This window comes from Acinonyx jubatus, chromosome B2 (assembly GCF_027475565.1).
Source record: "Acinonyx jubatus isolate Ajub_Pintada_27869175 chromosome B2, VMU_Ajub_asm_v1.0, whole genome shotgun sequence".
NCBI classification, from domain to species: domain Eukaryota; kingdom Metazoa; phylum Chordata; class Mammalia; order Carnivora; family Felidae; genus Acinonyx; species Acinonyx jubatus.
Window position 1 is genome coordinate 67,191,779 of NC_069385.1, and position 288,358 is coordinate 67,480,136.

At 35.4% G+C, this 288,358-nt stretch overlaps 1 protein-coding gene and 1 long non-coding RNA gene across 7 annotated transcripts; both read left to right on the forward strand.

Moving 5' to 3' along the window:
* The first annotated feature begins 25,526 nt into the window (after nt 1-25,526).
* Nucleotides 25,527-193,715, forward strand: EPHA7 (EPH receptor A7). Of its 6 annotated transcripts, none has more exons than XM_053222461.1 (17): nt 25,527-25,877; nt 30,411-30,475; nt 34,105-34,774; nt 86,183-86,338; nt 87,412-87,747; nt 164,413-164,537; nt 167,199-167,367; nt 172,772-172,880; nt 173,522-173,577; nt 177,519-177,632; nt 178,726-178,911; nt 179,495-179,556; nt 180,985-181,194; nt 181,913-182,062; nt 189,292-189,485; nt 190,746-190,901; nt 192,875-193,715. In XM_053222461.1, the coding sequence occupies exons 1-17, from the start codon at nt 25,781-25,783 to the stop codon at nt 192,987-192,989; spliced, it is 2,970 nt and encodes a 989-aa protein (XP_053078436.1). In that variant the 5' UTR covers nt 25,527-25,780; the 3' UTR covers nt 192,990-193,715. The 6 variants fall into 6 exon arrangements, with proteins under 6 accessions (XP_053078436.1, XP_014923030.1, XP_014923031.1 ...); XM_015067544.3 differs by having other exon boundaries at nt 25,528-25,877; nt 167,199-167,382; nt 177,507-177,632; XM_015067545.3 differs by having other exon boundaries at nt 25,528-25,877; nt 167,199-167,382.
* Nucleotides 193,716-253,152: 59,437 nt separating this feature from the next.
* On the forward strand, nt 253,153-269,487 carry LOC106970861 (uncharacterized). The gene is made up of 3 exons (XR_001429571.3): nt 253,153-253,369; nt 267,718-267,833; nt 269,036-269,487. It is a non-coding gene; the product is annotated as an uncharacterized LOC106970861 (long non-coding RNA).
* The last annotated feature ends 18,871 nt before the right edge of the window (nt 269,488-288,358 follow it).

A 288,358-nucleotide genomic window follows, 5' to 3' on the forward strand; every position in this document is an offset into this window, starting at 1 on the left:
TCCTCTTGCTGCCCTCTGCTCACTAAGGCTAGTCTCTGGAGCTAACACCATTGAATGAGATGCATCCTCCCAAGATTCTAAATTTGGAGGAAGTGAAAAATATTACCTAAGGAATTAGGATTTATCCCAGGCAGCGGAAGCTCTGCTCATTTCCTTAGTAGCACCAGTAGCAGCCTAGCCAGGTCATTCCTCCTGAAAACATTTGTAATACCTTCTGTACTTTTACTACTGGGAAGCACTTAGTTCAATCCATTCCACTACCCAAGCCTCCCATCTTCTCTGCAATTATATCATCTCCAAAAATTTTCCCAATAAATGCTCTTGTCGGCTTCTGTTATGAGTACTCAAGAGCATCTTAACATGTATGATTCCCATTTGCGGGGTTGAATTAATCGCCCGTTGGATTGACACCAGGTTTCCCCATGGGAATGAGTCTTTCCTTTGCATCTGTAACCTGGACCTATCCTTATTTGTCCTGTCCTCCTCCAGCCACTCAGTCCTCTTCTTAGTGTCTTACCTAGTCCTCTCTCTTCGTGCTGACTCTGTCCTCATCTGGGGGCTTTCTCTTCCATTCTTTACCCATCTTTTTAAATTTGCCCTATTTTTAATCTCAATATAATCTTTGGGCATGTTGTAAGCCCAATATTTGAATACACTTAGGTGTGTATAACTGACAGAAGTTTGATAAGATAAACAACATATTTTCAGATGTGAGAGGCCAGCTGTTAGTTGGGATATTTGGAAAACAGGAGGATCATCCTGGGAGTATCAAAAAATGTCGGCAGTTAGAATGTGATTATTCTGCTTAAGAATACACTGGATGCAAGGAAAAGAGGGAAAATAACATTTTGTACCTGTCTCTTGTAAGTCAACCCCACTGTACTATTTAAAAATATTACCTTCTTTCATTCTTACCATAAGAAAGGTAATTTCCCAAGTCACTGCTATTTAGTGGCACACCTAGGCTTGGGACCTGTGACTCCCACCCTCAGCTCTGGTTCCCATACTAGTGCCCTGCCTAAAGATGGCAGTTTCCTCTTTCAAGATCCTGACACTGAAATATGAGTGTGAGAAAATCAGTGGCAGCAGTCAGTTTAGTGACACAGGTACAAGAAACTCTATAGCATCTCAAATTTTGAGATGAAATTTTGACAGCACAAGAGGCATTTCATTAAAAAGTCATGAATTTGATTGGGTTATTCTTAAAACATCGACTAGAAAACCATTTCTTAAATTGCCATTTTATTTTCCAGGGTATTGACAGAAAGGAGATTATATAATTTGCTCATGTGTCAGAGATAGTCTGCTTGTTTACTGTTAATGATAATCAAAATATCTGATATGTGATAATGTTCTGGTAACACTTAAATCAACCTGATTATCCTGTTAACCTAATAAACAGTAACTACAGAGGGCTTTAATATGCTTCTGGCTGTTGAAGTACTGCCAATCTGTAAAATATTTGATTTCCAAACTGCAAATGGATGTGTATTAGATAGCATAATCAAAATAGAGGAAGTAAAAGCACGGTTTTGATTGACTAGCCTTTTAACGTTAAATTAAAAAAATCGAAAATCATAAAAAACGGACTTCAATTTTGAATGTTAATTTTAGGAAATTAATATTATTTTGTGGCCAAGATGAATTCCTCAGTGTGATTGAATTCTCTTTGGTAATCAGGTTTCAAAGGTGTGACCGGAAGCAGCTGCAAGAGCAAATCAAGTTGGCTCAGAAAGAATATTAATGGCACTCTGAAATTCTCTATTCCCAAGAGGAGAGTAAAACTTTAAGCTAAATACTTGAAAGAATACACATTTTACATGTTTCTTTTATTGGTGATGAGAGTTGCTTATTAATCAATGTTTAACAATGTAATTACAGCTGTTTTAGTCTCACCAGATAACACAGATTAATAAATGACCTGCAACTAGTGAAGTGTGCAGAAAGGGTAATGAATTCCTTCCATCAGCACACTAATTTATTAGTAATAAACAAAGACCATGATGAATTAGGAGAATTGTAGAGTTTCTGAATATTGAAATCAAATTTCCAGATGAAAGCATTTAATCATTCAGTTTTCCTTCATTTATTTCTCTTCATGTCTGATAATGGTTTGGGATTTGCCTTTCTGGACTGCATTAAATAGTTCATCTAAAGCTCATCTCTTATACTGTTTGCAAGTTTACATTGACTTGACTCTTATTATATGTTAGTTTTACCTAACTCCAAAAGTAGTATAACTTTGATTTCAACTAATTGGATTATTATGTTTAGAGGAGCAACCTGTTCCAGCTCAACAAAGCACAATTGGATTAGCCCTCCTTTTCCAAAACCAGCTTTCACTATGTAGAATTCTATCTGAAACTTTCAGGTAACTCAAAGGAGAAAGCTACAAACGCACGTACATTATGATAAATATCACCAAAACCTGACAGTGAAGGAAAGATCGGTCACAAGCACACACAAAAGTAACACTGAACAATGTTTAACTCAGACTCATTTTATAAATATTTTTTGTTTTAACTCCAGCCTTCTTTGGAACTTCCGTGGCATATACAGTTTTTCAAATACGAACTTTACCTAGTGGCACATGTTATATAGTAAGTGCTCCTTCAATTACCACCGATGGGGAGAGAGTGGGGGGAGGGCAGTCTAAATATGCATTAGAAATGCAATGCTGCTCTCAAGAAAAAGGATAAGAAGAATGAGATGTTTAACATTTCCTTAAATTATATGAGAAAATTAAGAAATTATTGTGCTTAAAATCTCTATATATTCTCAGATGGTAGCTACACTTGTCGTGAGCATAGCATAGCATACAGACTTGTCAGATCACTATGTTGTTCACCTGAAACTAATGTAACATTGTGTGTTAACTATATCTCAATTTAAAACTATACACACACACACACACACACACACATATATATATATTCTGTTGAACTGTTTTTTAAGATGTGAATTCTGCAAGATATAAATCCCTTTAAGAAATAGGATGAAAGTGAGCTAGAAGTGGGAAGAGTCAAAGAACAAGGATTTGAAGCAAAATAAATTTTTGCAGTAACTTCTTGACCAGAATGAAAATAAGTCTAGCAAGAAAATTACTCTTCTGATGAGAAAGGGTAAATCTTAGAATTTTTCAAAGGCCCTGAGGGGTGGCATTGCCTTCTGTCTGTATCCACATATGGATGGAGGTATCCTCTCTTCTTCTAGTCAAGTCTAGCCTAGTGGAGGAGAAAGCTTTTCCCTTCAGGTGAAAGAGGCAAGTAAGCAGAGGGAGAATTACACATGCAGAAGTGGGAGGTAACTTAGTGCTTTTTCTCCATGTTAATTTATAAGGAGGGTGTTAAAACCTTCAACTTTAAGATTAAGAGAGTGTAGCTTAGAATGTCTGGAGCAACTGGAACCATCATACATCGTTAGTGGGAATGTAAAATGGTTCAGTTGCTATGGAAAACAGTTTAATAATTCCTCAAAAAATTAAATATATTTCTATGGCTTCTACCATAGAAGCCAGCAAATTCACTCAGTATACACCCAAAAGAAATGAAAGCAGGTACTCAAAGGAATCCATATTTACACATGTTTATAGCAACACAGTTCACAATTGCTAAAAGGTGAGAACAGCCCATTCAAGGATGAACTCATAGACAGATTGTGGTATGCAATGGGATATTACTTAGCTGTAAAAGGAATGAAGTGTTGATATATGCTACAACTTGGATGAACCTTGAAAACATCATGCTAAGTGAAAGAAGGCAGCCAAGAACACCACATATTATATGGTTCCATTTAACTGAAGCATACAGAATAAGTGACATCCATACAGACAGAGATCAGCTTGGTGGTTGTCAGGTTATGGCAGGAGGAGAGAATGACAGCGGGAAGTACCTGTGTGATGGGGTGGTTTCCTTTTGGGTGATAAGAATGTTTTAGAACTAAATACAGATGATAGTTGCACAATATTGTAAAAGTATGAAATCCCACTGAAGTGACTTTAAAATGGTCAATTTTGCATAATATGAATTTTACTTCCATAAAATTAAAAACAAAGAAACGGAAAAAAACATAAGTGACGGCTGAATGGGGTTCATTCAAGAAAGAATGATCAAATCAGAATATCTATGTAAGTAGAAAATTCATAGGATTACATAAAGCCCAATAAAGTTTCACAGCCAATACTAATTGAAACTCTAAACATAACAGAAACAGAAGGAAACAATTTAACTTTGACAAACATCAGTAACAGATGTTTACCAAAAACTGATCATTATACTGAATGCTGAAATGTTTTAATCATAACACAAAAGTCAAGAACAAGACAAGAATGTTTGTGCCAACTACTGTGATTGAAAATTATTTTGGAGGTTTAGTTAATGCAGTTGGAACTAACAGTAGAAAACAATTTTAAATATTGGAGGAATAAAAACATATCTATTCACATAATATATGATATATAGCTGGAAATATCCAAGAAATTCTAAACACTAGAATTAAAAATAGAATTTAGTAAGTTGTATGCATACCTGAAAAATACACAAAATTCCATAGATAATTTCCAATGATAAGTTCAAAAAAAGACTAAAAAATAGATGTCCCAGCAACCAAAAAAATTACAAAATACGAGTAAATTATTTTTAAAAAGTATTAAAGAAACAAGGCAAGACCTGAACAATTGCAGAAATAGATTCTTTCTTTGGATAAGAATGCCTTATATTATTTTTATTAATTTAGTGCAAACCCAATCAGAATTCCAACAGTTTTAGTGTGACAAACTTTTAACACTCACATGAGATAATACATAGCCAAGGAAGACACAACAAAATTAAGAAAAAGAATAATGAGTATTAAACTAATTATTTTAAAACACTAGCTTTTCCCAAATACCAAAAATGCTTGCTATAAAACATTTGTCATAAAAATGAGATTTTGGTATAGGAAGAAAAAAATAAATCAGTGAACGGACAAAAATTTAAAACTACATCAAGTATAAATGATGACTCACAACACTAGGGGGTTCTTTAGGCAGTTAGACACTCAAGAAAAATAAAGATGGAGCCCAATGTCTCATCATATGTCAACTTGATTTTGAAATGGGTTTAGTGTTTAAATGGAAAAATAAAATATTATAGGAGATTTTTAGAAGAGTAATTCTTATGTACGGAAATGAAGAGATTCCCTTAATGTATTAAGCGCAAAAAACAAGTTGAAGATTCAGATGTTATGATTTTTGTTAAAACAACTTTGTAAACCTCAGGAAAGGTGACCATATGATGGTAAAAGGATGGATGAAGCCACGTTGAATACACACCAAAATATTAACATGTTTATATGGGATCACTTTGGAGGGCCAGATACAATGGAGAGAGGGTAGTGGGAGATGATCGACTTTTTAAAATAGATCCTGACATTATTTAACTGGCTGTAAGGAGCTCATGTCTTTTTTATCATATTTAGAAAGACATTTACAATAAAATAATACAAGGCAAAACGTTCTGAAATAGAAGGTGGCTTAAGAAGTAGGACAGTAGAAGATGGAGACTGAAGCAAAGTCACTAGAAATGTGTACTGGCAAGAAGGAGGGAAGCACTCTTTAAGCCCAGGCCAGGAGGTGGAATGCAAAATATGTTTACCACTCTGGGCACTAACAACATTTACATAACTTTGTAGTACCAGGTTGCCAGGAATTTGGGACAGAGTGGCACAGATCAACACAGTGTCAATTCTGAAGAAGAATTCAGGGATTGGGCCTCCTCAAACCTACCCCAGATACATGAGGGCCTCAGCATGGCAGAGGTCTATAACTTGTCCCAAGTAAGAGACAGAGAAGACTGGAGAGGATAAAACACTCAGTAGGAATGTTGGGATGGAGTCAGAAACTGGGCAAAGGAACCAGGGACCATTTGGCAAATATTCTCCATTATCAATCAGGCTGCTAAGTAGTCCACAATAAGTGATATACATATAATGTTTCAAAAACTAATGACTTAGTCTTTTTGCTAAAAGAGAACTTTTGTAAAATTTGACTGCATAGTCCTGTGTTAAGTCAGTTATATTCATAAGTTTGAGTTGTTACAATTACTCTGGGAGATATATATTTTCATCTCTATTAGACAGATGAGAAAACTGATACTCAACAGCTAGAGACACTTGCCCTAAATCACAAAGAAAATAAGAATAGGGACTGGAATTTGACCCTAGATGTGCATGTGTGTATCATTATGTATCATTTAACAATGTACCCCAGAGTAAGACTGTAATAACCTTTTTGATAGTGCTCCCTGAATAGTATTTATTTCCAAGATATATGTCTGGAACTAAGAGCTGGACTTATTACAAAAATCACATTCAATTAGTGAATAGGCACCATCAATTCTTTTCCTTTCATACAATTTTTCTAACAGTGCGGTCTTAGAACTTAGTCAGGTCTGAGTTATTGAAGCTATAGTTACTGAAAACCTTTGAGAAAAATGGATGAAAGCAAATGGTGAGATGGAATAGAGAATTCATTATCAACTTTTGTATGATGGAAACACAGGGAATAGAGCAGGAGCTCAGAAAATGTAATGAGCAGTATCCGAGCTTATGTGATGCTAGAACTTCTACCTGAAGAAGAGACAAAAAGAGAGCTGTTATATGGAAACCTTCCTTGAATTGAGAAAACCATCACATATTGTACCACGAACTTTATGCTGACAACATACTTGTTTCCCCAGTCGGTCCATACATAGCACACATGGTAGATCATGAGTTGCTTTAACAATTTGTTTTCTCTCAAGTATTTTGTCTTTGAAAGACAATGATATATGGATAGCATTTTGCAACTATATTCACTTGCCCTACTGAGTTCAGACAAGGTTATTATAAATGACTCAAAAATGATGGGATCTGCAACATGTAGAGAGAATTTGTTTATGGATAGCCCTCTGGGTATAAAGAACAAGTTAACCTGTTACAGCCATGTGGAATGTGTTTCTCTGTCCAATGCAGATATACATACATACATACATAATTGTATACATACATACATATATATGACTTCTGTCAAGGCGTAAGTCTCTGTAGTAAGCTAAAAGGATCTTACTCCATCAAGCTCTGACAGAGAAGTCTGTTGGGAACCTCAGCTTCATATTCTTCCTTTTAAGATGTTTTCCTTACGAGGAGCTTCCTCCTTGTCACAGCAGTTGCAAAGGGAGTGTGTCAGTGGCATTTGATCATTTTACATCTCAAGAAGGGCTTAATTAGGACCTAGAAGTTGGGCTTAAGGCAAGTTAAAGCAAAAATATGTTTTCCCTTTTTAATCTACTTTTCTTTTAGTGGGTTATTTTTTGGCCTCTTTTGTTTTTTAATTTGTTCTACTACTATATGGAAAATAGTGATCAAGTACATGCCATACACAATACAGTCTATTATGAGGAATAGTTTGAGCATTAAAGAGTAAAGATAGATTTATATAACAAAGATACGCACTTTCTTTAAACAGGTCCCAGATTACGGCCTTGAATATGTTCCCGTGATTGCTTTATATTAGAAAAAATCATTGCCCAGTCCTTTTCAGAGGTTCAGGAACCTACAAGAACAACACTACACTACTACTAGCTTTTCAGAAACACTGTATTTCAATTAAAATAAAACACCCCAAAATGAAAATCCTATTATAAGGCATTCATTTGTGTGTGCATGTATATATACACACATGTGCATGCACACACACATGCATATATATACACATACATACACATACATATTAATATGTTGCACTTAATATGTGAAAACACATATAAACATTTTTAGGTACATGACAAAGATATAGTCAACTCCTCAACAGACTTTTCCCTAGATGGAAGGGGGAAACAGTTGAAAATATGTGTTTGTTGAATTAAGTGCAACTCACATGACCCTGGTTATTGTCCTCATCTACTCCTACAGAGCCCTTGCCTCCCTACAAGGTCTTCTCCCTACCTATGTTCTAGACCCTCCAGAGAATGTACCACTCTCAGAAACAAGTTCAACTAACAAAGCCAGTGTGGAGGCAGGGTTGGAATTAAAGACATAAGCAGAAAGAGAGCCTGGGAAATTATTGATTCCCTCGCTTCGGTTAGTCCTAGAAGCAGTCCGAACTCTTCAACTCCTTATATGAGTCAATAAGTTTTCAGCTAGTTTAAGTAATTTTACTATCACTTTTCAATCCTGTATGTGTCACAATATGGCAAAACTTATCATGAATTCAACTTCTCAAATTTTGCTTCTCTCATTCCTTCAGCCTATACAACCAGAGAAACAAAATTCTACCATCATATTTCCATCATCATAAAGGGCATGTGCATAAAGTCCATGACTGCTTCTCTATCTTACTCAAATCCTCATTATGCTTGACCTCTTGTCAGCATTTGGCAGAGCTGACCACTCTTTGGAAGACATTTCCATGTTGTATTCTAGGTTACACACTTTCCTTTACCTTCCCTGAGGAGGGATAGAAACAGAAAAAAGTCCATCTTTAGCTCAGAAGGCTGACCTACAGTCTGCATAGTTTCAATAAGGATCAAACAAATGCTGGTTGCTACGTTCTTAAAGGGTCTCAGGACTGCCTGTAAATGTCACCAATTGTTAACATCGAACTGAATGATAAGCACCAGAGAAATCTTGTGAAAGCAGTTTTACGAGTACAAATTGGAAGAAAACATTTATGATCTAATACTCCCTGCATGTCTCCTCCCCCTTGAGCACTAACCACATAGCTACCAGCTTCATACAGCAAAAACACAGGTCTTTCTGCCCATGGGTCCTGCCCCCGTGCTACTTAAATAAACCTACTAAGTTGCATGGTAAAACATCTCAAGGGGGCCCCTGGGTGGTTCAGTCAATTAAGCATCCTACTCTTGGTTTTGGCATAGGTCATGATCTCACAGTTTGTGTTTGAACCCCGTTTTGGGCTCTGTGCTAACAGCGTAGAGCCTGCTTGCAATTCTCTCTCTCCTTCTCTATCTGCCCCTCCTCTGCTTGCTCTCTCTTTCTCAAAATAAATAAACATTAAAAAAAGAAAGGAATTCTTTCTTGACCATCGTGCTCAACAATCCCTTAACATTCCTCACTTTCTCTTCTACTCCTTGACAACTTCTTCATGTTGGGATGCTTGTATGTCCTCTTCTCTATCTACATTCTCATTCTATGTGATTTCATCAAGATCTGAGGCTTTAATTACCATATGACAAATGTGTGTGTTTGTATCTGACCTGTCACTTGATCTCCAGATTCTAATCTCCATTTGACTACCTAACATCTCAACTTGGATATACTGCAAGCATCTCAAAGTTAACCAAGTACGAAACAGACACTGGATACTTAACACCTCCCAAATTGATTTTCCCCTAGTTTTACCCATCTCAGTAAATTATAACATTATTCATAAAATGTCTCACATCACTGTATTTATCTTTGATTCTTCCCTTATGCTTACGCCATATATCTACTACATGTACAAATCCTGTTGGCCCGAGAGTCCTCTAACTAGTTGACCTGTTGTTTTTGTTTTGTTTTTTTCCCCCACATATGACTTTGGCCACATATTAGTCAAATGACCACTTTAAAATGTGGATCACATTATCCCCCTGTTTAGAACCTACCAACATTGCCCCATAGAATGACAGTAAAATAAAAACTTCTCACCTGAGTCTATAAGAATGCATATAATCTGGCCTCTACCAAAACAGAATCAAACTATCCTCTCCAGCTTGAGCCACAGTGACCTTCTGTGTCTTCTTCAAAAAGGACTGATCTCAGTGACAATTTAAAGCCTTTGTTCCAGCAATTCCTTCAACATGAAACACCTTTCCCCCAGATTTTAGTCCACCTGTATCCTTCCATCTCATTAATTCAGGATTCAGCTTAAATATCACTTCCCGAAAAAAGATTTTGCTTATATCTTTATCGACAGTAGCCTTTTCTTCTAATAAACTTCATTATATCACTAATATTTGCTAGTCTCTAAACATTTACTACTCTCTGAAATGGTATTACATTTAGTGGTTCACATTATGTCTCCCTCATGCGGAGTATAAGTTCCACGAAAACAAGTATGAGTTTTTCATTGCTACATCCCCAGAACCTGCAACCTAATCTTGCTCTGAGAATGAGCATGAAGAGGAGACATGGAAGGGGAGTAAGAGGAAGGTGAGGAGGAAGAGAAGAATATAAGAGGGAAGGAAGGGAGGTGGAGAAGAAAGTGAAGAAATGTATTTATAAATCTGAACCTCAACTTAGCATACTTGAATTAGCCAAACTCCAGATGTATTAGTAAGTTTGGAATCCAAGGCACTTGAAACATACTTCTAAATAACTTCTAGAATGTACCAAAAGGGTGGGTAAATACAAGGGTATTAATCTGCCAGTTTGCAATGGTTTTCAAACTTTGCTGGGGAAATGTTCTCAACTATTGGCACTGGAACAATGAGAGCATAGGCCCCCCAAATGAAGCTTTGCCTAAATCTTATACCTTAGAATCAAGTTGAAAGAATCACAGTTTAAAATGTAATATGTAAAACTATCAAACTTATAGTAAAAAACACATAGGAGAAAGTCTTAAGTCACTAGAGCAAGAAAAGACATTTGTAGACTTGGCAACAAATACACAATTCGTAAATGAAAAAAATAGATAAATTGTACCTCACCAAAATTAAAGTATTTTTCCCTCTTAAAGGGGATAAAAATCAAGCTACAGACAGAGAGGTAGTATTTATAAACAACTCCATAAAAGGTCCTGCATCTAGAATATAAAAGAAAAAAAAAACTCTCAAAATCTCAATAGTTCAAAAACAAACAACAACAAAAACAATATAATTGTAAAACAGGCGAAAGATATAAAGATTCATTTCACCAAAGAGGATAAAAGAGGATATACAGATGGCAAAAAAGCACATGGGAAAATGTTCAGTGCCATTAGCCATTAGTGAAATGTAAATTAAACCTTAATGAGCTATCACTACATATCTGAGTAAGTGACTAATTTTTTTTTTCAAAAAGTAATAACACCAAATGCTGGCAATGATGCAGAAAAAGTGATCTCTTGTACATGCTGATTGGAATGTAAAATGAGACAGCTACTCTGAAAAAGATTATAGCAGTTTCAGTTTCTTACGAAAACTTACTTACTTGTGCTTACCATATGGACATTTATTTAGAGAAATGGAAACTTATGATCTCATACAAAAACCTATACATGAACATTCATAGCCTGAATGAATACATTAATGATGCCTGAATACGTTCCATGTATTGTACCGGTGTCAACTTCACGGTTTTAATATTGTACAATAGTTGTACAAGACGTTAGTATTAAAGGAAACTGGGTGGATGGTATATAGGCCCGCTCTGGGTCCTTTTTGTAGTATCTGCGAAGCTATAGTTCTTTAAAAATGAAAAGTTTAAAAAAAATCACCTGAGAATCTTTTTAAAACCCAAGCCCAGACCTCATCTCAGATTAATTAGGTCAGAATCGCTAAGTGTGGAATCTAGGTAGTAGTATGATAAAAAACTTCCTAAGGGATTCCAATAAACAGCCAACATTAAAAACCAGTGGCTTTCATGGTGTGATCCCAAAATCAGAAGCAAAGTATCACTTGAAAACAAAATTCTCAGATTCCAGGCTACACCTACTGGTTCAGAAACCCTGATCAAGCTATTTTAATAAAACTTCTAGCTCATTCTGAGTTATACTATATCCAATAGGATAGTCACTAGCCACATGTAGCTATTAAGCACTTGAAATGTGGCTAGTGACACATGTTGAAATGATAATATTTTTGATATATTAAATAAAATGTATTAGTAAAATGAATTTTACCACTTATTTAAAAATTTTTTTCAGATATATTGAGATATACCTGACATATAACATTGTGTAAGTTTAAAATGTACAGTATGATAAGATACACACAAGTATTTATTATAAAATGATTATCATAATATGTTTAATTAACATACCCATCACTTCACAAAATTACAATTCTTTCATTTTGTATTGAGATCACTTAAGGTCTACTCTCTTGATAACTTCCAAGTGCACAATACAGTATTCTTAACATTAGATCCACAGAACATCCTCATCTTATAAATGGAAATTTGTTACCCTTTGGATAACATCTTCCCTGACCTATTTCTTTTTAATATTTTTAATGTGGCTACTACAAAATTTTAAATTACATATTCTATTCAACAGTGCTGCTCTAGAACAGTTACTTCAGCTCTGAGTATACAATAGAACCACCAATCCAAGCAGCTTTAAAAACAAACAAACAAAAAACAAAACAAAAAAATAAAAATTAGTGCCTATACCTTATGCCAGATTAAATCAAATTGCTTATAATGGCCCTGGTGTTGATAATTTTAATAAATCTTCCCGGATGATTTTAATGTGTTGCCAGGTGTGAAAATCACTGATCTAAAGGTGGCTTCAGATTTTTTTCAGCTTGGATTCCTCCAACAATTAGATCTGAGAAACTATCTCTGCCCCTCCCTGACCCAAGAAAATGCACATTCACACATGATTTGCTTCCATTTCCAAGGTATTTCTAATCATTATATAAAGAACTCCTGCTCTTTGGTTTTTATATATTTACTTTTAAGAAATTTGTGTTTTAGAGAATAATACTTCTTCATGTCCTTTTTTATCACATTTCATTTCTAAGTAGGTAAACTGGAGTTAGGGTGAGCTCTCTGTCTAGATCTTTCTGAACTATCAGAGGTGATTTTTTTATATACTGGCCATGTATAAAGAGAACTTATCTTGCTTAATTCTGCATTATTTCCCTAATAATTATTTGCTATTTTTAAATTTTTATTTTAGAGGGAGAGAGAGAGAGTGCGTGCACGAGTGGGGGAGAGGGGTAGAGGGAAAGAGAGAACCTCAAGCAGGCTCCAAGCTCAGCATGGAGCCAGACATGGGGCTTCATCCCATGACCCTGGGATCATGACCTGAGCTGAAATCAAGGGTCAGACGCTTAACTAACTGAGCCACCCAGATGCTCCTATATGCTATATTTTAATAGTTACAGCTTTCTTTAAAAATACATATATAATCCCTGGTATGTTGCTCCCTCTCTTGAATTTATTTATTTGCACTCTAATTTTCTTCAAATATTTGAATTGTTATTACTAATGGCATTGCCAAAAATCTTGCCTCCAAAAATCTTGACTAAACTGCAAGAAATGTCTTCATAAAACATTGCTTTAGAAATAGATTTATAAAACTAACTATAAAACTCATGGTCAAACTAATTGAAAATCATTCATTTATTTAGCAATTAAGTATCTAGTACATGTGTGTGGGCCTTGTTCTAGGCATCAGGGAAAGAGAATTTAAAAATTCCTTGTCCTCATGAGTTCTACATTCTAGTTTGGAGAGAAGAGCAAGGTACAAGGTATGTAGAGATATGATATAGTGTGACGTGATAAAAGCTGTGGAAAAAAACAGAGAGGATAGAGAAGCCCAAGGGAAACTTTTATGAGAAGAAACAATTGAGTAAAACTGTAGGAGGTGAAGGAATGATTTATGTAAATGTCTAGAGGAATCATATTCCAGGCAGAGGACAGAGGGAATTTTTAAAAAAAATTTTTAATGTATATTCATTTTCGAGAGACAGAGTGTAAGCAGGGGAGGGGCAGAGAGAGAGGGGGACACAGAATCTGAAGCAGGCTCCAGGCTCTGAGCTGTCAGCACAGAGCCTGATGTGGGGCTCAAACTCATGAACCGTGAGATCATGACTTGAGCTGAAGTCAGACACTTAACAACTGAGCCACCCAGGGACCCCTTGGACACAGGGAATTTGAATGCCCAGATGTTGAAGCTTGCCTGGACTATTAGAAAAGCAAGAAGTCAGTGTGATGGGAAAAGTGAGAAGTGGGGAAAGGGACAAGAGAGGGGGTCGCATAGGTCACAGTTTGGTGGAATTGTTTAGACGATTAATGAGCTTGACTTTCACCACTAAGTGAGATGAGAGCCAGTGGCGAGTTTCCAGTGGAGGACTGGTGTGTTCTAATAAGTGTTCTTAAAAGGATCGCACAAACAGTTTGGGGACAGTGGATGGATTACTTACCCACCAGAAACAGCCCTGGTCCCACCTCCTTGAGTTTTTCTTGACCTCTCTCTGCCCTCCTAGAATCTGCCTGAAAGGGTGAAATCCCAAGGAGAGTGGCAGGGTTTGGGGGACTGTGCTAGCTCTACCTGTCCCCCAAATATAAACAGGAGCCTTTCATTCATATCATAAAAGAGATGTGACCCTGAATGAATGAATGAATACATACATACATACATACATACATAGGATCCCTCTGGCAGGCGGTCCTTCAGTGAATGGACTGAGGGTATGAACAATGCCAGAAGCACAGAGCCCAGTTAACAGAATAATGCAAAATTATAGGAGACAGGTCATGTATTTTAAACTTAAATTCTATATTTTATACCTAAATTTCAGAGTTGCTTTAATCACTTCAATTATAATCACCTTCAGCCTGTGCTGTGTTCCAGGTTGGATAAAGCAGGAAGGGGAAGAAGAGGAAGCAGCAGGAATGCATGGCTTCTGGATCCTTTTCTCTTTCTTTTGGAGAGAGTTGAGGGACATGCCTTTAAAAGCCTTTCTATCCTTGCCATGATTCATGATATCATTCATGGCAGTGCTTGCTACTTCCTATCCAGTGAAACAGAAAGAAGAGTTTGGGCAGATGAAACACTTGTGGGCGTGTCTAAAGTAAGCAGTATATTTTCCAAGGATCAGGGTAAAAAAATGGATAATGACTAGACATTGTCTCAAAACACAGAGTAAGATTTTCAAAGCCTTATTAACAAAATTGGGATCTTTGTAAAGCTATGTGATGGCATAGGATTTTAAATAGCACTTTCCCATGTTATATCAAAGCAGATAAATATGCCAGATTTCTAATTAGCATGGTTTCTTTGACAATAGAATTCCCTTAAAAACTTAGTAGGATCTTCTAAACTTACAGTCACCCACTGGATTTATGACCAAGGATCTATTGCAATGCAGTGCAGAAAAGTGGGTCTTTCCCAAAACAATGCTGGGTTCAGTGGATACTCTATGGTGAAAAATGCATCTTGACCCCTACCTTCTCCCATAAACAAAATCAATTCCAGATGGATTGAAGATCCAAATATAAAAGGTAAAACAATACTTATTTTAAAGGAAAACATAAAAAAATAGCTTTGTGGCCTTGGATTAGGTAAAGATTTCTTGAACAGAATGCTAAAATTACCAATCATAGTAGAAAATAATGATTAACTGGACCATATTAAAATGAAGAACTTTTGGGGTACCTGGCTGGCTCAGTCAGTAGAGTATGTGACTCTTGTTTTGGGGTCATGAGTTCAAGCCTGCTGTTGGGTATAAAGTTAACATAAAATAAAGTAAAGTAAAATAAAATAAAATAAAATAAAATAAAATAAAATAAAATAAAATAAAATAAAATAAAATAAAATAAAATAAAATAAAAACAACTTTTTATCAAAAGATGTCATGAACAGTTTGGAAGGCAAACCACAAAATATGGCAAGACATATATATCTGACAAAAGATGGATATCTATATATATTAAAAACTCCTAAAATCTCTAACAAAAAGACAACTCAGAATAAAAGGACAATTTTAACAGACCCTTCACAAATGATGATATTCTGATGTCCAGTAAACACATAAATGTATATTCAACCTCACTTGTCATTAGATACATGAATATTAAAACCACAGTACGATACCACCACATAGAGTGGCTAAAATAAAAATATGGGAAATATTAAATGTTGGCTAGTATAAGGAGCAACTGAACCCTCATACCTAGGTGATCTGATAAATGCACTGAAGAAAGAGAAACTACCCCAGGCATTTTAAGTTGAAGAGATTTAATTTGGCAATTAGATGCCCACAACAACTGGTGAAAGTTTTTATGTTAGTTTTATATAATTGCATGCCAAATTAACCCAAAATTCATCTTCTTAACAAAACCAGGATTTATTATTCCAGTTCCTGTGGGTCAGGAGTCCAGTGTCATTTATTTGGGTCCTCTGGCTCAGGGCCTCCCACGGGCCGCAGTCAAGGTTTCAGTTGGGACTATGGTCATTCAAGGCTCAACTCAGAGAGAATATGCTTCCTAACTCACACATAAGACTGTTTTTAAGCCTCATAAGTCTACTTTCAAGATCATTTAAATTTCTTCAGCTTGAAATGTCTAGGGTAGTTTCTGTTTCCTCAGTAAACTGTAACTTATACACTCCCTGGTCTTCACATATTATCTCTTCTGTGTGAAATTTCCTTTCCCCTTTCACCTTTGTTTATATGCCCAGGTCTTCTGTGCAACCCTCAAGTCAATCTAAATTGCCAACCCTTCTAGAATGCTCTCCCCAGTCTGATTTACTGCTCTGAATATATCTAACAGAGCACTTCTGTCATTTAAAAGGCATTGTGTGTTAATTGTGTATATTTCTGTCATATACCATGAGGAAGACCATTATTTATTTTTGCATACCAGTACCTAGCCTAAGGCTAAATGATAGAATGTGCTTTGTAAAGTGTGATGAATGAAGAGAAGGAAGAAATGAAAGAGGGAGTAAAGGAAGGAGTAAAAAACAACGACAAAAGGAAGAGGTAACTCTAAAACCAGGTCTTACTCTACTAAGTATAGTGATTACAACATGGGGTTTTATAATCTGAGGGATAGCACATTCTATGGTATCTCCTGGTGTGGCAAAGACATTGCAGGCTAAACATAGAAGAAAAAAATAGTAGAAGGGGTCAGGGCTGGAATAAAGGTTTGCTAAGGTTTGCTAAGGGAAATACCTAGATCCACAGGGGATGAAGGGGTCTAAGAAGGCAGGTGGTATTTATTGGACAATCAATAAATATTTGATAGGAAAAATGGTACTACATATAAATACTTGGGATCAGACAGATTCAGAAAAGTGTAGTAGGTGACAGGCAAAAAACGGCACTCCAGTGCAGTCAGTAGAGAGGCAGATGGCAGGCAATCCACATCAAGACGCTGTATCAGTAAGTTGAAAAGCCTAAGAGGTTAAGGCAAAGGGCTAGGCTCTAAGACAGGAATCCCATTAAAGGGATGAGGTAGTGGGAAGTTTACTTAAGGGACTCATACTTATGGGCCAAGATAGGGATTTGAATACCAGATTTAGCAAACCAGATATAGACCGTGACTCAAGAATGAAACACTGGTTCTCTGAGTATGTAACTCATTCTCCTTGAATTCTGCCTTCCTACCGTTAGTCTTAGTTTGGATAGAGACTAAGGTAAAAGCCAACTTGTTTTTACTGGGTGAAGAGAAATATACAAAGTCTCTGAGTCAAGTAGATCTTAGAAATGATACATTATATGTGGGTCTGAATAGGTGAATATTTCTGGATCTGTGTTTACTATTCCAATCAGATATCTTTAAATAAATAAACGTGGCAAGTAAATGTGACATTTACTTTTAACATTGGGATATATGCCTTACAGTAAGAGGCTTTGAAAACATTTTAATTTTGAATAACATATTGCTGGAGAATATATTTCGTGCTAAACTATAAAATATGAGAAAATCAATTATTTTTCACAGTTGTACAAAAATATACACTACCATATTCAAATTTCATATATAACTTTAAAGATCTTTATACACATATCTCTAACACTAAAATTTATATGAATTTGGGGCTCCTGGGAGGCTCAGTTGGTTAAGTGTCAGACTCTTGGTCAGAGTTGAAACTCTGGTCATGATCTAATGGTTCTTGAGTTTGAGCCCTGCATTGGGCTCTGTGCTGCCAGTGGGGTGCCTGCTTGAGAGTCTCTCTCTCTCCCACTGTCTCTCTCCTTCCCGCTCACAAACTCTCTCTCTCTCAAAAAATAAAAAGAAAATAAACTTTAAAATTTATATAAAATTTATACTTTTATTAATGAGTCAAAAATGGATCTTTGTTTTTTAGCCTTAAACTTTATAAAAGACATTTAAATGGGTGAATACAGAGTATATTTTTAAAAATATTCATTATATTTTGAGATATTGGAATACACAGAACTCTAACATCAATCCTAAGCTTGTAACTGCATTTTTTTTTCTTTTTCATTCAGTATCTTTACCATCATGTTGTATAGCCTTGGGAACAAGTACAACCAGTTGAGTCACAGCTGTTATTCTGTAAAATGGATACAATTACTTTTTATTCGAAACGTGATGGGGCACCTGGGTGGCTCAGTCACTTAAGAGGCTTAAGCATCTGACTCATTTTATTTATTTATTTATTTATGTATTTATTTATTTATTTTCTTATTTACTTATTAATTTACTTAGAGAATGCAGGTGAGCAGGGAAGGGGAAGAGAGAGAGAGTGAGAGAATATCTCAAGCAGGCTCTACACTGAGTTAGTGCGATCCCTGATGCAGGGCTCAAACCCACAAACTGTGAGATCATAACTTAAGCTGAAATCAAGAGTTGGAATTTCAACTAACTGAGCTACCCAGGCATCACAAGCATCTGGCTCTTGATCTCGGGTCAGGTCATGATTGCAGGGTTCATGAGATCAAGCCCTGCGTGGGGCTCTGCACTGACAGTGAGGAGCCTGCTCGGGATATTCTCTTTCCCTCTCTTTCTGCCCCTTCCCCACCCATGCTAGCTCTCTCTCTCTCTGTCCCTCTCTCTCAAAATAAATAAATAAAATTAAAAAAAAATTGATAGTCTACTGGGCAGTTTCCCAAAAGTACCTGAGGACATGCCCATTACTATAGTGTCTTTATTCAAATGTAGAAAGTAATTGTTTCCTCAAAAGTTTAGCTCAAAGGTATATGTAGACATAAATTGCTAAAATGAATACAGAGACGTGATAGTATAGAAATACTAGATCCAAGCTGAGATCTCACAAAGGGCACTGTCCTTCTTTACTGGAATGCAGGATACTTTATTCAGTCCCTGTGCTTGTGAGGTAGATAAAGTAGGTCTTTTATGGTTATCATCTATCCTTAAATGAGTCAACCTTCTGCCATGTTTTTTACATATTTAGTTTTACAGACTTTGCTACCAGAGCTTGCTTGTTAAAAGACTCGCAAGAGAGTGACTATCAGATATTAAAATACTTAATTAAACTGAGATTGACCTCAGTCATTCCATCAATCTAAAATCAACTAAAGAGTGTGTCAGGTGAACGCTACAGCTTTAGCTAAAGCAATGCATCTATAAAACCAAACAATGATAATAATAGTCCCATAGAATCTGATATGGAGTATAAATTGTCATGAAAACTTTCTATCTGATCTAAGTGCAGAGGGGGGAAAATGAAACAACTTCGGATACGTTAGATGTTAAAATCATCACTCACACTGAATCATCTTGCAGTGTATGGTCAATAGTGTGATTATGAAGACGTCATCACTGTTGACATGGTTGAAATCAACACTGAGAATGACTAGCTAGTTACCTATATCTCTAAACATATGATCTCCTTATGTGTAAAAGGAAACTTGAGTCATAAAGGAATCCTGTTGATGATATTAGGTCTCTTGAGTATTGGGTTATGTTTTATTCACCTGTATATGCCCTCCCTGTGCATTTCTAAATATTTAATATATACATGAAAATCCTGTTTTTTAAAGTAAGCTGTAGGCCCAATGTGGGGTTAAACTCATAACCCCAAGATCAAGAGTCGCATGCTCTACCGAAGGAGCCAACCAGGCACCCTGAATGTCCTATTTTTTAATTGAGGTATCTGTCAGCATTCCCTCTCTGAAATATTATGCTATTTAGATTAACAATCTGTAATCAATTCAATCCACATAATTAAGGAGTAATATACTCACTTATCTCTTTTAAGTTGGCTTTTCCAACTTGAAAGGAAATCTAGCATCTCCTTCTTGAGGCTTTCTCTTCTCCATAAATAAGAACTCCTAGAAATTCAGTCCAAAGGGATGAGATTTTTTCCAAATGGGTAGTATGTTCAGTCTAATTTATTTTCATTACTGCTATACTATATAACTTTTAAAATCTGGCTTTACAGAGAATAGGTAATGATGCCTTACTTTACAGAACCTTCTCAGTTATGTTATTCCACATTTGAGTTACAATGGTACGATCTTTTTGTCCATACTTACATAATTAGTACAAACACCACATCTGGGATGCTGGGTTCAGAGGGCTTTTGAGAGTCAGGCATGTGTCTTCACCTAGCATATATGAAGACTAGAATTTTCTTTTCCTCACAATGAGCACTTCTTTGGGGTACTCCAGATCATTTCCCCCTTAGTTAGAACCATCCTAACATTTCAGAGCTTCTAATTTTGTTGAAACTCAAATGGGATTGGATTGGAGACTTATGATATCTCTCCTCTCAGGAGGATAGTTGTTTCATACAAATTTGCCCTCTTTCTACACAGAGAACAACACTGCACATCAAGGGGTTAGTATAAGGTGCCCTCTTCATCAGCATACACAATTTCACCCTTAGTCAGTGCAGAGAATACCCACAGTTTTATAATTTTATAGGTTGGGGATACTGTTCATGTATTTTTTTTCTCTCTCAACATAGAAACTCTATTTCTAAATTACTTCGATACATAGAAACTCCTACTGTTCAGACCTTTTCTTAGACCTCCTTGAGAGTAGCCAGGCAAATTTTGAGGGAATTTCATTTGTAGTATCAACCATGGCAGAAGGCTAGGGTGAGAAATGGTCTCTAAAATGCTCCTCGAACTAAAGAGTTCTAAGAACTTCACGGGACCCTTAAAACTCAGACTATCAAGTCTAAGAAAACACTCAATCCCAGTCTGGCCCTATTTCCCAAGAAAAAGACTTTTTGGGAGCTAAGTGGGTGGAGAATAAGAAAGAGAATAGTGGAGGTCTATCTGGAGACTCAGAGCTCCTCAGATGTTAAGTTTTAAAAAACTGGAGTTAGATTTTGTGCAATACAATTCACCTTCTATGGTACTTTTGGAGCCCCTTCCGTTAACTTGGTCTCTATAGACTGAAAGAGGTCACAGAACATCTCACAAATTTTTATGAAGGCTTTCAGTCTGCTGGCATAGGTACAAACAGAATAAGAAACTCAAAAATGCCAGTGGGGCAAATATATATTAATTTTATCTATATAAAACTATATAAATATAAATACATATAATTATATATTTAATTTCATAATTACCTTGTCCTTATTCAGTGTGGACTTGATTGGCCAGAACACCCAGAGATCCTGGTGCCCCCTGGTGGTCACTGAATTGTCACAGATTTCCTTGACACCTAAAATACAAGGGTTTTGAAGAGCTAATAAATTGCAAGATGAGAAACTACGAAAGCATGTAGAAGTAATTTGCATAATTTACGCTAGTTCTATCTATCAGTGCATTTGACTTATGGCAAAATAAAATATAACTAAAAGAAAGGAAGAACCTCTTCAGGCAAAATCAAATTAAAAAAAATAAATTCATCTGAAGAGTAATGGACATGTGTTAAGTGATTGTGAGTATAATGTGACACATTCCTCTGATATATTCACAAGTTCCTTTAATATTGGTCAAATAATAGAAGTTATTTGATTCAACACTTTGAATATTATAAATGGTTAGGAAATTTCCGAGTGACACCTTAGCAGTATTCAACCGGACTCTTATAATTTTGATATAATTTTTTTAATTTGTTAATCTGTCTTAAATTAACTCAGTCATCGCAGTCAAAGAATTATATTTGTTGTTTTCCATGACAGTATCAATGTATCTGACCTTGCAAAAATGAATGAACTTTTTATAAAGGCTCAAAATGTAGACTTGACTTGTAATTTGATTCCTGACCTCTGACTTCCTATACTGTTGGCTAAATCTGAGGCTTACAAGAATAGGTGAAACTATGAGTATGTGTTTTATGAGCCTGGTTTATGTACATTTTTTACATTGGACTGCAAGTAAATATTTTATATTCACTACATAAATCATGCTAATGTAAATATGTAAATGATTTTCCTGCACAGTGGAAAGATTGTTTACATTTTGACTGAAATCACAAATAGAGAACCCAATTTTCTGTAATATCTATTAACTGAGACATAATGTTTCTTTTCTGTTTATAATCAGTTTCTTCTGCACAGTACCTTTTCTAATTCAGTTTAAATTACCCCTTTTTCTGTGATGAACTTGCATTTTCACATTTACCAGCTGTGAATGCATTTAGACAGTAAGTGCAAAAGTAGTAGGTTCAGAAACAGCCCTTTGATTTCATTGTTGTTGTTAACTATTTAGTTTGGCAGCCTTGGATTTGTAACATACCGAAGTCTCAGATTATACTTTATCCTCTAAAGGCGTGTTTACCATACGCATGTGAGCATGTGCACGTACACACGAACAAAACGGCTTTTTATTTGAAAATTCATGGAACTTATTCCCTGAAGTCATTATAATCTACTCTTAAGTTACTATTTCTCTCTTAACATCATAGCATACCTCCCAGAGATAAAAAGTGACATGAATATTAGTATTGAAGCATGTTAAAAAAGAGATAAGAGCTGTACCCTCATTTGGAATGTGTATCTTGAATTTGTACATTTATTTTAATACATGTACATTTATGTGTGATTATTAGTAGTTGGATAAAAATATGGTGCATAAAAATTGGGTATATCTTCTTTGCATCTGAAAAGAGGTATTTTTCACCTTTCTACTATACATTTATAATAGCTGTTTCAAAAGAGGAGATATAAATGGAAATTATTTCCTTTTTTCCCCTTTTATTTCAAATTAGCTAAATATATGTAGGCTACTCTATCAACTACATTACACAACGAATACATAAAAATAAAAAAAATAGTTTTCAGAATTTCTGCTTTGGCTCACATGTATTGATTGCATACATCATTTGGTATTGCCCAGAAAAATGATTTGTTTTCTAATTCATTTTACATACACACATCCATATACTTTCCTAAAAAATGCTGTAGAAATAATATGAAAAATCACAGATATGAAGCTAAAATAAACCATTTTTAAAGTGATAGAACGAAATTCACTATTTAGTGTTATTTTAAAATAGGAAAGTTTTGCGAAGTGATTATTTTTTATTTCAATGGTTTCATGTACAAATAGGTTTATGTGCTTTGCTGTTAGCCAAATAGAGTCTATTAACAACTTAAATACTAAAATAAATGCTGTATAATACTGCATAATGAACATCCTTTTGTTGACTAAGTTATTTACTTTTATTTAAATGTTATGACTTCTTTACCAATATACCTAACTACAAAAGAAAGAAGGCTGGTAAACCTAAAAATGAGTATCACTGTGCAATTCTGCAGGAAAAACTGTCAGCAGCCTGGCACATGTGCATTTAATGTGAAGCCTCTTGTCTCTAAAAATAAAAGCAAGGCTGCACATACCCCTATGTCTGACAGACAGAAGGGACACAACAAGGGGACTCCCTATACCACCTACACTCATCAGAGCGAAGAATGTTACTTCTTTAGTTTCCTGGTTTAACGGAAAGTTATTTGTATTCACATCACTGAGTATTAGTCATTCAATAGATGAAAGGAATATTTTAAACTTTAAAGGCTACCTTGGTGTCACTGTAAGAAGTGGGGATGAGACCCTGGAGAAAGTGCTGAGATCTTGTAAAATTATTTTAATTATTAGAAGTGGATTAATATTTGTGGCTTTGTGGTTCTGAGATTAATAGTTTTATAGTGTATGTGTACAGATTTATGTTTTTAATTGTTTTACCTTACAATTTTTACTCTAAAGCATATGTTTGTGTAAATACCATTTGATCTTCTCTGTAACAAGTGCACTCTACATTTTTTTTTTTATTTTGGTCTCTTTTCAAGGTTAATATATTAAGCAGTTTACATTTTCTATGCATCCTTTAAAGGGCACTTAAGATGCTTTTAGATATGATTTCTAAAATATGTAATAGGCATAATGGCTAGGAACAAGTAACATTTAAGAAATAAACTACAGAAACAAAGAGAAGTTAGAGAAGGAAATTTCATTTCTTTCTTCTTTGTAATTGCATTAGGCAAGTTAAAACTACAGGAGACAATTTACCAAAAAATAAAACTTAAAAATCTGGGGATGTGTCATCTCTGAGAAGTCTTTGCTGTAATACCAGAAACAACTCACTTTACTTTATATTTCTGTATAGAAAGAATAGGAAAAGTTTGGAGTCTTAGGCGAGATCAAACTTTGTGCCTATCATAAATAAAGGCAAATCATGAATGACAGATTTTTGAAAAAGGATTAAAAGGACAAGAAGAACACTGAACTCATCTTAAACATGTTATCAGGTTACTCTGTCGTGACATTTGAAATTGATGATTTGGCAGTTAAGTTTTTAAAGTTCTTCCCCTTATATCACCCACCCCTTGAATTGCAAAGTGTCTGAGAAACTGCCTAACGGTGAACGGATTTCTCTACGATGTCGTCCTTGCTATTTTAGTTGGATGAATTCAACTGGGGATGTTGGTTGTACTTTTTATTCTCACTTTCCCTTGAAAGCAGTTTCCCTTGAAAGATTGAATAATAATAACAACCATAAAATTGAATAATTATTGGAAAGTACCAATTTGCGAAAGAGGTCTTGCTTTATTAATTTAATACGTGGCAACATTCTTCAAATTTAAGTGTAATTTATGCAGCGAAATGGGAAACGATCAAAATGGGGCAATCCAAATAAAACCTTAGAAAATGATAAAACATATAAGAAAAGTGATACGGAACCTTCCAAAGGTTCTTAGTGTCCTACTTCACCAAACAAACTATTGTGAGATGAATGGGCGGGGGTGAGGAGGGCACCTAAAACAAAAGACTTCCTTTCTCCACTCCCTTTTCCTCTGTTTCTTTTGCCAGAGCTTGTTGCAAACTCTTGGAAACATTGTTTGAACATAATACATTTGGATACTTTTATTCTTCCAGGGACTGTGCCGGGTGGTGCCTAGAGCTGACTGCTGTTGAGTAACAGAAAAAGAGACGTATAAACCCTTCAAGAAATGAAAAGAACAAAGTTACCCGACCCGAGGAGGTTTTGAGTAACAAAAAAGTAAAAGGCACTTTACTTAAAGGCACAGCTTATTTCACTTTCCTGGCTCCGTGCTTGGTAGCTGAGAGATGGCTTGCATTGCCTCCGGTTTCTAAAAGACCACAAGGAGTACCGCTATACGTTACAGGGCTCTAAGTTGGGAGCGTTATTCTCGGATCGATTCTGCTCCACGAAAGCAGTGATTGCTAAAAGCCGAGTGCCCACAGCAGCACGCACCTCGGCTGCCTTTCGCGTCCTCCCTTTCAGAGCATCCAGAGAAAGCTGGGAGCTCAGAACCTGGAGGGAATCCTGGACCGGCAACCTGACTCCGCTCGCTGCCGATTGGCCCGCGCCCCGAAGCCCGCCCCCGCGGCCGGGGCGGCCTTTGCACCAGGACCCGCCCCTCGGCCCTGGGAATCGCCTCCTGGCAGGCCGGCTGTGCCTGCCAGTCAGCCCGAGTGGCGGAGGCTCTCTGCTCGGAGCTCCGCCCCCTTCCCCCTAATTGATATTATTGGAGTGTGGAGCAAGCGGCCGGTCTGCAGTCGGAGACTTGCAGGCAGCAAACACGGTGCGAACGAACAGGAGGGGGAAAAAATAAAAAAAAGCTAAACGTGGAGCAGCCGGCCGGAGGTCGAGCAGGAGAATCGATGCGAAAAGCGCAATAAAAAAGAACCCACTTCGGAGCAAACAGCATTTAAAAAGCTACGACTCAACTGAAACCTAAAATAAAACCTGCTCATGCACCATGGTTTTTCAAACTCGGCACCCTTCATGGATTATTTTATGCTATATCTGGCTGCTCCGCTTTGCACACACCGGGGAAGCGCAGGCTGCAAAGGAAGGTAAGGTGATGGGAAAGCAAAGTTTGTTCTGACTTATTTATTTAGCTGTCTACCTGCATGAGCCGGCTCGTCCGCGGGGCTGCCGGCCGCGCCTCCGGCGCGGGGCGACCCTCCCCCGCCAGCTCCCCGCCCCCTCACCGCTCCGGCTGCTCCCGGCCGGCGAGCGGCAAGCGGGGCCACTCCGAACCGCCTTCAGACCCTCGCCCGGGGCCGTCCGCCCGACGGGAGTGGGATTTCTGGCGCAGGCAGTCCGGAGGGCGTGAGCAGCAACGCAGAGCGGCGGGGTGGAGTGGGGTGGTGGGGGGGATGACCAGCGAGCTCATCCTCTAGGATCCCAGGAGGGTCAGATCTCTTCCTCTAGAGCTCTGCTCTTCCTCGTCTCGGTGCTCGCCTCCGGTGGGGTAAGCTGCGGCCGGAGTTAGTCGGGGACTGGGGAGTGCAGCTTCTAGCGTCCTGGACAGCCCGGCGGCGAGCGGCTGGTGTCCCGAGCCTTCCCAGAGGGGCCATGACTTGTGTGTGCTCCGAACGCTCGGGTTACTAACGAAGTGCTCACTGCGTCGGAGGAGGAGGCGCGGGCCTGCGGTTGGCGCTCGGCCGCCGGCGCGGAACAATAACGCCGCGGAGGTGAAGCGAGAGAGCGGTGCGCGCCCCGCGGCGGGGACGTCTCCATTCAGCGCGCGCGGCGCGCGGATCCTGGCGGCCGCGCGGACAGCCGGAGCCCATCTGGCTCGGCCGGGCCGGGGAGGCAGGGGACGGGCTGGGGCTGTGCAACTAACAAGATGCCGCCTGGGCGACTAGAAGTCCCCAGCATCTGCCCGGCAGTTGAGTCGGAGCGGTCAGACCTTGCGAAGGACCTGGACCCTGAAGGCTAGTTCTGGATGAAGAGAGCAGGTTTCATTTGGGCGGCCAGATACGCCTGTATATGGTTATTTATTTATTTATTTATTTATTTATTTATTTATTTTTCTTCTCCTTTGAACCACTGACAAGGTAAAATACCTTTCGGTGCCTGTAGTTGGAGCTGGGGAAAAATAAATCCTCTCAATGGAAATGTCTTGCTTCTTGAGCAATGTCACAATCTCCCTCCCACCCCCCCCCTTCCCTGGGCTTCCAGACTGTAAATCTAAGGTTGATTTCCCGATATTTAAAAGCAGAATACTAATAATTACTTGTCCCCGAAGTATGGAGAATGGAGGAATCCGTTATCAGATTTAGGTCATCGTGGCGATGCTGGGGGGGGGGGGAGGGGTTTGTGTTAGATACTGGTTCTTGCTTCTTCTATCCCTGAAAACTTAGTGATTTAGTGCTGCCTTTTTTTTTTCATTCTTTTCGCTCACCCCTCTTCTTTCACTTAAACCACACCCCCCACCCCAACGCCTTGTCCTACTTCTTGAGACAGCCTGACCTTCTGACCCCAGTTTCCACATCTGCAACCAGTGTTGACGCTGAACCCATTCACAGAAATTTTCAGAAAAAAACCATGACTCTGGCTGTCCGGTTACGCGTTAGCCTAGGAAGCGACGTCGGCCAGAAACACCCACTCATACACACACCAAAACGCACGTTTCTATTTGCACGACATTAGCGATTAGGAACATTCAGTCCTGGAACCTTGTACTGATTGCTCCGGAATAGCGGGACCTGAGGAAAAGTTTGCACCGCCGCGGCGAAGCCGGGCGCGCAAGCTCACGCAGACCCGGCAGGAGTTTGAGCTATAAATAACTGCATCACTAGGGGGAGAGGTTCCTGCAGCCAGAATGTCTCGCTCGCTTGCTTTTCTCTTCTGGGTGCAAGATACGTGAAGAGGATTCTGATTCTAGGAGGCTGAATTCTTTAAATGCAGAAGCGAGAGGTTTAAAAGGTGGGCGGGAGGGCGAGTGCGCCCCGCTCCTCAGTGGTGACGCTCCCAGCACGCAGCGGCGATCGACAGCTGCGGTTGTGGGAGCGAGCAAGCCCCGAGGGGCGCCGCGGCACCCAGGGGCGAGCGCTAGGAGCGCGTCGCGCAGGTGCCAGGCCTCCCCAGGGGTGCCTGAGGGTGGCTGGAGGAAGATGAGGGACCTCCTTCCTCCACTTTCCTCAAACATACTCTCTGGGGAGGTCAGTTCCCGCTACTGGGAGCGCATGTATAAGTCAGAGTCTGACGCTTGGAGGCGAAGTGCAGCTGCTGTTTTTCCTCTTCGTAAATGCCGCCGCCGCCGTCTCTCTCTCCGAGGAGACGCTTCCCGAAAGCCTCTCTCCTCCTCCCGGCTCCTTTTCTGGAGCTAGGGCGCCACCGGCTCCCTAGAGTGTCCAAGTCTGGCGGAGGCGTAATGGATGCTCGGCGCGGCGGGCGCGCCGGTCTGGCAGCCCCTGCCCCGCCCCACCCCGCCGGGGGCCCCGCCCCGGCCGCCGCCGCCGCCGCCGCCGCTGCCCGCGCGGCCGGTGGCTGGCTCGGCCCGGGCGCGCCCTGCGTCTTGCCCCTTGCTTTTTACCCCCGCGCGGCAGGGCGCGGAGTCCCCGAGCCTGGGCCTGGGCGCCCCACGTCCGGGTCAGCAGCCCGGCGACGCCTCCGTGGGCGTGAGGGGAGGATGGCTCTCTGTGCTCCGAGCTGGAAGGCAAAAGCGCGCACTTGCGAGTTTGTCCAGAGAGCGGACGACGCCGAGACACTGATCACTTTAGAGCTGCTTCTGATTAAGCGCTCAGGGGCTGGATTCGGTTTTGTTTTTATTTGTTAGTTTGTTTCCCTCTTAACTTGTTTGCGGCCACCACGCCTCCGTGGTCCCCGGTCCCCACCGCACGCTGTGCTGAGGGGTAACAGAACCGCAGTAAACAATCATCACATTGCTTGTTTCACTCTCCAGAATGACTCTCGAAGGTCACCTGGGTTTAAAATCCACTTGTCTCTTGTCAGTGCAGAAGACAAAAATAATAGTGATAATAAATCATCTCAAAAGGAACCCGGAGCCCATGTTTGGTTGTGCTTCGTCCCTGTTGCTGAGGATAAAAACAAAATAAACTTTAAACATTACTTTATATAAATTTACTAGTCCAACGGTTTATTGATGTTCCAAGTGCGAAATACAACTGGGTGTTTTGAAAGTGTGTTTTTCCCCCCTTATCTGAAAGAGAGTCAAGTGTTTGTGACCGACGTTTGTGCTTTCATGGTCTTCCCAAGAGTCTTAAGTGTAAAACATTTTTGCAAAAAAGTATCTCTGTATCTTTCGGTTTTCAGTTGCAGAGAATAACCTTGACTAGAGTGAAGGAGTTGAGCACATAGTCAATGTGTTCCTTTGTTTTCTTAGCGTAGCAAATTTCCATTACCTTTGAAATATACTTTTTTCCCCCTCTAGTGATTATTTAAAAGTTCATATAAGCATGTATTTTATTTAATTCTAAGTTTTAACATTTTGCTGAGGTTGATGTTAAGCCCATTTACAAACCTGGAAATATATTCAGTATTATTTCTGAACAAATTGATACATTTGTTAAAATGCTGTAGTCAGGAATATCTTTAAAGAGTAAAAACTCATAACTCTGAATCAGTTTGAGCAAAGAGTGAATGCGTTAGGAGGGTAATTGTCTTAAAAAGCAATAAACCATATTGAATTGGAAGTATGATATATATTAATATATAACATTTTAATACATTACTTTATGTTGATACTACCAGGAGCATTTGTTTCACATATATAAATTTAAATGAATTGTTTATGCTTTTTGATGATACGAAAGTGGAATACAACTGTTTTTAAAAGTCAAGTCAGGAATAAAGTCAAGTCAGAGTTTAAATATACCATTTTGAGAATTAGCTAATGCTTTGAAATATTTGTAAATTAAAAAAAAATAGAAATATTGAAAACAGATGTTTGACTAACCCAGAAATATATCTTGTGAATAATGGGTGATTTATTTTCCTCATGATGACATTGCTTGATACAGTTTCCTGTTATATTAATTTTGGCTTAAGAGAAGACACTGTGTGTGGAAAAGTTTTTGAAAAATAAACTCCAATTCTCCAAGGCACGAGGAAAAACTTTGGGCAAATATCACAAATTAGTGACTGACTGAGGGCTAATAAGGAATTACATTTTATTATGTCCATGTCAATATACTTGACAAAATATGGAGTGCTCAATGGTTTATAAAATTCTTTATAATATGTAATTACTATGAAATCAATATACCTCATATCATTTTTTTATCCTTACTTTCATGCTCCTTTTCAGTTTTTAGATTTGTTTTAATTGAAACAAATTGAATTTGTTTTAATTGAAAAACCCCAAACGTAAAATGGTGTTGTAACATCTTTTCTCCCTAAGAAAGGGGGATATACTGGTATCAGGTGGGTATTCAGGTCATCATTCATTCACATAGATAACATTATAAATAATGTTATTTAGATAACATTATAGATAACATTATAAAGAGATAGATAACATTATAAATCTTAGATCATAAGTGATAATTATATAAAAATTAGATTCACTTTAATAACTTTTACAAATTTGTTTAAATTTTTCATGTAACATTTGGAAATAAAACTTTCTTTTTCAGTACTACTGCTGGATTCTAAAGCACAACAAACAGAGTTGGAATGGATTTCTTCTCCACCCAATGGGGTAAGTGCATCTCCTCACAGAATACATATCACCATTTATTTTAGCAAGAAACACAACCTTCCCCTTCTCCCCCTGAATGGAATTATTCATGTTCTTCATATTTACACTGTTTTAATTCCAAGTATCTTGTTCAAAATTTTGTGGTATTACAATGAGACATTGAGTTCTTTCAGTAGGGAAGGTCTACTTAGTACTTGGGGAAATGGCTTAAAAAAAAATCTTATACCCATAATCTTTGGAGTTCTTATTGTGAGAGGAATTATATCTCAGTTTCCATGCTATAAATGCTAACTAATTACAGGGAACGTTTCTTTCACAAACTCACTTAAATCTCTTTAGTTGCTTTATACTTCTTAGTATAATCACTAGGTAGGTTGCATGTAGTTCTTTAAAACAGTATGTGATCTGTTTCTTCTTTTAAAAAGTTTTAGCATCATTCAAAATATACCTTAAAAGATAACTAAAACTGTTATGTGCTCAATATTTTATGTTGGAATTTGGTGTAAAAATCCAAATTTTTATCATGTGCTCTCTGCTGTTATTAATCTGAAGTGATGGCAGAGCGTGTACATATTGTAGTAAAAATCTGCTATAACAAATATGAGGAAAAGGTGTACAATAAAAATCTATGAAATTATAAGTAACCCTAAAAATATTCTGACCGTTGCATTTCACATATCTGGAAAGGTATATTACTTAAATTTAGCTCAACGCCTTTGTCTTTAGGTCTTATTTTAATTGTGAGAGAGAACACATACTTCATCCCTTATTGAAGGAAGAGGCTCTGAGAAATGAGAGTATGTAGCTCATTGTTACTTTAAGTTGGTCTTTGGTACAGTAAGAAATCTGGAGTCAAAGAGCATGAAGTATAAGTGAGGATATAAAAAGTGTAACAGATTTTGCAAAGAGAAGAATGAAAGTCTAAAAGGGATTTTTGAGTATAAGAAGAACATAAAATCAACATGTCATGAACTGGAAGTCAGTTTAAGAATGCAAAATGTGAACACTGCCATTCTTAAAATATTCAGATTTTTCAGCAATTAATATTTGAGAGATTGTTTAAGATCATATTGCAGTTATCTGTATTGGTCAGATTAAAGTATGAAAAGTGACACATTTTACAGATTAAATATAAAAAGTGCACTGACTTTAAGGTAGGAATGTCATACTTTTCTTGTAACTGGAATAGTTTCCATGAGTAAAATAATACACATTATAGGAAGGCATTCACAATAAAAAAGAAACACCTTTCTTACCAATGACAGATGTAGCACATTTTCTACCATCCATCAATTAAAACAAATAGAGATAGAAGATGGTTTTTATCTCTAAGGAGAAGTAAACTGATGTAGGATTGTAGTGATTATAGTATTTCATCAATGTAATATACAAAATGAAAAATTATGACTGTCTGTGTTCTCTTTGACTCAAATGGGCATTTTATCAGTCCAAAGTATCTTAACAGTTAACCCTACATATCTGTAGGAATCAATAGATAATATTAGGGAATGATGATTGACGATGTGTTTTATATGTGAAATGGATTGGCTTGCATGTGATTAAATATCTAACAGGAAATAGTGTTATTAAAGTATGTTTCTAGAAAATACTTTCATGAGTATACCATAAAATCACAGTATCTGAACTAAGACTTCTTTCCCAGTGGTGTCATTTGTAGAAATGATTGTAGTCTCTTAGAAAAGAGAAAGAATAAAACAGAAGTTGTGTTAAATGCATTTGTGTAGTCTCACTATTTGCTATATATACAATAGTTGTCCTGAAATTTTTCCCTCTGGAATACATTTTTAAATAAAAATTAAAATTAACTTGGTTTCATAGGTCGTGAAATTGATTTTTCGTACATACAACAAAGTAATATGATTGTTCTTGAAGTTAGAAACAAGAAACGTTGAGACATATATACTTTTATAATAATTAGCCTTGGTTTCTTCAAGCCGGGGAATTGTTAAAAAGAGCACATTTATCTTTGGAGCTTTTGATTTCTTGGTAGGTATCACTATTAGCGTGACTTCTTTTAATAATTTCGATCTAACTAAGAGACTAAAATCTACCCATCCAAATGGATGAATTTAGGTATATTTGGCTAAGTGCCATTTAGACAGATTATAAGCAGCTAACTGAAACAAAGGGAAACATGCAATCATTAATAGTCAGAAACTCAAGTTGTGTTGAGTAAAACCTGCACGTGATAGTGGGTTCTTTGCTGCATTTGAGGAGCTTTGATACGTATAATAAGAATGTAGCAAATATATAATGTCATATAAGAAATTTCTGAATTACAGTATTTTGTTGTCAGTCATAGTTTTCTGAAAAACAGTTTTAACAGTAGATATTAATATTTTAGAGTATTTTAATAAATTGATTCTCTGATCAAGTTTTACAAATAAAATTCATTGCCGCATGCTTATTAGTTTGTTTTCCTATCTGCTTTACTTGAAACGATGGGTTAAAAAGTGTATTGCTGTGTGACTTTGGATTTGAATACTAACATATTTTCATATTTAGCATTGTATAGTGGGGAAATGATAACAGGTACATGATTATTTCACTATTATGGTAGCCTAAATATAAAGTGGTAAGTTTTGTAATAATGGTAAGAAAGGACATAATAAAACAGTCATTTTAGACTATTAAGACTGTTTTAAGTGCAAGGAATTTATTTGCTAACGGGCAAATAGATAGTATCATACATGGCTTACTAATCTTTAAATTGTTGCAAACTCTTCTAAACTCATTATTTTCCCTTTTCATGAAAATATATATTTTCTGTAGTATATATTACATCAGCAGATGAATGGACATTTTTAAATGTGCTATTTTTCCTGTCATAAAGCCTATTACTGAAGTATGATCCAGCATGCTCATTTGCCATGTACATTTGATTGTCTATTGAAAGCAATTTATTTATAAAGATGAATCATGCTTTTTTAACTAGTTATTTATAGTTGGGTGGCATATGTACAATATTATATATAACGCTGCAATAAATAAATAGCTATGTAAATGTTACTGCCTTATATCTCATTTTGAAAAGATTGTAGAATATTTCACATTATGAATATCAACATGTTGTGGAATGCTTTTACATTTCAGAGCACTCTTGGCATTTACTTCCCTGTGTTTTTAGGTACTCTAAGTTTAACATCAACACTTAAAATGTCAACTGAGTTCTCAAAAATTCTGCCATGTATCCATATGCATATGCATTAAATGGTAATTTAAGTAATTGTGTTGTGCGCTTAGTCTATAAAAATTATAATCTCAATGGAGACTATAGACATAAGCAAACACGTGAAAAAGAAACACTAATGCACCAGCAGGCAGATATTAAACAAAATGAAATATTTATTGTATGTGCAAACAACGCAAGCACCTTGAACGATGTTCAGCCACTGGATGAAGCTGAGTGGAGAGTCCTGTATTCTCAGGTTACAGTGTTTGCCAGGGCAAGAATCTACCGAACTCTTTCAAAGACCACCATTTGTGCTGTGCTAAAGGTTCCTGGTTTACTGTCAAAATAAACATGCTATTATTATTATTATTATTATTATTATTATTATTATTATTATTTGCTGAATGACTGATAACCTTTTAAATGCATTTTACAGTGGGAGGAAATCAGCGGTTTGGACGAGAACTATACCCCGATCCGAACGTACCAGGTGTGCCAGGTCATGGAGCCCAACCAAAACAACTGGCTGCGGACTAACTGGATTTCGAAAGGCAATGCACAAAGGATTTTTGTAGAATTGAAATTTACCCTGAGGGATTGTAACAGTCTTCCTGGAGTACTGGGAACTTGCAAGGAAACCTTTAATTTGTACTATTATGAAACAGACTACGACACTGGCAGGAATATAAGAGAAAACCTCTATGTAAAAATAGACACCATTGCTGCAGATGAAAGTTTTACCCAGGGTGACCTTGGTGAAAGAAAGATGAAGCTTAACACTGAGGTGAGAGAGATTGGACCTTTGTCCAAAAAGGGATTCTATCTTGCCTTTCAGGATGTAGGGGCTTGCATAGCTTTGGTTTCTGTCAAAGTATACTACAAGAAGTGCTGGTCCATTATTGAGAATTTAGCTATCTTTCCAGATACAGTGACTGGTTCAGAATTTTCCTCTTTAGTCGAGGTTCGAGGGACATGTGTCAGCAGTGCAGAGGAAGAGGCGGAAAACTCCCCCAGGATGCACTGCAGTGCAGAAGGAGAATGGTTAGTGCCCATTGGAAAGTGTATCTGCAAAGCAGGCTACCAGCAGAAAGGGGACACTTGTGAACGTAAGTAATATGTGTTATTAAAATTCCACTTTGCCTTTTGTTCTATTTCAATATCAGAGCTTGTGAGTGATAATAGTTATTTAAACAAGTGCGTTTGTGCCACACTAGCCTTCCGATTCAGCAGATCTTAAACAAAGTCACTACTGAACTATCAGTGATTCCCCACAGTGATAGTTGCACTAATGGTATGCAATAAATATTGGTAATAATAGCATTTGTTGCTAAGATTTAGTTTGCCCTATGCTTGACCTAGAAGTCAACAGTTGCACGTTGGTCTATGAGATTTAAGAGAGGAGACTGAGCAGAATGAGGTGTGATATTAATCAGGATTCAGTGATAGGGTATTGCTCCTATTTTGAAATCTGTATTGTCCGAACTTGTGAGTAGCAGAAGAAAGGACGTTAAGGGGGCTGCTAACAAGACCTCTACTGGCAGGGCACCTACAAATACATTTCTAAACTTTCAGAATATTTTTTTTATAAATACTAAAATTTTGATACAAAAATCATCAAATTTCACTTGATAAATCTCCGAGGTTACTTCTGCCAAAGCCGTGTTTCTTTTTTGGACTAAATAATAAAGCGAGTACTTTCCTGATAAGTCATGTTATAGTGGACCACATTTTTGTGGAAGTGGGCCAAAGTAAAGCTGTAGTTATTGTAATACCTCAGTTGGACGTTTTCTATGTTTTGAAACAATAACAGCATACAAATTAGTGAACCTTTTCCTTTGTTTTGTAAAACTGGATTTTCTCTTCTTTAGTATTTTGTAGTCATCATAATTGGTCAGTATTTTTCTACTTAAAACTATGTCACATGGACCTTCAAAATTGACAGATACTTTTCCGTTTGTGGATATCCTAAATATATTCTATAGTAATGTTATATTATTTATGTATCTTTTAATTTATAAATTAGAAAACATAGTGCATACCCAGAAATAACTTTCTATATATTCTTTGTACTACAAAGCCAACAACATAATTTTAATAATTGAAAATCCTAGTTAATTTAGAGGGGACTGGATCTAACAGTAGTAACTTGCTATGTGCAGGCACTCTTCCATGTGCTTTGTATACACTAGTTCATTTAATGAGGTAGATTTCATTATCATGTCTGTTTTACAGAAAAACAAAATGGCACTATCAAGGGTAAATTGCTTGTTTGTTAGATACTTTAGGAGGTAGTATCTGTCTTAGCTTAGAATCAAATTCAAGGCATTCTGATTCCAGAGCCTAAGCTTTTAGCAACAATATTGACCTGGCTTCTAACACAAACCAAGGAGAATCCTCGCAAATATTCTGTTTCATTGCTGAACTCAGATGTCTTGCTCTTAATAATTTGGTATATAAATTATATTATTTCCCCATAAAATTCTCATGCTAATAGAATAATTAAAGAAATATAGTTTAAAAAAATATTTAGATCTGTGTTGTCCAGTACAGCCACACATGACTTTCAGGGTCTAAAAAATGGCTATTCTAAATTGAAATGTGCTATAAGTATAAAGTGCACCCTGGCTTTCACAGGCTTAGTATAAAAAAATAAAAAGAATGTAACATATCATTAGTAATTTTTTATGTTGCTTACATATTGAAAGAATCATACTTTAGATATACTGGGTTAAATAAAGTGCAATATTAAAATTAATTTTAATTGTTTCTTTTTTACTTTTTTTAATGTGACTACTAGAAATTAAAAAAATTCCTACGTAGTTCGCATTATATTTCCTTTGGACACAATATTTAGATGAAGTAACTGAGCAAATATATTTTTCTATCCTGATTGAAGAGTTAAATATTTAATCGCTAGCATGTAAAACACCAAGGTCCCCAGCACTCAATTATCATCCATGATTTAGCTGATATTGTGAGGTGAACTCAAGGCAAAACAAACAGATGCTATAGGTTCAGGTCCTGTAGACCAGTTTAGCAACTTCCTTTGATACCCTCCTGAAGGAGTCAAAAGTGTCTTATGATCTGTCCTCTTTCCCTATCCCTTACACTGGTAGAATTTCTTATTGAGGAGATCATTCTACAGGTTCCATACATGTGGAAATCAAAAACTGATGAGGATTCGTCAGTACTAGTAGGTGGAATGCTAACCACTGGGAAATTATAGAAATATTCCTAGTAAACTAATCAATTCAGTGAAAGGCAGTGTTCTTATTGACTGGAAGTTAACAACAATTACTTAAAAATAACTTTAATAAGAAAATTTAAGATTATTGTAGTTTAGCTGTAAAAGCAGCCACTTTGAGTAGTTATACAGATTATGATGGATGTGAAAGTGGAATATAAACTTTTGTGCAATTAAAAATGGGAAACATAATAGAACAGGAATATATGTATAAATGCCCAATTAAATTTGTCTAGGAAAAATCTAGGAAACAACATTATAGTTCTGCTCTTTTAAGGCTTAAAGATTTTTAGAGAAAATTATTGTATTTTTTGAATCATTTTGTGTAATTTAACTCAAATGATTTCTGCATGCATTTATTTGTGAAAAACAAACAGGAACTGTTTGATTTCTATACTTAAGAATATAGGATTTAGTAAGAAAAGGAGTCTTTAACTCCAATAAAGACATTTACCATGACGAAAACACTTCCAATTTCTTCCAAATCGGCAAAATAATATCATTAAATGTGGTACTATTAAAATTATTCATATATATTTATTTTGGTTTCAAGAATTGGAGCCACATTTGAGTACCAAAATCATTGTCACCTGCAAACCACACTAAGGTAATTGAAATAAAGTAAAATTATTTCACTGTCATCTACATTAATCGTGCATTGGAATAGGTGGAATTAGTTATTAAAATGAAGAGTTCATTAAAAAAAATGTGATTAGTTAAGATGCCTCCTTATGGTTCAGTTGAAAGTGTATGTGCGCACCGTTGTGAGTCAAGTAAATTGTTTATCACATAGCTTTCTTAATTTTTAACCTTGGTGATGTTGACAAAGGAATTAAAGACCTTATACTTAACTATGCCACTATGTTCATTTGCAAAAACACTTCCCTTCTTGGCATAATTCCAGTGCATTGCTGTGAGAGTACTTGCCGCTGGACTCAATCCAGGCCTGCCTTTATAGTATTTCTCCTGTTTCCTTTCAGTGATCCTGTTAAGAGTTTGGAAACAAATTCCAGTTCCATATTGAGAAAAACTGAAGTGTTTGGGAGAGGATGCTAGTGGGTCCCTAGCCAAATGAGGGTAGTTAGCCACTTAAAGGCAAGTTTATCAAGGCACTTGGTAGAGTGGAAGTCCATGGTGATATTTGTTAGAGTATAATTTGCAGTACGAACAACTGCGAAAACTGATCACAGTTTGGATCTGTTGATGTAGAGCTTTTTTTTCTTCTTCATGATTTTGAAAAAAAGAACTCTATTTTGGGAACCACTTGTTTCTCAATCATACTAATATATGGAAAACTTCTAATTCTTCGTGATAATGTTATTATGAAGACATCTCTTCAGTTGGTCAGCAAGCTTTTATTGTCAAAAAATCATTTAAAAGAAATTTACCATGACTTGTCACAACCTCTATGCAAACTAGAAGATTATATTATATTTTACATATATAAATATATTCAGAAGACTAATAAATTATATTCTGAAACATATTTTGAAATTTTTGGAACTTTTGTATAATTTGATTTAATTTAAAAAGTAGAACAGTATTTGTCAAAGTGTGGAGTGTAGTATTATAACTTGGATTTGTATGGGCGATGGGCAGTTTACAATGAACAATCATGTTCATTTTACTGTTTAGCTCTTATCACATTACTGAGTGGTGGAAAGTATTATTTTTTCTCTCTTTTAACATATGAAGGAACTGAAATTCAGGGATATTACTATGTGAGAAAATTGGGTAACAATCCAGTATCCTGTTTATCAGTTCAAGGCTTTTTTTTTCCGCTATACCGTGCTGCATACTAAAAATTTGTCCTGGGATTCAGCCAGTGGATTTTAGTTACTAAAGAAATGGTAGAACTATTCTAAGTAAGGTGACCATATGTCTGGTTTGCCCGGGATGATTGTTGTATTAACACTGCTTCTCTTTTGCTTTCAAAAGTGTGATGAAATGATAAACTATGATAAACTACATGGTCACCCTAATTGTAAAAAATCAATGGATGTAATGCAGTTTACAGGCACCTATATCAGATCATAGAGATGTAATCTACTTGCATTATTTTTATATTGCTTAATTTTGATTTTCTAAATTAACCCCAAAATTTAAGCACGGCCTTTAATGATTCTAATGGAAAGGGGAATTCAAATAATTGTAGATTTCTAATTTTTATTATAGGGAATTTCCCTCATAGTTACTTCTTGGTATTTTATATTAATACGTTGACAGGTGTGTCATTATTTTATGAATGTATAATTTATGGGCATATAACATATATCATTGAATAAATTAAAACATTTATTCAATTTGAAAGCATTGGTAATATTAAAATCTGTGTGTGTTGATTATATTTTTGAAATCCATGTGTTTTTTCCACAGAAAAGTAGCATGTAATTTGTGCCATCCCTTTTCATGATAACAAATGAGGCTTTGTAATATATCGTGTTTATCATCAAATATATACAGAAAAGTGAGATACACTACAGGGTTAATAGCTCAGATGTAGAGTCACAGAGTTTTCAAATTCTGGCTCTACAACATACCAGGTGTGTAAACTAGGACAACCTCTGTAAGCCTTAATTTCCTTAAGTATAAAATGGGGCTAATAAAAATAGTTCCTCCTGCATAGAGTTCTTGTTAGAATTGAATGAAATAATGCACGTAAAAACCCTAAGAATAGTATCTGGGACACAGCAAATAATCAATGAATGCTTGCTATTATCTTGTTATTAATAATGCAGCAAGGTGTTTGCTAAGTAAAGAAATCTCATGGCAATGAGTGAATGAGAATAGATCTCACAGGCCACAAGTAGTTAAATATCCTTTAAGCCAGTAATCTCATGCCTGGTAATTTACTGAAGGAGATATTTCAGTGAAAGAAAAGAATCTTTTACATAACCTCTTCTTCCTCCAGCCATGTATATGATTTGAAATTAGAAATAACCTAAATGTCCAAAGTTAAGTGCATCACCTTGATTGAACTTAGTTCTTAAAATATCAGCAATGTGATGTAGGAATTTTAAATTACTCTCTATTAATAATTTTGAATGAAAAATAAAGAGTAAAATTTTGTAGACACTGACATTTAGAATATGCAAGATATGCATAGGGTAAAAAATAGATACAAGCATAAATAGCATAATCAATGTGTCAGATTGGTGGGCTCCTGGGTGATCTTTTGTTTTCTGCGTTTTTAAATTATTTGGCACATTAACTTTTTTTTTTAACAGTTTTAAGTTATGTGTAACCTGGTATTTCATACAACAATACTTTGAATTGTGTCTTGAATATATGGGTTTTTTTTTTTTAAACGTTTATTTATTTTTGAGACAGAGAGAGACAGAGCATGAACGGGGGAGGGACAGAGAGAGAGGGAGACACAGAATCGGAAGCAGGCTCCAGGCTCTGAGCCATCAGCCCAGAGCCCGACGCGGGGCTCGAACTCACGGACCGTGAGATTGTGACCTGAGCTGAAGTCAGACGCTTAACCGACTGAGCCACCCAGGCGCCCCGAATATATGGGTTTTTAAATTAAACTAGCATCTGTGTAAAATACAGGGCTCAGGTGATAGAGCAGTAGTAAATAGAAGACATAGTTTAAATAATTTAAAGGGTATATTCAAGGCATTCAACAAAAACAGGTAATAGATTTTGTTTGCTTTCTAGTTAATAGATGGCAAGAGCTTGTTTCAAGTGTTTCACATGTATTAATCCATTTAGTTTCAGAGAAAGATTTACTAACTTATTTAATCCAGTAGGTAGGCACTGTTATCACCCTGTTTAAAGGACAAAAAATACTCCTACTGAAGTATTACATTATATACCTACGCTAAATTATATATATAAGATGCATATATATACAAGATACATATATGTACGGTTACATATACATATGATATATACATGCAAACACACACACACACACACACACTTTTATGTAAGGAAACCAAAGCACAGGGAGAAGTGGTTTAAGTATCCATAACCTCAGAGTTGTAGCCTGCTGTTGACCAAGGTGGTCTGGTTCTGGAATCCTTGCCCCTCACCAATATAGTCCCTACCTCTTTACAGATGGGCAGTTAATCTATCACAAAGTCTTTTTATAAAAATAAACATTCTTCCACGATATTGAAAGGTGCTACAAATCTGAACATTTTCTTTTGTTTATAATTTCAAAATATTTAATATCTCTGTCTTTCCCAGTACACTAAATATATCATCTGCTTTGCCAATATCTTTTGTATCCGGTTCTTTTTTTTTTTTTTTTTTTTTTATGTGGCAGACAGGATGCACGTTTGTCAAGCACAACATAGATAGTATTAATTTATTAATCAGAAAATTTCAGGCTTCTTATTACCAATAAAAAATTCCCTGTTTCCTATCCTGGCATTTAAGTCCTCCAACTTGACCCTAATCTTCTTTTTTAACATTTGCTCTCATATTTATTGTACTTAAAGCCCCTGTTCCCCTGCCTGGAACTGGTCTGTCATTCTACAGATATTTTTATGATGCCCTATTATTTTAACATTTGGCCCCAAATAAACAGGAAAAAAAGTAAACTATCATGGTCTCTCACAATTACCTATTGTATCTCAATCCTGCACATTCCCGACTTCTTCAATGACCTCTGTCTCCCAAATTCTGATAGAGTTACTGGTAGTGACACTCTCCTGGGACTTACCTTGACTTCCTTCTTCTACCTGCAGTGCCACCTTCCTGTCTCAGCTCCTTGAAATTTTGCCTTTCCTTACAATTGCAAAAATGACTTATTCCCTGTTTGATCATCTCTTCTTGTGGATACTTATAAGTACTTTGCCCTTTCCCTATGGGAATCATCATACGCAATCTGATTTTAATCCTTATTTGAAATTCCTTTTACAGCTTCTGAGCTTCTTAACAACCAAAACTTACTTAGCATTTTCTACTACTGACCATAGTACCCAACTAGCTCAGTTCTTGTATCACCTTAGTCTTCCAATAAATGTCTGTCACCTTTCTTAAAGACTTAATCATACACTGCCCACTGCCAAGGCATATAGTTGTTGTTGTTATTTATTTCATATTCATGTCACTATTTAATTTCTTGTTGTATATGGCTAGCCCCTATGATTAGCCTTAAATCATATGAGTATGGAGGACTCTTTGTTATATTTTGTTCTCATAGCATATAGCAAGATGATATGCTAATAATTAGAAAACCTGAACAGAAGTCTGCTCCAGATATGGAATTTATTTCTCTGAAAATAACATATAACTATTTACATTTATTCATTGTCCTATTCCCATTCTCTCTTTGTCACTTTGTGTGTCTTTCAGTTTCTCTGTTTCCCTCCTCTAATGAAATGAAAGCCATTTCACCCTTGTTACTAATATCTATGTCTTGAGAAAGAGAGAATTCTATGAGCCTGGTAACATTTTCTAAAGTAAGAAGGTCTTGGGGTGCCTGGCTGGCTCAGTGGAAGAGTGTGCAACTCATGATCTTGGAGTTGTGATTTCAAGCCCCACATTTGCTGTAGAGATTACTAAAAAAAAAATAGTCTTTAAAAAAATAAAATAAGGTCTTTTTTTTTTTAAACGTTTTTACTTATTTTTGAAGGAGAGAGAGACAGAGTATGAGTGGGGGAGGGGCAGAGGGAGAGGGAGACACAGAATGGGAAGCAGGCTCCGGGCTCTGAGCTGTCAGCACAGAGCCGGACGCGGGGCTCGAACCCATGAACTGTGAGATCATGACCTGAGCCGAAGTCGGATGCTCAACTGACTGAGCCACCCAGGTGCCCCTAAAATAAGAAGGTCTTGCAGTATATTTATGTTTATCTTATATGGGAAAGTGACTTTTGTTATAAGATTATTTTTCTTCCAAATTATATATTTAAATATTATCTTACATTACAAAACCAAACCAAATAATAGAAACCTGAGACATCCATCCTTAAGCTAGTATTATACTGTATTCTATAAATCAGAAATTACATAAATTCAGTGTCATATCCAAATATATTTCTATTTGAGTTATAACTACATTACAATTTTTTTATACTTTTCAATTATTCACTGTCAGAAGCTTGTACTGCTTGTTTAAGGCATTTTTTGAATAGGTTAGCGTGCATAGATCTGGAATGAATGCCATCTCTTTGCTCCTCTCCCACAGGGCCTTTTTATAGAGTAGCTACTGTTACTAGTTTCTTCCGTCCTTTACAGAGATATTTGCTCATAATTCTTTAAAGATATGGAAAAATATCATTATCATAGTTAAATTAGAGTCATATTGCAATTTCTTACTAGGACTTTGTAGACTTCACTTAAAATTATACCGCTTTTTACTCGTCTTCAGTCATCTTTGTATGTGCCCACTGTGCATTGAACATGGTAAATATTCAATAAACAAAGGACAGGCAGAAGGAAGATGTGAAGTGAGGAAAAAATAAGGAAGGAAGGAAATCTGAAATTAATGTACAGGATTTATCTTGTTGTGATTGATATGACTTCAGAACATTTCTAATTGTCCTAATTTTGGCAAGTATATGGTTAATCTTTTATATTTCCAGTGGAAGCTTAAATAATTGGCATTAATTTCTGGCAGGCAGTATCATAACACAAATCAATGATACCTGAAAATTTTGAATTTGATTTTATTTATGTATCCAATTTCTAGCCATTTCCTCTAAGATTATTGTCACTATAATTATAATCTACAAACTGTCTTATTTATGATGATATTGTGCATATTCACAATATTATTTTGTGCAACTAACAATATTATTTTCATGGGAGAAATTTGACCTAGCTGTATATTTGATGTTTTCCTCTATGTGTATAAAAATCTGATGCATGGATCAGAGAGGAAAATCTTAGAAAGCCTCCTTATTATAATTTTCCTCATATTGAAGAGAATTTAAGCTATCCCATCCTCTGCAAAACATGCTACAAATTTAGTTTATGGAAGCATGTCTTTATTAGGGTATTCATGCAATGTTATGTGAAAATAGAAGGTTACATGCATATATAATTTGAGGTTTTAAAAAATTTGGTAGCAAAAGCAAAGCTTTTAGTTTAGGTCAAGTTAATTAATTATGCACATTACTTTTTGCTTTCTATCTGTGGTGTCAACTTTGTTAAAAGCTATAGAATCTGTGCTATAGAATATATACGTCATGGTATTTTTTCCATATAACAGCATTTCATGAGAACACAGAATAATGCATACCTCAGTTGAAATAAATGTGTATTATTTCTCTCAAATTCTGTGGTCTTACAGAAGGTTTATTATTTAGTTTACTTTGTTTAGTCTGGGGTCAATGAATAACATAGAAAATCAGAGAAAATGCATTCTGGAATATAGGAGGTTAGAATTTTTTTTCATGGTTACATTTTTTTTTTTGTGCTGTGGATTTTGAGCATTTACATTTCAAATGAAAAAATTACTTTTGATGATGATATTATCTCCTGCTTCTAATAGAAAATCAGGAGGCTTTGAAAGGACACATACTGTGTTTTATATTTTGTTTCATGTTTTACCCAACTAATACCTAGTTTAGCTTCTCACCTGTGGTGATATTAGCCTCTGACCTTCACTGAGGCCATTAACACTAAATTACAGCCTTTTATAGAAAACCGAGATTTGGAGAAGGGAGCTCCATGATACTTTTATTAATAAAATAGAAAATCAATCAGATATAATAATTACCTACATATCTTGCATTTATCATTTATCAAAATTGTTTAACAATCTGTTGTTAGTGTTACTTACTCTACTTTTTAAGAATATTCTTTCTGCAAAAGAGGGATTAAGGGTGGGGATGGCTTAGGTGTGGAGGGGTAGGATATATCTAAATCACCAGATATAATAAAAGTTTATTCTGAGAAAAATAAACTGAATATTAGTGACTTTACTATACTACTCTGTATTTTCCAGTGGATTTATATGTTCTATGTTTATTTAGTAGTTTGTTTTTATTAGCTAAACTAGTTCCCATGTAGACAATGACATCTAATGGCATTAACTTACCTAATGACATTAATTAATGACATTAATTTAAACGAGTGGATGGCTTAAATAAATAAACTTGATTGATTTTAAAAGAATTTATTCATATCTACAACTTTTAACAGACAAAATAGCTTATACTACGTAGTGTTTCTATTTCAGTTGACCTTTTCCTGTGAAGTAGTTTTATACTTGAAAAGAGGTGTGAGATAGGACAGGTACCTTACTGAGTCAAATATATACATTTCTTATAACACAATTGTTCTATCGACATTCTTAAACTCCTTGAGGGTATAATCCCTTCCAAGACAATTAGAATCATAAATTCTTGGAGTTTGAGTGTACTTTAAAGATTATAAAAAATAAATGAGAGGTTTTCTTTTTTTTTTTTTTTTGGCTTGCTCTCTTTTTTTTAAAAAAATGGGACAAGTAAAGACCCAATTTATAGTTGTAACAGTTCATTCATGACATATCCCAAAGTTAAATCAGAACTTACTCTTTCCATTTTTTTTTCCATTTTGACATTACACACACACAATACATACATACGCACATGTGTCTATACATATATATCCACATGCATATATATGCATGCATGCATGCACAATTACCTGACCCTCATACATACATTCACTGCCCACTCCTATCTGCCCCAGGGGTAAAAAAACATAGTCAACATAATGGAACAAAAAATTAAGTTTATTTTTTCCTTGACCCATTTTTAGATTTCTAAATTGCTCTGCACTAATATTTTAATTTGTAAGTGCTGAATAATTAAGATTTCTCTGTGGAAATCTCAATTGACTTTTACAAGGAGGTGGAAAACTCTTACAGGATATTCTTGGATGATTGCATATTTAAAAAGGAAAAAAAAAACAAATAAAGCTACCTTAGTAATGTCATTAAATTTTCCTTCACAAAGAAAAACATTATAAACTAACTTTTACTCCTTTATTTTCAAGTAGATTGTTTAGTTTTCCTATGCCATACGACAAAGTCAAAATATTTTTTCTTTTTTTAAGTAGAATTTCAATTCTTGTAGTATTTTAGCAGATCGTAGGATGGTGAATTTTAGCAATTGCATGTTATGAGTATTGTTGACAATTGTATGTAAATGTGCTTTAAAATGAGAATAGTGAACACCTCCTACGTTATCTGAAATCTAGAATTTGGGAGAGGGCAGAAACTCTGACATATAACCTTGTGGTTTCTAACTGGATCTCCTCTGAGAAACCTTCAGACCTTAGCCCCTCGGTCCTTGCAAGGGCAGAGGGACAGTCAGGCTTCTGCAAAGTCTATTTCTCAGACTGACCTTTAAACACATGCTAAGCTTAGACATTCGGGTTGTGAGCTGGAGCTGGGAAAACATGTGGTTCCAAGTTTAATATGTTGAGACAGTATTTTAGTTTGCAAAGGAAACCTGATAGGAACTTTTAAAAGTTTGCTATTTCAGCCATGCTTCTTGCTGTTTCTGATGTTTATTCTGCACAAACATGATGTACGAGAGTACTGTTTTTCAAAGTTGAACCTAATGGTTTGATCATTTTACCACTTTTTAACTTTTTCCAATATAACAACATTGCTACTCACTTCAAATTTCAAATGGCTCTCTCGCTGATTTTCAGGATTATTTTCCAGCCCATCACTCTATGTGTAATCACCCTTCTTTCTAACATCCTTTATCCTTCAATGTGGGAAAGTGGATGTTCTTTCCATCCCTGCTCCCTCTGATTTCTCCTTTATCCTCCTGCATCTTTTTCTATAGTGTTATAGACTTTGGCAATAGGTTTTCATTTGCTTTTCACAAAATTTCATCCTATTCCCTGGCTTGAAACTTATCAGAACATACCTTCCCATCTACTAACTGGATTCAAATATTGAAAGTACATCTTCCTTACCCACTCTGGGTTTTTATGTATTGAAATCTAGGCAGATAGTTGGCAACATTTTGTCTTTCGCCTTCCTTACCTGACAGTAATTTTATGTATTATAATTCAGTGCTGTGCATATCAATTAAAAAAGATTAAACCTTATTAATAGCTATTGCTCATTATTATTGCAAAATTTTGATCTAATGATGGCGTATCTTTCTGTTTTGAACTACTCTCCATCCTTAGCAGAAGTTTTAATTAGGTATAACAACAAAACAATTTTTACCTCTTTAGATCGTTGATCATGTTCATTACTTACAAACATTTATAAAACTAAACTTTTAATATTAAATTTAGAAGAAAGTTTCATAATGGGAAGGTAAATTTATAAATAAAAACCACAACTCATAATATGTAGCAAGACTTTCATAATTTGAATTCTAACTTGTTTTTATTGAGCTAAGAAAACAAGCCATACTTGGATCCATGCTGACAGTTACAGTTCCAATTGTAATGTCTGGACTGTGACTATACAATTCTGGAATTACCACTGTCAGTCAGTATCATAAAGGAACTTAGTCAAGATGCCTATATGAATACCTAATTAGTTAAAGTTCTTAATGCTTGTTTTTTGAAAAAGCTGTAACAGTTTTGTTTGGTATGTTTAAATCTGAGAAAGAGAGATGGGACTTAACAACACAGGGGAGTATGGTAATAATTTAAATAGGTTTGGGTCTTTTTTTTTCCACCAGGAAGGAAGACTTAGGGAAAATACAAAAAGGAACAAGGTTAGGAAACTGCCACAACTTCTTCTGATCTTTAGTTTTTTAAGGATTTTCTGTCATTATGTACTCTATTGAGGAGACAACAAACTACGTGTTAGGTCTGTAAAAGACAGCATAAATATTCAGGGGCCTGTGAATACAGCTCATTTAAGCTTATATGATACAAGCTGAGACAAGGTTGACTTGTTGAAAAGCAGAACACTAATGTGTACCAGAGTTTGCATTAAGCACATCTTTCATTGCAGCCACTTGGTTTTGTTTTTGCTTTTGTAGTTTTTTTTAACCATTTCCTAATGTATGAGATGAAAAACAAACAAAACCTCCCTGAAACAAATCTGCTTTTGCATATAGGCTAATCTATACTGACAATAATATACGTTGTAGTATTATAAACCTAAAGGGCATGCTTATTTATTATTCATTAATGTCAATGGATAACTGACTGTCACTTGCAGTCAGAGTGGAATCTGACAGAATGCTGACATTGATTGACGGACATGCTCCTGAGAATCTGCATATGCGGACTGCTTAGGTCAGTTGAACACATAAAACCATCCCAGACCCAGATTGCGCATGAGGAATCTTATTGGTATTTTTATTTAAAAAAAAAATTGCATAGACGTAAGAACTCATTTAATCTTAAGATTAATTTTAGATCTTTAGTGCCATAATTATTAAATAAAAGTAGTAACTGACTTGATTTAAAACAAAAAATTAGGTTCCTGATGTTTCTGGCTCACTTCCTAGAGACAATTTTGATTTTGTTCACTCTGTCTTCTAGAAAGAGAAATAAATAAAAAAGTAAAGGTTGAGAGTTGCTTTGTATACACATACCTGAAATTATTGGCATTGTATTGAAGGAAATACTATTTAATTTAGAGCCTAAAAGTTAAAGGCATTGATATACAGTCTATATGATATTAAAAGAAAAGTGAACTTGTTCTTGAATTTTTTCCTTGAATTGTCTCACTGTATTTTTAAATGGATTCCTTAACCCTAATAATTGTACATATTTTAATGAGAGTTGTTACTACTGTATCTAGAACAAAATGTTTGGCTACAGAGATTTTAATTAATAGTTATTTTCAACTATAATTTGCTAGTTTTCTCAACATGGATGAAAACATTAACACTAAAAAGTAATATACAGAATTTCAGAACCTTTTAATAGAGGCTTAATGGTTTTATTTCAGAGTACAGGAAAATTATCACATTATATTTTGTCTGCAATTTAACAAAAGGGTTAACTTGAGTTAGAAATGGCATATCCTTGTATCTTCAGTTTTATGAAATTTATTTTTATTTTTAGTTCTTTTAGTGCTGAGATAACTATATTTTACATACATATATATTTATTAGCTAACTCTGCCATTCCAGATATGCCAGTATGTTAAATTATATTTTGCATGGAATAATGTTGACAGTTACATATTACAATATTTTAGAGCTTCTGAGTTAGAATCCATACATACTCAAAATAGTAATTTTTCGTAAAATGTGTTACATGTAAATCTGTAAGAACTTTTCATCATTTTAGTGTATGCGTTTTTGAACATTTGAATTTGAGGTTAGGTAATTTCTTTCGGATTTTTCAAATATCAATAACAAATCTCCAACATATTAAAATAGCTCGCAGCCAGGATCGTAAAGCAACATGTAATTTATTACATTGTTACAGCATCTTTGTTATTATTAAATATTTTTATGTGTGTTTTTTTTTTTACATAGAAAGCACCATATTTCAGTGCCAGCCACTAGTAGAAAGCAAAATGGAGTTCTGAAAATTATATAGAATATTTTCATGTACATTTGTTTTAAAACATGATTATTGGTAACTGCTTATATAAAATGACTGAGAAGTTCTTTCTTCTGCATGACATATTTTACGTATGTTAGCCATCAAATAGATAGGAGGTTTTGATTTTCCATTTAGAAGAATACTTTGAGATTATCTAAGGGTTAATTTTTACAGACAAATGACATATCACTTTCAATGAAATGACATTGGGAAACTGAGATAAATAGTTCAACATTTTCTGTACTCATATGATGTTTGCCTGTCTGACTGCATCCTTTCCAATAGACAGCAGAGATGCAATTACAAAAAAAGACATCTGTGCCAAGGTTTAGCTAGCCAAAAAGGGCAAGCTCTTGTGTTTAAAAGGTAGAGAATCCAATCGATGAAAATGTCTGGACCTGTTAGCACCAATAAAGCTGAAGGCCACTGGGAGGCTCAGAGAGGGTCTTTTGTTGTGGAGATAGAAAGAGACCCAAACTATGACACTTTAGGGGAGCAGGGTCAGCAAAGAAGATCATCTGTCTTCTTCAGTGGCAGCTTTCTGTCAGATTCTAACCCTGCTCAGTCGAGGAACTAAGCCTCTACTGTTGACACCAACTGATTCTCAGCCAAGTGTAAATGAAGCTAATATTCACTGACCTTATGCATAGCAAATGAAGCCCTGTGTGTCATTTGAGAAATAATGTTTTCTGACACTTCAAAAAGTGAATGATGGACAGAATGTGTGTGTGAGTGTGTGTGTGTGTGTGTGTGTGTGTGTGTGTGTGTGTGTGAAGTAAGCAAATATACATCCTTTAGCCACTCCATATTTTTGGTTGATTTTCACAATAGCCACGGACCTACCATTTAGACACCAATTTAACTTCATATTATTTTCATTTACATGGCATGGCATTTTACATGCAGAGCCTGACTGCGCTGTAAAACAAGCTCTTATTTGGCTTCTGTTAATCTTTATAACAGTGCCTCGTCACAGGAAGGGGAGATTAAATTTTCACTAATAAAAGATGTAAATTTCAAGAAAATTCTGAGTTACTAGTTTACATTCAAAACATAATGAAACAATATATTTCTTTATGATTATAAAAAGTGGAATGGTCTCATTAAACACAAAGTTAGAAAGGCTACATTTTACTTATCATTTTTACAGCATTGCCTAAAAAGCACCTTTTCTTTCCAGTTAGTAATGTATGTTACAACTTGATAATCTTTCCTCATCTGTAAATCAAGATTTTCATATATTTTGCTTACTGAGGATTACATTTTAAATTGTATTGCAGTGTGCATTTTTCACTCTAAAGGATTTTTCATACTACTTAAAATTCTCGCAAAACTGAGGGTTAACATGTACATGTGATCGTAAATGGCCATGACATCAACAATATTAAGTAGCCTCTGTACTGTGTAATGTGTAAGTAAAACATTACCACTGGCAAAAAATTGGAAAAGCAGCTTGCTAAAAATACAAAACAATAATTTTAAAGAATGTGTGGAATTTAAAGATTTAGGGAAAAGATAAGTTAAAGCACAGCACTGAATTTTCAAAGAGTTCCATTGAAGGTGATTGTCTGACATGGTGGGTTCATGAGAATCACCAGGACAGATCTGCATCTAATTGACATCAATCATGTTTGAACTGAAAATAAACAGTTGTAAAATTTTTGGAATCTGTGTATTGATTTTTGTTCACCTCATCAGTCTTGTTTATTTGTACTTATTAAAGGAATGAGCATGTTTTTTGTTCCACCAAACTTAGAAAGACAGCGTCTGATGAGTAAGATATTTTCTTCTTCTTCTTTTTTTTTTTTTTTTTTTTTGACAAGAAACTAAGATCAGATGAGATCATACACAAAGTTTTCTCCTGGCAGTGTTCCTGAACCTAATCATACAAAGACACTAAACATGTGTTTTGTCAATTCTTATTTGGCCTCACATTTGTCTGAAGCTAAGCACCCTTCTAAGTAAAGTGAAGCTCAAAGACCAAAGAGAAGTTATTGTGTTGATAGTGTCTTCACTGAGTTCTGACAGCTCTTTCTCTTTAGTTATCTTTTGCAAGATGTAATAATGAACTACATATAAAATGCAAGCATTAAGTTTGTAGCTTTGTTTATGAATTATATGCTATATCTGCACACATAGATGTTAAATTCAGTGACCCAATTATTTCCCAAGCAGTACTTTGACAAAGAGTAACTTCCTAAGTTATGTAATTGTGGTTGTTGTTGGTGGTGAGGGTGGTGGGCTAAACTGAGCTGATTTTCACATATTTTGAATTACATGAGTTTGTATGAATGGTCTTTGAGATAAACCCAGTGACACAAGTACGTACAAATACACTCCAGAAATGACAGGAGCCTCTTATTCTGGATATAAGTTTGTTCCTAATGACCTATGCAATCTGTTCTCAACTCTTCCATAAAAATTTGTGAAAGGCTGTCTGAAGTACCGATATAATTGTGATTAATTTTTTATGTTTGTTGTATATTTTCTTGATTTCTTCAGATATGTCATTCAATGAGTTTCCAAAATAGACACAAATAAGGAAGAACTGGTAAAAAGGCAGTAGATTTTGCTTCATGGAATCCCTGCCTAATGGATTTAGCCAGGTGTTTGAATCTAAATTGAAAAGGCCAATTGTACTTTATGATCTGCAGAAGTCAGTTTAGATTAGTAACACTGAAGTTTGGAAACCAGTGTCATTTTGTGCTGCTGTTAAGTATCAGCCCCTTTGCCCTGAGAGCTTACAGAGTGCAGCCCGGTTCAGGTCTGCTAGCTCAGCAGAGAGTGTTTTATATGCGAATCTGTGTATTAGGATGTCATAAAGGTTTCTGGTAACTTCCCAAAATCATTCCTTTTTAAATGATTTGAACCAGGGGTGTCATGTCACAGGACTTCTTGGCTTTTTCTTAGAGGCATTGTTTGGATTAGAAATTTTGAGACTAGGAAGGTACTGAACATTTTTCATGGATTAATTTAACAATCACTCATTAAGCTACTACCTCACTCAACATTTTACCAGATACTATATTCACATACAAGATTGATTTATGTTTCAGATTTTTAGGTGCCAAACAATGCCCGAAATAATTGGGGTTCCTAGATTTTGGTCAGAAAGACATAATAGCTGAGGGCTATGGTTTGAGAAAAGATACCAGTAGATGGCTATTAGCGATGCCTAAACAAATCGTGGCACTTCCGAATGAGTTGCGATTTGCTATAACAGGTCATAAAGTGAGTTTCTGAGATGTTTACATTCAATCAGTCTGTAGGATCAAAGCATCCTTTTTCAGAGTTTATTGTAATTATTGCTATATATTATTATTAAATGAAGTGAGATGTTTTGTCCTAACTAGTGATATTCTCTAAAGAAATTGCTACAATTTATTTAATAAGTTCACATAAATGTTAAACACTTATTCCCAACAAAAATTTGTTTCTATTTATTTAAAACAATCAAAACATTTCAAGTAAAATTCTTTCTTTTTTTAATGTTTATTTATTTTTGAGAGAGAGAGAGCGTGTGCATGAGAGCAGGGGAAGGGCAGAGAGAGAGGGGGACATAGGATCCGAAGCAGGCTCTGCACTGACAGCAGCGATCCCAAAGTGGGGCTGGAACCCACGAACAGAACCCCGAGATCATGACTTGAGCCGAAGTTGAACACTCAACCAACTGAGCCACCCAGATGCCCCTGAAGTCAAATTCCTAATTTTGTATTTTGTGCTTCATTTTTAAGATCTTGCCTGGGAAATAAATGATATCGAAATAAGCATTATGCTTATTGCTTTTAAGATAATAAATGGTATTTTATTGTGTATAGGATAGGTTCACATGCATATATATATATATATGTGTATATATATATATATTATTTTAAAGCTTATTTATTTTGAGAGAGACAGTACGAGCGGGAGAGGGGTAGAGAAAAAGGGAGAATCCTAAGCAGGCTCCGCACTGACAGTGGGACTTGAACTCACAAAACTGTGGGATCATGACCTGAGTCGAAATCAATAGCCGAACACTTGGAGCCACCCATGTGCCCCTTGTGCTTACATTTTTAAATATGAAGGAAATTATTATGCATCTACGCCCCTCCCTTAAAAGTCAGCCTTTTCCTTGGTAGTAACTTTACATACTGAGTTAAAATACACTAAATGTTACTTTTATATCTTCAAGGAGCAATTTATGGAAGAATCAGGTAAATGGAGAATCTTATTTAGTTTTAAATGCTCTTTTTTTTGCTTTTCCTGTTTGAAAGTGTAAAGAAAAAAAACAGGACAGGTTATTTGCAATCTAATCAGTGGAGGAGAATCATCAGGTGAATAGTGACATCTCTGAGAGCCATGAAAGTTGTTTATTCCTCTGTGTCAGTCTGGAAGGAAAAATAAACTGGCCGTTCCAATACCTGGTCTGACATTTGCCATCTTTTCCTATTGAGGCAGCCAGGCAAAGGTACACACCGCCGCTGAAAAGGTAACCATCCCTCTGAGGGCATGGTGGATTTCACTTCTGATTCTTACTGTGCTATAGGGGTCAAGGATTTCTAGAGAAACATGACCTATGTTTGCTGTCAGGAAAAGTGGGTGATTTTCACTTTCTACACCTGCAGGTCTCTGAAGTTATGTGCAGATTGGAGTTTACTCCACATTGCTTTGTCAGCATAGCTGTGGCTTTTTTTTTTTTTTTTTGACAGTTGTAAAAGAATTTGAAGATGGAAGGAATCGAAGATAAAAAATACTTTCTTCTGTAAAGCAGGAGACTACTATATATATAAGTTTTCAAATTTTAGATTTTACCATATATTTTTTAAATTGTTGGTTGTGCCATTTCATATTTAAGGAAATCATGCCTAGTGCTGACTGATAGACTACTCCAAAGGATACACATTATGAGATGACATCCAACTATAATTCAGGTATTAAGTTTTCAGTTTTAGATTTTCTTTCTCCTACACAGTGAAAACGTTAGCTTTTATTCTAATTTTAAATAGCTAGAAGTTAAATGAAGAAGTAATAGGTTAGAAAGTGAATTATTTTGTTCTGTTCCCTTTATCTGTTAGCTAGTTAACTGAATAGCCAGTATCCCCTTCTTCCATTTCTGCCTCCCATCCATCCTCCTTTCCTTCTGTTATTATTTATATTCATAAATATAATATAGATAGTTCAGAACAATATATAGATAGAAAACTTATAAGTTTTCTGAGGTCTACAGGCTTTTGCAGCAATATCCTTTCTTGTCTGCATCTTTTCCTTTGTGATGAGGAAATCGTTCCTTGAGTTTTGCCCTATTCATGTAACTTCCCTTAGGCCCTTCTGTGTCCTGTTTCACCAGGGCATACACATCGACCTTAGGAGGTCAAGACACTCTATTTTGTTCTTGGTAAAACCATATAATTATGCTTCATCATTTGGACACTATGAAGTGTTTTCTAGTTTTCTTTTCCTCTATTGTCAGTTGTCTGTTTTTGTTTCTCTTGAATAGTGGTATCAGTAGTTTTACCAGTGAACGTGACACTAAAGTTTCCGTTTACACTTTTAGACTGGTAATGACCTTTTTTGCCCTCAAGGCAGAGATGTGTGTTTTGGAATCTGTATGAACCTCTGGAGGGTTCGTATCTGGTATAAAATTCTGGAGGGATTTCTCTCATTAGAGTATACTTATAGCAAGGCTACACATTAAGCTAGATTTAAATATTTGTTGACAATTTTAATTATTGCCAAAATTTAATGCATTTTACTGAGAGAAAATTATGAAACTGACAGGAATATAATATACAGGGGGATTAAGGATTCTTCAGTGCTGCGTGGAGAGCAAAAGATCAAACAAGACAAAAATATTGGAGTTAACAAGAATTCAGTACTAAAAAGACTTACGGAAAAAGATGTTTGGGATATAAAACCAATTTAGTTCAACAAACATTTCTTGAGTGCTTTTTGTTTATAGATAACTATGATAAATTTGTCAGGGAGAGATAAAATTATATGAGTTTGTAGATTGCCAAAAACACTTAAATTGATAACGTTAACAATCCAATCCAGTGATGAGTTTTTAAATCCATTTGAGAAATTTTTACCTAGTATTTTTTTTCCTTTTAAAATGTTTAACCAACAGAAAAGTACAAAAAAAATAGCACAATAAACACCCTAGTGGTCTTCAGACTCTCTGATTTTTAAATATTGCCACATTTGTGTTTGTTTACCTGTCCCCACCCTTTTACCTTTGTGTGTGTGTGTCTGTGTGTGTGTTTGTATAATTTTTTTTTTTCCTGGCTGAGCCATTTGGAAATAAATTGCTGACATCATTATATTTAACTCCTACTAAATTACTCTAGAATATTTCCCCCAAACAAAGACATTTTGCTACATGCACATAATACCCAAGAAATTTAATGTTCATTAATAAGCTTATCTAAAAAGTAATACATATGTCAATTTTTCAGTTGCCTCTAACTGTTCTTTATGGTTGATATTTTTTAAACATTTTTTAATGTTAATTTATTTTTAAGACAGAGAGAGACAGAGCATGAATGGGGGAGGGTCAGAGCGAAAGGGAGACACAGAATCCGAAACAGGCTCCAGGCTCTGAGCTGTCAGCACGGAGCCCGACGCGGGACTCGAACTCACAAACCGCGAGATCATGACCTGAGCCAAAGTCAGATGCTTAACCGACTGATCCATCCAGGCTCCCTTATCCTTGATATTTTTAAATTCATGATCCAATTAGGATCATATATTTGTTTGGTTGTCATATTTCTTCTTTTTTAATCTAGAACTTCCTTTTAACTATTAGTTTTGTTTTACTGATTTTTTTTTTTAAGGAATCTAGACCAGACCTCTTAGAATAATGCCACATTTTGTATTTGCCTGGCTATTTCCTTATTATTGGATTCAAGTTAAATTTTTGGCAGTGATACAACATAGTTAATGTGATTTACTTTCTATTGCATCCTATCATGTCACTTTGTCCCCTTATTTGTGATGCCAGGTTTGATGACTTGGTTAAGGTTACGTATACCAGATTCTTCAATTGTAAATTTACAATATTGTAAATCTTAGTAATTAATTAGTATATTTGTCATGATACTTGGAGACACTGTAATTTTCCAATTCCCTGACAGTCTTTCCCCAGTGTTTTATCATCCATTGATGATGTCAAGTGGAATCATTTATCACCTTTGGTAGTTGCAAAGTGTTGATTTTTAAATTTCTTAGTCCTACATTTATTAGTTTTATTCTGTAAGAAAGAGTTTTCTTTCACTAGTCCCAAGTTTTTTGAGTAGTGCTATAAGCTAAGATTCTAATAAAACAGTATTAAAAAAAAAAAACAAAACAAAACCTCATATCTATTGAGTTTTTACTTAAAGAGTAATTTCAGCTTAAAAGAGAATGAAATTGAATATTAATTATATTTACTTTGATGTCAGGTTATAATTTTTAGGAATGAGATTCTAGCCCACATCTTCTAGCCTTTGTTTTACTATTTTTGGCTTTTTTAAAAATCTGTGAAGAGAAGTTTAATACGTCTTAGTTGTTATGTATCCTTTGTAATGAGTGAATAAGTATTTTATTTTCAGGAGACTTTTTGAGACGTATTTCAGATCGGAAGCATCACCATGTTAAAGCAATTAAATAATGATTAAAAATATCTCTTCTGACGAGATATACATACCATCAATTAGCTGTGTGCACAGACAAGCTACTTAATCTTTCTAGGCCGTGGTCTCTTACATTCAAAGTGGGAGATATTAACAGTATCTAATTCCAGAGGTTGTGTATGGACCAAATGATCTAATATACAGAAAGCACTTGCACATGGAGTGGATAATATGCATAAAAATGAGATGGTGCTTGTAAAACATTTAGCATATCGTCTAACACATGGTAAGTAATCAATAAATGTTAGCTACAATTGTTATTCTAAGAATTGCTCTCTGTGTTTCTATTTTGGTAAATGTGGCTGGAAAAGATCCAAAAATCTTATTGATTGTACTTCCATCAAATCTCTCCAACATATCTGATTCATTTTCCCCATTCTATTGACGCTATCTTGGTTTAAGTCGTTGTCCTATCTGTCTTAGAGAACATCAGCAGCCTTCCAATTTATTTTTTATTTTATTTTTGTTTTTTAGGGGTGAGGTGGCAGAGGGAGAGAGAATCTTAAGCAAGCTCCATGCTCAGCGCAGAGCCCAACATGGGGCTCGATCCCACAATTGTGAGATCATGACCTGAGCTGAAACCAAGAGTTGGCTGCTCAACAGACAGACCTCTCAATTTTTTTCTCATTTGGTATTATTCCCTTTCAGTATTTTTTTCTATCACCCTCTAGAGTCATTTTTTAAAATGTAAATTTGGTTATGCTATGACTTCCTTTAAAATATATAATTTCTTGGGGCATCTGGGTGGCTCAGTCGGTTGAGCGTCAGACTTCGTCTCAGGTCATGATCTCGTGGTCTGTGAGTTCGAGCCCCGTGTCGGGCTCTGTGCTGACGGCTCAGAGCCTGGAGCCTGCTTCGGATTCTGTGTCTCCCTCTCTCTCTGACCTTCCCCCGCTCATGCTCTGTCTCTCTCTCTCTGTCAAAAATAAATAAAACATTAAAATATATATATATATCATTTCTTCACCTAGCTTCCAAGGTATTTTTTAACATCTTATTTAAAATCCTTTCTAACTTGCCTCTCCTTATCTTTTGCCCATTACTCAACCATACTGAATAATTTGAAGTATCCTCACCGCTTAATTTCCCCCTATGATTTTCGTATATTATAATTTTCTGTCTAAATTTCCATCTCTTTTTGGAAGACTTTTCTAATCTCATCATTCTCCCCTCCCATGCCCTGCCTGCCCCTTTTCCCACAAGGCCACAGCCATGCTGGTCAGGCAGATTTCCAATGTGCATCAGCTTTATTATAATAAGCTCCATTAGATTATAGGTTACTACAGAGTAATGGCATTTCTTTATATCCTTCTCAACTAGCACCCTACATACCTTACCCTCCCTACTCAATAAACAGAAGAAGAATGATTAATCATGTAGATGAAATTATTTTGTTAACTCCTATAAAGCAGGACACAAAGATTATAAATTGCCAATGTTCAGTTAAGTGCCAACAAATCATTCTGATGGTGATAATTATGATGATAATTGGGATTCTCTTCTAGAGCAAGCAAAAGACGTTTGACTCTTGAAAGGGAGGTAGCACCCTCGATGTCCAAGAAAAGGAGATTAAGACTATTGTGAATATCCATGAGATGTCATATAGACTTTTAAATCATGCCATTAAATTATATATGTTTACATGGAAAAATGTTCACAATATTAGGCCAAATGAGAAAGCAGTTCACAAAGTAGTGTCATATAATTTTTAGAAGAGTGGAAAAACATATGAAACTGTTGTTGTGTGTCATCTGTGGTCAGTGGCATACAGATTTATATTTAGTTTTCTTTGAGTTATTCCCGAATCTTTGTGTTTTCTGCATTGATCATGTATTACTCTATGTGTGTATATGCATTCATACACACACACACACACACACACATCTATCATCTATCTATCTATCTATCTATCTATCTATCTATCTATCTATCTCATCTATCCCTAATTTTATGGAGAAAAAAAGGAACATAGAAATAGAACATGACAATATTAACCCACCCTTGCCTTGTTTTTCATTTTCATTAACATGCGGGGTGCAAGTACTTTTTTGGTTATTTAAAAATATTGGCTACCATTCTAGTTAACTGATAAACTTATTTTCAGGAATATTTTATCATTAATTTAAAATACAATCTCGACCAATTTAATGACTGCATCGTTATAAACATGGCAGGAAAACACAGACTTTGTAGAGTTTAAAAAGTTATGAAGTGTTTTGATTTTTATGATTCCTTTCTGATTGCTGGATGACACAGACAAGATTACTTAAACACATTGTAATATATAAAATATATCAAAATGTCTCTCTCATGACGTGTACATACACACATACTTTAAAACTCTTATAGATTGCTAGTCCTCAAGCTCTTGTTCTTACTAATAAGCCATTATACATTTGCAGTCAATAGCATTGTTTTGTGGCAATGAATATCACTTATAGAATAAGCTGCAAATGGGTAGTGTAAGTTCTAATGGCTTTTATATATTAATTCCCCAAAGGTAAATGTGTCTTTTTTGTAGGGAAGAAATTGGTATATAATTGCATATTAACTCTAAAAATGAAACCAAATTAATACAAACTACTAAAAGGAAGTGAATTGGGGCGCCTGGGTGGCGCAGTCGGTTAAGCGTCCGACTTCAGCCAGGTCACGATCTCGCGGTCCGTGAGTTCGAGCCCCGCGTCAGGCTCTGGGCTGATGGCTCAGAGCCTGGAGCCTGTTTCCGATTCTGTGTCTCCCTCTCTCTCTGCCCCTCCCCCATTCATGCTCTGTCTCTCCCTGTCCCAAAAATAAATAAACGTTGAAAAAAAAAAAAAAAGGAAGTGAATGTATTGTAACAATTTTCTTTGACACATATTGAGTCTTGCTATATTCTATATGTTGCATATACATTTGTATTTTTAGCACAAGTAATTTTTTTTTGTCTGATATAGCATATCCAAATTTGGGCTTCTTGGTTCTATCAAAAATACAGTTTTTAACTTTCATGCCATTCAGTAGGTTTCTTTTAAAGAATTAACACCCACTTTCATATTAGACTACAGAAAATATTTTAGGGAGCTACATTATCTGTGAATCATGTGATAGAGTATACATTAATAAGATTTTAAAAAAGATATATAGACTTATGGCCTCTAGCCCTGCTTCGTCTTACATAATTTTTGGTAGATCAGCTTTCTCTACTCAGATGTTCAGAAGATAGATATCAATTTAGTATCTCAATCACAGAAGTTTCTTCATCACCAGGGAACTTGTGATTAGTAAAGTGGATGGAAAGGCTGCCCACGTTCATGTTTTCCCTGTGCAACAGCTGTTGCCCAGTTTAAGATGAGCATCAGGAAAACTTTTGGTCCTGCTGCTACTTTCTTCCAGAGTTTATCTTCCCATCCATTAGTTGAAAAACAAACTAGAAGAATGAAACACAACTGTATTGTGCATCTATTCTGTGTACCTTAAGTAGACTTTGTATTTTCATCAAAGAGTAAATGTTTAAATAACTAGTTACAACATAAGCCAGACAATGGTAAATTGCATATGAGTTCTGATTAAGTGAGGAAATAAATTTCAACTGCAGAGAAATAAAGGCTTGCAGGAGATGGCACACACATTGAGTTTTAATAGACAGATGGGAGATCATACAAAGGTACTTCTGGGCCCAGTGAATATTATGAGAAAAGATGAGGGATGTATGAAATTGTGGGTCACATTTGGTGATCAGATAGCTGGGGTTCATGTGAAGAGGATTATAGTGGTAAAGCTAGAAAAATAGAAGATAAATTGGATTTCATCCTGGGGGTAGGTGGCTGTCTATGTTGTATTATGGAATTTGTAGTACCTTTTGTAGTTATGAGGAAATCATCAAGAACTGTTAAGAAGGGCATATGATCAAAGTTGTGCTGTGGGGATAACTGAAAAGGAAGTTGGAGACTGGATTAGAGGTGGGAGAAGCTAAAAGCAGCAACTCCTTTTGAAGGGACTCTAGGCAAAGACCATGAACTAAGACCCTATTATGGAGAATGGGAAGGGAGGGATGTGTTAAGCACACATTATGAAGGTAGAACTAATGCTTAGCAAAACAAGATATAAAGGGTGACACGTGACATGAGAATTTTGAGCTTCTCTTTTACTACTGTCCTTTTTCAGCCTATTTCACTTCAGTCAGACTAATTTGGTTTGCCAGTATTTCGAAATGTAGCCCTAACTTTTTGGTTTGAGTATTTTCTATTGTGCTTGTTTCACTTTCCTGACATGGCTTGTCTTCCATATTCTCATGAAATATTTGTATATTGTGTGTTCTTCAAAAGCTCCCTCTGATAAGGTCAAAATTGATCTTTCTTGTAGAAGTCCCAGAATATTGGATTTGTATATTTCTTATGAAAAGTAAGTTATTTCCTAAGATACTACATTTTCATTGTGAAGAACAATAACTTTGGAGTCAAATTTGTATTCTGTTTACTGTGACCTTAGGCAAATTACCTAATCTAATATAATCTCAGATTCTGCATTTTAAACTGAGTATCATATAGAATCTATGTAGTGATATCTGATACTATTATTAACATTAAATTATATAATGCGTATGTATTACTAAGTGACATCCCAAGAACAAGATAAGTGCTTGATAAATATTAGTTTAACTCTTTATGTAGTGTGTGAGAGAATGTATGTTACCTAGAAGATTTAAGGCAATGCGGAATGAGACCCTCCTATCAAATGATGATGGGTCAGTCAAACTGAACTCTTAATGCCCGACTCTTAAAATACAATAAAGACTTTGATTAGGTACATTGGACCAAGAAGGGAAGAGTACTTTCAAATACCCGCATTTGTTAGTCTCACCTTCCGTTGGAAAACCCGACAGGGTTAGCTTCTCCCTTTAAAACCAGTGTGGTGTGGGGTGCCTGGGTAGCTCAGTGGGATAAGCCTCTGACTTCTGTGTAGGTCATGATTTTGCCATTTCTGATTTCGAGCCCTGCATTGGGCTCTGTGCTGACAGCTCAGAGCCTGGAGCCTGTTTCAGATTCTGTGTCTCCCTCTCTCACTCCACCCTCCCCTACTTGTGCCCTGTCTCTCTCAAAAACAAACATTTAAAAAATTAAAAATGAATGTGGCTGTAGACGGTGGTTATGTATAGATGGTGGCTTGTCAGAGATACCTGTGAAAATAGTAGTAGTAAAAATACGAGGGAAAGCTGGGAAGACAAGTTAGATTAAATCTTGGTGGGAGAGTTTTTCAGGGAGAACTATATGGGCTTAAGTAGGGTCTTATTCCATCAAGTAGACAGTGGTGAGGGCAGAAACCAAATTCACCTGAACCAAGAGTGAATAGTAAAGTTAGAAAATGGCTGGGATGAAAATAAATAGTTGTTATGAAGAAAGGAGGGCAATAGCAGTAAACTTGTTAGAGCGGTTAAGAGCTTCATTCTTTGAATGGTCCACATACAATGTGATCTGTTCCCTTTGGGAGAGTTCATAATATGAGAAGAAAGCATTGAAAGACTGTATTAAAGACTTTTTCTGTCCAGAGTTTGCTGAACTTATTTGAGTGATAGAATGTGCATAGTCGACTTTAAGATAAATCCTTTTTATGTAATTCTTAGTAATATTTGGATCAGTGTTTGCGAACATAATTGGTCTAGGGTCCTTGAAGGAGAAGGACAGAGAAAGGATTACAGTGGAAAAGGAACAAGATTCAAGAATGAGATCAAAGTGAGGAATTTCAGTCTGGGACTGGAAAATGAAAAAAAAAATTCTGATTGATGATGATGGCTTAAGTATGGCTGGGCTTGTTGACAGATGGAGATGCTATCAATTTATCTCTGCAAAAGATGAAGCTAAAGAATTGGGATGAGAGGATCACAGGGTATAAGAAAAAGGGGGATGGGGGAAGAGAGGACTTTCCTAGAATTCCAGACTATAATGATCTTTTCTCCTAACTTATTAGCTCATTGGTTCCAACAACCTTTGATACAGCTTTTAAGCTTTTCAATTTGTGAAATAATTTGTGATTAATTTAACTTAATTTGTGATTAATTTGCTAATGTTTATTAATTATCCAGTTGTTAGAATTGCTAACTACATGTGTTAATAATCACAGTATCAAAAGAAGCAGCTTCTTTGCCCTACAGAATAAATCAGACAGAAAGCTTCTGTTTTTTAAGGACATGTTTTGAAATAAAAAGGATTTCTGTGTTAAATAGAAATCTTTACTTTGTTTCAGGGAAGGTAGTAAAACACAGTATGATCTTTTAAAGGCATATCACATTAGACCTTAACTTGTGTTCCCCACCATTTCTCTTCAGTTCTCAATTTATGAAAATGAGATATGTATCACTTACCTAGCCAATAACTTAAAATAATGACTTGCTTTTATTGCTTATTTTCCTTTTAACTTAAAATTTATCACCTTAGGATTTTCTCTGTTTGTAATTGTGTTTTCAAGGACATATGTGCAGGGAGCACTGAAAGTAGATGAGTTTGTAAATAGCAAATGCGATCCTTTGAAATGAACATCCCGGATTCTAGAACAGTAAAAATTTTCAGAAGAGTCTGCTCTGTATTTTTTTCTAAAGACTTCATTATTTTTAAAGAAGATGCTCTTTGAAAATGTGCAGGAGGCACTTTTTTTAATGGTTAAGTGAAGCAAATGAAAAGCGAATGGAAACAAGGCAGTCACCTTCTACAGAGCTTTTAATAGTTACAGTGAAAAATTAAGGACCACCTGCCATGTTGAGTTTTATAAGTATGAATGATGTAGAGGTACTTGCCAATACATTCATGAATATGTGAAAAAGAGGGGTTTTATATAGTAACACAAACCTTCAAATGGAGTTAATAAAAGACAAGGCTTTTCTTTACTGGGTGGAAAGTTATCTGCTATATAGAAAGGCCTACTGAATGAAACATTTGTCCTCAAATTCCTTTTAATCTGCTGTGAGGTTCTGCCTGTTACCTCACTTGGAATAATGTGCCAATTTTGTAAGGATAAAGAGAATTTTATCCTTTTTTCATTCCTTTTGCTACTTGATGCAGCATTTCCTTGAATTTCACAGTACCTGCCTGTTTTTAGCAGCTCTCATTTCAGACTATTACTTTCTCGGAGTCACGTGTAAAAACTGATATTCTCATCTCCTTGATGGAGAATATTCAAGAAATGCAATCCCAGTGAGAACGCCACTTACTAATGGATGTTTCTTTCTCCAGGCATCTTAAAATTTCCGTTTCTGTTTCAACTCTTCAGTTCCTCCTATTCTTACATTACAAAAATGGATTAAAATGTCTGGGCTCTGTGGACGAATGCTTTCTGTGGCAGCATATTGCTTTCGTGTTACATATTGTCAGTGGTTACTGTCATAGCTCACACTGTAATAGTTTTGAGTTAAAAGTATTTTTCCTGGCCCCTTAGAAAAATATTGACTTTGTCCTGTGACAGTTTAGAACTGATATGCAAGAATTATGAGAGCAATAATAGGATTTGATTTGTTTGGTGTTTATGCTTTACTTTTCAAAGATAATTGGATATTGTTCTTATAGATCTAATAGAGTTACATGGAAATAATTACAGAATTTTAAAATGCTATTGGAGGTTGACATTTGGTTTGTAACTGCGGCAAGGAATGCAGGTTCTAGGACTAAACAGTGTACTTTAGTGTCGAGGAAGGTTAAAAGCAAACAACAAAAGCGTCCCACAGTGTTAAACTCAGTTTTAATCTAGCTGTTATTGTGAAGTGTATTGATTTTAACTTACTTCTAAAAACATTGGTAGAGGAGCTGGCAGGCAAAATTTCCAAAATCTTCAAATTTCAGAATTTTTGTATATATGTCCAGGTTATTTCGTTATTTAAGTTGTGTACCAAAGTGAATTTTATTTAGGGGGCTCATCATCGGCATTTCAGGAGCTCTTAGAAAAAGCCATTTCCCTTTGTTGTGATCTCGTTCTAGTGATTAAGGTGACACTCATTCTGTTGTTATTAATGGCCCTCCTCTCACTCTTGAAAGGGTCCAGCCTGGGATGATGAATTATATAGTTACCTTCCATGTAAAGCATTTGGTCTCCTCTTACCACACATTTTATACATTTCCAAAGTAATCAGTTTTTAAATTGTACTCTAGTGTGTTTTAGCTTTTTTAAATATAAAGTTGTTAGCATTATCCAAAATAAAATTTATGTACGTGTAACTGGTAGTTGTATATACTAACAAAAGTAATTATTATACCCTAAAGTTAAGTTATTAAACTGTGACTCAGCTATTCATATTTCATGATGGCAAACTAATTATAGGGTTTTTTTTTTTTGGAGTCAAATTTAGAGCTGAAAGGTAAAGCACCTTATAGGATTATGTGTCAAATGAAATTAGATGGAAAGAAAAATTATGTTTTGGAAGAAGCGGCAATTCAACGTTTTTGCTTCTCTGGAACTAATGTGCATTTAGAGTGAACTTGCATGAAGGCAAATTTGATTTTCATAATTCATTAAATATTTATATTCTGATCATATTGCCAACTAATCCGTGTGAAAAAGAATTTTAGCCTGGACAATGCTAATAGATCTTTTCTTCCTGTATTACTTACATTAATATAAATGTCTATTTAGGATTTTATTCATTCAGTTATATTCAGTATAATCAGAGTTTATGTTTTTTTTTCCATTTCTTTGTGGAATGGTTACTGAATGTATATATGCATTCATGAAATGATTAGAAAATTATACATCACAGTATTCAGGTACAAGAGTATATAGTATACACCAAACGGCACAGGACGTGGCAGAGGTCTGGATCCAGAAGAAACACACCACTGGAAACTGAACTGGAGTCAGAAACTGATGGCTGGGTTCTAAGCCCATTTTCACTACCCTGTAACATTAACATTATAAATTAGTGTCACTAATGTCTCTGAGCCTCCACTCTGATTATCTGTTGAATGAGGGGTATTTGCTTGCTTGCCTAACTCATATGCTGCTGAGAGGACACTCTTAAAAATCAGCCTGCATTTTAATTTTTAATACTTTAAAACCAAAACTTCTGGCACGATCTGGATAATTGGGAAATGTAAGAGTAGAGTCTAGGAAATATCTAACGATGACAAAAATCTCTTAACTCTACCCCCCAGAGATGTCCTGAATGTCCAGTTCCCTACAAACAACCACGTGTGTCCTGTTCCAGTCCACCATCATCTTCCACCTGTATCACTGCCCCACTTTTTCTCTGTTTTCCTTTTCTGCCTTGTGCTTATCCAATGCATCTACAGTGATTTTTTTTTTAAGTTTACTTATTTATTTTTGAGAGAGAGAGAGTGAGCAGGGGAGGGACAGAGAGAGAGACAGAGATAGAGAGAGACAATTCCAGGCAGGCTCTGGACTGTTGGCATAGAGGCATAGAGCCCAACATGGGGCTCGATCTCACAAACACTGAGATCATGACCTAAGCCAAAATCAAGTGGCGGATGCTCAACCAACTGAGCCACAGCAGCGTCCCTACAGTGATGCTTCTAAATGTGACTCATATCTTACCATTGTCTTCTAAAAATCCTTCACTGGCTTACTATTCCTCTTAGAAGGAAATAAAAACTTAACTCTCGCCTCTGCCTTGTTCTAGAGTCATCACTTGCTCCTCTGTCATTTGTATCCTACATTCCATCACAGTAACATCCTGCATTGCCTCAAATTGCCATGATCTTTTTCCTCTCTCCTCTTTCTTTGTCTGTGAATAATCTTCTTTCCACTCTCTTTTGAGTACTTCTTAGTTACTCTGCAGGTTTCACGTATACCAGAAGAGATGCCACTGAATCCGTGTTCCTGCACTGATTCCCATTCATGACATATCATGCTTTTTAGAATTGCTTGTTTAATTATTGGCCTTCTACTAGACAGAGCTCTGTGAGGACAAGGACTGTGTCTGTCTTTCTTCCCACAACGTCTATAGGTCTTTGCATAGTGAGTACATAAGAAGCATTCATAATATTTGTTGGATGATAAGTAAGTGAATAACTGTACAGGAAGACCGCACAGTACATAAGATGAGCTGTGATAAACATTTGTCAGAAGGTTACTATATTGTGAGTGTCCAAAGAATAATGGACAAGAATTAACTTGATATGAGAGGTAGAGGGAAGTAGAAATTTCAAGTTTCCTACTAGTGAAGGAATAACAACTTTAGTTTTTGTTTTTTGTTATTTAATTCTAGGTTAAGACTTATCTTATAAGTGGAGACATACCTTTTATGTAGATAGAAGTTTGAAATAGTGACTCTGATCTGAGAGAAGAGAGGGTGGTAATAAGAACAGTCCTATCAACTTCAACGTATATAGCACTTTTTCCATTTTTCAAACCTTTTTTTTAACAAAAATTTCAAGTGAGGTTAATTTCTTCTTTCAATGTTTATTTATTTATTTTGAGGAAGATATGAAGTGAGTAGGGGAAAGTGCAGAGAGAGAGAGAGAGAGAGAGAGAGAGAGAATCCCAAGTGGGCTTTCCACTGTCAGCACAGAGCCCAACACAGGGCTCAATCCCACAAACCTGTGAGATCATGACCCGATCTGAAATCCAGAGTGGAGTCGAATGCTTAACCCACTGAGCCACTTAGGCACCCCAAAGAGGTTAATTTCTAAGCAAACATCTAGAACTTTAGCTGGAGAAACTTGAAGAAAAAGTAAGTTTATGGAAGCTAAAACTAAACTTGGTAACAAAGTTATGTTCTATTTTGTATGACTATGAAAAAAAATCTAGCTGTAATCTTTTTTTTTTTCCCCTGCTAGTTAGGACAGGGCTTCATTAAAGGAGATACCTAGGACTCAGGAGTAAAATTGACAGCCTGTTTGTAGTATAGCAGGGTTTCTCAACACTAGCCCTACTGACATTCATGCCACGTAATTTCTGTTGTGGTGAGTCCTGTAGGTTGTGTAGCAGCATCTCTGATGTTCACCTACCAGATGCCAGTAACAACACCCCAGTTCAAATAACCAAAAATGTCTGCAGGTATGGTAAGATGTTCCCTGCAGGCAAAATCGCCCCCACTTGAGAAATATTGCACTGGAAAATTAAAAGTTATATCCTCATGCTGTATGGATAGGAAAACTTTATAATATTTTGGAACCTTTGTAATTCCCATGTAAATTGTTTCTAGCCCTGTATTTGGTGATTATTAGCAAAATGTGACCAGTTTCAGATTTTGTGTGGAATGTAAAAGTGGTGAGGACTCTGGACTACTTGTCTCAGAAAACAAAGACATCAAAGGAATAGAATGGGTGGTAGAAATGTAAGATAAGAAAGGAGAGTTAATTTGTGTCTTGAGGATCTGCCTCAAAGGTGTGAAGAGAGAATACATGAGTCTGCCTGAATCTTTGACTTGCTTGGGACCCAGGGTTGAAGAATTGAAGAAGCCTTACATTTCCCCCAAAGATGGGCTTCAGTTATGGGGTATGCACTTCTGTATATAGTCTTTATTTTTGTTCAAATGCACTTGAATGGAAGACAGTGAGTGTTTCTTATAACGGGTGGCTACAATTTTCCAGAAAATGAGTTGCGTATACTCCTGTAGGTAGGAGACATGTCTTTGGCCTTCTGTTCTCATACGTTATGGTCAGCTGTTATCATGTCAGTTGTTTGGCTGTGGACTACCAGTGTTGTATTAGTAGGTGAAAATGAAACCACAGTTTGTCACTTGGTCACTGCTGGTGACAGTATGGCATACTTTCTGGAGTGTGATCCCTCTCCTTCTTGTTTATGATCCTCAGTTATTAATTATGAGAAGGCCCCACCTTCTTCTGCCTAACTTCTCCCATATCTATAGACCATAAATCTCTTATAATGGAGGTTTTGTGGGCATACTTGCTAAGAGAAATAATGACAGAAGTCCTAAAATACTGTGATTTTTTCTTCTTTAGTTGTCATGAAGAAAGAGAATGGTAGCGTTCACTTTTCTTAGTTGTCTTTAAAAAAAAATGTCATACTTTGCAGATATGGATAGAAAGCAGATTGATATCAAATTGTGTATGGATGCTTACATCACTGTTAAGGGCAGCAAAGGAAAAGCATGAACTGACTTGAAAATAAGTTGTATTATTGTAGAATTCTGTTCTTTTTTCATTACTTTTCCTTTTTTCACTCTTTCTCGCTCTCCCTCTTTTCAGTGAACGTTTTATCTGTAATAGCTGCCTGCAGTGTACTGGAGCTTTTCTTGACCCTTTCAAATCCTTGAGTTTTTATCAGTCTGTCTTATGTTGTTTTATTTTGGTGTCACATGGCAAGTTACACAGTTTGAAATGTGTGTTTGGCATATTTTCTTTCATTGGAGATTATAGGGCAAAGTTGTACCTTTATCTACATAACCTACTAAACAAAGTAAATTTGTAACAAACCAAAGCAACAAAAGGAAAACTAGGTTAAATTTCAAATGGATTTTTAAATGACGTTATTTTAAAGAATCCTTTATACATGATTTCTTCAGCTGTCGAAACTATTAAATGAATTCCTAAATTGAAACTTATAGACATTTAGCTACATAATTTATATAATTATGCAGTTAAAAAGACTGCTTACAAAAATGTTGGAGAACATTCCAGAAGCTGTTTTTACATTTTGGTGAAGCAAAATTTTCTTAATTAAAAAAACAAAAAACAAAAAACAAAAACAAACCTGTTCTTTACAGTATAACATAATAAAGAATTATAATATTAATTGACATGTATAAAGTACTTAGTATGTGCTAGGGATTGTTATAAGTTATTTTGTCCACATAACAGTCCTATTAAGAAAAAAAAAATTACTTTTCCTAGGCCGTTTCCTATCCAGTGGTCTAGTAGTAGGTCAAGCATTTAAACCTAGGGTTTGAACTCAAAGTGTTTGGCTCTGTAGCTTGCATTCTTACAGACTGTCCTCTACTGATCTATAAACTTTTTCTTACCCATCAATATGTATCCAATATGCAAGTTTCTTCTATTTTGACAAATAGAATTTCAGTCTGTGTAACTATATATAAAACACTAACATCTTGGGCAGTATTAAAGACTTGATTAGTGAGGCATTAACAATAGAGTGAAGACTTCAAAGGACCAAACTCTTGTGAAATATAAAGGAAATATGACTAACATCTTTACATTTAATTGGAGGAATATGAGAACTGTCTTGCAAGACTGTAGTGAGAGTATAATGACCCTGCATAAGATGATAGATAGATAGATAGATAGATAGATAGATAGATAGATAGATAGATGATAGATAGGTGATAGATAGCTGGAGATAGAAATGTAAATCTGAGCTAAAGTGATTAATTTTAGGAACGGGAAGAGAGAGGAGGGACTCAGTTGCTTACACCAGAGGTCAGATATGGCTTTACAAGGAGATGCGATTTAGAATTGTAGCAAATGCATTTTTAATGAATCTTCTTCCAAAAGTTTAGTGCCACATAGTTAACTTCTTGATATAAATAGCTCTAAATTCGAACCTGACTCTAAAAAAAAAAGAAAATGCTCTGGTTATATACCTTTTGTGAGACTCTATGTCATTTTAGTGCTTTCTGTTGGTTGGAAAGTCAATATTCTACTACCTACTTATTATTTCTTCCAACATTTGATAAAATCTTTATCTATTGTTATGCCGTTTCTCTCTGAAAGTTAATAATAGGAATATTTATGAAACACTGAGGTGTAGTATAAAAGGATTTATTCTTTCATATGTTAATCAAATATGTAAAATGGGATTTGGAGTACATTTTTTTTTTGTTTTGCAAGAAAGCATGCAATATATTTATCCATTAGTAAATGGCATGCTCATGTTATGCTCGTGATTATTCAGAAGGAATTGCATTCAAGGAAATGTAGAGTAACAAATATAGCATAAACCTTTGCCATTCTAGAGATATAACTGTGGAGATGTTGATGAATCCTGAATGTGAAAAATACCTCTAATTTTGATACTATCCTCAAACTCACTAATTAAATTATCTGCATAACACTGTTGACAATCCTATGTGGTAAGCAGCTGGCAAGTCAGTGATGTATCAAATTCCAGAGAATCAAGAATATATACTGATAGCAAGATTGAAAAACTGTTCCATAGTATTTCCAGAAATCATGGTGAACAAAGGAAATATGATTCTAAAGTACTTTTCTGGGTTTCCTGCACAAAGTATTGGTTGAAAAAATTTAACTATAGCATTTTCTATTTCTAAAAAGTCAGGGCTTATGCTTTATACTTGATACAAATCTGTTTTTCACTTGACCAAATTCTTTTTTTAATGTTTATTTGTTTTTGAGAGTGGAGGTGGAGAGGCAGAGGGAGAGGGAGACACAGAATTGGAAACAGGCTCCAGGTTCTGAGTTGTCAGCATAGAGCCTGACGCTGGGCTTGAACTCATGAACCATGAGATCATTACCTGAGCCGAAGTCAGATGCTTAACTGACTGAGCTACCCAGGTGCCCCTCAATTGACCAAATTCTTTAATAACTAGTTATATGGTACATCTGGATTTTAAGAAAAGATGAGAATTTTTGCTCGTATGGTTTTCTGTTAATTTTATTTTTGACTTTGATGTTAAAACAACAAAGTAGAATTTTAGGGTATGTTGATAAAATTTAATGTAATATAAACTGCAGAGAAAATGTGGTATCTATTGGTTCATTCCAAATATAAATTATTGTAAGCTTTGATTAGGTCAAAATACACAGATATCTTTATTGTATTATTATGTATCACAAATATTTGAATAGAAAAATATATAAACTCTTAGCCATTGTGACAATTCTTTTAAGAAATATACACTCTAAATCATAAGTCTGTATATAAAAACTTGGCAGAGAGTAGTTTATTTTGAGAATTCTCTATTCCCTTGCAATGTAACCTTTTTTAAAGAGTAATAGAAGAATTAATTTAATAAAAAAATAATGAATTTGTGAAATAGACATTAAGGCAATAACAATATATAAACCTACTCAACTATCATATTTTCCATGTGAAAAGTAGAATGTTTAACTAACCATATTAAATGGCACTTAGGTTGTTAGAGCTACACACATTGCACTTTGCAATGAGGTATTCAAACATTTCATGAGCAGAAAATTAACTATTTAAAGGTTTGAACAAACTGCATACCATTTGGTGATGCAACATAGATGGAAAATATAATAAAGCAAAGTTATAATGAGGATAACAGGTAAAGAGCAGTGCACCTTATCTTGATAAAAGATGGTTTCCTCCAAATTCTAATTTTGCAAAATATTTTATAGCATTCAACGTTTGTCTATTTGTATGATAAAAGAAGGATTTCATTTTGGGAAAATCTAAGAACTGCAAAATCTTTACTGACACTGACTAGTCATACTCTTTTAACATCTGTAGCTTGCAAAGATTCACCTTTTAGCCTTTACTGATTATTTATTTATTTATGTATTTATTTTTAATTTTTTAAATGTTTATTTTTGAGAGACAAGAGTGTGAGCGGGGGAGGGGCAGAGAGAGAGTGAGGACAGAATTCGAAGCAGGCTGCAGGCTCCGAGCTGTTCCAAGCTGTCAGCACAGAGCCCACTGTGGGGCCTGAACTCACGAACTGAGAGATCATGACCTGAGCCCAAGTCATATGCTTAACCAACTGAGCCACCCAGGCACCCCAAGGACTGCTGATTTAAACTGAAAAATAATGTTACTGAAAAATGGCAGATGGAAAGGAATGGCAAAAGTCATATTCTTGCAAGGTTGGGACTCTTTCCTCTTATCATTGTTGACATTTGGCAAGGTTCACCATTGGTCTTGTCATGCCTTAGGTACAGTTTACAGTTTCATTATGATGAAATAAAATAAAAGCATTTGAAAAATTTCAAGCATCAGATGCAGATGCCTCAGTTTTTCATTGGTATATATCCAGTCACAAAGGTGTTACACAAATTCTTATACAATGCTTGATTATTCCTTGATTGATCACACCTTGGCTTTTAGACATTATGTTTATTTAGGCATATAGACAGCTAGTATTCTTATCTGTCTTTTGTTGAACACTTACAAAAAAGTAATTCAACTTAAATGTTGAAAATAATTACTCTAAAAGTATTGTCTGACCCATTCCACCTGGTTTCCATCTGTGACAATATGTCTTCACAATCTGTCCTCTGCTTTTCTTCTGTATGTTCTTTACCATTAGTTTTGGGTGCAATCTTTGAACTGCTTTTTTCCTTCTTTATTATCTGTATTCTGGTTAGTATAAATTAAAATTTCCAAACCTTTATGTAGGCTTTGAGACGACTTGATTCTAATTAACTAGGAATATTTAATTCCCTATCAGCTCTCTGTACATAATACCGTACTGTATGGCACCATTAGTGTAGAAATAGAATGGATCATTATATTCTAGTTTAGCCTTTTCTTTGTAAGAAATTTCAACACATTTTTCATTTGGAAATGTACACATTTACATTATTATCCTTTACCATAAGAAAACAGTATTTCACTTGTACAGTTTTCATTTATTTCAGATTTAAATATACTTTGTAGTACTTACATTACTTTTTCTGAGCTAATTCTTTATGATAAAGTACTTTATGTTCTTATCCAGTTTTCCTGTCTTAAGGTTTCAGTTTTAACTTGAAAAAAGTAAAATATTACATGTACATATAAATAGGCTGTAACCCTTGGTTTTGTCATGCCCCTGCATAGGCCATATGCAAAATGAATTAATTTATTTTAGAGACATATGAAATTGAATGCAAAACACAAAGGTACAGAAGGGTGTGTGGATATATATGTGTTTATCCTTATAATAAGAGAAAAGATGTAATGGCCCATTGTATTTAAATTACTTTTTTTGTTTACAATAATTGTTTTTAAAATTTAAAAGAGAGCCAGTAAGAAATAAATTGAAATCATTTTTCATAATGTAAGGCATCAGTGATATTTCTGTGTTTTCCAATAGAAATGTTAATTACAAGAATTTATTTTAATAGTGGCCTGTCTAGTTCCAAATTACTAACAGAAATGAAAGTATATGTGTACTTTCTAGAATATGGCAATTCTGGATTATCTACAACTAGAATATTCTTGTTTTTGAGTTTGGATAACTCATATATTTAAAGAAGAATGGTCTGTTTTAAGAATGAGGGACTATCACTCTTTATCTTTTTTGTCTTAGAAAAGAGCCCTACACTGACAGTTTTATTATGATTTATAATTCACAACTGGTAGTTTCCCTCTCTTGGAACTTTTCTTTCCCTTGTTCAAAGAAAAATGCTCTAATTATATGGTTATAAAATATTTCACATCTCATTCATATACTTATTCATATTACTGTGTTAAAGATGCTCATAGAATTGTGTTGCAAATTATCTAAAGCACTAATCTAAACATGGCTATGCAGTTTTCTCCCTGGACAGCATAAAGGGAACTCCTTAAGAGTGAGAGCCCATGAAGTGTCTTTCCTTAACGGATATAGTCAGGACTCTACTGCATTCTACTTAGGTATATGCTATACTCTTCCCGTTGATCTGATTACAATAAAAAGTTTACTTAGTTGTGTTGGTGAATTAGTCTTTGGTAAGTGGGATAGTTACTGCCTGGTGCTTAATATTGCAGGATGAATTCAATAAATGCATTCAGTAAATGCGGGTTAACTTCCTGCTATATGCTAGGCATTGTGCTAGGCTCTGGAATTTACAGATACATAATTTCTGCCCTTGAGGGTCTCACAGTGAGCTAGAAGAGACACACCTGGGGAAATAATTACGACAGTGTTAATGCTATAATTGTGGTATGTCATACAGATCAGTTTGGATTGTCTTCAGTAGCTTTAGGAGAAGGGAAATTTTTAACTGATTCATGAAGGATGAATTAGTTATTCCTTAAAAGCAGGAGCTAAACTAGATTTTTTTTTAAATATCGAACATAGCTACCCTTTTTAAAAACAGTTTTTATTAAAAAATATTAAACAATATTCTAGTAGTACCTACAGTATCTTTCTGCAAAATGCTGTGAATGCAAAGTGAATAGGATACTGATAGAGTTCTGTTGGATTATTTACTTGGTGTGGAGATAAAAATTAAAAATTAACTTGTTTTCTATTTTTAAGGAGTAGAAAGTATGGGGATGCAGTTACAAAATCTTACTGTTTAATTTCTAGAAATTCAGTTTGTCTTACCACTATATATACACGTATGTGTATATGTATGTATAAATGTGTGTGTGTGTGTGTGTGGTGAGCTCCCTTTTTTGAAAAAAAGAATGAGCTCAACAATATCATTTGCTGCAAGGATTTATTCTGCCTGTTACTTTCTTTTATTTCTAAGAATTAAGGATTGAGTGAATATCCTCATTGTCCTGATGCATCTTTTTAAAATGTCATGCTTTAGGGCAAACTGATTTCTTTATGATCTTCAAAAAATTTTCCACTGACATAACAGAAATGATTATTTATCTTCCCACATGTTCAAACTGCCTTAAACTGCTCTAGGGTTATTTGTTTCACAAGACTTAGTATTGATCCACATTTTATAACTGACTAAATAAGGAAAAAAGTAGTCTTCACAAAATAGCTAGAAAGATTGTTTTAACTGATGATTGTGTTTTAATCATTTTTGAAAGTTTTGCTGAAAACATGGTGAAAAGCCCACACTTCAGACTGCTTGAAATGGAAGGACTGCCCTTTGCTTTAAGAAATTAAGATGGAATTATTTCTTTTCATTATGGTTATGGATCTCGCAAACTTTTTCTACAGATAGGTAGATTTAAGTGTTTTGTAGGAGAAAAAACAAATATTGATGAATCACTCATAACATACTTTAATTGTAATTCTTTGAATTGTGCTAAAATGTTCACTTTATTAAATATGATTACATTTCAAATATGTGTATTGATATACATATTTCTTGCCCCACTAAAGTTTTTTGAACTTGAAGTAACCTGATTTTATGAACCATTTTGATGTTGCCAGATCCACACTATTAGCATCGCTGAAAGACGAACCAATAACTGCCACAAATAACTCTCCAGTTTAAATATAATTGGTCAATAATAAGTCTCTACCCACATTTCCTGCATGTCTACCTGCGCTGAGTAGTTTTCTCTCTTCACGTTGATGAAGTGCTACAGCTCTGGCAGGAAAGGTGACTTTAGAGTCTGTATTCACCACTGAAATAGGAGATAATTAAGCACATTGTAAAAGATACAGATTAAGGCACAATATTTATAGCTTATAGAACACTTTATTATGAAATATCAGAATTTTAATTGGCTTAAGCACATAAGCAACTGATTATTCACACCAGGACAAATGTAGTATGTATTTGATACCAGGACAAAAGTAGTATGTATTTAGAGATCATCATATTTGTTTTTTTAGTGGACAGAACTTTGGTCCATTGCCTAGCATAATGCAAAGAGTAGACAAACAATAATTATGTAGTCGGGGAAAGAATGAGTAATTTGACTGTATTTGCCTAATAATTAATTTGTTTTTCTTGTTTGTTTACACATCTGATAATGCAGAAGTGGCTCATTGTTTATTAGAGGTAGAAACTAGAGTGAAATAAAAACTCAGCATGGAAACTGACATCGTGAAATAATCATATAGTTATTTATTGAGTGCTTATTCTCCACCAGGCACTGTGCTAGACTTTTCACAGGAATTATACACTTTAATTCACAATAGTCTGATGATACAGTCTTATTATTAGGCCTCACTGTTTTAGATATGGACAAACTGGGCTCAGAGAACTTAAGCAGATTTGCAAAGGTTACACAGTTAGTACATGCTAGAGGGGAAGCCAGTGTCATCATTTATATAAAGGCCAAGTTGTATTGCTTTTACAGGCTTGTTGAAGTGAGACTTTCTGTGGTGAAATTAACAATGTCATTCGGAACATGAATTTCGTCTTTTAAGAAGTGTTGTCTTAAAAATGATTATGTTAAAGCTAGAGTTTTGGTCGTTCAAAAGAGGAACCATCATTCGTATATTTTACTTTTTTTGTGTGTAAAACCTACATTGTCTAAGTTTTCTTGGTATGTTTTCAAAGCTATGAGGAATGGTTTAGTATAATGAGAATGAATAATAACATTGAAATTATAAAACCTATGGTATTATAATAAATATAAGAGAAATATTAAAAAATAGACTTGACATACAAGAATTTAAATAAAAACTTGAAATTAAAAAATAAAAGAAAAAAAGAACTTGACAGTGGCCTAGATGCTATGGTAAATTGTGTCCCTGCCTGAAATCTTTCTAACACCAATCGCTATTTAAGAGCTCTCCCCATTACAGCCTCTTGTTGATAATGACAATGCCCTCAAGGAGATCTATTAGTAAAATAAAATAATACTGTATCATAAGCAAGGCACTTTTTAAAGTCACTACAGGTAAGTAATGTTTGAGTTTGGTTAGCTAGCTTCCCCTAGCAGAAGTGTTTTTAGACCATGGGAACCCAATAATTATACCATTTTGCTATAGGCTTGTATTAGGGTTAAAATTATTCTGTGTTAGTGCTTTTCCCGTGGGGTTATTGCTAGAACATAGGTAACATACTGGAACATACTGAATTGCATAAGTAATTCAGTTTTTTTATCTGTAGGTTGATCCCTCAGAATGGACCTATGAGGACAATCTTGAGTGAGATCCAGAAGGGTCTGATTTCATTTTTCATCCTTTCTTTTATGACAGTTGATGTTTAAGTTATTTACCTAATTTAAAAATTCCACTGCTGGATTCTTATCTGCATGAACCAAAATGAATGTGCCCATCTCTGGCAACACAGATAGGGTTTGACAACAATGGCACAGTGAGAGCTAGAGGTGAACTGTTAGGCAGATGCATCACTGACACTGTGCCCGCCACTGCCTATCAAGGATGGTGTGCAGAGGCAGGACAGTCCTTTAGAGCTGGTCTTTCACACTCTCGCTGAGGCACCACTGACAGACTAAGTGGGTGTGAGTTTGTATGTGGGGTTTTGGAGGTATGGTGATGGTGGTTGACATACACATTTTTTTAAAGGTAGCATTTCGATGAAAACAATTGTATGGGAGTTTAACAGTTAGAGAAATGATTAACTGATTACTGTATTATTGTTAAGACAAGTTTTTGTAAATGGAAATATACACACGCACGCACACACACACACACACAAACATGCATATGTCTATAGCACTTAATAATTGATAACAAGGAAAACAAAGACATTGAAGCCCAGGAATGTGAAGTGGCTTTGTCCAAATTACATGCCAGTAAATCATGGAGTAGATTTGAACAGATTTTTTTAGTTAAAATCCAGTTCTTGTTTGCCGTATCACATTACTTCTTTAGCATAGCCTAATTTTTATAAAGTAGAATAAGAAGACAAAAAAGATATGAATGTTCTAACTTGACATTTTTCCTCTTTTCTTTTTTTTTTTTTTTACCATTTTGGTAATGACATCAGAATTACAGTGATATTTTGGTAAAATGAAGAGTACCTTAATGCCAGACCCCAGAAAAATTCCTGGCATATTCCAAACCTATAATTTAATAAAGGACAAAAAAACTGTGTTTATATAATGCTTTGTTTTCTTTTACAGTCTTTTAAAAAGTTTTAAAATAAAACTTTAAAAAGGTTCTCATTTTACATGTTTGTTTTCCACTATATGGTATTAGTAAACATTAAGTACTCAATTAAATAACAAAACTAAATAATATATATACTTATAATGCCCTGAAATTAATTTTTCTTTTTTCTCTTTAAAAATCCCCAAATACTTTCAGCACGTGATACCTGTTATCACATGCTTTATATTCTGAACCATTTATTTTCTAAACTCTTACAAGTTAGTTCTAGGGTGATGTGTATGGTGCCTCACAAACTATAAGATGCTCGTTACATCATGTTGTTTTTATCCTCTCTGCCCGCTGTTCATTCTCAATGTGAAAAATCATAGCATATCAGTGACAGGAGGTCTGGCGTTCAGGTGGACTTTTGTAATTATTCCCACTGAGGTACTGTCAATAGGATTAAAAAACAGATTCTGGATCGTCCACCCCAGATGAGGTCAGCACTTTGAGCAGTGGGAGTACTATTTCTACAAGCTGTGCTTTCCCCTTTGCATTGTAGAGCATAGACATTAATATGACACAAATATTTGAGAGCTCCTATGGAAACGGACTGGCTTTGCTCTGAATTAGGCTCTGAATTAAGCAAAATGTCCATCTGCAATAAATAAAATAACATTCATTAGGATCCCTAACTATGTATTTATGTAGATTCTACAATAATATTAAAGCCCAGAAAGTTTCAATTACAGAACAATCCACTTATAGTTCATAATTAATAAACTCTTTGCAGGTGCATAACTGTGGCCGGAAACATCTGCAAAACCTCATATTTTACACACAGACACATACACATAATTCCTTCAGAAAAAGTTCAATTGTGCTTAAAATCACAGGTCTGGAAACAGAGTAAGACCTGAGGAAGCTGAATCTAGCTGTATTCAGTTAGCTTATGGTAGGAGAAGGAGGGGACCTGGGGCTTCCCTTGTTTGGCAAAGAGATATGGGTAAAATAAAATAATGTTTAAGGTCTATTCAGGTATTCACCCAAAACTAACTTTGTATCATTAAAAACCTCCCCTGACTATAAGCTGGTTTTGATAAGAATCTATTTCTTTTGTTATAAAATTATTCATATAAAATTGCTACTCCTGAGATTAAAGATAAATTATTATTTATGAAACTCTAAAATTAACAAATGGGTAAAAGGAATATATTGATGATAGGTTATAATCTAGATCATAGATTTAAAAATTTCCAATTCTTTAAATAATTCATAGCTAATTTTTATACCTAAATACAGCTTTATAACAATAGATGAATATAGAGTATATGTATTAGAAAGGCAAACTAATATATTATTGAAAGCTTAATTTGACATTTTTCTTAATATTTGCTTACTTCTATGTTCAATTTGAAGTTGTATTATTAATGGGTTTCATTATATATACCAGCTTTACTGAAATATAATTCACATACCATACAATTCACCCATTAAAGTGAACAATTCAATGGTTTTTCAGTATAGTCATACGAGTTGTACAACAACCATCACTATAAATCAAATTTAGAACAGTTTAATCACCCCAAAAAGAAACCCTGCACCCAATAATAGTCACTCACCATTTCTTCTCCCTGCTCCAGCCCTTAGCAACCAGTAATTTATTTTTGTGTCTAATGGTGTGAGTATTCTGGACATTTCGCATAATGGAAATATATTTTTGTGACTGGATCTTTTCATATAGCCTGATATTTTCAGAGTTCATCCATATTTGATTGCTGAATAATATTCCTTTGTGTTTATTTGTTTGCTAGTTGATGGACATTTGGGTTTTCTCTACCTTTATGGCTATTATGAATAATTTAGTTGTGAACATTTATGTGCAAGTTTTGTATCAATATACATTTTTATTTCTCTTGGGTATACACCTAGGAGTGGAGTTGTGAGGTGTTATGAGGTAACTATGTTTAACTTTTTGAGAAATTGCTAGTCTTTTTTTTCAAAGTGGCTACACCATTTTACATTCCTAACACAACAAGGCATGAGACTTCTAATTTCACCATATTCTTACCAACACTTGTTTTATCTGTCTTTTTTTCTTATACCTATCCTACTGGGGATAAGTAGTATCTCATTGTGGTTTTGATGTGCACTTCTCTGATGGCTAATGGTGTTGATCATTTTTATATGTGTTCATTGGCCGTTTGTGTGTCCTCCATATAGAAATATCTGTTCAGATTCTCTGCCTATTTTTGATTAGCTTATTAGTGAATTTTCATTTTTTCATTTTCATTAGTTTTAAGAACTAATCTTTCATTTCCATTTTTCATTTCATTAGTTTTAAGAAAACTAAAAGTTTTCTTAAATTTCTAATTTATTAGATTTCTTAATAATATCTCATTTTACCGCCTTCATTGATTTTATGGTGGATATATCTTGTGATGCATTCTTCAGAAACTTTGATAGTCTGAGACAAGACCCAGAACCTGCAGGATGATGGTTCTAAACAACTGGAAAACCTTTAGAATATAGAAATGTCCAGACCGTAATGATGATTCAGTGATTTTGATAAGGTCAAGTCATTAGTGTTTTTTCAAAGTGTCCCTAATGTGCAGTCATAGTGGACAGCTAAGATATAAATTATCAGTGCTTTAAGGTCCAGGGTCATGTCAAGTGTGTCTGATATTAAAAGTGGAGCTTAAGATTTCCAAAAAATGAGTCCAAGAAGGACCAGGAAATCTTTCCCATCTGTAGAAGAACTCTAGAAGTATGTGGGTTTTCTGGGATAACCAGTTTGTGGGAAAGGGTCAGTCGAAATATAGTCAGATAGGATATCCCCCAAGCTTACCCTTATAGGTCATAAACCTAAAGAACCAGAGCAAATCTGAGTATCTGCATCCTCATTCAGAAGGAAGAGATATTCCATTTCAACTAATTTTTCAGGCTACACAGAAATTTGTCTGTGGCTTTTAGGATGACGTTTAAGATTGTTTACTATTGGGACACCTGGGTGGCTCAGTCGGTTAAGCGTCCGACTTGGCTCAGGTCATGATCTCATGGTCCATGATTTAGAGCCCCGTGTTGGGCTCTGTGCTGACAGCTCGGAGCTCGGAGCCTGCTTCAGATTCTGTCTGCCATCCCCCCGCCCCTCCCCCACTCACTGTCTGTCTTGCTATGTCTCTCAAAAAAAAATAAATAAATAAATATGAAAAAAAAAATTAAGATTGTTCACTGAGAACACGGATTTGTTATACCAGTACCCTGATTGTTCCATAAACTGCATCACACGAATAGATATTCAAAGTCCCGGCACCCTGTCGACATCCATTGAAGACAACTATGGAATCTGATTGTTAGAGTTTAACTTGGAAATCAGAATACAAGGCTTTAGTATCCATTCTCATATATTTAAATATCTTCGTGTTCAGGATTTGTTGCAGTATTAGTACTTTTAAGTAAGTCATTTATAAATAGGAAACCCTATTGCCTTTTTTGTTCTTTTTTAAAAGAATTAAAATCTCAAATATTATTTAAGCCACTTTAGTTTCATAGGGACACTATTCTTATTTAAAGATAGTTGAAGTTAAACATAACAAATTTCATTTATTTCATCACAGTAGATATTATAACAGATCTTGTAATATACTATATTGTATCATGGTTTAGTGGATGTATTATAGTATATTGTTACTGCCTGGGAAACAGAAGTTTCATGTGCTTCCTAGATTCTGTTTTTCTTTGACGGTTTTTCATTGAAGAACGGACTAAGTGAAAACTTGCTTGGTGTATGAAATCTGACAAGATTATGGTTCTTGGCGCTAGGATAATGAACTTATGTTATTTTATTCATTAGGGCCCCAAAGGACTTGATAAAACAGTCGAAAGAATCAATCCCAGGCCTTTGTGATAACACTGAAAAAATAAACTATTACTAAAATAATAGGATAGATTATTTTTACAAAATCAATTAAATATTGAAAACAAATTTTGTACATATTCCCAATCTTCATCAATATAGTGAATATTACCTTCAAATAATGTTCAATTAAAAAAGCAAAAACATCAAAAGGTAGGAAATTAAAATTGTATGTTTCTTTTTGTAACTAACTTTACCATAGTGCATGTACTATATTTTTTAAAAAATATTTTTAATGTTAATTTTGAGAGAGAGGGAGAGAGAGAGAGAGAGCGTGAAGGGGTGAGGGGCAGAGAGAGAGGGAAACACAGAATCCGAAGCAAGCTCCAGACTCTGAGCCGTCAGCACAGAGCCCGACACGGGGCTCGAACTCGTGAACTTTGAGATCATGACCTGAGCCGAAGTCAGACACTTAACCACCTGAGCCACCCAGGCACCCTACACATACTATATTAATTAACGTTTGCTTTGAGTTCAAATACTATTTAGCAAATTGAGAACTAAAGCAAAGAAAGAAAAGTTTTAAAGCTGCGTTTGCACAATTCCTAGAAAGTTATTCCTAGATACTTTACAGTTACGTATAAAGGGAATTTATCTTTGAGGTTTCAGAAGGCATTTACCTCTAAAAACTTTCTTACTGGTACCTTTTAGAAAACCAGTTGCATTCCTGTAGGGAAGAAATGGCCTTGTTTCCAGATAGCCTTTTGGGGGGCAATTGGAGAGCTCATGTAGATCTTATGTGGCTCTCAGATATGCTACTTCGCCCAGTTTCTTTCCCTGAGTATTTTACTCAGGTTATTTCTTATAGATATCTCATCTAAATTTTTAATTTTACGAGCATCTGCTACTTCCTACCCAAACTTTTTACCACCCAGTTGCTCACTATTATCCTGAGAGATACAGCTTATGTCTCTGCATGTTCTTGGCTTTACTCTTAACACCATAGCTCCAAAGATTTTGTACTTATTTTTAATAACTCTAAATTAATAGTCTTCCTAGAGATTAAGTGAAAACTGTCTTGTTACCACTTATTATTTTCAATATTAACTGAACTGAAACAGAATATTACTTCAAAGAAAAAATGTTAAGACTTTGATGACCACATTTTTCCGGCATTGCCTCTATCATTATCTATTTAATGATAGCCATACATGTACTGCTCAATTTTGCTGGCATCTTTGGTGCCAAAATTCACAGTGAAATTGAGAATACCTATTTAGTATCTCTTCTGGAAGGTGTGCTAGGCTATTATTTCATAGTTTTCTGAATTAAAATAATAGCTTTAAATTAGTGAAAAGATATCTCAAAAGACAACAGGGACCCAGAGAAAATTAATTTTTAGGGTTGCTTTAGCAACCCTAAAATTAGCCCTGGGGACCCATTGAATGAGTGCCAGACTTTGGCTCATTGAGCAGTCAAGGCTGGTGGAATAGCATATGGTTGAGTATCAGTAGTCCTGTGTTCTAAATCCAGTTTTAACCTAGACAAACAGAATTATTTGAAGAACTCAGGTTACTTTTGCTTCAAATCTGCTTTCCCATCTGTTAAAGTGGTAACAGAATTTAATGTAATTTGAAAGTTGAGTGATAAGGGTTTTGCATTTCTCTACATTAGGTACCATATATATTCTAGAAACTATGCGAGTTGAGCAAGAAATGTCCCTCCTTATTCGTAAGAAAAATAGGAATAAGCCTTTATTACAAGCTTTTATTTGCAATGGGAGCATGGGGATTCTCCTGGACTCCACCAGGCAGTGTGCTGCCTTCTAATTCTGGAAGCCTTTCCTAATGGATGGTAAATTATGTTGCCATTGTGTTGTCCATCTCCGGGTTCCCTAACCTCTCCTCCTTGTAATAACTAATACACACATGTCCTTAAAGACTGTCAGCACATACCTCTTCTTTCTCCTTATTTTTCTGTTTTTAATTCTCTGGACCTTGATGTTATCAAGCTGCAGGTTGTAAATAAAGCATTGTCTTCTCTATTTTATGGATGTCATATGTGATCACCGAATTATAGATGGAACATAAAGCAAGATAGGGTGAATACTTAAAGAGAGGAATTTCTATCTTGAGAAACGCAGGCCAAATCCTTCATCCTACCAGTTAACCATTTTTTATGTGGCAGGATCATGTTTTCAGAAACATTTCAAGGTGTTATGTTTTAGTTGTATTGTTTTATAGTCAATCTCATTGCTCTCTCTGTGCCTTAGACTTGTATAATTGCTACTGAGAACATGTGAAGAAGTGTCTTTGCCTAAGATGTTTGTGAATGCTTTCCTTTTGTATGAATTAAGGAAGCCAACCAAAAGCAGATTGGCTTCTGAGGGCAGTAGTGCATCATCTATTTGTAAGGAGATGCTTGTAGTTCTGTGTATACATCTATCACTTATCGATTGCAATATAACACATATTTAAATTAAGTTTCTAAGTTATCTGGAATACCTATCTTGCTTGTGTAATATAGCCTTATTTTCTTGAAGCTCAAAAGATGATTTTGAGCTCTCCATTGTTTCAGAATTATGCATTAAGTATTGAGCATGTGAGCAAAAATAGAGAATGACTCAGTATACCATCTTGATAAGATAGGATTGTTTAACTTACCTAAGAGTGAAAATGTAGATTATGTTCCTGAGGGATGCTCAAGTTGAGGACATTAAATAAATGTGAATATAATAAGTTAAAAGCTATACTTGAATTTATGTTAAATATTCACTAATCTTTCTTTATAGATATGATTAATTTTTATTCAATTTTAAGGTCACTAAAACTTAAACATATATTCATTTGATAAATATGAAGGGTAAATTGAACTTAATATAGTCAATGTATCATGCCATTAATTAATAAAAAAATTTGAAATAATGTAAATTTAATTTGCTAAATTTTAAAGACAAATACATAAAATAATCAGTGATAGAAAACGGTTCAAGGTTTCCTGACTTAATAGCAAATAGGGTCTAAGTGAGTAAGAGCAACTTTACTGAGAGGTGCTAGGGACCTTCTTTGTACTTGTCTATTCATTGCTGAGAGCAATTGCTGTGTTAGTGTGACGGTATTATTAACTTCTCTCAGGAGAGGATAACCAGTCATCATCTGTTTACAGTTGAAGGCTTTCTCCTTATTTGTGGTGGAATAGGTTTCTCCTATTTATAGGCTTTTGTTATTTTTAGTAACAAGAAAGTTCACTTAGTGCAAGGTACCCTGCCTTATAACTTAAATTGGTTGAAATTGTATATTGAAGTTTTCTGAAAACTTGAGGGAATACATTTCTATCATTTTCAGATGAAAATTTTTATATCATTATTCTTCCTCATCAGGTGATTAAAATTATTTTAGTATTTTTCAGTATCAACCAAATTAACACATAAAAAGTTTATTTACAGCTATTTCATATTAAGAAAACATAGCTTTGAAGTATTTTCGTATGTTTCAACAAGTAAGTTAATTATATTGTAAGTGAAGTTACCCTGAATTAAATATCCTAAGATTTTGTCATATTAAATTATGCTTTTGTTCAGTTTTGGGCTCTAGGTTTCAGACCAATGCCACCTATTGGCGCAAGTTTACTGTATTATTTGGTTTTTATTGTTTTACTTTAAAATGTAGTATTCTACATTCTACATTCTCAAATGGATTTACACTGAATACACTTTATTTTATCATAAAGAGCTTGTTTTTCACAAATTAAATTTCATATTTTATTCTTTGCTATTACTATAATTAAAAAAAAATCTATCTGCTCTCACGTTTCTATTTTCACTTTCTTTTGCATCCCCAGCCTGTGGCCGTGGGTTCTACAAATCTTCCTCTCAAGATCTCCAGTGCTCTCGTTGTCCCACTCACAGTTTTTCTGATAAAGAAGGCTCCTCCAGATGTGAATGTGAGGACGGGTATTACAGGGCTCCATCTGATCCACCGTATGTGGCCTGCACAAGTAAGTTCAGAATCGTAACGTAGGAAAGGACTTTCAGATTCCTTACACTGGTTGTACTATTGTGACATCATTGAGATGGGCTTTGGATTTGTGAATGAATTCTAATTGTTATTAAATATTGAATTTTTTTTCATGAACTGATAAGGCCATTTTTCTTTCTTTTTTTTTAAAATTTTACTGTTTATTTATTTTTGAAAGAGAGAGAGACAGAGACAGAGAGAAAGAGAGAGACAGAGTGTGAATGTGAATGGGGCAGAGGGGGAGGGAGACACAGAATCCGAAGCAGGCTCCAGGCTCTGAACTGTCGGCACAGAGCCCGACACGGGGCTCGGGCTCATATGCCGTGAGATCACGACCTGAGCGGAATTTGGACGCTTAACCATCTGAGCCACCCAGACGCCCCAATTTTTCATGAACTGATAAGATGCATTTTAAGAATATTTTTCTCATGTATCTAATAAAAATCATAAATAAAATGCAAAAGTTATTTGAGTCTTACGTGGTTATGAAATGTGATTAAAGAGTAATGGTTTCTGACTTCAAATTCCATCACTAAATAGAGCAAATCTCACATCTTGGTGCTTCAATTAATGAATGTTCGAGAGACCCAAATCCAAAGCCAATCCCAGACTTACTGTAAATCATTCTTGAGCACATTAGGAATGAATAGATGTATTCTCTGTTATATGGTTAAAAGGAAAACTATTTTTAAACAACTGCACAACTGTTTTTTTTAGGTGCATTAACTGTTCTTTGTAATTGCTTAGAAGAAAAATAGCTAAAGACTGTGGCAAAAGCACAAAGACAGTTGTTATCCTGTTTTCATTTTGACATATTAAATGGAAAATAAATAGAGCCTCTTGCCAAGTGAATTCAAGGAGGCTTTTATACAGCTTCTTTAGGAAAGGTAATGAAATGTTTATGTAAAAGAAAGCATTTCAACTAGTTTTCTGTATGGTAATTGAGCCACTAGCTTAGTGGCCCACACAGATCCTTTCCTTCATTTTTTGTTTTTTTGGGGTTGTTTTTTTTCTTTTTTTGTTTATTTGTTTATTTATTTTTGGTTTCCAAAGGGCCTCCATCTGCACCACAGAACCTCATTTTCAACATCAACCAAACCACAGTAAGTTTGGAATGGAGTCCTCCAGCTGACAATGGGGGAAGAAATGATGTGACCTACAGAGTATTGTGTAAGCGGTGCAGTTGGGAGCAGGGCGAGTGCGTTCCCTGTGGGAGTAACATTGGCTACATGCCCCAGCAGACCGGATTAGAGGATAACTATGTCACTGTCATGGACCTGCTAGCCCACGCTAATTATACTTTTGAAGTTGAAGCTGTAAATGGAGTTTCTGACTTAAGCAGATCCCAGAGGCTCTTTGCGGCTGTCAGTATCACCACTGGTCAAGCAGGTATGTTTTTCTGTTTGTCTTCACTGAGTGAATAATGCGACTACATAAGGGAGGTGTCTCTCTCGCGTGAATATTTAGTTAACTTGGCTACACAGAACTAGATTATTCCAGCTCGTTGATGATTCACACCTCTAACTTTTCTTTGTTATTCCTCCTGTTGACTATTAACCATTGCTAGACTCATTAGCATCTCCTCCAGAGATTCTGGCAGGAGAACTAAAAAGGGATAAATTGTCAACCAGTTAAGACTGTTCTAAGACAAGAAGCTCCACTGAAAGATCTAGAAGAGAGTGAAAACATTGGACAAAATGAGATGGTGGCTACTTCTTGCAGTTGTACTCTTTTGTGTGGTATATGCTCATGATCAAAGTCTGCATGATAATCAGGGTGATGAAAGACTGGATTGCACTGTCTCACAAAGTGTTAGCCAGTGTTTTACCACATACGATGTGACATTTGTCATATATGGCAAGTCTGCGTTAAAATGGGCATGAGGGAATTTTAAGTTCATCAGTTGGTTTGTGATCATATTACCGTTTGTCATATTAAAGCAAGTACTTGGGAGATCTCGTGAGAATTTCAAAAGAAGTGAATTAGGAAGTAATGACCATGAAGACCGTGAACTTGTAGCTTAGCCTAGGAGCAATTTTCACTTTTCTTCATGGCATTTGAGGTGCCCTACTCAGTCATGCTTTGTTGTGGTATGTTTTGGAAAATATAAGTTGGAGAGGAAGTTTCAGAAATTGGAGACTTTCTAAACCTTCAGGAAAGTCTTATTACTGAAAGAAGTTTCAGAAATTGAGGGCTTTCTCAACCTTTTAAAAATTCTTGCTGGTGAAAGAAGATCCTGTGTGGTAGATGTAGCCAAGTACTATGTCATTGTTATTAATAAAATGGGACCTGCACTGGAGTACTGAGTTGTGAGAGCATCATAATAAGCTTATAACGGAGTCTTTCTGATCTTTGGCTGGCTGTCAAAACCAGTATTATCCCAAATTCCTGGACATAGATTAATCTATTCTTCACTTCTATGCCAATTTTAACAAAATGTTACCTATTTAAATTATATCTGCAGAATGAAAACTAGGCATCTGGTTTTATGCTTACCATTTTGAACAGATTAATGAGTTCTTATTCTAAAAGTTTCATTTTGATGTTTATTTAAAAGGCTATTGCAAATCTGATCTCCTGTGTAAAAGCAGCAATCTGGAGGAAAAACGACCTAGAAAATTTGAAATTTCCAAAAACTAGACAAAAGAAATAACTAATTTAACTGATTTTGTTTGATTCATTTTTATTTACCCTGACTCTATTTGCTATTCTTTCAAAATCCTTTTGTCAGATATTTTTGCTTGTGTTGCTTTGTACTGAAATCTGTCATCATAGCTTTACAGTGAGTGGGTTTGAAACATTTTAGGTTCATGATTGTGACACTAGAGCTATCTTTGGAACCACTAAGAGCAACTCTTAGGCCTGCTGAACTAGAATAGTTCTTTTATTCCTGCTGATATCAAGTATAGAAGGGACATTTTTATTTATTTTTGAATATTACCCAAAGTTGTCGAGCTTATCCCACAAATAGAGTTCGCCAAATAGTCTGCTTCTGGGGTCTGTATTTTTGCTCTTTAAATACCTACTGTTTAATTTTTCAGGTTAATACTGCATGGGCTAAATCGGTCATAGATTTTCCCATAAATTCTTGAATCAAATATCTCACAGTTGTTAGGTAAAATGGCTTTGGGTGTTGATTCTCTTCTGGCTAAGGGCAAACTAGGTTTGTTTGTTTGTTTGATGGGGGAAGGTAATTTAGATTAGATTAGATTGCAAAATTTAGATGGTGATGATTGCAGAGCTCTGTACAAATGCTAAAAAAATACTGAATTGTACACTTAAAATGAGTAAACCTTCTGGTACGTAAATTATATCTCAATAAAGCTATTCAATTTTTTTTAAAGAAATAAATATAAAAAGTTAAAAAGCAAACTATGGTAATACTTTTATATTAACATATTCATTCATAATTGCCTAGTCTCTCCTACATCTGAAATGCTAAAACCTCATGAATTTAAAGTTAGCTTTTTTTTTAAAAAGCTATTCTTTTTCAAAAAGAAATGCATCTAAACAAGACAATCTGTGGTAATTGTAGAAGGTTTCCTGTATTTTTTAACAGAGGAAATTTAGAATATATTAGTGACTGTTGCTCTACTGAATTTGCACACCCACTTCCCGCTGTTCCCCATCACTAATATTTTTGTTCTTTCTAAGGGGAGAATGATTTGAAATTTTTCCCCTGTTCATTACTACACATGGAAACCTGCAGTGATCCTTGAAATTCTCATTCTCTATTAACTAAACAGCACCACCTCCCACCTAGTTTATGCTGCAGTCATTTCAATAATGAATTTAAATCTAGATCTCTGGTCAGTCATCCCCCTCATCAGCAACCCACTGCTACCAAGTATAAAAAGATGTAGTAGGAGAATCTGCTTGTGTCTGGGCAAGAATAGAGTGAAAATGGGAAATTATTAGCCAGTGTGTGAAAGGTAGTGTGTATACTTTGTAGTTTCTTTTCTGTTAAGTTTGGAGTCTGGAGCATAAGTTTCCCCCACACCCCCTATCAGTGTTTGTGGAAATGAGAGTACATTGAAGTCCCCTTATGCTTTGTTCAGGGTAGGAGTCGGAGGTTTGGTGTTAAAAGATCTGTGCTCCAGTCCCTCCCCTGCCACTTAGGAGTTACATGCTCTTGGGTAGATCACTAAAGTTCCACATGACTGAAATGGGGATAAAAGAATACCTACCCCCCTGTCTTATCCTGTTAGATAATATTAGAGAAAACTTAAAAACTCTTCAGTGTCATAAAAATATTACTTTAGCGCATTGTAGTAGGGTTTTTTTTTGTAGTACTTTTTATTGTAGCATAGTGTATTGTAGCAAAATGGATGCTGAATTAACCCTCTTTTTATACAACTCTTTGTGAACCTGTCAAGGCAAAGCACAGTAAACTCTGTATCTATTGCAGTATGGGGGGAATTATTGGAGGCTCAGAATTGGCATTTATGTTTTATAACATTGGAGGAGGAAGAGATTAATTTTGTTTTGTCTGTGTAAAATGTGACTATTATCTAGTCATAAGTTATCTTAAGACTGAGATTCTACTTTAAACCGATAATTAGCTTTAAGATGAGAAATGCATAGAGAATAATATATGATATTTATATAGAGATAATTTTTGTATTTATCAGGAACATATGACCTCCAGAAACTGGCTGATATATATATTTTTCTTTTTTTGTTTTACATTTATTTTAAGAGAGAAAGAGGGAGAGAATGAGAGAGAGAGAGAGAGAGAGAGAGAGCAAGATCATGGGTGAGCAGGGGAGGAGCAGAGACAGAGGGAGAGAGAGAATCCCAAGCAAGCTCTGTGCTGTCAGTCTGGAGCCCAATGGCAGGATCCAACTCATGAATCTTGAGATGATGACCTGAGCCAAAATCAAGAATAGGACACTTAACCAATTGAGCCACCCTCCAGGAGCCTTTCATTGTTGTTTTATTTTGTTAGGAATGGTATTACTTATTAAGGGTGAAGTCTCACATGTCAGGCTTATGTATGTCAGAGATATGTTAAAAATCTCTAAGTGAGGGGGAAAGCACATGCATTTCATCTATGGTCTTATGATCCTTATTCTTCCTTACATTGGAAGGTTCTCTTAAACAAAAATGGTCTTAATAATTACATCAGTGTTCTTAAGAGCTGACTATTTAAATGCTACTTTTTAAATATTAACTCAGCCAACTCTACTAAGTAGTGTGTATCAAACAGTGTAGGTAAAGATTGGTCCTGTCCTTATGAGGAGCCCATATTGTAGCGGATATATTTAGTTACATATCTAATATGACAGAACACTTGAATATAATGTGATGCCTGCTGTAGAATATTAGGAACAAAACACTGAAACCTCAAAGAAGGAATGATCCATTCTATCTGCAGAGAGGGGGAGTCCTCACAGAAAATAAGTTAGTCAGTCTAGAACTTTGGGGCGGATATGATTTTACCAGGAGGACAAGTGAATCATTTTCTAAGCCCTCAAGAGGACCTCCCCGATTAAAACATAATCAGTGCCACTACATTTCTTCTACAGACCAAGTACATTAATACAAAAATGGTCTGCAAAAGTATGAAAGTTCATAAAAATAGGTCACCCTAAAATTATTTTCTCTTTTTATAATACCTCAGTTCACTGTGGGAGCACTTAAACAATTAGACCATTTTCAAAGCAACACAAAATTATAATATATGTGATCTTACCCCCCAAAGAGATTTAAAGAACTCTGCAATTATTCTTCAAGCAAGTGATTATGCTGTGTTCATCTGTACCTTTACCATGTAACACAATTCTTTCTGTATGCCAGCTGTACAACGGATGTTGTGCACTTAATTCTGACGAGGAAACCAGTCGTACATAAGAAAAGTTAAATGATTTTTCAAGAATGAAAGCATCAAGACATGAATGGAAAAGGAATAGGATTTGATATTCAATGACATAATTACTGAATTTTAGATGAGTTATTTCAGCTCTTTGAAATTGAATTTTCTCCTGAACCAGTATCATGCTATTTGACTCCTGTGATAAAAATTGAGCCTTTAGCTTACTATTAGTTATATTTTTAAAATAAAAACGCGTGTTATGGTACTATAACGATTATAATCATAGAACTAATATTAAGAGTGACTCATTACTGAACACTTATTATGTTATGGCACTTTTCACATATAAAATGCACATGAAAAGAGTGTTAAAACTGAATCACTTCTTTGAACTCATGGAATTGTACTAAATAAAGAGAGGTTTGGGACATAAGGCCTCTAACAGCCCATCTTATGCCCATCACTAAATGGACTGTCTAAATTCAATACATACTATACATTGTGCAGTACGTTGTTGATTGAAATTATGGAGTAATTCATAGCTGAGTATTACGTATACAGGTACTGTAATTTTAATGGGATTGATAATTGTTAGAATGCTGTCGAAAACACTGGGTAGGAATTAAAGATGCAAACTGTCACCTCTTGAAAGAAGATATAATTTCCCATGTTGGGCTCACCAGGAAGCAGACACTCAGACAGGGACTACTGTGCAGGAATTGTATGTATGAGGGCATACAATTGGGATCACTGCCTTAGGAAGAGACAGGAAGGGAGCAAGACTGGAGCAGAGGGGAAGCTGAGCTTTGATACAGTCTCAGTGGAACTCCTCAGCCAACTCCATGGGGAGCTCTCCACCCATAAGGGACCTTTATATTGTCCGGAGCTGAAGAAAGAGTGGCAGGCCTTTATACCTCGTTGTCGTCCAAACATGACTATGGGAAGGAGCCTACAAAGGAGCAAGGTGTCATTTTTCAGACAAGACAATTGTAAAGTAGAGCAGGGAACTGAGATCTGCTTTTTAGCAGCCATCTCAGCATCTGAGCAAATAAATTCTTCAGTCCTTCACTGAGGAGAATGTAGGCAGCCCATCAGAGCATCCCAGATTTTTGCAGTCAAATACGCTGCTTACCGAGAATTATTAAGTGTTATGTAATCTTATCATGGACTACTACAATCCTTTACATGGGAATTTGCAAATTATTTTAATGGTGTGGTGATAAATTACTCTTCAATGAAAAAGGAACCTACTAAGAAGTGTTATTTCCTGAGGATATTATTAACAAATATAGTCTCTTAGTAACAAATACAACATTGGTTACTGTAACATTTGCCTTCTGGCTATGATTTTATTTCTCTTCTTTAAGAAACTTAAAAAATATCCCTGCATATCTTAATGTGACTAATTTCTCTTATGTTTTCAAATGCCCAGATCTTTCATCTCTGTCAAAATTAACATTGGCTTTGGTATGCTCTTTATTTAGATTTGTAATGTTTATATAATGTCCAAAATGAAATATAACCATAGAGTTATATGATATAACATTATAATAAGCAAAATTATACAAAAAAGAGACAGTATCAAAAGTCATTTCCTGTATTTGTCAGAAATATCTTCACTTACATTTATTAATGTGACTCAACTATGACTATTTTCCTCATAAATTAACTCAGATCATCTATTCTCAATGATTTAAAATGGTAAGCCATCAAGTTATGTGTCCTTTAAGTAAAATAAATTACTCCTATTAAGTTTATACACTCTGATATTTCTTTGGAATTCATAAGCTAAGTTTGTATTTTAAGGGAAAAAGATGTTAAGAGAATATATTTCCTTGTTTGAGAGAATATACTGATTATAATATTGAGTAATATGAAATGCAGCAGTCTCCATCCAGTGAGATGAGATAAAACACAGACAAAAAAACACTGCCACTACCCACAAAACATTTTGTAGAAATAGTGTTAATTTTGTTAAAACATACATATACATGCTTATGTACACTGTAGGAGAAAAATCAACTGAATAAGATTTAATAGTAAATCACTCAAAATACACATTTCTATAATGTTTCCAGTTATTTAAAAAAATTTTTTTTAAGTTTTTTTTATTTATTTCTGAGAGAGAGAGAGAGAGAGAGAGAGAGAGAGAGAGAGAGTGAGTTGGGGAGGGGCAGAGACAGAGGGACACAGAATCAGAAGCAAACTCTGAGCAGTCAGCACAGAGATCAATATGGGTCTTGAACTCACCAACCATGAGATCATGACCTGAGCCAAACTGAGCCACCCAGGGATCCTTGACTTAATCAAGTGAGCCACCCAGGGACCCTTGCTTCTAGTTATTTTATAAACTTGATGTGTCCAAAAACCAGAAAACAATTCAGTCATGCTAATTCATGCCTTAGGCCATGATATTTTAGAATCATGCAGGTAGGAATCTTAGACTATATTGAAATTTAATTCTTTAAAGTTTAAATATTTTTGACACCATTAACTTAAAAATATACATGTAGATACATTTACAGTCTTTCTTAGTGGCTATCAATAATTAAAACATATAAATAAAGAAAGATTTTTTTGGATACTATTTTAATAAAATTGGCAACCATATTGGCATTGATACTGAACTAGGACTTCTTGAGTACTTAGTATGTGGTGACCACTTTACATGTAAAGACTCATATGCGTACACAGGATCTTCACATCCCAAACTTACAATGAAAATTTAGGTGAGAATTACATCTTTCTGTGATATGGTCTCACAGTGACTATTTCATGCATTTTTTTCATCACATTTTTCACATATTATCCACGAAATGTTTATCTTTCCCATTAGACTTCACAGTGTAAGAAAATAGTAACATCTGTGGTCTTATTCTCTAGCTCCTGAACCAGTTGGGCCCAGGATACATGCTTAGTGAATATATTGAATTAAATACTTAAATTCTTTGCATATCATAATGTGAAAAGATACTTTCTAAGATTATCAAGATTAATATCTAAAGAGTTAATTAAATTGAAATTCAATGTAATTTTATTTAAATTATCCACTGAATGTATAAGGTCATGATTTCAAATACAAAATTTTTGTGATTTGGTCTTAAAAATCTAGATTTATTTAAAATCTTAAAATAAGGGTGGCTTAGCTGGTTAAACGTCTGACTTCAGCTTGGGTCATGATCTTGCAGTTCATGGGTTCAAGCCCTGAGTCAGGCTCTGTGCTGACAGCTCAGAGCCTGGAGACTGCTTCAGATTCTATGTCTCCCTCTCTCTCTGCCCCTTTCCCGCTCTCACTCCATCTTTGTCTCTCTCAAAAATAAGTAAACATTGGGGCGCCTAGGTGGCTCAGTCAGTTAAGCGTCCGAGTTAAGCTCAGGTCATGATATCACAGTCCATGAGTTCGAGCCCCACATCAGGCTCTGTGCTGACAGCCTAGAGCCTGAAGCCTGCTTCAGATTCTGTGTCTCCCTCTCTCTCTGACCCTCCCCCGCTCATGCTCTGTCTTATTCTGTCTCAAAAATAAATAGACATTAAAAAAATTTTTTTAAATAAACATTAAGCATTTTTTAAAATAAAATAAAATATTAAAGTGACTTCACAGCCACAAACTTGATATTTAAGTAGAGATTTAGAACAAAAGCTTAAAGTAGTCTTATTTTAAAATATTAAGCTATAATTAACCTTTATATTTGAAAACTTTGGTAATTCTTCATGTTTAGAAAATCTCCTGAAAATATAATTATTTTTTTTTCTTTCAACATAACCTTGAAGCACAGGCAGAGACCAAGATTTGAGATCTTTTTTGTTAGTGCTTAGGACTTCTTAGTATACAACACAAGCTTTTCAGAACTTATTTTAATATCTTCTCCTTTTTGTAGTTTTGTGACATTTTGAGACTATGTGACATAGCTATTCTATGAATTTTCTCAGTTAAAATATATGTAAGGAAATGTCCCTAAACAACCTGTGTTCTCAATCCCACATCTTCACCTTCTCACCACCTCCATGCTTTCTGTCCCCGTGTCTGTAGGAGTTATCAAATCCACCCTTTTCTGATTTTATAAATATTTGTAATGAACTATTTTGCTTACATTGATGTTAGGTTGAGGTTAACAAGTTTGATCTGCAGGCTCTTGAATGGAAGGATTCTTTGTAAACATATGAAAGAAACCTAATACAAAGTTTAAGTAGCCTTTCATATTTTCAATTTAATATAGCTTAATCGTTTCTTAAATTCTTTGATCTCAGTTTTGCTGTTGTGGATAATGATATTTAAGCATCTGAGAAGAACGAGTTAATTTGTGTGATAACTCGGTTATAACACTGTTATGGATTGAATTGTGTCCACCTCTAAATGCATGTGTGGAAGCTCTGACCCCTAGTATAACTGTATTTGAAGACAGGGACTATAGGGAGTTAATTAAGGGTACATGAAGTCCTATGGTTGGGGCCCTGATCCTGATAGGGTTAGTGTCCTTCTAAGAAAAGACACCAGTGAGCTTTCTCTCTCCCCATTGACATTCACTGAGGAAAGACCACGTGAGGACCTAGTGAGAAGGTGGCCATCTGCAAGTGAGGAGGAGAGGTCTCATCAGAATCTGAATCTTGCTGGACTTTGATCTGGGGCTCCCCAACTCCAGAATTATGAGATAATAAATTTATTTTTGTTTTGTTTTATAAATTTCTGTTTTTGTTTTGTTTTGTTTTGCTTTAAGACACCCAGTCTTTGGTGTTACAGCAGTCTGAACAGGCTAACACAAATATCCATCCCTGACATAATTTAGTTCTATCCTATTATGTTGAAGGAAAGTATTTATTTTCCATGTGCATGAGGACGGGCATGCATACTTTTGTGGTTGGGGCAAGGAATGGGAGTTGTAGGAATTTTATTCATTTCTGTGATTCCCTGTCCCCCTCAAATAGGCACTAAAACTTATTTAGTGCAGTGCATTGGTAAGTGCCAGAAAGACCAATAGTAATATTTTGCTCCTGATATCTTGGACAGTTTTTTTTTTTTTAAACAGAGCCAATTCATTATCTTATAAATTATAGAAGGTGCTACTTTCATGGTAGCAGAACATTCTATATAAAGTAAGTCATGTGGTTTGTCCCTGGATTTTCAAGCTTGAACAAGTTTGCCAAATTGTTGGCAATTTTAAACTAGCAATTTCTACATGATTAAGAAGTGAGTGCTGTTTCAAGATTTTCTAGTGAAAAGGTTTTTATCACCATATTTTGGAGATTAAAATTTGTAACTTGTTAAATTTAAGCTTCTCTAAATAGACTCGTCAACAAAATATATGACTGCCCATTAGGATCATTGTCCTGGAATAGTAGATAATGATGGAATTATGTAAAGTAATTCTTATTATATGTCTTGCCCTTAAAAGGAGATCCTTTATTTTGCTACTGTTAGTTTATTGAGTGGAGATTGTAGTGAATTGAAAATGCATTCACTAGACTATATTTATAGAGAAATAGTACTTTACTTTTAAAGTCAAGAAGTTTGTTCAAGTGAGATATAGAAAATCTGTTTTGACTGAAATGTGACTAACCGGACCACCTACTCTTTAATTTTAGCAGGAAAAAAAATACAAAAAACAAGTTAACACAAGAGACTGAAGTAAAACTTGCAAATTTTTTTACAAAGTACAACCCCAGGTCAACATATATTGAATTCGATCTCTTTTTCTGGAGGTATTATACAATTATAAATAATAAAACAGCAAAATATATGTATATAGGAGGATTACTATGCTAAGAACACAAATCAACACATTTGTAAAGGATTTTTTACATGTATTGAATCAGGAAGTGATTTTTAATTAATTCTCAGAACTGGTTACCTTATTTACCTGGTATTGTTCCACCGTACAAAAAGGTTTTGATCTGCGAGTTGTTTGCTTAGTTCTTATGGAGCATACTCAGTCATTTCCCCGAAGTGTTATTAAAGGAATAGCACTGTGAAGACAGTTTCAAAAAAAAAAAAAATATATATATATATATATGAGCAAGAAATCAATAAGCTGCATTTCAGAGAATGAAAAGCCAGTGGCTGGTAATTTTATACATTATTCCTATATAGGTGAATACACATAATGTGCATTGGTGATGATGAGGAAGAGGATTATGATGATGATGATAAAAATTTGGTGATCAAACTAATATAATGTTGTATGTCAATTGGCCTCAATTAAAAAAATAAACCTGGGCTCATTAATTTGAAGTACAGGCTTTGGTTCCCTGCACTTCCATTTCCTACACTCTGCCACCCCCAACCATATATACCATTTTATGCCCTGGATAAGCTAAGGGACATAGCTTTGTAAAAGGTAAGAGATAGTCTTTAAATTGACAAGCGTTTAGTTGTTCTATTTTTGGTACCAGTGTTAAGAGAAAGTAAATGTTGATTATTTTATTCCTTGCTTCATTGGTGATGAATTGAAGCAAATTTGATTCAGACAAGCAATCTGGTGGAATGATGCAGAGCCATCCACAAAAACATCTGTACTAATCATCCGATGCAGTAAATTAGAGCTACAAGCAAAAGACATTGATCCAAGAGGATCATTAACAGTTTTAACCAAGTGATCTAAGTAATAGGGTAAAAGAAAGAACACCACCAAGGTCTTGTTTTCAGATGTGTTGATTACCACTGCAGAAGCCCATTTGGTACTTGTTTTCGTTCCAACTGCTTTATGACTTCAGTTCCCTTTATACATTGTAAGCAAGAAACAAGGATCAATCAAGGGGTAAAAACCAGGAAAAAATTATCCAAATTTCTTACATTTCATTTACAAAGAGTTCTGTCACACAGGAGAGATAATTGCCACAACTCCACAAAATTAATCAGGGAGAAGGCAGAGTAGATGATGTCTGTCCTATGACAAAGTACGGGCAGGAGATGTACTTGCATTCCTGTAGCTGCTTGGCTTGTTTAAAACACGGGGGCTAGAAAAGAGCTGTGAAAAACAATTATCATAGCTTAAATGCACACAGTTCTTAATTATCCATAGCATGTTGACATCAGATAATTAGTGTACCAATTTTAAATAATATTTGGTCATTAACTTCAGCATATAGAAAGATGTGGAACATTGTCTGAGCATAGCATTCATAATGGCAATCATATATAGTAATAAAATTCAGAGATACTGGTTAAACCATATCACTAATGACAAGTTTATTCAAATGTTACTAATACACTTAAACCTAACACCTTTAGCTCCTGTTACATCAAGCTGTATCACGTAATGTGACGTATTTATGGGTATAGACATGTATATAGACGGTTTTAACTGTATGTACTTTTTAACTTTGTATATTTTATGAACACATATATATTCCTAAGAGTGTTGAAATGGTAGGGGAGCCTAAATGTTACAGATTTGGCAATCATAAACCTATAGAGGGCAAGTTAATGAATGGCCTATTTCAGGGCAGAGGAGGTAGAGCTATAATATAAACAGTTTGAGAGAGAAGTTTTGAGAATATCAACAGGAGCTGGCAGAATATCAGAACAATGGGATGAAAACCAAAAACCTTTTTACCCAGGCCAGTTGGATAGGAGGGCTGTCACAGTAACCAAAGGAAGGGATATTTTCCAAGTCAGTTAATCATAGAATCAAATGTCACAGGAGGTCAATACAATGAAGACAGAAGAAAGTCCATTGGATTTGACAATTTTGAGCCATGAGAAACAATTTTGATAGACAACTTGGAGTAGAAAATGTCATAATCATATTTGTCATGGTTGAAAACAAAGCGTAACACTATGGCATATGTGCTGTAAGTGCTCAATGTTGGCTGAATTGAATTGTAATAGATACTTTTTATGCTGATTTCATACAACATTTATCAGACTGGTAAAGAGTCTAAGATGGATTATGAGTCTGGATTTTGTTTGGAAAAAAAATTACTGCCTTTGTTCTGTTCTAATACATTATCATAACCTTGTTTTCTCCTTGTTCTGACATCTCATCCTATTTTCGCACATCTCTGACATCACTAAGAACCCAAATTTAGCCTCACATAAATGTCATTGTTGAGAACCTGATAATCTCAGTAGAGGTCATAAAAGGAAAGATGTTAATTCTGTAAACTATGCGTTTATAACACTGCCTCTTGTAATATCTGTATTGTCATTCTTAATATGAAATATTGTTATAAAGTCAAATGACTACACACATCTCATAAAGACTGTGTTGCTTACTGTGTATATGTTGTATGTATATAGTATATGTAGTTTTATATATGTGTATATATATGTATATATATATAGTTATATTTATGTATATATAGTATATATATAGTATATATATAGTTATATATATAGTTATATATATATAGTATATATATATAGTATATATACTATATATATATAGTTATATTTTATGTTATGCTTTTGTTTTCACATTTCTTTCTCTTCCTAGTTTCCTCCTCCCAGACATTTTAAATTATGCCCCCTATCATGAAGTCAGCTATAGAAAAGTAGAAGATCCACCTAAAAGTTTGGAAACATTATTCTTGCTATCTTCAGTATATTAATACTAAGACTTTACCTTTTATTTTTAATCATATATCCTTTATATTTAAGAATGACGTAAACAAAGAACAGGAAGCCATAATGCTATTTCAGCCAACCTTGGATATTATTATGATTTGCAAGTTACTTCTAGCGCACCTGGTGCATTAAATCCTGGTGCTATGTTTGAAAAGATACTAACTGACCTTCTTTAGATTGCTGTCTGATGACTTTGATGTTTTGTTATTTTCTTCAATTCCAGGATGAAATGGATGAATGGATCTTAATTATAGTGTCCTGGTGACTCTTTTTTCAGGCTATTTTTCTGGACAAGCATCAGATAATCTGACAAATCATGAACAGTTTACTTTATAGTTGGGTTGGGATTAAGTTACTGGCATCTGCAGGGAACGTAAAAAGCAGTGTCTTCTGATAAAATGTTTGGGTATTTGCCATGCCTATTTTCAATTTTAATCAGTAACCTTTAGGAATGGAGGACTATAAACAGATAATTCTTTGACAGATGTATTTTTTTTATACATTAATCTATGGCACTTCAAACACAAGCAGGTCCTGTGTATCAAATTTACATACCTAAAATTTTATTGTGTGTTTGCCCATGAATTTTCTTACTTCTGAGTTTTCACCATGTGGAGAGACCTGCTATATAAAATTTATTTTTATTGAAAACAAGTTTAGAAATAACTACTTTATTATAATTAGGTTAGAGTATTTGTGATGAGCCTCTTAATTGCCTATAGGTAATAGTGCACAATAGTTTTTCATTATTTTTGGTTGTCTTTTAATTTGAAGGATATTTATGTGCTATTGAGATGGATAGATTATTGAGGGGAATTTCAACTCAAATTTTGTCTTTTTGCAAGTTAAAAAAACATATAAAGTGGGAATTTTTGGAAAAGTTACATAGTTATTTGAAGGTGTGTAGTAATAGATCAATGTCTACATTATTATTAAAGATTTCCATAGGCAAAGGTTGTTCAAGTTTTTTGATGTTATTTTTTTTCTGACATTGATTGTCTTTTTTTTGTGAATTTCGTAAGCCATCTACTAGATGACATAGTATTCCTGTTCAGCATTAAGTTTATTCTTGCATACAAGAACACTTTTGCGCATTTTCTTTAAACAGGTCAATAAAAGCAAGGCATGTTCATTAGTTTCAGCAAGCAAATGAGTAACATATAAAGCCATATTTTCCAATAACTAACATTTAATTGGACATTTTGTTTCACCTATCTTCTCTTAGGTGTATAATAAACACATCTAAAAGAACTCAACAGAGAAATTAGATTTAGTATCCCTCTGGGTAACTGAAATTACCCTGCCGTTGTTATAAAACACTGTTTTTTATTGTTCTTAGACTGTAAATAAATGTATTGACAGTAAAGAATTAACAACACATCCAGGAAGACTTTATTTAATAATGATGATGTAAAATACTTCTTATACCATTCGATTTATCTAATTTATAGCTCTGTTTGATTACCCCAGCATGCCTTTCATCTGTAAGAATTGCGCCCTGGGGACTAGTCAACTTATTAATTCATCACTTGTTCTTTTATGGTTGCAATCCCCATTATAGTATGAACATAGAGTGATACTCTCTTCTGAAATCTGCCAGCCAACTGGTTCCAGTCTAGCTGACCTTTTGTTTGTAACTGCGATCCTAATGGTTTTTCTATTGGCTTCTGTTTCTAATAGGTTGCATTACAATCTGCTTTTTTGTCTTACGGTATCATGGTGAGGATAAGACAGCAAGAGTGAATTCCACACCTGCAATTGCAGAGTTTCATAAAGAGGAAAGACCTGCTTCAAGTTAACCTGTAGTCTTTTTTAAAATGCCTTTTGATTTATCTGTCACCTGATCCATCAGCAATGAATAATTTTCATGGAAGGTGCACTTTAATTACATTCCCATTTGACTTGCATTATCAAGCCCTATCTAGGTAATTAATCTCACCAAGTATCCAATTTCGGCCTTTATTGCTGGCAGGCAGGCCTCCTGAATTATGTGTGCTTGAATGGGTCTTGGGTCTTTTTAACCAGGCAGACCCTGAAAAAGGTCTGGGGCCTTCCAAATCCTAGAATCGTGTCTCAGAAGCTTTTTTCTTAGATACTGTGATTAAATTATATTTGGCATCACAAGTACACTTCCATAGTCATTGAAGCCTATAGATTATTGTAATCATGAAAGCCTTCCCTTCGAGGTATAGCCAATCTGCCTGTCATTTTGTTTGTGGGATGTATGTATTAAATTGTTAACTGTAGCTAACATCTGTATCAATCTGCTAATATAAATTTGCCACAGTTATCACCTAAACTTAAGCAAAAAATAAATAAATAAATAAATAAATAAATAAATAAATAAAAATAAATAAAAAATAAAGGATTTGAAGGATTTGTATCAATTTAGGTGAATATTTGGGTTAAAAGATGGTTACAAAATTAGAATCAAAATTATTCTGCTTTATATTCAATCATATACTCTATTTTCTACAATTTTATTTATTCTGAGTTAATAGCTTGCCTTTTGTGTTTTACCTGTGTTTTGATTTTGATGATTCTCATTCCTTCATTATACCGATTAATGCCAAAGTTCAGTGATCTTACCAACTTAGTTTATACACATACACATCCAATTATTCTGAAATACATAATTTGTCCTTTTGTTACAGTCTTGTTTAATAATCTAGTGCAAAAACACATTGTTTTATGATTTTCTAATTTGGAAAATATGTTAATTATATATACTATACATACAATTAACTATATATAATTATAGCTATATATTTATAATGTATTATAATATAACTATATATTTATAACTAATTATAAAACTACTACTATATATGTATGTATATGTAGTTTTATTTCTCTACTCTGAAGGCATTTTAAAAAACTCTGGCAGCTCCTTGAAAATCAAGTTGAAATACAGTGTAAATCGATTAGCTGTCTGTTTGAAAGTGATCTAAATATCTGACAATATTTTAAACCAGAGATTGCCTGAGTAACAGAAGAGAAGGTGTCCAATCTTTAGTAGTCTGAATAGGTGAAAACATTTACAAGGTAAGATATTTTGGAAAATTTGGACTGATGATACTGAGGATACTTCTCCAGCTTCTGCTATCACCTCTATACAGTTAACTCCATAAGTCTCTGCTGGCCCTGACCTCACTCCCAAATTCCTGCCTTGTATTTTTACAAGATTATAGGCTATGATTGATTTTATAAGTATTTCATTATCAACTAAACTCTACCCAAATAAAATCTAGCTTTACTTTAACAAAATTTCTCAACATGTAACTTTAATTTGACTCTTTGTTTTAAGGCAAATAATTGAACACATATTAATGTAATATGTATGAAAAATGGATTCCTAATACGTTTGACATCACTTGGTAAAAATTGCCTTGTATTTCTTTATCTGAGTATTGGTTTCTCTTTTCATATTTTTTTTCCCACAGTAGTTTAATTGCAAGATATACAGAAATGTTTTACCATCCAGGGATGTTTGGGTGGCTCAATCAGTTAAGGGTCTGAATCTTCATCTCAGCTCAGGTCTTGATCTCAGGGTCATGAGTTCAAGCCTCAGAATGGGCTCCACACTGGGATGAAGCCTACTTAAAAAATAATTTACCATCCATAATATTTCTCAAATGAAGATGCAATAATTTAATCTAATACTTTTTGATTAAATATGTTCATAATAATTGCTCATAAGCTATCATATAGCTTCACTCAGAATTTAAATTGGCCAGAAATATTCATTACTAAATGGTTTACTGTTGTGAATTCCTCAGTAAATTGTGTGTGCTAACACGTATGTATGGGTGCATGCACACCCAGATATGTATATATTATGTTGTATGAATAAATTCAAATCAGACATTTTTAAAGGAGTTATTTGATTTGTGACTATATTATTAACATATACTGTCTGTAATAATTAGGTATATTTATTTCTTATATAGATATATTTCCTCTTAAATATTAATAGCCAAACAGTTTATGGCTTTTTAATATCTGTTTCTACATTTAGTTTCTTTTTGGCATTTCTGAATCATGAGAGTTTATATTTTTCAGTAATTGTTATTGTTTCCTGTAACATCATTTTGAATTATGAGTGTAAGAAATATAATTAATTTAATGTTTACAGATCAAGAAATTGAAACTTAAACAAAAGAGACTATTTGTTTAGCATCATGTAGTGAACCAATAGGGGCAACTGGTTTGCTAACCAGAAACATTCCATTTGAGTTATTTTGCTTTTCTCTGATATATTCTTAGATGTAGATTTTATTCAGTGTATTGACTTGCCAAAAATATGTATTGCTTGAGCTCTTTGCATAATCAATAAACATACTGAGCTGAGCAGATTATTTACCTATATCAAAATGAAATCAGTGTCTATATAATAATGCATGTGTAGAAAGATAGACTTAAATATATCAGACAAGTTGGACCTAGAACACTGGATTTATAATAAGAATGTTTGAGTCCAAGTTGAAACAACTTGCTTTTTGACCTTGGGCAATTAATACAGTCTTTATATCTTACTAGTTAATCTTAGTATCACATGAGGCAATACACAAAAAAGGGTTTTATAAAATAAAAACACTTTGTGGTTGACTGTTGGTGGTGTTGATATACTAGAATGCAATTTTGAGCAGCTGTGCTATAAATTTAGCTGTGGCAAAGCACAGTCTTGGCAAAATTAACAAAATCCGGCTGATGATAATACAAATTAATGTTGACTTCATTCTCACAATATGTAGCCCTCTCAATAGACAAGACTACAAAAGTGAAGACATTTCTAAAAACATTTCTGGGAAAAATCATCATAATTCAGAGAATTCCAGGAAGTCATAAGAGGTGTATTAGGTATAATCAATTTTTTAAAATGAACCTTGAATTCTTAAGAAAGTCACACGAAATTTAGAAACTATTTCTATTGCCAGTTTTCATATTGTTATATTTTTAGAAAATGATGCTAAGTATTAATGTTATATTTTATCCCTATTTTTTAAATCTAGTGTTGTCAGATATTTGGCACCTTGTGGTACTATGTGTGTAAGTATATGTATTATATAAAGATTAATATTTACTTAATTTTAATTTAACATAAATTCTCTAGGCATATAGATAGATCTCATAACTATATATATTTTTCTTTACTGATCTATCAGAATACAGAACCTCTTCTATTGGACTTGATTTATATTGTATTTTGAAGGGTAAATTAGAATAAAGTTGGAAGAAAATGATTTTATAGCAACAAACTGAAAAAATTCTGAAGATGAATAATTTTCAGTTAAATTTTTAAAAGATAATTTGCTATCTGTCTCTCTTACCTCATAAGAAAAACTTTTAAATGACTTTCTTTTGATTATTATTTAATATTCAGATGTATAACTTTGATGAAATCTTAAATGTTTGGGAACATCTATATTTGAAACATAAGCCTACTTTTGGCAAACTGAGAGCAGGAGAAATGTGATTTATTGAAATACCAATGGAGAGAGAAAGTTGAGTTTTTATGTTTCAGATGTGGTATAGGGTCACTCTTTTGTAGCTCTGTAAGGGCTTACTGATACCTGACAAGTGTTCTCTCGTTTAATATGTTTGATTGCTTTCTACTTTTCCGTTGGTTCTTTCTCTGTTGGCTAGAAAATGAGCCCTTGAATACACATTCTTGCACACATATCCCATATAGATTACTTCAAACTGTTGGTGGGGCAGGGAGGAGGGGGGCGCCCAAGAATTAAGAAGCCAAAAGATGTGAAGGAGACCTTAAAAATAAGAGCAAGAGGGGAGAATGTGATTTTGCACTTTCATTCTAATTTTGGATGGAATAATATTGGCAACAGTTCCATACCGACCTTTACCTCAGAGAGTTGTTTTCTTCGCCTTTACATTTCTATCCCCAGGGACTGTCGATGGGCATTTTTGGAAACATGACAATATTGGATTTCCTTTTCTAGACCTTTATACTGTTTGTCATCTCTAGCTCTTTCTTTTTCTCTTTCTTCTTTCTTTCTTCTTCCCCCCAGTCCTGCTCCTTTCCTTCTTTCCTTCTCCTTTCCTTCCTTCCTTCCTTCCATTTTTTTCTTTTTTTTTTTTTTAGATTTATTCCCTGCTCCCTCACTCCTTCATCTCTGTTTTTCTCTTCTTCCTGCCTTACTTTCTCTCCTATTTGTTTTGGTGGTGAGCACCTAGGTATAGGAAAAAGCATGCAAAGATATGAAACCACTGTTCCAATGTCACAAGTCATATAAGTGGCGAACAAAGAACAAGTTGTTCCCTAAGAATTTATTTCTTTGCTGCCAGGATGCTGCTGCTTTTTACATCCTGTGATATTTACTTCTCTTTCTGAGGTACGTTGAACTTGAGAGCTGCAGGTTTGAGATCAGTAGTGAGAGTAACAACAGACTTGTCTGTGATATTGTACTGTTTGATATGGAAAAATATTGGAATATTTTCTTTTTCTGCTAGCTTTCTATGAGATAAATCTCTCAATTTCTACTAAATACATTTATACAAATCGGAATGAGTTTTTTTTTTAAAGTAGTTGTTTGAGGCCCTTTGAGACAGATTTTCTTTCCCTCAGATACTTAAAAACTCAACTAAATAAAAAGCAGCATTATGACCAAACTGATTTTATATTTGTAAGAGTAGCTTTTTCTAAAGGGTAGAATTTGTCAAAGAACTTCCCACAGAAAAGTAGGTCTCACTTCTAATCTGTATTCCAAAGAATAAAAATGGAGTTTTTTGTTACAGTCTTACTCGACCAGTGTGTAAATACATTCACTTACTACAAGATGTTGTGATTCTGACCTTTTGGAAGTGTTGTGCGGTCACTGGAACCTTGCTTTTGATCACTGGTAATCTTTGACATTATTGAGCAACCTTATCCATAAGGATCTCTCTCTAGTGTTCTGGGTCAGTCTCCCATGGGAGAAAAGTGAGCTTTTGAATTGTGGATATGAAAACAAAGCAGCAATACACTCTTCTGTTGTTTAACGTACTTTCTGTAAAGATTCTCACTGTAGTGAATGTGCCTTTGCCAAATACCCTAAAACACCATCAATCACTTTTAATTACCTGTTTATACTTCACTTTGCCTTTTTTTCCTAACGACTCCCAACCCCCATCCCTATAGATGCCAAACAAAGGAACAAGCTGGCCGCTATAAGCCTCTTTGTGTTTTCTTTCTCTCTCTTCTATAGTGCTTTATGAAGGGTATCCAATTTATATCACTCCAAACATTCTTCCAATGTATGGCATAATTGTTAAATTGGAAGGAAGATGCCACTGGAAGCAAAGAGGTTACTCTTGGCTGCTTGAGTCCTAGCTGCGATTGGAGTTGGTGTTGGGGAAGAACTGTTTCTGTTCTTGAAAGTTGTATAAAAGGCTATGTACAGTGGCATGTGTGACTGCCCACTATCCTTTCAAAGTGATGGGCACACTGTATCAAAGTAGTCTGTAACATATCACAACATATGAATAGAATCTGAAATTCACTTTCATGTATGCCATGCATTTGCATGGTTTTATGATGGTAAACTCATTTAAGAGAGTGCAAAGATATCCCTCTGGGTAATCGTAAAAATCAACAGCAATGTTATAGATAAAGTTATGCAATGCTTGTATATTATTTTTCTCTTTTGTATCAAAAAGCCATAGTAGTTGAAAGGCTTGAAAGTCTTTAGTACTCAATATACTACATGAACTATTTAACTTTTTCCCTTTTATGATACCACTTTACATGCGCTTTTTAAAATTTATAAATTATAGTTAAACATTATCCAATTTGTATTGGGTAACAAGGATAATAATATCTGTGCCTCTTTTCTAGGTTATAGAGAGAAAGTTGCATTATCCATCTCTCATATCCTGGATAGGTCTTCAGATCTCTATCCCACTGTTTCTGTTGAGTATCAGGAGAAGAGTTTCCCCATGAGTGATTTGAATCTTGTTTTTAAATGTTTATTTATTTATTTTGGGAGAGAGAGAGAGAGGGAGAGGGAGAATATGAGTGGGGGAGGGGTGGGGCAGACAGAGAGGGAGAGACAAAATCCCAAGCAGGCTCCACACTGCCAGTGCGGAGTCCAACATGGGGCTCGATTTCATGAACCATGAGATTATGACCCGAGCTGAAATCCAGAGTTCGCCAACTGAGCCACCCAGGCGCACCATGATTTGAATCTTAATAATCCTTTTTTCATTATTATATTGCTAAATTGTTCCTATCTCTCTGTTTAAATTTTTACCAAATGCAAAGGAAAATGATGCAATTTACAGTTATTCATAGGCTAGTAAGAAATTATTGTCAAGAGAATTCAGAAACTATACCTAGATTCCAGGTCTCCATTTTAATTGGTATAGATAGAATGGGATTTATAAACTAAAAACAAAACTATAGATTATTATTGCAGTGTTACCAAATTACAGGTTAACTTAGGGTTTGATTGGTTTTTCCCTCTTGTCTCTTTCGTTTTTTTTTTTACACTCTACATCTTTTTTGGTGGTCTTACTCACAAAATGCAGGTGCTTTTTTAAAATATAATTATTTCACTGCTTTTTTTTTTAAAGTAATTCCTTATGTCTGTAATGACACCCAGAACTTTAACTAATCCTTTGGAATTATAATGTAAATACCAATGAAGTTGTAAAATTTTAAATAGAATTCATGTCCCAGGCTTCATCAGGGCAAAAAGCTTATATTACAACCCTAGACAGATAATATAACACATATGTAGATGATTATGCCTTACATTGGATGAAAAGTCTCATTTCATTCTAATACTAAAAACAGAAGTCTGGAGAATTTTCATAATATTTCTTGAGCTTCCCCCCTCCCCCGCCATACTATTTGGAAGCAGAAAAAGTAAGACTGAAGTTACATAAAAGATATTTAGGGATTCAGTCCTGTCTGTTAACAATTTATTGCCTCCCTAGGTATCAAATTCTCAACCATTTTATGAAGAATGTGTTATTATTCAGAATGCAGGAAGAAGTTCACAAATTGCCCAAGGTGATAAGGCTGTAAAGTGGTTGAGTGAAATGACCAGTGACGTCAGACAGGCCCTGTGGCCAATGGTCTTATTCCCTAGGTTATATTATCTCTTTCTGCTCTTGAGTTTTTAGTTGTGTTGTCCTATTTCTGGAGAAAATGTCAATTCTAATAAACATGTGATGCATACTCATACTCATACTGGAAAATTTCTAAGTACAGTTTACACATCACAACCTATACTACTTTTGGATTAAGTGTAAAAGGGAATTATGCAAATATATTCACAGTTATCAGGGAATTAAATGGACTTGCATCACACATTTAACCTTGATATTTGTGGATTTGATTCAGAATACATCCTGGTTATAAATGCATGGAAAAACCCATAAGGACATAGATTTCCAGAGTAGCAGCCATGGTAACATCTAACATGCTTCTTTGGACATTTTTTTTAACATTATAGGTTAAATTTTCTCTCTAGTAATTGGAAAGTATTTCAAATTGCAGGCATTGTATATGCAGGGTAAAAAGCTATCTCTAGAAATATAAAATTAGTTTCTATTATTTTGATGATTTTGAACCAGGATTTTTCACATTTAAATTAACACTTTGCACAGTTTAATTGCTTTAAATCTTGCCAGATCACATTGTTGATCATATTAGTTTATTTGAAAATTTTAAATTCAAAAATATTCTAAATATTTTTTGCTTAATTTTGTAGAAAATTTAAGGTATTTTTCTAACACATCTCTTGCTTTTGCCTTCAGAATTTAAGGTGTACTAATAAGCTGTGCCCAAAATCAATATTAATGTTCATACAAACTTACTTTTGCCATGGACAAATATATTACAGTGTAGCACAAAAATTAAACTTTATTAAATTATGATTGAGTTCCTATGTAGCAACTGCACGTAAAAATATTATAAGTCACTTAGCAGAGAGAAATGGAATTTGTAATTTTTATAAAAGTTTGCATCAGATCAAAGATGCCAAATACACAAAGCCCACATTCTGTAAGTAACTATTTGTTGTTTATAGTGTATTCTCTTTAGAGTCATAGATAGCAGAAGTGTAACTTGCCAAAATGAGGGTAAGAGGAGTTATAATTTCCGTTCATGTATTGATTTTATTTTATTAATATTATTATTCATTTATTAATTTTCCAAGAAGACTATTTATTTATTTTATTTTTTTGCTTGATTCAGTCCCACTTCTCAACTCCCACTAGGTTTGTTGAGCTCTACTGTAAACATACTTTGAATCCAGTTCTCTGAGAATATTCTTAAATAAGTGCTTTTATTAAACAGGTTTTCTAAAGCAAAACACCTAAAAATGTCAGGTACATAGCAGGTGCATAATACATATTTTTGAGAAAATACGTTAATACATTATTTCCACTGAAATGAATATGTGATTAAATGTGACTTATATATATATATATATATATATATATATATATATATATATATATATATATAGTCTGTGTTCCCCTTAGGGCAGAGTTGATACAATGAAAGCCTATGCATTAAAAATTGACTTGTGGATACTATAGAACCAGATAAAATGACATAATGATTTACACTAGCAGCTGAAAAGTGAAAAATACATACCTTTAAAGAAATCATTGCTAAATCAAACAACATATAATGTAGTTGTTGCTGTTTGCCATACACACAGATTGCACTGGAGACTCATTGGGTGAGAAAGCATCATTATGTCAATTGCTTGCGTATTTCAAGTGAAAAAAATTTTTGTCCTCAGTTATGCAGATTATTTCTTCAACTCTCCACGATAATGTCTTTGAAAAATGTTATGTGTTTTCACAAATAAATCTAGTATACATCCTAGAAGGGATCTCTTTTTCTGGGTTGTAAAAGAAAAAAAAATAACTATGTCTATGTTTGATTTGAGGGAGCTCCAGAACATGCTTTTTATATTTGTTTTCTGCTAAAGATGTAATCTGCATATTTCAGGAAGGCATGCATGTATTAAAAAATTAGAGGTTTGGAAAGGGGTTATGGGTGAAGAAAATAAGAGAATACATTTGGAATTAGCTAGAAGAATATCAATGGAGACTTTGGAAAATGGTTTAATTATAGTAATGTGGCCATATTATGTGCAATATAATAAAACTAGAGAAAAACTAGTAGCCATATCTTCTTTACTCGTTTTCCTAAAGTACAATGATACACCTTATTTGTAGTATTCTGACATATATTCTTTGCCAAAAGTTATACCTAAACTCATAATTTTACTGCATTTCTGTGTTGCTAATTTATATTCCAACATTTGCAATACCTTTCCTTCAAGTAGCCATTGCTTTATTAAAATGTTTGATCTATATGCCCACTCTCAAATGTGAACTTGATCAGCAGATCTTCTGATGTAAAGCCACTTAAGAAATGTTAAGATTCAAGATTGTTGTTAACCATGTGTGTTCTTTAGGAAACAAAGTCCTAAGCTCAGTTCCAGAGTAAGAATTCAGACAAATGCTTAGCACTTTTTGAGATGTCTTCTTGGCTGGCAATGAAGAGAGAGAACAATGCATTTTTTGTTCTCAGAGAAAATGCTGTCGATTTCTTCAGAGTCATCTTCAGCCTATGGCTACCACTTTATGCAATGTTTGAAAAAGAATTTAGTTACTATGTTTAACATTGTATAATAAGGATTATTCCAATTTCCTGTAGCCATGTTCTCCCCTCACCCCACCGACTATGATTGTTTTCTTCATTCCCCCAAAAATGTAGTTTATCTTAACCAGCGTAAAAATAATAGATCTGGTTATACTTTAGGTGAGAGTTTACATTGCTAAGAATTTCATTGTCAATATCCTTGTTCAGTATCTTCCGTTCAAGCCTGGGTCTGTCTTTGTTTCTGGTTTCACTTTAACTGTTTAGTATAGTGGAAAGACGATGGGCCCTTGAGCAAGAAAGATGTGGTTTTACTTCCTACTTCTGCTGCATTATTATTGTTTGAAGTAGACTATGCATAGAAAAACATCATTTTGTACATAACATTATCAAAAATATTCTGGAATATGGAAAGAATATTTGAGAAGATTCAGGATGTTTTAAATTTATTGATCTCAACCATACTTTCTAATGGATGTCCCCTTATTTTCAAAAGTATACAAAGAACAGCTGAGTTGGAAACGTACTTAAAAAATCAAATATATCAGGATTAATAGTTCATGGTAATGCACTTACATTTTTTATTAATGTGGGACAAAATCCTTAGAAGAGCTCTTGGACCACATACTGTTGCTATGTTGTATGTCTAAAATTTACAATTTTATTTCCATATTTGTATTAATATTGCTTAGATATTGGTCTGGCTTAGATATTAATTGACCAAAGCTTTCAAACTTTTATGTTTACCATAAGAACTGCAGATGATTAGCAATTAAAATTTTAGTTATTTCTGCTTAAAAGATAGATGAATGTTTGGTGGCCAGTATCTCATTCAGAGCTTGAGGGCCATGCTCTGAAGTCATTTATGTTAGGCGTATTTACTTATATCATTACAATACAGATCTGAAGAAAAAAGATTCACTCAGTCTAACTGATGCTAAAATATAAAATTTCTAAAGGAGACAATAGTTAAAAGTTAATGGTAATAAAAAAAAACTGCATTACTTCATTAATGGCAGTTCCACGAGGAGTTAGTTAATTGTGTGTGTTAAAATGATGAGACTTTCACAATTATAGTGTCATCATCGCAAGTTGGTTTTGATCATGAAAGACGGCCATGGATTTTTATAATACAGTTTTGGTTAATTTATTCTACAAATTGTGCCCTTTCTTTTCTTTCTTTCTTAAGTTTGTTACCTTGAAATTAGGAACTTAGTACTTTGCCTATTTTGTTTATTTTATTCTTCGGTCAAAGTATTATTTTGACCATGGTTGTATGGAGTTTGCTTAAGGAGACTGTGCCATTCTTCCCCTATGTTTTCCCCATTAAATCTTTCTCCTATTATTTAAGTTGTGTTCTTTGAAGGGTCATGTTGATTATGTAGAGCTTCCATGGGAATTCTTTAATGAGAATGTATAATTTCCCAGTGTGAATAGTAATCATATTATTCTTCAAAATTGCTGTAATCAGGAACCAATGTCCTAAGAGAAACCTTGGTATCCAAGGATAATAAAGTGGTATAAGACCAGCTTACCTCTATTTTGAGTGGGAAAGAAAATTCAATAGTGTGACATATGGTGCACTTCCTGGTTCCATCACACCAAAACCCTTCCTAGCAGGCTGATACTTGAAAATTCATTAGTGAAATGTTTTTCCTTGAAACTACCGTTCATTCTTTTATCATTCAAAAATCTTTATTCAGCGTATGGTAACTTTCACACATTGTTCTAGATACTGGGAAAAAACAGTAGACACCCACAAACAAATCTACCCTTAAGAACCTGCTAGTAGGAGTGAGGTGTGGGGTGCAACAGACGAAAGCATATTAAATGTGGGAGATATTTAAACATTAGATGATGTCCATGTAAATAGAATAGAAAGGCATGAACAGAGTTGCAGAAGGGTTGGGGATTTTAAAAGGCTGTCAGGAAAGACTTCATAGAGAAGAGGACATTTGAATAAGAGCCTGAGTAAGGTAGGAAAGCAAAACCAAAAGAAAGAAAAATGTTCCAGTCCGAGAGAACAGTCTGTGCACAGTCCTGAGCAAAAGCATGCTTGGCATGTTCAACATGGATTTGGGTGTAGCTGGTGTGGAAAGATAGAGGAGAGCAGGAGTGAATGTCAGAACATTAATGGGGTTGGAGGATATTGTGTTGGTCCTTGCAGGTCATAAACAGTTCCCCCACGCCCCTTATCCATGGTTTCAGTTCAGCTGTGGTCTGAAAGTAGGTGATTTTCCTTTGACATATCACCAGAAGGTCAATAGTAGCCTAATGCTCCATCACAGTGCCTATGTCATTCACCTCACATCCTCTCATCACACAGGCATTGTATCATCTCATATCATCATAAGAAGAATGGGTGAATACAGTACATCAAGATATTTTGAGAGAGAGATCACATTCATGTAACTCTTATTATAGTATATTTTTCTATTTTATTATTATTCTTGTTAACCTCTTACTATATTTAATTTATAAATTAACCTTTATTACAGATATGAATATAAAAAAATACAGTATATATATAGAGTTTGGTACTGTTTGAAGTTTCAGACATCCACTGGGAGTCTTACAGTGTTACCCCCACAGATAAGACGGACTGCTGTGTAACCACTGGCTTTAGATGGAAATAGAAAACCATTGAGGGGTTTGAACAGAAGAGAGACATCAACTTACGTCCATCTTAACAATTTTATTTGGCTGCTCTGTTAAAAATAGACAAGAGGGGCTCAAGGGTAAAAGCAGGAGATTAGTTTGGGAGGCTGTTGCAATAATCTAGAAGAAAAATGAAGTTGGCTTGGCCTAGACATTTAGCAATGGAATGGTAAAAAGTGGTAGTCAGTCTGGATACATTTTGAACATAGAGTCAACAAGATTAACTGGCCATTAGAATGTGGGGTATGAGAGAGTGAAAGAGAACAAGGGTGACTGCATATTTTAGAGTAACTGAATAGATGATGCTGCTAGTATCTCAGATGCAGGAGATTATGAAAGGGACAGCTTTGAAGTTTTGGACATGCCAAATTTAAGATACCTATAGTTGACTTCTAGTTGGATATACAAATCTGGAGTTTATGTATGGGGTTTTGGTGTGTGATATAAATCTGGAGTTAATCAGCATAGATACGGAATTTAAAGTAATGAAACTAAACATGATAATCTAGACAGTGCATATCAATAACATTTTAAAAAAGCTCAGATCTGCATGCCAGGGCAGTGGATGATGAAGAACAACTAGAAAAAAGTGACAGAGAATGAATGGCCCGTGAGATAGGAGGTAAATGCAGCGTTGAATGCCCTGAAGTGCAAAGAACGTATTTCAAGGAGGAGGCAGTGATCTGTGTCAAATGTTAATAGCCCTGCAAAGTAAGGAGTAAAAAGTGAACTTTGGATGAAACAACTCCGTATGAGTCTAATGGCCATCAGAACATCTTACATGTCTTAGATTGCACTAATCTGCAGACCAAGGGTGGCTGACGTTCCGCTCTCCTGTACACTTGTCACCTCCAACTGGGAGTATTGTGTCCAATTATGAAGTGACTCACAATCATGTAATATAAGTCCCAGTTGAAAGAATGGTTTTGGCTAACTTGGGGAAAACTGGGGAAGATATGACAGTAATCTTCAAAAAACTATGAAGCTTTATGTCTTAGAAAGTTCTTTGTTACCTTTATTTACGATTTGTCTAAGTTGTTTCTGCCCATTCACTCATTTATTCAATAAATATTAAGTGCCTAGGATTTGTCAAACACTCTGCTAGCCACTGGAGATCAAGTAGTATGCAAGGAAGACAAGATTTCTGTTTATGGAGTACATTGTCTGAAGAATTTTAGTCCAAAACCGTGATATGCCATGATGAGATCCCAGGTATCTGGATATTCCCACATTAGCAGGAAACTCACTCACTATAAGTGATGAAGAGGAAAGCAGGAGTATAATTTTACCTTAAAAATTCGAGGGACAAATAATTTCTGTTTTAAAAATTGCTTTCTATGCTTGTTTCTGCTTCTAATTTTCAGTGAATTATTGGAAATCATCACATAGAAAGGATTTTAAATTATAGGCGTGCCAGCCTTTCTTCTAAGTAAGTTCTAGTTATACTATTCAGTAGATATTTAACACTCATAATTTTGCTGAGGGCTGAGGGGTTCAGTGGTGAAATGGTCATAGTGCCTCATGGAACCTAGATTATTGGGGAACATCGTGTCAATCTCTTTTCTTTTTGCTTCCACTATCACTATGGTCTTAATTCTTGAGCATTCTTATGAGATTTTCATGAAAGAGCATTAGCCTATGGATGACATCATCTGTTATATGGCTAATGTTTGTTGAAGACATCAGACAGTGTATAAATATGTAATTATTGTTCTTGAATCTTTGATGGATCTCATTGATGGCAAAGACAGGATGTTATGTCATTTTTTTTATCAGTAAGCATAGGCATCAGCACTACATCTATCTTGAGCCAGAAAAGAAAACAGATAATTATTTAATCTCGTGTTTGATGATAACCATTTTTTCTTGGCAAATGCTTGAATTAAGCAAGTTTTCTTCATTGATATTTCTATGATTCAAAGTCCTTTTTTTTCAGCCAATTAAATATATTCAGTTTCTGCATAGCATGTCTGAGTAAATATAAAATATTAAGCATACCACTGTGTTCAGAACAATTTTTTTTACTGCAATCACTGTTGGTTAAGTGTACACCTGTTTTCAATATTAAGAAAAGTGGTAGTTGATTTTGTTGGAATAGTTTTTAAATCCTCTTTCTTATTTTATCTCTTATTTTTTACCTAGGTGCCCGAGGTAGATATATTTTGGCAAGATCAGGAGTAGGTGTGGAGGGTGGGAAGCAGTATAGTATAGTAAGATGTTATATCCTAACTTTTACCATTTTAAACAAAGCCTGCAATTATGGGAAATTTTAGACAATTGATCCTAGCAGACGTTTGTTTTGAGTCAGTTACCCATCTCTGTTTTGACCTGTGTTCTGATGCAGCTAAAAAGGCCTGACATTTGTTTTGATAAAGGGCCATTTATCTTTTTCAGAAGGGTAAGGTGAAAAGTGTTTTTCAAGAGTTTTGATTATTAAAAGAATATAGAAGTGAGGTAATGTTGAGATTTCCATGAAATGAAAACCGTTTAGAACTAAATCTAAATTCCATTGGTCTCTTGCTTTGAATTTAGCACTAGAATTGAGCTATATTTTTGCAAGTATTTCTCTATGTACATATGTTATTATTGGCATTTATAATTTTTTCTGCTGGTAGACTCTTAAAAGAAATTTTGGTCTCCACCATAGGTGTTTTTGTGCATTGTGATTTGGATCTTTTCTTTGTCTCCCTAGGGTAAGTACAGAATTGGAGGCTAAAAGTTTTTTTTCTTGTAAGATACTTACGTGAACAAAACCTCTCTCTACATGTATTCGCTTTCTCTCAAACCACTCTTCTCCCATCCACACCCATTTTTATCCTATATAACCTTCATCCTGGAAAAGGTATTTTTACCTGAAATAATGCTTTTTTTCTGGATTGTTATTAAAAAGTAGAGAATAGGGGTGCCTGGATGGCTCAGTTGGTTAAGCGTCCAACTTCAGCTTGGATCATTGATCTTGTGGTTCGTGAGGTTGACCCCACATCTGTCTCTGTGCTGACAACTCAGGGCCTGGAGTCTGCTTGGGATTCTGTCTCTCCTTCTCTTTCTTTGATCCTCCCCCACTTGTGCTCTATGTCTCTTCCAAAAATAAATAAATAGACTTTTAAAAAAAGTAGAGAATAGTATAGTGAATGGAAAACCTGTGGATAAGGGACCCTTTCTCCCTCTGAGAGCTTGCACACACTCCTTCTCCCTCTTAGAAAATGAACCTTTCCTTCTTCTGCTCTTGCTATGAACACACAAACATTTTCCTCTGCTTCCTGGACAAGGACTTGATTTGTAATAAATTGCAAAGTTCCGAATGCTTCATGTTTCTTTGCCAAGGTGCTAAGAAATGCAGATTTGTGTTTCTCTATGTAAATCTTGAAATCATCATTAATACTTTGTTTTCTTGACTATGTTCTTTTAATCTGAAACAATGGACTTCTCTTAGTTGTCCCAACATACTTGCACACTATTTTTTAAAGCATGACCATCATTATCTAAAGACAATATACACAGTTCTGAGAGTATATAGTTTCCTGTTTCCAAACTTTTCCTATTATTCAGTAATATGTTGTATGAGTTCTGTGATCCCATTTTTGCCTCAATGTCAATATTGCTGTATTTTTGTACTTCATGCTTTTCATCTGCTCTTGGGGTTCCTGAAATCTAATAATGCTTTATAGATGATTCCTCCCCAACCTAGAAAATCGAATTGCTACTGGGATTTATGGAGTATTGTTTAGAACCATCTTGATCTAGTTTGGTGATTTTCAGGTAGAAACTTTTAAAAATTACCTGAGATTTTATTGGCCACTGGGTATAATTAAAAAGACACTGAGAACCATTATAAGGAATTAATTATAAACATATTTATTGGTAACAAATTCATATGTAGGCCAAGAAAGTTATCTTAAGGCAAACTTAATGCATGTATCTATGAAATCATCCTGTTCATTGACATTAATTTAGCAGGTTTTTTTTTTCTAAGCAAACACATCAAAAGATGCTAGCAAATACTTTTTGAAAAAAATCTCAAAAAAATTTCATTTGCTCAAAAAAAGTCTGTCTGCCCCCTCGTGGATAGGTTAAGACAACTTTTGACAACAGAGAGCAAGCACACCACTGATAATACTTGAAAGTAGTTTGTATTCGTGCTTAAATGCATGTGAAATATGTAAGTGGAAGGACTCCTGGAGTTAAGATTTTAATATTTCAGTTGTAGATAACTGTCTTTGAAAACATAGCTTTTTATACAGATTTGGTGTGAAAATGTTTAGTTGAGCAGATGGAGATCCAGCTGGTAGAGTGTATGTTTGTCAGGGTATCTGGCATTTAGCTACATCCAAAAATGATATCAAGCTGAAAGACGTTAAGGAGCAGCACTGTGTGAAAGCCAGTAGGATCAGTTAGGGGTAGCGTTCTTGCATTTCTGATTTTCTAACCTTGTAGGAATATATTTTAATCCAGACGGAATTTTCAATTTCAAAAATAAAATCTTAGAAAATGTAAATAAAATTGTCAAACAGCTGCCTTTCCAAAATCTTGATTACAGTAGACCAGGAAACAACTGCTACTTTGTGTATTGAATCTAGTACCTGATGAATAGTATATATCTCTAAGGCCACAAAATCATGCACATTTCCCAGAACTTTATACTCTGTATACTTTAAATCATTAGTTTGGTTTCATGAGCTGAAGCGTAAGAAATGGCAGGGGATAATGAGTGGAATTGTGAGAGAAAGGAGTGCTTTTTGGGGAAGAATGACAGGAGTCCCAAATATATGTGAAGACATTTTAGCTTATTGGATGCTAGTATTTAAAGCCCACACCGTGGTGGGTAAAAGGCCCACTTAGGAAGAAAGAATAATATGTTTAGCTCCACGTTTTAAAGTACATAAATTTGACTGATTAATATAGTCTGCTCACTCACTCATTTCTTTACTAAAGAGATGGATATTCAGAAATAAACTGTTAAAATACTAAATACATATATTCAAAAAGTTCTGTATTACACATTTATTTGAATTGTTTGGATTGACAGCAATGAGCAAAAGCTATGATTGCAGTTCATAAAATTTTTCACATTATATTTTTTTGTTTGGCTTCCCCTTTAGATACTGTGTTCGTAAAGCCTGAATTCAAACTTATAAATTAATTTCACTGAAGATAACCAATTTTACCGATGTTTTATATGAACCCCAAAGAGAATTAATTGATATATTTATTCATGTAGCTGTTAAAACGCTCCCCCCTCACTCTCCCTCTCTCTCTCTCTCTCTCTCTCTCTCTCTCTCCACACACACACACACACACACACACACACACACACACACAGAGTGGAGGATGGAATATTCTCCAAGTATTTGCAATTGTTTATTATAGTGAGTAAAAGTATCTTTAGGTGACTTTAGGAAGACTTGTCTTAGAGATTTATGTGAATCACTGAAACCAAAGATAATTTTTTTATTCTGATTTGAGCCAATGACCTCATGAATTTGGGACCTAACGTTTACAGGTATAAAGTTAGGATAAGATAGTCACTAATATGCCTCCCTGATTTAGCCATTGATATAATCAGAACTAACTGCACTGATTTATCCCTTTACCAAAAATTTTGGGCTGGAAAAAGCATGTTTCTTAGTGAGCATGAACTAGTGAGTTCAAATTTAGAAACTGTGTAAGGAAGAGGGTCTATCTACAAAACTCCATTTATCGGAAAAGCATACCTCTATGAAATAAAAATCATTTTCCTTCTCCATAGAGCTTCATGTTTTATAAAACAATGCAAAAAATAATTGTTAGGAAAAGACTATAAATAATACTTGCTTTTGGTATCCATGTAATTTTTTATTAAAATGTTTTTCCTCAATTTTAAAAACAATGCTAATAAATATTTTCTTTCTTCAAATATCCATCTAAATTTACTTATTTCACCTCCCTATAGTATAAAATTATATCCAGTGTATCATAGATATATAAATTACATGATGTGTAAATTATATACATATATGTGTGTATGTATGTCATATATATATATAAATGTGTGAGTATATTCATCTGTGTGGTGTGAAAAACTGCTTAATTTACTTTATACTGAGTTCTGTATCAGGTTCTTTGCATTCATTATTTTAGTGAATCCTCACAATACTCTCTAATGTAAGTGATGTTAATTTCCCCATTTTACAGATGAAATAATGGTGTAGAGAGTTTGAGTAACCCAAGGCTGTTCAGAGGCAGAAATCAAACCCAAAATCATGCTCTTAATCACTATGCCTAATGACTTTTCCTAATTCTCTAGTGCTTTTAAAAGCTAAGCTTAAGTCTTAAAGGGTGCAGTTTAGATATGTACCTGAGTAACTGACCAATTCATTTAAATAAATTCCTAAGCAGTTGACCTATTGATGTTGGAGTCAAGGTGGCGTTGTGTGGACTAAGGGGACATGGAGTGTGAATGACTCTTCCCAAGGGAACAGTGGCCTAGTTTTTGCTGAGGATGCATGCATGCATATACAGTGGGGCCAGACATGTCAGTTCCAGAAGGCAAGCCAGAAATCTAGATTTTTCAGTCAAATCTTCAGATTGTCCAATTTTTGTCTAATAATTCAATTTTAAAGCAAACAATACCCTCATTGTGTCAAACAAAACAGATATATAGAAAGGAACTAGAAGAGCCTTAATTTGTAAGCTCAGCTATAACCAGACTGTGTGTTGAATTCCAAGGTTAAACGGACCCTGGGACAGATGTATACAGGAAGTTTATGAGGGACTGCTCACAGGTGCAAAAGGAGCAGGATTGAGCAGAGGAAATCATGGAGCTAAGATGCATCCACAACAATGGCCTGAGTCAATCCCATCGAGTGCTTTGGAGCTGGAAGGGCACTCTACAGTTGTCCTGATTGGGGTAAGGAGCCAGGACTTTATGCCATCCCAACTTCTGCCATTAAGTAGTCCTTGGCTGTGCCACTACCTGAGGATGTGAACTTGGGCCAGGTTGTTCTTATCAGCCTAGAACAGTTGTCAAAGGAATATTCAGTCATAAGCTGTCAACCTCCAAAAAACTTAATACCAAAGAGGTGCTAGGAGATTTGGGTGGTACAGTGGCCTGCTATCCACACTTTAGCCCAAATCACTTTTACCACCTAAGTCATACTACCTACTAACTGTTTTCTAAAACTTCTTTAATAATCCAGTCCCCTCATCAGAAACGCCTTCTTCCTACCTCTGTGCATTCAAATTCTGTCCATCCTTAAATATCTGCTTCGGTATCCCTTTTTCTACTGATCCTTATATACTGTACTCTTAGCCACTGTGATTGATATATACGCCACCAATTAATAATGTATTACTGTTGCCTATTCTTTGATTCTCAAAATTTTATGTCCCCAGAATACATGTTAGATGCATGTTACCAATGAAGATACAAATGCAGGACCCACATTCAGGAAGTCCTGAGTCTGTATGTAACTGAGGTGGAGTCTAGTCCTGTGCATTGCTTATATATATGCAGGTGATTCTTATGATTTTAAAATTCCAGGTGTTTATGGATCAGTTTGAAATATACCGTTTTAAAAGAGATACATAAAAATACAATTTCGTATCTTCTTCAGCTTATGGATTGTGTATTGCAGAGTTTTTTTTTAAGCCTTCCTCATAGTACTTATAATAAGTAAAACCCACTGCTATTTTTTTTTAGTTGTTGTATATGAGAACAAAATATATAAAAGTACACAAAATCTTGAGTAAACCATGGGACATCTTATATAAGTGAAATTATATTTTAACTAATCAAAATGATTATAGAAAACTTCTGACTTGAGAAGCTCCTACAATCTCATATTTCAGCATTTTAATGCTGCCTCAGGATTTGGCTAATTGTGTTGGGCCATCTTGTCTCTAAAGCATTAAATACTTGTAAAGCTGTGTAAGCTTTAAATATAATTTTCCAAATTATATTTTCTGACTAATGAGTATGAAATTTCATATATTGTCAAAACCCCAGTACATTTCTCTATTATAAACTATATCTATTTTCCTCAGTTTTAATTGTACATCTGACCTGTGTCTAATGGCATCTTTTTAAAATGGAAGAGAGATGTAAGCATTCTACTTCTACAGAACCTGTTTTTTCTAGCTACATTCTTTTTCTTGTTTTTAGAGTTACATTCTTAAATATATTTACTAAATATGAAAGGGAATTGTTTTCCTCTCAAGTGAAGTAAAATTGCACTGCAAATCATTTTGTGCTAATGATTGTATTCTTTTAAAATAGCCAAGCATATTCAGTGTCTAATCACTCTGCCTATCACTGGAATATAATGTTAATTTTAAAGAATTCTCTTTTGGCATGAAAGAACTAATATACTGAATCTTTATTTGAATTTTACTTATATATCAAAATGCTTTGCTAAGCTTTTGTTAAACCTGCAGAATATTCCAACATGCTGAATCTTCTTAGTATTAAAATACGGCATTTATTAAAGCACTTCTGAGTAAAATAAAACCAGGCATGAAAATATAATATTGGGTAAAATGTCTACAGTTTCAGTAGGAGGTTAATTAATCAATGAAATGGATCAGTGATTTCTTTCCTTAAAGGAGTAACCCATTAATACTAGTACACAATAATTGCTACACATTTTGCCACTGAGTCACAGCCTTCATTATCTACCATACTTTCTTATAGCAACATTTTACCCAACTTAATATACAGCCTATATATCTAGTAAATATATCCTAGTAAGTAAGAGGGATCTTCAGCATAGAAAATTTATTTTACAGCTTTCCACAGAAATGAAAAAAAATCACTTATAAAATTAACTTTGTCATTGATTTACAGATATTATTTTCCATGTGAGTTTATAATTATCAGTTGTTGGTTACTAAATAAAGATTACTATAATACTTGATTGTTAATATACGCAGTCTCTCAGGAAATTCCGTTGACTCCACCTTCAACATATTTATATATTTATAAAATACATATGGAGAGAATCTGACTCCACTTCCATGGCTGTCTGACTGTTCCAGGCTACCAGCATTTTTTTACCTGGAAGACTGTGAAACTTTTGTGTAGGTCTCTGTTGTCCTACACTTGGGCCGTTACAGTCTGTTCTCATCACAGCAATTAGATCCTTTTTAAAGTATAGACCATTTTATTCCTTTACTCAGAAAGCTGCAATGGCTCCCCCTTGTCATTCAGAGCAGAGGAAAAGTCCACTAGGCCTTAAGTGCTCTGTTTCTTGCCTCACCTTCTTAACCCCTCTGGCCTCCTCTCCTGCCATTGCCCCCTGCACTCATTTATTCTAACCACATCAGTCTCTTCCCTGGTCCTGAAACACACTGGAAGTGTGCTTATCTTTGGGCTTTTGCTCTGGCTAATGTTGCTACCTTAGAATTGTCTTCATCTAGATATCTCTTTGGCTAACTCGTCTCCTTCAAATCATCATTCAGAACCACTGTTCTCAATTAGGTCTCTTCCTGACAGCCTACTTAATATGGCAGCTTGTAACTTCTCAACATTTTGACACCCTGACCCTGCTCTACTGTTTCTTTTTTTCCAGAGCACTTTTTACTTTTCGTACCTACAGTTTTCTTAGTTGTTAGGTTTATTGTCTATCTTCCTTCCAGAGAATGTAAGCTTCATTAGAATGGAGATCTTTCTATTCCTTGATTTTATTCTAGCACTTTGCAAGAGAAATGTGAACATAATAAACCCTTAAGAAATACTTGTAAAATTGAGTTGAATGGTGACATTAGGAAAATGAATTATTATATACATACTATGTATAATTAAGAATTTAAATTAAATTTAAATAACAACAAAGATTGGAAAGTTGAAACACCTGGAAAATTGGTTATATTTATCAGAAAAGACCACCATTTATTTCCACAGCAATAGTTTTCTGGTTCTAGAATATTAGGCAATTTTAAATTAAAATTCAAAAAAAGAAAGAAAGCCTAAAAAATGAGGAAAACTACATGAAGTTTTAACAACTAATCCCATTATGATATCCCCAAAAGGGTATTAATGTTGCCAGCAAAGCAAAAAATCAAAAATACCCCAAAATTATGGCAAACTTTTATCTCCACTGTTTCATAAGAGCAATTGTTTGAAACCTGAATGAGCAGAAAATAAAATTGCATGATTAAGGATATCTACCAAATTAAATACATTTTCTTTTATTAAATATGCACTAATTTATAGCATTATCTTTTTCTCTTCTCTAGTGAAAACTGCAGTAAGGAATCGCACCAATCCACAAACCTGAACTTAGATACCATGAATTAGTGAACTCATTGGCTTCAAAATGCCGGATTCCAAGTAGTTTCTTTCCATGCATTTCTTTTACTTTCTCACCAAGCAGATGGCAACATCGTGGCAAGCTATGGAGGCATGCAGGCCAATTTATTCTGCCATGCACTGAAAACTGTGCTAGAATTTGTAGGCAAAATAAAAGCAAGAGAAAGAAACTCACACTTTTGAGAGCCATATTATATACCAAGCACTGTGTTAGTGTTTTTGTATATATTATTTCATTTAAGAAACCCATGAATTAGCAAGAGAGAGATGTTAACACATAGGAATACAGTATGTCTCGTAAGTACAACATTTTTCTTCTGAGGATAATGCCATAGTTGGATTAGCTCTTCAAGCTTCATGCACTGTAGTGTTTTGATCACAAAGAAATGATAGAGCCTTCCAGATACAGAAAATGATTATGAGGAAGGTATGGAGGTGGGAATGAATGCTCTGATTATTGGATGGCTGACTTGAAGAGAGCTGAAGAGTTCCAACTCCTATTGTAACCTCATTAGAGAAGCTATTTCACCTCTCTCTGTAGCTAATGACTCTCCAAGGGATTCTTAAGCCAGCTGTGATGGCAGCAGGAACCAGTTTCACATATTGTAGGTGCTAGACGAGGTCAAGGATTTCTGCTTTTATGACAGCTGATGGGATTGGGGATGGGTAGGATTTATGTGGGGGGAGTACACAACTGAGCTAGGTTTTTATTCTGGTAAAATTGGTTCTGCCCAAGCAGTTAATATTTAAACTTGTCATTATGTATAACTCTGGGGTCAAGTATAAATGCTGCTTAAGACTAAATCTTCATTTGGCAAGGCTTTATTAAAAGAAAGTTCATAGTTGGATAAATTACTTTGCTAGTATTAAAATGGAATACCCTGAAAAATGTCTGAGAATCAATCATGGCCCATAATTCACATATAAAGGATCAAAAGCAGCACAAAACTGGGTCTTCTATAAATGTGTCTCCCAAATTAGTACCTTTCCTTTCTGAACTTTGTTTCCAGCCCTAGCTTCTATTGTGGTTCATACTGTGCATTCCTAGGACACAACTCCACCTATCATGCAGGAACATGTGAATTAATTTTCACATTAGTTTATTTGAAACATAATTAAAATAGTAAATCTTTAAAATTCCTCTGATAAATTCTAAAGCCGGAAGGTTACAGGGTTTTCTGCAACACTGTTTTATATCTACCCAGGCAAACATACAACACGCACAGAGTAAAGCCCTCAAGAGCATCTGCCCTTAAGCTTGCTTTCATCCTAGCGGAGAGGAGGGAGGAAATCCAAAGTGTCCAGTGTGTTATTATTTGTCTGGCAAAGAGCAGCTGGGGAGGAATGACCCTGGTAAACACAGCAGGTAGCTTTACTAAATGTGCAATGTGAAATTACTACATTCCATCTTCAGGCTTTGGTTCAGTTTTCTCTTGTCAAGGCTAATTGTTATTTTCCATCCAACTTCTAAGTGTTTTTAATATTTGTTTTTATAGCTCCATCACTTATACATTTAGGAGCCATACATATGGGAAATACATCCAGAGAATCTTGAAATGGACACCATTAATTTATGTAATATAGTAACTCAATAATCAACAGGAACTTCTTGAAAGTATATCATTCTTCTCTAATCTAATCAGATATAATAAAAATGTATGCGATAGGTTTACTTAGTCGTTTTTACCAACTGGTATAGAAAGTAAATACTTTATTCCATTGATATTTATGTGTAAATGATTAATTGCATATCAAATAAGCAACGTGATACCTGGTAGGTAGTAATTTAAAAGGACAGAAATTGCTTAAAAACTGTGTGTAGATGTTTTCAATGAAGTTGTATTGTACACAACCTAGAAATTTTGTAAGTGTGGTATGTAATCAAATACGAACTATATCCAAACAATAGCTTTCAAGGTCTCAAAACATATCTGTAGCTCTAGAGGAAGAAACCTTAAGTATTTTCAGGTTGATTCTGTAAGATTAAATCTTAATGTTATAGGCTGCTTGATATGTTCAGTTTGGCAAATGAAACACTTTTTAAGGATTTAGTTTTCAAACATTCAATTATTTAGAAGGTGGAAAGGGAATGTTATGCTCTCATTCTTAAACACAAATAATCTGCTACCTATTCATTGTTAAATAGAACACAATTTTAGAAATCAATTCCTGCCTGCCTTACCAGTTGTGGTTTGAGAGAGCAAGTAGACCCATCTAATTATCTGTTGGCTTTACTCTAGTATTACCATAACTATGGCAGTGCAGAACCTTCCTATGAGAGCATAAATAAACCACATGCTTCCTTTTAACTCTTGTGCTCTCATTGTGCCCTCTAACCATTTTCAAAGAAGATAGGAACTTGGTTTAGCCATTTCTTCTTCGACTCTGACAAACTTTAAGTTCTACCACAGCACCGAGGAAATCGACTTTTTCATAAACCACTAAAGATACATTTTAGGGTACCCATTGCAGGAGGCCTAGTCCTGCGGTAGGTTTCTTATAAAACATAAACTGTTTCTCTAAGGAGAGGATCAAAAACTGAGATTGGATTATTAGCACTGGAATCATAAGTAAACGAACAAATTGTGAAAAGATTAAACAGCTTCACAGGCCATGAAATTGGTAAGGCAAAAGCATGGTACACCATAAGTAAGAACCTACACGAGAAAAGGTCAACAGATAGCAGAGGTGTTTATGTTAGAGTTCGAAGATTGGCATGTGTGTTCTTCAGAACAGTGCCCATTAACACGGTTTTCAGGCTGTGTCTCTGATGGTTGTCATGGTTTGGGGTCACGTACATAAGGCATAAGGTGGACTTGCTACTCTGTTGGTGGAACTAAGGTCTCTGCCAATGCTCAGTAGATGAATATTCTGATTAATGGTGGTGAGGCAGGTTAGGAGATATGTGGGGACTTGAGCAAGTCTGAGAATATCCTTCTGCTACATTGTTAAATGCTTATCCAAGTCTAAAATTCTTTATCTCCGAAGTTGGAATCACAATAATAGTTATTAGGATGATTACTGTGCCAAGTTAAATAGGTAATTAATATTAGAAAATGTGAGAGGTGGTAATGGGTATATTACATAGGGTTTGTTGTTTGTTTTTTTCTTTTCTTTTCATGTAACACTTCTTTTAAAAAGAGCAATTTAGCCAAAATGAAACTGCTCAGAATTTATTTTCTGATGTAATTTATTTTGACATATTGTATTTTATAAAACAAATTACTTTAGATATTTTCCTGAATGAAAAGAAATATTTCCTATGGAATTTGCTTGTTTAGCCACAAGGGGAAAAATGTGAACACAATATGATTGTTTCAATATGACTATTTTTCAAAACATTCTAAATAGCTGGTACCATTCATGCTGAGACCACCATTGCTAAATGGAACTAGCATCTTATAGAAACCAGACAGTGGAATAAGTGGATAAATAGAGGGATAAGGCAGTTGAAGCAATAGAAAAATAATAGGGAACAAAGTATAAACCATAAGACAGAAGCAGAAGAATTGAAAAGAGACAAAAGAGATGATGGGAGTGAGAACATGAAATAAGAATATTTTACTGCGTGAGGGCCTTTTACAACATTTATTGTTTTTAGCTATAAAATAAATAACATGTTAGAGAAAATAGGAAATGCAGATATGCACAATGTACAGAATAAGGAAGAAGATAGTCAGCTGTTAAAATCTTCCCAAATTTTTATTAATAACATATATTTGATTCTACCTTTTCCTCAATATCATGTAGTATCATTTTCTTATGAGTGATGTATTTCTTGAGAATGTTACTGACATCACTTTCAGTGGTTTTATGTATTTAGATTGTTTTCAACTCTCTACCATTATTGCTAATCCCTTCCTATTCCTCTAATGATACATCTTGTTGAATCTATTTGGGATACATTTACAGAAATAGAATTACCCAGAGACTTGGTGCTTATCGTTAAATTGCTTTACAAAGGGGTTATTTCAGTGTATGCTGTATCTAACACTTTAGGAGAAAACTTGCTGTGAGTTTTGTTGTGTTTTGAACTTTTAGAATACTATAAAGTGAAATACTGAAAAAAATTGATGTCATCTATTTAGGGTATTTTCCGTTGCTGATTTTCATTCAGTGTTCAATGTCTCCCCATGATGAAACTGAAAAATTACGTGGGGGTTGAGGGTTACAACTTTCTCCACTGAGGCTGTAGCCAAAATTTATATGAACTTGACTCATGTTATAGGCCAAGTAATCTATTCCAAAACTCAGCACCATGAAAATGTAAATGAATTATAATTCATCTTTATTGAAACTTACCCCCTTTTAGTCTTTTTAAATATACTTGTTAGATGCCTGATACAGCAATAAAGCTGTCAAGGAATTCAGGACTGTGAGCCAAACAGAAAGTGACTGAAGTGGTTATAGTCTACCTCTTAAAGATTTGTTCTCCACACCCCTGATCTCACTTTTCTGGTTTGCCTTTTAAAAAGTAAAAACAGAGAAGTGTTATTTTCTTACATAAGTTAACAGAGCATTTATCTACATTGTTCATTTAATCGGGCAAGTACTCACATCCACTAATATGAGAAGCTATGTTAATTGCTTGTCTCCACATGAACATTTATTTTGTTCATTACTTACATTGGACTGAAGAATAAAGTGTCTTATGATAAAATATTTTAGTAATTTTATAGTATTTGTGTAGGTATGTATTTATTTTTCATATACTTATGTTAAATTATATAAATTATATGAGATTAGGATTTATGAAATTTATGAAAATTATTAGAAATCTATGAAATTTATGAAATTTGAAAAATAGATTTCATTTTGATATCTTTGATTAGCTATATTGGGCACCAAGGATTTTTTGCATTGTTTCAATACAGGTGATAACTTCTTTATAAGCCATTGAGATCAAGATTGGTTTTTCAATTGAAGTATTATTGTGAGAGATGCTGAAAATGTTGGAAAAAAGTTGTGACTTGAAAAAAAATGTAGAACTTTGGTAACTATAATGATTTTTTACTATCAGCATTTTATGTGGCGAAGTATTTAATACAGAACATTTTTAAAATAGCTATCATATCATGAAGAATTTCAAAAAAAAAAGGTTATTTTGTATATACCCTTTCAAGGGGAAAAGATCTCTGCAATTTATTTATTGAAAGGTATTTGAATTACTTATAAAAAATTGTCATACTAAATCTACGTACAAATATTCAACCATAAAATTCAGAATTCATAGTGCATTGATTCTACTAATTATAACAGGTACAATAATAGAATATTCTTTCCTTTTGTGTAGTAATCTGTTGCATGGCAGCCAGAGCAGGTGTTGAAGGGCCTGTGTGCTCAGCTCAGTGAGCCACGGAGAAAAGGTTCTAGTATCCCGAGCAAGGAGGAAAGGAGATGGTTACAGCCTGAGATAGAGTTTGAGTTATCATATAGCATATCACTCAATAGTGATTAAACCTCGAAAGATTAAAAACAGCCAGCATTTAATGAGATAACAAAGAATATGCTTTCTGTTTGGATAGTGTCAGATTTCTGTGACTCTGATACTGTTAGTCTGCTACTGCTGACTTCGTCTGCTCACCCACATCTCTCCCACGCTGCACCTTTCACCAGGAATGCTGCAAACAGAAGTCAGGATAACGTTCTTCCTTTATGCTGACAGTGGTGACATCTGAACAAAAATGCCTACATTCATATTCATTGTAAAGTATTGATAGATGAGAACTAAGTAAAGACTGTTTACTACTAACACTAGTTTCAGGTAACCATACAAGGTACTTTTGTTATTAGTAAATCTTCCTGGTTTCATCCAGGTTCAAAGCATGGATGAGTGCATTCCCCAGAATAAAAAGGACAGGATATGATCACACAGTTGTCAGGGGATAAAGAACACAGTCATGACAATTGATCTATATTACTATATATCATAAATGTGTACATATTTTAACAGAATTGTTGTTATTTATCCGCTGTCTGCTAATGGCTTCATCTGAATGCCATGAAATTCAGACTAAGGGGAATATAAACTTGCCTTGAAAATTGTATACTCTATAGTATAAAATTTAAAATACGATAAAAATGTATTTTATTGAATAGATACTGAATTGAATGTATAGCTTTAATGAAATACATTCAGCTCTCTGGAAGTTTTCTGTTAGGAGGAAAAAAGGGGTGAAGTTAGTCTTCTTTCCATGATACCTATTGCTGAGGTATTGTGGGGGTAATTTAATCTAGAGAAATCTGAATATTATAGCAAAAAAAGTCATTCAAATTGTGTTATCAGAGTCAAAACAACTGAGTTCATGGGCTGAAAAAATTTAAAGGTTTGCTATCTTTGATTTATTTCTGCTATATGGTATATATAATATCTTCACAATTAGAATTTTATGCTTGTCATCATAGTGAAATTATTTGTGCCACATACTGTCACACAGGTTTTCTGTCTTTTCTGTGACAGGAAACCAACCAAACATTGATACAATATTGATACAGTGATGACAACATTAAACATTTCCTTTGTAAACAGATGCAATTTAGATAAGCTTGATAATTTACAGTCTGATTTCATTTTATTTGCAGTGATGTCTTCAAATAGAATATTCATAATCATACTTCTTTTATACAATAGTATTCTATTAAGATTAAATCAAGATATGAATAATTCTAAGTGTGTCTAGCCCTATGATATTTTCTGTTAAAATAAATAATTTCCACAAACAACTATGTTACTTGGTTTATCTTCATAGAGAGATTTCTCTCTTTCAAGAAGTAGTTGATTTCTCTCACCTGATAAACCAAAAGCTAGTGTTTCCACCATGGGTTACAGGATTCAGTTCAAATTGTAGCCTAGTTGGAAATAAACTGAGGACTGGTGGTGTCGTGCCTTAGAAAATTGAGATGGGTTATCTGTTAAGGGTCTATATTATTTACATATTTTATAAATACATAAATTAATTTGTGTTGCATATGGAATTTAGCTTCGAGGTTAGGGAAAGAAAAAACAACCTATTAACATGAGTTTTGTTCAACATGGGAACTCATTTCACATTTCTAAAAAAGCCTGTATTTAGTTCAGTGTAACAGGCCACGTGAAATACTATCTGGCTTTCGGTCTTTACTTTCCCTTAATTCTTCAGATTTTAGATTTTTTTTTTAATTTTAATGTTTATTTATTTTTGAGAGAGAGAGAGTGTGAACAGGTGAGGAGCAGAGAGAGAGGGAGACACAGAATCCGAAGCAGGCTAGAGGCTCTGAGCTGTCAGCACAGAGCCCGATGCTGGGCTCGAACCTGCGAACCACAAGATCATGACCTGAGCCGAAGTTGGATGCTTAACTGACTGAGCCACCCAGGAGCCCCCAAATTTTAGAATGTTCAAGTCCATAGTACTGTGTCATGGGTGCATTTAGGGGGTTGGTTATATCAGTAGAAATTACTATTTAATCAAACCCATTTGAGTAGTTGAGAAATAAATTCCTAAAACTTTTTGGTACTTTGTAGGAACCCGGTACTTGGCAAACTCCCTGAGGGTGTTCTTTATATTTTCATTCCCACAGAAGCTAACATTATGGTTCTCTTATCCCATTAAATGAGATAAAGTGGAAAGTTCTCAATATAATCTCTGGCACATCAGCCAAATAAAGAGTCAATCAACTGGGATTCCTGGGAAGCTTTATGAGAGAAGTCAGAAGAAATTGTAGGCTGCTTCCCCAATTCTCCAGTCAAATCATATTTTTTAAATAGTTCTTTTAAAGTTAGAGACATGGTTGGACTTATTTATTTCAAGTAAGTATGATTCTAGCATAAATAGTGACTTTCACACTAGTTTTTCTTTAATGTAAAAGTATTAGCAAGTACTTCCACTTCTTAGACTAAAATAGAGTTTATTCTGATATTTTATTGTGGCGCTCATTATGCAGATTGATTTGTTTCAAAGAAAAAAGGTCTGGGTAGTAACTGAATATCTGTAAATAAGTACTGATGACTGTATTAAATACCATTATATCTGTGTGAGCATTCGGAGTATATTGGAACAAATTTTTTTTTAAATCTTTCTACAAGTTTGCAAATGTGGCACTAAGGGAGGATTGACAGCAGAGAAACAGTCCCTCGTGTCTGTTTCCATAGGTTATTGAATACATTAATGACTGTGATTTTCATGCGCTTGACAGTATACAGCCTACATTATTTTTCACAGTAACCTAAATATGTCTAACAAGTATAAATTAGCATTAATATGTATAAAGAATTAGCAGGACAGCCACTTCTAGAATCACTATTTATTGGTCACTGAATTGTTTAATTATATGTATTGTGGTTTTTTTGTTACCAGAGCAGTATTTCTCTCTTACGTGGTCATTTTAGGTTGGAATTGCCCATGTGCCTTTTAAAGGTTATAATGAAAATGTAGGAGAAAAGATTCCTTAAAAAAACTGAATTTGTCAACAGCATAGGGCATCTAGGGATTATTTGGAAATTTTAATCCACTGCATTCTGTATAGCAGAACTGCTTCAGCCTTTCATATGATTCTGCAAGCTTTTATTTGCCTAATTGCTTTTCACTATCATCACCTTGTACTTTGCCTTTTCCCTGTTTAACCAAAATTTCCCCCCTTATTTCAGGTTCAACTCATGTTTTTCTTCTGTGAACTCGCTGAGTTGTTCATTGATTCTATATACATGTATTTTGTACCAGGAGGTAATAGAGAAGCCATCAAAAGTTTTGTGAGGAAACACACACACACACACACACACACACACACACACACACATCAAAAAATGCAACCTTATTAGAGATGCAACTTATTCTTTTAAATAAATTTTAGGGGCGCCTGGGTGGCTCAGTCAGTTAAGCATCTGACTTCAGCTCAGGTCATGATCTCACAGTTTGTCAGTTCGAGCCCTGCGTCAGGCTCTGTGCTGACAGCTCAGAGGCCAGAGCCTGCTTTGGATTCTGTGTCTCCCTCTCTCTGTCCCTCTACTGCTCATGGTCTGTCTCTCTCTGTCTCTCAAAAATGAATAAACGTTAAAAAAATAAACAAATAAATAAATTTTAAAATAAATTTTAAAATGAAATTTTAGGGTTTATTTTTAAAATAAACTTTAGAGAGATAAAGGAGATAAGCAACAAGATAAATTAATAAACTATGGGTTATTTTAGAAGGCAATAAACAGAAATTGGTAGTAGTAATGGAGTAGCAAGGTAGGGACTGATTGGCAATTTTAAATAACAGTAAAAGGGTGACATTAGTATCATGAAGAGAGTAACCATGTGCATGTCTAAGGGAAGAATGTTCCAGACAGATGAAATACTGTATGTGAAGCCATTAGGCTGGACTGCCTGGTGAATTGTGGTAATAAGGCAAGACTTTCACTAAAATGAAGTAAGGTAGTCACCCTGAGGGCTTGGGCTTTTTAACTGAGGTACTTGGGAAGGCAGTAGAGAATTTCAGCAGAAGAGCAACATAATCTGACTCAGGGTTTTAAAGACTCCTCCTGTAAATCGAAATCCACAGCATTCTTTAAAGCATATGTCTTATTTTCTGCACTTGGATCTTACTTTCTTAACCTGATTACATCCTCCTTTAAGTCAAGGACATAAGGTATAATCAATCATTTTATATTCCCTGGAGCATCGAAAATAAAGTAGGTGGTGTAGTGGCATTCAGTAAATAATCATTGATTTGGTTTGGGAGGCTGGAGCTGAACAGATAAAGTAAGCATTGCTACCAGCATTAGCAATCCCAGAAATCTTTTCTACACAGATTCATTAGTTTACCTTGTAAATACAAGCAGGCCAATGGAAACTGCTTTTCTGTTTTCAATCTAGAACCAAGAATAAATCACAAACCCTCAGGATGCCTTTTTATTGCCTTTCAAAACATGTAGTTTAAGCAAGTATCCAAACTTTAGAACTTAAACATTAAAGTTCCCTGTGTCCTAGAATGCCTAGGTCCTTTATACTTTAACCAGGAAATTTTCCAATGTTCTCTCCGTTAGAGTGCAGTGACGGCTGTCTTTAACAGATGTAAAATCATCTTTCTCCTATTCATTTCTCAGACATTTATGTCTTGCAGCATGTGAGAAGCATATTAAGAGGCAGTTAGGTAATAGTAGAAAGGTTTCCACAGATAATGCTCGACAATTCAATCAAAGAAAATCAGGAGGAACACTTCATGGAAAACGGGGACTGAGAGAAGAGAGGTGAAGTTCCTGTGGACATTTAGAATACAAAGAGTGGTCCTTTACCTTGCTTTTTCATACTTCAGAAACACAACTGCACCTCCATTTTTACAGAATTGTAAATCACCTGTCTACTGATGAAATTACAAAATTAAAAATCTCCTGTAAAAGCCTATTTAATTTAATTTAAAAATGCAGAGTAGCTACTATGCTGATCATGTGCATTGCTTTTGTCTCCATTTATTTCCATTTTATGTCTCAGAAAGGAATATATGGTAATGTTGTACTACTGAAAGTAATCTGTGCGGTCGATCTAAAATTGCAGCCATCAACAATATTTCCCATCTCTCTCTTCTGCCGTTTTTCCTCGTTAGTGCTTCTCACTGTTAGCATAGTATATATTCTACTTATTCATGTTACTTCCTAGGTATCTCTTTCCTACCCCTATTTAGATGAAGGTTTCTAAGAATCAGATGTATATTTTTAAATCTATTTTATGCATTATTCAGTACTCAGAACTTAAAATAATGATATGTTAGGCCCTAAATAAATATTTGTTAATCAAATAAATGAAACAAACATGATATATTTCAGATATATATATATATATATATATATATATATATATATATATACACACAGATGTTTCTAGTTTGTTGTGTTTTAATTGTATATATGCTACCCCATGACCCAGAGAACTTTAAATTTTTTGCCTATCATTTGCTTAATGGTTTATGAGAATAGTATCATGATTTGAAAAAAACGTTATCCATAACAAAGTTATAAAAATACCTATTCATATGTTCTTCTATTAAATGGCTTAGATCTTATGTTAAATTTTTGAATTATCAGGAATATATTTCATATACAGTGTGAAGGTGTTTCTGCCTTTCACTAATCTTTTCAGTTGCTTTGGTATTACTTACTGTAAAGCTATCCTTCTCACACTATTTTAAAATGCTTAAATTGTCTACCAAGGCCATATAGAGACTGAAGCCTGTTTCTGAACTTTCTAATCTTAATTATTCATTCTTTATTTTTTGCCTAATATGATATGTTTAACTTATTATAGGTTTATATTTTATATTTTATAATTTGCACCACTTAATTGTAATTATTCTTAATTTTATTAATTCTTCTATTTACTTCTCCAGCTAAATTATAGTATCTTTTTGATTAAAAAAAAGTCTCTTGAAGTTCTCATTGAATTGTAATATTTTTTAATTTATATAATATTTGAATATAGTAGTTATCTGTCCAGCATTGAGTCTTCCTATCTCAGAAAACATTCTATACCCTTTTTAAATACATATGTCTCTCTGTAGCTGAATAAAATTATTATTTTCTTTATAGAAGTCCTGTTGATTTCTTAGGTTTATTCCTAGGTGATCATTCTTAAAGAGTTTTTACATCTAAGGAAAATAAAATAGCTGTTGACTTGCAGAGCTGTAAGTCTATATAGTAAGAAAACCTTTTCAATTCATAAAATTTACAAATATGTGCTATATTTTAAAGGCCATAAAATAGTACACTATAAATAATTGATCATGTACTCCTTCTCAGCCAATTTACTCAACTGAGAATTTCTTGAAAGTGCTTCACACCATGCTCAGTGGTCCAACCTTTTAAACTCTGTAACAAAAAGACATTTATAAATGGAAATGTTTTTTGTTTCTGGTCTTTGTACTTCTACTGTATGGATCAGAAAAGTATTGCCATGTAGCTGTCCAGTTAGGGGCAATTTGAAATACCAGAAAACCCACTAACCATAAAACAAGTAAAACTGAATTCTAATCCAATCTCCTACTAAGTAAACATTTACCTCACTTCACTTTTTGGAGTCTTAGTGTCCTAGCTCTAAAATTCAAGATACTGAATTGGAAAGATATTTTAGTTTATTCACTGTGTTCTCCTCCGTTCCTAATATATGGCAGTGAATAAGGCAAAGTCCCTGTCGTCATGGGAATCAGATTCCAGTGCACCAAGAACTATTCTGGTTCTAACATTCTCTGTGTCTATTGCAAATTGTGATGAAGTGTGGGGGAGAACTAAACCTTAAGTTATAATCAAGAAAATTATTAAAGTCACTGGAATCCAAACACAGTAAATTGGTGACTATGACCAAAATCAAAAGCTCAGATTAAAGTATCATGTAGTATTCAGTTCGGCCAGTGTCTGCATGTCTGTGGACATGCTTCTTTCCCTTTCCCTTTCTGAACTTCAAAATGCTCATGTGTACAAAGACTATAATAATATAATCTCTTAAAAAAGACTGTGCTCAATAAATGTTAATTTTATCCCTGTTCAACATCCCCTGTGATATATTCCTAAAATTGGAACTTTTCTTCACTCATAAATTACATTAGGCTGAGGTCAACCTAAAGATCACAACAGGTCAAAAATAAAGGAGGGATAAGAAGGAGCTTCTCTGTTGAACAGGATCTACCAAACACCTCCTGGAAAGGTAATCTCTGAAATGTCATGTATTTAAGGTAGACCTTGTTTAGTTGAAGGCTAATTTTGTTCCCATCCAAACTAAGGATAATTCCAACTCTAATCAATGGAGAATTACATATGAAATATCATAATGGAAATAGTGGTGACCTGGGTATTTTGGGCAGAGACATATGCTGAAATAGAAACTTCAATGGCTTAAAATGCATTTAGCTCAAGCCTTTGTAGTATGTTTTGGTGCAAGCTTGCAGATACAGTACATAGGAACCTCAATTACCAAGTTCCTGTTTTGAGTAAATAGCTGCCCTGTAGGTCACTAAGTGCTATTGCTGACAAGGTTGTATATGAGAAAGCTTTTATTTTAATAACTAGTGGCAACTTGCACTTATAAAGAACCTTGCATTTCTCAAAATCCTTCTTTAGTTCAGAATGGCTACACAGAATTGCAGCCACCCCTGGAATAGTCATCCTAAACCAGTTATTAACACAGGACTAAATGGAAGACAAAGAAAAGGAGACTTTTTGAGTAGAGACAGCACCAAAATTTATTCTTACGAAATGTGGTCTGGGGCCTTTATGGACACATTGAACAAAGAGAACTTTGGTAAAAAAAAAAAAAAAAAAAAAACAAAACAAAACACGTTTTTCTTAAGATTCATATGCAATAACCTGCAAATAATTAAGCTTATTTTCCTCAAAAGTAAACTGGGCCTACTACAGAATCTACCTCGTGGTTGTCACCACTTGGTGCTATAGGTTTAGTGACCTTGGGAAAATTATAGTTCTTGTAATCTGTTTCCTGTCAGTAAAATTATGAAAATGTCTCCTCCAAAGACTGTTTTGATGATTAAGTTAGGTGCTTATATAGGGCATCTTCCACAGTGTTGCAAAATGAATGGCGTCCATAGAGAAGAGATAATTTTTTTAAATGCAATTGACAATTGTAAAAAGTAAACAGACAAAAGTCTATAAGGGGCAATGTTATACACATGGTTTTATATAGAAAACTACAAACATTCTCAGATGACATAAAGAAGACCTCAAAATATAGAAAGCTCGACAATATTTATTGCTTGGAAATCTTCATACCCTAAATATATCAAATTTTTTCAAATGGGTTTGTATATTCAATGTGATTAAAATCAGATTTCTAATACAGTGTTTGCATATGTGTAAAACTTCATTCCTAAATTGACTGAAAAGGGGAAATGGCTAGGAATGGCTACAACAATTTTGAAGAAAAAGGCAGGAAGATGTAGTATAAAGCTATGTAATTAAGAATATGATAATAGCAAAAGACAGTAAGTATCCTAATGCAAAAAGACAAATATCTCAATCATATTTGGAAATAGGATCTATGATGGAAGTGGCATAATTAAATAAATAGCAATACAATACTATTTACTGTACTGCACATAATAAATCACTACCCATAGAATGAGACATTGTGAAGAGAGAAACATAACTTCAACAATTTTAAAGAAAATATAGAAGGCTTTCTTTTTGGCATTTTATAAGAGAAGAAATTTCCTGGAAACACAGTCTGTAAAGAAAAGATTGATAAAATTGACGCAGAAGTGAAAATATAAGCTACACGATGAGCAGGAGATGTTTGTTATATGTTATATATATATATATATATATATATATATATATATATATATATATAATGTTAATCTGCATGTATAATATGCATATATTACATATGAGTATAACATATGTAATATATACATATTATGTTATATAGATGAGAAATGAATAGAATCCAGTATTTATACTAAAAAAATACAAAATACTAAGAAAAAGAAAACTTGATATATGAAACTAAAGAAACAGGAATGAATGGGTAATAAATCAATAAACAGGGAAATTCAAAAATGAACAGCAATGAAAAACCACTTAATATATGAAAGTAAAATGTTAATTAAAAATATAACAATATCAAGTGTTGTCTAGAATGCATAAAAATGGAAAACTTCATAAATTTCTAATCAACTAAGAATTTATAAAACTGCTTAGAGTAATGTAGCAATATCTATTAAACTGAAAAGAATATTACTAATGAAATCATAGTAGACACACAGTCACAGTGGTTCACTGTATTTTCTGTAATCACTTAATTACAAATAAAAATAGACATTAACTTAAATGTCTATTAAGACAATGCTGGATAACAATTATCTTTCTATTTATATAATATGTAGGATTTAAAAAAAATTCTTCACCTAATTTTGTCCAAAGTTCCCTCCGTAGCCTCCCTTCTCCTTTTTCTCTTCTTCTCTCGCTCTCCCTGTCTTTCGATTTCAAAAAGTAATCACTTTGGAGGATTTGGAAGATCTTTTAAGAAAAAAATTAATTCAAAACTGTTACATATGAAGCTTTGAGAAGATGACTACCAAACAAGTCAATCTATTTCAAAATAGAAATGTCACACGTTTCAGGTGAACTCAGTAAAATGTGTGTAAACAAAACAAAATTATTAATTCTACTTTCTGTAGACTTCCAAGACTATGACTTATTGTCACTGCCCTATGTGAATCCTTACCTATTAACAGATGCATTGAAAAAGTTGGATTTAAATTAATCATGAAAAAATAGTAAGAGAGGTATAGAAGTTTTTGAGAGCTGGTAAACTGCAATTAATGTAACTATAGTTTCCTATGATGATATATATTATATTTATATGTTCTTTGATACAAAACAACACTTGACAAATGTTTTTTTAACACACGTTAAAACAATGCTTAATGAATTTGTAACACTGTAATCTTATTTTTGTGTATATTGGGGAATATTCACATTAACAAGGGTCAAACTCGTCACCCATCAAAAAATGTGCATTTGTCCAACACATATTCTTCCATTTTAGTATGTTAGTAGTTACATATAAATTAACTTTTGATACATCAGAATGGAGTTTATGTTCTTAACCATGTTTGCCATTGACTTTGTTTAAAGTTAGACTACCTTGACACATTGTCCCCAATGCACTGCTTGTTTAAAGGGTAAGGAAAATCCTTATTATTACAGGGGAAAAAAGTGCTTTGGTATATTCTATTCAGTGTCCAGGGTTAGACTATGGCTATGTTGTCATCTCCACATTCAAAATCATAGTGTATTAAGACTTTTTCCACAGCTAACATCCTTGAGGTTGACATCTTCTTGTGACTGAGTAGATAGCAGCAAGAAATTCAATTACAGCAAGCCGGCTCTGTCATTGCACCTGTCTGCTTGCGGAGGAAATGATTTGTAAATTGGGCTTTATCTTTCCCATCCCATAAATCTCCTGTCCATAATTGACACTTGTCACCATAGATGAATAGGGGGAGAAAGAAAACAGAAAGTAAATGAGCAGCCCACCTGGGAAAATGATGTCTTGTTGCCTTTGGGAGTCATTTACAAACAGCAGTACCTACGGGCCAGAGTTTTTATCCACAAGCAGGTGGCAAACATTTTGCTATTGAAAAATACATTGCCTGAGTTGAATCACAACAAACACCAGACAATCTAGTGATAATTAATGTATAATATTTTCTGGAGAATATAAACATGTCTTCCAAAGAAATAGAAGCTTTCCTTTGCTATTTTTGAAGCTTTCTTATTGCTGCTGCACATTTGTAAGTATCAGGTTGGTGTCTGACCTGTCAAATGCATTCATGAAGCAAGCATTTTGGCTGTCTTGGGAGTTGATATTGTCACTTGTTACACAACTCAACATCAGTTCAAAGTTGTTTAATACCAGTGTCGACAGATTGGTTTTAAAAAGACATAAGAATGACGATGTTTTCTTTCAAATGTCAAAGAAAGGAACAAGGGATTTCATAAAGATGATCTTGGGAGCAAGCACTAACCATAAACACATGACAGATAAACCTTCATATCTAATTTCCCTAAATGACTCATTTAATTTTATATTTCTTTCTGAAGCTTATCTCACATTGTGAGACATGCGTACTTTAAAACAAGAAAAATGTTTCAGAATTTAATAATCTCTCGATACTGAAATGCCTGAGAATTCTAAAAAAAAAATCATTCTTAAAATATCTCCAAAATTTTCATTGTTTTAAATACAAAATATAACCATATGTGCAAATAAATAAATTCAAATGACAGAACAAATTCTTTACAAGCTAAATTATGAATAACAAAAATCATTGTGTATGCATCATGTATGGCTTTGAATAGTGTTTTCTTCATATTACTTGTTTTTTCGATAATTTAATTCTCAAGTGCATATCTTTTATCAATATTTTAATCATCTTCGACCTATTAGGAAATAAGAACTTAGCATTCCTTTTCAATTTTGCAAGATCGAGAATTATTTCTTTCATCCATATGACTTACAAATAGTTCTAACCAATAGGGTAACATCTTCAACACTCTCTTTGCTCCCACAGATGAGCAAATTATAAAGAGTTTATATTTTTCCTAGAATGGGAGCAGACTATTAGAAATGCTTTGGCAAGAGTGTAGATTTAACTTAAATACCTCTATATGCCTGTCACCTGGGATTCCACGGGTTGTTTGCCTACCTACATTTACAGAAGTTGTAAGCATTCTGTTATTTTTATTTATTTATTTATTTATTTATTTATTTTCAACGTTTATTTATTTTTGGGACAGAGAGAGACAGAGCATGAACGGGGGAGGGGCAGAGAGAGAGGGAGACACAGAATCGGAAACAGGCTCCAGGCTCTGAGCCATCAGCTCAGAGCCTGACGCGGGGCTCGAACTCACGGACCGCGAGATCGTGACCCGGCTGAAGTCGGACGCTTAACCGACTGCGCCACCCAGGCGCCCCCGTTATTTTTATGCTACAAAATGAAAGTTTGTGCAAGGAAGTTAACTTGCTCCTCTGTAGGTTATTGTTAGTGTAAAACAAATGATTTATTTATACCCACTTTAGTATGCTGGGCTTGTAAACACAGCAGGGAATTTCTTGGATATTGATCTAAAGCAATAGGCATTTATAGCATAATATGGTGGTATTCCATAACCCTTTATCAAGGTCAGCTTTGTCATCTGGCAACTTAACTGAAGAACAAAGAAAAATCTTTCAATACAAGTAAGAGTGTTACATTTTTACCTGCTTTTGCTTAAATCAGCAGTTTTTAATAACAAATATATCAGCTCTTGTTATCTAAGGAGTATCATCAGTCTGGACACATATATTTAAAATACTCAGGTGATATGAGCAATATCAGCCAGCATTGAAAGTAGACATGTGAACATTGTATTCACATGACAAATTGTTTTAAAGCTTCTGTAAGCAGATGCATTATTTGTCCAAATGTCAAAAAACCTTTCAGTTTGTCCCACAACCATGTATGGAGTGCTCCCTTTGTGTCTGGTACGGTACAGTATCTGGATATAACCATGAGGAAATATATAGTCCTTACCCCAGTGGAGCTCATCATATTCTGTTAGGGAGGAACTCTGCCTGAAGTATACACCAAGTAAGGACAAGCTGAGCTTTTGGTTGTCTTGAAGTTATGAGCAGGTTGCCAGCAGGCTGGGGTATAAGGATTTCCAAATAGAGGAAATCGAGCAGCCATAACCATGGAGTAATGAAATAGCATGAACTGTTCAAAAAAAGAGAGATTTTCCTATTAAAGAATCTTGACGGCATTTTGCAACCCTGACATAAAGATATGAGAAGGAAATGATGGGTAATTGGTACTGGAGGAGTAAACAGAGGCCAGTCACAACAGACCTTGTAAGCTGTGCTAATTTCATGACACTTCCTCTCCATTCTGTACTTAGTATGCTAAGAACTTCCTGTCTTTTCTCATTTTATACTTTCAACAGCTCAGTATTATCTTAAAACTCGATATTATCTTCATTTGAGAGGTGAGAAAACTGAGGCAGAATGAAAGGAAGTGTGTCCGCAGTAACACCTCTTAAGGTACCCAACACTCTGACTCTTAATTTGGGATTTATTAAAAACACTTTGAAGTATCAGAATAACATGATTAAAATGTGTTTTGAAAGGTTATAATAACATTGTTGGGGTGCCTGGGTAGCTCAGTTGGATAAGTGTCAGACTTTGGCTCAGGTCATGATCTCATGGTTCATGAGTTTGAGCATTGGATCAGGCTCACTGTTATCGGCACAGAGCCTACTTTGGATCCTCTGTCCCCCCCCCCCCCCCCGCCCCATCTCTCTCTTTCCCTTACCTGCTTGCACACACACACTCTCTCTCTCAAAAATAGATTTAAAAAAGGATTAAAAAATAATAATAGTAAGTAAATAAAATTTACAATAGCATTATAAAGAAGTGTTAAGGTCATAAATCAATTAAGTTAACAAACCAACATATTGGCAAAGAAAATTCCCTATAATCAGAAAATATTACAGTTTATAATTAATATCGGGAGGTTTAACATATAATGCTTTATATAGTAAATGTCATCCTTACATTAGAATTTGTATGGATGATTTCAAATTTTGTAGAGCATTTACCAAGTAATGTTCAAAATAAAAATAAATTATGTAGGACACAATAATTGAATAAGACAGTTCCTCTCTGCACCTCAGCAAGTGCCTAAGTATAGGATATCCCCATGGACTCCAAATATATCGTATTTAAAATATTTGTTAAATTTTAAAATGCCAGTTTACATTAAAAAATGCAAATAAATGTAAATGAACTGAATAGAAATATTTCTTGATGTATTGCTTTGTAAAGTCGTTTGGCACGTTTACTTCTTTAATTCCTTTCTTAATAATGCTAACATGTATTGAAAGATTGCTAATTGCTAAGTATTGTGCTAAGTGATTTACATTCATTGTCTTTCTAAATTCTTGCAACACTCCTTTTATTCCCATTTTATTCCCATTTTATTCTCATTTTATTCCCATTTTGCAGATGACTCAGAGCAGTTTAGCAACTTGAGCAAGATGACAAAACTAATCAGTGGCAGAGCTGGGATGGAAGCTTTTCTGTGACTTCAAAGCTTGTGAAGTTGGGGGTGGCGTCGTTGGCAATGCACTGTCTTTCTGTTTACTATAATTACCCATATATGCATATAAAACGATAACCAATCATATGTTGTGGTGGTGGTAGTTAATTTCAAGCATTTAACCTAGAATTGTAAGTAGTTTTTCTTCTAACTCTGGGCCATAATGGAGTTACAGTTTTTGCATGCATGGGCACGTGTGTGTGTGTGTGTGTGTGTGTGTGTGTTCTCACACCAAGTGTCTCACAGTCAAATGACCTTTTGCACCTTATCGAAGGAATAATGTACAGTTTTCCAAATGGATAGAGGGCAGCCGCTAACTAACGGTTCTTGTTTCTTGAACATGTAATCCCGGTAATCTGCTACCAGAAAATTATCCCTTGTCTGTTATTTAATGATAGAATATTAATCTATTTTGCAACCTTTATCAAATATTTTATTTGGTTTGTATGGCTAGATGCTTAATGATAATTCTTTCTTTTGTATTTGACTAAAAAATCTCAAAACCATAAAAACACTGGACTTCTGTTAAATTCACAAATTCTTATTTTATTTTTATTTTTTTTAAGTTTTACTTAAAATCCAATTAGTCAGTATACAGTGTAATGTTAGTTTCACATTTACAATATAGTGTTTCAACACTTCATACAACACCAGTGATCATCACAGCAGTGTCTCTCCCATTCCTCCACCCACCTCTCCTCTGGTAACCATCAGTTTGTTCTTAGGAGTCTGTTTCTTAAAGAGAGAGTCAACCAAAAGTTCTTATTTTAAAATACTTTGGAAGAAAACTTCTATTCAAAGTAAATTCTTCGTAAGTACAAACCATGTAGAATATGCCTTCCACTTTTCATTGATATGTAGCACAAAATATGTTACACAATCGTTTCTGTTTACTATCCCAAGCAATTTAGAACAAAAATAAGTAATGTGTCTAGAAATATGATGGAGTTTTCCAGAGAAGCTCTTCTTTCCAGAAGAACTTCCAGAGAAGTTTTCCAGAGAAGTATTCCAGAGAAATATTAAGTGAACATCAGCAGGGTACTGTTTGCAACATAGACAATTGGGATATATTTCATTGTTGTGTTGGTTACCTGCAGTTGCATATTTTGTTTTGTTTTGTTTTATGGTGATGATGAATGATATTTGTATTAACCAGGAAGTAGAATTGCCTTTAATGAATCATTCGTGTGACTTTCTGCCAGGACTCTAATCTTAAAATTCCTGGACAGTGGGGATCCTGAGGAGCCTGGGGATCACTGAGCTAAAATTGTTATATAATGGAAGGTGCGCATAACCCCTCATCTCTTCACTTCTCAAGAAACAAAAGTTGCTGAGTCTTGGTAGTAGTTTGTGGAGAGTTTGCTGATTTAAGGTGAAAGACCTCTACACTGAATAAGTAATGTAAAACTAAAAAAAAAAAAAAAAAACAAAAAAAAAAACTAAGGAGAGAGAGAGAGAAGGAGAAGAAGGAGAAGGAGAAGACGAAGAAGAGGAGGAGGGGGAAAGAAATCCTTTCTATTCCAGAGGAAAAATTTCAATCAGAATTTTGTAACAAAAACGAACTATAGTGACAATAGTCCCTTAAAATTAAACCTGGCAAGTTGACCCACAGAGTTGAGCAAACATCTAATGCTATTTCTCATGTATGGATTATTGTTTGAACAGGGTGTTGAAGTGTTATCAATGTCATACCTTTATTAAATACTGAATTTATTTTTAGAAGATATCAGCCAATAAAATTTCTGAGACTGCCTTCCACAAATGAGAAATATCTTTGAGAATATATAAATATTTTATTTCACAATACCTTTCTGTAGTTACCACATGAGGGAAATTCCTAGCCATAGAATTAGCAAAATATGTTGATCATAAATTGCTAGCTACAAATATGAAGATGTTTTTATATAAATATCATATGTGTATGTATATATATGTGTGTACATAGTCTTATATATGACATGTTTAAAAGTCATTTTTGTGACTTTACATTTTAGATGCTATAAATAAAAGACTGTAAGTATTTTATTACATGGATAGTTACTTAGAATAAATATTTAAAAGGTAACTTTTACCACTGTAAGTATATACATCATTTCAGACAAATAATAAGAAAATAGGTATAAAGTAAAATCCACCATTATAATAACCATTTAAATACAAATTCAGGGAATTGAAACCAACTTTTTTTTCTTATTACTAATTTTTTAATTGCCATAGTTAAAATACAATGTCGCATTAGTTTCGTTTTGATAGGCTTTATTTTACTAACAAGTGTATATAACCAATGATTTTACATGTCCTACTTGATCTCCAAAGTCCCGTGCAGGCACATAGAATAATATATAAGATGAAAGAACTTGATTGTGTGTGGAAAATTTTTTTTAATAAAATAAAGCCCCAGAATACTATAACCAATATTATTCTAGGTACTTTTAAAAGCTGTTAGTTTAAAAAAAAAGCTGTTAGTTTAAAAACCATTTGAATTAATAGTTTGAATTCATTGGTATCAAAATTTATCTAAGTGATGACTGAAAATTACCAAAAATTCATTGCTGACTTTTGCGGTATCCTAATTAACAGATTGGTATCCCTAAGTTGTTTCTTATTTTAAATCATTTGGAGATTTATGATTTCTCCCTCGAAGAACTGCAATATACATTGCAAGCAGTAGTAAAAAAAAATGAAGTGTCATCTTAAGGTATATAAACTACATTACAAAGTTCTATGAGATATTTTAGCACTGTAATTTGAGAGAACTAAACTAGAAGTAAAGAAGCAAAGTTGCTTCCTAGAGGAAAATTTTAGATAATTGAGGGTTGTTATATTTGTTCATTAATCCAGAATTTAATGGATACCTGGAGACTGGGAAAAATAGTGGGGACATATTGGTTAGCAAAACCAAACATGACCTCCCAACCTTATAGAACTTACAGTCTAGTGGGGGAAATAGACATTCATCAAATAATTTTATAAACACATGCCAATTTCCAGCTCTGAAGTGCTGTCAAGAGGGATTTCCTAAATCCAGGAGAACACTTAATAGGTTGGATTGTATCAGAGAGGAGAAGAGAAGTTGGAAAAGATACACTAAGAGAAACAGTCACAATGATGTTTTAACTCAGTGCTAAAGGAGTTTAACACAGCTGAGGAATAAAATGGAGTACCAGATACACAGAGTAATGGAGATTGAATGTGCTGAGACTGGAAAGATAGATGGAGGTCAGACAGTAAGTCATGTTAAGAATTTTGGTTCTTATTCTAAGAGTCATCAAAAGCCTATTTTTAACAGCTTTCATTAGATATAATTTGCATACAATAAAATTCACATATTTCAAGTGTATAATTCAGTGATTTTTAGTAAATTTACAGGTTTTGTAACCATCACCATAATTCAGTATTAAAACATTTTCTTACCCCAATGAGATCCGCCATGCCCAGTTACAGTCACTCTCCATTCCTACCCCTACACCTAGCCAAATACTAAGCTATTTTGTGTCTATATAGGATCATATAGGATTGTCTTTCTAAATATTTTATATAAATAGATTCATACAATGTGGGTCCTATGCATCTGGAATTTTCACTTAGCATAATGTTTTGGGTTTTTTTTTTTAATGTTTATGTCTGAGAGAGTGTGAGTGGTGGAGGGGCTGGGGCGGGGGTGGGCAGAGGATTCCAACTGGGCTCTGTGCTGACAGCAGCAGGCCTTATGTGGGGCTCAAACTCATAAACCATGAGATCATGACCTGAGCCAAAGTCAACTGACTGAGCCACCCAGGTGCCCCTATCATAAGGTTTTTTGAGGTTCATACTTGGCCCATCCATTTTTACAGGTTAATACTGTCCCCTTGTAAGTATTCCATTTTATGTGTTCATCAGTTGATGGAACTTTAGGTGTTTCTTTCTTTTTTTTTTTTCTGCATGAATAATGCTATTCTGAACATCCAGGTTTGAGAATTCATGGTGAGACAACTAAGAGTGGAGCTATTGGGTCATGTGGTAACTTTATATTTAACTCGTTAAAAATTGCCAAACTGCTTTTCCAAAGTAGCTATTCCATTTTACAAATCTACCAACAAAGTATAAGAGTTCATTTTTCCACATCCTTGTCAACACTTGATATCACCTGTCTTTTTGATTATAGCCATTCTGACAGGTGTCAAGTGTTACCATAATATGGCTTTAATTTGTATTTCCTTAATGACTAATGAAAATGAACATCCTTTTATGCAACCTTGAGGAAATTTGACTTTTTGTTGAGGAGAAGGGGCTTGCAAAGGACAAAAGAATTAGCCACACAGAAAGCCAGGAGAGTGTGTCATGGAAGCTAAGGAGAAAAGGAGAGAAAGATTAACAATGTTACCGAGAATCCAAGAAAGATGAGGACTGCGAACAGTACCTTCATGTGTCTAGGTGAGGGCATTGGTGGCTGTATCCATAACTCACTGGATAGAATGAGGTGGACTGAAACCAGACTGGGGAAGGTTGGAGCATGAGTGGAAGTTGAGGAAATGGATTAAAAGAATCTAGACAACTTTGTTTTGACATATTTGTCAAATATTTGACATATTCTTCCCTTTGACGAAGGGAAGAAGAGAGATTCCTCACCAGGTGGAAAAGAATATAGGCTTGACATATAAATTTATTTTCATGGGAGAAAGTTGAGTTATTTAAAATCTGTTAGGAAAAATCTAATAGAGAGGAAGACACTGGTTATATAAAAAAGAATGCATGGGGTGCTCAGTTGGTTAAGCATCTGACTCTTGATTTCAGCTCAGGTCATGATCTCATGGTTTGTGAGTTCAAGCCCCATGTCAGGCTCTGCCCCGCTCTCATCCCCTCTCTTTCTCTCAAAAATAAATAAATGAACCTAAAAAGAGAAAGAATGGGTAATTTGTAGTATAATAAATTTATCCATTTATTTAGCACATACGAGATGCCTAAAATATGCATAGTGGAATATTTCTTGTTAGAACTGTGAATCAATTTGAGACCCTCTTTTTCACATAGGAATTTCTTGAGTATAAAATGATTAAATGAAATAATGTCAATGAAAAGTGTTCTTATAAAAAGTTCTGTATTTATGTTGGTTGACATATTGTTCATGCTGTCTAGTAAATGTCTTCTCTAACCAAAATATGTTTAAATCACTTGCTCTAACCTTTTCAGTCCTGCTGTTGCTCTGCTCGTGTCCTACAGTTTTCTGGTCCTACAGGGAAAAGCTTTATCTGAAATAACTCCCCGATATAGCCAAACAAGGAAAACGTTTTTTCCCACCTTACTCTTGAAAGTGACAGAAAAGAACTTAGTGGTGCCATTAATATCTCTTCAAGTCCTAACTTACATAAAAGTACTTTTGTTCATGATCTAGTGCCTTCATTTAGGAATCTGAATCCCTTCCCTTGGTCCTTACTCTTCTATATTCAGAAAAAGAATTGAGCAGGTTGGGGATGGGGTGGGAATCAAGTTAAGTGAATGGTCGCCGTCTCCACTGCTGTTGGGAAGATGAGGGTGGCAGACAGTGCTCGTTTCCTCTTTAATAACAAATTCTTTCTTCTTTTTTTATTATCGTTTTTTAGGACAGCGGTACACCCCGCTTAAAATTTAAAACTCCATTTCCAGTGTAGGGAATGAGATGAATGAGATGTAAACAGAAGATTGCTAGAGCTTGCTGTAAGAGTTGGCTTTCCTTATTTAGATCGTGAGCATTCCACATTGCCTTTTTATTGCATGCCAGCAACGTGGATGTGAGGGCTGTAGTAGCAGCAACAGCAGCATCTTGCAACCACGAGGGAAAGGCCGGGGGCATCATCTGTAAATCCTGGAGCCAATGAACAAAGTATAGCAACTGCCCATCTGCAGAGTACTTTTTTTTTCTTTTCTTTTTTCTTTTCTTATTCTTTTTTTTTTTTGCATGAGGAAAGCAAAAACAAAAACCTTAAACCACTGTTTATTTGTTTTTTGGTTTTTTTTTCCTACTTGCAGCCAAACAGACTCCAACTCAGGGGGACACAAACTTTTTCTGAAAAGTACTAGACAATAAGTATTTCACACATTACAGGCCATATTTTCTCTGTTGCAATTCCTCACCTTTGATATTTAGCACAATAGCAGCCATAGACCATCTGTAATCAGATGCAGCTATGTTCTATTTAAACTTTATTCATGAAAACAGTTGACTAGCCAGATTTGGCCCATGACCATTGACCCCTACTCTAACTGATAAAAGGTAAAATGTTATCCTAATTGTATTTATGTTCTAGTTAGTTACTGACATGGTTATTTCTAGGTGGCTGGATACTATGGAATAAAGTAAAAACTTCATATATGGCAAGAGGAGGGGAGAAGCAGAAGGCAAGCAAAAGCTGATCAGTTTCCGTCTCTGGCTAGGAGACAACAGAATTTTAGGAGTATTTGGGAAGATCTTAAATTTTTCATTGAGCACCATATTCAGTAGTAATTACAAATACATTATACGCGTTGTGTTGGTTTTTCTGTTTTGCCTAGTTGCTAGTATTAAAACAGGATTATTTAACTCCTTCTCTGTACCCATGTACAATATTTTGGGTCAATTACATGTTTGTGTGCTAACCTGGCAATCACAGTGCTATTTGTGATATTGTTTCTATGAGAAATGAAGCCCAAATTGCAAACAACTAAACCTCAAATTAACTTTTGGAACCAAATATTCATGAATTGATAACTCTCCTTGCATATAACTATTCATTATAAGCTAGATTTTCCCAGTGCATAAAAGTGACTCCTTGGGCATTAATTGGCCACTATAGTAAACTGCATTAATTTTCTCTTGGAACTAAAATATTATTTGGTGAATTAATGCCACATTGCACCATTGGCATCATACAGGTTTAGGGAATTCAATGTAGTTTTCATTTGTGCCTAACTTCCTAGGCAGTAGCTTACACATTGTGAAGCAGCAACTTTAAAATACAAGCTGCAATGTTAGCTGAAATTATTTAGCAGATTGTATTAAACTAAGTGCTTAGTTTGTAGTAAGATCTTGATTGAAGTAAACTAATAACTGATGACTGATATTGAGAACTTATTTTTAAGCAATACGAATTTGTTAAGTTTATGCACTGTGAGAGAAAATATATTCAGAATACCTGGAGCAGATGTATTTTCTCCACAGTGAGGTAACATTTTACACTTAAACATTTTAAATGAATAAGTTTAGTGAGATACTTCAGGTCTTACTTTTCTTCTCCACTTCTTTATCCCATTCTTCCTTCCTTCCTTCCCCTTCCCTTCTTTCTTTTTCCCCTTCTGGAATAGTTCAACTTATAATAGAATGGGATTAAAATCAAAATTAATTGTGAGGAACACTACCGGAATGATGATTTGGGGAAAAAAAGTAAAAAATAAAATGGACAAAACCACAAATGGGGAACACTTTTTGGAAAAAATATTAATTTTAGATAACATTTTAGAAAGTAGGATGGTTTGAATACATGAGAGCTTAGGCCTGGAGAAAAATAGAGTCAAAAACAATTCATACCAGAGTAGAAGATGCAAAGAGGAGGGGGCTCCTGGGTGGTTCAGTTGGTTGAGCATCCAACTTCAGCTCAGGTCATGATCTCACGGCTCATGGGTTTGAGTCCCATGTCGGGCTCTGTGCTGACAGTTCAGAGCCTGGAGCCTGCTTTGGATTCTGTATCTCCTTCTCTCTCTGTTCCACCCCTGCTCGTACTCTCTCTCTCTCAAAAATAAATAATGATTTAAAAAATTCTTTTAAAAAGATACAAAGAGGAGAGAGAATAAAAAGAAATTGTAAAGTAGGAAAGCATGAAGTTGATAGCAGTCAGAATATAATGGACTTAGCTATTCTCTTCAATCATTATCGAGAACTTTGAGATAGAATAACAGAAAGGTGCCCTATGAAATTATCAATCTTATGTTTGCTGCATTGGGTTTTGTGTTGTATGACTTTAAGCATATGTATATATCATTCTATAAATGGATATATCCTCAATTATATATCGTATAATGAAGTGGCTTTCAAAAAAATTTCAATTTATTTATTAATAGTAATCCACAGAAGCATATTGTATATCTTTACTTTGGTACATTCATACACGAACACTCACATGTGAAACATTTTATGAAACTATATCATCACATGCAAAGAACACTCAATTTTTATTCTCTTTCATTAATTTTAAGAATCTTTGGTAGCAATACATTATATTGATTTTACAATGATGAAAAATGGCAGTATACTGGAAAAAGATTTGGAAGCTCTAAATGCAGTGAGGTCTCACAGTAAGCACACAGCGGCAGTCAGTAATGCAAGTTTTATTCTAATGGAAAATAGGATTTATTTTGAATGTGTATAACTAACACACTGCTATCAGGCAAAACTGATGTCACTTCTTTCTTTAATATGCTTCTTATTGACAATGTCCCTCTTAGTAAACAACCAACATGTTTAAATACATGCTCTACTGCTCCTGAAGAGTAAACCAAATGTGGACTTCCAGAATATTGTTATAATATACTGAATAATTTAAATATTGTGTAGATATTTAGGAGAGGAACTAATGAGCTTGCTTTGCACATAATCATATATGTGAATTTATATAAATATTAGTATATTTTATTACATAATTTAAGAACAGTCACATGATGTCATGATATTATGCAATAGTATATAAACTAAACTTATTTATCTAAATAAGAGATTATACTTATACACATATTGTAAGAAAATATAGTTACAGTAATCAAACATAAATATCAAACAAAATAATTTAGACAGTCTTTATTTAAAATAAATTAATAGAAATAATATTCATGTTGTAAAGAAGTTAGATAGCTATGAAAATTATAATTTAAGATATTTATAACATAAGCATTTGGACTAAGTTAACATCTCAAAAATTGTCAACTGGTATTACAGTTATTTTTCTGATTGAAATACAACACAATTCTCTATTTATAATAAAACATATTCCAATACCAAAGAAAATATACACAACTGAAATGTTGCTTTGATGACATGTATGGGAGGTTTTTGTCATTAGCCAATGTGTGTGTATAAATATGTAAATATAGATATTCTATATGTATTCTATTTAAAGGTTCATTTTCATTCTTAAAAAGATCTAGTTGTGAGCCATAGTCACATTGTTGGCCTTGTAAATAAACTAGTCTTTTGCTATGGATTCATGAAAAATTAGTGATAGAACCAGATTACCTGATAGACCATGTGTGATGATGGCTTTAAAAAAATATCATTAAAAATATTTGTTTTTTTACCACCCAAAATAGAGACATTGCTTCATCTGTATTTTGCTCTCAATCCAATATATATTATGATATTTTGAAAAAGAAATGTATTGTTGGTCCCCTTCCCATTTGGGTAGTTTTTTTTCAGTTTTTACAGTAGTATGTTCCTTCTAAATGGCTTAAATTAATGTCTTTCTGTCTAGCTGGTACATATAAAATAATATAAATTATAGAAATTGGTCATTTCTAAATTATAGAAATTGAATAAAAACTCTCAATATATCAGCATTTATTATGGAGAGCACTGGAATTTCACCTTGAAATGGCAATTTATGTTCTCCCCAAAGCTGCAAAGAAATTATTCTCAAACTCAGCTGTATGTTAGCTTCATCTGAGAAGCATTTGAAACATACTGATGCCTGACTCCGACGTTATTCTTAAGTGAGTCCCAGGCATCAGTAAATCTAATACAGACAAAAAATTATAGGATAATAATACATAATATATTGTTTTGAGATCTTACCATGTACCAGGAATGGTTTTCAGTATTTAATATGTATTTATATATAAAATTTCTAGAACAATTCTATTTATAAAGTATCCAATCTGATTATAGCTATTTTATTTTATTTTTTAATTTTTATTTATTTGAGAGAGAGAGAGAGAGAGAGAGAGAGAGAGACAGAGAATCTGAAGTGGGCTCTGTGCTGACAGCAGCAAGCCCGATGCGGGGCTCGAACTCACAAACTGTGAGATCATGGCCTGAGCCGTAGTCAGATGCTCAACAGACTGAGCCACCCAGGTGCCCCAAGATTATAGTTATTTTAAAGTTGAGAAAGCTGAGGCACAGGGAAGTTCAGTTCCTTGCTCAAGGTTGCACAGTTTTCAAATAAACAATGAAACTCATGAGCAAATCCAGTAGACGAGTTCACTGGGACTGTGCCCTTCACTCCTACACTGCCACTTCTCTAAATTTCCTGCCTTCAAGGAGCATCAGAGTACCAGAGGAGACGTTTAAAAAACTATGAAATAACTAAATGTTATATCGTGTAGTACTGTCAACAAGGGAACTAGTATTTTAGGGAAAAAAGTAATAATTCTGTATTAGCTGAAACAGAGGAAGAATGATTCAGTAAGTTGTCACTTACTGGTGGAGGCCATTAGAGAGAAGTCATGGGCCCAGTCTTGAACCTGGCTCTGTTGTAAAGTTCTCTCTTGCAGATTATAGACTTGATGACAATATTCCTGATAATTAGTTTAAATATGTAGTTATACCAGTCAAACACTGAATTAGAATTGATTTTTTTTAAGCAGTGATAGTTTTTGTATGGTTTGCTCTTTACTGCCTCCCAAGAACTTACTAGCACATGCTTCGTATCTTATGTAGGCTATTGTACTTACTTGTGTATTCAGAATGTGCATATTCACATTTTAACTCATTTTCTACATTAAAATCTCCTTGAAAGTGAGAACTTGAGCCTCATAATCTTTGCAATCTGAACAATTCTTTGTTTATACTCTATTCAGTCATGAAAATTTTTATGTTGAATTTATAAATGAATGAAACTCTCATCAGAAATCAATGACAATGTTGTTAGAGTGATCTTACCTTCTGGACATTTTAGTATAACAGTGAAGGGTACTTAAGACTAATCCTAGAATACTTTTAAAAGACATTGCTACTCAGAATGCTAATATATGATAAGTAGCTTGTCCCAGAAAGAAAACCATCAAGGAGACTGCAAAGAAAAAGAAATGCTTCTTTCATCAAGAAAGTTTTGCTCAGAAAAAAGATGTCAGCTGAGCAACAACAACAAAAAAGTCCTTGCTGTCGTAGTTGTACATCTGACACAAACTCCTCCCGCTCCTCATAGGCCACTGACTTGTGGCTGCACTTGGCCTTGCAATAGCCAGTCTGCACTTCGCGTGTCACTATCTTAAATATTTAAGTTATAATAAATTTATTTAGTACTCATTTCCTTTTATGAAGCAATGATTCCAAGTGAGTTTTAACAATGAAGACATTTAGCCTATTCAGCCCATATAACCTCACCTACCTGTTTTTCACCTGCAGGCACTAGTCTGCTCTGCAATATTTTATTCTCCTCAGAGGATTCATATTAAATACTGGCTTACCAGCAGTTTCATTGCAGCATAATTTATAAGAGAAACAGATGGGAAAGGCCCATGCTTATTGACAAGGGTCTGGTCAGATACATCCTAGTACATCTGTATAATGGAACACGACACAGTTGAAAGAGCTGTGCAGAGCTGCATGTGTCCAAAATACAATTTTTAAAATGAAGTATAAATGAAAACATCAAGGTTTTGAACTGTGCCATTAGAATGCCATTCATGTAAAAAATGCATATACTTGTACATACCTAGGCTGCTTCTGGAAGGGTATCAAAGACTGCTAAGCATGGTTGCTTTAGGGGAGGGTAACTGTGTCATGGGATCAGATTGGGAGGGAGTCTTTCTTTTTGCTATACACTATTATACTTTTTGAATTTTGTAGGATATACATGAATTCGCTCTTTTTTACAAAAATAGTAATTAAACAAACCTCTACTCAGTTTGATCACTTCTGGTATCTGCAGGTTCTAGGACTATTGCCTGTGGAGCAGGTCCCTAAGGGCCTCTTCATCATTATGTCACATCGTGGAATCTTAGCAAATTTAAATGAATGAATGCTCAGCTTTCCTCCTTCTAGCATCTACTCACTCCCACCTGGAATGATTGTTCTGTAGTTGAAAACAGATGAGAATTACAACTTAAAAGCATGAGATTCAATCTAAAATCTGCCCCTTCCTGATTGCATTCTACTTAATTTCTGAAACCCAGCTTCTTCACGAATAAAATAGAACCTACCTAGTTCACAGAGTTTTGGTAGGGAAGAAAGAAGGTTATACACATATATTATTATATAAGGAAGATTATCTATGTGACCACTGCAAACTGTAAGGATTTGTAGAAATGCCACAATGCCCTGCAGATAGTAAATGGCAAACAAATACGTGTTGAATAGAACTGAACTACAGGCGATCCCCATTTACAATGGTTTGACTTACAATGTTTTGACTTCCCTTTTTTTTTAACTTTACAGAGGTACAAAAGTGAGACATACTTACTAGAAACTGTACTCCAATTTTTGAATTTTGATCTTTTCCTCTCTTGTGATACTGGTCAGCGGCCCCCTGCTGCAGCTCCCATTCAGTCATGCGACCACAAGGGTGAACAACTGCTATGCTTACAACCATTCTGTTTTTCACTTTCAGTATAGTGTTAACTAAATTATATGAGATACTCAGTAGTTGATTATAGGCTAGGCTTTGTGGTAGATAATTTTGCTCAAGTGTAGGCTAATACAAGTGTTCTGAGCACATTTAAGGTAGGCTGAGCTAAGCTATGATGTTTGGTAGGTTACGTGTATTTAGTGCATTTTCAACTTACAATATTTTCAAGTTAGATGGATAAAATGTCTGACTCAATATCAAGGACTCTTTAACCTTTCTGAATTGTTATATTAGGTCATCATTTACTTACTCCTTTGTAGGTGTGACTGGTCTGAATGATACAGCTAGTTCTGGGAAGCTGCCTAATGTATACCTACCGTTTATATAATATTTTATTTTATTTATATGAAGAATTACAATTCCACTGTAATTACATGAAAATTCAAATGCACCAGGAATTACAAATTAACCCTTCATCAATTAACATTTTAGAGGTTTGCAGGAGTCCCAATATGTGTTTAGGACCAATAGCCACAGTAGCTTTCTACACAGCCGTTTCCCTTAAAGCATTTTACATAGAGATTTTGCCAAGAAGTGCTAATTCCCATGGTAATTAATTAAACATGCAAACAATTGGTTGTTAATCATCTGATGATAACAGAGAAAAAATTTTATTCTCTGCAAGATTTTTTGTCAGATCATTTTTACAAAGATGCTGTGACTCTTGCTTTAAAAAACAAGGCCATTCTCAGTTGTTCAAATAGTGGAGTAGTGACTTTTGTTGATCCTGTTATGCGTTTTATCATCCTACTGAAAATGTATTGACTTGACTTACAGATCTACTTGACTTGGATACCAATCCAGATGCTTTCTTTTCCTGTGCTGTCAATTCAACATCAAATTCACTTATTCGCAGAACTTTTAGATCTTATTTTTAGCTCTTAGTCAAGTTGTCTTTTTAATAATTGTTTTGAAATATGTTTAGAAATCCATTCTATGATGTATCTTATTTGTGATATTGTATATTTTACATTTCAAATAACACATCACCATCCTAATTGGTGTGTTGAATAAGATAGCAATGCAATTTATGTAATTTAATTTTGAAAAAGATTAACTTATTTTTTTCAACTACTTACAGACTTTATGTTTGTTTTAGTCATAGATCATGCTTCTATCCAACCAAAAGTAATTTGACAGACATCTATTGCAAATGGATTGTTTGTAATTGCTGCAGACTCAATTGCCCCTAGTCCCTGTGCTTTTTCTTTCACATAAAATTTTATATTTACTGCTCACAATATTATTAGTGACTATTTTTTTCTGAGCCAGGAAGAAATTGAAGTTTAGTGAAATCACATGTTAGAATTTTTTATGTATTCTAACTTACCCTAAAAGTGGAATTGATACGTTAACATGATACTCCACAGAATCATATATACTTGTGGCCTAGTGTTTGTTATTGAAATAAATTTCTCTATATTTTTATATGTTTGTCCTACAGTGTAAAAATGAAACATCTGTGAGGAAGAGTGAAAAATCTAAAAGTTGTGTTATAAAATACTAAGCTCCTAATAATACACATATTTGTTATTTCAAGGGATTGTTAAAAATGAATTCCATACTGGATAGCAACAAAGCATTAAGTAAAGACTATTATTCTATTGTTAGATATGCATTTGACTGTGTTCTAAAAATATCTTCATTTTCACTTTTTGTATTTACCTAATGGAAATCTAACAAAAGTCAGTAGATTTAACAACTTGAGATGAATGGTAAAAGGTCATTTCATGCTTATTGACCCATCCTACCTAATTGTATTGTTTAGAAATACAAATATTATTTTTTCACCCACCCTTCTTAAAGTTTTTCTTTTTCTTTTTTTTTTTTTTAATTTTTTTTTCAACGTTTATTTATTTTTGGGATAGGGAGAGACAGAGCATGAACGGGGGAGGGGCAGAGAGAGAGGGAGACACAGAATCGGAAACAGGCTCCAGGCTCTGAGCCATCAGCCCAGAGCCTGACGCGGGGCTCAAACTCACGGACCGCGAGATCGTGACCTGGCTGAAGTCGGACGCTTAACCGACTGCGCCACCCAGGCGCCCCTTCTTTTTCTTTTTTTAATGTTTATTTATTTCTGAGAGAGAGATTGAGAGTGTGAGTGGGAGAGGGGCAGAGAAAGAGGGAGACACAGAATCCGAAGCAGACTCCAGACTGAACTGTCAGCACAGAGCCCAATACAGGGATCGAACCCACAAACTGTAGGATCATGACCTGAGCCAACGTCGGATACTCAACCGACTGAGCCACCCAGGCGCCCCAATTTCACCCACCATTCTTTATTGAAATTCATTGAGAACATTTAACTATAGTAAAAATAATTTTTAGTACAAATAAATCACTTTTTAAATTCAAAATCAAATTCACTAGCTTCATTGAAGTTCTACCACACACACACACACACACACACGTTTCTTCCAAATGTATATTGGAGATTTTTTTTTTTTCTGTAAGACATTGCATTTTGAGTCCTAATTAAGATAAAAATTCCTTGACTCTATGCTATTTCAACATAAAGTCTGATAGATCACATTATTAAACTATCCTACCACTAACCTTTATTCATAGACTTCATTAAAATTCCAGTAAGTCTATTTATATATTTTTAATATGTGTATTAGTTTTCTATGGCTACTATAAAAACTACCACAAAAAACCTTAAAGCAACACCCATTCATTATTTTCTAGTTCTGTGGGTCAGAAGTCTAGGTGCAATGGGGCTCAGCTGGGTTCTCGATTGCCAGCTTCACTGGCTGAAATCAGGTCATTAGCTGGGCTGTACTCTTATCTGGAGTTCCGGGGAAGATCCACTTCCAAGTTCATCCATGTTGTTATCAGAATTCAAAGCTTTTGAACTGGTGGAATTGTGGCCTCCATTTCCCTTCCTATGTGAACCAGGGTCAGTCTTTGATCCATAAGTCTGCCTCCATATTTTCTCATATTTCTCCTGTGGCTCCTACAGCAATGGGAAGTTGATTTTCTTTCATGTTTCAAATCTCTCTGACTCCTCCTTCTGCGGCATCTCTCTGACCCTGGCTGGAGAAATTCCTCTGCTCCTAAGGGCTGATGTGATTAGATTAGGCCCCCTGGCAAGGATCCAGAATAATATCTTTATCATGAGGTCTGTAACCTTAATTACATCTGCAGTGTCCCTTTTGCCATGTAATTGCATATTCACATGTTCCAGAAATTAGAATATGGACATCTTTAGAGTGCCATTTGCCTATTATACAATGTTTTTAAATTGTCTTTTCCCCCCTTTCATGCTGGAACATTTTTCCATGCATATAGGTAAATTTAATATTTTAGTGGGAAAAAATGGAGCCTTTATGATTATTTTTCCCCTTGTAATTTAACTATGTTTGTTGTACTTGAATTTTAATTAGACATTGATTAAGATCAAAAATCATGCACAAGGGCATGAAGCTCAAAATCTGTAAAATGTTGATTGGTTCAGGTCTGTACATAAACCTACCATTCTTACTGATTATTTTTAAATTCAAAGCCTTTGGGCACCTGGGTGGCTCAGTCGGCTGGACGTCCAACTTCGGCTCAGGTCATGATCTCACAGTTTGTGATTTCAAGCCCTGCATCGGGCTCTATGCTGACAGCTCAGAACCTGGAGCCTGCTTCAGATTTGGTGTCTCCCTCTCTCTCTGCCCCTCTCTCATTCACTCTGTGTCTCTGTCTCTGTCTCTCTCTCTCTCTCTTCCTCAAAAATAAATAAACATTAAAAAATAAATAAATAAATAAATAATAAATTCAAAGCCTTACACTAATAACTGCAGCCCACAGATTTTACCTTTTGGCCTGTTATTAGACTTTTGATTTCCTTTTGCATCAACTTTATCAACTTTGTTCTTATGTTGTTGAGATTTTCCATTTGAGCCTCAGAAAGCATTTTCTGAATTTCCTAAGATTGTCTTTCACTGTCAATTGTTCGGACTCCATATGTGTCCCCCGTAAGTCCTGAGACTTTTTAGGGGCAAAGAAAAGTTTCTTCAGTTGAAATTAATTTTTATATTTTAGAATTGCTAGAAACTTAGGTGAGATATGAATCTGTTAATCATTTGTTAGAAACCCTATTAAAAATTCATATGTAGAAGCTCCCTTCTTTGTAGTATTTGTTTGCCCACATTTTCCAATTTAATAAATTTACTATTGTTGGTTACTATTTATTAGCTTCTCATCAATTCCAATTACAATAGATTTTGTTTCACTTTGCTAATTACAAAAATATAACTTAAATGTCATCACACCTAATTGGGTCTTAAGTATGTATATAATTTAGTTGCATACATTTCTTTCCAAAATGAACTTCAGACTGTAGTTAATTGGGTATTTTGGTGTAAGAGTGAGTGTATTAGTGAAATTGTTACAATGTGATTAATTTAGATCAAACCTAATAATCCTAGTAATCATTGTGTCTTAAGATTAAAGAGCCTGATGTCATTTCAATTTTACTTTTACATATAACTTTGTATGAAAATAGTGATCCTGTTAGAATCTGACTAGCTTAGAGATGGTTTTGTTTATGAGCTGTAGATCTTTATGCCTAAAATATTGAAACTCAAGGGAAATTATTATCAATTCTCCTGTACCAAAATGTTGTACTTGAAGGACGTAAGACAGACAAAGATATTTCCTATCATGCAATTTATCTATTCTCAAGGGCCATGTGCTAATACTTCTAGCTCTGACCCTCTTAAATGTGTGACTCGATATAGTATCGGCAAGGGACACATTTTTAAAAAGGAAATGTACAGAAAATCAGGAGTATAGTCATTCACAGATGACTCCATGCACAAAAGAGGGAAAATACATTGTAGTACAGTTACTTTTAATGCTGTGATAAAAATACTATATATTACAAATGTATTTTTGACATCTCCCCCCCATCCTCAGTTACCATAAATTTATTGGTAAAAGTTCTTTTCCAGGATGAAATAATGAATATAATTTTAATGTGTAACCTGCAGAAATCAAATCTCATTCTATACTTAGATATTGCTGTGACATGTCAGAAACTAAATGAGGCACATCTATATCCCCCACGTCTCCTCCATTCCTTGAGGAATTCGGTGTCTCTTCGCCTTACTATTTAGGATACAAACTAAGCAAAATGTGCTACAGTTTGCTTGACATTGAAAATCACATTCAGCTATCTGTGTTGTTTGAAAAGGACCTAGATGGCATCTCCTAGCTCTGTACCTGTTTTCCAGTACATGTATTTCCAAATGGCACACGTCATATCCTAAACCCTGATCAGAGGCTGGCAGCCTTACTGACTAATTCCGTGTTATTGACTATTGTAGTATTCTTACCTGTGCTCCATTCTATTTTATACTAAAGTTTACATACAGATTTTTCGGAATGATCTTAAGTAAATTAGGTTATTGGAAATTTTTTGCTAAGTAGATTTGCACCTCAAAATTCGTTGGGGTTTGTGTTTCCCCGGGCTATAGCTTGCGGAAGCAGCCTCTCGAACATCCCAGGCGGCTGAAAATATGCTAAGCATGTTCTGGATGGATAGACAAATCACTTTAGAAACAAATTCTTCTTTACTGCATATATTCAGGTTTTAAAAGTCATGGCAAAAATAAGAGTTCTTATTAGAAATTTGTTTCATTGGAAACATATCAGAAACACATTTAGTCTGTAAACACAGTCTGTTGAGTACTTCAGCTGCATCGCCCTAAAGGGAGAGTTGTTCCACTTAATCTGCCCTAGTTATGCTTCTGTTAGTAATCTGAGAGGAAATGGGAATCATGCATCATCCATGTGCTTCCCTCAAAATCGCCAAGCCGGAAAGAAGTGAAAAATGTGTTTCCTAGACATTGATACAAGAAAATATTAAGAAGTAGAAGAAACAAAATGAAGTCAAAGGGATAAACATCAGAAGCCTGCTTAAACAGCCCTGGCCCCATATAATTGCTTTTCTGTCAGCAAGATTATTAACAATTTTAGACATCTGAAAATTAAATTAACAGCCTGAAAATATTTTACAGAATGAGATAGAGCATGATACATGAAACATAATGACCCCACTGAAATTCAGCCAAGCCAGTGCAGCTACTCATTTAGACAGAGGAGACAACTAGTTAATCATCACCGAGCAAATTAGAGAGAGCAAATTAGTTTGCTACATTCCACAGTGTTAGCTACCAAAAAGAGTATATGCCACTAATTAGAATGAAAGGGCTCTAAGCATATTATTATCTATATAGAAAGAGAGAGCAAAACCATGGTTTGAATTACTTCTATCAAAGCTTGAAACCTAGGTTACGTACGTAGAAATTACATGTGCAAGCGTCTGCGTGTATGTTCACCCACGTATTGAAGTGGCGGCAGCTTTAGCGTTCTCCTGCATCTTGACCTAATGAAGTGTAAAAAATTTTTCCCAAGGTTAATTGGAATTCTTTGGGAATACACACACACACACACGCACACACACACACACACACACACACACACACACACACACAGTTAAAACATAAAAACATTTCTAAAAGCTGCTGTCCCTTTAATTGAACACTGAAGTAGCCATTTGTATTCCACAATATTAAAGTACTTTTTTCTTTTAAAAAGTGTATTGCCATTGCATGTGAAGTAAATATTTGGACTTAGTTTATCACTGGAGATTAATCTGAAATCATATTTTGTAGCCTTAATTAGCATTCATTTGCTTAATTGTCATTCTCAGCCCCATCATTTCCATTTTTCACTAACTTGAACAATGCTATCTTCTGCTGTTTGCACTTTAATTTAAATTTCTATTAAGGTTTATGAACAGTAATAAGGTCCTATTTGAATATTCATTAGCTTCTGAATTGTGAGCTATGAAAAGGTGCTTTCTTTTACCTTAATGAAACTGGCACAGCATGGGACTGATCGGTTGTGACATTTGATTTGAGGCATCCAGTGAATTTTCTCATTGTTTATTGACATGTCTTGTCCAAACAGCTCCCTCGCAAGTGAGCGGAGTGATGAAGGAAAGGGTGCTGCAGCGGAGTGTGGAACTTTCCTGGCAGGAGCCCGAGCATCCCAATGGAGTCATCACAGAATATGAAATCAAGTATTACGAGAAAGTAAGTGCTAAGAGCAGCTGAAATGTGCAGCCAATGTGTCTCGTGTCGTCCTACTGCAGTGTAGACTAAACTTGGTCAGTATGCCAACTGTTTGGAGCTATTTGGAAATGCGGAGTGAATTTTAGCCATTTTTAATGACCATCTTCCTGCATCTAGGGTTCATCATTATAATGACGATTTCTGTGTATTAAGTACCTGTGTTACACAAAGGAAAATATTCCACTGGCAGTATATTTGTTCAATTTTTGATACATAATTAGCTGCAGGATGTTTTAGTATCACAGAAACCACACAGCCCAATGCATTTTTTTTTTCAAAAAACAGTTCTTTTAGGATCTCTAGGCCCTTAATGATTTCTTATGTCTATGGATTTCTTAAGTACATGGTTTCAGTGATAATGATGGTGGCTTCAAGTAATTTAGTAATTTGAAAACATACAAATATTTTCTGTAATAAATAATGTAGTTTCTCTAAACTGCAGAAGCAAATGATGATATTCCACTCCCTTTAATTCCTCCTGGAATTTATTCCACATATGTTATACTAATCATATCAACCACTTCTTCGCACTCCCTTCTCCATGAAAAATAGGATGGCTGAAACCCAAGCACTGCCCTTTAATCTCTCCAAAATGGCTGAATTTTAGTAGAGATCTAACTGAGTGGTATGAGTGGATTTATTTCTGACCCATTCGAAGGGGGCTGGGCACCCTTTTCACAAATTATTACCTAGGCTCCACCTCATAGAAAGACCTGGTTCAAGGTTTGAAGCACAGAAACTATTATTATTACTAATATTACTATTAGTAATTAATAATTATTAGTATTAGCAATTATTAGTAATATCAACATATTATTAATACAGTGTTACTTATTGACTTAAATAAGTTAGCTAAAATGCCATAGTACGCATAACCTTTTTAACCATTTAGACAGAATTCCAAAATAGGATCCTAAAGGCTTTGGAAAAACTTGGGGGCTGAATTGACTTTACTGAATAATTTAAATGCATACAGTGCATTGGCAATAGATATTTTTTTCCCTTTGAAGAAAATATAGTTTAAGATTAGTTTCAATGTTCAGATTAAGTTTACAGTATTTTTGCTTATTATTTTCATTATGCATTCATGACTTCCATGGCCAAACTGACATTTTAAATACCTTATTTTTGTACCAGGGAATACATTTTTTACCCCATCAAATGTGTTTCTGAGGGAATCATTGTTTTTAACGTTTGTTTTGTTATATCTGTTTTCCAGTAAACACTAACAGTTGTATTCTCTCCTGAAATTTCATCAGATTTCAAAAGCAGTAAAGTACATTTTAAAAATATGTTAGGTGGTAAATGAAAGTAAAGTTTCTCACAATGCGACAAAATATTTTGCAAATCCTTGCTTGGGGGCAAATTTGTTCAAATAGTTTCTCTTCTATTTTTCATGACAAAAACGGACTGTATCTACATTTGCTGAACTTACATATTAGGCAATTATTACAACAGAATAATAGTATTGCATTGTAACGTATGTAAGCATGTGATCTCTATATGTCATTATGTCATCTAATATCAGTTATGCCTAGTTCTTCTATTTGAGATAAATATATATTTATAATACCAACAGTCATTTTTATAAATGATTATAATTAAGACAATCACAAATCGGCCTCACTGAATATAGTGTACATTTATTTATACTTTTGCAAATATCAGTGTAAAGGCAAATCAAACAACCAGACTGACATTTTCAGATTTCAATGAATAGTTTTATTGTAAACAACTATTTATTATAGAACAAAGAAACTGTCTAAAATTGTATATTTTGATGGCTAGTTTTTATAGCTTTTTAAATAAAAAGCCCATTAGAGTCATATCAATTAAGCTTTAATTTTTTTTCATTTGATGAAAGTTTTGATGGAGTTTTTTATATTCTTGAATTTTTATACTTCTTTCATTCTTAACTTATCATATATAATATGTAAAGACATTTTTAAACTCTGCAAGCCTCAGTTTTCATATCTGGAAAATGAGGAACTTGAACTGAGAGATGTTTAAATCAAACCATAAATTTTATAATACTTTAACTTTTACACTGATAGTTTTAATTTAAAATATTCCATTAAGTACTATTTTGTAAAAGTTTATTCGGTGAGAAATGTAGTTTTTAATGAAAGCAATTGATATGTCAGTATGGTGGTGGTATGCATTAAATTTCTTGAGTTAATAGCTTTCTTCATTTTTCACACATGGCCTTTTGCTTGCTAAATAACGTTCAGGAAAAATATTAAAAGAACTACATTATGAAGGGAAGACCTCTACTAACCCATAGATTTTATAAGTGTGCCCAGGTTTTGGTCAATAGGACTTTTGATTATATTTATGGCTAAATAGTTCTTGCCACTGTGCCCTCTACCAACAAAGCAAAAGCTCAAAAACATATAAATGGTCTAACAAAATTATTTCTCTTTGAAACTTATAGAACAAAGGCATGTGTTCACATTTACATTTTATATTATCTCAGAAACAACTCAATGTTACAATATTCCACAGGGCACAATGTAGCCTTTATAAAAACAATGCAGTAAATTGAAATAAATTGCAAGAATTGCCTGTCAAATTGCCTGGTTGCAATTACAATTAAATATTCCCTGAATATATTGTTTCTAGGATCAAAGGGAACGGACCTATTCGACAGTAAAAACCAAGTCCACTTCAGCTTCCATTAATAACCTGAAGCCAGGAACAGTGTATGTTTTCCAGATTCGGGCTTTTACTGCTGCTGGTTATGGAAATTACAGCCCCAGACTTGATGTTGCTACACTAGAGGAAGCTACAGGTAAAATGTTTGAAGGTAATTACCACCTTTGGTTTGGATTCTTACTCTCTATACCTCTGTCATATTTTTTCCAATATTGAGGGTGATGATTTGGTTCAAGATTATTTTTATATATTAAAGGTGAATATATGTGCATAAGTATGTCCTTTGTAAAGGTTAGACAGAATAACGATTGAAAATTCAATGTTTTGTTTCTCAGTGTTAGAATTTTTTAATTTATATTAGTCTCTTTAATACATACTGGGTTTATTTGGAAAAGATGACGTTAGAAATAGAAACAGCACTTGTTCAATTGGGTATTGACACAAGCTGTTTTTGTAGAATCCAAAGCAGTATTATTCTGGTTGTGTCAGTCAAAGGTGCTCCTTCACAGAAACCCCCAAATGAAGCCAGGATATACACAGGATGGGCCAGAGAAAGATGCATCTATAAAAATCTGTGTTAATTTAAGCTCCTTGCCTGTTAGCAATGATTTCAAAAATTGCAGTTGAGAAAGAAGATCTTAGAAACTGTATTTATTGTAATTTTTATCATCTCTTTTCATCTCTTATAAATGCTTCAAGCATACTAAAGAATATATTCAAAGTATATGTGAAATATTAATAATTGAAATGAATATCTCTGTATCAACCACTGATCTTAAAAATACAACATCACCAGTATCTTGAATTATCATTTTTTTGCTTTATAATTCAGCAGAAGATAACAAAAATGCATGTGTCTATAGTGTATCACAAATAGGCAGATGTATGTTGGAATGCATGTCCAGAGTGCAAGTTCAGAACAGCTCGAGGACTGCTCTGGTTGTTTCTCACTTAGCTGAGATCTTGGGGTGTGTTTCTGTCTTTTGGAGTTCTTGATTTCTCCCGATGTTACTGTTCAGGCACAGGGTTCCCCCAACTGTTACCTTCTCATCTCCTTGCCGGTGTAGTGTTCCCACAAGGATCTCTCTCTCTATTTTTTAAATGTCTACTTATTTATTTTGAGAGAGAGACAGAGAGAATGCACGTGCACTTGTAGGAGGGCCAGAGAGAGAGGGAAAGAATCCCAAACAGGCTCCGCACTGTCAGAACAGAGCCCAACACAGGGCACGAATCAACCGTAAGGTCATGACCTGAGCCAAAATCAAGAGTCAGATGCTTGACTGGATGAGCTGCCCGGGTGCCCCTCTCACAATATTCTAAACAACGATGAGCTAAAAAACATTATGTGATTTTTCTCTCCTCAATTTCTAATAAAAAGTTTTTAAGTAAATTAAATCAGTACAATTTCGATCAATTATTTTGACTTCAGGAAAATATTTTTAAACAGCTTTTAAAAGGCAAATTGACAAATATTCTTTGATTAATGAATGTTTGTTAGGTTTGCTAACGGTATTCTTTTTCCAAAATATTTTGTTATATTTTTAAACTAACCAGTAACTCTCAGAACTTCAAATAATGAAACATACATTATAATAAATTTGAAATACAAATCATTTATATAGAATTATAGATACAAAAGTGTAAGTTGGGAAAATGTCATATAATTTTGTGTGACAAGCTTAATGCCATTATTCTTTATTACCTTTTTAAAATGGAGTATCTAAGATTAAAAATGAGAATATCTAAATTCAACGGCCACAAAACCTCAAAGCATTTTAAGATTTCAACATTTAAATATATAAGTGGTCTTGTACTAAATGTTCTAGTAGTTTTCAACTTAGACTGATTTCATGATATTACTTTGTAATTTCTTTTTTTTTTATTTTTAAAAAAAAATTTTTTTAACGTTTATTTATTTTTGAGACAGAGAGAGACAGAGCATGAATGGGGGAGGATCAGAGAGAGAGGGAGACACAGAGTCTGAAACAGGCTCCAGGCTCTGAGCAGTCAGCACAGAGCCCAACGCGGGGCTCGAACTCACGGACCGCGAGATCATGACCTGAGCTGAAGTCGGCCGCTTAACCGACTGAGCCACCCAGGCACCCCACTTTGTAATTTCTAATATAATAAAACACTATTTATGAATAGTTTAATCTTAAATTAGAAATATTAATTTGTTATCTCACATCCACGTAATCATTCTTTATCAGTTAAACCTCTCGTTTTGAAAGCTCAAAATGAATACGTGCATTGTGCTGACTTCATAATAGGAAAATCGGGACAAACTATTTTATATTGAGTGCTGAGATTCATAGATATTATTTTCATTATTTAAAAAATGAAGTAAATAAGATGAAGTAGTAGAACCTGAATGATCATATGAAATGAATGTTAAAACTGGATTTTTGTGTTTGAGAGAATTTGCAATTTTTATCATCAGAATATTTTCTCCCACTAGAATGTAAAGTTGATGAAAGAGTTATCCATATCTCTTTTCCTTACTATTGTCTTGCCAGTGTCTATCATTAGTGCTTGACACATAGAAGGCACTCAGCAAATAAGGAAGGAATGAATACCTTGTGGTCATCAGCATAGAACAGATTATCACTATCCGTCAGTGCTCGTAGACACATGCCTGGTTTCTCATCTTAGTTCTTCCATGGCCAGTTGTGAGACTTTGCATGAGCACCTTCCCAGACCCTAATTCTGGGATAGTAGCACCTAACTCATAGGGTTTTATGAATATTACCCAAGTTAATGTATACAGAGTACACACAGAAAGTCTCAAGTCAGTTTTTATTTATTTAGCACAGCCATTCTCCAGCTTTTGTTCTATTAAAAAACATATTGAAGGGTGCATGGATGGCTCAGATGGGTGAGCATCCAACTCGATCTTGGCTCAGGTCTTGATCTCAGGTTCGTGAGTTCAAGCCCTGAGTTGGGCTCCCTCCACGCTGGGCATGAAGGCTACTTAAAAAAAAAAAATACACACACACACACACACACACACACACACACACACACACACACACACAGATATATATTGAGGATCTCCAAAGACATTTTGATTATTTGGATTATATCTATCGATATTCACCATTAGAAATTAAACCAGAAATTTTTAATAAAACACACAAACACACATTTCATTAGCCATCAGAGTAATGTTTTTGTCACATGTCATGTAACTTCTGCAAAACTCAGCTGTGCACCTGTGAGCACATGAGAGTGAAAACGGCAAATAACATCGTATCACATAAAATAGTTTTGACCCTGCAAATCAAACTCTTGAGGCACTCTTAGGTGTACAGACCATCCTTTGAGAACTGCTGATTTGGCACAAGGTGCTGAGGTATGAATTAGGGATGCACAGAGACATATGACACAGTAATGCTCTGTTTAAAGTTTAGTGAAAGAGAGAAACTTATATGCAAATTCTGCCATACAGTTCAGCGCTGGTGGAGTGCATGGCCCAATCCTATCAGAGTGCTAGGAAACAGTGATTCACTATGCTTGGAAGGAGGGCAAAAGAGATGCTGTCAAAGAGGTCACTGGAGCAGTGTTTGAATACAGAAATTAAAGAGATTATTCTATTGCATATATATCCTAAAATCCCTGTCTATTCAGAGTCAATACTGATGTTTTTACAATTTTGAAACCATGGTGTGGTGATTGTGACACTTACAAATTACTTTAAAATTTTATTACCCATGAAATAGATGAAAATATTAACCATAAATGTTGACTGTGGAAAGATTAAAGTGTGACCCTGACTATCTAGAAAAATGTATAAATATTCACAAATTCTAATCATCATTCAGTTTTCTCATTGGAGTTTTCTTTCTGAAGCTAAGGCAGAGCTGAGCCTAAGACAAGCAAAGAATTAGACCCAGGGGCACATGGATTGGATGGAAACAATTTCTACACATACGTGTATAATTTTTTCCTCCCTCATGAACAGAACTACTATATATATATATATATAGAGAGAGAGAGAGAGAGAGAGAGAGAGAGAGAGGAGAGAGAAAGATAAAATTGCTTTTTTTTTAAACCCAAATGAAAAAAAAATACTTCAAATCTTTTCTTTGTTGAATAATAGGCTGCAGTTCAGAAATCAAAGTCTAAAAGTTGTTTTCTTTTTCTTCTTCCTCCCGCCCCCACTTTGTTTAATTCCCTCAGGGAGTAAATCAGCAGGTGCTGAGTTAGGAAGTCTGTATACACCTTTGTTCGGAAACCATTACACCAGAGCTACCTCGCTGTTTTTTCAAACTAAGATCTATGTATAGTTAGCATAGGTATACAAAATTAAGAAATGAGTTGTCAAAAGGAAAATATAGATAAAACAGAGAAAAGCCAATCAGAAAAAACTTGACGCAGCCTATTGTGGCAAAACCTACTCTGCCTACATGTGATTTACCGCTCTGGAGACTCAGTCCCTTGCCACCACCAAGAAAGAGGAGTATTTTCCATCCTACCTCATATTAAAGATTGCAGCTGTTGACTGTTTCAGCAATAAGCAAACTATATTATCCTGACATTATATGTTAAATGGCATTTTGCAACTGGATCATTCATTGGAATATACATTTTGTTGCTTTTGTATTCCTTTGATTGTTTTATCAAGTCTGTAATAGTATTAGAAATATAATACTCTGGGGAAAATATGACAATTACGAATTCTCGTATAAGTAAAACTTTACTAATTTGGAAAAATGGAAGTGAGAAGGCCTTGTGACTTGAAGAATCGGAATCAGGCTGTTTTGAAGGACATGGAAACACACACTGTTCCCAAAGAGACTCTCAGAAAGTTCCGGCTGGGCTTGCCTTAAGAGGCATACAAGAATCACAGCATTGCACAGGAGGTTTTTGCAATTAGATAATACTAAACTGTTTTTTAAAGTACTCGTGCAATGTTTGCTCTTTCATAAATAGCCTACCTCCTCTGTAATCTTAAATTCTCAAATGTGTATATTGCATACTTTGTCAAATTAGAACAAATGATTCTGCTCATCTTTTTCCTAAATTATGATAGATTATAAATCCATGATGATTTACTATAATCTCATGATGATTTTTATTTTATATTGATGATATGAGAGATAAAGCACTTTTCTGCTTTGGAAAATGCAGAGTATATGTTTTGTTTCCTTTTTACATATCAGAAAAAGACACACAGAGATCAAATACTTTGCTGGGGAAAAAATGGAGATTTAATACAACTGTACATCAAAGATCTCTCTCTGTTGAGTTATAACTAAGTTTTCAACAACTAAGCAGGGGATAGCCATTCAATAAGGCATTTTGTGGGTGTCTTTTATAACTGAGGAATATAAAACAGATGAAAGTTTGTCCTTACCATGCCCTTAAAATGCAAAAAATAAACATTTATTGAAATCTATATCATTACAATGTAATGCATTTATTTAAGATTAGAGGTAAATTAAATAGCATAGATACCTCTTATTCATAAGATTTTGTTTACCCTCTCAAGTTCTTACATGGTATTGAGTGTTTCTGAGCCTCTTTTTCTCCGTTTACAGCAACAGCGGTCTCCAGTGAACAGAATCCCGTTATTATCATTGCTGTGGTTGCAGTGGCAGGGACCATCATTCTGGTGTTCATGGTCTTTGGCTTCATCATTGGAAGAAGGTAGAACACAGATTTGTTCTAATCTATAACACAGAATGTATTGATTTTTTAGAATTATGTCAGGCTATTACTTACTATTTAGTGTATTAGAATGTTAGATACTAAATGCAAACATTCTTTGGGATGAGATACTAAAGGTTAATAAATTTCCATTCTCCCAAGGTCAAATACAGTGTGAGCTTAATCATTCATTGCCTTTAGTTTAAGAGCAATGAGTACTGTAAGTGCTATTGGGTGTATTTTTATTGGTTACATTCAGCTAGGTTTTCATTATAAATACAGTAGATACCTAGGGAGAAATTCACTCTTTTAGTTAATGGTTTGTGGAAACCATTTAAAATCTGCTGTTGTCGTTGTTTTTCAGAAGAAAGTACAATTATTCACTCATTGATAGATCTAAATCTGTGAAGTATGTTCCTTCTACATTGTCTCACACCAAGACTTTATATTCTGTATGTTTTTTAATCATATTACTTACTATATTATTAATGAGTTCATAACTATGGGCAAGAAGTTTCTGCATGTTGTTTATTGCTCTAACTAGCAAGTAGTTAAAGAATTAAGGTATACTGTACTGAATTTTAAATATATAAAGTAAGATCATTGTTTGAGATCATCACAAATTTGATTTTTTTTCCTAGGCACTGTGGTTATAGCAAAGCTGACCAAGAAGGGGATGAAGAACTTTACTTTCATTGTAAGTGTTTGGCTTTTTTTTTTTTATTATTTGTACCCCAGTTAATACAGAGACCTGGTTGTTAGTATTGGCATGAATAAATTCCTAATGTATCATGCTTGAAAGTACCTAATGAACTCAAAGTGTTGCTTTAAAGCATTTGAACGAGATATTTAGAATGAAAATCATATGATGTGAATTTTGAAAACAAAATATATTCAGAAATTTAATGTCTCGTAAGAAATTTTAGTATAACTGCAGGATATTTAGCTGCTTTTATGTCACAGTTTTTCCTTTTGCAAACTTTGCCCAAGCGTTTCATACCATTCTAACAACAATCCATTAAATGTTGCATGGCCCATATTCTAGTGAAGGAATTCATTTAGAAGGATAGACCCTTTGTCCCACCCAATGAGTGATGCTACCATGACAGCCTAAGCTAAGGAGCCTTCTTCTCTTCAGCCACTATCTATACATTGTCTGATAGATGTTTCCCCAGATATAAATTGAATAATAGGATTGAATCCTCCAATTTTTTCTGTGGATTTTGGTTCCCTGATTCTTAAACATTCATTTTGGAAATCATATTCAGAAGAGGCCTTGGGAAACCAAAGAAAATAGATGCCCATCTGCATTAATTCTATTCCTATTGCAATGTGGATGGCAAGTGAAAAAATGAGAGCTATGCAAATAAATGTTATTCCTTCCTGTAGCCAAAGAAAAAACCTCACAATCATATGGTTTTAGTTCTAATGATTAATGATGTTCATATCCAAGTGCATCATTTTTATTTTTAATCCTTGGAAATATTAAAAAACAATTTCACTTATCATTTTTCTTGGTAGCATAGTCTTTACTAAGATTGCTCTTGGAGAAAAAAATTTTCTAATTTTCCCATGAGTTACACCTATTATTATGTTATTTATCAAATTATTATGCTAGTATCTAAGAAGATATTGTCATGTACCCATCCTAACGTCACAAAAAATGTATAAACATCAATCAAGAAAATGCATGGTTTAAAGACACAAATTGGGAGCACTATTATTATCGTTACTGTGATTCTCAGTGATGATAGTGCCACAGGCAGTTTATAGAGATACACAGAAAAAAACGGAGGGTACATTTTTTTCTCTTTTACAACAGGAGACAATATCTTTAACACTTCCCCAACAGAAAAGAGCGAGTTGAAACTTGAATGCCTAAACTTTTACAACTAGTTTTAAATGTTTGTAGAAGAGTAACATATAGTTCCTAAAATCCCCTATTCTACCCATTTGTGAACAATTTGATGACAGAATCATTTAATTTTACCTTCAACAGTTTGTCACTTTTCTTTCCTTTACTGAATACGTCCGAGACATCCCCAAATTATCAAATACGTTTTAGTTTCTTTGCCTTTAACTTTCAGGTTATGCAGAAGGTAAACTGAAATGTGACTTACCTGAAACATGTTGTATAGCCGTATGCTAAATTGTCATCACTCAGTTTTAATATTTTGATGCCATTTGCTTTTTTTACATTTGACATCGAGTTTGTAATTAGAAAAAATAGAGCTGCGTGTTTACTTGCTGACATAGACAAGATAAGCCTGATATATATATATATATATATATATATATATATATATATATATATAAACCGTTTCACCTCTAGAGAAAAATATCAATGGTGGTTTTAAGTTATTTAACACTCATGAGAAATGTCAATGAAATGTTAACACACAAAAAAGCTCATTCTCTTAAATTGAGAGAAACAAGAAACCAGAATATTCAGAAATGTGTCAACGTTTTCCTTATTTTAAAACATCCGTTTTAGATGAATAATGAAAAATTAAAGTGCACTTAGCAATATCCTACCCTAGTAAATCCTTGATATTTTTGAATCACCTTCTTTACAAAGGTATCTTTTCTTGTCATCTGATGACCAGGCACTTGATTTGATTTTATAGCTGTATCTAAAATACGTAAAGTACGACTCTATGGTCACCAGCTGTTTACAAGTTGGTGTCCTTTTATTTCTTTAGTATACAGACAATTTTCTTAGGTGCTAAGACACCAGATTGAATTTTTACAGAAACATGAAAGCAACCATTTAACTAGCTTTTAGAGCACTGAATTTAATAGAATGTCCAGTCATTTGTATCAGGCGCCCTCGACTCTCCATGGCCCCGAGTGCTACATTTAAAGATATAAACACAATGGAGAAGTTTAGTGAAGCAATTCCAATTTACATTTTGTTTCCTCCTACCATTTCTTCTAACAATGTCTTTGAATCCAAGCTGGGCAGTATTTCATGTTTTTATGCCAAAATTGCTCTGGCCTGTCAAAATGTTTTATGACAGCTTGAATAAAGAACCATCAGAGACCCATTTGAGATGCAGAAGGTTACCTCCAATCTAGCTCCCTTATCACAAAACAAAAACAAAACAAAACAAAACAAAAAAAAGAAAGAAAGAAAAAAAGAAAGAATGGAAAGGGAGAAGATGGCTCATTCTCCATCTGCCTGCCAATCTAGGAGGTTAACCTATTGTTTTCTTCCCTTCTCTCTTTTTCTCTTCCCCCCCTCTTCCCTGTACTCCTTCTTCTCTCTTTTCTCTTTCTATCCCCTCTCTCTTTTCTTCTTGTGTTTTTTTTTTCATGTTCAGCTTTAGTAACAAATGAGCATCTGTCAGTTTTATAAACTGCAACAATAATTGTTTAAGACAATCAATTTTGGATAAACAATCAACTACAGCAGAATAAATCAAGATTTTTAAATCCCATTTTCCTTTATACATTCTGCTTCTTTTTGTTTGTTATGTGTTTATTTTTTAAATATAGTTTTAATATAATGTGATGACATAAGCACAGTTAGGCTGCAGTGTAATACATAAATATATTGTTCTCAAAATAGTAAGATTTAATGAAAAGATTGTTCAGTGGCTTTGTTAAAACAATAAAGTTTTTTTGAGGATATAGTGTAATTCTTTTTATTGCATTAATATAACCAAATATATGCCTATCTATCTTATCTTTGTCTTTAACCAAATGATTAGATTTGGAATACATTATTGTAACTGAATTTGATTTAAAGTTGACATAGCATTATCTGTTACCTGCATGCTTCTGGGTGCATTTTAAGAAGATTTTAACTTTTAAGATGATTCTATGTTGTTTGAATTTTGACTACCTTTTCTGAGGCATATTGGCTACCTCCTTCCAGAGCCTTATATTTGAAAGTTCATAGAAACCATTCCTCTTTCAAATTGCTGTCATCCACGGTTAGCAGATCCCAGGAATATTGTAAATTTTCTAACTTTACTCTGCATTTTGTACATCTGGCCTCTATTGCCCTTCAAGGTGAAGATGAAACTGTGTCTTTAGTAGATTTCTCTCTGATTCTGTGATAGTGGTCCCTCACATCTTGTACTAATTTTATGTATATGTCAACGGTGGTTGGTCTTTACAAAAATAAATCAAAAGAATAAGTAAGATGTCTAAATGTTTTTTAATATTGCTGTCAGTGTAGTAGGCTACCTGTAAATGAAATGTCTTCTTTTCCCAGTGTATTAATTTGATTGATTGACTGACTGATAGATTTACAAATGTGTTTCCAAGTCCATTACAAACCTCAATATGGCTTGAACTATGCCATGATAGCAGTGAATTTAATTAAACCTCCAGTCTGATAAGAGTCATGTCAGAGAATTTTGGTGATGTCTTTTGTTGATTTACTGGAAAAGCAATTCAGTTAGTAACCTATGAGCTGGATCCTATGTTACCTATAGAAGCTTGCAGATAATACCTATACGCCAACAGACCGAAGTAGTCTGTTAAAACTGCTGTGAATCAGGTGATGTGGAAGCAAGTTCACTGTTCCAAGGAGCACTCTGCATAATGAAATTCCTGGGCTGACTGCACAATAAGTGCTTTGCTTCATCACAGTCATGCTTTCTTACATCATTACAGTTAAATTTCCAGGCACCAAAACCTACATTGACCCTGAAACCTATGAGGACCCAAATAGAGCTGTCCATCAATTCGCCAAGGAGCTAGATGCCTCCTGTATTAAAATTGAGCGTGTGATTGGTGCAGGTAAGGCTGTCGTAGCTTCCTTGTTCAGCTGTTCCATTTAGCCAGGATCGAAAGTCATACATCATAATGACAGGCAAATAATTATACCTCAAGTATAGAACTTTTGCATTCACCTGAACTGTTGGAAGCAATGAGGCTGTACTTGTTTATGAGATCTCAAGAAAAAAAATGAAAAAGAAGCATGTGGCACAGAAAATCTGTATATCTTTTGTCTTCTGTTGGATTTTTAAGATATTGCTCTACAATAAGTTACTTCACAATAGTTCTGGCCTGCTGTTTAAGAAATGACTTAGTATTTTTTTTTTAAATGAGAATGTTCCTGAATTTTGTTGGAATCTACATTTCCTCTTACTTGATTTGCCATCTTCCTTAAAGCTTTCACCTTTTTTGATCCTTTTTTTTTAACCTTTTTTTTTTCATGCGTTTGTAGGTATTAGTCAGCCATTTAATTCCATGCAGAAAATTAAGATGTGTGACTTATATAAAAAGAATATTATTTTCTACATATACAATATATATTTTTTACATGTGAATTTATTTATTTTTGAAAGAGACAGAGCATGAGTGGGGGAGGGGCAGAGAGGGAGGGAGAGAGAGAATCCCAAACAGGCTCCATACTTTCAGCTCAGAGCCCTATACTGGGCTTGAACTCATAAACCGTGAAATCATGACCTGGGCCGAGATCAAGAGTCGGATGCTTAACCAACTGAGCCACCCAGGGACCCCTGTATACAATATATTTTCATAGTAATTATACACTTTGGATTCAACTCTCTTAGATTTAGCAGTCCTAGTGCATACAAATTTCAGACTTTGAAATCTAAAAAATACTTGCTTCTCAAACCGTAAAAGCAATAGCAATGCTTAGAATTTGCAAATGCATCCTCATGCTTTAGCCGCCAGTGTACATTGTATCCTGTATTCAAATCTAAAGGTTGTTTCTAAAAACGTTTTTGTTAATCCAGTTAAAAAATCGTAGTTTGCGTAACAGATAGTTTAGCAAAGCTTAGAAGTGTTTTTAGTATTATGCATTTACTATGAACGAAGAAATATTTTTGAGATTAACATACACCTGCCTGTTCTATTACTTCAGGAGAATTTGGAGAAGTCTGCAGTGGTCGTCTGAAACTTCCAGGGAAAAGAGATGTTGCAGTAGCCATAAAAACCCTCAAAGTTGGTTACACAGAAAAACAAAGGAGAGACTTTTTATGTGAAGCAAGCATCATGGGTCAGTTTGACCACCCAAATGTCGTCCATTTGGAAGGGGTGGTTACACGAGGTAGATATTGATACCTTTCATTTATCAAGTGGACTGTCAGAAATTAGTGTTATTTTGTACCTAATTAAAAACTCAAATTATGAACCTGTTGCATATTCTAAATGAAGGTTTTTTTTTCTTGGAATATAATGGACTAAATTTTTCATTTATGTTACTACCTCTGAAGAAATCAGGATAAATGAAGGCAGGATTAGAGTTAAAGAATAAATCTGATAAACAGATTGACTGATATTTTCATTGAGCTTCAATGGCCATAAAAGTGACGCACTCTAAGTTTGTACATTTTATATAAAGTGTCATTTTCTCTGAGTTTTGTTCACAAAGTAGGAGTCAGAAGAACATACTGACTTTGTTCTTTAATTTCGTTAATCATAACCATCTTCCAAACAGATATTTAATAACTGAGCTTAGCAGCAGCACTGGGACGTTAGAAACACTCACAGCTCACCCATTCAGCCTTTCAGAAGAGCACCGTGTATTTTATTGAGGGTGAGAATGGGAATAAGCCTGAAGTTTAGGTTATGGCTCCTTAAGATACACTTTTTTTGATACATATATATATATTTTTTTTTTTTGATTTTAGGGAAACCAGTCATGATAGTAATAGAATTCATGGAAAATGGAGCCCTAGATGCATTTCTCAGGGTAAGTAACAAAAAAATTATCCTACCGTTAAATGCATTATCCATATTACAACTATCATGTTGACTATTGTGCACAGCATAAACCATAAACATTGTAAACTTTAACAGATCAGAAAATTGCCTTAAAAAAACAGATTAAATTAAAGATCAGAATCCTGGTCTGGATTGAACTAGAACTTTTTGAGCACATAAGTGATAAAGTGTAGTTTGAACCTGAAACCCTTTACTCTGAATACATGGTGTAGAGTAACATTTTACTTTTCAGTACAATTATAAATTAAATACAAAAATAATACAGAGAAGACTAAAAAGTGAGATAACCGTTCAGTAATTGGCATGATGATCCCAATTCTGCCCTGTGGAACCATTTCTGTTATATCACTGTGTGAACAATGAGTGTAAAAGATAGAATTACTAACATTTTTAAAATTAATAATGTGTGATTATTTTTGTGATAATTCTAAATACATAAGCATGCATATTTTTTGCTCTGAGACTTTTCACCTAAGGATATAAACACGTTAACAGTTTTCTAAATGACAAGGAGAAAGTAATCTAAAGAATAAGAGGACATGGAATGTGATCATACATAATCTGCAGTGATACACTCAACTCAAATTTATAAGAAATCAGAAGATTTAGAGAAATTTTTATTTATGTATAACTATCAACTCTTGGGAATAAAGCATCACCTGGAAAGGTTATCAACTCAAATCAATATCCTCATGCACTGTATTTATAATTCAGTTGGAGAAATCTGTGAGTTAAAAATGGGTTAGAAATATATGGTTGCCAGTCTGGTTGCAAAGAGCTCTCGATCCCATTTGCTGGCACATCTGTTTTAGAGAATCTTTGTTGCAAGTAATGTTCCTACCGATAACAAAACAGGGAAAAATATAAAAAGCAAACAAAGTCAGCCAGCATCATCATTTCCTACTTCTTAGTTTCTCTTCACCTTTAATCAAAAAATGTCTCCTTTCTCTTTTTTATCATTTGGAGAAAATAAATCTTAATACATATGTTCATCCCCTTATACATTTCTAGATTACTTATATAATATTTTAGCAAGTGGAAAAACACTTAGTTGTCAAAGATAGTATTTTTGGATATTCCATTCTCTACCTTCGCCTCAAAAATCAGTGCATACTTTTGGATCTGTGTAACCTGATGCTATTTTCAAGCAATAAAAATAACATATCAATGTAAATAACTAAACAATTATCAAAAGTCTATTTTGTATTATTTGGCTGTCCGTTGAATCAACACTTGTTTTTTTTTTTTTTTACAAATGTCTATATTTCACACATGTCTATATTCTATAGATAATATAATAATTCTTATAGTAAATCACCAGCGTGCAGACATTTTTAATGGTAATTTTTCCCTTTGAAAGTAGAGTTAAAGGGTGTTTATTCTTGTCTTCCTGTAGAAACACGACGGGCAATTTACAGTCATTCAGTTAGTAGGAATGCTGAGAGGAATTGCTGCTGGAATGAGATATTTGGCCGATATGGGATATGTTCACAGAGACCTTGCAGCTCGCAATATTCTTGTCAACAGCAATCTTGTTTGCAAAGTGTCAGATTTCGGCCTGTCCCGGGTTATAGAGGATGATCCAGAAGCTGTCTATACAACGACTGTAAGGAAAAGTCCCTTACTGCACCTCTTCATATTCCCGAGATTTTCCTACCAAGAAAGCAGGACTTAATAATACAAAGCTACACAGTGGAAAAGACGCAAATAGATCTCAGCTTTTTGTTGTTGCTGGTTTTCTTTTTTCCTTTTGGAGGAACTGTCGTTATGTTTCCACTCTACATACAGACTGAGAAGAAGTGAGATAAGAATGGCAACATGCTTCTCTTATAGCAGGGTGTTCATATACATAACATTCGGTTTTATACAATAACATCTAGTTGCTAGCTCTCATAATTGTAGCAGAGAAATATAGTCCCATTTTAAATAAATAGATTTTAACAGAATATTAACTATGCTAATTCTTAAAACTTTTGTGAAATTAGCAGAAAGGAAAATACATGAGGATTTAGTTGAAGTCCCCATATTTCATTCCATTTTAATAGTTATGTTGCCTAATTTGTCATTGTCTTTTGACTAGACTCATGGCCTAAGACCACCTAAGGGCCCATTAAATTGAGTCGCCTTAAAAATGAAAACTTGTAATGACATTTTAAAAACAGATTAGTAACTTTAAATACACTTAGAGAGATTCAAGATGGATAGATGTGATACTGCTGAATTGCTAACCAAATATACAAATGTTTAACTGTAGCTTTATAGCTCTGCTATAAATGATTTATAAGTTATTATGCATATTTAAAATTTCAATTTCTTTATAACAGGGTGGAAAAATTCCAGTAAGGTGGACAGCACCTGAAGCCATCCAGTACCGGAAATTCACATCAGCCAGTGATGTATGGAGCTATGGAATAGTTATGTGGGAAGTTATGTCTTATGGAGAGAGACCTTATTGGGACATGTCAAATCAAGATGTAGGTGTTACACTATTTAAACAAAAAGGATTTCATACATTAATATCCATTGTTATTGGAACATGTTGGTAACGAATGGCTCATAAGAAGAAAGTTTTATAGAATTATAAAAATATGACTGCTGAGTTTTCACAATTATTCCCACAAAAATTACCATAAATTAGTGGTTCAATTAACTTCACTTTGAAGATCGTCTTTCCTTTTTTTGAAAATATGCTCTCAGTAGATACAAAGGATATGTCCACTATCTTTTTCCTGAATAATGATAATGATGCTGTACTTGTAGAACTGTAGTGGGAAAGTCACCTGAGTAAAGGAGTCATTTGCAGAGGGGAGGAAGGGAGCCTGTGTTTTATTTTGTCTTTGAAGCTTATCTTTCTTTTTCTTTTAATGTTCTCAGAAAATCTGTTTAACATGTCTACTGTTGGTTGATTTGATTAAATTTTAATTTCATGAGACAAACTAAATCTTATGCTCAACGCTGGTAGGTGTTCCATGGTGATATTTTAGAATCTAATCACAATGGGAGTACTTTTGGAAATTCCTAAAAACTTCGTACTTGTTAAATATGTTGGTCCAACCTACTGAAAATGTGAGTGCAATCTAGATGAAAGTAGAGCAAGTATAAAATCTAGGAAGGTACCCTGGATTTGAGCTAGCAGCCTGGAGAAGACTTTGGCCATAGCTAGTGAGAGAATTTTCCAAAGAGGCATATTGGACGGTCCAGAAGCTAAAACTTAGCCAAGTGTGTGGAGACCAACCAAATAGATTCCCGGTCCTAGAACAGAGCTGTGCACACTGGTAGTGATTTGATATGCAGATTAAGTTGGGGCAAATTGATGAAAGGCTTTTATGAAGGAGTTTAGAAATGGTACAAATGCATGTTCATGAAGAGTAAAGAAATACGTGGTGCTTGAGGAAAGTCTGTATCGCCATTAAAAGACGGATGTGACCAGCAAACTGAAATAGTCAGTTCTCGAAGTACTATAAACATGGACAGCAATAGAAGGTGACTAAAATTAAAATCGAGTTATTTTTCAAAAATAGGTCATGAACATTGTTACATAAAATCAGCATTTTGGATTTAAATTTTAGAATTTACCATATCAAACTCCTATGGTCTTAAAACTTGTAGATAGTTATTTTTTGACACCTGAAATCAGATTGTTTGTTGGTGAGGTTGTTTTCAGTAAATCTTCCCACAAATTTCTGAATGAACTGCAAAGTTCACAGCCTGACGAGGTGACGTTTTTAAGTCATTTAAATCTTTTGGTGTTTTGAACTGAGGGATGACATGAAACTTTTTTGTTTTTTTGGTTTTGGTTTTGGTTTTCCAAAGATAAAAGTCTAAATGATGAGTCTGTTTGGCAGAGGCAAAGTTGTTAATATTTGACAGGACTCAGTGTCAAAGATTTCATGGACTGTCAAAATGTGGGCAAACAAATCCTTGGGGCAGAGAAAGAGAAATATTTACATTCCCCAGACACTCAGTGGAGTTTCATTTCTTTTGACACCTTCCTTCTGTACTAGATTCAAACATAAAGGGAATGACAGGAATATAAGATGACTTAAATTCAAAGTTCACTTAACTTCTGAAAACAAGTAATAGAAAGGGTGAAGAAGAAAAGAAAATCTTCAATGTTAATTTTCAGAATTCCTTAAATATTGTTTGTCTTTCCTGAAAATGAAATGTGAAAATATATAATTAGTAGAACAAGAAATAATAAATATTTGTACTGATCAAATTAAATTATTATGTCTACAGTGACATTTACTTCCAACCTAGAACATTTAACACCAAGTTTCTTCTTTTTTGTAATTTTGAAGGTCTGAATTATAAATCATACACCAGTTTGTATAATAGTAAGGGATTACCTATACATCTCAGTTTTATAGTGAAATTTATATTACTATTCTTCTTATAGGGTAATATTCGTTATTTTATACTTAATGTTGTTAAAGTGCTATGAGCAATTATATGTATACATTTCAAAATGCAAATGTTGAAAAAAATGAATAATTCAAAATAATGAATTTCATTCTGGCAAAAAATTCCCTAGATAAAAGCTTTTTTACTTGAAATCTCTGGTAGGAGTTCATGGAAAGACTGAGGAGTTCTGACAATCCCCTGACACATATGAAAATTCTGTAAGTGTGTGAATAGATAGTGGGAAGTTTGCTTTCAACAGATCTTCATAGATATTAATTTTTTAATTAGTTTAGTTTCATTTATTAAGTGAATTAATTAACTTTACATTGTTCAAACTTAGTTCCTAGTAATTTGTCAGGGATTTTAGAAAGCCTTCGAATTTCAAATGCCTTGGATTTTAGAAGGCTTTTGATAAGACATCGCAAGAACAAGATGTAAATTGATGGTTACATTTGTAAACAAATCCCCCAAATTCCAGGCTGAATGCTCAATAAAGGGAAGTGTCTGTGATCACTCTGAACAGACAAGGGTATTATAGAAGTCAGTGAGGTAGATAGTTTCCAGAAGGCTTTATCTGCATCCTAGACAGGGCAATGAGCAAGAAAAACTTGGGAAAAGATAGTATGTATGTGTATGACGATACCCATATCCAAACAGGGTATCACTTGATTAACACTTGAATGGATTCTTACTGTATTTTGACATACTTACAGCTTTCTTGAATTTTCACTGCAATGGAAGCAGTTAGAATTTAGTTATTTGCTATTACAATTGAGAGTGAATGTCCCAAAGAAATTTCTAATTTTCAGTCTTAAAAATCTGCAGATGTTTAGCCCTTTCCATAATAGCTTTTCAAAGAAAGTTCTTTATATATGTACATTCAGTCAAACATAATAAATATTACAGAAATTAAAAATATTCTTCTTTGGCATTCACAACAGCTGCGTTTTAATTAAATGTATGTCTCAATTAGTTCAAATAGTTACCCTCATATTTTGACGTTCTTTAGGTAGATTACATTTTTTCTGTTTATAGTACTAAACAAAGTCATTTCTTTTCACTTTAAGCTAAGCTAATGCATTGTTAGTTTAACTAGTAGGTAATCATAAAGATGGTAAAGAAAAATTAAGTTTCCATAAAGATATTGGACATAAAGATAAATTCTTAAAGTAGGTCATTGAAAGACATTTAAGAGCTTCAAAAATATAATAATACACTTTAACTAAATTTGCTCTCAGTTAAATTGTGAGCCTTCAACTTTCCCTTTTGAAAGTCACCACTAATTTATGACTTTGTATTTTTTATGTTACAATAGAAACAAAATTGTGATTGTTTTGGTAAAACTTTGCCATAATCCCATACTTGGGGTCCAAAATATTTAATTGCATGAACTGTGGGTCATACATTATTGTGAGGTTAATGGAATGGAGATGAGCATGAGCAAAGAGCAGAAGTCCTTCATGTTAGATCCCATTTTGAGTTATTACCAGCCCATTATCATGGGGTCATTCTGTGTTCTTTTTCCTCTAATTACAATGGTCATACCCTAATAATACTGAAACACTTCGCAGCAAGCAACTTTTGTTTTTATTTCCAAGTATTTCTTTACAGTATATACTAAAGCCATGCTTCCTATTATATCCCAGTGGTCTTTTATAAATGTCATTTACCCATCACTTCCTATGAATCCAGGACCTATCTAGAATTAGAAATTGCTTAATGTTTTTCTTTTTTCTTTTATTAGAATATTAAGGCTAGATCTGGACAGGTAAATCCCTGTCCAACGGGTTTCTAGAAATTTCACAAAAAGATCTTCTAAATGAATTCTGTGAATAATAACATAATGCTCTAAGAAGTGTAAGTTTAACCATTTTACCCATGTGCCTTGTTGTTTACAAACATGAATAACTATTTGCAGAAAGTACTTCTTGCTTTCCCAATTGGAAGTAAAATGCAGCTAACCAAATACAAACTGCAGAATTTCTAGATTCAGTGTGTGCCTGAATCACCCCTCATCATCAGGTTTACCCTCAAAGGGTATGTATGCTTGGATTATGCCAGCCTATGCTCTGTAGAAGGTTCCCAGCAATTATCATTAGTGCTCCCATAGGTAGGTGCATGATTGTTAATGGGAACGTTAGGTTCCCAAAGTCCATTCCCAATCGAGAACACCTCTTATTTTAAATTCTATACTTAGCTGCTATTCCTTTAAAAATGTATCCACCACTGTATCTATCTTTGAAAGCCATATGTTTCATTTTATGCTGAAATAAATGTTTTCCTGCCATAATAATAGAGTATGAACTTCCTATAATGCAAAAGGACAACTGTAGAGGTTCATTAACTCATTCCTGTTAGAGCCATTTAATGGTATTATGTTCATTGGCACAAAGACTTAAATACATATTGTGCTCAGAGATGAAGAATTCTAAATGTTTTTATGAAGGCTTGGAGAGCTGCTGAGGAATATTAATGTCAGGAGGATTGTGATCAGATTTAGATTTATACTTTATTTTATGTTTTAATTTTATTTTTAAGTAACCTCTACATCCAATCTGGGGCTCGAACTTACAACCCCAAGATCAAGAGTTGCATGCTCCATGGCTGAGCCAGCCAGGTGCCCCTAGATTTGCATCTTAAAAGAGTATTTAGAGGGAAAGAACAAAGGAAAGATCACTCTATGTGCATTGTTACTTTCTAGACATCTGAAGACAAATTACAAGCAGGGATATTGTTAGAAGGTGATGGAAAATAAATAAGGATTGCACTAATGTTATGAGCATGGGAACTTGTCCTGCCAAATCAGAAAGATACTGCTTCTGTTCAACCTCAAATATAAGCAACCTCAAATATAAGTAAAGCCACTCTTTTCCCAATTAAAAAAATGCCTCTCAATTGTATTATTTAGTCATTTTGAATACATTAAATTTTAGAAGTTGTTTATTTACTTATTCACAATTTAAGTCACTATTTAAATAACTTAACGGAGCTTTCCAAAGTACATTATTTTTACTTGCATTTAAGTTTTGTAACATAGAGCCCCATTGAATCCAAGTATAGGGCTGTCGCTGGAATGTTATACAGAGCCATGGAAAATTCTTTGCATTTAATACAGTTTTTTTTTAATTTAATTTCTCCTATAATTATATATTTGTGATCTTTACAGAGTTACCATTGTGTTTGTTTGTGTGATGTAAAGCTTTCTGAAGTTTGGGGTATTTTAGAGGACTGCTTACAAGATACACAACTTTTGTAGCAATGGGATCATAAACAAGGACACTTTTAAAATTCTGTCCTTTGTCCTTCATTGGCATTCAATACCAACACTGATTAAGGTCACTTAAGTATAAGGATTTTTTCTCCATCATTGTTATTCAAACTAAAGTACTTCTCTTATTTGAACATGTATGCATTTAAGAAGGAGCATCATCAGAAAGTGGTGACTAATTTGCTGTACATAGAAGGAATCTACAACTGTTCTCACGTCAGCTTTCTGGGTGTGATGACTGGAAAGGCCATTAATTGATTAGTAAAAGGTTTTAGGGAAGGCGAGAAATTCAATTATAAATAGAGTATGAGATGCTTATAGAAAATTCAGTTGAAGACATCTAGTAAACTGATGTATAGGATATATAACATAGTATTCAGGGGAGAATTTCAACTAAGAATTGTACCTTAAAAAATAAAAAAAAAAAAGAATTGTACCTTACAATATTTTTCAAAAATTGCTATTATTAGGTTAATCTATTTACCTTTTAAATTTGATCAATTTGCATATAGATATTTTTCTTAAAGTGTACTTTTTTTTTCCTATACAAAGGATTCTCTGTAGAACTTGTTGATGCCAGCTACTTTATTCATTCCATCTGCAACCTTTTACATTTTAATGTGTTATTCTGGAATGTCAACAAGCATCTTAGGGATATGTTTCCCTACAAATATTGTTAATCAATATTTCTCTTTTTTTTAAAGTTTATTTACTTATTTTGAGAGAGAGAGAGAGAGAGAGAGTGCAAGCATGGGAGGGGCAGAGAGAGGTAGACAGAGAATCTCAAGCAGGCTCTACAGTGTCATCGCGGAGCCCTATGCAGGGCTTGAACCCACCAACTGCTGGATCATGACCTGAGCTGAAACCAAGAGTCGGAAGCCTAACCGACTGAGCCCCTCAGGCACCCATGTTAATCAACATTTCTTAAAGCCAGCTTTTGTCTGCCTACTTTTGCCTTTATTTTCTTCAGAAACCCAAGGTTTCCTCTGTTTTTTCCAGAGTCACTTTTTTCTTACATTTCTACTGCTATTATATCAGTCAGTATCAAAAATGATTTGTTAATTCCCCTTGATATTATTCTAATGTTTTACAAGTCCCTCTTATTTGTGTTGTTTGCCTTGGTAATTATTTTCCTGTGCTGCTGAGATTTGTAACAGTTTCTGGCTTTTAGCGTCAAATCTTGCTTTCCATATAAACAAACAAACAATAAGTCTGAATAATAAACTTTTAGACTTTTTGATTGCCATGTACCAATGTTTATGGAGACTTATTTTTCATGAACATTCAAAGCTTGTTATAGTGTTTAGGCTGTTATTAGATAGTGTATTAGCACTATCACATACAGTGATGTGCTAGTAAAAGTTTAACAACCAGCACTCTGGGAAAGCACTAACTTGTAGGCTTCCCCGATTTCCTGGTGTAACCCTTCTCCCATCCTCTTCCCCAAAGCTGATTTCAGTCTTCCAGTGTGAGGTCACTAAACTTGGAGTTGGAAAGTGATGCAGTCACCTTTATGAACCACTGTATGCTATTCGCTCCAGCACACCACTATATAACACTATATATTTCATAAGTATATAGGCTCCATGATATTTAAAGTGATAGTGTGCTTGGTAATATTTTCTATCATAGTACATTCTGCATTTTGATATCTTGTTTGAAAGTGTCATTTGAACTCTGCAAAAAGTGACACTTTTGGGGGTTAAATTCGGGGTAACTGAGACCTTCCTCTTACAACTTGAAGAATTCATAGATTAATAGACAAATATGTACATGTACAGCTATATACAAGTAAAATGGTTTCATAACATATTGCAGAATTAACTAGGAAGTGTCATGATATCGTGCTCTTCATGCACCCCTTGATAACATATTTAAGGTTCATAGATGTTTGGGGAAAAATATGTCTTTTGTAATGCTTCAAGATGTGCTTCAATCTTATCTGGATAAATCACTTTGCCTACTGAACAATTCATTTTATTATCATTGAGCCTCAATTAGTAATATTTTTAATGTCCCTTTGGCTATTAGGTTATAAAAGCAATAGAAGAAGGTTATCGTTTACCAGCACCCATGGACTGCCCGGCTGGCCTTCACCAGTTGATGCTGGATTGTTGGCAAAAGGAACGTGCTGAAAGGCCAAAATTTGAACAGATAGTTGGAATTCTAGATAAAATGATTCGAAACCCAAATAGTCTGAAAACACCCCTGGGAACTTGTAGTAGGTAAGAAATACCTAAGGGAATGGACTCTGGGAGACATTCAAATACTCACTTAAACCTTCTGTCTCCTCAGTCCTAACCCAATGGCAAATTGACACTTGTGTTAAACTATATAATCCATGTTAAATTTATTGTGTTTACCAAAGTCTTTATTTTTTCTTTTCAGATATCTGGCTTACCTTAATTAACTAGTGTTTAAAGGGACCTATTGTTATTGCCTTTTGTTTTTCTTAAAAGTTATGGTAGATATCGTTGGCCATCATTTTAGAAGACTTTCTAAACTGGAATTTTGTGATCAGGTGGTGTTCCACATTTTCAAATCATCGTTAGTATTATGTGGGATTTTATTACTAGTGCTTTACTTTTTTGCATAATATATTTTCTTGTTTTGCTTTAAGCTATTTAGTAAAATGATTCTATGAAGTTAAGGTTTATGAAAGTAATTCAATACATGATTAAAGAGGTGTACTCATTAAAAAGAGTCCGAAGCACTCCATGCATTCTTTGTGCTTGGCTTACTCCATTGAAGGTGTATTAGAAATTAATAAGCTTTAGCTTCTGAGTCATGCTGATGCTCTTGTCTGTACTGGTCATTAAGCCCTTGTGGAGGTATATGAGCTCACTAGGCACTACAAGGGTGCCATTAGTACGGAGAACACATAATGTTCTCAATAACACCACGTGGTCTGAACAAGTTAGTCCACAACCAAATGTGCTTCCTTTACTCCCAGTTACTTTTGGAGAAACAAATGAATAAAGAAATGTGTGCTGATTACAAATACTGTTAGCTGTACTTTTAGAAGTACATGGAAGATGCAATGGTGGTCGTCAAATCCAACCAAAATGTAAATTGTGGATTTTGTAGTTACTGGGCAACCTTTACACATTAGATTTTTTTATTTTTTTTAATGTTGATTTATTTATTTTGAGAAAGAGAGGGATGGGGAATGAACTGGGGAGGGGCAGAGAGAGAGAATCCCAAGCAGGCATCACGCTGTCAGTGCAGAACCTGAGATGGGGCTCGATCCCACAAACCGTGAGATCGTGGCCTGAGCCGAAACCAGGAGTCACACACTCGACTGACTGAGCCACCCACATGCCCCTACACATTAGATTTTCGTTAGCGTATCTGTTTATTTTTTACTACAACATCAATTAGAATATGTAATTTTATTCTTTTACCCTTATTTTTTTATGAGCCAAGACATTCTTCCTTTAGTAGTTCATGAAAAAAATTTGCTTTTCTGTTTCATTCTTATCTAGGCCAATAAGCCCTCTTTTGGATCAAAACACTCCTGACTTTACTACCTTTTGTTCAGTTGGAGAATGGCTACAGGCTATTAAGATGGAAAGATATAAAGATAACTTCACGGCAGCTGGCTACAACTCCCTTGAATCTGTGGCCAGGATGACTATTGAGTAAGTTGAAACTCACAAAATTCTATTTAATCATTTATTAAGTACATTCCAAGCTTTATACATCAGGTCATTGTCCATAAATTACAGAGGTTGTAAACCCCAAAATCAGAGAGAAAATCATCTCTTTAATAAGTGTCCACTATATGCCAGGTATTATGCTAAATAGACCTTTGAACTTACAGTGTATTCTTAAACTCTCACAGCAATAATTTTATTATGTCAATAGCTTTATACACAGCAAGGTGCAGGCTCAGAGAATTTAAATATTTTTCCTAAACTGACTCAAGTAGTAAGTGGTAGCTAATTTGTCTCCATAGCCAGTATTCTAAGCCCCACAGAGTGAGCCTCTTTCCTTAACCATGTATCATTTAGGTGCCTGTTCACTGAGGAAACTTCCTCCATTGGAAAAGAGGATTTCTTTCACCATGTTTGCATGACATGAAAAACTCAAAGCTTCATACCCAATACCACATCCACTTTGACATCCAATATGATCACTTTCTGAAGAGGTCAAAGGAGGCTTAATTCAGTTAACTGTAACTAAGAATTTAACCTATGTTTTGGAAGATGTGTGATTGATTCATTTTTTTAAGTTCATTTATTTATTTTGAAAGAGACAGAGAGCACGAGTGGGAGAGGGGCAGAGGGAGAGAGAGAGAATTCCAAGCAGGCTCCACACTGCCAGCGCCGAGCCCGACATGGAGCTCAAACTCATGAAACCATAAGATCATGACCTGAGCTGAAACCAAGAGTTGGATGCTTAACCAACTGAGCCACCCAGGTGCCCCCATTTTTTTAACCCAAAGAATGACAATAAAGCAATTTTTAAAATTGCTATGAACTGAAAGTAAAAAGAACAAATTTTCCTTTCTGGCTCCCACACTGATTATGTGGTCTTAGGAAATCCACTTACTATCTCTGAACTTCAGCTTCATGTGCTGCAGCGTAAGTCTTATGGGCAATGAGGTTCCTCTCGGCCAACGTGTTTCAAAATGGGAAACAATTATCAAGGATCTGTTAGTGGATCCAGTTTGTGAACTGCTGTGCAAAGGGTTTCACGTTTTTCAGATGACAAGGCCAGCAATCAGCTACTCTTTTCTGGCGTGCCGGGAGGTGGCACCCACGTGAATTTAAGCATGTGCGTGCTGTCTTGTTGTGTTTACTCCTAGTTACCATGTGGGTAGAGCTGGCATAATTACACCTTCTCTCTCCAAAGAAATCTACTTCCCTGAAAAATGATGTTTCTCAAAGTTTTCTTGGACCCCTACTATGAAATACTGGAGTATTGTACTGTTGCTATATTTTAGCTGCTTGCAAATACCTAACTAAGCTCAGTCCTTCTGGCTATTAGGAAAGGTAAAAGTACATACACAGACACAGTATATATCAAATTTAAACTATTTAACATAGATATTGCACATTTTAGAAAATAATTTTTTTTTCTAAAATGTAGGCAAATGATTAAACTGAAATGGAGTTGAGTATACAATCAATAATATGCACAGAATCTCCACTTGATAATTAAACTCAGGATAAATCTTTTGTGATCATTGACGATTCTTGATTTACTAGACCTCAAAATGTTTACATTCATCCTCCATCCTACTGTAACAATTAAAAATTTTGAACTTCGCTCAGGTTCAAGAATACAGCATTTCAAATAACATTTCCTAATCTTAAGTTAATAATAATTTTAATACTGTGATAATTTCTGGTACAAAGTTTCAAATCAGGTTAAAGACAACCTGTGGCAAATCAAGAGCCGGAGAAGTTAAGTTCTTAGGAAGGACCATGCCGATGAAGTTTGCCAGTCAGACCCGCTGCGGGGATATGATCATAATACCCAAGACCACTAAGATAAGATCTGTTTGCCTACAATAAACAGATGTTTTAATTAAAGAGCTGATGACAGTTTAGTACCAAATCCACTCTGTGAAAGGTAACTAATAAAAAAATGCATTTGTCTTTTTCAGGGATGTGATGAGTTTAGGGATCACACTGGTTGGCCATCAAAAGAAAATCATGAGCAGCATTCAGACTATGAGAGCACAAATGCTCCATTTACATGGAACTGGCATCCAAGTGTGATTAGCGTTTCTCCCTTACGAGGGAGATCACGGACTGCGAGAGAACAGTACTGGCCTTCGGGATATGCATAAGAAATGCTGCTAGAAGACAGTTGATGTCCTGGGTCCTTCCTACAGTGAAGAGAAGATTTAAGAAGCACCTACAGACTTGAACTCCTAAGTGCCACCAGTACACATAAAAAGGGAATTTAGGATCCACCCCTGGTGGCCAGGAAAACAGCAGTGACAATAAACAAAGTACTACCTGAAAACATCCAAACACCTTGAGCTCTCTAACCTCCTTTTTATCTTATAGACTTTTTAAAATGTACATAAAGAATTTAAGAAAGAATATATTTGTCAAATAAATTCATGATCTTATTGTTAAAATCAATGAAATATTTTCCTTAAATATGTGATTTCAGACGATTCCTTTTTAAGATCATTTGTGTTTATTCTTCATAAGGACTTTGTTTTAGAAAGTTGTTTATAGCTTTGGACCTTTTTAGTGTTAATCTATGACACATTACTACACTGGGTACCTTTGAAAGAATCCAAAATTAAAAACAAAAACAAAAACAAAACAAAACCATAGCATGATTGAAGATATATCTCCATCAGAACATTGGTATCCTTTTTTGTGCCATTTTATTTTGTTTAATTAGTGCTGTTTTGATATCGTTTGCTAATTGGCAGGTAGTCAAGAAAACGCAAGTTGCCAAGAGCTCTGGTATTTTTTAAAAAGAAATTTTTTTGTAAAGATCAGACAACACACTATCTTTTCAATGAAAAAAGCAATAATGATCCATAAATACTATAAGGCACTTTTAACAGATTGTTTATAGAGTGATTTTACTAGACAGAATTTAATGAAAAAATTCAAGTTGTAGGTTTATGACTATAAAAAAAAAAGAGGCGCTTCATCTAAAGAGTGTGGGTGAAGGCAAGTCTCTGAGAGCAAGAACTATCCAGTGTTATCTAAAATTTAATCTGAGCACATCGAGATTTTTTTCAATGTTGAGACATTAGGAAATTTAGGAGAAATAGTTGACATATATTTTATATCCTATTCTGTTTAATGCAGTCCAAACACAAAAAGAAAGGAGTAAGTTTTATATTAGAACTCGGAAGCATGAGAAAAGGGGCAGTTCACATTTTCACCTTTTAAAAACAGATTTGCTGCACAGAATATCATCACTGCAGTTTTTAAAAAAGTCTTTTATTTGTGAACGCTGATGTAAGAAATTTATTAAATGAAAGAACTCTTTTTACCGTGTAAGGAAGAGGTGAAGGATCTGGCTTTTTTTTTTAAGCTTTATTTATTAAACCATATTATTTGATTACTGTGTTAGAATTTCATAAGCAATAATTAAATGTGTCTTTATAGATATTTCAGGAATGTATACATATTGTGAGTAATGCTTTCAAAGTTATGAAAATCATGAACTACCCCAGAATTGAACTGTTGTACTTCCAAAGAGAATTGGGCTGTTTATAATGATTTTAATAGAGAAAGATCCCAGGGATCGGTCATAATTGGTCTTGTTTGATAATGTGGGCATCCACAAACAAACAAATAACAGAAACAAAAACCTGTAAATGTTCCTTTGTAAAACTTGTAAATTTTATTTATACTGTCTTGTTTTGTACACACATTTCTCTGTAGTGGGCTCTGAATACATTGAAAATGCACTATATTTTTCTATTTTACTTGCAGAGCATCACAAAAGAACAGGTATTTTCAGTGCTACATAATGTGTTTTCCCACATTTAGGACCAAAGATGGCTATAGAAAAACTCAAATGGATTGCTTCCCAAACCCCTCCCCACCCTTTTTTTTTTCTTTTAAATCACTGTACAGTGTTATTTGATATTTTAATTTATTTTTCAATTGACGAGAAAAATCATTTTAATTTCACTAAAATGTTTTTTGTCCCTAAGGAACAAAATAATCTGTAAAATAATTTTAATTAGCATAATACAGTCACCTAGACACTTCCATTTGTAATCTTTGTAATAGACTGTAAATATATTTTTGGAACTATAACACAATGTGCTTGAGGGTTATTTTTCAGTGTCTGCAGTGTATACAAGTGTTTATACTGAGTACAGCACTTTACAATTCTAATCAGTAGCATTGGCCTTTGAGAGAATGAGTGAAAGAGGTTGAGTGAGTGTTCCTAATTCCGTTTGGATTCTAAACTCACTAATAATGAAGTTCTTTTCCTGTTCATAGCTTAAGGTGCTTATTTTTTCTATTAAAATTAAATTAACAAAAAGCCATTCTAGAAATAGAAGACATAGTATGGTACATGCAAACGGTGTCTTTCCTGCTTTTTTCTAGCACTAGATTTATAGTTGAGTAGTCTTTCTTGCATAGAAGGGCAGAATAAAAGTTTTTTTGAGTTTTTTTTCAAAAATAACTTTTTTCTTCAGCAATATACCTCATCTGCCTTAAATTTTTTACAGCTCTTTACAGGGAAAGGGGAGAAGGGATGGGAAAGACACACAGCACAATAGGAAGTGTATGAATACATCACTCTCTCGTTTGTAGGTTTCTTTTCCGGACCAACACTATGATTTAGAAATACATGTATGTGAAACGAATATTCAGAGAAAAAGAATTAACATTGTAATGCTGATTGTAATACTCTCTTCCAGAAAGAGATGAAATGGTATAACGATAAGAATGTACAACTTGCACCTTGAAATCTTTTTTTTTTTTTTTTTTTTTTTTTTTGATAAATTAGTGCTCAGGGGAGGAAAGGTAGAGAAAGCAAACGTCAAAAATTGAATTCAAAACTTATAAAAATGCAAAAGGAAATGGCCTCCTTGCTTTAATAGAGCCACCTTTTTTAGAACGCTGTCTTCACACTCGACTTGTGTTTTGCATTCAGTACTGAAATAAAAGTAACTTTTATTACATCCGAATCTAACATTTTCTCAGCAATTGATCGGCCTTGTTTACTGGGACTGGTGGTTTATGCTTGTCAGAGCACTATTAGTTGAATCACATTGTATACTTATGTAATCTACATTAGCTAGTACTATTTAGGACTATATTTTAATTGCTCCTCTTATCCGTGTTTTTAAGACAATTAAAATGGTGTATTTCACCTCTTTTTTTTTTTTTTAATTTAGGTAATGCTGATATTCTCCCTTTTGTTTCCTGAGTAGCCACAACGGTGCTGCTCACTGATGTGCATGTTCAAATAAATTACTGATGTGTATTTTTTTGCTCTATGTGGAGAAATCATGGGGAACTTGGGGCGAGATGTGCTTTTTGTTGGTTGAATTTGTCCCTCCTTGCCTAAGAATTACTACAGGGGTCATCCTTTTATAAGGACAAACTGCTTTTGAACAGTGTCTTTAATGTATCAAGCACAAATAACTCTTTCTTCAACACGAATCATAAGTCTCTTTTTACCAGCTTAAAATAATAAACGAGTCTATTAGACAATGTAAAGAAAATCCTGTCTCCAATCATTGGCGGGTTCCTTTATGTCCCTTACTCATTTATTTTCTTACACGATATCATGAAAGGAGATGTCTTGAGTAAAGGTTTCATTGAAATATTTCAGTGGACCAATAAGAATAGGAAGAAAATTAATACCCACTGCTTCCCTTCATTCTTTTTCACAGTGACTTACTTCCACTCTAATTATTACAGAATAACAAGTTAAGACTATGTCTTCAAAGAACCATACTATCAAACATTTTAGTTAAGACCTTTTTTCTTCTTTTTTCGAAACTACAACTACATGGGACTAACAAGAATATTTGCCTGAGAAAGGAAATATTTTGTCATTAGATCCTGACACATATTTTAGAAATTTGATATGCAATGGCAGCTTGGGGAGTTTTTGCATTTAAGATGCTGCAGGATGCAAACATAGGATCCAGAGCAAACGGAAAAGGTGATAAATCTGGCTGTCTGACTAGGATGTTTGCCATTGAGCATTGACACCGACTCGGTGATCATTCCAGCTTGCCCCTGAAATGAAGAAAACTAAGCACTCTTTAGGCTACAGTATCACCACTTTACGCTTAACAAATTCATTACAACTATCTAAAAATGTTTTCAACAATGAGAATAGACTAACACCCGATGAGGTGCTATCACTGCTTACCATTTGTGCTGCTGAGGCTCAGGCTAGTTTGGACTGAAATGCAGAGTTTCATCTTGAAGTCTTAGCTATCCCTCACTATTCTATAGGCAAGGCACTCATTAATTTCACAGAATAATAATTATACAGCCTGAAACACTGATGGGCAGTCATACGATCCCTTAAAGCCTGGACTCACAAGTAGAACCAAGATATGTTATCCTACCAGCACTCATTTCCCTACAGAATTATAAAACCATCAAGGATATACAAGTTCTCTCACTAGGGAAAAGATAGATTTTTTAAACTCATGGTGATCATCAGTAACAACTTTTATTAAAGCACTTTTATTTTTTAAATGTCTATTTATTTTGAGAGAGAGAGAGAGCATGCGCATGAGTGGAGGAAGGGGCAGAGAGAAAGGGAGGGCGAATCTCAAGCAGGCTCTGCACTGTCCGCACAGAGCCAGGTGTGCGGTTCAATCCCATGAACTGTGAGATCATGACCTGAACCCCAATCAGGAATCGGTTGCTCAATGGACCAAGCCACCCAGGCACCCCCGTTGAAGCACTTTTAACTCCTATTTTTACCTTTTGTTTTACATTACTAGCTGCACTGAAAATTCAGTATCAATTTTGAGCAAAGCTGCTGAAAAGGAAGACACATGAAGCCAAAAGGTAATCTAATTCCTGAACGCAAAAGATCGTAACTACTGATACTAACAGATGATAAGAGACAGTGCATGGGGACTAGCAAAGCGTCCAGCTGCTCTGAAGGAAACACCATCCTCTTGCCTTAGTGTCAGTGTCCCCTCAGTACCCGTTACCTCGCTGCTCATCCTGCTCTGTCTAGTACGTCTCAGCTTGAAAAATATGGGCAGGAGAATATAATATTTCAACAGGACTGCTTCTGTGAGCCTCATTAGAGTTAAGTGCTGTAAGGGGATATTTTTTTCAAGTTCAATGATTGAATGTAATTAAATCTATAATTAAACAATAAAAGACCTCTTCTGATTGACCTTGAGGTTAAAATAAATTTAATTAATTGATCTAATTTAATTGGACCAATTGCACAAAGTTTGGTAAGTAGCAATAAGTAGCTCAAGTGTTCTGTAGGTATGCAACAGCACTAGGAATTCTTTAAGTACGTGACAATAGTAGGGATTTCTAAATTCCCAGCATCTGATGCTTTGGAGATGGTAACAAGTGAGGTGTCATCTATTCCAAACTTCCAGAAGTAGCAAATAGAGCTTAATCAGATATAACCTGCAATATGTACATCATTATTTCAAATATCCCAGGTTGCTACTGCTGAAAACTATTCTTGTTTTCCTTTGGAAATTCGCAGCCTTTAATTAAGTATACTGGTGGATTTTATACATAATTAAAGAATGCACCATATATTTTTAAACGAGTGGTTAATCTTAGATCTTAATAAAATATGTTCATGAACACATTTGTTTTAAGTAATGTTGGGTCTAATTTAGTAACGAATAAACATATGCTGTTCAAATCTCGCCATTTCGCTGTGTAACCAAAACTAATTAAAGACAATGACTGGACAACAAACTCTAGTAAAACAGGTAGAGAAAAGGAAATGATACATATAGAACGAGTGTTCATATAAATCACATGCTTTTAAAGATATTTTGCAGTGCATACAAATGAGGCAGACAACTCAAGAATGCTTTGAAAAAGTGATGTAAATTTGCAGACACTTTCTACACTAGGATAGACTGATAGGATAGACTCTGCAGCAAATTAAAAGAGAAATTTGTAAGTTTAACCTGATATCCCTCTGTCAATTTGCTAGAGATACATACACTGTTAACATAAAAAAACTGAACAGAATATGAGGCTAAAATGTGCTTTTTCCAGAGGGAAGAGACCCACACATTTCTTCAGCTCTGACATTTGCAAAGTATTTTCACGGATCTACTGGGGGATGAGGGGATGGGATCTATTGGCCATGCATCATGGTAAATTTAGGTTTTCACTAGATCTTCGCCATTTGCACACCATGCTCCGTCTGTATTCACCAGAACGCAACTTAATTGGGAAAGAACAGGAACCTGATGCCACAAATAGGCCTGCCTAGCTTGACCTGAAAAATGGAGGAAAGTGAAAGCATGGGTTGTTGCTGCTAGTTCAATGGCTGCACTCATCACAAAGAAGAGCTACCTGGGATGCCTAGGTGGCTCAGTCTGTTAAGCATCTGACTTCTGTTCAGGTCATGATCTCGTGGTTCCTGTGTTTGAGCCCCATATCGGGCTCTGTGCTGACAGCTAGAGCCTAGAGCCTGCTTCCAATTCTGTGTCTCCCTCTCTCTCTCTGCCCCTCCCCGACTCACGCTCTGTCTCTGTCTCAAAAATAAACATTAAAAAAAAAAAAAAAAGAAAGAAGTGCTACCTGTTATGTCAGGTGTGGTGGAGAGCCAGCAAAACAAGGAGCCACTAAATCTCCTCTGATCTACTTAAACAACAAAGCCAGAAAACACCAAATAATACCATCTTTCAGATTTTGAAGTGTATATAAAAGGCAGGGATAAATTACAGGAAATCTAGAGAGCCGGAAGGGAGAAGCCAACTTTAAAGAGAGAGGCAATGAAGAGCTATTGGCTATTCTGACCAGGAAAAGGATGTGGTGGGAAAGAAGTTTCAAGGACTGCAGTCTGGCAATGTTGCCTGGATTATGAATTAATTACTCTTCATTTTTGGACCAGAGCCATAGAATGTACTCTGTGCTTCCATACCTTCACTCTCCATTTTCGCATTCCCTGTCACTTTTCTAAATGGGGGATATCACTCTCTTCAAGACACATCTCAGAAGTTACCTCCTCCAAGTGTTCACTTCCTGCCACCCCGCAGCCAGAATTTTCTTTCCTGGGCTTTGCTTAAGCTGCTTCGCTGTGTCAGATTATTTGTATGTGTGTCTCTCGCACTGGATCAAGAACTCTTGGAGGGCAGAAGCCAAATGGAAATCTTTGTTTTACGTCCTTTGGGACTTAGCAGTTTCTGGCACTCAGTAGACACTCTATAAATATTTTAGAATCCTTGAAGTGCAAATTAATTCAAATTGTTTTCTTCTTAAAAGGTAGTGAGGATCAGGTGCTCTGAAGGATGAACGGGGTTCAGTGAAGGTGGTAGTGAACTGGGTGTTGAGGGAGAAAACTAATTTCAGAGCACGGTTGGCTGCTCCTGTGATAGGTTGGGGCAGCAGGGACACCCCAAGGGACCCAGAAGAGGAGCACAGAGACGTGGACCGTGTGAGTGAGGGAGGCAGAAAGAGCTGATTAGTAAGCAAGACCAGGACACCCCAAATGCAGTATCTTGCAGATGTTGGAAGGGAGGAGGCATCACTGGTTGTAAATAACAGAGCAAGATGAAAGAGGAACTTGAAATCAAGCAGAAGAAATTGGACTTGATGAGAGAGACAATGAAGGGCTATTTACCAATATCTGGTGTGATGAGGCAAAGGTAGAGCAAGAATGTTTTTTAAGGAAGAGTATTCTGCAAAAATAAATGAGATGTGATTGTGATTAATTTAAAATCAGGCTTAGACAAGGGACAAGAGTGGTTTTCTTCTTCTACAATGAAAACACCACTCACTCCAGCTCTCAAGCTCAAGACAGTGTCAGGAACTCTATAGTTAAGTAAATTTACAATAATAAAGTTGACTTTCTCATGGGCCAGACTGTAAGTCTACTTATCATTTATTTCCATTTGAAGAGACAGTGGTGGGTCATGGCAGAGGGTTTGAAGACCGACCATGTGAGACAATGCCTATCACTATATGGGTAACGTGGGGCAAATGACTTAATTTCTGTTTCCGTCTTCCTATCTTACCTGAAAAATAAACATAAATAGTACCCACTCTAAGAGTTGTTGAATTTGTCAATTGATACTTGGAAAGTACTTTTAACAATAAGTACTCGGTACATGCCAGCTCTTATTTCTTTGGGAAATATTTTTGTTTATATTTCTAATTATCTATTTAACAAACATTCATAAACACACTGCTGTGAATTCTGACCCAACACGCAAATGAATTTTAGACTCTAAATTATATTTTTGTCCCTAATTCGCCCTTATTCTTTTCTCAGTTTTGTTTTTGTTCTTGTTTTTTTAATCAACATTAATCATATCTCTCAAGTCAGGACCCAAAGAGTCAAACTTCACTCATCCGGCCATAAACAATCATTCACTATGTCCAACTGATTTTACCTCTTTGATGCCTCTGGAATCTACCACCATTTTCAGTGCCACTGCCCTGAATTAGGTTTTCATCACCTCTCACCTAGATGAATGTCACATCCTCCAATCTGTTTCTCTTTCTCTCATCCTTTTTAATTACAACTTTCAGAGTTATTTCTGTAACCCATGTCCGACTGATCGTGTTTTCCCTCAGTTTAAAAAACTCTAATGGGCCCTCGCTAATCAGAGAATTACATCCAATTATGTAACATAGCATTATCAATTGGGATGCTGCCCGTGTGATCTTCACCATTATCACCTCCTGCTGGACTGAACAATTTGTGTCTTTGGCATACAAAATTTTTTCACAGACCCTTGTCATTATGAGTTTCCTGAGGGGGGCAAAGGAATGTATTTTACTCCTATTGAGCCCAACACAGATTTAAACGTTGGAAATAGTTTTTATACCTCAAAGCAAGAATATGTAATTAACTTTAAGACAAATATTAAGTTTGAGGAAAAACACATAATCTCCCTCAATTAATAATTGATATTACAATGTCACTTTTTCCACTTTTTATGCATCTCCTTCAACGATGACTTGAATACACTTTTGGCAATTAAGAGACAAAACAGATCATTTGGTTAATAAACATTGCATTCTGAGTTATAGTACAGAATTATATCTCTATGTGTACATGCTAATTTACATTTTCTTTCATCTAAACATATATTTAAAATTTTGTGTTTGATTGCTTTTTATTGGAGAAGCGGTGTGGAGATTTCTGCATGGCTTTATTCTACCGTCTTGTCAGGAAGTGGGAAAACATTCTCTAACTTTTCTTTACCCAGTTATATTATATAGCATTTTATATTGTTTCTGTATCTGTCAATTATGTTGCCTCACAGACAGGAAGTGGAAGTCTTGCGTCCAGCTCACATTTCTATTTCAAAGACTGGTACAGTGCCCGACACCTTGCAGATTCTTAAGAGGTGTGTTTTGAGTGATTGAGAGTCACGTGACCCTCCAGCCAGGGACTCTGACACTTTAGCGGTAGGTCCCAACCTAAAGCATGAAGATCATTCTCCAGAACTGAGCATCTTAATCACTCTCATCCTACTAAAGAGTGTCTTTCTTCAATGTCACAGAAGTTCCCCAAATGCCACCCTGACTACTAAGTTTTAACTACCATCATGTGTAACTCCATATAAATTTAATATCAATGGAGAATCTTCACACTTAGGGAGGTTAAACAAGAACTAAGTTAGAGGGAAAATTTAGAAGGTCTCAGTTGTAGAAGTATTAGTCCTGGTTTCACCGTGTACTGATTCCTTGACCTTGGCAGAACAATTCATATCTATGAAGCTCAGTTTTCTTCTTTATTGGATTGGATGTGTCTGCCTTCCTTTGTTTTTAAAGAGCAATTTTATGAAGAACATATAAAATAAAGCAGACAAATGAACTTTAAATAACACGGAGCAAGTTTTAAATTAAAATTACGATGATTTTATTTTCTGAATTGAATCTGAGATGCTACCTTCTTGCCAATTGCTTTTGTGTAGTTTCCAGTTAGCCTGAAAAATTCTAAATGTATGTGTGTAGGAAAAGACACTGATGGTTTCTTATTTATTAATGATTTGGGTATATTTTCTTCTGATCTGGGTTGGTATTTCCTAATTCCATTGTGGCTTTTCAAGCTTCCTGACTTGGATGTTATATAATCTAAGAATTCCTCTGCTTTGCTTTCATTTCAATGGCTTCCAGTCAAGCAAAGGCTCAAATTCAAGGGTTTTGGAGATTTTTTTTTCTTGGGGGTGGGGGGGTTAGCTTCTGAAGCTTCCTGCAATCTTGCAGCCTGTGACCCGCAAGGTCTCTTAATCCCATAAACTCTAAATCGCATCCCCTACTCTCCAAACTATATACCATTTATCTGTTCTTACAGCCCACCTGGAGTTTCTTGGTCATCGTGAATACTGTGTATTGGCCCCTAGGTTATGGGAGACGGGTGTTACTCAGCAAACATATAAACTGCCTAAATTTAACAACTGTAACTTCTGCACAAATAAATGATATTTGCTTGTTCGGTAGTGCTCCGGGGTATAGTAAATTTTGACTTCTCTATTTTAGTCTTGTTGGGACGCATGTCTAATTATGCTTGTTGGTTTAGCACTGTGTGGAGAATGTTAGGTAATGTTATTATCGAGAGTTTGCTCATCTTGAAATGTCAGTCACAGGACCAGCGCGGAACGTCGAAAGTTGAAACAACATGACTAAGGTTGGGTCAACATCGTTTCCAGGCTCTGTATAATTTTAGAGATTTATAAGTTGGATGTAAATATTCACATCAGGCTCAACCATGCCAGGCCTTTTCTGACCCTTCTCACCGTGTTTCAGATGATTTCCAACTCAGGTGAGGAGGTTGCCTGGCATTTGGGGGAATCATTTTTTGTTGTGTTTTGTTTCTGGTTACTCTGGGTTTTCAAATGGCTTGTTCCATTTAAAATAAAGTAGACTGCATTACTGTTTTCTTTGTTGTTGTTGTTTTAATATATTGCAGACAGGTAGAAATGTGTATGCATTATGTATAAATAACAATGTTTTCAAGCTCACCATTTCAAAACTATTGTGATCGGATAAGTTAATCCATAAGTGCTACAGAAGTACATTTCAAAGAGCCACTGAAATAAACTCTGATTTAGTTGGTAGTTTCTCCATCTTTGGCTATAAAATTATAATTACTATCATGTGCAGATCCATATAATTTTTTACAATATAGGGCATATTATGTCTTGATTTGCATTTTGCAGTTTCCTAAAAATCACCTGCAATTCTTTCTCAAAACTCACCCCTTTGATGATCAACTTGGCAGCATTTTTCTCAAGTTAACTTTTCAAACTCTGATGGCAAAAGGTGCCAGTAGTGCCTGTTTTCATTTCAGAAGTAGATGTGTGAAGTTGTTACCTCCGTGGGATTCCAAGATATGACGATTAAGTCTCTCCTGTTCTCAGGCAAACTTAACACGTTTGAGCAAGTTAGGCATATGCACATACATGCATTTGGCTGGAGGAAGAGGGTAGTGCTGTTTGCAGCTGAAGAAGGTAAGAACCTCTTTTCTTCCTTCTTTCAAACCCAGGGTCTATCTACTACTAGTGATGTGACCTTGGGCGAGTTACATAACCGCTATTTGGCTCCTTGTCTATTTTGTTAAAATGAAAATGATAAATAGTACCCGTTTCATAAAGTTACTTTTAAAATTGAAGAAGTTAATGTAGGTAAAGATCTTAGAAGCATGCCTGGCTGTTACTATTTTAATGATTAAGCTTCATGGCTACAGACCCTTCAGTATTTTTAAGTTAAGAGACAGGAACCCATCAGAGTTTGCCTCATTTTAAATAGCTAGAAAGATTCTCTGAAAACAACGTAAATATCAAGCCTGTTGTTAGGCCTCACACCCTATGATCATGGAAGAATTCATGATAAAAGACATAGAGATCCCAGAAAATGGCAGCAGAGAACTTTTGAAAGAAGGATCTTTACCTGAATGTGCAGGTTTCTGGAGTAAAGCATAAACTTTTGGGAGAAAACCTGCTTAGGCTCTGCCTTGGGGTACAACTGTGAACTGTGGATTTCTGAAACTCCTTCCTCATCAGCTGCAGATGAGATAATTGCACCGATATTGGAGCGAGACACAGTTGGTTTATGGCACAGACTTGGCCACTCATTGTGATTTTGAGAAATCCTCTCAAATTATTTGAACCTGTTTCATCACCGAGTAAGTGCGGCTAAAGATATCTGCTTCGGGGTGCCTGGGTGGCTCAGTCGGTTAAGTGTCCGACTTCAGCTGGGGTCACGATCTCGCAGTCCGTGAGTTCGAGCCCCGCGTGGGGCTCTGTGCTGCCAGCTCAGAGCCTGGAGCCTGTTTCAGATTCTGTGTCTCCCTCTCTCTCTGCCCCTCCCTTCCTCATGCTCGGTCTCTCTCTGTCTCAAAGATAAATAAAAGCATTAAAAGAAAAATTTAAAGATATCTGTTTCAAGTGTGGCTTTCAGGAAAGAGAGAAAGAGAGAGAGAACATAGCATACCGTACCCTAATATAATGTTTACTTTTCTCCCCTTGACTCCACCAAGGACTCAACAGGCCATACTGACGTAGCGTGTGCCTTTTCCCTGGTCTATCAGGCTCTGTCCACAGAGATAGAAATGCTGTACCCGAACAGGTGTAGCAGTGACTGTGTATCCTCAATATACCCTGGCTAGGGGTGCCTGGGTGGCTCAGTTGGTCAAGCCTCTGACTCTTAATTTCAGCTTAGGTCATGATCTCATGGTTCTTGAGATTAAGCTTCAAGTCAGACTCAGTGCTGACAGTAGGGAGCCTCCTTGGGATTCTCTTTCTTCCTCTCTTCCTCTCTCTCTATCTCTCTCAAAATAAATAAACTTAAAAAAAAAAAAGTTTACCCTGGCTAATCTCTTTTTCCCAAGGAAGCTGAGGAAGCATATTTTTCTGGTATATCTCCACCCAAAATTATCCTCCTAGTAAGGAGCAATGAAGATGTGACACAACCTAATCCCTTATTATCACCACACCTAGTTTTTGTTATGATTAGTAAAAGTATTTCTGGAGGGAAGCAAAAATGAAACGTCCAGTCTGCACCAGTAACTCCCATATCCAAATATAATCAGGATGCCAAATTTTGAAAGATGTAGCAAGAATATTTGAATTACTCTGAATTAGCGCGTAGTATATTCTAAAATTCAGCTGACATCACAAACACACAGAATCGTAGTAGAAAAAAAGGGAAAAGAAGTCAAGGTGAAAGAGATTAAAAGCCAATTATTTGTTGAGGCAGAGGTATATTGATGGAGTACGCGTGCACGCACGCACACACACACAAACACACACACACACACGAAATAAGCTCATTGAACGGGGTGTTTGTGAGTACATACGATAAACTGGTGTGTATAATTCAGTCTAATACCACTAGTATTGTGGATAATAGTGTAACTCTCTACCAGAACTAGGTGATACTAATAGTGATGAAATGTAAGGCAAAGAAAGAGAAATGCCTAATTATTATTTTTATAATTTAATTTCCCCTTTTGCTCCAATTCCCTTTCCTTTTACTACTATTACCTATAGAAAGTTAATTTTCAAGAAAGTATAGCAATAGCCTGCCTTTCTAAAACTGCATAGGTTTACAAAACCCATTTCTTTCCTATTTCCTAAATAGCTGTAGGCAGAATCATGAAAATTATAGAAAAACACAATCTTCCTCTACTTTATCTTGATATGTGTTCTATATTGTGTCACCGGTAGGAAAAATAATATCTTGCCTTCATGCACAGTTCAGCATAGAAAAGGTAATCTATTTGAATAACTATGCAAAGAGCTTCAGCTAAGCAATAAAATGCAAGTCAAGAAAGTATCTACACCTCACCCTTCTATGAATGTTTTAAAACGGGAGCATGTCAACTTCTGGTTGGATAGCAGGTGGTCATCAGACTTAAAATTCTGGCCAGGCTAATGTTGTGCTGCACAAAATCCACATTTGAACTATTGGGAAAAGCTAAAAAAAAAAAAAAAAAAAAGCTTCCAGTAGTTGGACATCTCTGCTTTTCCTAAAAAATATAAAACAAAGTATTGTCATGACTTCTATATTATATAATTCTGAAGGTGAGTTCTTGTGTTTTTATAACTTTTTGTAATGTTCATTTATTTTGAGAGAGAGAGAGAGACAGAGACAGAGCACAAGTGGGGGAGGGGTAGAGAGAGAGGGAGACACAGAATCTGAAGCAGGCTCCAGGCTCTGTGCTGACAGCTCAGAGCCCCACGCAGGGCTCAAAGTCACCAACCGTGAGATCATGACCTGAGCTGAAGTTGGACACGTAACTGACTGAGCCACCCAGGCGCCCCCCGCTGGGTCTTTTGAAGCATTTCCTCTTATTTATCAAGCTTTCAGTGTTGAATGTTTTCTAATTCCTTTGTTCCATTCGGAGGGAAGTAGTTGGGGCTTACTTGGGTTTATTTTTTTTTTTAACTTTGAATATCTTAACTATTTTTAAGAGCAAAGCCATGCGAATTTATTTGTAGGGATCTTAAGAAAAAGAAAGAAGAGTTGGCCTTATTTTTAGATAAATAAAAATAATCTCATAAGCAAATACATTACATAGTATTAGGTCACCCAAGATCATCTTGACAGAAGTACAGTTTCCATGTTTACCTCATGTGATTTTCATAGCACGATCAGGAATCATTTGCAAATTGCTTAACTGTCTTTAGAAATGAGGAGAGGCCACAACTGGTCAAAACTCCTCTGACGACTAGCACTACTGACACCGTCACCAGATTGGGAGTCATTTGACAAAAACCTCGAGGGACCGGGAATTAAAAAACAAATAATAATTTTACTTCCAAAAAGTGAAGGCGAATAGCCTTCTTGTTTATTTCAGGAATCAGAGTTCCCGTTGCTGAATAAGCTCTACATTAAATGCCTTAAGTGATTGCCTAAGCACAGTGCCAGGACCGTTAACACCGCATATGCCCTCTGCAAGCAGCCCTGATTTTGTTGCTCACGAAGTTTGAAATCTTGCCAGAGAGAAATACCTCAATTTCTTTTAAACCCGCTGGGATATAACTTCATACAAAAGCTACAATTCACAGAAAGGAACCGACCCCACATAATTTTGCCTACACGTTGGCTGAAGTGTGAAAAACTTTCGTTTGTGAACTGATGTTACGTACAAGAAAACAGAGCAGAGCCTAGGACTGAGATCTCCAAGCTCATATTGAAACCAGTGATTCCCAAACTTGGACACACAGACGAGTCCACTGGGGGTCTTTTAAAAATACTGACTGACGCCTTGCTCCCACCCGCAGCATTTTGAGATAATGTGTTGGGTTTGCAATCTGCAAGTAGAGACTTTTATTTTTTTTGAAACGCAGGTGACTTTTTTACGCAGCAGTTTGGGAGCCACCGATGTGGAATGTGGATTTACAGGCTTTGGGATGGAGCAGAATAACGTTCTCCCAGCTCTTTCCTCACTTAAAAGAAGTTTTATAAATGATGATTGTTTGCAAGTTTCCTTTCCACTCCCACCCCTCATAACCTCAGGGAAAATGAAACAGTTGCCTGTGTCTCATGATTTTTCATAAAGCTTTAGACGTGTCTACAATGGGGGAATGTACCAGGAAGGATATTCATCTTAATTATGTTAATCCTCCTTAGCCAAGAAATGGGAAGTGGAGATCATCCCTCTGGATCAACAGAAATATGTTTATCACTGCCACAAAACTGTTTGGGGGCAATTTGAATACAATCCTTCAGATTCATGAAATAGCACTATATTTCCCTGTGGGTCACTCTAAACCATGTAGAATACCAAAGGCTATGACTTTTTAAAAAAAGATTTCCCAATGTTATTATTTCAGAATTCTAAGTGATTCTGTATGTGTACATCAAGTTAACTCTATAGTGGTCACCATGATTTTGTCTCGTCATCGAAAGTATTTTCAACTCTCTCTTCAGCAGGATTTTCAAATAAATGGTAATTTTCAGACACGCAACACTAAGGCTTTGTAACATCTTTATGAGACAAAGTGCAGAAACGCTTCTCAAGTTTGACTGATTTTTATTACACACTTGTGAGGTAAATTGCCTTTGAAACAATTTGACGTGGGTTAAAAATGAGACAAGAGGTATTTCCAGAGATTTCATAGTACTGAAATTGGCTTGTGATTTCTGATATTTTAAATATTAGAAATCTTCTTAGATATATATGTATATAATCATATAGTGCAGATTTTTTGTCACAGTCTCTGAAACTTTTATTTTCTTTGTTTATCTCAGTGTAGTTGACGCACGATGTTACATTAGTTTCAGGTGCACAATATAGGGACTCAACATCTCTCTGTATTACTCTAGGCTCACGACGAGTGTAACTACCGTGTGTCCCCATACAACACTATTATAACATCATTGACTACTCCTTATGCTGTGCCTTTTATTCCTGTCTTATTCATTCCTGAACTGGAAGCCTCCCCCTTCACGCATTTTGCCCACCCCTCACTCTCCTTCCCTCTGGTGAATTTACTGCATTGACTACCTCAGGAACTCTAGAGCTCATCTGCTTTCCTTCTTTTCTTAATTAGTATTAACTAAGTATACTTAAATATATTAAATATTCAATGATAAAAATAATAATGGCTAAAGTTCTGTTGATAATAACGGTAGTTTACATTTTGTCAGAAACATGGTACGTGAATTACTTCAATAATGTCTTCTAAAATTCAGTAAGGCAAAAAGTTTTGTTATCCCCATTTCCTAGATGTGGAAATAGGATTGGAGAGATTAAGTGATTTTCCCTAATTACACACAGAGTGAACCAAAACCAATCTCCTGCAGCATAATAAAATGAACCCAATAGCTTAACTAAATGTGTAACATCTAAACATCCCGAAAGAAAGCTTAAAGGCCAGCCACTATTTATTGGCCAATATGATGTGTTGTTCAGACATTTACAAACATGAGTGCGTATGGATTTTATTTTATTTCATTCATAACCAAATACTCGGTAGCACTTATGTGCAGTTTTTGTTTTTATATAAAGGGATTAATCATTAACAAAATCCAAAAGGTTTTTTTTTTCAGAATAAATACATACACATATTTTAAATGCTATTTAAATTATTACCATCTGTTTATGCATTTAGGGAGGCTCTTAAGAAATATGAGCTAATATCTTAAATAGAAGAATATTTATTGCCTATTTAGAGTGTAAACCTCACATCCCTCCCTTACCCTTCTGTTAGCTGACAATCACATGAGCATTAGGGACCAGGATCTTTAGAACATCAAACTCAAACAGCTTAACCCATAACTGGTTCCTTTCAAGGACTTGCAACACAAAACCCAAGCAAATCATTTTTTCTTGTAGCTATATTCACAAGATGATATGTATTCTGACATACTAAGACAATGCCTAGAATTCAACCATTCCTCTTGTAAATTATTATCATTCCATAATTACAGATAGCAATTGGCATACTTTTTAGATAGAATGTCTAATAAGCTAATTGTCTATAAATTCTAAAAAGAAGAGTTAACATTTAAAAAGGAATTCACTACATTTTGGATACAGATTGAAAAACCATATCAGAAGTAGTGATAAACATAACAGAATTATAAGAATAGAAAATGTCCTTAATTCAGAGAAGATTCTGGGATAGTTGAGGCCACCGAAGATAAACACACACACACACACACACACACACACATTCAGACATGTTAGAAACATGAGGAACATGTAGGATGATGTAGTCTTTTTATGAGACAATAAAGAAGCATGGAAATATAATAATTAAAGGTTGATGGATATTTATGGCTGACATCATTACATCATAACCATCTATAGGGGAGCACACTGCTAGACTCAGTATGTTGGTCTCTTTTTATCTATCATAATTCTGTGAGACAGATACTATCATCATTCACAGTCCACAAGTGGGAAAGCCAAGTTCTAGAGCAGTTAACTAACATACCCAGGATCTTATAGATTTGATAGCTATATTTGATCTGAAACACCATGTTCTTCCCTGTGTACCACAGTAAATTATTTGTTTTTGTCTGCTTTCCTGATTCTAAATGGCCTTTTGCCTGAGCAGGAGAGAAACACAGGTGTATATCTCTGGAATTTTGTCATAAAAGATTCCAGAACCATAAAGTATGAATATCTTACATTCCCCCATTAAATGATCAAAAACGTAAATTAAGAAGTACTCTCACTGAGAATGATCTTTATTTCAGGCATGTCAGCGACAGTTTTAGTCTTTCAACTAAGTTCTAATGAGAAACCTAAATAAAGTTGGATAACTTGCAGTTCCCAAATTAGAAGTATGATTTTAAAATATTGAAAGCAATACTTTAATAAACTTCAATAGGCAACATGAAAACATTTTGAAAAGTGAATAATCAATACAAATGACTCCATCTTCCTAGTACTTGCTGTAAAAACTTAGATCTAGTCTCTCAGGTGCTGGAAGGCATGACGATTTATGCTATTTGGGGGAAAAAAAGAGCATAAATGGCATAAAATATGAGAAAAATTCCAGGCAACTTAAAACTTTAAACAGCAGCAAACACTATAGCAATTTTTATAGTCATTAATTACAAACACCTAAAATTAATTTTATTAGTGCCCTAAAGTTGTAGCAGAATGTTGGGACTCTGATAATAATTCAAGACTGAAATCCTCAAGAAACATATGATCTTACAACTGTGGTTCTGCCTCTTTGCTTCTACCCTGCAGACATATAGCTCTAAGTTCTCACTGATATTCTTTAAAGAAATGTATTACTTAATTCATAACTCATGTTCAAAATTACAGCAAATACTTAGGTGTGAAAAGAATAAATAGCACCAGCAGAGGAAGCTTGGTTTCTAATCTCACTTTGCTCCAAATAATGAATCTGGTGAGCCTTAGTTTCCTCCTGTGTCAAGCGGACTTTGAATTGGATCAGTGGCTCTCAAACTCCAATGGGCATCATAATCGCCAGGAGGGCTTGTTAAACAGACCACTGGACTGTACCAGAGTTTCAGATTCTTTGACCTTTTTGAGGTCAGGTGGGGAATTTACATATCTAACAAGTTCCTAAATGATACTGATGCTGCTGGCCTAAGGAACACACTTTGAGAACCATTGAATTATATGACATCTAAGGTGTCTATTATGTCTATCATTCTGATATTTCCATGTGAAGGTTTCAAATTATTTCCCCAAGTTTTCCTCCAACAATACAGTAATACCTGCCTTTTCACATCTTTATTACATAAATAATAGAATAACCATATCCTTATATTGGACACTCATAGACAGGCATCAGTATTTTCTGGCACCTTTTTAGAAGAAGGATGCCTATACTCTACCTAACCAATTGTCTCTTTTCTGTTGTTCTTATTATTAACATTAACAGACATGAGGACAGAAAGATTAACTTCCTCAGAAGCTTGCTCGTGTATATGTGTGTGTATGTATATATATGTGTGTGTGTGTGTGTGTGTGTGTGTGTGTACACATATATACACACACACATATGTATATTGCTCTTGTACTGAATATTATATATATGTATATATATATATACATACATATATATATATCCATATACATACATATATATATATATCCAAGTTTAACTCAAGTTTTGTGGGGGTTTTTTGTTTGGTTTGGGTTTGGTTTTTTTCTGCTGGGTCACTAAATTATACTTTGGTTCAATCTTACTTTAGAGATGTGTCTGATATTGTATCTTCCACTGAAGAAAGATTTTGAAATTATTTTGGTATCTCTATATGCTCTAGACATGAATAGATTCAAATCTGAATCAACACAACAATCTCAAGGTGCAATTTTTCTGGGTAATAGTGTGAACACAATGATACCAACAGTCAGAATAATTATTATCACAGCCAAGCATAGTAGTTTGAATGTGTATCTGATGTGTCAGCTTTGATATGAGTTCTGGGTATAAATATCAGTTCCATACTGCTTTTTTTCCCTTTCTTTCAAAGAGACAAATTCAACAGGAGCTCGCTAGCAGTCATGAGGCTGGGACAAGGTTATATAGGTGCCTGATATGTCAGGCACTCTCCTGCCACCCAGCTCTTACTGCAATACTTAGCAAATAATTGTCTGCAAAAAAGCGCAAGGAAGAATGCCACTGCAGACTTAGATACCAAAGAGCTTATTCTCTCACAGCAGCTCTGGCACTGATCCTTTGGTCAGTTTCCTTACAGCAGATCCAGATTAGTTTTTCTATGCATAGAGGCTGATATGAAACGACTGCATTGCCTTTCACCCCTTTTATACTCAAGCCACACAAATGATTGGTGTCTGGATTTAGACCATGTCTTCTCTACATGGAAATCACAGGTATAATTTAAGATACCTACTTATCAGGGCAAGAGTCTTTTTTTTTTTATCTCCTAAAATCCTGAGGTAGCTGTGAGACCTTCACTGGTCTGGTCTTGAACCCTGGGCTGGCCAAGCCAGTGGGGCTGAGCGGTGAGGTGTGCCAACCACTCAGAAAGTCAGAGAGTAAGAAAGCTTTGTTCAGCCAACCAGTCTTCATGTTGCTCTTGTACTGGATTTGACATTCCTGAACTCTATCCTGGCTCCTGAGTAATGACTGTTTGGTATCCGAGGTTTTTCATTTGGGCTTTGCCATGAATTGTCTGCTCTGGGGTATTTGGTACAATTCCCAATTATAATAATGTTATACAAATAATGAAACATGAAAGTAAGAATTGTATCATTTCTGGTCATTTCAGACACTGAGGCAAAGTATGAAAGAGCAGGCATGTAGGTCTCTAAATATTCCTCAATTACCAATAGCTTCTGATCTGAGTATGGAGGCACAAATAGCAAAGAGCCAAGACTAATGGTGGTTCTACTCATGTTGCTGAGCATCAGATTATACTCCCATTAGATTATCATCACATGAGTAAAAACACTAATTGCCTGCCATAGAGCAAATGTTCAGTAAGTTACCATGATTATCAAATTAGGTATATAAACTTGTTTGTGATGAAAAACCTCTATAATCACTTTTATGCACAGCCCATGCTTTAGCCAACCATGTTTTCTGGCAAAGGGTCCTTGGACTAGAATGCTCCCTTTCCCTCAGTGTTTGTCACAGACATCCTACACACTCTGGTCCTGCAAAAGTGCTTCCTGCCTCTTAACTGGACATCCCTCTTCCTCCTGTGGATACCCTGTTCCATTTTGTTCTTCTCTTACAAGCATTTAAATAATGTTTTTGTAGCTGGACAGTTCAAATGTCAACTCTGCCACGAATCAGCTATGACTTTGGGAAATTATTTAGTACCCCAAGTCAAAGTTTTCTCCTCTAAAACATGAAGTTATAGTAACTGCTTCACAAAGTTGTTGAGAGAGATAACAATTGAAATTAAGGTTTATAAAGTATCTGCACAGTGCACAATAGGTTTTTGTTGCTGTTGTTTTTTAAAAACACTGTAGGGGTGCCTGCGTGACTCAGTCAGTTGGGCGTCAGACTCTTGATTTTGGCTCAGGTCATGATCTCACGGTTTGTGAGATGGAGCCCTGAGATGGGCTCCACGCTGAAGGCACACTGAAGGTTGTCAGAGTAGTTTATCTATTCCCTATCTATCTATCTATCTATCATCTGTCTACTATCTATTGTTTTAGAGAGAGGCATGTGAGTTGGGGAGAAAGGCAGAGGAAGAGAGGAGGAGCGAGAGAGAGAGAGAGAGGGAGAGAGAGAGAGAGAGAAAGAGGGAGAGAGAGAGAGAGAGAGAGAGAATCTTAAGCAGGTTCCACCCTCAGGGGGAACCCAACACAACACATGACCCTGGGATCCCATCCCATGACCCTGGGATCATCACCTGAACTGAAATCAGGAGTCGGTTGTTCAACCGACCAAGCCACCTGGGTGCCTCTATAAAGGTTGTCATAGAAAACGTTAGTTGTAAATGGAGTGAATCTTCTAATTTAAAACTTTTTTTCAGATTCCTCTTAATGTCTAGACTGGACCAGAGAATTGCCATATGTTTTAGTCAACAATATATATCAAAAGAAAAGGAGTACATACGTACATGTTTGTGCACATACATTTTTTTTGGGTAATTTTTACTGTGTTGAGAAAAAAATCCATACCTAAAAAACTCCCCCTCTCATACTTTTGTGAACATTCTTACATTTAATGTAAGAGAGTATAGACACTCAATCTATGACTTTAAATAAGGTTATGATTCTAAGCACTTTGGGGAAGGTAAAACATTGAGTTAATAAGCACAACACATTATGGCTCAGTATGAGAGCCTTCTCCTGAACAGCTTTTCACAGAGAGATGGCACAGGGTGAAAGCATGGTGACAGAGTATAGGCACCTTTGAAACAAGGAGCTGCAAATGTCCAATATCAACATGCTTCAGGTTTTGGCCGTAAATGCCTTCATTTGTGAGGAATCCTGCCATGGTGAGTATTCCTCAGTTCTCTTCCCATCATTCATTGCTTCATTCTCCTGCAACTCTGTATCCAAGAGTAAGGCCCTATTTAATTAAACTTTTTAATTTAATTTGGTTATTTGAACTTTAGGTATTCAGTTCAGATTAATGATCCTTGGATTTTGATACACTTATTCCACTGGCCCAAACCTTGCCCACTTCTATGTATTTATTTAGTTAGTTAAATAGTGAGTTTAACATTATAACAAGAACCCATGGGCCCAACATCTCAAAGGTCTAACTATGAGATTGTGATAATATTGATCATTATTACTTGTACTGATTTTGTTAAAGGTGAAATAAATATAGGCATTACACTCTGACCATATGAAAATATAGGTGAGAGTGGACAAACAGCTTTTCTTTTCTCGCTGCCCACACCCCTTCTTTGGGGAGCTACCTTGGCCTGCTTCATATGATTCTGGTGGTCTGCCAGTCCAAAGACCTGAACTAGCCACAGGATGGGTATGTTGTCCAAGCCCAATTAATCCAGGCAAACCACCACCTGGCTTCTGTGAGTGGACCAAGGATGGACATCTCACCAAGAGAGACAATCAGAATGTTGCACACTAATGCTGAGAGATGGTGACCTTCTCCTTCCTCAGGATTTGCAAACCTAGGATTTTAGGACCCATGAGCTGTTGCCAATCTCCTTGTACCTGCTGTCTTATGAAGAAAAGCTATCTGGAAAAAAAAGGAAAGGAAACATGTTCAGAAAAGCAGAGATTACATTGGGAGAAGGAAAATCCTAAAGATAAAATTTGAGTCCCATGAGTCACTGAGACCAATTCTATTCTGGTAAAATATGACAAGAAAATCTTCTTGATTTATAAACTAATTTGGCTTAGATTTCTGTTGCTAGAAAGTGAAGTTCTCAGTCTTCAACCTCAGGTTTAATCTCCTACTGTGGAATGGTAATATGTCCTGGTGTTTAAGAGTATAAACCCTAAAACTAGATTATTTGGATATCCTATATATGTCATTTACTAGTTCTGAAATTTTGCACACTCAATTTATCTGTTTCTTTGTCTCCTTCTCATTTCTAAAATGGGATAATAATGGTACCTATCTCCATGGGCTTTTGCAAGAATGAAATAAGTTAGTTTATATAAATAACTTAGAATGTGCTTAGAACATATATAGTGATCAATACGTCTAAAATTTAATTCTTTCCTTCAAACGATTATTATAAAAGGTTTCTGGTATAATCCATGTTTCCATCTGTAGAATTGATTACAATAATAGTTATAGTCACTGTTTGCATTTATTCAAAAACTACTTTCTGAAAGCCTACTTTATACAAGAAAGCACCATTCTAAGGCTGGGTCACAGCAGTGAATGAAAGTCCACAGAAACTTAAATGCTTCACATTCTAGTTTCTAAAAAGATAACAAAAAAAATGATGAGGAAAAAATACTATTTGTTAGATGTTGATAATGGTATGAAGAAAAATATACTAAAATGGGCAAAGGGCCATAGGCTCTGTTGAAGGCATAGGTCTGTGTGTGCACCTTAAAGAGAATGTCTGGGTAAGACCTCAGGAAGACGGCATTATTTAAGCAAACTGTTAATGTGGGTGAAGAGGCCAGAACATTGAAGGCAGAGAAATTCCAGGAAGAGCAAGTACAAAGCTATGGGCTGAGAGCAAGTTGGAGAAGTTTGAGGAACAGTAAGAAACAAGTAAGGGGAGACTAATAGCAAATCTGAAAGGTAATAGGGGGCAGAGATTATGTAGAAACTTCCGGACCATTGGACCAGTTTCAGCTTTTATTTTGAGGACATAAGGAGGCACTGCGGTCGCTGGGGCGGGGGGGGGGGGGGCAATGTTGAATAGAGAAGTGCTATGCTCTGATATAGTTTTAGGATTATTCCAGTTACTTTGTGTAGAATGAGATTGGGGGAGGAGCCCACCAAGAATATTGTGAGGGAAGGATCCCAGCACAGCTGATGCTTTCCTTGGGTTCCCAAGAAGAACCTTGTGCTCCATACAAGGTTAAGCTGGCAAGCTCACAATTACTCTGTATGCACAGAGCTCAGAGCACAGTCAAGACGTCCCTATTCCCACAAATCAGACACATATAAACTTTCCTTGGGACTGTTTGGCTCTTCCTGTGTCAATGGCCCTCAGATATGCCCCCCAGATTTCTGTTTCAGACCTCACTGGTTCAGGGTTGATGTTCTTCTACTCTGAAGTGGAGAGCACGCCCACCCTGGCTGGGAATGGATCCATTGACCATGGGGGACTGACACATTGCAAGTGACTGGATCTTGTGTACTATCTCTCTTTCCTCTTGCTGTACCACTTGAGCCTGGGGTGCATGCTATTTGTTCTCTATGACCTTAAGCTATTCTCTGGTCTCCTCCCTGTATGATAATTATCTGCCCTTTGACCTTGATTTCATCCATGTTATATTCTATCCTGTGACACAGCCTGACCACCTAATAAAGCAATATTCTGGAAAGGGATGACAGTAGCTTGGAGCTGGTGACAGTGGGGGAGGTGGTAAGAAAAATTAGCTTGTGGATCTATTGTGAGGGTAGAGGCAAATTGATTGGAGGTAGGGTGTGGGCTAAAGAAGCAGAGCAGTGAAGGGTGACTTGAAAGACTAAACAAAGGAAAAAGAGAAAGGTCCTATTGTTAGCAGATGGAGGTCCTAGAAGAAAAGTCTGTGTGAAGCTAGGTAGAAGTTGTTTTGTTTTCAGAGATGCTGATTTGAAACAGGGGCTATTGAATAAAGAAGTGGAGGTGGCGAGCACTAGTGTGACAAGTGGGTCTGAGTTTAGGGTAGACACTGAAGCTGAGATATACCTTCAAAAGGCATTAGCATGTAGATGGCAAGTTAAACCATGAAACTGGATGAGATCATCAGGAAAGAGTATAGATAGAGAAGTGGGCCAAGGACAAACCTGGGGCACTCCCGAGGCCAGAGAGGGAAAGAGGAGGCACCAACGGAGGGGAAGGAGAAAGGAAAAAGACCCAGAAAAGAGTGTTATCCTAGGAGAGAGGAGTAAGAGGGCTTCATACAGGAAGGAGTGATCAACTCTGTCAAATGTCACAGATGAGTCAAATAAAATGAGGACTGGATACTGACCAAGGGTGACCTTTACAACAGCCATGTTTGCAGAGTGGTGAGGTGAAATATTTACTGGAGTCGTTTCAAGGGAGAATGAGAGAAGAGAAATTGAAGATAGAGAGTATTGATGTTAGGCTTTCCCCTTGGAGTTTATATCTTAATCTTGTGGAAAGATTTACTTGCTATTAGACATTTTACTAAATGTAAAACTTACATGGCAATTAATTTAATAAATTCCTTCTTAACGTCTAATAAAACATCTGTTCCTTTTGTCTACTGTGATGATTGAGATGTATGGCATGCAATAAAATTATTAATAATGTTATCATTTTGAATGAGAATCTACTCTTTGATTCACACCATTAAATAACCTTCTATTCTGTGAGCCAAAATGTCAACCAGAACCTTGGACTGGATCCTAGAGATATTAGTGGGTAAAGAAGAACATTCCTTAGCTGGTTTATTTTTCTTTAGTATTAGTACAGTTTGGCTCATCTCAACATCTGTAGTGAATTGCTTTTTACCCAAGAATTTGCAAATAATTTAGTTGGATATGTATATATGTATTTCTTATTAAATCCTGGCTAGATTCCATCAGTTCTGGAGTTGTATTGTTTTACAGATTTTGTGACTGGTTTGTCACAGAAAGTAGAACAAAACTCAATCTTTTTCTTTTTTCTGGGATATCAGTTTCATCTGGCAATGCTAGTATTTCAACAGCACCTATTAGATGCCTGATGTTGGGTCATGGCTGAGGTTGAGACATTGTGGGGCATTTTTGATAATACACGCTCCTAATCCTGAGCTCAGTGTATCATCAGACAGACCAGAAGAGGTAGGCTCTCTTTATCAACGTGTTCCTAGCAATCTACAGTACAAACAGATGTATTCAGCTTCAGTACAAACAGATGTATTTCAATAACATACACAAATCCCCTGCAATTTGGGTAAGAATATTTTTTTCCTAAACTGCTTCATTTGAGCATTATTTTTCCATTTATAGTAATTAGTAAGAATAGACAAACTTGTAATTACATAAATTACAAGAATTTTAAAACAGATAGTTAAATATATATAGATGTATATGTGTATATGTGTGTGTGTGTGTGTGTGTGTGTGTGTGTGTGTGTATAGTGATCTCAACCTATATGATAACTCTGTTACTTTGTTATTTATTTCTGGAGATTTTTAGGTGCAGGCAATTTAAATGGATGCATCACTCATATGGTATGAAAATTTGAAAATATCAGACTTTAAATATCTATAACAAGTATATATATATAAAAGAAATCACTGATTGGAAAGAGTACGGACAAATTTATGTAGACTTACGAAATCTGTATCATCTTTTGTATTAGTTTTCTAGGGCTGCTAAAACCAATACCACAGTGGTGGCTTACATGACAGAAATTGATTTCCTCACAGTCCTGGAAGCTAGAAGTCCAAGATCGAGGTGTTGGCAGTGTTGGTTTCTTCAGTCTCTCTCTTTGGCTTATCGATGGCCATATATCCTGTGTCTTCAGATGGTTTTTTCTCTGTGTCCAAGTTTCTTTCTTTTTATAAGGGCACCAGTCATAATGGATTGGGTCCACATTAATGACCTGATATTAACTTAATTGCCTCTTTATTTTTTAATGTTTATTTATTTTCATTTATTTTTGCAAGAGTGACAGAGAGACAGAAACAGAGTACAAGCAGGGGAGGGGCAGAGAGAGAGGGAGACAAAGAATCCGAAGCAGGCTCCATGCTCTGAGCTGTCAGCACAGAGCCCAACACAGGGCGTGGAGCTCAAACCCACGAATGGTGAGATCATGACCTGAGTTGAGGTCGGATGCCTAACTGACTGAACCATGTACGTGCCCCCAGCTTAATTGCCTCCTTAAAGACTGCATATATTCTCCAAATATAGTCACATTCTTAAGTATTGGGGTCAAGAATTCAGCATAGGAATTTGAGAGGGTGGGTCACAAGTTAGCTATAACATTTTCTATCATATTAAACAATTTAAAACTCATGCGTAGAGCAGTGGTTATGAACTATATTTGAGTGTGTATCCTATTTACAAATATTTTTAGTGCTTGCCCACAATATTTATACCTTTATTTATAAATCGGGACATCTAAACATACACAAATATGGACAATCTAAAGAATTACCTGAAGATGAAATATATTAAACGTTTTCTTTTTGCCATAGCTTCATACTATTATCTAATTTCTCAAGGAGCAATATGCATTGAAGAGGTCTGTCATATCTACAATGAACATAATTTTACAATTCAAATAATTTTCCTTGTTTATTCCATTTTAAGGGGAAGAACTTTCAGTTGAATTGTCATTGTTTTTGCCTCTTAGTGTAGTTGGAGAAGGGAGGTCTGATAATTGGAGATCGGGTCAAAGTCCCTGGGTTCATGGGGTTTCCCTGGCTTCAAGAGGATTACCTTCTAGGGAGGAATATAGATAAAGTAATGAACAAATAAATGTGGTCTCTAAAGTAATAAGGGCAAGGAAGAAATAGCAAGATAAAGGGAAAATGCTGTTTGAGTTGAAATGTCCATAGAAAGCTTCTATAGACAGTCTTCTTTTGCTTCATTAGAGCAGAGACCAGAATAGTGAGGGACAAAACCTTGGGTAGATTTGAGCAGTGCTGCAGACAGGAGATTGGATTTTTTGTTGCCTGTCTCTTTCCCTCAGGACAATATAAATGCCACAAATGGAGAAAACCTTGGCTGTCAGACTAGCTGCAGATACCTCACTACTTCAGCAGTGCCTGGTACAGAGTAAAAATTCAATAAATCTTTTTATTAATTTAGGTTTAAATTACTTACCTTTTGAAAAATTAGTTTGGTGGTAAGCTAGGGAAGCATTGTAAAAATTCAGCGGACAAATGTGTTTTCACAACAAATCTGCCGAGATTCCACGTGCACAATGATGTGAAAGCACATCCAATATAAGCAATGAGAAACATCCTGAAAACTATGAGTGAAATGTTGATTATTAAAGGTACAAGGAAACAAAGTGGACGACTTAATAAACGAAAGTAAAGGGAAATGATACCATATTAATTCACTTTCTGTGGGAACCCACTTCCCAGGTCCCAAGTTTCAGTTATTAAACATTTTCTGATTAGGTTCTCTGGGAATTGAGGCTGAGATGCTAGCCCAAGAGTTTTGTTGGGTAGAATAAGAATGAAGCAAGACGGCAAAGAAAGCCCTCATACTGCAAGGCAGCAGGGCTGACATGTATGAAAGGAGGGCAGAGCAAGGAGGGCAGAAGTGAGGAGAGGCAGGACTTGACAGGGAAAGCCTCTGACCTAAAATGTCTCTACCATCCCAACTGGGAGCTGTAGAGCAAACATGGCCCCAGGAGGTGTCCTACATTGGGCAGAAATGGCCAGGCTCTCCCCTCCCCCAAGGCTCAGTCATTACTGGGGGTGCCGGGGTGTGCAGCAGAGGCAGATTATGCAGCATGAATGTCCAGAGGCGGTCAGCTAGCTGTCAGCATCACCCCCAGCAAGCTTTTCCTCAAAGGGAGATGAGAGAGGGGCACCCCGTGCCTGCCACTCTCACAGAAGAAGAAGCCACAATGTGGATGCCTGGTTAGGGAACAAATATTAGAGGTTTCATCCTCATTATACCTGTTCTCTTGGGCTGACATTATTAGTTTTATCGTCACACTTACTTGGTAGAAATCTTTTTTTTTTTTGAGCCCCTGTCTATTTTGTGAGTGTTGATTTTGTTAAATTAAAAAATCTGTGCGCTTAGCCACAGTAAACTGCAAATACTACAAATTGTTAAAAGGTAATGGAACCGTTAGGGTCCCATCACACCTTACCCCTTTCTCAAAGAATCTCCATCTCATGTGGTGGTCCCACACTAACTAGTGGAGTGATGATGCCAGTTCAGGTCTCTATTGATATTAGTGGAAACTCATTTCTTTATCTTTGTCTTATTTATGAAGACACACAGACAGACAGCTGGCAATTCTGTTTCCTCCTGGTGCCCTTTTGGAGAATGAAAACAATCTATGACATCCATGACATCTATGAACATCCAGGAGATGCATAAGGGCATGAACAGGTCTACAGGTCTTCTGGAAGAAAGATTCTGTGAGGGGCTTTGCTTACTGCACCTGCTGAGTGCTGGAATCAGGGGCAATCCACACAGTCCAGTCTGCATAGCTACTTTTAACACTAGCCCAGGTAGCTCTTCATATGGCACTGTAACTACCATTTTTTTGAGGGCTTAATATGTGTCAAGAGACTTATCTTTTTTTTTTTTTTTTGCCCGAAGAGTAATAAGGTTATTTCCTCTATTTTGCAGATGGTAAAATTGAGACATAATAAGTGATTAAATATTTCACTCAAAATCACACAGCTGGAATGTGGCAGAGCTGAGATTCAAATCAAGGTCTGATTCCAAATTTCAAATTCTAAACACTAATTACTTCTCAGAATGAGAACTTACCTGGTTCATTAAAATACTGTTTAAAAAATTAGAAAGAAGAGTATCACTTTTGCTCCGTATATAAGATGTGAGGATATACATGTTTATTTTTCTTTGCTTTGTGATATTTTTTCTACCCCATTACTTTAGATCTTGCTTCTTATGGGCAGCTACCCTTTCTATGCCCTATTTATATTTCAAAAACTCTCTTTTGCTGTGATATTGAGAACAGGTTTCTCATTAGTATTCCAGTGACAATGAAAGGAAGTACCAAACAATGCACATGAAGGAGGCAAGACTGTCATTATAAACCGAGCTTATGAGAAATGCCAGTCAATGCTGGTTGCTCATAGGCTTTTCTTTCTTTTCTTTCATTGTCTTTTTTTTTTTTTAAACAAGGGAATCATTTAGAAGCAGCCTCTGCCTGCATGGTAACATGCCGAGAGCAATGGTAGTGTCTGGGTGGGTTGGAACCAGAGCGGAGAGCTTAAAAGAAATTTAGGAAGCATGCCAGGTCCACAGAATGAGCCTCTGAATCAGGTGGGGGCATAGTTGACCTTTCACAGAGGGCAACAAGCTTTGCTCTCTTTGTTCTTGACAAAATTACTCAGCATTGCCATGTTCATGTTCCTGCTCCATGTTCAAAAATTCCTGGGGCAGGTTCTGCTTTGACACCCTAATAAGAGCAGCCATCTACAACCGATTCAGCATTCATTAGTTGGCAGAACCCAGGGCAGCCGTCACTCCCCACCAGGTGTTGAGGACCCTATTGTGCTGAGACATATGTGACTTCCCAATGCTAGTCAGTGAGAGCTCTCGTGGAACAACGTTCCTTGGTTGGAATACACTGGCTCCTCAGTTTATCCCTGCCACGGTGAGGATTTCAGTGCCACCTATTTGGAAACTGCTGGGTGATCATCTCCGGACAGGACAAAGGCAGGTGGGATGGCCCCTTGAACTGGGGAGGGTGGAATACATCCCTGCCTCAGAAGAATGTGCTCACCCTCAAGGATCTGTGTGACCCATATATGGCTGGTGATATGCATTTAGTTCAGTACTTCTGCTCTAGAATTTAAGTGCTCTGAAAGGAACAACTGGGTCTGTCTCAATATGTCCCCAGCACCCTGGCATGGAGTTCACCACAGGCAGTTGCTAAGTACTGATTTTATGAAAAGATAGGATGAAAGCAAAACTTTCTCTTTGCATTGGCTACTTGATTGGTGCTTCCCACCTGATAAACTAGCTCCAGACATACCAAGAAACTTCTGCGGATCCACTTAGGTTCTTTACCACTGACCTGGCTTTCATGGCCCACCTGGCTGGTTCCCTGCTGGTTTCTCCTTGTTTACCCACTGTCACTATCTATGTGTCTTCTAGATATGGCTGACTCTCTGGGCTCTGGCATCTTGCTTTCGCTAACCTCTCAATCCAGGCTGTTCCTCAACAATCCAACCTCTGTTCCCATTATCTTCACTTTCCAGAGCCTCCCAGGCCTTTTCATGACAAGTTGTGTCTTTAAAGCTCAGTGATGAAACCAATCTTTCAAATAATCACCTTCCTGTCACCTCTCCTTCACTAACCTTCATTTATGCTCTTTAGGTGGGACTATGTCATGAACACTGGGGATTTTCTTTGAAAGTAATGATGCTTGCTAATGTGAAATGCTTCTCTGGGAACAGAGAATCTGGTAAGGACAGCTAAAGAACCCTTGCCCAAGGTAGAAATGAAATGCAGTGTGGCTTTCCATTCCCTGTACTTTGAAGATATGCTCTCATTCAGCAGCTCTCTGAGCAGCTATTTTGAGCATATCACCAGGCCAGGTTCTGGTAGGAATACAAAAAAGCAGATTCCTCACCATTCAATGGCCTGCAGGAAGAACGTTGTAGTTGGGCCTATAAGACTAATACAGAGAACGATAATGGGATGCAAGGTGCATATGAGCACTGCTGATATAGCAGGAGTTTTAGGAGCAAGAGGATTGCTAAGAACCCCAAAGACCAAAAATAAATGCTTTACCTCAGGCTGGTTTGGTTCACTCCTAAAGAAGTGCAATCATCGTGGGAGAGTTTTCATATGCTGGAAACATCCAGTGGGACAGATTCTAAAACCTTTTATCTATCATATTTCAAAAAGAGATAATGGAAAGTGTTTCTTTTAAAATGTGTGCATTAAAATATTTGCCCTTCCAAAAATTATACTAAAAATGTTTTCCCCATGTGTTTTCCATACATATCTCACTTTAAAATAAAGCCAGGGAAGGTGACCTTAAAATATATTATTGTTATTTTTAGAAGTATTGAGTGTACAAATATTTGCACAACCCAGACCACAAGTCATGTGTATAATTTAAAATTTTTCTTTTTTTTCTTTTTTGGCTACTGGAGAAAGTGTTATCTTCCACATTGCAAAGGAATTGGCTCCTTAATCAACGATGTTTAGCAAAGGGAGTAGAGGAATGAAGGGTGGTCTCTAGGGTCTGTTACAATTTGACATATGCACATGTTTCAACTGAAGTAATATCTTTAAAATATTTTTAATTTTTTTTACTGTTATTTATTTACTTATTTATGTATTTATTTATTTATTTTGAGAGAGAGAGAGAGAGAGCAGGGGAGGGGCAGAGAGAGGAGACACAGATTCCGAAGCAGTCTCCAGGCTCTGAGCTGTCACCACAGAGCTCTGTGTGGGGTTTGAACTCACGAACCATGAGATCATGACCTGAGCCAAAGTCGGACCCCCAACCAACTGCACCACCCAGGCACTCCTTAAGTAATATCTCTAAAGTAACAATTTCTTTCTTCTGACTAAATACAGGTCTTTTGTATAGGTTATCTACTTTTGTGGAACAAACTATCCCAAACTTAATAATTTAGAACAATAATTTATTCTCATCTCTCACTCAACATCTTTCATGTTGGAGGCAGATGGTGACTGAAGCTGGAATCAGGTGAAGTTCAGATTGAGCTGAATATCCAAGATGACTCATTCACATGACTGGCTGTTGGCTGAGATCTCCTCTATGGTTGTTGACTAGAACATACACAGGTAGACTTTGGATGTGGCTGTTGGGCTTTCAATAGCATGGCTTCTAGGTTTTGAGAGGGACCATAATAACCATTATATGTCATATATATAAAATATATGATACATAATATATTACATCAATATAATTAAATATGTAGTATATATATATTATAATTACATCTTATTAATACATTATATATTATATTATTATATATTTTATATATTATACAATATGTTAAAACAACCATATTACTTTGCTCACAACTTTGTATGTGGAGAATCTGGAAAGAACTCAGTTGGGAGGTTTGTGTCTAATCCATGTGATGTCACATGGGGTGTATTCCAAGAGACTCCAGTTAGCACTGAATAAGCTTCTTATGATTCAGCCTCAGGAGTCCCAGACTGCCATTTCCACTATATTCTATGAGTCAATTAAGCCACTGGGATCCCTCTATCATGTTCAAAATGAAGAGCATTAGATTCCACTTCTTAGTATGAGAAGCTGAATGTGTTTAGAGAGCAAGACTATTTGCCAGTCTGCCTCTGGCCATTACAATTGACAACTCTCCCTCATGCAACATACACTCATCGCCATGCAAGGCCCGCATGTTCTCATCTCAGTATGCCATTAGCTCAAAGTCCAGAAGCTTATTATCTAAACAAGGTCCAGGTGTGGCGGAGGTTTCTCAAGTAGAGTTGCTCTCAATCTGAGACCTGTGAATGAAGGAGACAAATTGTCTGTCTCCCAGACATCCAGCATACAATGCTGATGCAAGCCTTGGGTAATGTAATAAATTGTCCAGTGCCAGGAGCAGGGAGAGTGAATTGGGATATATGTAAGAGTCACTGATCTAAAGCACTTCTGAAATGTGGCCAGGCACATGTTGCCTTTTCCTTGGAACAGGCGCTGGTTCTGCTCCCTTGGGAGTGATTGTCCATGATTCTAGGCTCCGCTTTCTGGGCTTTGACTTCTGATCTATGTACATGGTTGTGGAGCTTTCCCAGCCTGCCTCCAGCCCCCAAAGATTGAGGACCCAGAGGACTTTTTTTTTTTTTCATTTTGAACTAGCTCTGTCTTTTTCAATCCAAGCTAGCAAGTAAAATTTTCTTACAAACTTTATGAGTTTCTTATAAATCACACCGGGGTTCACTCTATTAGGCAAAAGCCAGAAATGCCCATCTCTTAGGTCCAGGTTTTCTACCCTGCGAGTCAAGGTGCTGTGGGACAACACCCTTAGGATCCATACAAATTCTTTCATCTAGCCAAGTATCTAAATGTCATACATTCAAGGATCTTGGAAGTGTATTCTTTTTTTCTTAGAGAATCTTTGATCATACCCTTAAATCTTTCTGAGTTGTCAACAAAGGATCTCAGCATTGTATCCTTGACTTGATCTTTACCCTGAGACCATTTCTGACTTTTGAGAAACTTTTCCCTAGCTGGAAAGATTGTCTCAGACCCTCTATAATTCCATTTTAAACTTATTTCTCTCTCTTTTTACCATCATACTAAAGACAGTTGTCACTTTCATCATTCTGCCTGGAAATCTGGAAGTCTCCATAGTGAAATGTACCAGGTAGGTACATTCTTTTTTCCATGTTATCATAGGTGACAGTGTTGACAAACTTTCCTTTGTAATGTAACAGAAGGTATTTTTTTAGCCCTGATAACAATATCCTCAATCTTCACTGATGGTCTTCCCAAGGCTCTTGCATGTTCTTTCTAGCTCCAAAGCAAATGCTTTTTGATTCAGGTTTTTGTTATAGCAGGGTCTAATCTCAAGATATAATTTCTCTCCCAGTTATTTAATGTTGGGAAACAAACAAACAAAAAAACACTGCTACAAGGTTTAGTGACTTATAGAAACCTTGTTACTTTGCACAATTTTGTGTGTCAGGAACTTGGGAAGAATTTGGTTCAGAGGTTTGTCTCTGACCCATGTGATATCATCTGGAGCAGCTGGGATTAAAGATGCACTTCCAAAATGGCTTCTTCACTCACATGTCTGGCATCTCAATGGTCATTGGATTCTTTCTCCCTCTCCACATGGTTTCTCATCCTTTAGGGCCTTACCACCTGACTTGGGCTTTTGATAGCATGGTGATCTTTGGTAGAGCCACTTATTACATAGCATCTGGCTTCCAAGAGGAAGAAAGCCCAAGCTCTCAAACCAGATAAAATCAGCACCTGGAACTAGCACAGTATTACTTCTGCAGTGATTTCTATTTGCCAAAGCAGTCACGGGGGCCACCAAGTTCTATGAAGTGGAGAAATAAATTCTAGTTTTTGATGGGGAATGTCAGTGTCATTGCAGAAGTACATGTGGGTCAGGCATTGGAGTTGTGAGCATCTGTGAACCTATAGTCTGCCACTCTTTGGTGTTTTAGCCAAAACTTTCACTCCATAGACCTCATGTCCATATCCTCCCACCTGTCTGCCATACTGAAAAATTGATGCTATCTTACCTCAATGAACATGAAAATTGGTTTCTAATGTCAAATTGACATTTTATTGTACTTAGAACTTGAAGAATGAATTTAGATGTTAAAAGGAGGCTCTGTGCTCCATCAATTACTTGATTATCTGTAATTTCTCCCAAATGTGATGAAACATTAGGAAAGTACAAGGATTGTCAGGTAAAATGAGATGAATTCAGGTCTTCCCGAGGCCTCAGATGTATACAGTGTTATTGTGAAATTTAAAACAATATTTACAAACTTCTGCATGAAAAGAGAAATGCACAAATTCTTTGATAAAATTTGGCCATCTGCATTTATTTCTGAAGAAACTTTAACAACCAGAAGATTGCCAAGTAATCTGTGAAATGCACAGTGTTCAGCATACATCTACATATTTTATTGTAACTTCACATCATGGTTTTTAATTTTTTTCTCAACTTGAGATTTTAAAAATAATTTCTTTAAACAATGATGTAAACTTGCCATAGAAATAAAACACAACTTTGAGTTTAAAGAAGATGTTAGTATGAAATGGACACAAATAAACTAACACTTCCTTCTGTTTCAATTATAATATTTTGATAACATTTTATAGAACCAAAGAATTAAACGAAATGTGTTTAAGCATTTGTCTTTTGTCCATTGATTAAGATTCATTTATACTTGCCCCAGTGTTAAATTCTGTTTTCCATTGTGGTTAGAAAAGATGTTTGATATTATTTCAATCCTCTTAAATTTATTGACTTGCTTTGTAGCCTAAAATATGATCTATCTTGGAAAATATTCCACATACACTTGAGAAGAATGTGTATTCTGTTGCTTTTGAATGAAATGTTCTATAAATATCTGTTCAGTCCATTAGTCTAATGTGTCATTTAAGGATAATATTTTCTTATTAATTTTCTGTCTGTCTGTCCTACCCATTGATGTCCACTGCTACTATTATTATATTGCTATCTATTTCTACCTTCAGGGCTGTTAATACTTGCTATATTTGTTTACAGGATCCTGTGTTTGGTTCATAAATATTTACAAATGTTATATCTTCTTGTTGGATTGATTCCTTTATTATTGTGTAACAATATTCTTTGTCTTTTATTACAGTCTTTGTTGTAAGTCTGTTTTATCTCCAAATTTCTTTTGGTTTCCATTTGCATGAAACATCATTTTCCATCATCTTCACTGCACTCATGTGTATTTCATTACAACTAAAGTGAGTCTTTTGAGGGCAGCATATACATGAGTCTTGGGTTGTTTTTGTTTGTTTGTTTTTTATCCATTCAGCCACTCTGTGTCTTTTGATTAGGGAATTTAGTCCATTTACATTTAAAGTAATTCTTGATAGGTATGTGCATATTGCCATTTTGTTGATTATTTTCTGTTATTGTGCTTCCCCTCAGTTCCTTTCTTCTCTTGCTCTCTTCCTTTGTGATTTCATGACTTTCTCTCACAGTGTACTTATATTCCTTTCTCTTCATAGGTTTTTGCTTTGGTTACCATGAGGTTTACATACAACAACTTATATTGCTAACAATCTATCTTAGGTTGATATCAGGTGAGGTGTCCCAAGTGGCTCTAGGGTGAGCTTCCTGATGGAGTCTACAGAGCATACAGTCGAATCTGGGTCCCTCTGATGCTTTCTGACAGCCCTGGCTACTGTTTTCCCAACCCTTCCATATCCCAAGTTCAGCAGCACGCCTCAATATTCTGGATGAGATGAGATAAAAGTGGGCCTCTTTGGCAGCATCTCTCAAAGCTGGGGAAGTCAAGCACTCACTCATGTAATCTCACTTACCCTGTGGGAGAGATCACACGCTGAGACAGTCTCTCTGGGTACTGAGGTGTGCTGCTGCCTTGGGGAAGAGGTGAGGTAGGTAAAATGAAACTTCTTTACTGTCTTCATTGCCTCCAATCTCCTATTTTTTCAAAGTAGTTGGAACTACTTTTCTGCTGTCCTGGACAAGATATTCTTGTCTGTGAGTGTTAGCAAAATCTGTTTTTTGACAAGAAGTTGTAGAAAACTCCTATGCTACCATTTTGTTGATATTGTTTCTAATTTAATATTTTTGTAAATATTTTTGAGCTTTCTTCTGGGACACAATAAGTTACTTGGAAATAGTCCGTTTCTTTCAGACACTGTTTTTAAGTTTTGATAAGAGGGACTGGGTCTGCATTTGATCTAGGTCTAAATTTTTCCTATTAATGAAGAATAACTTTTTTGAGCACTGTACCCAATGCCCTATGAATTATGAAGATTTCCAGTCTGATTGATAGGGGCAGACATTTTTCCTGTATGCATAACAACTGGTTACAATTCTCTGTAACCTTTTTGATTGTTTTTATTTTCCTCTGGTATTGGGCAGTTTCCATCTTCAGATATGCTAAGCGACACTATGCTGAATAATCAAGACTACTCTCTTTAGATTGTCAGAATTCTCTCCCTGTGCAGCATTCATTTATTTAGTACTCTGTTCTACTAAGTCTAGCACCTTGATCTCCCCAGACTCTCAGCTTTGTCTCTTCAACTCAGAGAATCTACAATACTCTGTCTGGGTCCTCCTTCCTGAACTTCAACCTGGAAACTTTTTAAAGAGGAAAGCTGGAGTAATTGTAGTTTCACCTGATAGGCTTCCCATCTTCGCATTGCTCAGAAATTACTGTTCTTTATGGCCTGACGTCTAGAGTCTTGAAGTCTATTGCTTCATATATATTTCTTCATTTATTTTGTTTGCTTCAATAGAAATGTAAATTTGTTCTCTGTTGTTCCATTTTTGTTGGAAGTGGAAACTTTAGCTTTTTCTTTTGTATTTAGAATACAACAGCCACCTCTATCCAATTTAGGGAAAGTGTCATTTATCTGTTTTAGATTAAGAAAGCAAACAAATATAAACCTAAATATTATCCTGTGTTTATAAAACAATTTAAAACCATTCTGAGCATTCTACAGAGAGTCATGGGAGGTACCACACAAAAAATCCATTCATTCTATTCTCCCAGAATCCCCCTTCTTCGGCTCAGCCAGACCCCAGCCGTTCAGCACTAGTTCTGCCCAGGAATCCTTCCCAGACCAAGCCTGCATAGGAGTTTCTCTTTTTCCTGCTCACTTACATTGTTTCTTGTACCTGCCTTTCTAATTTAAATGAATACAGACTATCCAGTCTTGTTTCAAATTCTCTACCCACGTTATAGATTAAAAAGACTTGACTTCAAAAGAGGTGAAAGCAAAAATCTCCTGACAAAGTGGTCTGTGTTTGGGTTTTTGTGTGTGAAAGAAGGGTTATGAACATACATCGTCTAATTTTTCTTTTGTATTTGTCACATACCTTAAGCTTAGAAAAGTAATAGGCTTAATTAATCACTCTTGTAATTAGACAAATAATATTTCTGTCTGTTCCTCATTTCCTGATTGTTAGGATCTTTTCCAGCTTTAAAAAATTTATGACTCCTCCTGGATTGGATGACTTCCAATCCTTCTGTGTGGTTCTGAAGGCATTTTTAGGTGACTGAAGTCCTGGAGTGACAGAAAGTATCCATGTGTGGCATGACAGGAAGTCAGGGATCCTGAAGGACCACTGAATATTTGTCCGTAGGATCAGCTTACCTGGGAAAGGTGCACCTGTGTTTATGGCCACCATAGTCCTCTGGGTTAAAGGTAAGGCCAAGAGTCAGCAAGGGAAATTTAACTTTGCACTTTCCTGACAGTCCATGAAATAAATGGCCCTGACCTGGTCTCTGACACTGACCTTAGAAGGCATAAAAGCCTACTTCAAATGAGCAATCACATGTGGCTGTGGAGCTGAGAACCTTTCCTGAGAGGAACACTTGGGAAGGCAAACAGGGTTGTCATCCTGAAAGCGCTCTCGCGTGGTTTCATTTTGTCTTAATATATGTGTCAAGTCTTTTCTACAAAAGAGAATCACCAAACTGGAAACAGTAAAACAGACAGTGTTAAGAGTAAATTTAAATTCAGAACAGGAAAAAGAGAATATTATGCATGATGGTAAGATGGCACTTAAATATTTTAAATTCAGGTCTTTAGGCAGAAACAAATGAAAACCCAGTTCAGTGTAACAATTCATTCATTGATTCAGTAAATATTTATTGAGTGCCTACCAAGTGCCAGTACTGTTCTAAGTCTATGCTCATACAGCAGGGAATAAAGCAGATACAGATCTTGTCCTCGAAGTGCTTTTATTTGTAATTGTGACTGCAAAGGTGTTACCTCCACTCTTTGAAATGTCATAGGGAATGGGAAACTGCCAGATGTCAGGGGATGCCTAATTCCTTCTTAATATTCAAAAGAAATGGCAGAAGCAGAATTCAGAAACTCTATGCCAGTGACAACCTTGGGTAAAATTACAGCATGGATTTGAATCCCTAACACAAGAAAAAGGAACTACCACATGCCCGATTATGCTAAGTCATGTAAACAGCCTTGCTTTGCTTTGTGATTGTTATTAGACAGGTGAGGCAGAGCTCTACGTGCACAGCACAACTTGATTGCAGCAGAACATTTCATAGCAGCTCTATATCACTTAGGGGATTGGTTAGAAAGGTATGGACTGACTGAATAAACACTCTCTGAGAGAATCTAGATTCAATGGATTGATACCAAGTTGGAAAGAGATTTAAAATTTCAGCCGATATACATATGCTCTCCTTTAATATAACAGAGACTGTTGACCTAAAAAATACAAAGAATAATTGTCAACCATAGGCACAGGTAAAAAGTGAAATAAAAACATCTGCCTCATAAAATTTATATGACGATTATGACTTCATGTGGTTGCCACATAATAGGAACTCTAAATATCACTCTGACCCCTTGCTCCTTGGCTCAAAACATAAAATTTACTTTTCATCCTGTTCTGAAGATATGCTTAAATATCACCATTACTAAAATAAAATATGTGCATACTATGATTCAAACAAGTGTTTACATTTAAATGTTGGCTATAAACTTAAATAACTTACTAATATTTAATAATTAATTCTGCTTTTTAATAAGAGCTAAAATGTATAAAAATTCATCCTTTTAAATACCTACATTTTCTCATAAAGCAAAAATGGAAAGCATACTCAACCATGTTCACATCATAATATACGTCCTTGGTTTGTTTTTACTGTGAATGTTAACAGCTGAATGATAGCCTCATAAAGATAAAAGTACAAGCATGCTCTTTGCAGCATTACTTGAAATTGGAAAAATAAAATTGTGCCTTTAGGAGAGTGGTCATGTAAGTCATAGTACAACTATACAATGGAATTATATGCAACAGTAAATGATAAGGAGGTGGACCTATAAATAATGACATGGCAAGTCCTTAAGAAAACTAAGGAAAAAATGAAGTCTTAGAACATCACGTTATGCAGTAAAACCTTGGTTTGTGAGCATAATTCATTCTGGAAACATGTTTGTAATCCAAAGCACTTGTATATCAAAGACAATTTCCTCATAAGAAATAATGGAAATTCAGGTGATTCATTCCACAACCCCAAAATATTCATATAAATATAATACAAAATAATAAAGAAAATACAAATATAAAGAAAAGTAAACAAAATAACCTCCACTTACCTTTGAAAACTTTCGTGGCTGGTGTGAGGAAGAGAAGAGAGAGGAAGGTTATTGTGTAGGGCGACTTTCACTATCACTAATGCAATCAAGGCTATCTATGAATTCAATGGGAATCCTTTTCTTTTCGTGCAAATTTAACAAGGAATCTATCCAATGAGACTTCCTTTTGCCTCCTTTTGAGGATTCTGTGGAAATGTGACATAGCATTGAGGATCACCCACAATCCTGTAGCAGGAGAGAGAGAGAGAGAAGAACCATTGTCCCAGGTATGATCATGTGACATTCGGCGTCACGTGCTACTCATATTGCAAGATATCGCTCATTTATCAAGTTAAAGTTTATTAGAAATGTTTGCTTGTCTTGTGGAACATTCGCAGAACAAGTTACTTGCAATCCAAGGTGTTACTGTATTTCCAATAATATAACTAGTAAAAGGACAAAGGATGTGTGTGTGTGTGTGTGTGTGTGTGTGTGTGGTTTGAATGCATAGGAATAGGGCCTAAAAGATGATACTTAGCCTTTGATAGTGGTTACCTCTGATGAAGGAAAAGAGAATCAGTACAGGAAAAATGGAAAAGTGAATGGAATATTCATATTTTGTTCTTGTTACTTCTACATTGGTCAAGTCTTTTATTTTTATTTTTTGATTTTTTTAATGTTCATTTATTCTGAGGAGAAAGAGAGAGAGAAAAAGAGAGAGAGAGGCACAGAGAGAATCCCAAGTGTGCTTCAGCACCGTCAGTGCAGAACCTGAGGTGGGACTTGATCTCATGAACCGTGAGATCATGACCTCAGCCAAAATGGATGATTAATCAACTGAACCATCCAGGTGCCCTTATTTTTTAAATTTTTTAAAAGATTTTATTTTTAAGTACTCTTTATACCTAATGTGGGTTTTGAACTCACAACCCTGAGATCAAGACTTACATGTTCCTCCAACTGACCTCACCCAGACACCCCTTGATCAGGTCTTTTAAACAAAATCCATGCGTGCATATTTGTTAATTTCAAGCAAAATATTGACAAACATTCAGAATTATTGGTCATGAAAAGAATTCTTTAAGCTATGCTCTCAAAGAGCACAGTGGTAACTAAGAGAAACATTAAGGACTAAAATCCAAACTGTGATTTATTTGTTTAAATAGAAAAATGAAATAATATCCTCATGATTAAATTTTTTGTTAGAAGTCTAATTTGCCCATACAAAGAAGCAATTTTACCATTTGCAATTAGTCTTCTTTAAACAATAAGAGCAAATATAATTACCATACTTTCTTTTTTCCAATCATTACATGAAAAGATCTAAACCAACAGCATAAGAGGGAGCTTCATTAACTAGATTTTATTTTATATTTTCATTTTAATTAATTTGTCTACATTGACCCCCAAATGGAGTAAGAGCTCATTTTCCACTTTTGATGTTCACAAAAGGGATTCAAGCTCACTGATCGTGATCATGGTGTTTTTCTCCTCCACTTCCTGTTTCCTTTCTTTCTTCTCCTCCCTCTCTTTCTCTTCCTCCACTTCCTCCAGTTTCTCTTTCTATCCTTTCTTCTTCAAATGGCACCTCTTCGTTCATTTAGCTGCCAGATCAGAACACAACAAGTGGAATTTCCTGTTACCTATATTAACTGAATCAACATCAATGAAACCATTTCTAAACATCTTTCTCAAGGAATCTTTGGAGAGACCATCTTCAAGCTCAGTGTCCCCAGCAGTACCTCAACCACATATTCTGACCTTTCCTTTTTCCATTTTTGACCCATACAACTTCAGAGACTGCTGGGTATAAAATAAAAGTTCCAACGCCAATCAATCATCCCACTTGAATTTAGATATGTTCCAGAGAACTAATTGGTCTTTTCGTAGGGCAATGCCTTTGATATTGCTGGTGTCAAAAATGTCATCCCCTCCTGCTAGAGACCTGTATCCTTCTGAACAGGTCATAACTTTTCTGTCTCTCTTGGCAAGTTATATCTGCTTTTAAAGAGGCTGTCAGTTTGGTCGTAGGTCACTTAAAGCACTTATTTTGTAAATTGCGGGTGTTTTATTCTCTCAGAGGTGTCAGAGCACTTTGTTCTTATTCCTTTCTAAATTTTGCCATGAAGAAAAAGAGCTGTCATAAATCACCTTCTTTGACTTTCTCTGGGTTGGGACTGTATACTTTTGCTTCAGGAAAGAGTTACTACCACACAGAGTTCTTTGCCTGGCCTATTATAAAGAAACAGACAAATTAAAAATGAACAAACAAACATATGTAATTTGTGTGGTGAGTACGCTCCTGGTACAATAACTGTGTAGCATCCACGCCGAGCTGCAGGGAGATGGCTTCTGTGTCCCATTCCATGGGGATGGGAGCAAGACTTCTCTGTTTTCAACACCCCATTCATGCAGGCTCCACCAATGTTCTTAATCTGTTTGCAGCATTCTTTCCATGAACACAAAAGTAGAGAGGAAGGACAGATCTGGTTTTGAGCTCACCGAGTATGCATCTTTAATTGAGTTTCATTGTGAACATGTGCATGCCTAAATCATTTTCTTATATTCGTTCAGCAAAACAAACAAATAACATTCCTTGGCTCAGCATAGATCTGCCTTGAATCTGCCTGGATTCCAGCCCCCTGACACAAATTCGGGGAACAAGAAGTTCTAAGCATGGCTGAGTCTACATTTTCAGGCATGTCATTTGAAATTAGAATTTAGGTGGAGTCACAGAAGATGAAGTGATGCTTTATTCACTCAACAAGTACCGTATTCACTCAAGCACTGTCCTAGTGGCTGGGAACAGAGATGAAGGAAGAACAGGCCTGTCTTTGGCCTGATGGAGCATACACTCGAGTGCACACCTATGAATGTGGATTGAGGATCAACCTGCTACATGTTGGAACTTCTTGGGGTTTGCTAACAATCCTCCTTGACTGCATATTTTTGCTAATGTCCAATTATTATCTCTGGACAGTGGCCTTGCTTGTCCTAAGACTCACAGGGCCAAGATAACTGTGGATTGTCAGAACTAATTACAGATTTTAGAAGTATAGTGATTCTAATGAGTATAGACATGAAATGAAAGGGCACAAAATGCCTTAAAACACTTGAGCATATACCGTGAGGTAAGTATATGACTGAATAGAGACTCTTTATAATTATCAACAACCTCTCTTTGTTCCTGAAACACAACCAAAAAGGAATGACATGGAAAGCCATGTAAGGCCCATAGTTCAGAATCAAAATTCCTATTAACGTTTTTTTCTTAATGTGTATTTATTTATTTTGAGAGAGAGAGAGAGAGAGAGTCCGCAAAGAAGGAGGGGCAGAGAGAGAGGGAGAGAGAGAATCCCAAACAGTCTCCTCACTGTCAGTGCAGATGTGGGGCTCCATCACATGAACTGTGAGATTATGACCTGAGCCAAAATTGAGTGTTGGATGCTTAACCGATGGAACCACCCGGGCACCCCTTAAAATTCCTCTTAAAAGATATACTGGAACTCTGGAGTGTTACATGATAATGTTACCAGAGTTCTATGAAACATAAATATCCCTATTGCCTGGACACAGACTCTGAGGCTTCCCTCTGAGCTAAGTGGTTCAGATAGGCTAATATTATAATGGAAATGATTAACTTTTGGAAACATATCTATATAATTTGGAAATAGAGTCTGTATTCTGAAAGTGAAACTCTTGCCATAAGAAAGAGATATCTGGGAGTTAGTAAGCATTTTAGAGATGCTGCAGCAAAGCAAAGATGCAAATTTGTCCCATGTATTGGAATATGACCTGAGTGCTACAGACTTAGTGAATGGACTCATAAAATAGGTAACAAGTTAGTGCCTGTGGATGAATAGCTTACCAACTTAAGATGATTTTGAGCATATCAGAAACAAAATCACTGTTGAGAAAAAAGGTAAAAAAATGTACCAGAACTCTGGTTAAAGACAAAAATGAATAGGGTGCCTACATTCTTATGGGCTAGAAACTGTGGTCCAGAGGCCATATGCCTATACCAGATAATCTGGTTCTCTTGATTTCTAACAGTTTTGACATTCTGTTCCCAAGTTTTCCCTGATGACATACAAGGACTTCCATCCCCAACTTCTTCTCACTCCTGTAGCCATTAAAGGAGGGAGGGGAAACATAACAGCTGGCATCTACAAGTTGATGACTCCAAGCTAAGGTTATTTGATAAGCAGCACCCCAGTGCATGCCGGATAGGGCAGAATGGCATCTTAAGTCAAGTTCCTGCCTGGTACTCTAGAGGCACATAAGAAACCAGATAATAGCACTTTTTGCAGGGTTCCTAAAAACTATCTGTCAGAGCTAAGGAACTCTAGGAGCCTAGAAAATGGGTATGCCATTTATGTGTTGGCCGAAGGCCAGGATAAGATAATGCTGTTGCAGAACATTAGCCCATAACCAAGAATCATCACCCTCACAAAGAAGGTCAATATCATGAAAAAGACATTAAAAATCCCATGGAATGCCCCATGAAGCAGAGTTAATATGCTAAGCACCTCATAAAACAGACTTAATAGACCACATATTGAATAAAAGGGAGAAATAACCTTAAGTAAAATAGATACACAAAATAAAGAATGTTGTGTACTTACATGTCAATAAACTTGAAAATACAGGTAAATTTTTGGGAAACAAGAAAAATGCCCAAATTGGTGTGAGAAAAGATGACAAATATGAATAGATCAATAACCAATAGAAATAAGAATGTAATAAACAGATATTCTCTTCAAGCAGTCCTAGACCTAGAGAGTATTACAAGTAAATACTATCAGGATGTTAAGTCTGATATTTTGATTTACTTGATATGGATTTTCAAAACCAAGCCTATGGTTTAGACTCATATAGAGAAATATCATGTGGGATGTGCTATATAATTGCAAATATTCTAAAGGATATCCCATCAAAGATAAAGTTGTCTGATGTGAATCTAATAAGAACAAGTACTAATAAATGGAAGTAGCAGAACAACATGAAAGTAACTTTCAGCAATAGTTTCCAAAGAAAGGAGGATGTGCTTTGTGAGAAGAAAAGCTGTCTAGCAGTGGGTGTCTTCAAGCACATGTTGGCATAGATAGTTGGTAGATGGAGGAGATGACCTTAAAATGACCTGGAAATATGTGATACTAGAAAAGCTGGTAATAATCTAACCTGAATCTGTCTTTCCACCTTTTATTTTTTTTTTCTTTTTTGCCTCCAAGAATTCCTGACTCAAGCTTTTTTCCCGGGTTGGTGGGGGGTTGGGGGGGGGGGCGGTGCATAACCCAGAAGATGGCTGTATATTCTCAACTCTTGCTCTTACAGGGGTTCTGTTTTTGGTTTTGGCTCTCTTATTAGGGAGTAAGATTGAGAATAGGAATCTCACACCTCTCACAAGGCATTTAACAAATGCATTCCCACCTTGGAAGGGAATGGGGATTTTTCTTCACCCTTGTGGATTTTAAGGGCCGTTGCTTCAGTGGTCAGGTTTGTGGTGATCACTTTGCCGTTCACAGGCTCTGGAACATTGGAGCATGTCCTTATACAGAACCTGAGGTTTAGCAATATGGAGCTAAAAAAGCCCCAATTTCTATGCTGCAATTGCTTACTAAAAACAAAGGTGACTAAATTCTCCGATCCCATATACTGAAACTTTTACTTGGGGTCTGATAAGAATAGAGTTTCCAAGGCAAATAATCATATATTACCATTCAAACAACCCCTTTGTCTGACATATCAATTATTATATAAATAGTGTTTTATTCTTACTAAGGAGATGAAAAATTCCTTATATTTGGTAAAAAAAAAAAACAGGCCACACTTAATCCACATTTATGCACATATATTACCATATGTATAATACACTATACATATACACTTCCTTCTGACAATTTACTCCAGGAGGTTATAAATATAATTATGGGCAGGAGAAAGAAAATAAAGTGTCTGTTACTACCAAATGAAAAGTACTCAAGCTTTTGAAAGAGGTTATTAATCAGTAGAATAGACAGTGAAATTGAGTTGATTTGTTACTTAGATTATTGTCTTGACTTCCTTGTCTATTTGATCACTCTTAATATCTAGATTTCCTAAGTTTTCTAGTATCCTCATTTCTTATCCTCCTTTTTAAACAAATGAGCCTCAAGTGGCTAGGTGAAGATAAGGAGCACTAACTGGAGAGTTAGCATTCGGTGTGATTAGGGTGTGGTGGGCTTTGTGCAAAATACTTCACAGGGATTGTTTTACTGGAGCCTCACGTCTCCCTGGGGTGTTACCACACTCTTCCTTTTACAGAGGAATGAAATGAAACTTCAAGGGATTAAATTATTTTCACAGGTCGCACAGAGTGTGGCAGAGCTGTGACTTGAACATGATGCATCTGACTTTGCCGGGGACATATTGGTCCATAGGAACTTGTTAAATATTGGAAGGAGAGGACTTTTTACAAATCCCACATTACATATAGAAATAGGACCCAGTATCCATTAAACCAATTCAGTTTTATGTGAAAATACTTTATAAAGGCGTTTTTATTTAATTTTTATACAATTCTCATTAATAAAATACTTATAAAATATGTTAGCAGTCACATAAACCTGAAATCAAATGCTGAAAGACATCATCGATTTATAATAGTTTAATTCAGAACTTGTAATTAATTATACCTAAGCTACCTAAAATTTACCTGTACGTGCTTTTAAGAAAAGACCATTGTTTACAAAATTATCATCAGTGATATGTACCAAAGCTAAAGACTAAACTCTCACTGTATGTTTTAACATACTCATTATTTGCATCCAAATGGCACAGCTAAATTCAGTGCATCTTATTAAATTTAGACCTGACATGATCTCTTTTTAGAAATATATAACAGCTGAAATTATGTTAAGTACTTTAAAGTAATAAAATATAGTTCATTTAAAATATTTAATAGTTCAGATATTTCTCAACATCAAATGAAACTTCCATCCAGTAATTTCAGATTAATGAAGTTTTATTATGTCTGTTTGAATCAATGCCTATAATTACCATTACCTTTGAAGAGATACTGGAATTTGTTACAATGTTTCAGTTGCAGATGCGATAAATGTTCATTTTCCTTTTAATAAGCATTGCTTTTATTAACTGAAGATAATGCTACAGTATTTCTTCATTTGTAGTTTTATACTCAAATTGGTTTTAAGTCCAAGCACCTGAGACCCAAGCTAGCCAGTATTCTCTTCTTTTAAAAAAAATGTTTAAGCTACCTGGTATTCCTAAACCCTAAATTATACAGACGTTTCTAAATTTGGAACGCACTGTCCTTCCTCCCAATTTGGGGATTCCGTCTTATTGGTAAGTAATAACTTGCCACAGCACTCGAACAAAATTACTAATGGCATCTCCAATGATGTTCTTATTATGCTATACCCCTGACACCAAAAGCATGGTTGGGGCGAAAGCACAGCATAGGTGCTTGTTCTCAGCCTGATCAAACAAGCTTAATTATGACCTCCAGATAAAGGTACTGCCATTAAGCCATTGAATTATCACAGATAAGGCCGAGTCTCCGTTACTGTCTGATGATAAATCACAGCTAACAACGGCAAAGGAGTCAGAGCTCACACGGCTAATCCTTCCGAGGTTTTGGATGGGCTGCTTCTCCCACTGTTTTGTATCTATTTATATTGCACTCAGAACCCCCAAATGGCCCCTGCTTATCTCCAGCTTTAGATAATTTATGCTTTTTTGTGTGTCACCTCACCGCTGAAGCTGTTATCAGGAAAGAGGAGGTTTAGGAAATCGGATCCACTGAAATGCTAATCCTCCTGCCAATTACGACACAAAAACAAGTTTTCTTCCCTGATTTGCTTTTGTTTATTTGATACTGCAAATGTGGATTTTATGATTACAGTTTAGGACAATTGTTTAGCTCCAAAAACAAAATAAGCATTTAATTTGACTAGCTTCCTCTTTTCACAAGAGTGGTTGGGCAATTTGCACTGATTCAAATGGCCAGATGGTTTCCTCTCTGTTTGTCACTGACTAAATAGATGTGTAAATATTTTTATTTTCATAGAGGGCTGGTCTTGAGAAGAGAATTTGTTGAAACCCCTCTCGATGGTGGGCTTCTGCTCCAAGATGCACTCACCCTAATTTAGATTCTTTGATGTAAAGTGTCTTCTGTGTGGAACTATTTCACGTAGAAATATGATGCCTGTCTTGGAATTTCATTATGATGAAATTTTTTTCATCCCTTACTGCTGTCCAAGTTTTATGAAATCTTATCTCTGAGAATTTTATGAGGTTGTTTGACTAGTAGTTAAATGTATTACTTTCAGTGATATGAAACATTCCTAAATGAGTAACTACCAAGCCCATAAAATTCTCATGCGCTTATTAGCATAGTATAATGAAAATTTGAAATGCAAGGTTAGACTGTACTTTCAAACAGGCGAATTAAACTCATACCTAACTATAGCTGTGTTTTTCGATTTCCTTTTCCTAAACAAGATCTTGAAGGTTTTAAGGTTTGGGAAGGATGAGGTCACCCAATTGTCATGATTGATCACCAATTATTCAAGTCTTCTTGTGTTGACTGTTGATGCCAGTTATTGAGATAGTAATCTTTGGAGTGATAAGGAAAGCTACAAAATTAATTCAACCTTGAGATTCCATTACACTTAATGTCACCTAATAGAACATTTGATATTTTTAATCCTAGTTAAAGGCTTTCTCCCTAAGCTATTGCTGATGGCAGAAATGATGGAAAAGAAAAATATCTGACTTTATAACTTCTGCAATTCTTTTTCCTCTGGGTATATTTCAGTGTATAGCATTTATGTAGGTGGCTTAGCAAATGGCTCCTTGATTCTTTTATGGAAATGTAAGGTAGGTGTCTGTATTTTAACTTGAAAATGAAATGATCATATTCCCTCATATATAAAAGCTGCTTCCCTTAAAGGATTTGTTTCTTCAAGGTATTCTAAATGTGAATTTAGAAAACTGTCTTAACTTTTTCTTCTAAGTTATTGCATTTTTAAAAAAAAATTCTGGATTAGTAGATTCCTGCCACTCCAGAAACTACTTAGAGTGGGATTTTAGGTGAGATCTAACTTATTAGCAAATACTTTGAAGATAAGTATTAAGTGACTAGGCAAGTAATACGCCTTATTGCTTGTTCTGTGATTATCAGAGGCATATTATTTTTGAAATAGTCATTTTTGTTCTATTGTGTTTACTTCTCTCTCATTTCACCATGTGTTTGGATATCAAGTTCAAATTTCTCCAGTACCAACAGACTTTACCATGAACTTTCACACTTGTTTTACTCGTATCCGGGTCTACGCTCATAAAACTCATTGCCTTTTATGGACACACATAATAATTAAACAAAGCTGCCTAATTGTTTGCTTCTCTTTACCTGGAATGAAGTTTTCAAATAGAAGAGTGAAAGCATTCTTTGTTTTATGGCACAAATAAATCGTGCTGTGAACAGGACATCGGTATTAGTTTGAACTGAAAAGTAACAATGTCTGCTGCCTCATTTGGCTTTGATGAGCAAAAATTAGAAATTAAACAGCATCAAGGAATGTGTGTGTGTCTCTGTGTGTGCGTGTGTTTATTCATCTCAATCTATTCAACTCTTCTCTAATATTGCAAAAACATAGTTAGCAAGCTCATGTGTCCTAGACCACTGGTGAATAGAATGTCCTTCACTGAATAAAAAAAAAAAAACCACACACAAACAAGATACTAAGTAAACAAATGAAAACAGAATAATTTGCCTTCTTGCTGGTGATAATTATTTTTTACAAGAATGGAGAACAAATATTATAAAATTAATTATGAGGGAGCTATAAAGTCCCATTTTATGCAGCTTAGGATGACCTTAAATTTTATTAGTCTATGTGTATGTTTTCAATTAATTTATTTTTTGAGAGAGAGAGACACACACAGAATCTGAAGGAGGCTCCAGGCTCTGAGCTGTCAGCACAGAGCCGGATGTGGGCTCGAACTCATGACCTGTGAGATCATGATCTGAGCTGAAGTCAGACGCTTAAGCAACTGAGCCACCCAGGCGCCTCAGTCTATGTGTTTTGAAATGCTGGTTCTCCTGGACTGCCTCTACCCTCAATCACCATCTTTTCTCTCCTCTGCTTCTTCTCTTTTCTCAAAGAGAAGTCTAGCTTCTTTTGGCATAAACTTTCTTACTCTGCTACCAGAGAAGCTCTTCTTTTAGGGGACACATTTTCTTCTATACTAAAATATTTGTTTTCTCTCTGATACCATTCCCCTGCCTTCATATTCTCAGATATTCAGCTTTTTAGATCGCCTTGCTTGGTTAACATTTTACACATGGTCCTCATGGTGGTGACGCCTCAAATGATTTTACTATGAAATTTGTCCTCCCTGTGATAGTAAAGCCTTAAGTAAATGAAAGAAACCTTCTGACCTTAATATGAGAAGTGTTAAACATTTAAGGTTTTAAAATTATTTTTTCTGAAAAGATGTGCTATCCTTATGACTCAACCGAGCAAAGTTCAGTGAAATGTGTTTAGGCAAATCTGTGTCAGCTGGGGGAGAATGTGAAAGAGAGAGAGAGATGGAGAGAGAGGGAGAGGAGGAGAGGGGGAGGAGAGGAAACGAGGAGAGACTGGTCTGTAAAGGGCAGCATACAATTTGAATATTCTATTTCCCATGACCTACATGAGTAGGTCAGAAAGGAAGTTACCATTAAATAATACACCCAACTACCTACATTACCATTTTTCTCTACCTCGAACTTGCGTCCCTTAGGATCAGTGAGAAGATTATTAAAGGCTCCGTTGATCTCTCACTTTTCCCAATTCCTAACATATTTATTGTCTGAACTACATGATTTAGGGCTTGGCTATAAATTATCTTGTACCAGCCTTTAGTTTTTCCATATATGCAAATTTTATCTTCCCAAATAGATTCTGATTTCCTTGAGAGTGGAATGCCTCTTTTTCTTCTTTTGTGTCTTCTTAGCATTGAGATAAGTGTTTGGCCCACACTAATTGCTTATCAACATATATTTGGAGATGGATCGAGATGGAGAGGTAATAGTTGGTGGGCAGTGGGCAGCTGCTCAAAGGTGGTGTCCACAAGACCCGCTGAGGGCTTGGGCTCAAAAATGATGCATGTTTGCAAGAGGTCTTTGATGAACATGGAAACAAACAGCAGAAGCTGATTTTTCTGAGAGGCCAAGTGACTACACAGCCTGGTAGTTAGGGAGCCACTGCAGAATCGTCTAGGTTACACAGCTCCTTCTGAAGCCTGCACAATTTAAAGCATCTGTCACAGATACCTGAGATAATGTAAAGAATTCTGCCTGGACACATTTTTAGTATTTCTCCATAGGTATTTTTGGCAATCAAATACAGTTCTGTTTTGCGTTATGCAAAAATACGTAACTATTAGAATATAGATCTTTAAAACTATATTTAGACCAAGAAGAATGAGAGCAAGAATTTTGGCACTGGCTACAGAGAGGGAGGATTTTTGTCATAAGTGTTTGTACCTAGTTCTATAGAGTTGCGATAATCATAAAGTCAAACAAAACCAAATGACCACATGTTGTGGTTTGAGTTAAGCAAACAACTAAGGAAAACATGGAAATCACTGGATGTCTATGTAAACTTGCAGTTTGTTCCCTGGTTTATGCACGTGTATTCATGTGAGGTGTTGACTCTGTTTTATGAAAGCTTGCTGAGAAAAAAATATTGGCTTTAGGATTTTATTAGATTCTTTTTTCAGAGGAAAGAAGTCCAAACCTTTTACAAATCTTGCCAGCCTCTCTAAATCTGTGAAAAATATTCGAGTCCTCTAGAGCAAAGGTGAAAGTGCTTGTGTTTATTTTTTTTCTCCTGTTTTTCAACAGGGAAATCTCAAAGGCAAAGACATTTCTTTGTATCTCGCATTAGTGCTTGGTACATTGGTATGGAGACGGGGCTGTTTCTCTGGAGAGTCTGGTTCCCTTTTCCAATCTCTCCCATGTTTATTTGCAGGAGATATCAAGTTAAAGAGCAACCCTGAATGGAAGAAAGGACAAAAAAGACACCAAAGCTCAAGGGGCAACCTGGGAGAAATGGGGTCAGGAAGATGCCTCCACCTTGATTGAAGGTTGGAGCTGAAAAGGACTTTAGAAACCTGATTCTACAGTTAAAGAAATCGAGGTGCAGACTCTGTAAGTAACTTAAACATACGCAAGTAATCAATTAGTGGCCAGTAGGGAACTGGATCTCCTTTTCCTAGTTCCTACTTCTAAGCCTGTCCCCCAAATCAAATTGTCTTTCTTTCTGCAAGTGAATTGTGAGGGAGAGGAGAAGCCACACAGTTTGAGCATCTTCTCCGTTTTTAAACTGTTTGCTGCCAGTAACCTGAGCTTTGCCTGTCCTTGTCTCTGCTGAAGGCCAACCTCCAGCCCAATGGTCAAGTCCCATAATTCATGAAAACCTGAAGAAACACAGGCTACCAATCTAAGTATGGAATATTGGTAGCTGATTGAGTAACAGATTGGCTTGGAAAGTAAACTAATGTTTGTTCATCCCTAATGAAGTAGAAAACAGACTAGGTTGTGTTGTGTAAATAGCTCTATAAAGGGCCTGTGTGTTGTTCCTGACTGGTGAGCAGGTGTTTAGACCTGTTTTTGAGGTAGCCAAGGGAAAGCATTGTGGGGAGGGAAGGATGGTGTTGGCAGCCAAGGCCTGCCTGAGATCAAGACTATAGTGAGTTGAATGAGCTGGATCCATACGCCCTTGTATTCTAAAAGCTGATGGCAATGGACTGAAAAGAAATTTTTTTTGAGATAGAAAGCACAGAGAACATGTAAAAAAAATTGCACTCACAAGGTTTTGTGATCGCTTGGAAAGAAGCATATAGTAAAATCTTTGCACAGCATGCCTAGTCAGTTTTGGAAGAGATGGAACGTTATAATGAGCATTCATTTCCTTTTCAGCAGTGAGTGACGGATAACTGACCGAGTCACGAATATTTTAAACATTCAATAGCTAAGGTGCCTGGCCTCCAAGGCAAGAGGAAGCCAAAAGCTCATAATCACTCATCTTTGTGCCATTAAGGAACAATGTTGCTGCATGTTTCTTTTTGATCTTGAAAGCAAATGGAGGGCAATGTGCAAACCAGAGCGGCCTCTCCTTGCCTCTGCCAGAACTCAGGCAACAGGCACCTGGTTCCTCCTGCCCAGCACTGTTAGCTGCGCCTTCAAGTACTGGCTACAATATAACCAAATAAACTGACAGACAGCTGGAAGGAAACACCTTCCAGCGCTCTTAATACGCTGGGATTGGTTTTGGTTTTGGTTTCGGTTTTAAGTTTGCAACAGAATATGGTTAACTGTCAATATGGAGGAAGCCTAAACAGATCTCGAATGAGTGAACATCGTGAAAAGGAATTATTTTTTTTGGTTTTTAATTTTTCTTAGCATCTGCCTAACAAAATTTTCAGACTGACAGAAATTAAACATGGAAGCTACATGAGACCAGGAAAGCATTTACTAGGTTGCTCATTCATTCATTCATTCATCTGTTCACTTTATTTGATGGTCCACACATTAGATCTTATTCTAAAATGAAATCGGTTAGGAGTCTAACGGTCTATCATTATTAAAGATGTGTAACATGAGTTTGTATGCTTTCTGCTCCTCGTGCAACAAAAGACTTGTAAAATAACGGGGATAATGTTAGTTTTCATATCAAGAACGCATTTACTCTATCTTTGTAAAAGGAAACCCTAATCATTGTTTTGTGATGTGCCACTGAAAATGGTGATGGGGGAGCATTAAATGAGCAATTACTCCAGTTTTGATGTTTTTTGTTTTATTGTTTCCTTATCTGCCTTCCAGGAAAATCAGTAAGTCTCTTGAGCTCCATGCCTGTGCCAGTGGGAAGGAAATCGAAACCACCAAACTGCCTGCTGGTGCCGGGAGCCCTCATCCCAGACCTGCCCTCAAAATACAATCCCCAAGTCAACTTCCCCTCCTCGCTCTCTCAAGTCATTTTCAAACATGCTTGGGAGCCACCTAGACTCCTCATTGTATGAGTAATAAACTTTTTCATACCCTCTGGTGCATGCATGGTGTCATCTGTTTCAATATCTGAACAAGATATTGGGTGAAGGGTTGGTCCTGTCACCCCTGTGGGGCGACCACAAGATACTCTGTAATATATAGGGATTTGATATAAACTATCAAATGTAATTTTAACAAAAACCAATGAAGTAGAAAAATCACTGATGAAAGAACAGACTTGATGTGATTAAATACATTGCAGAGTTTCCATTTAAGTTGATTTTCATTTTTATTTTTGAGGGAGAGAGAGAGAGAGAGGGGAAGAGAGAGAGGGAGAGAGAGAGTGCAAGTGGGGAAGAGGGGCAGCGGGAGATAGGAAGAATCCCGAGAAGACTGCATGCTGAGCTTGGGCTTGATCCCCTGACCACCCTGGGATCATGACCTGAACCAAAATCAAGAGTCGAATGCTCAGCTATCTGAGCCACCCAGGCACTGCCCCCATTTAAATTTCGATCTGACCCTAAAGTCAATATACTTTTACAACACCTATTAGAGAGACTATTTCTAGCTTGGAATGTCAGAAGATCCATACAAATGTTCATATAATAAAGAGATAATTCCCAAAAGAAGAATGAAATCAAAATTGCTAAATTCATAAAGTAGTTTCAGGAGGCACAATGATATCTAATGAATAAGAGGGACATTTCCCATCCTGAATCTATTTTGATCAATGAGAAAAACTTCCAGAACCCACCAAACACATTTCCTCCCCTAAGACTAGAGTCACATTTGCAAGCCTCAACCAGACACTGGCAAAGGGATTGATACCCCTTGTTTAGCCTATATTGATTATGCTTCATGCTGGGAGGAGGAAGGGTCCACTATGCTGGGCATATAAGAGGATAATCATCTGAGAAAATTAGGGGCTCTGACCCCAAGAAGGAAAGAGAAATGATGCCTCTTGAGCAACCAATCAATAGGGTCTACTCTTCTGTCTTGTTCTGCCTTATATGTGTCATGATCGCATGAGCCCTAATACTGTAGATTATTACATATTTAATACATTTTTGGCTTATTTTATATAGTAGTATTTACTGGCTTATATCTCCCCAAGTTACACAGTAACAACAAAGTAGCAACCAAGCCCCCCCACACTCCTTTCTCCTCCTGTCAGTTGCAAGCCATTTGTCCCTTCTGAGTCTGGTAGCTACTGAGACTTGTAAGTGACCAAGGGTGGATGGATTCCTGGCTCTATTTAGGTCTCTCTCCTGTGGGTTGTTCAGTTGACTAAAGAACACCATCGAAGCCCAGAGGAGTGGGTGAAGTGAGTGGAGGATCTTAGAAGGAACTCAGTGTTTGGGAATATGTGGACTCTATCACCAAAGGAGGTTTATAATCACTTCTTTTAGGCGACCCTGGTCAACTTGACCCCCTAAGGACCAGAACAGGAGTATGGCTGATTCTGTCCTGATCCTGCACTGATGAGAATGCAAGGGAACCAGAAAACACACCGGCCACATTGGATGTCTCTGCAAGAGGCTGATAACCTGCCATTAAAGACATGACGAGATAAAAAAGAAAGAGAAAAAGAGAACCCTTGGGCCTTTTATCTTGTGAGGAAGAATCCCTGCCCTAAATAAATTTCAGCCACCAGAACTGAGATCCAGGGAGCTGCTTGAGAGAGTAACTACCCATTTAAGGGGCCACAGCAGCCAGAGAGAATATATGCCCAGGGACATGCGAACAAATTAACAACTGAATCTTAAAAAATAAAGAAAAACAGGAAGGAAGAAAGAAGGAGGAAAAGAAGGAACCATTGAAACAGATACAAATGCAATTTACACACACACACACACACAATCCCTGATTTGAGAACTAGAAAATTAAAAAAATATTAAAGGGAGGAATAGTTACTATTGAGAATAGGTGATTGAAGTACAAGAAATATCTCAAAGTGCAGGGAAAAAAAGAGACAAAGGGAAATCACACGGAAAAGAGAAACTGTGAGAATACCTTAATTTTTGTTTTAATGTTTACTTATTTTTGAGAGAGGTAGAGAGAGAGTCTGAGCTGGGGAGGGGCAGAGAGAGAAGGAGACACAGAATCTGAAGCAGGCTCCAGGTTCTGAGCTGTCAGCACAGGGCCTTACGTGGGACTCGAACTCATGAGCTGCGAGATCATGACCTGAGCTGCAGTCAGCCGTGACTGAGCCACCCAGGCACCCCACGTGAGACTACCTTAAAAAAAAACAAAAAATGAAGATGATTTGGAAGGAGGAAAAGGGAGTGGATGGGAGGGAGGTAATTACTATACAACTTTAAGAAATAAATTTTCCTAAACTGAGAAAGATTTGAGTCTAGAAATTGAAAGGGCTGACTGAGTTCCGGGATGATTTACCAAGAAGAAATACACAACCAGGTAAATCCTTGCAACATGTGTGAACTTCAAGGATAACGAAAAACAGTGTATCCTTCCAACTTAAGAGACCAGTTTACCAGAAAAGGAAAAACACTCAATAATAAGGCCCAGGCCTTCTTATTTGACCTTGGAAGCTAATAGACAATAGTTTACTTAGTACTCCCAAGGAAAGAAAAAATAGCATGCAAAGAATCCTATACTCCATTTTCCTGTAAATGTAAAAAAGTCTGTTTTCCATGCAAGTATGCTATCCAAGGAAAATACTTGAGAACAGACCACAAGCTCCAAAAGAGAGAACACAGAATACAGGAAGAGGAAGTAGTGGTGAGCAATGAAACTTAAAATATGTGAATTCAGTAAATGAAGACATGAGGACTTCTAAGCCATAATGGATTTAACGCAAAAATAGTTTCAGTCATCACGAAATTATTCTGGCAAAACCTAGGGTTTGGGAATGGGTGTGAGTGAAAGATTCTCTCATGGTCTCGCTGGGGGTGGGGGAAAGAATGAGAGAAGAGGAAGAGAAGGAAATGGAGTCTAAGGGTCTTGTCCTATGAAGGTTAATCAAAGGAAGTGAAAAAATTAAAGGATTGTGAGGGGAAGGAAAGAACAGATTTGGAACAGCTAGCAATAGAGTCACAGGGTCAGAAACATGAGTTGTAAGATAGAGCACAGGCTCTGGTGAGGGCCTGTGGAAGAACCGTATTCTGCTCTCTCTAGGAGTTGAAATTCCAATGATGTCCGTTAAAATTTCATATAGCCCCCAGTGAAACCTGGGTGACCTAAAAAGCTGCTGTTTGGTTCCCATGTACATAGCCTGGTTATAGTAAGTCTCAAGGACACGTGCAACAAGGTGATCGAGTGGCAAGGCGGCAGAGACTGGGGAAGGGGTCCCAGCAAATGGGCCCTGGGACAATGTGGAGAGTTCCTGAGAATGCTGTGTGTGAGCATAGTGGAGGACAGCACAGGGTGACGGGACGTGTTTCTGCTTCAGCAAAGGCTGTGACAAAGACAGAAAATGACTTCTAAAAGTCTAGTAGGACTCCTGTACCAGATAGACCCGTTACTCACTGATATTTGGTTCTCTTCCCCTTCAGGCCACTGGGAAAGATTCCATTTTGAAGTTAAACATGGCAATTGGCCATTGAAATGTGACAATTGGTAATGAGAGTCCCTGTAGAGGAAGCATTTATTGCTAGTGTGTGTGAATCTCTCTCTCTTCCCCGCCTTGGCAACTGCGAAAACATGTTTAAATGTCACCATCATAAGACGATGGAGCCTCCGTCAACCTGGGTCATTAAGGGGCAAAGTTAGTGGTAAGACACTTGGGCAAAGCCATCTGTGGACCCACTGTGATCCCATAACATGAGAAAGCAAGTTCTGTTGCTTTAAGCACTGCGATTTTGGGCCCGTGGTACCATCTCACCTGTTTTGATGTATTCAACCAGCCATCGAAGAGGGCAGCTATAGTGTGGCTCTCAGACAAGACTGTCATCTCCTGATGCCAGGATAAAAGAAAAGTCCTGCCGAATGAGATCGTTTCGATGAACAAGGGAAGGAAAAGAAAAGAGAAGACTCTGAAAGCAGACACATTTTAAAAGACTAAAGACAGAGGGTTAAGCTGGTGGCAACTGTGTTCATGCATTAGCAAGATTCAATTTCTCAGAATCAGCAGAAATAAAGACAAAGTTCATTCAATTAGGGGAAAATAAAGGTCATATTCATATACACTATTTTAGGGATTAATGTGGCCATTAAAAGTTATAAGGTACAGAAAATCATAATTTTAATGATACAATCAATTTAATTCAAGAATATATGCTGGTGAATAAGCCCAGTGAACTCTTAAGAACACAGTATTACAGAGTAATATTTGTGATTTCACGAGAGCTCAATGTTACTATCTGTCCTTTCATGATTTTATTTTAAATAAAGGAAGTATTTTTCAATTGGGCTCTCTATTCATACTGAGATGATTATGTCCAGGAATATATACCTTAAAACAAAAGAGTATATGGAGCAGCAGAGGAAAAAAATAAAGATACCCAATATTTTTAAATGAATGAATTTAGAGGTCTAAGTGTGTTGTTTGTTTGTTTGTTTTTGAGGGAGAGAAAGAGAGACAGCACATATGAGGGTCAGAGAGAGGGAGAGAATCTGTTTTTTGTTTGTTTGTTTGTTTGCTTGTTTTAATTCAGGTTAGTTAACATATGGTGTAGTCTTGGCTTCAGAAGTAAAACCCAGTGATTCATCTCTTCATATGACACCCAGTGTTCATCTAGAAAAGTGCCCGTCTTAATGCCCATCACCCATTTAGCCCATCCCCCACCCATCTCCCCTCCAACAACCCTCAGTTTGTTCTCTGAATTTAAGAGTCTCTTACGGTTTGCCTCCCTTTCTGTTTTTATCTTATTTTTCTTTCCCTTCCCCTATGTTCATCTGTTGAGTTTCTCAAATTCCACATATGAATGAAATCATATGACATGTCTTTCTCTGACTGACTTATTTCGCTTAGCATAATACCCTCTATTTCCATCCACATTGTTACAAATGGCAAGATTTCATTCTTTTTTCATTGCAGAGTAGTATTCCATTGTGTGTGTGTGTGTGTGTGTGTGTGTGTACTATATATATATATATATATATATATATATATATATATACCACATCTTCTTTATCCATTCATCGGTAGATGGACATTTGGGCTCTTTCCATAACTTGGCTATCTTAAGCAGGCTCCACACCAAGTGCAGAGCCTAGTCTCACTATTGTGAGATCATAACCGTGAGATGATGACCCAAGCCAAAATTAAGAATCAGATGCTTAACAGACTGAGCCACCCAGGCACCCCTAGAGGTCTAAGTTTTATGGATGTTGTTGGTCTAAAATGTTGGAAAGTGGTGAACACTCAGCAATGGGCTTATAGTAAGGAATGATACCTACAGTGGTTGGCATAAAATTCCAGCGACTGTTCAAAGAATTCTGAATACCTATATTGCTGTGGAAAGGTACTGAGGCCACTAATCACACTCCTCTTATCATCCTTGGCCAAGTAAGTAATGGCCATGTTGCCAGAATCACTAGCCTCAAAGGATAGACAGAATTTGATCTGTCATTTTAAATTATAAACTCAAGCCATTATTTAATAAAAGTATTTATTATATCAACATATTAATTTATAACATGACAACATCCTTAATAATAAATATCAATAAAATATAACATGCTTTTTATTATGGCTTATAGTTAAGTTATAATTGATAATCATAATTATTATTTTACATTATAAATAAATTGGGTACTTTCTCATTTGAAACTGACTTTACCATTTATACATTAGAATTTTCAAGACACATTTAAATGACAAATTAAAAACAAATCTTCTGAAATAATGAACACTTCAAAAAGAAAGAAATCCTGCCATTCATGACAATATGGATAGAATTTGAGGGCATGATGCTAAGTGAAACAAGTCCGACAGGAAAAGAGAAATACTGTATGATCTCACTTTTATATGAAATCTAAAAAACCCGAAGTCATAGAAACAGAGTAGGATGGTGATTACCAGGAACCAGATGTTGGGGAAAAAGGAGAGACATTAGTCAAAGAATATAAACTTCCAGTTATAAGATAAATGGTAGCTATTTAACAATACTGTATCAAATCCTTAAAGGTTGCTGAGAGGAGATCTTAAATATTCTCACCACACACACACACAAGGAGAATTATGTGAGGTAATAGAAGTGTTACCCAACCTAACTGTGGTCATCAGCTCACAGTATATATCTCTCAAATCATCACATTGTACACCTTAATCTTACATGATATTATATGTCAATTATATCTAAAAAAAAAACTTGCAAAAATTTTTGAAGTACACGCACACACACACACACAATGAATACTTCAAAAATGAATTGTAGGGGTGCCTTGGTGGCTCAGTCGGTTAAGCATCTGACTTCAGCTCAAGTCATGATCTCACGGCTCATGAGTTTGAGCCCTGCATCGGGCTCTGTGCTGACAGCTTAGAGCCTGGAGCCTTCTTTGGATTCTGTGTCTCCTTCTCTCTCTGTTCATTCCCTGCTTGCACTCTGTCTCTCTCTCTCTCAAAAATAAATAAAGATTAAAAAATTTATTTATTTATTTTTCTATATAATTTATTGTCAAATTGGTTTCCATACAACACCCAGTGCTCATCCCAACAGGTGCCCTCCTCAATACCCATCCCCCACCCCCCCCTCCCTCCCACCCCCCATCAACCCTCAGTTTGTTCTCAGTTTTTAACAGTCTCTTATGCTTTGGCTCTCTCCCACTCTAACCTCTTTTTCTTTTTTTTCCTTCCCCTCCCCCATGGGTTTCTGTTAAGTTTCTCAGGATCCACATATGAGTGAAAACATATGGTATCTGTCTTTCTCTGACTTTTTTTTAAAGTTTATTTATTATTGAGAGACAGAGTGTGAGCAGGGGCAAGGCAGAGAGAGAGAGAGGGAATCCAAAGCAGGCTCCGGGTTCTGAGCTGTCATCACAGAGCCCAACGTGGGGCTCGAACTCAAAAACCGCGAGATCATGACTGAGCTGAAGTTGGATGCTCAACGGACTGAGCCACCCAGGAGCCCCCTTACTGACTTTTTAAATTAAAAAAAAGTTTAAAATTTTTTAAATAAAAAAATGAATTGTCAAAGCTGTGGGTGGCTAAAACATGAAGATAGCAGAACCTGCTTTTAGTTTAATAAAAATAACTATTGTTCACAGTCCTCAGATATTCACACCGTGTATCACACATTCACACATTGTTGCTTTCGATTGCAAGTGTCCTGAAATTATTTTAATTTCCTAAACCAAGTACTCCATACTACGGTGGAATACTTATGTTCAGAGTTTGAGAAAGAATTCATTTTAATCGTGAACTACTCACGTGAAGAAGGGTATAATGTTATCAACTTTAAAAATTTATTCATTTTTACATAATTTTGAATGAAAACTCTCTACATGCACGTATGTGTTAGTTAACAATATGGAAAAAGAAGAAAACATTTGCTGTCGGAGCTCAGCTATCTTTATTGTCTATTTTAGTGCTATTCGAATTGTGATCTATAAACTGTAGATTCCTAATCGCTGGTGAAATAGTCACAAAAATTGAGAGTGAGAATTTATAAAGTTTCATGACAGTTTGGCATTGCTCATGACATACAAAGACAGAAATCAGTGGACTCATCTCATTGAAGAAGGTATAGACCGGTTCCTATTTTGTTTAACTTCTGTCTGTGTGAGTCACTTGTAGTTCAAGCTGCCTAGTAAGACCGGTCTAAGATAGACTGGAGGGAAAAAAAAAAAAAAGGAATAAAAACTGATTTTTACCGTGGCTAATTTGAGAAGCACTGGTCTGCATCACGCATGATGGATGGTAATCTCAGGTCAAGATAGTTTACTTTTTGGCTTTTGTTATTAGCATTTGTTTACATGATTCTCTAAATTAAGCTGCAGCTGATTATCAGAGTACGTAGCTATACAAAATGCTACTTTCCTTGTAAATAATTTGCATATACTTGAATATAGTTAGAGTGAATTTTTGAAGTTACACATGAATGGATTTAATAACTAATAATAATACATGTAACAAAATAGCTAGAGATTATATAGCACTTGTGACATGCCAGGTTAAACACTTTAAAATCATTATGTCCTTTACTGTTCACAATGACCTTAGAAGTACTGTACTTTCTACTAATTATTTAGGAAGCCAAAGCACAGAACTGTTGAGTGAATTACCCAAGGTCAAATATTTAGGAGGTGGTATTTCAGGGATTTGAATTTTGGATCAATAATACGTAGGCTCTGTACCTCATTTCAGTGCTTCTTAAACTTTACCAGAGCTTTTTAAAGAGATTCCCAGTCCAACAAGTCTGAGAATGACTGAAGAATTTGCATTTCTAACAAGCTCCCAGGAGATGCTCCACATTGCTGATAACACACTTTGAGGGGATTCCATCATTCAATCAGAGAGCATTATGGGACCCTCTGCTATGGAGAAACTGGGCAGTCAGGGTGCCTTTCTCTTCTTACTAGGTATGCTACGCGTTGTGAAAAGATGATGACACCATTGCCCAATAACTACAATAAAAAGCACAAGGCTTCACTTATTGTGGGAGAGCTGTTCTGGTCAGGCATGGCCCCTCTGGGCAGAGCAGAGGACTGATCTCATAGGATTTGGGGGAAGGGTCGAGTACGGGCATTGACAAACGTTCATGACATCCTCTGTAGATGCTTAGTTAGTGGCTCCTTGTTACCGCGGCTACAGAACAATCCATCTTTTCTTAAATTTGTGGAAATGTTTTTCTTCTCACCACCAAACCCATATTTGCGTATTACAAATATACTGCCACCAGATTCAACCATGATTTTCAGACCACTGTTCTCCCATTTGTGCGAACATATTTGATAGCTGAGTCTAGGCGAGCACCTAGCTAATTATGTGACAAAGCCTTGATCCATCAGTGTTTAGAGAATTCCTCCTGGATTTGTAGTAGATGCTCAATGCACGGTTGCTGAAATCGTAAACTTGGTAGAGGATTTGAAACAAAGTAGGGGAGTACCTGGGTGGCTCAGTCGGTTGAGCATCCGACTTCAGCTCAGGTCATGATCTCACGGTCTGTGAGTTCGAGCCCCACATCGGGCTCTGTGCTGTCAGTTCAGAGCCTGGAGCCTGCTTCAGATTCTGTGTCTCCCTCTCTGCCCCTCCCCTGCTCATGCTCTGTCTCTCTCTCTCTCTGTCAAAAAAAAAAAAAATTAAAAAAAAAAAGAAACAAAGTAGGAATCTTGAGGACCAAATAATGGGAATAAAGGAAACATCCATGGGCATACCTAGCAGATGTGGGAAAAGAAAGGCTCTTCCAGAAGCTCTCATTCATTCTCTCTGGGATGCATAATTTGAAATATTTTTAGTCTTCTATTTGTTACCAACATAATCATCAATGTACTCACTCAGGATACTGTGTTTGTATGCGCACTGTATGTATGTATATCCATGCATATGTATGAATATGCATGTATATAAAATATATCACATGATGGACAACAGTTTCTCTTTTTTTCTGGCATATGCTATTTTTATTCTTCTTGAAGTTAGACCCTGAGAATGATGAATGAATTCGCTCGTTACTAAATATTTAAAAGTACTAATTGAAATATTAACAACACCACAGAAATTCTGTGTGCCGTGTAGTTAAAGTTAGTAAATAACATCACTGATTTGTTCTAGTTTCTCTTATGGGTCTGACTGAGCAATGGGACTTACTTTTAGAAATGTAAGACCGATGTTTAAAAGTGACAGATAACTCACAATTTATGCAACTACGTGTTTTGCCCTAGAACTAATACTTTTCTCTATGAAATGTAATTTTGTAATTATTTTCTTATTAAGTGCTCTGTGACTGATTACATGTTTTTATGCTTCTTTTCCAGGGATTACCCTGGAAATACATAACCAGAGAAAAAGATTATTCTAAGTAATACTAATACTAAGTAGGTAAAATACTCATTTATTAATGACCATTTAGGTAATACCACCATTTCACCCATTCTGAATAGGTAAAGAACAAAGGTTTAATGTAATATGTAGCCATCAATATGTAATTATTGGATGCAAAGCCCCAGTATTTGTTTAAATTATGCTGCTTCACCAAAGAATTAGCAGGGATGATGCACCAAAATTTTCTGTAGAAATTATGTGCTTCACTTGCTCAAAGACACGAGGATTGAAGCTCTTGGCTACAGTAAAGCAACGGTTTTTTGCATTGACAAGAGTTTGGTATACAGTAAGTGCCCATATCCTGAGTTAATGAATGCACTTCAGAGTAGTCTTCTATGAGAACTTAAGTCACGGAACCAATAAACACAAAAGCAGGTCCCTTATGGAGAAACCACCTTGAAGTTGTTTCATCTAGTGTTTCTCCAATGTTAATGTGAACAACCTGGTGATCTTGTTATAATGCAAATTTTCATTTATTAGGTCTGGGCCGGGGCCAGATATTCTGCATAACTAACAAGCTCTCAGGTGTTGGCAGTGTAGCTGGAACCTGAGTGATAATTCAAATAGTGAAGGTTTATTCACTTCTGCTTGAAACCAGCTCTGACCCCTTCTTACACAGTGATTGTGGCAACTAATTGCATTATAAAAAATGGCAAGCAAATTCTATATTGGGCATATGAAAGTAAATAAAGTACAATGTCATGTTATTGTTCATGGTTCTCTTTGTAAATTTGCTTTATAGAACTTTGTACTCTTAAGTGATTACAAAGCCATGGAGGAAGTGTGCTTTTTCTTCTAACAAAAGGGTCTAAGTCTTAAATGGGAAATAGACTGAAGTTGCTGTCAGTTAAGTTAATTGATAGTTCCTGCTGGAACCTGTGAATTGCCTCAGGTGAGTGCAGTGAAAAAGTCACTTTGTTTGAATAAATCTACTTGGTTGACTCTTTAGGTCCTCATTCACTCTTCCTCTCCACAAGCGAGAAAGTTTGTTTTTATGTGGCTTAGTCCTTTATTTCTTTGAATAGGATTTTCCTATTTAGGAAGTTTTTAGAAAGTGTGGTAAGTTGGCCACAATTTCTTTTGTGTGAATGTAGAGAAAGTAAACGTTTTGTGTTGGCAGGACTGTAGCCCATTCCAAACTTCCGGAACAGACGAGAGCTCTAAAATATAGTCACTGGAATAGAGTAATCATACTTGGGGTATAATATAGCAAAGAAACAAGACTCTCCAAGCCCCTTCTGTGGCATGTTTGATCACCCTAAAAACAGGATATGAAAACCACACTGTAACATCCTGTTGCTTTTAAAGTCTGGGTGGCTTGACAATGCAGAGTTTATTGAGCAATACACCAGATAATCCTCAAGCTACCTCTTTTTTAAGGTCAAGCCCGTGCTAGCAATTACACTAATGTTTGTTGAAATTACTTGAATGGCAGGTATCAAGGCTGCCACTGTACCAAACTGGTTGATCCGGTGACCTTGTGAATTTTGCTTCTGACTTTTGCTTTAAAAGAGTCACTTGTGTGGAAAGAGAAACAAGTTACTGGCCTAGCCCAGTTAACTATAGAGCCAACAGTGACTTGCAGATAAACCTATCAAGCATCCCCACAGAATTCAACAAAATCCATTCACATTTAATTGAACACAATCCTTAGATTCTCACCATGTGGACAGCCCAAGATTTGGGAATAGAAATAGTCATTGGTGTTCTTCAGTTGTGATTGTATTCACTGAAATAGGAACCAATGAGAACAATCTCAATGCATATGATTGGATTTTTAAATTTGGGGACAGGCAAGGGTTGTGTGTGTGTGTGTGTGTGTGTGTGTGTGTGATGTTTGGGCCTCTAAGTCCTAATATCTTCTCATTTTTACCCTCTGTCACTTTTGCATACCTGTATATGTGAGATGATTTGGGAACAAAACTCACCCTAACTAGCACCTGGCATAAACCAAAAAAAAAATATTTTGGCTGGAAACTTTTTCTACACAAAGCAAGTATGCTCGGAAGAATGACATTTTAATGGTGACCTTAAATGTGGAAAACAGATCTTTCAAATAAACTTGAAGTGTATTGTGAGTTACCATACTTATTTCAGTATAATTTACTATAGAAACTATAAAATAGTCCTTGATTATCAACATTATCACAGGTCATCATTTGATTGAATAGATTGTATAGGTTAGTTGTAAGTATTCATCCATTATTGAAGTAAATATTTGTTCTGAGTGTTGGTTGCTTATTACATGCTTGGTTAATATCAATTTTCCTTGGGATGACCAAAAGATACTGTGTTTGTGAAAACAAGGTCTAAATTAGTATTTATACTATCAAATAAATTTTGAATAAATCAAAGTGAAAGCATTTCCACATACTCTTACTTATCTCTAAATGTATGTTTATTTGCATGGGTGCATTAGCCAGGGTCAGAAGGATTTTTCTGTGGTAAGGTACAATCTTTAAATGTCAGTGATTTAGAGCAAGAATTTGATGGTTTACTGGCACAGGTTCATTGCGAGTGTGGCAGACTGTATTGCCAGGGTAACTGTCCTCTCCAGTGACTCAGTGATCCTGACCCCTTCGGTCATCTGCTCTACTGCCTGGACAGAAGTTTGCTGGTTGACCCAGTAGGAGAATAAGGGAACTTGAGAACTATACAGGGCTTTGAACACTGTCTTTGCTTAGAAGGGACACGTATCATTTCTACTCAAATTTTATAGACATAATTACTGAAATGGACTTGCCTAACTATAAGGAGGCTGAGATATGTAGGGGAGTACATGGCATATTTGGTATTCTGTATTCTCACAGTAGGAAATGGCTAAAAAGAGATGTGCCTACTTGTTGGGGAGTGGAAGAGAAGTGGCGAGGAGATGTTACTTTTTATTTTATTCAAATCTAAATTATTTGTGTTTTCAACAATACTATGTTTGCTTTAAAATTAAAATATATTTTAAATTTTATAAAACCTTATAATCGCTTTTGAGGGAGGAGGGAAGTTCTTTTAGGCTTAGTTTTTATAGAAAGGCTATGACTAGTTCAACGTCTTGTATGACATTTAGACTCCTTTTCACTCATAATTGTCCTTTTAGTTTTCGTTCCTAGTTAACATTTTTGTAATGTGATCAATTCTCTCTTCTTTAAGCAATTTTTTAGAGAGATAAAGAATGCATGCATGCACACATGCGCACAAGTGGGGGAGAGACAGAGGGAGAGGGAGAGAGAATCTGAAGCAGACTCCGTGCCCAGCACAGAGCCCAATGTGGGGCTCGATGTCACGACTGTGAGATCATGACCTGAGCTGAAATCAAGAGTTGGATGCTTAACCGACTGAGCCACCCAGGTGCCCCTCAATTCTCTTTTTATAACCAAAATGTTCTGGACTTTGTTACTGCAGGTCAATGACTTTTGATATCCAATTTGCGCCTACACCCTTAATAAAATAACTCGAAGGTAGACTTTTCTAGAAAGTCCTCATGAATCCCAGTGGAGTTCCTTCAGAGAAAGAGTGACCTGTAACCATGGGAGAGTGTTTCCAATAATAACAACTTCAGATATATTTTATTGAAAAAGTCAGAATGTAAAATTCTGTAAGTTGGATAAAGCCCTGGGAAGTCACAGGCTTTTACTGCTCACAGTAGGAAAGAGAAAACTGTTTAGTGAATTTGCTTGCAAAATGACTTCAGGGAAATCCCAATTTGTCTTTGGTTAGCTAATTTAAGAGCATCTGACCTTTTCTAGGCTTTTATGTTCCCCTAGCTCACTTTGAAGGTATATAATTTGTTATTCTTTTGGACACATATTATGTATTCTTTAGATGTGAATAGTGTCATATGAATGTAATACTTAACAAGTGCTACCTATTGTTATTTTACGTATAATATAATTATTAAACAATTGCCACTACCAAGTTTTAAAAAACGTGTATAGAGTCAGGCAAGATAGGATAGACTAAAAGTAAAAAATCACAATGGAAATTTGAGAACTCAGTATTCTTCAAAGAGTTATTTGCAGTAAGAAAAGAAATATTAAGTTGAGGTAACCATAGTAGGAAATGTAGGATTTGTTAAAGGAAGCCAAGACCTAGAACGTGCAAGCAAAATGCAGGCTGAAGCCTGTATTACAAATAAATCTGATGTAAAGTCAGATGTCTCCCTGATTACTGCATAATATTTTCAGGGACAAATTCTTACGTGAGAACCATATTAGTTGGAGAAAACAAACTTCACTGTAGCTAATATAAGGGAAATAAGGGCTATGTAGCTCACAGAATCTTTAGAAGACTCAATGAATCAGGTTAAGACATTATTATAGCTCAAAGCTACACAGAAGAAAAAACAACTCGGGAAATTGTCTAACAACCTAGGTATTGCTACTTAAGGTATAGTCAGTACCTGCTGCTGATCCACATACTGTTACTAGTCTGGGATGAGAAAAAGGGCTTGCACCAGATTGCAAATGAACTGTGTTGCTAGGCACACTATTTAGTTAAGCTGACAATTATTTTCACAGTGCGATTTTCTCAGTAAGGAAGTAGTGAGGTAATTTACATCCAGGTGCAAGCTAAGATAGGCACATTAAGCAGAGACGTTCAAGGGTGTACCACTGCCTTCACAACCTGCCACTTGTCACCTATGATTCTGAAAGTGGAGGCCAAAACACTACATTGCAGCCACCCCAGAAGAACCAAATGGCTCCATCACCTTCTCATCAGGAGACTCAGTGCACTTTTGAGCTGCAGATGCTCCCCAGGCTTCCATCTGCTTCCAGGTCTTCTGTGTGGGTTCCTCGTCTTGGGGGAATTGGATAGTTTCCCAGTCCCTAATGTGCAAGGGAGTCTGGAAATTTGGTTTTTAAGCTGTTCAGCACCTATAACAGGACGAAAAGGTAAAAGGAAGTTGGAAATGCATGGGACCCTAACACACACTACCTATGACAGTGAACCCTCTAAGGCAGAAGAATATTTGAAAAGAGATATCACTGAACATTGCTGATGTCTCAAACGTGCAAAAGGGAAGAGATGTGTAAAGGAATCAGTTAAGGCTAGATGATGGACAAATAAATGAACATATGCCAAGGATGGGCTCATTTCATTGAAAAAGCATATGGTATTATTTTTCTTAGATTTTGTTAGGAGCACATTGGTGATTTATTTAAGTTATAGGGTTTTTTAAAAAATAAAAAGTCTGAATTATTCACATGAATCAAGAAGTTAAAGGGTTACCATATTGGAAGGGAACTTGGAGACCAGCTAGGTAAGCCTTCTTCATTAAAATGTTTTTTTGAATCAGATGACAATCTTTACCAAAGTGTATAGTAAATAATAACTACAGCATTGTCAAATAAATTTCTTTGGGGCATGTCTTAATAAATAGTATGGTATGTAATTAACACATCTTTTTATGTGAATAGTGATTCTTAAAAATTAGTTGGCTTATTTAAGTGGAATAGGCATTTACTGTGAAAGTTACAATTGTTTAGTAGGTCAAGAAACATTATGACTGAATATCCCTCTCAAAAATTGGTGTCAAATTAATTAGTTTTTTTTGTATTTATGAAGTGCAAAATTAGGCATATTACTCATATGCTCTTATCATTGAACACTAGTTATACATACAAGCTGATGATGGCGAATAAATAATAGTAAAAAATAAAGCGTACTGTTTAATCAAATATTTTGAGTAATGAAAAACTATCATCTAGAACATTGCTTCATAACACTTTTCAGGTCATAAATTATTTTGAGAGTATGATAAAAGCCATGGATGCTATTCCCAGCAAATTGCACATACACACAATTGTACATGGGCTCATAGAAGATTTATGGACCTTTCAAAGGCTATGCTCAGACTTAGGATAAAAAATCCTGATCCAAAATAAAGCAGAAATTACCAATTTTACCAATAATTTGATTTTAATATATAACTCTATATTTTTCATAAAATGATATTTCAATTTGGAGCTGAAAATTGCAATTTGATTTATAACTCTTACTGGCAACATGATGTGGCCATATAAACTCTTCGAATCTCAATGATCTCACTTGTAAATTGGAGATGATAATCATTATGTCACAAGATTACTATATTTCCTTTGATATATATCTAACACAGTGCCTGTCACAAGAAATATTTAATAAATGTTCATTTGCTCATTCATTCATTCATTTATTTGTTTTTTGATTATTAATAAGATTGCTCAAAATCTCTTGATTACTTTGTGGTTATGCAATTATGTTCAACAAAAATTTATCAAATGCTCATTTTGTACTAGGAGTTATGCTGAATGTACGCATAGATGACTAGGAAAGAATCATTGCTCCAGAGGTATTTATAGTACAGTGCCCTGTGAAGAGGAGAGTCTAATATACTGTAAGAGATATAAGAAATGAACATAAGATCATATGGGAGCCTGTAGGATAAAAGGAGCAGTGTAATGGATACTGAGGATTCATGGAAGGACCCATGGTGGAGATAATACTTAACTGGGGCCAATAATATTAATAAAATAAACTTTCTAATTGCTTACTGTGTGTTGATTATTTTTCTGAATATCCCGTGTGTACTATCTAATTTGATCCTTAAAAAAAACCCATGAAGTATATATCTATTTTCTTTTTAAAACTACCCACTTAACAGATGTGGCCACCAGGCTAAAACAGAATGAACAACATTTCAAGAGACACACAGTACATTAGTGACTGAGTTTGAATTAGCTTTGGTTTCAACCCTGCATTCCTTAACAATCAGTTGAAGAGAATTGAAACAGCATTTCATTTAGGGGAATTATCTCCAGCGAGGCATAGAAACATGGAATTATTTGAATAACAAGAACTACACAAAATAACAATAGTAACAATTTTAATTTTGTATACCTTTATTTCTGAGAGAGAGAGAGAGACAGTATGCACAGTGCACGTGCAAGCGGGGGAGGGGCAGAGAGACAGGGGGACAGAGGATCTGAGGAGAGCTCTGTGTTGACAGCAGAGAGCCCCAGGTGGGGCTGGAACTCAAGAACTGTGAGATCTTGACCTGAGCTGAAGTCAGACACTTAACCAACTGTGCCACCAAGGCGCCCCATCAATTATAACAATTATAAACACAAATTTTAATAATTGGCCAGACACAAGCAAGTGATAATCCCACATAATATAAAGATTAATTTGTTATATAAAAAATAAAAAGGGCAAGTAATCACAATTGAGTTATAAGTGTCTAATTTGTGAATTATAGTTCTAATGGGGCAGGAGCTAGTTTAGGTGTGGGAAGATGACGCATCCAGGATTGGATAAGTTAGGACATCCAGGAGGAAGTTGGATATAGATGAGTTCTTAATCCAGAGATATAGTCAAAACTAGAGATAAACTATGGTTAACATTAAAGATAGCAACAAAAATCATTAGAGTATATAAAAACACCCAGTAGTATAGAAGGAACATGGCATTGAACAGTGTTTATTTTGACCAAAAAACACCTATATTCCAAAAGATACAGATGTTGGCTTCTTATTCATTCTTTATAAATTAATTAAAAATTATTTTCTATTGCCTGTTTGCAAACAAAATGTGATAAAAGTACAATCTATAGCTAAAGAAAGTTAAAGAAGTCTTGGTTGAAAGTAAAATTAATCAATTATCCTGTTTACTCAGTGAGACTATGTTCAATAAGAGAACTCTATAGACGAATTTACTGAAGTTCATATTAGAATAAGTACTAATTAAGGGGCACCTGGGTGGCTCAGTCAGTTAAGCATCTGACTTCAGCTCAGGTCCTGATCCTGTGGTCTGCAGTCCATGGGTTCGAGCTCCACATCAGGCTCTGTGCTGACAGCTCAGAGCCTGGAGCCTGTTTCAGATTCTGTGTCTCCCTCTCTCTGCCCCTTCCCCACTATACACACACTCTCTCTCTCAAAATAATAAATAAACAGTAAAAATTAAAAAAAGAATAAATACTAATTAAAATAAAACAAAAACTTACAAAAAAAACTTCCCCCCCCTTTTTTTTTAATTTTGTGATTTGAGTATAGTTGACACACAATGTTACATTAGTTTAGGTTTGCAACATAGTGATTCAACTTCTCTATATGTTATGCTATGTTTGCCACAAGTGTAGTTACCATCTGTCACCACGCAACATTATTACAGTATCATCAACTGTATTCTCTACCCTGTGTCTTTTATTCCTGTGCCTTATTCATTCCATAACTGGAAGCCTGTATTTCCCACTCCCCTTCACCCATTTTGCCCATCTTCCTCCCTCTTTCTTTCTGGCAAGTGTCAGTTTCTTTTCTGTATTGCTAGGTCTGATTCTGCTTTTTATTTGTCATATGAAACTCTCTGTGTTTTGGGGGTGGGGGGAATTTAAACTAATCTGGGAGGAGATGATCGACAGCTTTTTTTGTTTTTGATCCTTTGTGCCCAAATTTCTCCAGATGATCCCACTGATATTCTTATTTATAAATCTCTTATGATAATTTTTACATTTTAACTTATTTCTCAGAATATCTGAAGGTAATATCCTGAGGCTGAAATAAAGCTGGACTGTTTCCTGATAATATAGTCCCTTAGTAGAATGTTCTGTTTAGAAGACAGTTTTGTTAATAAGACTGCATTTCCCATCTTAATAGTTTAATTAAAGGTTAAAGGAGACCACGTGAATAGAAAGTTTTGATTTTCCCATTGCATTTATTTCCAAACAATCTTAATATTATTATAGTCAACATCGTTGGAACACGAGAGGCATAGGTGACTTGTAGGAAGACATTTTCTGTAAATACATAGTAGCCTCTCCAGACTTACTGATCGTTTCAGATACATGTGTAGATCCATTGACCACAAACTTGCTGCACTGTTAAATGAACACATGTACAGTTATGAATCTTGGACGGGATCCACATGTAACCTCAAGAGAGATCGGAGAAGGCAATGAGAACATGACACATCATCCTGTCTTTAAGACTTTGGAAATGTCAGGGCAAGAGAGATGCATGTCTAAATGTGCCGGGAAGGGAAATCCAAATAATTGATCTTTTTTCCATTAAGTTTTGAGTTCTTAAAGCAAAATTCTCATATGATAAGTAGTTCACTTATCACTTCACTATTGACTGGAGACTTGTATGTTTGTGAATGTATAATTCACATGTCTGCAAATGTATGATTCTTCCTAGGCCTTTCAAAATTTTTATCTTTCAACTTTCAAGCTTTCCTATGGTTTTCATTGTTTAAACACAAGGATGGGGCGGGGGTGGGGGGAGATGGTTATTCCATTAGTGCCTAAGAGAAGGCAGTCCAAAGCCAGGTTAGAGAGATATTAAGCAAAGTCCAAGTCGAACTATTCATGAGCTTATTAAAACGGATAAATAAAAAATGAAGACCTCAACAGCAGGAATAAAGCCACTCTTATGAGAGAGATTGATATTTCAAATATGAGGTTGGCTGCAGAGGTAGTGTGGTAAGTACAATGCTATGTGCCCAGAAAACCCCAAATGCTAACTTATTGAAAACATGTTGAGTGTGCATTTATAATAGAAATAAAGTCAGCAATGCGGTTATGGGCAGTATTAAATATTCTAACTTGGAAACACTTTTAATAATGACACTCATTATCTTCTTGAGTCTTAATATAGCTGAAAGTTGGTTGTATGTTTTAATTGTCAGCAAATAACCTACAGAATGTAACTTATCTGCAGCTTTGATTTTTGGCTATTCAACAACCTGATTATAGCACAATAAATTTGTGGCGAGACAAATGAATTGCAAAAAAAATTGGAAGATAATTTGACTTTAAAAAATTATTTGATGCTTTAGACACAAAGCTAACTGCACCTTTAACCATTTCTTTCATTTATGTGTTTTTAATCTTTCTGCTGAAACAGTCCCCACTGAGACTCATGATTAGTGGAATATAATTCTAAGGGAAGAGGTCAGGGAGATTAATTTGTGTGGAACCATCTCACTGGAGATCTCGGTGGCAGAAATTCCAAGCTGAGAGGTAAGTTTACCCCCAAAGATCAAATGTTCTATTTCAGCTTTTTGGCCACCTAAAAGAAAAGGGGCTGTGCATAAAAAGAAGAAACCAAAATATGTCACATGTGAGAAAGCTAGTAAGTTGATAGCTATTGCACTCTACCTGAGACTCTGAAAACCCCGAGAAAGTCTCTAAAGTCTCTTAATAATAGACAACAAGAAGAAACTGTAATAAGCTTAATTAGAAAATTTTATTTAAGCTTATATGTAAGAAATGTAAGAATGACAAGTAATCAACAACATGTATGAATAATAATATTTTATATATTTTATATAAAGTGCCTGTTTATATAAGGTGCCTGTTGGTGTTTAGAGCTGGCTAGCATTATATAAGCACACCTATTCTCTCTATCTACTTTCCTCACCCCCCCAAAAAGGAAGAAGATAAGAACTAAAGGCTTTCACACGTTAAGTTAAAGTTTCTTTTGTAGAAATGTAGAGATAAGTTTATTGAGTTTGGCTGATGAAGGATAAGGTTATAGATTGGAAGTATGTTACTAAGCTAGCTAACTAGTATAGTTTTATATATCACATTCTCTCCTTTATTAAGAATTAATAGACTTTGTTCTGTTTCTTTATCATGTTGATATGTAGTCACTATAATTTATCCAGTAATAGATTTCTTTTCCTCTATAATTGCACATTATAAAACACTCTTGTGAAATTCACTGGCGTATAAGTAGAACTTAATTCTTTGGGTAATAACTTAAACTTTGGTATTTATATATTCAAAGCAGTAGATTTCCAATAACCTAGGTGATATTTAACCCACTAAATACCTATGGACGAGCATTTCTTTAGCATCCTGATCCATTAAATTTCACTTTATTTCAAATTTTAAGACTTTTCAGGTAAACAGTTCCTTATCTTTTATAACTTCTTTAAAAAAAAATTCCTGGGGCACCTGGGTGGCTCAGCCAGTTAAATATCCGACTCTTGATTTTGGCTCAGGTCATGATCTCATGGTTCCTGCGTTCAAGCTGGGCTCAGTGCTAAGTGTGGGGAGCCTGCCTGGGATTCTGTCTCCCTCTGTCTGCCCCTCCCCTGCTCATGCACACGTGCTCTCTCTCCCTCTCAAAATTAATGACGTTGTTTAAAAAAGTCTCAATGGTTCCAATTCCCATTTTGACCAGCAAGTTCTGTTTCTTATCTTTCCTCCATACTCAGGGTCTCCTGGTCATGAGGATACTTCATAGAGAAGTCTGAGCCCTGGACTATCCACAAGTGGAAAAGATCCCAAAGGCAAGAACAGCAACCCTCTCACCTAGTCAGCCGGCAGAGAAGATAGTAAATGCCAAATGAACACTGCAGAGAGAAAATAAAGAGGATACTCTCAACTCGTTTTACTTTAAATTACTCTCAGCAAACCATAAAATTATAAAATTAAAAATTAAAAAAGGAAAATTGCAATTAAGGCTCCACAAACAGCTGAGTAATGTAAATATTTTAGGCAAAATGATTCCCAGAGATCCATTTAAGTGCATCAATTGGGTTGAATGGTTGTTTATTTGTAGTTTGTTTTCATTCAGCCTCTTAACTGAAAAATTGGAATGCATGGTTTGGCGGGAGAGAGACTCTTGTAAAATTTGGTATATGTTTGAATGTTACCAAATAAAGATACAAAGTTTTTTTGTTGTTATTTTTGTCAAGACATGAAGTCTGATTGCTCTTACACTGAAAGAGCCTCATTTATACAGACATAGTCAAAAATGGGTACAATCTATGTTTTTATAGCTATGTAGTCCTATACTTCAGCTTTATGTATAAACATATATAAACGTGAAGCTGTGTAAACATATAGCTCTGTCATATTCAGAATTTTTAAAAATTTATTGGGACTCCTTTGACAATTGTAAAGCACTTGAAAGTTAAATACATATAATAATGTTAGGTAGTAAGGTTTGGAGAGTACTGTCGCCATTATTAGGATAGACTATTAGGTTTTACTGAAACCATATTTCTCTAAAAATAGTAAGGAGAGTTTAAATTTAATTTAAATAATGTGTTAGCACCCAATAAATGTTACAAATAAACTTTTAGGAGAATTTCTCCTTGTATTACCCCTTGCCTCCTAAAAAACCTCAATTTTTAAATATTACTTTCATTTTCTTCCTGAATGTTTTTCCTCTAAGTTTGTCCATTTTGAAATAGGAGAGTCATTTCAGTGAAAGTGAAATTTCTGCATTATTTTCAAAAGATACTTAATCGCAAGAAAAGAAACACGAGTATAAAAGAAGCATGCCTGATTATCTTATGTTTGACTCATGCTCCTGGCTAGCATGGGGATGAGGCCAGTCAGTAATCACTACACTCCTTAAAGCAGACCACAGCTATTGATTTTCATTATCTAGTATGGCATCTATTACTGTGCACAATTCTTAGATTTTAGAGGACACAGACTCCCAAGCAGAAAACTCTAACTTAAAAAAAAAAATCACTAACACCAATTAAAAGATGCAGAATCCAGATGATTTCAAATCTCAAAAGTATATATAATTTTTAATTTTTATATGTAATTTAATTTAATTTTAATTTATATTTAATTTTTATATTTTTTAAGTAATCAATTGAAATCATGGATCATAGATCTGTCTTAAAATAATATCATGACTTAAATCCTTACATTTTGGGGCCTCCTGAGAGGCTCAGTCTTCAAACGTCTGACTCTTGATTTCGGCTCAGTTCGTGATCTTGTGGTACCTGAGATCAAGCCCCGCATAGGGCTCCATACTAACAGCATAGAGCCTGCTTGGTATTCTCTCCCTCTCTCTCTGGCCCTCCCCTGCGCACGTTCTCTCTCTCTCTCTCTCTCTCTCTTTCTCAAAATAAATAAACTTAAAAAATAAATCCTTACATTTTGTACATACATAATGATACTATTACCCACTAACCTAGTTACAATATTTTAAACCTATTAATATACTCTTCACCCACTTTGCTCTTTTTCTCTTTTATGGGATTTGTTTTGTTTGCCTATTCTTAAAACATAACATGGTTTTAAGATAAAAGCACTGTATTTAGATGGCAATATTGCAATACATAAATGTATCAAATCAACATGTTCTATACCTTAAAAAGCTATATTTAGCTCTTCACTTCAAGGAATCAACTACTGATTACTTACCATTTATGAAATAACTTGGACCTTGTTCCTACTTGGGAACAAGAAAATTACATAAGGTGCAGCTAGCACTACCATAGAGGAAATTATGAAGAGAATGAGTCTTAACAAAAGTAACACTCTTTTATATTAATTCCTAATTTTAAATGTAGGTCTATAATATTCTTTAGCAAAGAGCTAAGATACTGAGATGGCATCCTAAAAAACTCTTTGGGACAGCACGGCAAAATCTTTGGTTCTCAGTATGGTGTTCTATGTGCAAGTTGGCTCTGCTTTAAGTTTAAAGAAAGACATCTGAATGACTTAAAGATTATAAATGCATGTTTAGCTTTAACGTTAATGACACCATTCTGATGAAGTAGGTGAATAATGAATATGGATGTTTCGATTACACACTGCATATGTATAAAGTAAACATGAATGCAGGGGTGAAGTTGTTGAGAACTCCTGCACACCCTGATAAATTCTGTTTTAAGTGGCTTTGTTCAACTGCCTACAAACTTATTTCATTCTGTCATCACCTCTGCGTTCTTTGATCCTACCTGACTGACATGCTAACGCTTGGAGAAAGGCGAAGAGATTTCAAACGGAGGAAAATGTACAATTTGATTTTCAAAAAGGCATTTAAAACGTATGCATCTTCTTGACCCATTATTAACTTTCAAAACATTATGTTTCATTAAAAATGGATGCCCAGTTTTGTATATTTATGGTACCTAATGAATAATAAAAAGCTATGACTCACTTAATAGACGTCATGCTAGACAATTTCAAACTAAAACCCCTGCAACACTCTGTGTCGGATAAGCCACGATGGAAGCAGAAAGATTCACAGTCTCCAGTACACCCTTGGTAGCTGCTGGTAAATGAGTTACTGGTAAAGTGCTGAGAGGTCATCTGGCTGGTTTCACGGAGAAGCATGCTGACCTAGACAATGTGCTACCCAGGGAGCCTCTTGACCTTATAGCTAAGATTGTTCACTTCAACTCTCTTAGGCAAAAATTTGTGGGACCAAACAGGCAGTATCAGTATGACTGTCCTATCTTAACTATTCTATGATGGCAATCAAGGTTTTCAAGGCACAGATGAAGGCAAAAGCGACTATGATTATTCTTCCTCCTGCTGTAACTTTTGAACCAATGTCCTGGCACGATTTAATGTATGATATTCTGATATGAGTGCTCATTCTCTCTGGACAGGAGGGCAGTGGTGAAGGAAGCTATCTCCCGGCCTGACATCGTCGTGTGTGAGCCCTGCATGTTACCTGCCATTCTAACACCTTAAAGGATGCTTGATGGGCTACTGATGCCCCTGCCTTGCTCAAAATGTTTGCTGCCGCACGAAGCAGGAAGATACTGTGAAATAAATGATTTCATAGAAAGAATATGAATTTCTCATCGAACTTAGTTATTGGGAGGGGGAACAACTATTTGCACAAATGAACCGGACAGTTAGGATTCTAATTTTATTTTGTGAATTCTAGTACCTTATTACCTTTTTTTTTTCTAGTCCAAAGGTGCTTATTAACTCCCCAGGTTTCGCAAACTATTATCTAGTGGATCAGTGATAATACACACCATAAAATATCATGGTCCCACATACTTATTTTCATTGAATTTGACTTTTAAAAAGCCATTTTCTAGTCTCCTTTTCCTGTCCTCCTTTGTCCTGTTTCCTACACCAGGTGATTTATACTTTAGTTATCTGATCAGGCCTGACTTTCTGTTGGAAGAATGAAGGTTAACAACATTTTCTCTCTTTTTTCTATCCTCTGTTACCAAATTTCATCTTTCAGTGGATGACACATCGACTTTTTGACTAATACAATGTTAAATGTAGAACTGCTGGATCTTCTATAATAACAAATGTTGTCTTGTTTTGGGGAAATATGAGAAAGAATTTGTGGAATAAATGAATACGAATTTTGAATGTTTACAGAAAAAAAGCTGTCTGAAGATGTGGGAAAATGACTAAAGAAGGAAAATATGAGGGGCCCTGTTGGCTTGGAGAGGTGGAAGAGATCTTGAAAAACAATTTGGATTTGATGTAAGGAACCATAATTTTCCAGCTGGTGTGGAAAGCATTATTCTTGAGTAATCGAAGCAAAAATATTTGCCAAAGGCATAAGGGAAGGTGCATTTATATTGAGCGAATGGGAAGAAGTGAACAGTAATAAGAGTAAATGAGTAGATCTGAAGGTAAGACATCTCTTAATCATTGGTTAGTGTCAGTCCAGACTCACGTCTGGGCTGGATCTTAGGAATCACTCTTATTTTTCCAGGGTGCCTAAATTTCCACTTCTTTTCAAGGGGCTGAGTCACATCAACCCTGGTGATGACCAACCATATGCTCTATTCTCAGCCCTTCAATTTAGTTGTCAAATTATTAGACATAAATAAGTAAACATTTAAATAAAAAGTACCATTAGAGGTTCATATTTTATGGACAAGAAATGGAAATACAGAGGGTTGAATGATTTTCCCAAGGCCACCTAGATGCAATTTTAATATCTAACTCTTTTGTACAATTTTATGCCTTACTACTCATTTGCAAGCACACACTCTTATGAGATCTATATCCACCCCCGTGAAATATTATCTGAATGAGCACACACCTTTTGCAATGTCAGCAGATAGGCTTAAGGGCCAGAGCTGGATCATGGCAAGACACTGTCTAGTATAGCCCCAGATCTTTTTACTACATTGTGTTTCCTCCCACACTCACAGCTTGAAAAAGCAGTGAGAAAAGGCAGACGGTAACAGATTTACTACTGCTATTAGTATAAGGTGAGAGTAACTAAATTATTTTTTTAGTGCAGCAATCATCTAGCACTATTATATGTGCTGTTTAATAGCAATATCAAGGATTTAATTCACTTTTAACAGAAATATTTTCAGCAGAAGTATGAAGAGTAGACTATAACTTAAATGAAAAGTATATCACCCAATTATATTACCCAAAGTACCTATGGGGTCCTGTGTGTATCTCTCCCTCCCCAAACACCAGCAGCTCTGTAGAGTACAAAAGGGTAAATAAAACACAAGACTGCTCTCTGTTACCTAGAGGGGAACAGACAGGCTTATATGAAATAATAGAGAGTCCAAAGTGAAGAGTGATTCAATGGAAAAAGTTTAATTTAAACCATTTCCCATACTTTTAGAAATTTAGTACGTCTTCAAGAAGCCAGAAGTAATCTGGGTTTCTTCTGAGAATCTGATCAAGCTTTTTTTCAGAACTTCCAAAGGGGTTGAGTAAGAGCATCATGTCAGCATCCCCTTGACTTCTTCTTCTTTTTTTCCCCCCCCTTTGAAATAGGTTAAGAAGATCTCAGGTTACAAATTTAAGATCTCAACTATATGTTTCAGAATATTTTGACTCTTATAGTCTGTAAATTCAATTAAACATTTTCAAGTAAAATGCATGATGCACCTGCTTGACTTTAACCCCACTCTACGGGTAAACTCCAAATATTAGGGAAGGTTTTATGTGGAAGTAAATTTAATTTTTCTCCTCTCCATTCTTTGTTATGGCTATTCCAGGTAACCACTCCCAGTTGCAACTTCACATTTCTATCCTTATAGATATGAATCATAATGTAACATATTCTTATGGTTTAAAAACAAAGCAAGCAAAGACAATGACAATAGAATTTCCAGGCTACCTAGTTTTGTTCATCAAGCTCTGTCTAAAAACCAGTTTCAAAGCCTGGATGAGCTCACCAGAAACCACAGATGAAAGGACATGTGTCTGTCCCCTTAACGACAAAACAAACAACCGACCTGTAAAATGATATGGCATCCTAATGAAATGAATTGATAACATGCCGAGTCCTGTCTTGAGTGTGTGACGTTATCTGCTTCTGTCTGTATATGTGTGCAATTCTTCAGGGCGAAAGAAGGAATGGAAAAGGAGAAAAAGAAAAGGATTAGAGCCTTAGGTCACAGTGAAATTGCAATGCTCTTTTTAGTGTGGTGATCAGTTGTAGACATCTGAAACCATGTAAATGATATTATAGAAATATTAGTGTGTTGAAAATGCTGGCAAGAAACTAAAGGTCTAGGTTCTGTTCGTACTTCCTTACACATGTTTGTTTGTTAAATATTCTGAGGAAATAAATTATTTAAATCTAACTCTATCGGGCCACTTTTCTTTTTCCCCTCTGACTTTTTGGCGATAAAGGGATTCAAATGAATGTAGCTAGTTGTTCTAAGCACTTTAAAGCAGATATTTAAAATCTAAAAAAAGTCTTTCAATTACTGTTTTAAAAGCGGAGAGCATTTTCTTAAAAAGGAATAATGATTGAATACATTTCTCATCAAAGTGAAGGATTAATAGCAGCGAATAAAGTTTCTACAAAGTTTTACACAATGTGCTGCGAAATTTCATTTCCTTCTTTTTTTCTCTCTGATGTTTTGGCTCCTTGCCCTTTATACTGCTAACACATTTAGCTTCGTCAAGTTGGGGAAAGCCCAGTCGATCATTTTATATGTGAACTAATATTTGTGTATGCCCTTTTATTGTCCCACAGTAAGAGTAGTCTGTGGTCATTGGCTTTTTGCAAAATGATGGATCCAGCTAATTGCACATAATTTGTGTTTATTGTTTATGGAATTGGTAGAATTTCATCAGGGAGCTGAAAATGTTCAGTATCATTAAAATATTTAAACATTCTCTGAGAAATTTAGAGAAGCTCACTGGACATTTTAAGGACTTTTATATTGGCTCTCTGACTTACCAGCCTCAGATAATTACTTTTAATTAAAAGCAGATGGAACATCAACACAACGGATGGGACATTTAGCTAGACATTTAGCTAGACAAAATCTGAAGAAGGAGCAGTTTTTAACTATAATTAGTATTATATCAATGCATTTAAGAATGTGACTGTATTGTTCAAGTTTTTGTACGTAAAATTCCTATGTAAGGGAAAATAATAATTTATTTCACTAGCTGTGAAATTAAAAGCTTTTGTACAATGAGACAAACTTCTCTTTCTGAATAAAGATGTACCAATTTAAGAGATGATTTTTTTTAAGACTCCTTTGGTGTTTCCAAAGATTCTATTGTTTAATCTGCCAAGAAATTCCACTGCTACATCAGTAGAAATTTTAAAACTCCAACATGACCATACTATTTCCTCAATAATAGCAAGGGAATTAACTTTAATGCAGTAAATTCACAAGAAACTCCTCTGATAAAAAGCCGCTGCTCAGTGCTATTATTTAATTGATCTTTTTGGAACAGTTCATTTGTACTCCAGAAAAAAAATAATTAGATGGGTTATTAAGTTCTTTCAACTGTATGAAAACAATGGTGACTAATGCCCAGATATCTTTTTATGAAAGGCTTTTGTATTTGAACCTTCTAAATTTTAATCTCTAACAGGTGGTTCTAGGCTTACTGTTATTATTATTTAAAGCCTTAAACTTCCTTAGTGGCATTGAAATAAATTTGATTTAAATTCCTATTATTCATTTAAGATTGCATGAAATGGATTTCACTTGCACAATGTGAAATATGTTAAATTTCAACGCATCTGCTTTACTCTTCATTTCCTGTCTAGTCATTTAGAGAAAGCCACACTGTGTGGCAGAAAAAACACCAACTGAGCAGTCAGGAGACGTGGGTTCTAACTATTTGACCTTGAATTAAACTTCAATTAACTTCTTTGTGCCTCAGGGTCCCTATCTGTTACAAGAAGGAGTTGTCGGGGGTTGCAAATCAGCAGCCCTGACGAGATTCAGCCCACAGATATGTTTTGCTTGATCCGCATATTAAAACAATATGAATGAAAATCATTGTATCAACTTACATCCATCAGCAGGGCATGGGAGCCAGTCGCTCTATATATATGTTTACCAATACATGATATGGTCAACCTTTTTCAATCTAGATATTTTGGTGTGTTTGTAGTCATATTTCATTATGGATTTAATTTACCTTTTTCCTGATTACTAATAAAGTCAAGCATTTTTTCATGTTTCTCAGCCTTTTGGATAGCTCCTTTTGTGAGGTGCCTGTTTGATTTTTTTTTTTTTTTTTGCCTTTATTTTGTTGTTGTTGTTAAGTTGGATTGTCTGGCGGCTTTTCCTATTGATGTGTTAATGAGTTCTTTAGATATTCTGGATATGAGTCTTTTGTTGGATAAATTAATTCAAAGCAGGTTCTCTCCCCTGCCTTTTCGCTCTCTTGAAGGTGACTTGATAAATTAAAATTTTTAATTTTAATGAAGGTCGAGTTTTCAAACTTTTCCTTATAGTTGTTGGTTTATTTTAAAGATTTAAGAAATATTTGCTTCTTTTAAGTTTATAAACATATGTGTCTTTGTTATCTTCTAGAAGCTTCATCTATAAAACATCTGAATTAATTTAGTAGATACTCCTTGCCACATGCTATGATTCAAGTAATTTGATTTCAAGGTATATACCTGGAAGAGGTGCATACATTTGTACACCAAATAATATGTGCAAGAATGTTTACACATTCATTATTCACAATGGTCCCAAATTGGAAGCACTTGTTGATCAATGATAAAATGGATTGGGATATATTCATATACTGGAATAGTATATAGCAAGGAGAAAGAATGAACTACTGCTTGCAGTCAACATGGGCAAATCTTACAGATGTAAAGTGAGCGAGCCATGCATGAAAAAGTAAATGCTATGTGATTTTATTTATGTAAAATTCCATACTAAGCAAAACAATTATGATAGTTGATGACTGAATAGTGGTTACCTTTTACAGGAAGGTTAATGCTGGAGGGGTAATGGAGGGAAGATGCTGAAAAGATACCTGGATGTCAAAGAATATTTTATATTTGGATCTGGTCACTGTGTGTCCAGGTCTGTCCTCCTGATAAAATTCATCAAGCTGTACACATAAGACATGCCCTTCTCATCATTATTGAGTATTAAGGAAGAGAGATGCTTGCTGGGGCTAATATTTTAGGCATATATAAGGATTATAATATCACTGATACATGGAATAGAACTAAAATACTAGTTCAGAGTAATCTCTATTAATCTATAAGGTTTCTAACCAGTCATAGTTCTAATTTTCTTGCTTAATAAAAATAGATTAATCTTAACAAAATACTCACTTTCAAACATATTGCCTGCCTATTTAGAAACCTTTAATAATGTCCATCTAGATAATAAACTGTAAATGTTAAACACTTAAAGTACTGTACCTGTTAACTGGAGGCTGGATGAGTGTGAGAAGTAACCAATAGGTAGTGGGAACTAATTACAGATCAGGTGCATTAAATTGGTTACTTTAGTGAATTTAACCCTTACATCACACCTATAACTTAAATAGCATTACGTCAGATTTTAGGTTAAAGATAATAAGTTTCTACACAACAGCAGCAGCAATAGGATAAAAATATAGGTCTCTGTGACTCCAAAGCAAATACTCTTTTTATTAGACCATGTTGCACCTACAGTCTCATATAAGTTCCCAAACTACTTTATCCAATTTCTCATCTTCCTAACCTCTTTATTCCAAATTAAGTTTGTTCAAAATGTGCCTCCCTCAATCAGTCTTATACTTTCTGATCTCCTAATTTTTCCTAATCCTGATTTCCTCTTCAAAGATGTGAAGTATTTTTAAAAACATTTTCTATCTGCATATGTGTTATTCATTCTTTCAGATCACTTTGAAAGTCTACCTTTATTCTAAGGCTTTGCTTAACCACCACAGTCTGAATCATCCTTCTCTCCTCTGAAACCTTAACTGTAATTATTGCTGGTTACACATCATTCATGATGTAAAACACTGTGATATTTCTTTCATATTTCCTTGAAATGTTATTTAAATTCAGGGTTTTTTTTTACTTGATGATTTTCTTGTTTCTTAATTATGTTGAAAGTTCCTGAGTGCAGAGAAAATGTTTACATTTTTTCATCTCCTCCCTCAGAAGTATTCAAAAATAATGGAGATTTAGTATGGTCTAGAAAAAGTACTGTAGCAGTTTGAATTTTATAGTTTGAGGGTAAAAATACATTTCATGGGGATCAGTTTTATATGAAATCCATTATGCTCTTTATTTAGATAGATAGATAGATACATGGAGCATACATGATAAATCAATAGCCTAGAGATTTTTCTAATTTATTAAAAAAACAGTAAAACAGTTCTTCCTATCTCCTATTTATTCTCTCCAATTCACTCCCATTTTTTGTGTCTCCCCCCCCCCCCCTGCTCCCACACTAATTGGGTTGCTCTTCTCAAGGTCAACAGGAAGTCGCTGGCCTCATTTCACTTGGCCGCTCAGGAATTTTCACATTGGACTACTCTTCCTTTTGGAACACTACTGTCCAATTTCTGTTGGGAAACGCTTGATTTTTCTCGCACTTACTACTCCATCACAGTCTCCTTTGCCTCCTCTCCCCCCTCTACCTTCACTCCTGATGTTGGTATTCATTCTTTTATTAAAAAGTTTTCTGGAGTGTCTGCAGTGTGCTAGTCATACAGTCACTGGCCACCCAACAATGAACGATTTTTCCAATATCCTGCTTTCATGGCATTTTCACAGAGGAAGATAATTAAATAATAAAATGCAATGGGTTAGAAGTTGGTATGTACTATGGAGAAAAAGAAATCAAGGTCAAAAATAGAGAGAGGATTTGAGCTGGTAGTTACAAAACCAGCTGTATAATTTCTGGGGCCCGGTGCAAAATAAAAATGCAGGGAACTTGGTTCAGAAATTGTTAAGATCTTCAAGACAGCAGTAGCAGAGCATTGAGCAAAATGATGCACGCTTTTTTTTTTTAATTTTTTTTTCAACGTTTATTTATTTTTTGGGGACAGAGAGAGACAGAGCATGAACGGGGGAGGGGCAGAGAGAGAGGGAGACACAGAATCGGAACCAGGCTCCAGGCTCCGAGCCATCAGCCCAGAGCCTGACGCGGGGCTCGAACTCACGGACCGCGAGATCGTGACCTGGCTGAAGTCGGACGCTTAACCGACTGCGCCACCCAGGCGCCCCAGATGCACGCTTTTAATATTGGGATCTTGTGCAATTATACACACCAGATCCTGAGTGGTTGCAGAAATCACTGAGGTCATATTTGAGTGAAAACCTGATGGAGGCAAGGAACTGAGGCATATGCGTCTACAGAAGAGCATTCCAGGCAGAAGGAACATTAAGAGCAAAGATAGGAGGCGGAGCACGTCTGGTGGATTCAAGCAATGGTGAGGTAAGCGCTATGGCTGGCTGGGGCAGAGAGATGCAGGGGTGAGTGGGAGAAGATTAAATCCAAGATCTAAATGTGGGCCAGATCAGGTAGGGTCTCACCAGTCACCATAAGATTCCCCCATTTTTTAAAACGTTTGTTTATTTATTTTGAGAGAGGAAGAGAGAGAGAGTGAGAGAGAGAGAGAGAGAGAGAGAGAGAGAGAGATGGGGGCTCGATGCCACAAACTATGAGATCGTGACCTGAGCTGAAACCAAGAGTCAAGAACTGGACGCTTAACTGACTAAGGCACTCAGGTGTCCCAGATCCTCCCCCTCCCCCCACCCTTTTTTTTTAAATCTGAGGAGCATTTAAGCCACATGACTTAGTTTCCCCCAGGATCATCTCACTTCTATGTTAAAGAATAGATTTTAGGAAGCACGAGTCAAAATAGGTGGGAGATGATGGTGGTTCGAAATAACCTAAAGATTAGGAAGGGAATAGTGGCTGGATTGGGCATATGTTTTGATGAACTTTAGTATTTTGTTCCAGGACTTCTTTTCTTCTCTATCTTTACATGGTATCAGCCCAGTCCCATGGCCTCACATGATATTGAAGACCTGATGTTTCCTATGTACATCTCCAGTGTAAGCCGGACATGTCAAGTCCTACCTGACACCTCATTTGGCTTTCTCACAGACATTTCAAATGTAATATGTCCAATAAATAATAAGTGATTTCCTCTCCCTAATTTGTTTCTCCTCAATCTTCCCTTTATCAAAAAATGGCATCAGTATTCGTTCAGTTGTTAAGCTAGAAACCTTGATTCTTTTTCTTCTGTAATCCCCCACATTTAATTAATCAAAGGCCTATCACTTATCCCCAGAATAGAGATCTTAAATCCATCCACCAAGCTGAAGCCTTCCCCTGAACAGCAATAAACTCCTAACTGTTCCTTTCACTGTTTGTGCTGCTTGTAGCAGCTCAAGTATTCATTTTAAGATGCAGATAAGATTGTATCTTTCTCTGCTTTAAAACCCTTCAATAGTTTCCCATTGTATTTTGAATATAAGCAAAACTGCTTGCCATGTTCAACAAGGTTCCGTATGATCTGGTTTTGTTCACGCTCTCCTGCTCTGCCTCGTGCCCCTCCCCATTAGCTCACTAATTCCCCATTATCCACACTGTTCTTTGGATGACTTCTACACAAACTTTAACTCTATAGCAGCAGTAGTAATTCATAGTAGGTGAACACTAAGAGGAAAGATTTTCACAAATATTTGGCCACATATTTAATCATGTAAAATTCTTAATGGTAAGAAGAAGGTTCTCTTGGTCACCATTATATCACTAGCCAGATTAAAGTGAGTACAATATTTTAGGTATATTATAATATGCAGTGATTGAATAAATACATAAAAAGCAAGTGCTTGTTAGTTCAAGCTCTAGTTCTTTCTGAAGCAGTAAATGTTCTATTAAGTGGAATTCATAAACTTATTTTATGTCTAAGACTTTAACTAGTTTGTGATACATTTTTCAAACACATGATACTACAGAAACATAACATTCTTTTCTTTTTAACCTCATTAACATCTAATAATCTCCTTAAACCGTATGCAATACTTGCCATACCTATGGTTTTCATTTCTGAACTTGAAAATAGTTCAAATGGCAGATTGACTTGTTTATAAGGTATTTTATAATAACTTTTTTTTCAGTACAGTAATTTTGGGACACAAATAATACCTCTGAGGTGAAACTTAATTATGTGATATAACAATAACATTATATCATGAAGAACTAGGGAAAAGATTGTCCTACACATTTCAGAGTGGCCATATACTTGATAATATAGTATTGTGTTTTGGAAAATAATTTTTAATTTGTTTTGCAAAATTTTTGTCCTTTCCATTTGGGTTATTAGTTACAAAAGAATACTGAAGGGGACATTTTTGAGGTAAAACTGGGATAACATTGAATGTTAATGTATTTCTCATGGTGGGAGGACAACATCTACCTATTGACCTTCAGTTTTTACCTTCACCTCTATATGTATATTACATATATACTTCACCACATTGGAAAGAGTCACAGGGCAACAAGACAATGTGAAATGAAAGCCACACTTTCAGCTGCCTGTTCTCACCATGTCCGTGATGGTCTTGGTTGGATGGTGACTGTAGTTTGTGGCCTTTTCATGTCACCAGGAGTCTTGAGAGAACCTGATAAGTTGAACAGTTGAATATGTCCAGTCTCTGCCTCTCAGAGACTCTAAGAGACTCATTAGCAAACTGGGGTGATTTTGTGGAAATGAATGCACTTGTGGGCCTGGATTGAAAACTTCCAGAAAAGTTTTATCTTAGGACATTCAGCAAACTTTACCGTGCCGACAGTAACAAAGGAATTTGAGAATTGTAATCATTATAATTCTAGTGTCCTTGAGGAATTCACAATCTCATGGAAGATGTGATAAACAAACATAGAATGCTAATATTGTTTAGTAAGCAGGATATAAGATAGAGGAGCATCTAACCCAGTCTGGCAAAAATATCTTGAGGACAAGGAAGTCTCTTTGATGAGATAATAATGATGAAAAAGTGTGGAGAAAAAGAAAAAGGGAAGTGGAGGAAGAACAGTGCATTCCAAAAACTGAAAACCCTTGGGATAGATGATCCCTTGGGTTGAGAAACTGGAACACATTTGGGAAAGTCCATTTTCATGACAGGTAAGAAAGTGGTGATACTATAAGATGGAAAAGAGGGACGTCTGGGTGGCTCAGTTAGTTAAGGCTCCAACTTTGTTTGGCTCAGGTCGTGATCTCACAGTTGGTGAGTTCAAGCCTCACATGGGCTCTCTGCTCTCAGCATGGAGCTGGCTTCAGATTCTCTGTCACCCTCTCTCTCTGTCTCTGCCCCTCCCCTGTTCACTCTCTTTCTCTCTTAAAAATAAATAAACGTTAATTTAAAAAAAAAGATGAAAAAGAGGTTCCAAAAGATCTCAGGATCAAGGTTGATCTCAGGATCAACCTACTCCATATCTGATTTTGTATGTGTGTGCGTGTGTGTGTGTGCAGGTCTAAGGCACCGTCTTAAGGATATTTCTGTTCTGACTTTCTTAAAATGAAGATGTTCTGAGAAATGCCCTTGTCTCCAGTGACAACAGTGTCTGTAGGCCTTTATTGTTTTCCTATAACTCTACTCTGATACTTTAAATATTTCTTCCTACAGTGTCTCTATTCAAATACTAACAAGTCAGAACGTACACTAAAAAAGATACATTACTGTTGCAAAGTTGTAATAATAAGATTACGGCTCTCAACACCTAAATATGACACCTTTGAGAAAGAATTTCAATCTGCCTTTATTAAAGAATCACATGAAGAAAAAACTGAAATCTGAACTCCTTCTCCTTTTAGGTTTCTCATGCTTTTTTGGAAAGTATGCTGCACTTGCATTGAAAATTATCCTTTGATCTTCAGTGAGTACAGATATTCTGTATCTCATTTATGCTTAAGACAATGCAACATGTTTGTTTTGTCATTAACACTAATCCTGCTTTGATTTCTTTGAACTGTTGGCAACAGGTAATTGAACTAAAGTCTTTTCTAGACAGATTTTGTTCTTTGTTGGATGATGAAATTTCTCTGGTGTTAACATCTAAAAAGACTGTCTACTTTCCCTTTCCTCTTCTAATTATTGGATATAGTGTTAGACTGCATCCAAGAAACCAATTTAGCATTTGAATTGAGGAAGAACATTTTAATTTAGGCAGCTTCTGACCTGTCTTAAAAAAGAAAGTTCAAAAGACAATCAAAAAGTTAACCTAAAACTTCTAGGATTAAAAAAAAGAGATAATCCTTGCTAACAAATGGCTGGGTATGATCATTTATATGTCTTTTTTTTCTATTCTATATTTAATACTGTTGTGCTGTAAACATACTGGAAACTTCCAATATAAAATATATTATAAATTAATTGTGTTCCTTGTTAAAATATCAATGACTTGGCCAAAATGTGCAATGGTGAGCATAGATAAGTACGTTTTTCATGTATTCTAAACCAGGCCTATTTACCAAAATAAAATTTTAATCAATTTCAAAATGAAACCTCATTTATTCTCAAAATTTTCCAGGCAATATATATTTGTACAAACACTTGGCAAATTTCTAGGTATCACATCTGGTAGGTGTGGATGAAATTCATTAGACTAAGTCTTCTGAGCATCAACGTTTGCCAAAGCTTTGATATGACAAGCACTTATTCCCAATGGCAGCCATTTATTCTTTGCCAGATCATAAGTGCTTCCTTCTAGCAGTGGATTGCATTTCCGCTGGCATTTGAAACATTGGCGACCATGTCACTGTGTATTCGAATACATGGGCAGAGACATGACTACCAGTCCAAGACAGCAGAATGGAAGCTGCATTTTTCAGAAGTTGTTGAGCTGAAAGTCAACAGAGGACTCTTGGCTTTAGGGAGAGAATTCTAATAAGGGAAGGAAGTACACATACATGACTAACGGGTCCCTTCTTGAGTATTTGATTACAGACAGAAATAGGTTTACTTTAAAAGGTCTTTTATTAGGGGGAAGATAGGAGTTAGACAGTCTGATAACAGAAAAAAAAACCTTCTGTTTTCTACTTCAGGGTCTCCCTATAAGCAACTGGAAAATGCTCCGCATTTTTCTTCAAGTGGACGTGGAAGCAAGTGGTTATCATGGGAGCTATTTGCAGATATGACTTAGGTGCTAGGAAGAAGGGTTGACAAGGAAATGATTCGCTTTAAAGTGATCCTAAACAATGAATACAAGATGCCCATTGTTAACTTGTCTTTCTTCCTCAGCATATGTTTTGAAGAGATTGAGCCTCTAAGACTGAAATAATAGATGCTTATAGAATGCTTTATTTGTAAGAACATTGTGATGACACCTGGAGCAGATAGGAACAAAGAATATATACATGTGTGTATATGTATATTACATATATATATATGTGTGTGTGTGTGTATGTAGTGTAAGTATATGTGTATCTATAATATGTATATGTATAATATATAATATATATGTATAATATACATATACATATAATATACATATTATGCATATATAATATATAATATATATATATATGTATTCTGATACTAAACTGTAAAAAAAATACTTCTACCCCTGGCCAGATGTTTAAAATAATGAGATTTTAGAATATATACCCTCAGTGACCAAGGTTGACCCAGTCATTTCCTATCCCAGAATGTACTCTAAAAGAGCATAAAACCAATGTGTCTGATTTTTGTAAATAATATCATCTTTTGTGTACATTCTTTAAATTATCCCGGGGATGGGGGAGTTCTTTTGGCCCCTATGTAGTTTAGTTACTTAGAAAAGTCACTACAAAAGCATTTGCAGTACTGGCACACGTAATGTATGCTTATTTGTTTGTATATGATAGCTTTAGTTATTTTTAAATTAAGGGATGAGGAGACTTTATGTGGCACAATGCTGAATTTTAGCAACTGAGTAATGTCTACTGTTGTCACTAGATGTGCAAAAGCTAGTTAAATAAGATTTGGCTTGACACACGAGGTACAATGCTATCATAAATTACCTTGGACTCATTAGAGAGATTTTGCTTATATCCAAAGCCAAAATAACCAGTCATGTAAGTAAAGCAACTGTCAATTTAGGGAAAATGCCAGTCATATATGATGTTTGCCTCAAATTACCTAGCATATTAAATAAAAACATAACCAAATAGAATCCAGTTACATATCAATGGTGCACAGGTCAAAACTCTCACAAATTAATAGAAGCATGAAAAAGGACTACTACGATCAAAATCAGAAAGGTCCTAGAAATACATATTTGGAATCTAGTCCTTGAAGAAATAACGACTATTATCAAACCTGTTCCCACACTGTCTGGGTCAGCTCCGTCCAGGAATAGCTGTGTCATGTACTTACTTCTTAAGGGTCAGAGGAAATTACAGAGAGCCACTCAGGGATTTTTAAGTACCAAAGGTGATGTAGAGACTGCATTAGTTAGAAAATCAAAGAAAGACTTAAACAAAAGTCAGAATTTTGCTTGGTGGAAAATTCCATTTAATGAATTGTAGATGCCAGTTGTTATTTGTTAGTAACTCCAAATGAACCATTTCAAATTTCTATCTCAGTTTTCAAGTAAAACTCATTCTGGAATACATTTTACAAGGGAAATACACACACACACACACACACACACAATAAACCATCTCTCATTCTGGAATACATTTTACAAGGGAAATACACACACACACACACACACACACACACACACACACAATAAACCATCTCAGACCTAGGATTCTGATACTAAATAATAGAATAAGTCAAAGAGTAAAAATTCTGAGAGAAATGTGATTTAAACATGGTAGATTCGTATCTAATTTCTTAAAATTAGCTAGGATTCTTCTATGAAGAACCTCCCCCGCGCCATAAAGATAATGTGGCCTGAATCATTTATATGGAGCTTTTCAATACTTAATTCACTGACTGAAAATCCTTTTTAGTTTCTGTTTTCAAGTATTCCAAATTCCTTGCACTACAAAAATAAAACTTCGTTGTCAGGTTGTGGAGAATTTGGAATACCTTCAAGTTCAAGAGGTCTTCTAATCCTTTAATTGGAAGGTACACATTGCTGGAAGGCACGCTTCCCTGTGATAGACTACCTGTGCCACGGGGGTGAAGCTTCCTTTCTCTGGCTGCTCATACTGAATATAGTCAATGTTCTACTATATAACAGGTAGCACTCTAGCCCCTCTCAGCATGTAAATTTACCTCCAGTTCTTCCAAGAAAATTAAGAATATGTGACTTGAACCAAATCAGTGTCCTACTTCCATAACTATCGATTCTTCAAAATCTATTTTGTGTCTCTTCTGGTTGCAGATGATGAAATCTTTAATTTCTCCTTAAAAGCTGATACCTCTACCTACATTTTGACTCAGTCTCCTGACAGTTTTTTGTTGTTGTTGTTGTTGTTCCATGAGCTAACCCCTACTTTTCTGGTTTTCAACGTTTCACTCTGTATTTGCTACTTGCCCTAACATTATAAATCATCTGTATTGTTTGTTTATTTTTTGTTTGTTGGTCGAACCTGAAATGACAACATTAAGCAAAGAAAGAACCATTACCACAGAAAAGAACAATAACAATGACACCAAAATTCTGAAAGGTGTTTTGATAATTGAATCACTTAATACAAATAAAGCCCATGGGTCTGTGCTTAGCATATACAGAATATTATATAAAAGTTGGCTGTATTGTATTTTTTAAGTTTATTTATTTATTTTGAGAGAGAGAGAGAGAGAGAGGCAGAGACAAGGAGATAGGCAGAATCCCAAGCAGGTTCCACACTGGAAGCTCAGAGCCCAATGTGGGGCTCAAATTCACCAACTGTGAGATCATGACCTGAGCCAAAACCAAGAGTCCGATGCTTAACCGAGAATTGGCTATATTGTTATAAGAGTATGACACTTACTTATTTTCTCTTTTAATTGTGGTTACCCATGCAAAATTTTTTTTCACTCTGAGTAGTCTTCAGAATATAGAATAAATTAGTTTGATGAGTGAATCTGAAGCATTCCAAGATTATAGTTAATATTGATTAGTAAAAATTTTCATTCCATCTTTGTGTTTTCTTTCCTTCTCCTTTTAATAATGAAAACAAAGAAATTGAGTTGAGCTAACAGGGAAAAAGTTAGCCAGAGAAAAGTTGGAGAGAAGCAGGATTTTGCTGGCATGTACAACAATCAATTGAGGTGGTCAGCGAACCTAAGTCGGAGTCAAAGCACAGGACAAATCTCTCAGGGAAGGTTTGAAAATCAAATTAGTTTATAAAGGAAGAGAAAACACTTCTCAGACAAGTTACATAAATAAGGTCCAAGATGAATATAATTACAAATCATAGATAAGCTACATATTTATATGGTTACCTGTGTGTATATACTGGTTGATAGATTGCATAATCTAAATAGGCTCTCTAGACTTGTTTTGGTGTTTTCCTCCTAAGTAACAAATTTTAGGCACTGATAAAGAATACACACAGGTTTTGCCTAGTAGCAGTTGGTACCTCACTAAAGTTTCTAGAATACTTCTCACTGATTAGTTTACACAGCTATGTAAATGGATCCTCCAGGTTATAAACAACTATATTTTAAA

Coding starts and splice junctions, on each gene's coding strand:
- EPHA7 (XM_015067544.3), top strand. CDS start 25,781: ATGGTTTTTCAAACTCGGCACCCTTCATGGATTATTTTATGCTATATC. Junction 172,881..173,521: donor GGCTTCATCATTGGAAGAAG/GTAGAACACAGA, acceptor TTTTTTTCCTAG/GCACTGTGGTTATAGCAAAG. Junction 179,557..180,984: donor CCCTAGATGCATTTCTCAGG/GTAAGTAACAAA, acceptor GTCTTCCTGTAG/AAACACGACGGGCAATTTAC.